The sequence below is a fragment of the Balaenoptera ricei genome, chromosome 6, assembly GCF_028023285.1.
Source record: "Balaenoptera ricei isolate mBalRic1 chromosome 6, mBalRic1.hap2, whole genome shotgun sequence".
Classification (NCBI taxonomy): Eukaryota; Metazoa; Chordata; class Mammalia; order Artiodactyla; family Balaenopteridae; genus Balaenoptera; species Balaenoptera ricei.
In genome coordinates, this window is record NC_082644.1 from 7,441,288 (window position 1) to 7,729,645 (window position 288,358).

At 36.7% G+C, this 288,358-nt stretch overlaps 1 protein-coding gene across 2 annotated transcripts; it reads right to left on the reverse strand.

Annotated features, from left to right (window-relative positions):
* Nucleotides 1-6,173: 6,173 nt before the first annotated feature.
* On the reverse strand, nt 6,174-188,055 carry GLRA3 (glycine receptor alpha 3). 2 transcript variants are annotated; one of them, XM_059926198.1, is made up of 10 exons: nt 187,935-188,055; nt 161,877-162,004; nt 144,642-144,709; nt 92,761-92,984; nt 81,127-81,209; nt 46,898-47,035; nt 44,613-44,827; nt 25,391-25,534; nt 23,043-23,087; nt 6,174-6,452 (listed from the first exon to the last, which is right to left on the reverse strand). In XM_059926198.1, exons 1-10 carry the CDS (start codon nt 188,003-188,005, stop codon nt 6,174-6,176), a joined length of 1,395 nt encoding a protein of 464 aa, XP_059782181.1. In that variant the 5' UTR covers nt 188,006-188,055. The 2 variants fall into 2 exon arrangements, with proteins under 2 accessions (XP_059782181.1, XP_059782182.1); XM_059926199.1 differs by lacking the exon at nt 23,043-23,087 and having other exon boundaries at nt 187,935-188,005.
* Between the last annotated feature and the right edge of the window lie 100,303 nt (nt 188,056-288,358).

The following is a 288,358-nucleotide window of genomic DNA, read 5'->3' on the forward strand; positions in this document are numbered from 1 at the left end:
GCGGGTTCGAGCCCTGGTCTGGGAAGATCCCACATGCCGCGGAGCAACTCGGCCCGTGAGCCATAACTACTGAGCCTGCGCGTCTGGAGCCTGTGCTCCGCAACAAGAGAGGCCACGATAGTGAGAGGCCCGCGCACCGCGATGAAGAGTGGCCCCCGCTTGCCACAACTAGAGAAAGCCCTTGCACAGAGACGAAGACCCAACACAGCCATAAAAAAAAAAAATAAATAAAAAAAAAAAAAAAAAAAAAAAAAAATGTGTGGAAGGGATTCTGATGTACAGGTAGGAATCAGAATCACTATTTTTTAAAATACTACTCCACCACCTTTAAAATTCTCTTATTTTGTTTATGTGTGAACCATAAAAAATACTGAGAAAACTGCCTGTTAAGACACTGTGAAATCATCCAATAGTACTAGTTATTACTGATTGTCTTTTGGAAGCACTGTTTGACAAATATTTAGTCATTCTTCAAAGACAGTCCGAGCAGTGTTCTAGAATTCTATCATTAATAGTTGGAGAAAAATTTGATCCACATAGCTTTGTTCATGTGCTGTTGCAACAAAGTATTATGGTTTCATAAATAAGGGATGGCCAAATCAAATGACTGCACAGCTCATATTTCCCACCAGGAATCACTGATATTGCAAAACACATCACAGGATTATGGACATTTGCCCAGAAAAGTTGACTTCCTTTGCATTTCCAATTTGAAGAAATTTACCCCATGAACAATATATAATGAGAAGTGTGTGTGCACGTGTGTGTATGGGTGTGTGTGTGTGTGTGTGTGTGTGTATGTGTAAGAGAGGGAAAAGGAAAGAGATGAAGGCAACATAAAAAAGGTAAAAGAAAAAATGAGTGAGAGGATCCTAGCAACTGGCTCAGGACTCTCTGTCTTTTGGGCTGATTTCTGATAGAAGCTTCTCCAGAATATTTTCCCTGCCCTAGTTATTTTCAAATCCTAGGGGGCTCTATTTTACGCATGGGCTCTAAGCATCCTGGTTATGGAAGAATATGCATCACTTTACTTTTTAAGTAATTAGAACAACAGCTGTCTCCCTATGGAAGTTCAGCACATTCTTATAGAGGAACAGGGGCTGGGATAAAAGTTTAATTTTAAAGTTAATTAACTTAACACAGTTCCTATGGTGTGCTATGTATTTATTCACAAAGGATTTATATAGCAATGAGAATAAAATGGGATTGTTATATTTTATCACTCTTTGTAGTACATGAACCAGACAATAAAAATCAATGCATCTGCTGAGGAAGACAGCTCAGGTATTCTGGGAGTTTTGTTTGTATTCAATCAAGAGGGGACGTGTGTGCTCATATACACTGTATTTTCTAAAATATTTAATTGAAAACACCCCATTGTCTTACAGCCACAAACTGTAATTCTTCTTATCATTTTTAGCATCCCTTTAAAATGTCAAAAATGAGTTGACCTCATTTTTTAAGGTCTAAAATATGTCTTGGAAACGAGAGATGGTGACTGTTTGCTTAGTTAAAGGTTGATATTCAATGCTCATTGGGGTGGACATGATTGATTCTGCACTGCTATGAATGGTCCCAAGCAGAGGATACAGTAAGGAATTACGGAGGCATTGTGGAGAACAATACTTGGATGCCATTATATTCAAAATTTCAGTCTTTTATAGAATTCTAATCTTCATGGTCATACTTTTCCACTGCCCATTGTTCAGATAGGTTCAGCTAGGGAAAGTGGCCTTGTCAAAAATATTGGAAAAACTGCACCAGAAAGTCCTTTAATGTTGCTTGAGCAAGTTAGACAATTCTGCATACAGTTTTAAGAGATACTGAAATTTGTCACTTTAATAAATTGTGCAGTTTTTGCCACTAAATTCTTCTCTGAAATGCATATGACGCCAGCAAGTTTTCATAGTCTGCCAGAGCTGATGGTGCTAAAATTTCCAATACCGCTACGATAGCGTGTAACTCAGTCCAAAAGCCAAGGCTAGGCAATAAAATTATCGAGTTCAAAAACTGAATACCCAAAAAAAAAAAAAAACTGAATACCCAAACGAACAAGCAAACTGTCGTTATCATAATTGTGCTTAAAAGGTAAGTATAATTCAAAAGACAAGCTTGCAATTATACAGGTGCAAAAACTATTCTCTGAGTCACTAAGACAATTTCCAACTAATCCCCTCAGTGAACTAAGATAATTATAAGTGCATAGACTATATTTCCATTGATGATATTTGCCTTGGATAGACTGTTAAAATTAAAGTGCCTTGAGGTGGAAACCATACTTATTCTCTTAATGTGTTTCAATCAAGTTCATTACTTTGCAGTCTTCACCTTGTCAGCATGAATGAATATGGACTATATAAAAGTTAGTGCTGTGTCCTTGGAGTGGTTTGCTTTTCTTTACTAGGTCAGCATCAACTAGCTGAGAAGTACAGATGGTACACCCCCGTAAATTTTGAGAGCTTTTGCTATTGTCTATATTTCAAGGTCTGTGAAATCTATTTTAGAGTCGGACACATGACCTCAAAGATTGTTAATGATTGATTGGTCTAAGAACTGTGGCTTATATTCCGTCTGAGTTTCATTCTGAGAGGGCTCTAAGTGGCTGTCAGGGGACACTTGTGGATGTCAGTATTGCCAGCTTCCTACTTTTAATATTGAGAGTATTTTCTATGTTTAATATTGGCAAGTCCCATATTTCCTCCAGCCCATTTCATGGAATGTGTACTTTATAGATGAAAGAAAAATTTAGCTGCCAGTATAACATTCAGTCTTCCAAAGTGACTAGCAGGTGAGGTATATCATGTTAAGAATAGAAAAGTATATTTTTTAAATGGGATGAAAGACATTCAGAAAAGGGAATGCATAGTATGGAGGATCCACGTATTATTCTCTTAAAATTATAACCACTTAAGTCGCACAGAGTGCTGAAGTAGTTAACATCTTGCTCTCTTCTATAAAACATGTTGGCTTATTTTTTCACATTTTTCCCTAAAATTTCCAGTATCTTCCGTAAGATCCTGGGAATTTATAAACCCAGTGTATGTATCTATATTTTAGGGGTATACAGATTAAAAGCATTTATAAATCAAAATTAAAGTAAAAATTGTTAGAATATACCCATAGAATAGGAGTTGACTGTAGGATAAGGTAAGTAGTCATAACAGTCCCTTAAATACAGCAACTGGGAGTTGGATGGGCTCTCCAGGTGAGTCACTGTTATGCAGAAACATCCAGAAAGTATGGAGAAGTTTTAAAGACCTTTGGCTTTCTTGCTTCTACAGTAACTTTCTGGAATCTCTTTTAAATAGTAAAGAAAGTTCTAGGTCCTCACTGTAGTTGAACTCCAGTTCTAATAGTTGGGAAAGAAAGAGAAGGATGGCACATATATACTAAGGTACAAGGTTTCCTAAAAATTCATATGGAGCCATAGATGTCAATGGGTGAGATACATAATTATAAAAAAAGTGAAGTAAACGGCATGTAGAAAAATTACAAACTTTCTAATGTGACTATTTCAAAATGCTTCAGAATATCCATACTAGAATTCCAGCTTATGTGTGGGTACTCAGGGTATATGCACACATTTTAATTTTCTCATCGTTAATAGATTTCTGGCTGGTTTAATTTGAAATATTAGGGTTTGACACAGGGCTTATTTAGGCAAATACCATCTTGGGATGTTAATTATAATGTCGTTTTCCCATTTTAAAGGGTCTATGAGAGTTCATTAGAGGGGACAGACTCCTTTAAACATTTTGGATTCAGCTATATTTGCAATGTCACTGTTGCCATATGAGTGAAATGTCAATGTATTTTCTTAGTGTAGTGAGACAACTATATATACCTAAGCAAAGTGTAATCCTTTTGAGACAGGGAGATTTCTACCATACCAATGCCCCTGCTGAAAAAGTTGTTGTGTGGCTCGTATTTTTATATTCCAAGTTTCAGGCTTAAAAAAGAGACATTTTTAATATTCTCAAATATGAAAACAAGTGATGTCCATGAATTTCTTTGGGAGTATAGGTCCATTGTATTTGTGTTGGCTTTTGGCATAATTCACTTAATTTAAGCAATGATGAAGAACTTTAAAAATAAGATGTGTGAAGTACAGAAAAATGTATTCAAGTATTTCAGAGATACATTGAGGCAATGTAGTTTATCATTAATTCAAACCGACTAGCTTACCCTCAGAGAACACCAACAGCATATCTTGGTCTAATCTATCTTGAGTACAAGAATATATTTTCATGGTTTTGGTTCACACAATCCCCAATGAAGAAGGACATGTTTAACTCTGGGGTGCACAGTCCTCAAAATAAGTAAAGTACATAGCAATAACTTCTTTCGGTTGTGGCATTTGCATTTAATGCCAAACATTTTTCTTTCCTAATAGTTTTAAATTACTTATAAAGGAGGGTAATTTGGTCTTTTACTAGCAAAAATTGCTAAACATACATTATTTTTTAAAGTTATTTAAAAAAAAATACAATTAGATAGACCAAAGTTCAATAACATTGAGACATTTTAGCTTTAAATGGCAGTTCTTACTTTTAGTTTGATAATGGTTAAAGGGCAGTAACTGGTACCATCTATTTCAAGAACTGGCTTTTTTTTCCCTCTTAAATCTGAGTTAATCATTTTCTTAATGGTTAAACCTTTCTCTGTCAGTAATTTGGTACGAGTTTCCATCTCGCGAATCTGACCAGTAATTAAACATTTCTAAAAAGCATTCTAGAGCTTTTTAAAAATACAACATTAATGATAAAAATAATGCAAAACTAGCAAAACTGGAAAAGAAGCAGAGTCTGGTTCAATTTAACCTAGAACTCTATCATATATTTGCACTTAATTACACTGCACAAAATGAGTTAATGCCCCATTGCAGTTGAAATAATTCCATGGGGATGCTGATAAATTTTAAGTAAAAGTTTTATTTAGAATTATTCACATCTAGTGGATGGCTTATATATTGAAATCATTAATTCAGAAACATAAAATAATCAATCCTCACTTTGTAGAAATGACTTATTTATATAATTTAGAATTAAAATCTTCCCTCTTTACATTTGGAGCTAGGAATTGGAACCCATATAACTTTGATGGGAAAACTGTTCTTATTAAAAAATCTTTCTAAATCCATATATGTTTTCAGTAAATTCATTTTTATCAAAATGTAAATACTATAATCCCATTGAATTTTAAAGTCTCATTCTAAGCTAAAATATAAAAGTCTTACTGAACTTTATTCAATTATATCAAAACAGTAAACATAATTACTTACAGACAATTAAGCAACTATTAAAAATCTAACAAAACAAAGATGCTGGCTTGAATTTTTCAGTTTGGCAATAATTAAAATTATTAAAAAAAATTAAAAATACACAGCTATAACACTTTTTAAAAACAATAATGTTTTCAGTATACCTATGTTCATTCATAGAGATATAAAGTTATGAAAAGTAGATTTTGTATATAATATGATCGCTTAGGCCATTAAAAAAATTTCTAAAGAGGGAAATTTAATATTTTAAACAACTAAATTTAGTATCTAAACAACAAAGTTTTTAATTTTAATCTTCTAATTTAAATTTTTTTCTTCCCTAAGTTGGTTCTATAGCATGTGTATGTACAATCTTCTATCATTATTGACTGAGTTTCCCACTGAATTATCTGATTATTTTTCTATTTTGTAACTACAGTATAAGAAAATATTTTAAAGCCTCAAACTACTGATTTTTTATCTTCAACGTTTCCCCTTTTTCCTTTTCCAAAGTTTTCTGGGCAAATTTTACTTTTGTGATATTTAATATTGAATTAAAAATCAAAGAATTCCAAAGTAGTTTTCACATGTACTATTATGTGATATCATATCAGATACAAACACATTGACAGTAATACTTCCACTTGTACGATTTACTGTGAAAGAACAGATAATCTTAAATTAATATGAAATAAAATCCCTATAATATATACATTTTGTATCCATTAAAGTACTCAATTGCCTCATGACTTTGCATAGCAAATCATAATAATACCTTTCCATATGCCACATATGACAAATGGTCATCATTTGTACACCACACACACACATACACACACACACACACACATCCCTATGGCAAAAAACCTTCCTTCTGAGTTGACAGTTTGCACACTTGCACACCCCCAGAGACTTAATCTTGTTGCTGATGAATATCCTCATGCCTAAGAATTTTATAGATAACCCAGTAGAAAATATTAAAAATCAAAAAGGCTAATGGGAAGCAGGCTCGGGAGATGGTGTCAATCTTCTTGGCACGGTCAATGAAGACCTTCCTCATTTCTTCCAGGCTCTCTGGCATTACCTTGACAGGATGGTTTGGGCCCTTTGGAGTCACACCGTCTTTTGTTTGCAGACACGGTCCCATTCCATAGGCTGTGAAACTGAATCGGCTTTCCCTTACCTCATCATCCTGTCATAAGAAAAACATTAGAAAGCACTTTAACCCTGAGAAAACCATAACTCAAAAAGAGTCATGTACCAAAATGTTCATTGCAGCTCTATTTACAACAGCCAGGACATGGAAGCAACCTAAGTGTCCATCGACAGATGAATGGATAAAGAAGATGTGGCACATATATACAATGGAATATTACTCAGCCATAAAAAGAAACGAAATTGAGTTATTTGTAGTGAGGTGGATGGACCTAGAGTCTGTCATACAGAGTGAAGTAAGTCAGAAAGAGAAAAACAAATACAGTACGCTAACACATATATATGGAATCTAAGAAAAAAAAAAAAAGGGTCATAAAGAACCTAGGGGCGAGACGGGAATAAAGACACAGATCTACTAGAGAATGGACTTGAGGATATGGGGAGGGGGAAAGGTAAGATGTGACAAAGTGAGAGGGTGGCATGGACATATATATACTACCAAACGTAAAATAGATAGCTAGTGGGAAGCAGCCGCATAGCACAGGGAGATCAGCTTGGTGCTTTGTGACCACCTAGAGGGGTGGGATAGGGAGGGTGGGAGGGAGGGAGACACAAGAGGGAAGAGATATGGGAACATATGTATATGTATAACTGATTCACTTTGTTATAAAGCAGAAACTAACACACCATTGTAAAGCAATTATACGCCAATAAAGATGTTAAAAAAAAAAAAAGAAAGCACTTTAGTCATGGAATAGGGCACGTATAACAGGCGTTTCAGAACCATAACTTAAGCTTTATCATGATAAATGATAACATTATTATAATGAAAAGGTAAAGCATATAAAGGTGAGTTGCTTTTCTTTCCTAGTTTTATTGATTTATCCTGCTGCATCATACAGACGTGTTCATTCAATGAAACACTCAAGTGTTATGTTTTAATGGAAAAATTAAATATTCTGGTATTGTCTACATATTGCTAGAATATCTAAATAAATTGAGCAAGAAAAAAATCGATTTGGATATTATATTATATATGTTCATGTACTAGATTTTTTTCACATCATGTGTTTAAATGTGTACATATATGATGTCAAAGGGAAAATACCATGATCATAGATTGAATTTTTCTTTTCTTTTTTTTTTTTTAAGGGAGTGTTTCTATTTTTTTTTTAAATTAATTTATTTATTTATTTTTGGCTGTGTTGGGTCTTCGTTGCGGCGAGCGGGGGCCACTCTTCATCGCGGTGCGCGGGCCTCTCACTATCGCGGCCTCTCTTGTTGCGGAGCACAGGCTCCAGACGCGCAGGCTCAGTAGTTGTGGCTCACGGGCCCAGCTGCTCCGCGGCATGTGGGATCCTCCCAGACCAGGGCTCGCACCCGTGTCCCCCGCATTGGCAGGCAGATTCTCAACCACTGCGCCACCAGGGAAGCCCCTGAATTTTTCTTTTTCATGGAGGCAAACGCTTTAATGCTTGTTTCCTACAATTTCACGTTACTTCATTGGGAAATGCAATCTAGATCGACAACACTGGTTATTGTTATTCTCACTTGACGTTTTATACTAACCCATTTGGAATACTATCAGATGGTCAGATATTCTAGTTCATATACTATTACTTTTAAGGTACATTGGTTTAGTTGAAATTACGAAGGAAATCTGGCAGAAGTTTCATATTAAAGAAAATTATAACTTATCATGGTCCTAAAAGTATTGTTATTTTTCTCTAAAATGTTGCAAATTGAAGAGAATTCTCCATGTATATATATGAAAAAAACAAAATTTAAAGAAAAAATTACTTAATAAAAACATGATAGGGCTTCCCTGGTGGCGTAGTGGTTGAGAGTTCGCCTGCCAATGCAGGGGACGCGGGTTCGAGTCCTGCTCTGGGGGGATCCCACATGCTGTGGAGCAGCTGGGCCCATGCACCACAACTACTGAGCCTGCGCTCTAGGGCCCGCCTGCCACAACTACTGAAGCCCGCGCGCCTAGAGCCCATGCTCCGCAACAAGAGAAGCCACCGCAATGAGAAGCCCGCGCACCACAATGAAGAGTGGCCCCTGCTCACCACAACTGGAGAAAAGCCCGCGCACAGCAACGAAGACCCAACACAGCCAAAAATAAAATAAATAAATTTATTTTAAAAAATGATAAATGAAATGTGTTCATGATAGGAAAATATGGTATTTAATCCTTTCTAATGAAATTCATTAATGAATAATTTAATGCATTTGTTTAGAATGTAACTGTAGATAACTGCCAATTAATTGGATTTTTTGCTACTAAAATTCAATGTTTAAAAGATGACATCTTAAAAAGTTGTTACAGCTCAATTTTTATGAAAGTACTCTGTGATGGTAACATAAGAGTTAAAAGTAATTAATTGGCTCAAACTCTTGAAAATTTATTTTAGGTCTGTGATAGTACAGGCCTAATGAACAGTATATTACAAAATATGAAAGCGAAAAATAGAAATTTAAATGGATTCTAAAATTGAAAAGATGATCAAAGTTGATGTAATAATGTATGAAATAGTTTTTTGGGGAATTAGGAAATAAGGCAATTACACCTGAAAAACAGAAACGTATAATTACTGGAATATATCTCAACTGTAAGATGTATAAGCAATTGAATTTTGAGGAAACAAGTCTAAAATAAAAGCTGATGATCCAAATTACATGTAACTGTTGCAATCTTACAAAAATTGGAAATTGGTTTTCTAGTGGTCTTTAATAGGGATGTTCATTTATACTGCCAATGTTTTTAGCCACCGTGGAAATGTTAAGGCTAAGTAACTGTTTTCTTTGTATTGTCTTTATCTTTATGGGGAAATAGTTGATACATCACTGTATAAGTTTAAGATATACAGCATGATGGTTTGACTTACACATATTGTGAAACGATGACCATAATAGGCTTAGTGAACATCCATCGTCTGGTATAGATACAATAAAAAGAAAAGAAAAAAATTCTCCTTGTGATGAGAACGCTTAGGATCTACTCTCTTCACAGCTTTCCACTATATCATGCGTGATACATCTTACAGCAGTGCTAACTCAAGTCATCATGTTGTACATTATGTCCCTAGAACTTATTTATTTAAAACTGGAAGTTTGTACATTTTAACCACCTTCCTCCACTGTCCATCTGTTCTGGAGAATTGAATATTTTCAGACCTTTAGAGAGCCTCCCACATACACACTTGTCTCAAAACAGAGATTTGAGGTTTAAGATCTGACATATGTAGTGAACAACTCTATTCTCTCAGCTGGATCTTTCCAGTGAACTGCAAAGGGGTAAAGGGGTAACACCAGGCCTGGCTGTTGAGAGCTGCAGAGAAAGACCTAGTTTTTCCAGGATGACTTCCTTGAAAACAGGGATGTGGAGCTTTCTCCATTTACTGTGGCACCTGCCCTGGGGGAGCTGCTCAGTGGCCTGAAGGCTGGAGGGGCCGGGGGAAGAAGCTCTTGAGCCGCTGTCGGACCTCCCAATGAAATGAAGATGCTGTCTCTGGCATGTCACCTGCCTCGTGTGCTCCTAGAGGACCAAGTAAACGCAATATTAGGTTAAAGCCCATTGTGTCTGGAGGGTCTGATTGACAGTTTGAACCTAAAACCTCAGTGGTGGTGACGGAAGGAGAACTGGCTTTCAGATCCTTTCAGACTCAATGCAGCCAAAGGTTCTGGGAGGGAGTTCTGATGAGAACGTGACCCTGACCCTCCCTGGGTTGGAGGTAGCAAAAGCTCCACAGAAAATACTGGGGATAAATCATACTGTTGGGCTACGGATGACACACACATATGCCCTGTTGAACTGGCAGATGGATGGTGAGTGAGATAAAACCGAAGGGAAACAGGGTCATAAAACTGAGGAGAAAGTGGCTTTGTCTCCTATTAACCGATTATCTATGTGCAGCTAAAACCACTTGGGGGAAAGAGAAACCAGAGCAAGCACATCAAGCAGATTTGCAGCCTGTGCTCACGATGAAAGCACAAGCCCAGTGGGGACTTGGAGGGACACCGCATTTTGTCTTGATGTCACTCCTCTGCCACCCCAGGCAAATGACACTGGAAACAAGCGACTACAGCGCAGCCCTGTCCAGTGGAAATATAATGGGAACCACCAGCGAAAGCTATGTGTGTAATTTTAAATCTAAGCTTTACATTAGCTACATTTAAGTTAAAAGAAATAGGCAAAATTAATTTTAACAGTATATTTTCCTTAACTCACTACGTCCTAAATATTATTCAAATGTTGACTCAAGTAGAAATTAAAGGAGAAATTTTGTGTTCTTTATTGCATACTAAGTCCTTGAAATCAGTGTGCATTTTACATTTATAACACCCCTCAATTCAGACTCCATATTTCTAGGGCTCAACAGCCTCATGGGGCTAGTAGATACCACATGGGACAAAGTAAATAGGAGTTGGGCCACTTTGCTGAGAAGGACCAGCAGATATCTGGGCGGTTCACACTTCCCAGGATCTTTAGGTTAATTGACATAAGAGCTGATAATTTTTCTGCATGCTGCAGCTGAAAAACAACGTTTGATGTGAATGCGAACTCCTAACTTGCTGCAATGTTGCCGTTCGGGAATTGCTGGCAGGCGTAAATTCAAGGACCCTTTTGGAGTGGGTGAAGCCTGGGGTGATGTGAATCTATGCTGAGAAGGAAAGCGGCCTGTTTTCTTTCTGCTGTGTACTGGAACAGCCCTGAAGAAGACGCAGCTCTCTTAAGGGATGTAGCAAACCTGGGCTGGCCATACAGTAATTAAAAAAAAATAATAATAATAATGCAAAAAGAAAAAAAAATGAGCCTCCCCAAACCACATGCTCTGACCTAAACGCTGGTAGACACAGTGATTCGGGGAGTCCCCCAGGCCTGGGTTCCCAGGTGGCTCTCTTTTGGGGAAGGCAGGAGAGTATATACAATTCATGGACACGTTTACTCTTGCAGCTGACGTGCTGGGTTTCACTGAAGGAAAAAAAAAATCTGGGCCATTCAGAAGAAAGAACTTGGCCAGAGAAGACTCTGTCAGCTCTCTTTAGGTGGCTTTCAAGACACAGAGTGAAAAGAGCGAAAATTGACAGGATTCCTGTGAAAGATTTCCTGGCACGTTGTCACCAGCCGGGGGGAAGGAAATCCGTTCTAGTTCCGGCAGCTGCTTCCTTTAGGGAACCCTGTTAAATCTGGCACTTTCATCTCGGAAGTTAATCCAGTGGTGCCAATGGGAATGCAAACAAAAGGCGCTGACGCGGTGGCTGAATTGACTGCATCTGCGAAGACACAAAGAAGCCTGCCCCCGAAGGCCACGGTCTCCTTGTCCAGTTCTGAGTGGGGTCCCAGGCTGTGTGCCATGGTTAATGGAGAATGGCCAGGGGTGGTGAACACAGCTCTCTGGGACTGTGGAAGCCAGTGCACCATGAGCACTAAGACTGCTGGGAAGCGAGAAGGCGAAGTTAAGAGCAATGTTAAGAAGCTGGTGGAGCACAGAAGAAGGCCGAGTGATGCTGTGTTCATAGTGAAAACTGCAGATAGGAAAATAAGGGACTAAGACGTATCCAGTAGGTGGTATCACCTTTGGCTAAATGTATAACTGGGAAGGATGTGACCGTGGATGAAGGGCCTTGCCATTTCTGGCGTGAGCCTAATCTTGGGCCGCTGTTCCTTAGCCCAGTTGTAACTGGATGTACTAAAACGGGAGCCCTTAGAATTGCCTAAACCTTCCGCTGTAGTAGCTATTAAACAGCACAAGATTCCAGGAGGTAAAGAAAACTCAGCTCTGATTAAGGACGCGATGGCAGCAGGGGTGCTAGCCCCTCGTTAATTTTCTCCAGAATAGTCCTGATTGAACTATGATAAAAATAAGCGGGGGTTTTCCCTGGTGGCGCAGTGGTTGAGAATCTGCCTGCCAATGCAGGGGACACGGGTTCGAGCCCTGGTCTGGGAAGATCCCACATGCCGCGGAGCAACTAGGCCCGTGAGCCACAACTACTGAGCCTGCGCGTCTGGAGCCTGTGCTCCGCAACAAGAGAGGCCACGATAGTGAGAGGCCCGCGCACCGCGATGAAGAGTGGCCCCCGCTCGCCGCAACTGGAGAAAGCCCTCGCACGGAAACGAAGACCCAACACAGCCAAATATAAATAAATAAATTAATTAAAAAAAAAAAAATAAGCGGGTCCTGCAGGCTGACTGCTGACTACGCGGGGTCACTAAGGAAGTCTCGACAACTGCCTCCACGAGGCGGACGTGCTAAAACCTCTTTAGGAGTTTCAGGACAGAGGAGGCTGGTATGCTTTGGTCCACTTGGCTACATCTTTCCTCTCAATCCCAATCTAAGAAAACGTCAAACACAGTGAGTCTTCATGTGGGGTAGACCCAACTGTCACCTTACTCTTTGTCCCTTAGGGAAACCTGACTTCTCCAACATGTGTCGCAACCTGGTTGGAAACAGTTTGGTCCAGATCACTGTCAGACTAAGTTGGTTAATGATGAATGAGAACTTTCCTCTTGGAGGAGAAAATCAGGCAAGGTATGGAAAGTGGAGTAGCACACGTGACTAGGTAAAGCTTAAGATTCAGACTAGATGCAGCCAGGAGTCAGAGCCCAGTGCCATCAGTGAAGTTTTTGGAAATATCCTGGATAAACCACTAGAGGCAATTCACAAACAATAAAGGACACACTGCTATCTCTCCTGGATCCCACTAAGAGGAAAACAGCTTGTAGCACTATTTGAAATCTGGCAGATACGTTTTGCGTTTCTGTTGGTCATGGTGTACAGAGTGACAGAAAGACAGGATGAATTTTTTTTTTTAAGATTTTTTTTTTTTTGATGTGGACCATTTTTAAAGTTTTATTGAATTTGTTACAATATTGCTTCTGTTTTATGTTTTGGTTTTTTTGGTCGCGAGGCATGTGGGATCTTAGCTCCCTGACCGGGGATTGAACCCACACCCCCTGCATTGGAAGGCAAAGTCTTAACCACTGGACCACCAGGGAAGTCCCAAGACAGACTGAATTCGAAAGGGGAACAAGGGCCAACTGTAAGACATCTGAGGCAGGCAATAACCCAAGCTGCCTCTCTGAGGCCTTAAAAGTCATCAACTGTAGAGGTACCTGCTACTAAAACATGCAGACTGGAGTTTCTGGGAAAAGCTCAATAATAGCACCCTAAGGTGGCTGCTAGGATTCTATACCAGAAAACTCTCTAATGCCATGAGCAGATTAATCTATTTGAATGACAGCGACTGGCATTCTCTTGGGCTCTGGTAGAGACAGTCCCTAGACTAAAGGAATCTGAAGAGTATCAGACTCTATTTAGGTCTAAGAATATCTACCATGTCATGCGTGATGTCAGAAAGGCATCTCCATTCAAGCTCCCTGATAAAAATGAAAATGGCATATTCAGGAACAAGCTAAGAGGAGTAACTTGGGTGAAGCACATCATATGAAAATTCAGCCTTTCGACAACGGACCCCTGATGGGAGCTACCCAGAGCGGTAGGAACCTCATGCTTCTCTTCCCACTGAGGAAAAGCAGGTCCCTTGGTTCACCAATGGAAACTCTCAGTGGATGGTCAGGACTCACAGTGTACCTGCAGTGGAATGAGTAGGTAAGTCTACACAATGGGCTGATGTGAGAAGCAGTGAATGTGGCAGTATCACAAGAACTGGTTCTTGATCTCAAAGCTATAGCTTTATATAGCTTTATATCTGGGTATTCAGAGACTCCTGGGTCCTGGCCAGTGGGCTTGCGTTATGGTCAGGCAAATGAGCCCTTATATGGGCAGTTAAGAACATCCCAAGGGGGCTTCCCTGGCGGTGCAGTGGTTAAGAATCCGCCTGCCAATGCAAGGGACATGGGTTTGAGCCCTGGCCCGGGAAGATCCCACATGCTGTGGAGCAAATATGCCCATGCGCCACAACTACTAAGCCTGCGCTCTAGAGCCCGCAAACACAACTACTGAGCCCACGTGCCACAACTACTGAAACCTGTGTGCCTAGAGCCCATGCTCCGTAACAAGAGAAGCCACCGCAATAAGAAGCCCGTGCACCGCAACGAAGAGTAGCCCCGGTCGCCACAACTAGAGAAAGCCCATACACAGCAACAAGACCCAACACAGCCAAAAATAAATACATAAATAAATTTTATATTAAAAAAAAACAATTTCCTCTTTAAAAAAAAAAAACAAAAAAACAATTTCCTCTTGAAAAAAAGGAACATTCCAAGGTGGGAGATGCAATTCCTTATAGAAATCCCAGGTAGAATTAATTAGGTCATGTAGTCCCCATCTAATTGCCGGCTCAGAAGGGGACTACAGCGCCAAGGCACATGTCTTGGATTGGTCTTTGACGTAGTCATGGTGGTGTCCAGGCCATGCAGCAATGGACAGAACATGTCCCTCTGTTGCCCAATGAAGCCACTGATGTGGTCAGAGCTTGTCTGGAATATTAACAAGATAAAGAATTGCTTGAAAATTGCCTTTGGGTTGAATCTCCCGAGGACAAGAGCTAACACACAGCTGGCAGACAGAATGCTTAGGGTCTTTGCCCAAGCCTCTTGGAGGATTCAATGGATTTTAGCAGAAATAGATGGTCCATATTGGGCTTGTTTACAGTGTAACAGAAGCCATAGCTAAAAATGCTATTAATGGCTTGGAACAGGCACTTTTATATCAGTCTGGGTCCCTGGAATAGATCCCTTTGGAGAAAGGAACACATTTACAAATGGCTAGTGTATAAAATGGCCAAAAAGCACAACATGGTAAGGGCATCTCACATCCCATCAGCTCACAGAGCTGTGGTTTAAACAGAAATTGGAATGAGCAATGAAAACGTTATTACTAAAGACAGGATGGCCAGGACATGAAGGGCTGGTTGGTTCACTGGATGAGTGCACAGACCACATGGGTATGAGTGACAGTAAGGGGGAACACCTTTACAGAGGTTTCTGGTTTCTGGTAGTGGAGGTGTCGGGGGTGGAGAGCCAGGCTGTGACTTAACTCTGTCCCACCTCACAGGTTCTTTCTTTGTATTACCTGATAGCATGGTTTTGGGTCCACGACTGCATTTGCATTGTCTAGCTGAAAGGATCATTGCTACTTATGATACTGTATCTGTTTCTTTAGACTAGGAAGCCATTCATGCCCTCTGTAGGTGAGGGAACTAAAAGTCCTGTGTGTTTGAGAAGTTATAAGGCCTCGCACTCAGATGAAGATGCTTTATCTGCTCTCTCCTGCTTTTTATCCGACTGTAAAGCTGAGCAAATGACATATGAGATTAAAGTTTATTTCTGTCGTGCCAGTAAGTTGGCCTCCTCAAACCTGTAATCAGAGCTATGGAGTTATACTGACAAAGCCACTTTACTCTGGATATGTGTTTAAATAGAAAATGACACCTTTGAACAATTTAAACTTCATCATCTTCATACAGCATTCGTCCATCATAAAAGCTGGCAACAACGTGTAAAATGACCACATTCTATGCACATGCAATAATGACAGTCCAGACGAGGACAATATTTCTCACACTGTGGTCCACGCAGCAGCTGTCTCGGAATCGCTGGGAGGGATTGCTGAGATCCAGTTTTCTGGATCTCAGTTGCAGAGATTTGTACTCATTAACATTTAGGTTGTCCCAGTAATCTGCATTTCCAAGCTCTCTAGGTGATCATAACGCACAATTTGTAGAAACAAAAATTTCCAAGAGGCACAATGCAGCTATCCTAGTTAGCCTGAATTCATGGTGATGTAACATTTTTTGAACACCTCTAACACTTTCTAATTTAAATTTTAAGTGGTAGTTTATGAAAATATACTCTGTAGTGACTTTTGTGTTAGTATTGAGGTATTATTTTATTTTTTAATAATTCCTGTTTTTAAGTAAGGCTGTTTCTAGGAGAGGCTATCTGTAAGGCTATTTATATGACCTGTATCTTCATTCATTTTTAAATTTATGACAGACCTAAGAATATTTTAGGAATAGACTTTGGACAATTACATTATATAATGTGATTTGGTGCAGTATTGTTTTTTCAAAAGCATCTGGAATATGATTTCACTAACAAATCTATCGCCAGTGGCTTTCCTGTTAATTTTGGAGGTGAAAAAATAGAAACTTTAATTTTTAGTAAAAATATTTCCCTTATTAAAATGTCTCATTCAAATATTTATTTCCTGGTAAAGGTAATAGAGGGCTTCCCTGGTGGCGCAGTGGTTGAGAATCTGCCTGCCAATGCAGGGGACACGGGTTCGAGCCCTGGTCTGGGAGGATCCCACATGCCGCAAAGCAACTAGGCCCGTGAGCCACAATTACTGAGCCTGCGCGTCTGGAGCTTGTGCTCCGCAACAAGAGAGGCCGCGACAGTGAGAGGCCCGCGCACCGCGATGAAGAGTGGCCCCCGCTCGCCGCAACTAGAGAAAGCCCTCGCGCAGAAACGAAGACCCAACACAGCCAAAAATAAATAAATTAAATAAATAAATAAATAAGGTAATAGAAAGCAAGATGTTGAAGGACTCTTTTTCTAAAAAATGAAAATAAATTGGGTATCTGCATTATTTTTAAAAAATGTCTGTGCTATCGGAAATAGTTTTCAACTATTTTATATAGTCACACAAATATATTCGATGGTCCAAATTTAAAATCTGACTCAAGATTGACATTCAAAATGCAAATGTTTTTATCGTAGTTGAGCAACTCCATGGTTTCATCATTTATTGCCAGGCGTCTGGATAGTTCCAGTTATTTAATTCTCAGATTCTTGGTTTCTTATTCTAGGAAAAGATGATTATAGCACTACATAGCAGATTTTTTTAGGGTGAGAAAAATACATACAACCCCCAATAATTGTTGCTATCTATTATCAATATTTTGTTTGTTATAATTGTATTATTATAGACATCACATAATACACAATGTGAAAGAAAAATACAGCTTAAACCATTTTACCATTAGATATTGTAAATCTACAGAAACTAAGCGAGCACTAAAGTTCTGTGTAAAATAGGCCTACCAGTTGATGACTCCCCAGATGGCCTCACACTTGTAGACTTTTCACTAAAGATTAACTGACAGCATAAAAGTAGGAGGATCACTTGGCTGCCTCACTGTCTTACTGTTGTGATGGATGGGCTTTGCTCTACAACTGCTGGGATTCTTGCAAATCTAATTCCTGCAATCAAGGAGGCTTTAGTGTTGCTAGTATGTTCCATGAAACAGCACAAATATTTGGGGTGCGCCCATGAGATGAGGCACGTGGAGTCATCTTATTTCTTCAGCAACAGGATCTCAGCTCTACTGGACCAGACTCCAGTCGCTACCCCGGAGAGAGGATGCGAGAAGCAAGGATCCCTGAACTCCAAAACGATCTTATGATTTTTTTTAAATGACTGGACTTTGGGGATCTTTTTGAAGGGCTACACTTAAAATAATAATTTTAAGCATGAATGAAGTTTTTCTATTAGCTCATCATTAATAATAGATTGCTATAGTAGAAGGTGCATTAAATTATTTTATGACTCAACTAATTTCTCTGTTTTGTAAAACTCAGTCATAAAATTATCCCGCGTTTATATATGTTCAGAGGTGCAGTGATATTCTTTATTCCAATTAACACTCAAATATTTTTTTGAGATAATTCAATTTTCTGGTGAGGTCTTTAGCTTGGGTTTCTAATGGACTAAAGGCCACAAAAGCAAGGTTTAGACAAACATCTAAAACTTTTGACTCAGACACTATATGTTAGCCAGTGTTCAACATTCATAAAATTAAGCTGCTTTACAACTCAAAATATAGACAATAATAAAGATTAAATAGAATGAATTAAAAATGAACCAAAGGGGCTTCCCTGATGGCGCAGTGGTTGAGAGTCTGCCTGCCAATGCAGGGGACACGGGTTTGAGCCCTGGTCTGGGAAGATCCCACATGCCGCGGAGCAACCAGGCCCGTGAGCCACAATTACTGAGCCTGCGCTTCTGGAGCCTGTGCTCCGCAACAAGAGGGGCCACAATGATGAGAGGCCCGCACACCGCGATGAAGAGTGGCCCCTGCTTGCCACAACTAGAGAAAGCCCTAGCACAGAAACGAAGACCCAACACAGCCATAAATAAATAAATTAATTAATTTAAAAAATTATTTTAAAAAAAAAGTTAAAAAAAAAAATGAACCAAAGAACGCGGCTGGTTAAAAGAGTAAAATTGAAGAAATAGCTTCATTTACCCACAAGTCAATCCTCTTATGCTTCAAGCAAGTTAGAAGGGTAGGCAATAAAAAATGTAAAAAGCCATTTTGCCAGTGTATAATTCTTTCTACAGGAGGACCTGTTTTCACTAAATATGGAAGTGAGAAAAATGTTTCAGTAATTAAGCAACAATACCATATTGTGAAACATTCTAAGTGCTTTTTCACTTTATCTAGAGAATTATGCCAAAGACTAACTCATGTAACATGCATATTATAACTAGAATTATTACAGAAAGAAAGCCCAAGGGTAAATATAGTCATTCAGTTGAATTGCTTCATCTTTATCATCAAACATAATAAACTAACATATATATGAAATAAGAATTAATTTCCTATCCTCTTAGTCTTCAGAAATAACAATAACAAAAAATATTATTTGTTTGCAGGCTTGGTGAAAGCATGAAGATTGCTAGTGAGCGGTGACAAATCATTAATTATATAAAACAGCGTGAGTGATGATTAATTATGTGAATTGCTGTGAGATACAACAACACTAAATATGTTACTTTCATCCTAATGCTTTTTCCCTACTGGATACCTTTGAGATGTTCTTTATACAATCAAGATGCTAAGTAAATTATCCCAAAGGTTTTTTTGTTTAAATAATTTTCTGTAACTTTTCATTGTCAAGTAGGAAAATGACAAAGGAAGGAAAAGTGAATTGCTGTTAATTCCCATTTATATGATTTCAAAGTGTGTAGATTTTGAAAAAATTACTAATAAACAAAACAATGGCTTGGTTTTGTTGAGAAAAAATCAACATCACTTAGAAAATTCTAAGGTAAGACGAAGTATGTGAATGAATTAAAAGTTATTTTTCTCAAATAAGTATCAGCCTAAAATAAAACCCTCAGTTTAGACAACTATATACATTTCTATATCACTTAAAAATGGAAGGCTTAAAAAAATATAACAATATATGAGGTTAAAAATACTTTAGACTTGCAAGTCTATTGTCAATATAAAATTCCTTGAAATCCCAGGGGAACCTTGCATTTCTTATAGATGACATGAATTAATTATGAATTAGCCAAGTTTATGCTTGGCATATTGAATTTAGATTCAGAATGGTTTGGAGATTATTGAATGGTAAAATGTAAGCTTAAAAAGATGAATATTTTAGATGAAATATTATGAAAATGTAATACATATATTTTGGGGAATTGCTGAGAAGTCAATGAAATATTTTTTTTAAATCTGTACATCTATTTCTATTTAATGTGCTAGATTCTTTCATTGCCAACTCATAATTATGGGGCAAAATAAGACACTATAATACAGTGGACAGCATATATAAAAAGCAGTGTATCTTTTTTAGTTAACTTTGCGATGGAAGTCACTAAAGTGTCACTAAATTAAGTAGAGTTTATATTACTTTATTGAATATTATTTTCCTAAAGAGATATTTCAGAGGGGATATAGTTCTAAGAAATAGTTGTGTTTAACATAAACTCAAAATATTTGTTGGCAGGAAATAATTAAATTCTTACAGTTTTTGTCTTACTTGAGAAAATGAAATTTCTAACCCCTGTGTATCAGAGTCACTCATATAGCATTTACTTTGAAATTATTGAGAACCTGCTTTTTTCTCAGGTATGTATCAAAGAAACTTGTAGGAAGTACTTACCTACTGAAAGACTATCTTCTACTCTAGAATATAGCATAAACTGACCTCAAATGGAAACTTTATTGAATAATTTAGTGTATCTGGGTACCATGTTGCTTCCAAGCATGGAGTCTCATCCCTTCAACCAAAATAGTACACGTATCTATTTGCATTTGTCCTAAGACTGTAGAGCTGACAAAAGGTACAAGGCAGAAAAATCAATTATTTGTTATTCTTAAACGTTACCTTGAGTTATTTTTGAAGCAAGATAGGATATAAATACATACATAAATGGAAGTTTTTGTACAGATAGTCAAAATGCAGTCAATTACTTAAAAAAGATAACTATCACGCCTAACAAAATACAAACTTGGTAATTATTTTTTGAATCTAGAACTAGTGGTCCATTCTTATTTCATTTGTGTATGCAAATAATAATTAATATACAGTAATAAGTAGGAAGATAGAGGTACTAGAATACTGTGTGTATGTGTTTTCACTCAGCAAACCATTGCAGTATTCCACTGCAATGCAGAAGCTGCATGAAATGCATTAAAACAATCCCATATCATCCATATTGCTCAACAAATAACATATGTTCGGAAATATTTTGAAGACTTTATAACCCTCCAGGACTCAAGTAATGATATCATACACGGGAAGAGCAACTTCTAACCAAAATACTTTCGTATCATGCATACACCCACGCACACACAGCCCCGGGGATAAGCGTTTATGACAAGGTGCAGCAGTGGGTGATTAGCACGCAGCAGGCTACGACAGTGTGGGGTGGGGAAATTTGGATACAAGAGTGAATGTGCATCCTTTCACAGCATATAAAAGGTTCCCTGGTACTTTCATAGAGGAAAAAGTAAGGTGTAAAAGATTGTATGCAATGCCTAAGCCAATGCTGAACCAACTTAAAACTTTCCTTGGAATACCATGTACATCAGTGTACGGCCCTCTGTTGTGATCAAACTTTCTCTAAGGGGGTGATTTTATTTATTGTCCCTTTTCCCAAACTAAAGTACTAAGAAGAACTCATGCAAGCCAGTACTCGTGAAAAGAAAGGGCGTGGCGTCCACCTTGAGCCTCCTTTTCATTATATTGATTTAAAGATTTTGATTGCTCAGACTGTTTCTAAGCAAAGTGCGTAGTTTAAAAAAAAAAAGCAAAATGAGGAATTCATTCAGCCCAGAGGGCTATTAGGTTGAGAAAAATCGTTTTCAAAGAGTGAAAATGATCAACCCCAAATTTGCATGATGATTAGAATATTATAAAACTAAATGGCATGCACGGATTTCTAATCAATGTATTTACATTTATTGTATTTTAGAGTGTGTTTGCATTTTCTTAAATGATATGGTAAAAAACCATTCTGTTTCTTTTTTAAAAAATAAGTATTTATTGACTGTTAGTGAAGGAAATCTGATTTTTTTCATCAGAGTTCTCTTTGCATTCTTTTGTAAGGCAATATTTAATTGAATACATGTATTTTATACTAATGCTACTATATGTATGAACTGTTTAGTTACCGAAAATTTAAATATATACCTTTCCCAAAGAGGCTACTATGGGCTATTATGCAAATTCAAGGCAATTACTTTTTAAAAAATTACCGTTAGGATAATCAAGTAAAAGTAATTGGATCATGTGAATTTTTTTCCACCAGGGATGAAAATTGAAGAAGTAGCTAGCTATGTTGGGAACAACTATGCAATTTTAGTAGAAAAGAAAAATAGTTCAGTGATTATTTAACTAAGGTGTGTAGTAGAATCTTCTGGGGAGGTTTTTTTGGTTTTTTTTTTTTGTTTTTTTGATATGGACCTTTTTTTTTTTGAAAGTCTTTATTGAATTTGTTACAATATTGCTTCTGTCTTATGTTTTGTTTTTTTGGCCATGAGGCACGTGGGATCTTAGGTCCCCGACCAGGGATCAAACCCGCACCCCCTGCATTGGAAGGCGCAGTCTTAACCACTGGACGGACCTCCAGGGAAGTCCCTGGGGAGGTATTTTAAAATACACCATATCCCAGAAATTTTAGTTTAGTAGACTGGACTGTTTGTGTATGATTTCCCAAGCTAAATTCTTGGCTTTTGGTATGTTTAAAATTTAATCACTGAGTGCTATATTATGGATCTCCAAGTCAAGCTACTGATATGCTCTGCTGTAGATTACATTTCTAAATATTTAGCCATTATAATTGGACATGTGTCCCCGTGACCTCTTTTTAATCGAACATTTCCAAGGATGCTATCAAAACCAAAATCATTCATTTACTCTAAAGAATCTCAACATGCTTTAACATTAAGAAAGGATGTTAAGATACACAGGTTGGACAAAGCATTTTATTTTTGCCTTATTTTTAGGTCTCTATTTTCTGGCAAGAGGGGCTGTTTTCAGAACTTATTTATATAAATAAATTTCCCATTTATTTTGAAACTAATTTTGTCAAGGCATATGATTATTTCTTCTATGGAGACTATTATAAGATACATGTGATATTTCTGTTTAATATATATTTTAAAATCATTTTGACCAAACAGTTTGGTTAATAGGGTGAAAGACAATATTTCAATATCTTTTGATTGAGTGAGGGAAGACAAAGGGAATTGTTAGAAAAAGAGAGTATCCTTAGCTGAAGAGGGTTGGTGGTTGTTCAGCTTTAAGTATGCAAGGGGGTGTGTTTCCCCACCAAACACTGCCTGAGTGCACAGTGTGCTGTCTGCATTTTTACCGATGACCACATTCCTCTACTTAGAGTTAAGAAAGTGAATTTACCGTGTCTGAGAAACGGTAAAACTTCTCCAATGCAAAAGCTTCTGTCTGTGGGAAGGTAAAGTGGACCAAAAGGGATTGAGAAACCAGAGATAGATGATTAAAGTCATAGATGATTAAATATAATTGCACAATTGGTTTTAATTGCATAGATCATCTTAACATATATATAGGTATCAATTAATAGATTTTCACATATGCAAGGTATCCACCCCCCAAAGTATGAAGTGAACTTAAGAAAAAAAAAACACTGGATTTTTTTTTTTCCTGCACTAAATCTTAATTACAATATTTGCTCCCTGAATATTTCAAATAGTGATTAGAAAATAATCAGGTGTAACTATTTTTGCATTTTGATACTTTTCTAGAGTGCCAATCACTAGAGACATTAATCTTGCTGTCTTTCTGTGAGCCAAAGAATAAGGGGTGTCAAATATTTTTATCCCAATACACTTACAGGTGGTAAAATTGGATAAAGAGCTGCTTTGGTAAGGATTTTTTTTTTTTTAAGGAGAAATCAGAATTGAGTATCTAAACTTGTAGCCTGTTATGTTATCCATTAGCTACTCTGACTGCTGGATGCGTGGTGGGTGCAGAAAATGTCTGAGCTCTCAGACCTCCCTTTGGACACCACACGTGAACGACTTCCCATTTCTGGTGTTTGCAGCACGTGGCCGATACATCCTACATGTAGGAAGGAGAAAAAAGGTAGAGAAATGAAAAATAAATGTAAAAAAAGTGAACCAAAATTAGAGGGGGAAATAAGTGTTGCTTTACTTCTGATTCATGTTAGAAGGAAAAAATAGCCTTAATCAGTCATTAATGGGAAGAAAAGACAACAGCTTCACCCTGTGATACAGAATGCTTTGTCCTGTTACAGTGCTTCAGCCTGTGCCAGGTATCATATGAGAGAGAGGAGCAAATAGGCAGTAAGGGAGGGAGAAAGAAGGAGGGAAGAGAGAGAGGGAGGGTTGGGCAGAGTGAGAAAAGTATAAGGAAACCAGCAGACTGGGAGAGGTGGGGGGCAGGAGATAAAGAAAAGTTAATCTCTCCATGAAAATATATGTTAATGTATAAATGATGTGCTTTAATATTTATAAAAATTTGATCAAATGCAAGCCCTGGCATTGTTCTTCTGTCCACCGTGTTACCCAGAGTATTGCAATGCTGAAATTCCTTCCATGCTACAGTGAATTGGGGTATTTACTGGAGCAGGTGATGATTCTGGGGAGTCAATTAGACATGATTGGATAAGTTACCGCCTTAGAATATGTTTAATACTGAGTAGGCTTAGCACTGGGAGATCATGGCTTAGTGCTTCTTAAAAAAATTTATAAAATATATAAATCACAGCCAGTCATTCAGAAACCATAAGAAATTCCTTAAAAAATTAAATCCTTAAAAATGCACACTACATATAAACCGGACTATTCATTTTAAGAGTTGAGAATGTTTTGACTTAAATATTTCAGTATTTTGGATTCTGGCCACAATTTCTTCTGTAATATACAACTTTGATATTTCTCTATTGATTAAGAGACCATTCGCTTTCAAAATGTCAGCTGGCACATTCACATTAAAAGTAAACTCAAAGATATGCTGGTTGATAGAGACTCTCCCTCACAGAAAAGGAAAGGGGTTAATTGAAATTATGTAAATATAAAGAGATGACATTATAAGTCTTAATAGAGGGGAACAACGCCATCCTGTACTTACAAATCCATTTAGGAGATTACTTCTATAATTTCATGTGGTCTCCCAATGATGCTCTAAATAAAATTTCTTCTGGGTTTGACTTATCAAGTGATAGCAAGGCAAAAATACACCTTATTGTGTTTCGAATGGGGATTCAGAAGAAACGTCTTAGAATCATAAAAGTATACATAAAAAGGAGACAACAGAGTTTTACATCAACATAATAGTATTAATAAATAGGTGATATCTGATGGAAACAATTAAAGGAATTAGTTCAAAAAAAGGTACAACTTTAATAGCTATATTTGTTGACTTATGTCAAGTAAAACCATCAGAAACACTGCAACCTTGCAAATAAGAAATGATAGGTTTTGTTAGTGGAAGCAAAAAATGGTGTCGTTCCAGGACATACATTAGAAAGAAGTTGATAAAACTCTCATGTCACCAGATCTGCTGTGTAAAGTATAGTTCGATGTTACCATTTTCTCCCTGAGGCTATTTTTGACAATGTAAATTTCAGCTGGACAAAACCAAAGGGATATCATTTCATTTAGTTCCTGTCCCCATTTCCTCTCTGTACCTCCCTATTAAATATGCCAAATTCACTTTCCAGGGAGAATTGTATCCCAGAGAACTTAATGCATTTAATCGCCTACCCTATTCTTTCTCTTTCGTCGAAATCTCAGAAGTTCTTTATGTTGTCTCGATACAAAATTTACAGCTGCATATTCCAGTAGTGCTGAAAACACGAAAAGGAGACACACTGCCATCCAAATGTCAATAGCTTTGACATACGAAACCTAGCCGGGAAAGAAACAGCGAGAAAACTGACTTGTTACTTCCATTGAGCACAAGAATGGCCATCTGAATTATACCATTTATATACCAGCTTGGAAGAAAAAAGCAATGAAGTAACATTTCTTTTTTTTTACTTAAAACATTTTTTTTACTTAAAAATTTTTCAGAAATTAATTCTGCAAGTTTTATGTTTTAGTCATACATTAAAATGTGTATTTTTTCCTAATAAGTTTTTTCAAATGAAGCGCTAGACCAAATGTATGATGAAAGAAAATAAGATGAAATGTAATTTTACCTTCAGGGTAGAATAGTATCATGCTTGGTAAGTGTGCAGTAACATTGAAATATACCTTTAGGGTAGCAGAATGCTTGAAAAAGTATGAAGTAATATTGAAACACAGATAATGCTGTTGAACTTGTAGCTCCTTATTTTCTTCATTAAAAAAGTTTTTTATTTTGAAATAATTTTAACCCTACAGACACTTTGCAAGAACAGTAAAAAGAACTCCCAAGTTCTGCAGTTGTTAACATTAAGTTACATTTCTCTCCCTCCCTCCCTCCTTCCCTCCCTCTCTTTCTCTCATCTCCATCTTTATATGCTTTTCTGCCTGAATTATTTGAATGTAATATGCAGACATGATGCCCTGAACCTTATGTGTTTTTTCTTAAAAAAAAAGGACACTCTCCTACATACACCCAGTTAACCCTTCAGGTCTCAAGCTAAACTTCGCCCAAATCCGGTTCAGAATCCCAGGAAACCTGTGCTTACCTGAACACATTGCATTGTAATTGCTTGTTTCTTGTTCTCTTTCTGTTTAGAGTGTGAAGTCTCTGAGGACAGATGGCATCTGTTTTGTTCTCCACCACAGTGTTGTTTGACCCATGTGTGCATATTTGCTGAGTGAATGGGCAGATAAATGAAGGTGTAAAATGTCAAAACACGGGGAAAAGTGAGCCATAGATGATGGAAATTTACTTTCTGGAGTGACACTCTGGTAATACCTTGGAACGAATTGATTTTCTATTCAAAAGAGGTGTCAACTTACACCACGTCCAATGGTGTCAACTTACATGTGAAATATGCCAACAAAGGGATCCTCTGTATCTCCTCCTGCATCTTTTTTTTCTATCATCTTTATTGGAGTATAATTGCTTTACATTGTTGTGTTAGTTGCTGCTATATAACAAAGTGAATCAGCTATACATGTACATATATCCCCATATCCCCTCCCTCTTGCGTCTCCCTCCCACCCTCCCTATCCCACCCCTCTAGGTGGTCACAAAGCATGAGCTGATCTCCCTGTGCTATGCGGGTGCTTCCCACTAGCTATCTATTTTACATTTGGTAGTGTATATATGTCCATGCCATTCTCTCACTTCGTTCCAGCTTACCCTTACCCCTCCCCATGTCAAGTCGATTCTCTACGTCTGCGTCTTTATTCCTGTCCTGCCCCTAGGTTCTTCAGAACCACTTTTTTTTTTCAGATTCCATATATATGTGTTAGCCTACAGTATTTGTTTTTCTCTTTCTGACTTACTTCACTCTGTACGACAGACTCTAGGTCCCTCCACCTCACTACAAATAACTCAATTTCATTTCTTTTTATGACTGAGTAATATTCCATTGTATATACGGGCCACATCTTCTTTATCCATTCATCTGTCGATGGACACTTAGGATGCTTCCATGTCCTGGCTATTGTAAATAGAGCTGCAATGAACATTGTGGTACATGACTCTTTTTCAATTATGGTTTTCTCAGGGTATATGCCCAGAAGTGGGATTTCTGGGTCATATGGTAGGTCTATTTTTACTTTTTTTAGGAACCTCCATACTGTTCCCCATAGTGGGTATATCAATTTACATTCCCACCAACAGGGCGAGAGGGTTCCCTTTTCCCCACACCCTCTCCAGCATTTATTGTTTGTGGATTTTTTAATGATGTCCATTCTCACCTGTGTGAGGTGTTACCTCATTGTAGTTTTGATTTGCATTTCTCTAATGATTAGTGATGTTGAGCATCCTTTCATGTGTTTGTTGGCAATCTGTATATCTTCCTTGGAGAAATGTCTATTTAGGTCTTCTGCCCAGTTTTGGATTGGGTTGTTTGTTTTTTTGATATTGAGCTACATGAGCTGCATGTAAATTTTGGAGATTAATCCTTTGTCAGTTGCTTCGTTAGCAAATATTTTCTCCCATTCTGAGAGTTGTCTTTTCATCTTGTTTATGGTTTCCTTTGCTGTGCAAAAGCTTTTAAGTTTCATTAGGTCCCATTTGTTTATTTTTGTGTTTATTTCCACTTCTTTAGGAGGTGGGTCAAAAAGGATCTTGCTGTGATTTATGTCATAGAGTGTTCTGCCTATATTTTGCTCTAAGAGTTTTATAGTGTCTGGCCTGACATTTAGGTCTTTAATCCATTTTGAGTTTACTTTTGTGTATGGTGTTGGCAGTGTTCTAATTTCATTCTTTTACATGTAGCTGTCCAGTTTTCCCAGCACCACTTATTGAAGAGGCTGTCTTTTCTCCATTGTATACTCCTGCCTCCTTTATCAAAGATATGGTGACCACATGTGCGTGGGTTTATCTCTGGGCTTTCTAACCTGTTCCATTGATCTGTATTTCTGTTTTTGTGCCAGTACCATACTGTCTTGACTACTCATAGCTTTGTACTATAGTCTGAAGTCAGGGAACCTGATTCCTCCAGCTCCGTTTTTCTTTCTCAAGATTGCTTTGCCTTTTCGGGATCTTTCGTATTTCCATACAAATTGTGAAATTTTTTGTTCTAGTTCTGTGAAAAATGCCATTGGTAGTTTGAGAGGAATTGTATTGAATCTGTAGATTGCTAGAGAAGTATAGTCATTTTCACACTGTTGATTCTTCCAATCCAAGAACATGGTATATCTCTCCATCTGTTTGTATCATCTTTAATTTCTTTAATCAGTGTCTTACAGTTTTCTGCATACAGGTCTTTTGTCTCCTTAGGTAGGTTTATTCCTAGGCATTTTATTCTTTTTGTTGCAATGGTAAATGGGAGTGTTTCCTTAATTTCTCTTTCAGATTTTTCATAGGAATGCAAGAGATTTCTGTGCATTAATTTTGTATCCTGCTACTTTACCAATTTCATTGATTAGCTCTAGTATTTTTCTGGTAGCATCTTTAGGCTTCCTTATGTATAGTATCATTTCATCTGCACAGAGTGCCAGTTTTCCTTCTTCTTTTCTGATTTGGATTCCATTTATTTCTTTTTCTTCTCTGATGATGTGGCTAAAACTTCCAAAACTATGTTGAATAACAGTGGTGAGAGTGGGCAACTTTGTCTTGTTCCTGATTTTAGTGGAAATGGTTTCAGTTTTTCACCATTGAGAATGATGTTGGCTGTGGGTTTGTCATATATGGCCTCTATTATGTTGAGGTAAGTTCCCTCTATGCCTACTTTCTGCAGAGTTTTTATCATAAATGGGTGTTGAATTTTGTTGAAAGCTTTTTCTGCATCTATTGAGATGATCATATGGTTTTTCTCCTTCAATTTGTTAATATGGTGTATCATATTGATTGATTTGCATATATTGAAGAATCCTTGCATCCCTGGGATAAACCCCACTTGATCATGGTGTATGATCCTTTTAATGTGCTGCTGGATTCTGTTTACTAGTATTTTGTTGAGGATTTTTGCATCTATGTTCATCAGTGATACTGGCCTGTAGTTTTCTTTTTTTGTAACATCTTTGTCTGGTTCTGGAATTAGGGTAATGGTGGCCTCATAGAATGAATTTGGGAGTGTTCCTCCCTCTGCTATATTTTGGAAGAGTTTGAGAAGGATAGGTGTTTGCTCTTCTCTAAATGTTTGATGGAATTAGCCTGTGAAGCCATCCGGTCCTGGGCTTTTGTTTCTAGGAAGATTTTTAATCACAGTCTCAATTTCAGTGCTTGGGATTGGTCTGTTTATATTTTCTATTTCTTCCTGGTTCAGTCTAGGAAGGTTGCGCTTTTCTAAGAAATTGTCCATTTCTTCCAGGTTGTCCATTTTATTGGCATATAGTTGCTTGTAGTAATCTCTCATGATTCTTTTTATTTCTGCAGTGTCAGTTGTTACTTCTTCTTTTTCATTTCTAATTCTGTTGATTTGAGTCTTCTCCCTTTTTTTCTTGATGAGTCTGGCTAAGGGTTTACCAATTTTGTTTATCTTCTTAAAGAACCAGCTTTTAGTTTTATTGATCTTTGCTATTGTTTTCTTCATTTCTTTTTCATTTATTTCTGATCTGATCTTTATGATTTCTTTCCTTCTGCTAACTTTGGGGTTTTTTTTGTTCTTCTTTCTCTAATTGCTTTAGGTATAAGGTTAGGTTGTTTATTTGAGATTTTTCTTGTTACTTGAGGTAGGATTGTATTGCTATAAACTTCCCTCTTAGAACTGCTTTTGCTGCATCCCATAGGTTTTGGGCCATCGTGTTTTCACTGTCATTTGTTTCTAGGTATTTTTTTATTTCCTCCTTGATTTCTTCAGTGATCTCTTGGTTATTAAGTAGTGTTGTTTAGCCTCCGTGTGCTTGTATTTATTACAGTTTTTTCCTGTAATTGATATCTAGTCTCATAGTGTTGTGGTTGAAAAAGATACTTGATACGAGTTCAATTTCCTTAAATTTACCAAGGCTTGATTTGTGACCCGAGATATGGTCTATCCCAGAGAATGTTCCATGAGCACTTGAGAAGAAAGTGTATTCTGCTGTTTATGGATGGAATGTCCTATAAATATCAATTATCCATCTGGTTTAATGTATCATTTAAAGCTTGTGTTTCCTTAATTATTTTCATTTTGGTTGATCTGTCCACTGGTGAAGGTAGGGTGTTAAAATCCCCTACTATGATTGTGTTACTGTCGATTTCTCCTTTTATGGCTGTTAGCATTTGCCTTATGTATTGAGGTGCTCCTATGTTGGGGGTATAAATATTTACAATTGTTATATCTTCTTCTTGGATTGATCCCTTGATCATTATGTAGTGTCCTTCCTTGTCTCTTGTAATAGTCTTTATTTTAAAGTCTATTTAGTCTGATATGAGAATTGCTACTCCAGCTTTATTTGATTTCCATTTGCATGGACTATCTTTTTCCATCCCCTCACTTTCAGTCTGTATGTGTCCCTGGGTCTGATGTTGGTCTCTTGTAGACAGCATATATATGGGTCTTGTTTTTGTGTCCATTCAGCAAGCCTGTGTCTTTTGGTTGTAGCATTTAATCCATTCAAGTTTAAGGTAATTATCAGTATGTATGTTCCTATGACCATTTTCTTAATTGTTTTGGGTTTCTTTTGTAGGTCCGTTTCTTCTCTTGTGTTTCCCACTTAGAGAAGTTCCTTTAGCATTTGTTGTAGAGCTGGTTTGGTGGTGCTGAATTCTCTTAGCTTTTGCTTGTCTGTAAAGGTTTTAATTTCTCTGTCGAATCTGAATGAGATCCTTGCTGAGTAGAGTAATCTTGGTTGTAAGTTTTTCCGTTTCGTCACTTTAAATATGTCCTGCCACTCCCTTCTGGCTTGCAGAGTTTCTGCTGAAAGGTCAACTGTTAACCTTATGGGGATTATCTTGTATGTTATTTGTTGCTTTTCCCTTGCTGCTTTTAACATTTTTTTTGTACTTAATTTTTGACAGTTTGATTAATATGTGTCTTGGTGTGTTTCTCCTTGGATTTATGCTGTATGGGACTCTTTGTGCTTCCTGGACTTGATTGACTATATCCTTTCCCATATTAGGGAAGTTTTCAACTATAATCTCTTCAAATATTTTCTCAGTCCCTTTCTGTTCCTCTTCTTCTTCTTGGACCCCTATAATTCGAATGTTGGTGCATTTAATGTTGTCCCAGAGGTCTCTGAGAGTGTCCTCAATTCTTTTCATTCTTTTTTCTTTATTCTGCTCTGAAGTAGTTAGTTCCACTATTTTATCTTCCAAGTCACTTATCCGTTCTTCTGCCTCAGTTATTCTGCTATTGATTGCTCTAGAGAATTTTTAATTTCGTTTATTGTGTTGTTCATCATTGTTTGTTTGCTCTTTAGTTCTTCTAGGTCCTTGTTACACATTTCTTGTATTTTCTCCATTCTATTTCCAAGATTTTGGATATCTTACTATCATTACTCTAAATTCGTTTTCAGGTAGACTGCCTATTTCCTCTTCATTTGTTTGGTCTGGTGGGTTTTTACCTTGCTCCTTCATCTGCTCCATATTTCTCTGACTTCTAATTTTCCCTACCTTACTGTGTTTGGGGTCTCCTTTCCGCAGGCTGCAGGTTCGTAGTTCCCGTTGTTTTTGGTGTCTGCCCCCAGTAGGTAAGGTTGGTTCAGTGGGTTGTGTAGGCTTCCTGGTAGAGGGGACTGGTGCCTGTGTTCTGGTGGATGAGGCTGGATCTTGTCTTTCTGGTGAGCAGGACCGCATCTGGTGGTGTGTTTGGGGTGTCTGTTAACTTAGTATGATTTTAGGCAGCCTCTCTGCTAATGGGTGGGGTTGTGTTCCTGTCTTGCATGGGGTGTCCAGCACTGGAGTTTGCTGGTTGTTGAGTGGAGCTGGGTCTTAGCATTCAGACGGAGATCTCTGGGAGAGCTCTCGCTGATTCATAATACATGGGGCCAGGAGGTCTCTGGTGGACCAATGTCCTGAACTCAGCTCTCCCACCTCAGAGGCTCAGGCCTGACACCCGGCCGGATCATCAAGACCTTGTCAGCCACATGGCTGGCATGCCTTCAGAGCTGGAGAAGCTGGCCTGCAGTGGCTGTCCTTCTGCGCTGCACATTAGAATCACCTGCTTCTTCCTTGTTTTGCCCCAAAGGCAGTGTTCCACAGAGAAAAAGATTAGCCTTGAAAATAGTCACAGCTCTGCGACGGCTTTCTTTTTTTGTGCTTAGTCAGGTTTCACTTGCTCACAGGGGGCCACGTGCAGAGGCCTTGCACCCGGCTCTTCTGACCGGAGTTACTAGTGCGGAACGGCTGCTGCCAACACCTCAGCTCAGGCAGGCCGTGTCAGTCCTCCTGCATCTTAAGTGTGACTTCTACTGATCAGAATGACCTCCACTGCGCAAAGAGATGTACGCCTTCAATTTATTCTAGTGCTGTGCTGAGGGTCCAGCTGTTTGTAAAGTGTAGATTTAAATCTCATGAGTTCTGCAATTATGTCAGAAATTTCTGGCTGCCCTCAAATACATACAGTCCTGGAAGATATAATACAGCTTTCAAAGGCACAGTCTCAAGCTACACCCTTCCTGGAAGAATATAACTCACAGAGTGTGTGTGCATTTTTTAACAACCTGGATCTATAATAATATGACCAAAGAGATTAAATCAGATATTTAACTTCCAAATGAACCTGATGACTGTTTTCCATGACAACAGACCTATGCAAACATCACCTGTGCAGCCAGCGCTCTGCTCCTTGTGAGCCGTACCTGAGCGTTGAGCCTGAAAAGTCTATTTTCCTCATCCTCTCCTGACTCCCATCACCAACTTCAACTCTCTTTCTCCTCCAGCCTCGCTGCCCCTCCACGGACAGCAAGCACAGGCCCTGGGAAGTTTGGAACTCTAGCTCTAGTAACTTCAAAATAAAGCAGCAGTTCCTACGCCAACACGTTCATGACATATTCACAACACAGGACTCCCTCCCTCTGTGACTCAGAATATCACCTTCTTTCCACCCGCTGTCACCTCTGTCCTTTGCGGCAGTCTCACTCTAATCCAGCCCATCCCTCTGGACCACCTTGCTGAAGTCCCATCGTCCCCCGTGCTGTTGGAACCCTGACTCTATTTTAAGCAACCATCTCTCCTCAGTGTGACTCCTTGGACATATGAGTATGAGAAAATGAAACCTGAATATTTGCTAATTAGATGCACCGGGCAGGAAGACTGTTGTCTTGGAGACCAATCCAAAGCCACATGTGGAAGACCACCTCCTTCTCAAAGCACGCTCTTCCCGTGGCTCCTTGACCCACATTCTCCGGGTTTCCACCCTCCACCCCACCCAACTTCGCTCCGCGGGCCTTTCCTCCCCTTCCTGAGATCCTCAGAGACACGGCCTGTGCCCCTTCTATTCTCACACTGACACGTCTCACTTCTAGCCCTTGTCTGTTTCCATGGATTCAGTTCCTCCTCTGTGCTCAGGGCCTGCAAATCTCCATTTCCTGACTGAACCCCTCTCGAACCACGTTCTTACCTGACAGTACCTTTTGGATGGCGCACGCACCTCAGACTTAATCTGACTAAAAAAGAAGCTATGAATCTCTACCAGACTCAGCCAAATGAACAGCAAGCACACACAACGGCCCCAGACTCAGCCAAATGAACAGCAAACACACACAACGGCCTCTTCCTCCTGGTAAAAGGGCAGTATTCTGTTCGTGGTTGTTCACCTCCAAATCTAGGATTCTCTCATATCAAAGACCCAAGCCTGGGAATCCTACCTTTTTGCTATTTCTCAAATGTATCATTTTCTGTCCTCTCCTACTGCCATAGCATTGATCTCCTCCACAATAATCTGTTTCGCAGTTTCTCCTAGTGCTGAAGTTACAGAGATGAGGAATACGGACAAGATACATCTTTAATGGAACCTACATTCAAGTGGGGGTAAAAAAACAGTAAAAAATAATCACATAAATAAAGATAATTTAAGAGAACTGCAAGAATGAAACTACGATAGGGTAATGGGAAGAGAAGGACAGTGTGAGGGGGGCTGTGTTAGTTGGGAATGATCTGCAAAGGCCTCTCTGCAGATCTGACAGTTACCATCTCAGGCCACTTTCTTACTGGCTCACTGTGCTCTACTTTCCTTCCTTCAGTTCTTGGCACCTGAAAGTGATTGACAAGCTCCATCCTGACTCAGCAGCTTTGAACTCCTTATTAACTTCTGTCTGGAACATTCCTTCCTTTGTGTAACTGCTGGTTAATCCTTCAGGTCTCAGTTTAAAAACGACATTCTCAGGGAAACCTTCTCCAAATGCCCGGAACCGTACAGCCCTTCCTGCCTTCCTACCTCTGCTTCCCTCCTAGAACCCTTGTCTCAGGTCACTCATCACAGTTGTGACGATGTTTATCCGTGGGTAGTTCTTATAAGGTGACTGCTGGATAGCATCATTTAAATGTCCCCCCTTCAGCTAATGACTCTGTTCCACAATCCCTAAGAGCTATTTTCCAAAAACTTTGGTTAGGAGGATGCAAAAATGAGTATGTCCTTGAGGATTTCAAGGTGAAAGATCTATATTGATATTTTAGCAAACTATGTGTTGATAGCAAACAACAAATAATTCATCTTATTATTGACCTGGCCCCACTGTACCAACATTATCCATTTATGTATCTTTCTCCTTTTAGGCTAATATATATTGTGAGCTAAGACAAGGGCCAGATCTTATTTGCCTTTGTATTTCTAGGACACAACACAGTGCTCGTTATACTATGGGCTCTCAGATAATGTTCAACTGATTGAACCATGTGAAGTGACTTGCCATCATTGGCCATTTATTATTACAGAAATAATTATAATAACTAACATGCCAAGAATGTTCTTAGTAGTGTCCATAAAACTACTGAGTGTTCTTAGTAGTAACACTTTTAATCCCCACAATGGTTGAGGAAACTATTCCCATTTCAAAGATGAGGAGACTGAGACATGTAAAATAACTTGTCACATAGCTACTGCTATAGACTGAATGTGTCCCTTCAAAGTCCCAGTGTTGAAATATAACCCCCAAAGTGATGGTATTAGGAGGTTGGAGCTTTGAGGAGTGATTAGGTCATGAGGGTGGGGCCCTCATGAATGGGATCAGGACCCTTATAAAAAGGACCTCAGAGAGCTCCCTTGCCCCTTCCACCATGAAAGAACACAGCTAGTAGACCACCAGCTATGAACCAGGAAGCAGGCCGTCACCAGACACTGAATCTGCCAGTACCTTGATCTTGAACTTCCCAGCCTCCAGAACTGTGAGAAATAATTTTCTGTTGTCTATAAACCAGTCCATCTACGGTATTCTGTTATAGCAGCCTGAAGAGACTAAGGCAGCTACCAAGTTGCAAAGCTAGGATTTGAAGACAGCTAATCTGGCTAAAGAGCCGTAAACTCAACTACTATTGTATCAATGTATCACCTGGTTATTAGGCTGCTTCTATTGAAGCTACCACCGTAAGTTAACAGCTGTAAACACACTAAGTAGAAATAACTCTCTGTATCTTAATATTCCAGCCTTTTCAACTTTTATCTGAGAGTTAAGAGTGAAGTCAGTACATAAAATACATACTGTAAGGTCCTGTATGTTTGCTGGTTCTGATCCTAAAATCTAGCAATCAGCTTCCTAAAAGACAATGTAGAAAAGGAATTATGAGCACTGTAATTACCGCATAAAAACAAAATAGTTGCTCTGCAGAAGCAAAACTAGATCAGGGAAACATTTTATCCTCGGAAATACAATGAAAGTCTCCCCAGCAACATTCTCACATTAATTATAATGAAGTGTTTTTATGAGCCGGGAGACCATTGACTACTTGCCATGTGATAATCTGGGACCAGATTAGCTTGATAAATTACCATTTGAATGTGCAGAGCTGGTTTACTGCAAGGTTTTATCTTTTTCATTCTAAAAAATAAGTTTTAGGGACTCCCCTGGTGGTGCAGTGGTTAAGAATCCGCCTGCCAATGCAGGGGACACGGGTTCCAGCCCTGGTCTGGGAAGATCCCACATGCCGCGGAGCAACTAAGCCCGTACACCACAACTACTGAGCCTGCGCTCTAGAGCCCACGAGCCACAACTACTGAAGCCCGCGTGCCTAGAGCCCGTGCTCCGCAACGAGAAGCCACCGCAATGAGAAGTTCACGCACCGCAATGAAGAGTAGCCCCCGCTCGCCGCAACTAGAGAAAGCCCGCGCGCAGCAACAAAGACCCAACGCAGCCAAAAATAAATAATTTTTTTTTAAATTAAGTTTTATAATGTAGGGAAAGGAATATAAGCATCATAGGTTCTGTAGACTTCTTTCCAGAAGAAAGATTTTTTTTTTCCAGAAAAATCTGCATTTATTCAACTTTGCAATGTTATCATTAGAAAACAGAGAAAGCCTGCTTCTGGTGTCCTGAATATGTGTATATTGGATTTTATCATGGTTAATTATCCTGGTTATAAAGATTGGAATCCAGTGCCCTTGGCCCTGGGAAGCAGTTGTGTTCAGGGAACTTGCCTAAGCATGAATTTGTTTACAAGGAAGTGGGCATAAGGAGGATGCAAGCTGCGATTTGATAACAGTAACAAACAGTCCCCAGATCTCACTGGCTCGAAACAGCAAAGGTCACTCCATGTCCACTCGGAGTTGAATGGTGACTCAGGACAAGTGTTGTCATTGTCATCCTCACCAGGACCTCAGCTGATGGGGTGGTCACCATCTGGAGCACCGGTGGTGACCACAGCAGAGGAAAACCAGGGCACAGATGGGTCTCACATTTGGTTATAAACACCCTGGGCTAGAAGTGGCACAGATCACTGTGCTCAAACTCATTAGCCAGAACTATTTACAGTCAGCCCGACAATAAGAGACCTGGGAGGTACAACCGCATCCTGTGCCTGGAAGGGAGAGAAAGCCAGAAGGAGGGACAGAGGGAGTGGGGGTGGGAAAGGATCTACTCTTTGTGCTTCTGGAACAAAAACAAGGATCCCTACAAGCCCAGGACTGATGACAAGTGTGGATTATGATCTGATCACTGTGACATCTTGAAGAGAGAACAAAAGCAGCTTTGTTAAAGGGCAAAACTCACTGCTTTATAGAAAGAAGCTGTTAATTAATGAGAGAGTGACAAAGAAAAAGAAACCTCTCCTGAACTTCAACTCCAAATTTGTTCAAACCATGTCAGGTCAGAGTTCAGTAAAATCAGTTGTAAACAGGACAGGTAATAGATTATTTAGATTATAAAGATAGGCAGGCTGCAAGGCAAATTCGGGCATGGGAATGGGTTTGCTTGTATCCCACAGGATCTCAGAAATGAAAAAGACTGTGCTTCCAAGTATGGACCGCACCTCACCAGTTACTACTCATTCCATCCCTTATTAGTTTCACCAGACCCAACTTTGTTCACTTATTTGTGCATACGCCCTCTGAAGTCATTTGATTTTGTGCTCTCTGATTCAGAGGAATAGATGGCTTGCATGTATCTCAGGCAATTCTTCATAAATCAATTTAATTTTATGCCAGTTTTAGCTAAGATAATTGACTAGCAACAATTTTAGATTATATTGCTTTAGAAGGTCATTGGGTGAACGATATTGTAAGTATGGCACCATATGCTATAGTTGAGAGGCTTGTCAAGATACATACCTTTATCTTACTCCACACAGAGATGGTCAAAAGGATTGCCTTAGGACAAATACTGCCCTAAACTACAGCTGGTAGATGACAATGCATTAATGGGTAAATATTTATAAGATTATAACCCAGACTACTAAATTATAGTAAATTGCACTGACTAAATTATGACTTATAACCCAGACTACTATTAATCAAGAATTTTTAGAAATAGAAATGTATAATGCATTTATAAGCAGCACAGCTTTGAAGAAGAAATTGATTAAACCAGAACCTGGAGTCTGAATCTCCAAATCTCATGCAAACCAACATGTAGGCACTCTACGTGGTTAATATCCCAGGAGAGTGAATAGTTTGTCAATTCTTTTCTCAATCCAAAGTTGCTTTTTATTTGAGAAAGAGGTATAATAAAACATCACAGTGTATTGCTTTTGATTAGCTAAAACAGCCCTTTGAATTTGGTAATTTATTCTCCATTGGTGATAATCAATCCTGGTGAATTCTCCCAGTCCTCAAAATTGTCAAATAAACTGTGATGAGTAATTCTGGCTGTGGAATGGGCAAGCAGCTCAATGCCTTTTCTCTGAGTTATGCTGAAAAATTTCCTGCTTGTGTCATGGCTTTGTTCCTAGGGGTTTTCAGGTCACATTGACTATTTATTTATCTTTGGATTTGTCAAATCCAAACTGTAGTATACTTAATCCTTCATTTCCTCCTAGTGTAAAAGCTGTATAAGAATTTTGCATTTCTTAATGCTTACAGGAAAAATTGTATTAGTTTCAAAATTATTTTGAGCTTCATTTAAGACTTAAAGCCAGAGAGATAAGGAATAAGAACAAAGGAAAAGAATAACCAATGTTTTAAAAACTGGTGCTAAAGTAAAATGAAGCTGATATTGAAAAGGCAAACGAGGTGTCTGCAGGACTGTTTTCTTGGAACACTAGGTGGTGAATCACACAGTTTTGTGAGCTTTGCCATTTATCACCCTGGAGGGCAACTCACAACCGCAGAATCCTACTGATGTCATATTCATACTGATTATGATCCTCATAAACCTTAGTAGATGAATGATGCTTTGAACACAATATTTATTTGCCACATAAAGGTTTTTAAGAGATGAAATGTAACAGAGAATCATAATAGCAGAACTGCATTATTTCCAAAGTGATGAACTTGATCAATCCATCCAGTCATCAGTTAAGAAAAATGCAATTAAAAAGGCTAAGGTATTTTGAAAGGTCACCCCGTTGTCTCTGACTTTTGCTTCAATTATAGGAGCTTTACTGTTGTCTTTTCTATGGGACATGATTCTTGTGTTTTAACACTTAAATGAATCTGTAAAATCTAGATGTCACTGGAAACGCTTCTTAGGTGCACGCTGTTAGTTACCAGCATTTCTTAATACAGTATGTTATCTTTTTTTGACCTACTCAAGGAAAGTTGAATTATATTTGTGACTTCTCTCTTCCTTGTATTTTTGCACTGGAGGTTTTGTATTTCTATAAGATCATCTTTATTATACCCACATACCCTCCCATTCCCTTTTTTTTCCAAGATCTGAGACTTTCATTTATAACTTCAAACAGGAATCAGGAAGACAGATAAAACCTGTAAGGTGTTTCCAACACTGACTTTGGGACCAAATTCTTTATTCCCCTGGCAAAGGGGGAGTTTTACATCCAATTTTATCTGTCAGGAGGTTCATGGTATGATTCCAGGACTTATATGAATATGGTAAAGGGCATTTAAGACATTAAATAGGTAAAATTGGCTCGAAGTTGCATATACACCTTTTGTTTTTAAACTTCATTTGATGTCAAAGCCACTGTACTATGCCATTTCAAAATTTTTTAAACTTTATCATTTGATCATATACTTTCTCCAAATTGTGCCATCACATTTAAGAATTTATGCAGTGGCTCTGTCTCTATGTCAGCTACAGAGGACATACTTGATAATTGTTAAATTCAGCTTAATGAGACCTAGTAAGCCTATTAATTGTAGGTACTAAGATCAAATGTAGAACCAGAGATGTCTATCAATTTCTATTCTTATTATAGGATCCACCTATGTTTAGGAATTATCTATTTACTGGAGACAGAAAAAAAACACTAATAAAATTGAATAATATTCATATGCATTATATCTTTTGATTTTAAAAGAAATTTTTTATGATTCTTACATAAATGATTTTTTCATTTTCTGTGCCTTTTTCCTTTTTCTCTCTTTTCCCTAAGTGAATATAATATGGAACAAAATTATTAACATATTCAATGAAAATTCTTTTAAATTAAATTACTACATCAAATATTGTATCATAAAGTTAAGTATATTATTAACTATTTTGTCTCATTAATGAATTAAAAATGAGCCCACTTGCATCATATTTGTACTGAACTTGATTGAAGTAATTTTAGTTAACTATACTTTGAATAGACATTAGAATCTTTTATTCAATCGGTGAGGATCAAAACGTTATTGACAGTAATAGTTATCAATAGGAAAACCTGATTACTATGCAACCCCCTCGCCCCATTTAATTACCGCTGATATTTACAATTTACTCTCCTTTAAAACTGCAGGGTATTTTTTTTGAGAAGAATGAGAGCTAATTAGAAAAGAACACAGTAGTGAATACAAATACTTCATTTTCCTTCCCATCTCGTCTTTTCAGTGTAATGTCACATAGATCTCTGTGTGCTCACAAAATCATGGCATCCAAATATAAATATAGCAGTTAGATTTATATGTTCTAACAACTGTAATCACTTCTATAGTTGGTGTCTTTATGAAGAATAAAAACTTAATATCAATGCTTTGTGACCACCTAGAGGGGTGGGATAGGGAGGGTGGGAGGGAGACGCAAGAGGGAGGAGATATGAGGATATATGTATACGTATAGATGATTCACTTCGTTATACAGCAGAAACTAACACACCATTGTAAAGCAATTATACACCAATAAAGATGTTTAAAAAAAATAATGTGAAAGCTATTGTTATGTTTTCTAAGAACCAATGTTTTTATTATACTGTACGGTAGATACATGGCAATATTTAAATTCTTTTTCATTAATTTGGTGATTCTCAGGGGAATATATGACTCTACATAAGTAAAGAGTAATTCAATTGAGTTTTTACATTCTTTTTGAGAGAGATGAAAAAATGGCATATTCTTGCTTTTCAAGTTAACTATGGAGTAAAGTTGAAAAGCTCACACTGTCTTTAAATATCTGCATGACATTTACTCAATAGACCCATATCATGTACTGATTTAGGCTCTGAGGATAAAAATATGTAAAAGATAGTTTGTCCTCTCAAAAAGCTACTCCTGGTGGGTTTCACAAACAAAATGAATGGGGAAAAATATTGCTGTATACCCAGATCTTCCCAGAGTTCCCTAAAGCAATTCTTTCTAGAATCATAGTTTACAAATTAAAATGATATCTTGTCCCTCCTATGATTTTCTCTATTCCTACCCATCCCTATACTTAATAAAAAATATAATTCCCTCAGTGCCAAGATCTTAACTATGTGTAAATCAAATATATACTCAAAAATAGTTCAGTGACTAATACTATCCTCTCTTTGACCCCTGATTAAAATCTAATTCTCCCAAGGAGGATTGCTTTTCACATCTAAAAAAAAAATCACAAAATGTTGGGAATCTCAACGAGTTTGGGAGAAAAGTTTTGGGGTGAGTGGGTCTAGCCTTTAACTGAGCTGTCTAACCTATTCTGCGTGTGGGGGAGAGATGGCCCTAGAAGAGGAAAGGAGAGAAGGGACTTTGAATATGCAGGTCCATTTCCAACTGGAGGAGGAGGGCCAACCACAAACACATCTTCTTTCCCCCTCTTTCTGGACTTTCTTTTACTCTTAGAAGAACCATCTCTGGTCTGCTTCCCTATGCATCTGTAGTTTACTCCTTGAAGTCTGAGGCTTGGGTGTCCTTTCTGACGATTGCATGTGACGGTCATAAACATCTCAAACTTAACATGTTCAACCATAGAACTCTTACCTCCCCCCGCCTTCCCCATGAGTAACTATTACCACTACGTGCCCAGTTACTCAGCCTAAGGCTACCCTTGACTCCCACCTTTCCCTTACTCCTCAAAGTCCAGTTCATAAGCAAACCCTGTCTATTTCATCTCTATTTGAGATTTTCTCAAAAAAAAATCTACCTCTTTCTAAATCCATCTGCTACTCTCCATCTCTGTGACTACCAATCTAGCCAGACCATCCTCTGCTCTGAGCTACAGTTTTCTTGGTAGTATCTCTGCTTCCATTTTTACCTCTTCCTATTAAGATTCTTCCAAACTCCATCCAAAATAAACTTAATCCTTACCAACTTCTATAAAATCCTCCATGATATGGCTCTATGATCACTGCCAGTTTTTCTCACTCACTCTCCTCCAAGTACACAATGTTAGGAAGTGTTCCTAAGTTTTGCAACTTTGAAAAAATGCTGGCCACAGGATGCATTGTCACCCTCTTCTGGCCACCTAATGCAGGCACTGCGGAAATGCCAGACTGCTCCAAGTTCCAAGAAATGAATCACAGGAGTCTTCTTGCTGTGGGCTATTACATGCCTGATTTATGACACCGCAGAAGCCAGTGCAACAGGAAATATCAGCGAGGAATCTCAGGTCTGTAGTTCACAAGGCGTTGGCTCCAGTACATTCTCTGAGATTTTCTACTTTGGGTCTTGCTTGACCAATTTCCAAGCTCCTTCTTATCTACAGGAGATGCATTGGCAGAGAGCCTGGACAAAACACTAAGCGATTATCATAAATTAATGATTTATTGTTTCTTCCTCCTGTGTCTGATAATCCCCTATTGTTTTCCTGAATTTAATTTTGTTTTCCTCCTTCTTGGATTTTTGTCAGTACGAGAATGGTGGATGTTTCTGTGGCAAGATTTTCAGGCATCTGAGGGTTCTTTTGTGAGGTTGAGAATAGCAGATCTTAAGGTGTGTGGTCTCAGACTCCTATTCCTAAATGCAAGTGTGAGCCCTCGCCCCTCGCCTTTACAAATCGCAGAATCAAGATTGCATTTTTCAAGAGAATTCTACTCTTTTGAATGATCTCATCCAATAGGATAATTCTTGTTTATTCTGGGACTTCAGCATCTGCCATCCTGAATTCTAATGTACATAACTTCTGTACATAACCCATTCCTTAACTATCACAAAGCCTAAGATGATATAATCACCAACTCTTAAGATATCTGTTTGCTAATCAATTCTTTAAATCTGTTATCATATTTCCAGTGTCTCTATGATCTGAGAGATGGAGAGGTTTTGTATATATCTATGTGTGTATTTGAGCTAATGATTGAAAATTTATTCCTTCCCTGAGATCACGGTGAAATTAATGCCTTTAAAAAAAACTTCTTGAGAAAAACTATGAAGTCATCTCAGACCTTTCTTTCCTTAAAAAAAAAAAAAAAAAAAAAAAAAACCTCCTGTCTCTGTTCCGTTTTTTTAATTTATTGCTTTCTTTATTTCTGCTTCCTGCACCCAAACCTTCATGCTCTCCCAATTCTGCCTTCATCTCTGTATCCAGATGCCTTTTTGCTCTGCCTCACAGAAGCTGTAGTTTCCTTAAATGAATCACTAAGTGCCTCACTATCTGGATAACAACTTACGGAATGAATGAGCTTTCATTTCTGTTTAGCTCATGGAGAAAAAAATCAATGAGTAAACTGGCAATTTCATTTACAAATTGACTATGGAACTTCAACTATTACTCAGAGCCCTTGAGACATTTATCTGTATATAAAAAAGCACTCAATCTTATAAACAGATTTACAATTTTCATTTGGACGATATTTTATAAAACACTAGTTGATACAGATCATTTTGAAAATACAATTATGTGTTAATAAAAGTAAACCTTATTTTGAAAGACAACCATTAAATCTTAGCAAGGCACAGTGAGCATTGTTAAATATCAAGTTCTTCCGATAGTAAGTAACATTTTTAATGATAAAATATCCTGACATCAACTTTTATTTATTTAGACATTTTAATTGAATAAATTGAGTCAGAGAATGCAATTCATAGTAAGGGGTAAGGAAGCCATGACAGCAGATTTATAATTTACTTGGCATGGCAGGGAGATAGCATCAAATGCACCAGGAAAGTGAATATGATTTTATTACATTAACATACATCACTGTAATGAAAAGAATAGTGAAGCTTGTTGGAGGTCAGACAGGATTACTTAATTTAGACAGTAGAAATTTCTTTCCTAGAAATTTTTTCATTTAGAAAAAGAAAATAATTTTCTGTTGCTATGTTGCTAAATGCATAAAAAGGTATTCCTATGTTTTATTTCAGCACATCTTTAAAACACACAAAGCATATTTTATAATAAAGTGTTGACTGTCTCATGTAATTTATTGAATATTGTACAGACCGTGGAAAACAGAATGGCTGTCTGGGTACAGAAGGGTTGTGAGTGTATCATTGTTTACCCTCCTGATCACGTGGCTGACGGGAGCTGTAGCTGCCACTGCCCAGCATCATGAGAGCAGATACCACCACACATCACTGGCCCAGCAAAAGATCAAAATTCAAAACTCGAAGTGCGGTTTCTACTGAATGCCTATCACTTTCACACCATATAAAAGTCAAAAAAATCGTTAAGTCGAACCATGGTAAATCAGGGACCAACTGTAAATACTACTGAAAAAGATCTGGCCAAAATGGATAACGATATATATACATATTAGTGCAAATATGCGTGTGTGGCCATTTAGCGCACTTACCTTTGGTAAGGAAGCTCGTGACCCTGAACTCTGTGTAGTCATAGTCAGCACAGTGGTTATTCCCAAGGCTACCCTGGCTGGAGCAGCATCCATATTGATCCAGAATGACACCCAGGAGAGAATAACAATCAGGAGACTGGGAATGTACATCTGGATCAGATAGTAGCCCATTTGTCGTTCAAGATGGAATCGCACTTCTATACATGTAAACTTTCCTAAGTGGTTGTGAAATAAATGCAGTAATTGGTAAAAACAGGTCTTTGTTATTGCAGCAAATGTCACAATTTTGTTTTCATCATAATTTTGCCCTACACCTTTCTGTATAATTATACAATTATAATGAAATTATATAACTATTATTTCTGTATAAAGTTATAATGAAATGGGATCCCAAATCATATATGCAAATTGTTTTCTGAAAAATAGTTTTCTTTTTTTTCTGTTAGCACCTAGAAGCAATGTAATAGAACAGTGTACTATTTCAGGAAATAATATATAATCTTATTACTTCACATTTGATTAGCACTTCATACTTGCAAAGTACTAAAATGTTTATTATTTCACTTGATTCGTGTCTGCTTTTATACCTTCTTTTAAACACTGTACCTTGAGGTTCTAGCCAGGGTAATTAGGCAAACAATTAAATAAAAGGCATTTAGACTGAAAAGAAAGCAGTAAAACTATCTCTATAAGTAGAAGCCATTACCTTGTATTTAGAAAATCCTAAAGAATTCACTAAAAATCTACTTGAGCTGAAGAGTTCAGCAAGGTTACAGGATACACTATCAGTATACAAAAAGCAATTGTGTTTCTGTACACTAGCAATGGACAATCCAAAAATTAAACTGAGAAAACAATTCCATTCACAAGAACCAAATAAAATAAAATATTTAGAAATAAATTTAACAAAAAAGTATAAAACTTCTACACTAAAAATTACAAAACACAGTTGAACAAAATTAAAGAAGATCAAAATAAACAGAAAGTCATTTTGTAGTCATTAATCAGAAGAGTTAACATAGTTAAGATTGCAATACTTCCCATATTGATCTACAAATTTATTGCAATTTCTATCAAAATCCCAACTGGCTTTTATGCAGAAATTGACAGGCTGATCTTAAAATTAGTATGAAAATGCAAGGGACCTACAATAGCCAAAATAGCCTTGAGGGAAAAAAAGAACAAATTTGGTGAACTCACACTTCCCAATTTCAAGACTTGCTACAAATCTACAATAATCACAAAGTATGGTACTGTCATAAGTAAAGATATACAGATTAATGGAATAGAATTGAAAGTCAAGAACTGATCATTTATGGTCAATTGACTTTAGACAAAGGACTAAGACTATTCAACAGGGAAAGCATGGTCTCTTTAACAAATGGTACAGGGAGAACTTTGCTTTTCGGAACTTTCTGGAATTTTTTTTCCCAATATGTTCAATCCCCAGTTGGTTGAATCTTTGAATGTGAGCCCATGGACATGGAGGGCTGACTATGTAGTGAAAGGTCAGGTCACAGTTCTGGAAATGTTGAGCCCAAGAAAAATCATAGTTACTGTAAGGAAATAATAAGAGCAGCCACAGATGCTAGTGGGAGACCAGCGCTCACCACTTTGGAGTGATGCCTCAACTGCGGGCAGTTTAAGGGAACTTGTAGATTAGGCAATTAGAAGAGATATTACGGAAATAGCCAGTTCCAGTTGTGAGAGAAGTGAACAAATAACATGAATGTACAAGTCTTGCAGTCCTTGATGTTGATGACTGTATCTGATATTTATTCTCAAAGGTAAAAGGCTACTGTGTCAATGTGAGTAGTAGATGCTTAGTAACAATATCTTGAAATGCATGACATTGTGGCTAAACTAAAAATTTAGGCAAGTGAAGCCTTAAAACAAAAAGCGACCTCTTTCATTTTGTTAGCAAACACAATGTTTACAGCTACAGGCCAGTTAAAAAGTACATTTTATGGCTCACATAGAAATTAAAGGAACTTTTTTGGAAACATCATTACTATGTAACTATAGGCATTTCACAACAAAAGAAATTAGTTAAATATAATTGAACACCAAGCATTTCTTTTGTTCCATACAAACCAATTATACAACAAGATGTGATGAGTCAAAGCTTCCGTAAGTTTCAAAGACATCCATTCTCTGCTCTATGACCATAAAAAAAAATTCAGCTATAAATTGTTAAAATAATTAACCTAGCGCTATAATTAAGAAACAACTGAATATCATAAAACCACAAGTCATAAGTGTATTGAAGAACACTCAACTCCTACCTGTGTTGTAATGTTTAGTGCAGTATCGTAAATCTTTCTCTTCTTTCAACAGAAACTGGGGCAAAGTGAGTCCTTCTGCCACTTGTACAGGTGCCTCATCTTGCCATTCAAAAATGAGATCATTCATTGTGTACCCAACTAGGCAAAACATAATAAAAATATTTATAGAGAAAAGGGCATTCAAAGGAGTGAAATTTAAAATAATCACTTGTAGAGTTCCCATAGGATGGGAAGACCAAACAGTGTCACCTTAACTCTATTGATTGAGCTATGTATGGAACAATTCCAGTCTACTGAAGCCTCTTCATACAGAATATTTATCAAATAATGTAAGAAAATGTAGTAGGCTAATAATAAGTATGGCATGGCATGTAGGCACCTTAAAGAATAGGCATATACATTCTTTCCTTGGGATGGGCAGCTACTGCATTAACTCAGCAATTCATTTTGGTTCCACTGCATTAGATCTCTCCTCACCTTTTCTCAAATTATTCAGGACCCTTTCAACAGAAACTGAAATTGTCACGGGTTAGGAAATGACCTAAACTATAACATCCATGGAGGGAACGAACCAGAGCTGATACCTTTCTTGGTTTAATCATTAACTATTTCAGTTTATGGCATCTGCTTCTGCATCCCGAGTCCCAAAATGGACAAAAGGATATTTTAGATAGAAATGACTGCTATTCAGGGAAAGTCGGTATACAAAGAAAATCCACATGTTTGTGGAGGGATAAACTCTTGCACATAGCATGAGTGAATTCAGACTAGAATTCAGGAATATATTTTGTAATAAGCCAGCGTCTTTTAGCAAATTAAAATGTCATCTGTCTATAGGAGTGGTATCTAAGGAAAGCAGAATTTGATCTTTTTCTTCCCTCTGAGTGAGAGGCTGTTGAAAGGTGCACTTGAAGGCCTTTGCAGAGAAGGAGTCAAAGGGAACGTCACCTGCGGGGAAGATTGCAGGTGGTCAGAGTTCACAGCTGCCCTGGAGGTAGGAAGAGAGGAAGCACAGTCTGGCCTCTGAACAAAGGCAAGGGGCCAGATAAAGGAAGCAGAAGCTCTAGGTGCATGAAGCAAGTGGCAAACAAGGGAAAGTGTCCCGAACAAATTCTCTGGTAGCTAATGTTGTCGACAAGGGGCTGTGTGCATGATTAGAAACAGCTGACGCGGGGCAGGTTAGGCTGAGCAGGGCGAGGTGTCTGGAAGGGAACTGATCACCCTTCTTCCTCCCACAATACCTGGAAGACATCCCCGAAAGAGCTGAATCTGATCCAGCTGTGGTGATAGTGACCGGAGCCAGATGCCCAGCCCACCCTCCTGACCCGCGGGCACGCCTCACGACATCCACTCCACTGGCTACGGGGAAGGTGGCTTTAGCAGCCGCAGCAGCCATATGATGGCTCACTACGGAGCAAGCGCTACTTGGTAGAGGTTGTAAAGTCCTCCAGACTGAAGGGGACACGCCTGAATTCTGGTTCCGGGACAGATAAGAAGACCTGCAGGACTGTCCTCCAGACCATTGGACTTAGCACAGCCAGGACTTATGTTTGACTTGCTTACACTGGAATACATTTCATTGAACCCTGCAATTAATGATTTGGTGGCTAATAATAGAAGGCTTTCACTTTTATTTGCAAGTCTTTTGATATATCCATTGTCTATACCATTTTACCTAAAGAGAAAACAGATGCACATTTCTCAAGGATCAAAAGTAAAATAGGCACTGATTCTTATTTACTTCCAGGTAAGACAGGTACCCTATTCTTTCATATGTGCAATCCCTGAAGACGAAAATATGTGAGCTATTTCCCAATTTAGACAGATAAATGGAGAAATGAACTGAAACCCTGTTTTGTTTTTATGTTCTAAGTTTTTCTTAGGGTTTTCTGTGAAAAGGAAGTAGCTCTCTGAAATTCCCTCAAAGACAAGGCTTAGTTAGTCTCTGATGCAATTTATAGACAACATACTCAGCTTGCTCTTGTGTCAGATAATCATGCACACTAAGTGATTTAGGCATGGGCATATCTTAATCAAGCTATGCTATTTCCTTAAGGTCCATAAAGTATTTAAGTTTGAAACCAGAAGGAAAATAGTGAGATGACAATTTTAGGCGGTAATGTTTTTATTCTAAGTAACTAAGTGGATGTTCAAGGAAATTAACTAAATGGTAATTTTGCCTCAAGAAGCCTTCAAACATAACTTTAAAAAGAAATCAGTACTTTTCTACACAGTTCACAGTGTTTTAGCATCGTTATGCTTTTGGTTGGCAGAACTTTATACAATTCTGATAATTGCCAAGGTGAAGAGACTGGCTAATGAGATTGAGGCTGTGAGCTGAATTGCCTTGTACCATAATGAGTTCCACAACAAGGAATACTTCATTGAGGGAACAAAGGCATTAACCCTACCTTCAGCCAACAATCTCATAGGGTAGCTGCAGGGAAACGTGTAAACAAATGACTCAATGCAAGCAAACACTTGTTTCTTCAACGAGTATCTATTTGGCACAGACCACATGTAAGGCATCCTACTGGGTTTCAGGGGATGTGAGGTGCCATTACCAGGTAGAAAATAAGTGGCATGGGGGAGGTTCAAAGTGCTATGTGCATTCAGAAGAGGGATCTATAATAGCCATTTAAGCCTCATTTGAGTTGGACCTTGAAGAACGGCAAGACCAGCATATAAAGAACGTGAGAGACAGTGAGGCACTCAGGCAAAGGAAATAGTATAATTGGTTGAAAGAAACCACAAACTCCCAAGGTTTATAATAGGAATAGCAATAATTTATTTATCTAGAGCCAGTTTGCATGAAGAAGCATATGGAATGAAAATATGAATTAATGTAAGATTATATAAAATTTACACTCCAGGTTGCAAAGTTTGATTTTTTAAAATTCCCTGTGGGCAATGATAAACAATTGAAATCTGTTGAGCAGGGGAGTGACATGACAAAAATTGTGCTTTAGAAACATCACTCTAGTAGAATCTTCTCATGGGATTCACAAAATCCAAACTGCTTTCATATTCATAAGACATTATCTGCCTTTTTCATTGTGTTGACATTGGTCCAGATGGTGAAAACACAGTAAGTAAAACTTCTGGTGCTTTAGAATAAAAGCGGTAGCTCCAGACTGTGCTAGTGGTTATTGTATTCTTTACTGCCATATCTTGCAGTATAAACAATGCCATTTTGTTTAAGAATGTCCTCAATCCTTGATGAAACAATAACAATTATAATCTTAGTAAATTTTGACCCTTATATAAATGTCCTTTTAATATTCTGTGTATCAAAATGGGAAGTACGGATAAAGCACTTCAGCTGCACGTTGTAACACGATGGTTCTTGTAAGAAAAAGCACTGGTGTGATTGATTTGCAAGTAAGCCAGCTGGTTTTGCTCGAAACACCATTTTTACTTGAAAAAAAAATGACTGGCAAACTACGGTTATTATGATTAGGTATATGGCCAATCATTTTCTTGAAAATAAAAGAAGTGAGTGAACCTATCGTGTTGAGGGAAACAACTGACAGTATTTGTTGTCAATGGTAGATTTTGAGTTTTCTATTTAACATTAAATTTTGGAAAAATTATTTTCCCATACTTAAAGATTTTTTGATGAGCTCAATGGTGATATTAACAAATGTGACTTTTCAATATTGCATAATGTCATGTGTCAATGTTTGGAATATCTGAATAACTCATTAAGCTAATGTTTTCCAAATGATCAAAGCATGCTCTTAAAAATCATGCACAGGCAAAAGATCCATTTAACGTTCAAGACACAAACAGATTTTAATTTACAAGAGCATGAAGAGTTCATTGCAAAATATACAGCAAAGTGATTCAGTTATATATTCATATTTTTTTCAGATTATTTTGCTGCACTTTACTATACACCTGAAACTACCACCATATTGTAAATCAATTATACTTCAACAACAAAAAAAGAAGAGTTCATTGCTATGGTTTCCAATTTCACATTGCAACCAAGATTTAAGAAACGACCACCTTCAGAAACTAAGGGTTTTTTCCCCTATATTACAGAATTTCCTTCTTTTTAAAGGCTGAATAGTACCCCACTGTATGTATATATTACATTTTTTGTCCATTCGTCTGTCAATGGACGTATAGCTTGTTCCCACATCTTGGCTACTGTGAACAGTGCTACAATGAACACAGTAGTGCTAGTATTTCTTCAAGATTCTCATTTCAATTCTTGTGATAAATACCCAGAAGTGGGATTACTGGATCACACGGTAGTCTTATTTTTAGTTTTTGCGGCACCATGGATGAAGCTCAAGAATATTGCGCCAAGTGAAATAAGCCAGTCACAGAAAGACACATACGGCATGACTTCACCTGTATGAGGCATCTTAAATTATCAGATTCATAGAATTAAAGAATGGAATGGTGGCTGTCAGGGGCTGAGGGATGGGGAAATGAGAATAACTAATCAACAAGCATAAAGTTTTACTCAAACAAGATGAATAAGCTCTAGAGATCAGTTGTATTGCATCATACCTACAGTCAACAACAATGTATTGTACGCCTAAAAATCTGTTAAGAAGGTAGATCTCATGCTAAGTGTTTTGAACACAATAAAATAAATTAAATTTTAAAAGGTTTATTTGCATTCTTGAGAAGGTAAAGAAAACATTTTCATTCTTCCTCAATGGTTCTTCAGGAATATAAGGTAGAGGTAATACTTCAGTAGATCATTTTGTCAAAATTGGAAATTAATTAAATATATTGTTAAGGGAAAATAAGAAGTTAAAGAACTTTTCAAAGTTTCAAGTCTAAGTCACTGACAAGTAGCTATGCCACAGTCTTTGCTTACATGTCATGTCAGTAGAGTAGCCTTCTCTGACCATCTTATAAAATATTTTTCTTCCAATAAGTCTACATTAGCCTTTCCTGTTTATTTTTTTCCTTGGAACTACTCTTTACCTGACATGGTATACAGTCATCAAGTTTTTATTTTGTTTATTTTTTATCTAGCCTCCTGGAATTTAAACTTTATAAAGCAGAGATTATTCTATTTTAGTCACTGGCATATTTTTCCAGTACCTAAAATAGTATGTAACATGTACGAGGAGGTTGACTGTTTGAATTAGAAATAGATAAAAGGAAAGGAGGAAGATGTGCTTGTGTGTTTGTATCTGATGGGTTTACTTGGGGGTACACTGAATTTAAGATGCTAGCAGGAGATGCAGGTGTTGTTAACAAGTTTGAACATTGATTTATATGTTGAAAATTGTTGAAATCATGGACCTATACATTGAAAGTGAGATCAGGATTGTAGTTATAAGTTTGAGAGTTACCTACCTAAGGATGAGATTAAAATTGTAGACTATCTGAGATTATCAAGGGAGATAATATAGAAAGGAAAAAAAAGCTATAGGAAGGATCAGAGAATTTTCACCTTGGAAAGAGAAAGGTGAAGACAGAAAAGTAACAAACAAAATAGGAAGTTCAAGAAGGCACATTTCAGCTAAATAAGTGTAAGTGAGAATGTTCTAAAAGAATTTGACAGTGGAATTGGTAAGGTAACAAGTTTCCCTCAAGCAGAGGCTAGGAAATGATCTGTCAGGAATGTTATGAGACCCTTAATCATTGTGTTAGCTAAAATAGATGAACTCCAAAGCCTTTTCCAGCCCTCTGATTTTATGATATAATTGAATATAGCCTTATAAATCTAATTAAAATACACTATAAAGAAAGAATAGGAAAGGATTAGTTACTGTTAAAGAAACAGACAGGCTGATCAAAGGAATCAAAAATAAAGTGTAGGGAGCTATCTAAGCATGTATAAACATTAAAAACTTGTGCCAATTGCATGCGGCACTGTGACTGGGGGGAGGGGGGTGTAGAACATCAAGTGGACCATAGCAGTGTGAATATCTGTGGCACGGGAAAGCAAGACGTAGGTATAATCTTGAGATGCAGAAAAAGCTTCTGGAGCCTGAACTTCTTGAGTGGTACCTCTGGGGCTAATCGAGAGTGGGCAATAGCAGAACACAACCCAATGTTCAGCATTTGGTAATGACATTGATGTCCATAAGGAGAAGCAGCAGCGTGGCAGTAATTGCCTGATAGACTTTGGTTCAAGACTCACATAAACCCAGACACTGTTTTCTAACACTATGAAGGAGAGAGTGTCCTGAAGAATTTATGATGGTGGACTTCTCATCAACTTTGGCGAGTGGAGAGCTTGAAATGGATGTATGCAGAATTTTTTTAAATGTGTATAATTTTGTGCATGCAAATATCTTAGAAAATACACTCCTGATATATATTTAAATAATTAATCATAGTTTGAAGCACAAAAAATGGGTTAAATAGATATGCAATTAATATGCTGTGGAAGTTTGCAATATTTGAAAGAATTGTAATTTTCCCTTGAGATCTTTTCCAGCCCTCTGAAAAAAAGCACGCAAATTCCCAATTTCTCTGACATTAGATAAGAAAATAGTTTTTAAAAAACTCTAATTAAACATAAGAAATGGTAGGGGGCTGGTATAAGATATTAGGAGATATAAATTTATAATCTTTTAAAAAATTCTTGTATGTCATTAGAGAATTTCATATTAAAACAACAAGAAACCAACACACCTATCAGAATGACCAAAATCCAGAATACTGACAACACCAAATACTGATGAGGATGTGGACTAACAAGAATTCATTGCTGGTGAGAATGAAAAAATGGTACAGCCACTTCGGAAGACAGTTTGGTGGATTCTTATAAAACTTAACATACTCTTACCATATGATCTAGCAATCAAACGAGTTGAAAACCAAATGAGTCGAAAATATGTCTAGACAAAAACCTGCACATAGAAATTTATAGCAGCTTTGTACATGCCAAAACTTAGAAGCTACCAAGATATTCTTCAGCAGGTAAGTGGATAAGTAAACTGCAGTACATCCAGATGATGGAATAGTATTCAGCACTAAAAAGAAATGAGCTATCAAGCCATGAGAAAACATGGAGGAACCTTAAATGCATCTTACTAAGTGGAAGAAGTCAATCAATCTGAAAAGACTACAACACCATGACATTCTAGAAAAAGCAAAACTATGGAGACAGGAAAATGATCAGTGGTAACCAGGGATCTGGGGGAGGGAGAAGTGACTAGGCAGAGCACAGAGGATATTTAGGGCAGTGAAGCTATTCTGCACGATACTACAATGGAATACATGTCATTACATATTTGTCGAAACTCAGAGAATGCACACCACCAAGAGTGAACCTTAATGTAGGTCCACAGATTGTAATAAGTGCACCACTCTGGTGTGGGGTGTTGACACTAGCAGAGGATGTGCATGTGGGGGGGGGGGTAGGGAAGTGTAAGGGAAATTGTCAATTTCTGATCAATTTTATTGTGAACCTTAAACTGCTCTAAAAACTCTATTTTTTAAAAATCTCATCTATAAAAATATTCAAATATTACCAACAAGAAAAAAATTTATTACCGAAATGTTGCCCTGGAATTAATTTAACTAGTTGATTAATTTAATAAATAATTGTTGAGTTCCTACCCTCTGTAAGTACCTAGGTAAACGGCTGGAACCGCAGAATGACCTGGCTCCAGTCAAGATGCTCGTAGAATAGTGGCAGCTGACAATAAAACAGATAAACTAACAGATTGTGAAGAGTCTGATAGAGAATAAGCAGAGTTCTATGTGAGTGCAGAAAGGGGTCTAAACTAAGCTGGAGTACAGGAGCAGAAGGAGAATCAGATGAAGTCTTCCAGAGGAAAGACTGTAACAATTACCCAGGTGTAGCAGTGTTAAATTAAATATTTACTATTCTCAATGTGAAAAATAGAGAGGTGTTTGTTTTCAATTATTTACAACTGTTTGTATCTTAATATGACGCCTCCATCCCATCTGATTGGGGTAGACTTAAAGATGACTCAGGGACTTCCCTGGTGGCACAGTGGTTAAGAATCCGCCTGCCAATGCAGGGGACACGGGTTCGATCCCTGGTCCGGGAAGATCCCACATGCCGCGGGGCAACTAAGCCTGTGTGCCACAACTACTGAGCCTGAGTGCTAGACCCCAGGAGCCACAACTACTGAGCCCGCATGCCACAACTACTGAAGTCCGCGTGCCTAGAGCCCGTGCTCCGTAACAACAGAAGCCACCACAATGAGAAGCCCAAGCACCGCGACGAAGAGTAGCCCGTGCACAGCAACGAACACCCAAAGCAGCCAAAATAAATAAATAAAATAAATTTATTTTTTATAAAAGATGACGCAGGTTTTTTTTGAGAGCTTAGTGTCTTAAGAGAAAAAATATTCAATCTTTCAGGATTTCCCTTTTTCTTCCTTTCTCCTAGTAAAGGAGTCACTTGGTTATAAGAATTCTAACCATACATCTTGGTTTGCCAAAACAGCCCTAGATTACCTTTTTTTTTTTTTTCCCCATGTCCTCTCTGACTTAGCAGTTGTTCTAGATTCTTCATTTTTAGATTAGGTATCATTATTAATCATTGTTTTAAAATACATCATTATTGGTTTGGTACATCTTCAATTTTACTTCCAGATTCTCCCATAGGATAATAGAGTATGAAATATTAGGTTAAACCTGTAAAACAGCCCGCTTCAGCAATGGTCCCTCTGTCTTTATCAGACCTCTTCAGTAACTAACATTTCAAGGGCAGCTAACTCCTGATCGCAGTAGTGGCAGTAGTTTTCACCTTTGTTCCCCCTGCTGGGCACTTGGTGTACAAACCTGGGACATCTGTGAAGTGTCAAAGTGCCTAAGTGTCACAGAAAATTATGTTAGTTGTAACTGAAAGCTGAGTACTGCTTAGTACTACTAGCTTAGTACTGCTAAGGATCATATAGGAAGTAATCCGAATGCTTTAAAACCTACAAACATTTATGTTATTGTTTGGCAACACCCATATTTTGTAATAAACTCTCCTAGCAGCAATGGCTAAAAGAATCCAATATTTATTGAAAAAGCAAGCACCAAATTTCCATTTCACACAAAAAGTTGACGGTGAAGGTGCAACTTGAACAAGATGTTGTTTATATTTAACATTCACGAAAGGGGCTACAAGGATAGCACTGTCCACATAAAAGCCACAAGACACAAATGAGCTGAAAACATACCAGCATCTATTTCAAAAGATACAGTCCTTTTTGGAATACTGCCCAAAGATGATCATTTGATAAGTGCGTTTGCAGGGGGAGCATTTACGTATCACTCTATGAAAACTGCATTTTTATTTAGATCGAATGATTATTTTTCTGAATTAATTTCACTCTTTTTTGACTTCAGGTTTTCTTGGAAAAGCGCATAACAGGAAATTTGCAAGCAATTAAATGATGGCAGTTTTGTTTCAGTATCATTTCCTGCTTCAAAGAGAAAATTGGTTAAAATGATTTTAAATGAGTTTGATTTTTAAATCTAATTCTTTTGGAATTACATGTGTTGAGGATGAAGTATGTGATGTCACTGTAAATTCTATTGTAAAGTCTGTTAAATTCATTTAAAAAGTTCAGCATTGAAAATAAATGTCACTTGTTTGTGATGGATCTGAATAAAATATTTGTTGGAACTCATCACCATGTTAAAAATTACGTTCTTACTAAATTGAAAAATCTATGGAGATGCAGTATTCTTGAAATTAGTAATGATGCATATATGATTTATTTTACATCCATAAGCTCTGCTCCATTCCATCAATTGAAGAGGAGTTATAGTTGTTAAATTTTACATTTTTATAGGAACGTCCAGTTAAGTGAACTATAATTCTCTGTGTGTGACAAAGCTGATGTTGAATTAAAAATTATATTTCATCATGGCATAACATGTTTCTCTATTTACTGCTTGCTATCAGATAAATTTTTTAAAAAATTTGAACATTTGAAAGTACTTTAAAAATGAACTTATATATTCTGCAATGGTATTGAACTCTCAGTAAATAGGTTCTCTAAATTTTGGTTGCATTTGTTCAAAATCAGTTGGAAATATTTAATCAAATTATGTTATGAATGGAGCACTAAAATTTTAGATTCTGAAACTTTTTATCAGATAGGAATTATAAATACGATGTTTCTAAACAGGTACACATTGAGATTAATCCCTACAATAGTAAGGGAGAACAGTGAGGTCTCAAATGCTGTACAATATTTATTTATTTATTTATTTAATAACTGTGCTTTGGAATATCTTAACTTATGAGAAAATTATATTGATGGACTGCTTGTTTTTAATTGGATAACTTATATTGAAATTCAATGGAATTCAGAAAGCCTATTTTCCAGCATGTGAATTAGGTGAAGAATTTTAAAAGATTCCTAAATAAAAGCAACTAATTTGACTGAGTTTTGTTCTATAGAAACATTTTTTGATAAAAGGTACTCAAGACAAACACAAAGACAATATCTGTAAAAATCTATGGGCTGAACTAGTTACCTATTTCAATACAAAGAAAAGTAAAATTAAGCTCTAAAATTATCAAGTACTTTAGCTATCTCAACTGCATACAGATTATTTTCTTAATAAAACCATTATAGTCTATATAGCAAGATCCACTAATGGTGTCAACAATTTCAAATTTAGTACCAAAATTGCAGCTTTAAAGATGATTCCCAATTAGTTTGGTTTGATTTAGGAAGGATTATATTGAAAAAACTAGAACTATACTCATCCACTAATATAAAAATCATGTCAGTTAATAAATATATATTACAAAGATATAAAAATTTAAATACATGTGGTGCCCTTCATTTATTCTCCTAAGTGTCCCCATGTTGATGATAAATTATATGGTCACCCCTGTCATCAGGTATACTTTATACCAGGAGGAAATCATAAAAGTAATACCTATTTAAAGAGAAAATGTGGGCTGAGCATACATTTAAGTTCAAAACAAGTTTGAGATTTATTAGTAAATTAAAGATTCACATTTAGTTTTAAAAGTGAACTGGAATCATATTTGGTCACATATAATCATATATATACATAATCACACACACACACATACACACGAGTAAAGGAAAAAGGGTCATGAGACAAACTCCAAAAGAGTTAACACACGTGAGGACAGTTGTGTTGTGAGTCAAGGTTAAAGCATGTGCCTCTTTGTTTTTCTATTGTTCAAATTTTCCAGTACAAATTTGCTGATTTTGAACACATCATTCAAATGTATTCCATTATCATTTTTAAAAAATGTCATCTTTGGTCATTTTTAAAAAATAGGTTAAAAGACTACAGAAGAAAGTCAGAAAGAGAAAAACAAATACCATATGCTAACACATATATATGGAATCTAAAAAAAAAAAAAAAACGGTTCTGATGAAACTAGGGGCAGGACAGTACAAAGATGCAGATGTAGAGAATGGACTTGACACGGGGAGAGGGAAGGGTTAGCTGGGACGAAGTGAGAGAGTAGCACTGACATATATACACTACCAAATGTAAAATAGATAGCTAGTGGGAAGCAGCTGCATCACACAGGGAGATCAGCTCATGCTTTGTGACCACCTAGAGAGGTGGGATAGGGAGGGTGGGAGGGACATGCAAGAGGGAGGGGATATGGGGATATATACATACATATAGCTGATTTACTTCGTTATACAGCAGAAACTAACACAACATTTTTTAACTCCAATAAAGATGTTAAAAAAAAAAGACTACAGAAGAAAAATAACAGGTTATTGCTTAATACTTTATACCAGGAGGAAATCATAAAAGTAATATTTATTTAAAGAGAAAATGTGGGCTGAGCATACATCTAAGTTCAAAACAAGTTTGAGATTTATTAGTAAATTATAGATTCACATTTAGTTTTAAAAGTGAACTGGAATCATATTTGGTCCAGCTTCCTCAACTGGAAGAGAGAGAGAAAGAGACTGGGATTTCAAATCTTGTGTTTTTAAGGAACAGGTGGAATTTAAAAAACAAAAGGAAGAAAATGCTCACACTTGGCGGGTGCTGGCTGTCTATCGCCAGGAGAGATATTACTGCAGTAAATTTTATTAACCTGACAAGGGACAACTGCCATGTCAAAATGTATTTAACTAAAACACTGTAATTTATAATTTGTGCATTTAACTTGAATAATATTACCATAAACCAGGTTGTTACATGCGGTTTCATTTAAGTTCTTAGGCCTGCTAAATTATTTTCTTAGTATTTACACTTTCTCTAAAACTCTCTGGTGTAACTAACTTATCACCATTATTCTACTAGTACTTTGGTTACATTTCTCCCTGAAGACCTAAAAGACTTTATCATAGACCGTCAGTGTAACCTTTCTCCCTCTCTCTCTTAGGATAATGATGGAAATAAAATTTGTGACTCCTAATTGGTCTCCTCAAACGACAATCATGCTGATAACATTGTTCACATTTTTCAAAACTTCACAAAATTACCACACATTGAATGTACAGTGTTTTAAAGTTCATGTGAGAAATCGCAACTAAAATCAGAAAAGGACCTGATCTTGAGCCCATTTTAATGAGGAAAATGTGTATACTTGGTTCCGCCCTGGGAGAGGTACGGGAGGGATCTGCCTGGCTGCTTCTTTGGAATAAACTCCAGGCTGTGAAAGAACATTCTGTGTCTGCCTATCAGAGGGCTGGAGGGTCAGGTCTGCTCAAATTTATGAACGAATCAGTTTATTTCATAGACCCAAACTATTCAAACGGACTCTGTGAGCCAACGTCAGTTTTGCAACACCTAAATGCTGTCTAAAGTTTGAGTAGAGACTAGGAAGGCACTATAATAATCTTTTGATTTGTCCAAGGTTTTTTTGATGCCTGATATTTCAGTATAATTAATCCTTTACAAGAACCAAAAACTAGGTTAGTCCTAGAGAAGTCCTACATGATATTAGCAAGAAAACCCAATTCAAAGTCTTATTTCCAGAATGATTTGAAGAGTGTCATTACAAAATAGCAGAAATTTTAACATGACTGGATAAACACTAGAGAATAAAATTATAAATATTTTAGTTCAATTTCTTTTCAAGGTGAAATATTATAAAATGTCTATCACTACAATACTTTCATTGAAGTACTCAAGAGAATACAATTAGCATTATGGTAATGAACAGATTTCAAACATTGAAATTCACATATCATACATAGAGCAAGAAAAACAGGGTGATAGAAATGCAGATGTTGCACTTCATTATTTATTATTTTACAATTTTCCATAGAAATAAACCACATTGTTCCTCTGTCTCATGGCATTTATATATTTTTTTCAATTTTTAAGTATCTTTTTACTTATTTTTAAAACTTTAAACAAAGAAGAATATTGCCAACTGAAGCAAAAGATAGCTGATATTTTATACACAACAAAAGCCTATATGTAAAAGGATTTCAATCTAAAATGAAATGAAATGAAATGAAATCGGAGGATATGAAATGGAGAATCTCATGCACGGACCCTCTGGAAGGAGCTTAAGAACAGTAAATGCCTGATTTTCAGAAATGGAGACATCTCCTGACCAGCAAACATCCAAGAACATCTCCACATTGTCAAGCCAATGAACTTCCTGCTTGAACTCTGTCTGGACTTGCCCCTCTTTGCATTCCTTGCCAATAAGTAGAGTCCACCTCAGACCCTCAATGGACATGCCAGTAGCTTGCAACAGCATGCATCTCCAGAATTGCATTTCCTCTGCTATTCCCAAATAAACTCAATTTCTGGTCATTTGAGCTTCCCTCCATTTACCTCTTTATTTAGGTTGACACCTATAACGTCAAATATACCTAAGATGAAAGTGACATTTGTGCAGAAAAATATCTGAATAACGGAAAGTGAACAACTTCAAATTATTCTGTTTCACCTCAAATAAATTACGTGGCAAAATCAGCATTGACTCACAAAAGGTAAATTTATAGGAATCTTAACATACTGTTGTGAGAGCTTGCAGTAATAAAATTTCACCTAAGTTAGTATGTTTCCAAATGGGATGTCCTTTTGATGGACTCATCGTAGCAAGAAGTATTGAGGGCTTTACTATTTGAAGTTGTGTGTGTCTTACATTGCTCATCACAAATAAACCAGAAATTTAAAGCTTTACCAGTTGGCATTATCTCTCTATTATTTTAGGCAATTAATATTTGTTAGATATTTAACAAAATTTTGTTAAATTATTCAATTTTATTGTAATTCACACTACCGGTATATTTTTGTGTCCTAAGTCACAACTTGCTAACTAAATGCTGATTATTTCAGGTAAATGTGAAAAGCTAACTCCAAGAACAGAGAGTTTTTGCATCCAGAGGATTATATCATGGCTATTTTCTAATGGAGATGACAGAAACAGTGATCATTACAGGTTGATGATGAAGGTTTGATCACAAATGAGAATGTTAACTACATCAGAGCAACTTTTAGCAGGGTCTGTGTCCAGACTACTCACAGATATATTCCATCAGTTCCAAAAGAGCAATGTTGGAAAAATTGATGAGACTATTGTTAACTTAGGTGAAAAAAAGTCACTATTCCTAGAAAATACTGTAACTTCTATTGATGGCACATTTGTATCATATTAATACATAAAGGGCATATTGCAGAAACCCCTCACATTTATGAATTCATTATAACTATTATAATTATTATTTTAAATCAACAGTTCTCCAGCAGGCCTGGGGACTGGAAATGGTATGAATCCTCCTTATTCCTGACAAATGTTAACAATTCAATAGAGGGTTTTTTGTTTTCCTTTTTGTTTTTCAGATTTGCATCTGGACTTTCCACTCGGATGCAGAACGCAGAGAAATCAACAAATTGCTAAGAACCAGCAACTACAGGTGGAGGTATTTTGTGAAGAAATACAAGGTCACTTGGGATTTCAGTGATCCCAGAAATTTGACTAAGCATTCTATAAATGCCTTAAGGGACTTTAGAATCTCCTGGAATCTGAGCAGGATACTTACGACACAAGCAAGGGTCCATTCACAGTGATCCATGACCATAGCTGCCCCAGAGGAAAAAGTGTAAATTTGTCAGCCATGGCCATTGCCATCACCACTCATAGTTCCTGGGTTTTGACCTCAATATTGTATTAAAATACTTCTGAAGTCCATCTCACCAGTTTATTCATATCAACTCTTTAACCACACTCTTGTGTTCCTTTAAAAAAATTATTTTCTCCAAAGTTTCATTATAAATTTTTTCTTTCTTTCATATTTTCATTTTCTTGTGTTTTAGTTTGGTTTGTTTTCCTCTTGATTTTCATTACAGATAATTCATGATATTATTTTTGTTTACTGTTTGTTTTTTTCCTCGATCCTTTTTGCAGATACACCATGGTTTCTAGATGCTGTCTGTAATGTTACATGTCAGATTTATGGTCTTCTACATTTAAAGAATTTATGGAATCCTAGATTGGAGGGAACCTTTGTTGTCATCTAATGTAGTTCTCTTATCTTACAAAAGAGAAAACTGAGTCTCTGAAAAAGTAATAGATCAACATAGTTTATATAGTTTCGTAATGAAAGACTTAAAGTTATAATGCATTTTCTTGAATTTGTCTCTCTTACATAGGTAACATCAATGCACTGCATAGTTTAAGGAATTATTGAAATTGGACACAGAGCACCCTCTGGGGAAGGGGCTACCCAAGTTCTGAAAGAGCATACTCGGGAAAGATCATTTGAAGCAGGTGGCAAATATGAGCGCTGAAGGAACCGTGGTTATTGGGGGGATTAATTAAGCAAGAAGGAAAATGGTGACAGCTCCGAGGAGTAAATAACAATCAGCAGGATCCCAGAGAAACGACATCATGCTTTAAATTACAGCCGATCTTGGGTGTTCTAAAAGGACTACTGACACTCACACCCATTGGGATGGCTACAACCAAAAAATGTAGATAATAACAAGTGTTGGTGAGGATGGGAGAAATTAGAACCCTTGTGCACTGTTGGTGGGAATGTAGTACAGCCACTATGGAAAATGGGAGGGCAGTTCCTCAAAAAATTAAAAATAGAATTAGCCCATGATCCAGAAATTCCACTTCTGGATATATAGCCAAAAGAATTAAAAGCAGGGTCTTGAAAATATATTTGTACACCCATGTTCATAGCAGCGCTATTTGCAATGGCCAAAAGGTGGAAGCAACCCAAGTATCCATCAACAGATGAATGAATTGCATGTATATCACATGTAAAACATGGCATACAATGGAATATTATTCACGCTTAAAAAAGAAGGAAACTCTCACGCATGCTGCAACATGGATGAACCGTGAGGGTATTATGCTAAGTGAAATAATGCAGTCACGAAAAGACAAATACTGTATGATTCATTTTTGTGAAGTTTCTAGTGTAGTCAAATCCATAAAATAGAAAATAGAATGGTGGTTCCCAGGGGCTGCAAGGAGGGGGAAATTTGGAGTTGTTTAATGGGTATAGAGTTTGTCTTACAAGATGAGAGAGTTCTGGAGATTGGTTGCACAACAATGCAAATATAAATATTTAACACTACTGAACTGCACATTTGAAAATGGTTAAGATGGTGAATTTGATGTATGTGTATTTTACCACAATTAAAATTAAAAGTTAAAAAAGAAAAACTACTGAAAGTCTGGGGGAGAAGAAGAATGAGGAAAGCATAGCTTACAGAAGACCTTAGTGGTATCATGGCATGAGCTGAAAGTAGAGCCTGGGAAATGAGTTAGCCTCAAGGCATCTTCCCAGTTACTGTGGGTAAAGAGGGCACTTGCTCCATGGAGCAAACTGACAATGTCTTTAAAGAATCCATGGTTTAACTATGACCACAGTGGGTCACATTAACTGCTCTATGTAAGATATGCACACATGACTGACTGTAGTTAAAAGAAAGAAAGAGATTATCTTAATTTTCACCATAATTTCTGGGGATAATAAACCATAAACAGGAGAGACAATTTCTCTGTCCTTCAAGGAGGTTGGATATAGTGGGTGGGGGAGGGGTATACAATAAATATGTGAACAGAGAAATTTTAAAAATCATTTCAGTTAGTGATATGTATTATTAAGGAAATATAAAAATAAAATTGGATAGGAAGCAACTGGGGAGCGGACAACCAATTGAGAAAAGATCGTCAGAAGTGGCCCAAAGAATTGCAAAGCTGTCAAGAGATTAAAGCTGAGAATATATTCAAGTTTATTAACAGGTAGACTCTGTGCATTAAAGATAAAGGACAGGAATAAAGACGCAGACGTAGAGAATGGACTTGAGGACACAGGGAGGGGGAAGGGTAAGCTGGGACGAAGTAAGGGAGTAGCATTGACATATATACACTACCAAATGTAAAATAGATAGCTAGTGGGAAGCAGCTGCATCACACAGGGAGATCAGCTCATGCTTTGTGACCACCTAGAGGGGTGGGATAGGGAGGGTGGGAGGGACATGCAAGAGGGAGGGGATATGGGGATAAATGTGTACATATAGCTGATTCACTTTGTTATGCAGCAGAAACTAACACAACATTGTAAAGCAATTATGCTCCAATAAAGGTGTTAAACAAAAAAAAGATAAAGGAGCTTAACACCAAATCCACACAACTCTAGAGTAGTTAAAATTTAGTCTGTTAGCACTATTTCCAATAGCCAGGACATGGAAGCAACCTAAGTGTCCATCGACAGATGAATGGATAAAGAAGATGTGGCACATATATACAATGGAATATTAGCCATAAAAAGAAATGAAATTGAGTTATTTGTAGTGAGGTGGATGGACCTAGAGTCTGTCATACAGAGTGAAGTTAAGTCAGAAAGAGAAAAACAAACACTGTATGCTAACACATATACATGGAATCTAAAAAAAAAAAAAAAGTGGTTCTGAAGAACCTAGGGGCAGGGCAGGAATAAAGACGCAGACGTAGAGAATGGACTTGAGGACATGGGGAGGGGTAAGGGTAAGCTGGGACGAAGTGAGAGAGTGGCATGGACATATATACACTACCGAATGTGAAATAGATAGCTAGTACAGGGAGATCAGCTCGGTGCTTTGTGTCCACCTAAAGGGGTGGGATAGGGAGAGTGGGAGGGAGACACAAGCGGGAGGGGATATATGTATACGTATAGCTGATTCACTTTGTTATACAGCAGCAACTAACACAATGTGAAGCAATTATACTCCAATAAAGATGTTAAGAAAAATAAAAAAGAAAAAGAAAAAAAAATGTAGTCTGTTAGCACGTAAGTTAGGAAGTCGTGGTCAGTAAAAGCCCCCAGTAGGGTCATAAAGGAAAAGCCATGCTTATTAGTATCATGTCATGATCTTATGACCAAGTGTGCTGGAATTTTAAGGTAAATTAAACATAGATATTGGATGAATTCTCATGTTATCCTCATGAACAAGGATTTCAAAATACTGTTAATGATAAAATGCTTAAGTGATTTATAACTGATTTAAAGAGCAATTGTTAATTTTTTTTCAGTAGTACTCAATCTAGAGGAATACCTCTAGTGCATTGTTGAAGAATTTTCTCAGACCTGCCCTTTTGGGATTGTATAATGTTATGTTGCTCAATTCTCTGGACGATTAACTAGGAAAGACACAGATCATCAAGTCAGAATTATGGACTGAAGCTCACATGATGATGTTTAACTGGGGCAAAGGCGAACTTGTATTCGTCAAGCGAACCAATTGGGTAGATGTGGAACGAGGTACATATAACTTAGTTGTGGTACCCAGCTGACTGTAGATGTGGCCTGAGTCAAGAGTGTTTTGCAGCTACCTGTGATCTTAGACTGCCAGTCATAGAATGATTGGCACTGTCAGCCCTGGGGTGGGAATGGGGGGTGCCCGACTCTGTACGTCTTGGTCTAGGCCAATTTTAATACGAGGGAAGACATTCGGGGGAACAAATAGGAGGAGGAGGGAACTCTAAGTCTTTTCATCCAAGAAAGCAAGTAAAATTACTGGGTATTTTTAACTGTAGAGCTAACTTAAATATACTATAGTCACATGTTATAAATATTTTGAAATTGTCAGATAGATTTAAAAATGACTGAATGATGCTTGGTGTAAGTTTGTGGGCTATTAATTCACAGGAATTTGCTTTGTCCACTTTATAACTGCGTGCCTTTGGGAAGGTCTCTTAACCTTTGTAAGCCTTAATTTGCTGATATTTAAAATGGAAATAAAACCTATCTCATTAAGCTGTGGTCAGGATTAAATCAGCTAACATAAGTAACGAATATAAAACTAGTGTGACATCATCTTTTTGTTAAGATTTGTAACTACACTGTTTTTATTATACTGTAATATGTTCAGAATATCTGATAATTAGCAAAAATTCAACCTACAAATATGTGGACAGATCAGGAGAGAATGGTCATGGTGTTAAATAGGATGGAACATTTAACGTTTAAGTGGGGACTGATTTTCTAAGTAGTTAGTTAGTTCATTAGTGAGTATTTTTGTCTTGGGAAAACTTGCTTTCTAACCAACATTGTAACTGCAGAGGCTTAAGTAATAAGTACTCAGAAAATAAGAAACATTTGTATCTCTGACTAGCCAGACAAAAGGCACAGTATTATTTTGAATAATATTCACACTCTTTTAAATTATGAAAGAATTTGAATAATAGTAGACATTATAAGGAAATAATTGTGAAAAATCATTGCCCAATTCTACCTTTTGCCATAACTAGTCTTAGCATAAATTCCAGAGTAACGAGTCTGAGTCATATCAGATGTGGTTTTGAAATGAATCTGAAAAATTAAACAGCAGAAAACCTCCCATCGATTTTTAGATATTTCTATTCAAAAACCCCATTAATGTATATTTCAAAAGTTTCCTAAAATTTTAGTCAGTAATTTTTGTTCAGGTTAACCCTTAAAAATACCTTTTACTGTAATTTTAGGGATTTAAGCTATTCTTTGTGAAAAGAATCCTTTCATCAATGAATTATTCCCTTACATTTTCTCTTCCAACTTGAATAATTAAAATTTCTTTAACTTTCTGCAATTGGTGATGTTTTCGTCTTTTGTTACCTACATTCCTCTTTAGATACGAAATACAGAATTAGACTCTTTATGGATATAGTGATAGTTTATGTATCCTATGTCATCATTGTCCTTTAATAAACTACAAATCTTTATTATGACTCTAAGAAATTACTATCGAATATTCTTCCAAGATTAAAAATATCTTCCATTTCTTTTCTTCACCTGGGGGAAAATTGCCCATTTAGAAAGTTTCTTTATGGCAAAACTGAAAGACTGAAAATTAAATCTTTATTTTTTTCCTTACCTCTATTTCTGTACATTGATTTGCACTGTAAATTCCTTAGGAGTGTAGTGTAAGTCATAATGTAGCTGTGTTACCTTCCCTCATAGATTAGCTAGTTATGAAGGAAACAAACAAGATACATTTATAGATAAAACTGCGATACCAATGAAAATTTGTATTTTTTAAAGATAGCCCTATGTTTTACTTCATACAGCCAATTAAAAAAAAAAAAGGATCATGTATTGATTCCTGAACTTCAGCAAACTAGTACATCTAATCCTGAGAAGCAAGATTAGTTATCACTTTAATATTTATCTCGTCTGCACTAGAAATGCCACTCAGTTTTCTTTTTATACATCTTTATTGGAGTATAATTGCTTCACAATGCTGTGTTAGTTTCTGTTGTACAACAAAGTGAATCAGCCATATGCATACATATATCCCCATATCCCCTCCCTCTTGAGCCTCCCTCCCACCCTCCCTACCCATCCCTCTAGCTCATCGTAAGGCACCAAGTTGATCTCCCTGTGCTATGCTGCTGCTTCCCACCAGCTATCCGTTTTACATTCGGTAGTGTGTATATATGTCGATGCTTCTCTCACTTCGCCCCAGCTTCCCCCTCCCCTCCCCGTGTCCTCAAGTCCATTCTCTATGTCTGTGTCTTTATTCCTGCCCTGCCACTAGGTTCATCAGAACCAGTTTTTTAGATTCATATATATGCGTTAGCATACGGTATTTGTTTTTCGCTTTCTGACTTACTTCACTCTGTATGACAGACTCTAGGTCCATCCACCTCACCACAAATAACTCAATTTCATTTCTTTTTATGGCTGAGTAATATTCCATTCTATGTATGTGCCACATCTTCTTTATCCATTTATCTGTCAATGGACATTTAGGTTGCTTCCATGTCCTGGCTATTGTAAATAGTGCTGCAATGAACATTGTGGTACATGACTCTTTTTGAATTATGGTTTTCTCAGGGTATATGCCCAGTAGTGGGATTGCTGGGTCATACGGTAGTTCTATTTTTAGTTTTTTACAGAACCTCCATACTGTTCTCCATAGTGGTTGTATTAATTTACATAATCACCAGCAGTGCAGGAGGGTTCCCTTTTCACCACACCCTCTTCAGCATTTATTGCTTCTATATTTTTTTTGCTGATGGCCATTCTGACCGGTGTGAGGCGATACCTCATTGTAGTTTTGATTTGCATTTCTCTAATAATTAGTGATGTTGAGCATCCTTTCATGTGCCTCTTGGTCATCTGTATGTCTTCTTTGGTGAAATGTCTATTTATGTCTTCTGCCCATTTTTTAATTGGGTTGTTTTGTTTTTTGATATTGAGCTCCATGAACTGTTTGTATATTTTGGAGATTAATCCTTTGTTGTTTCATTTGCAAATATTTTCTCCCATTCTGAGGATTGTCTTTCCATCTTGTTTATGGTTTTCTTTGCTGTGCAAAAGCTTTTAAGTTTACTTAGGTCCCATTTGTTTATTTTTGTTTTTATTTCTTTACTCTAGGAGGTGAGTCAAAAAAGATCTTGCTGTGGTTTATGTCAAAGAGTGTTTTTCCTATGTTTTCCTCTAAGAGTTTTATAGTGTCCGGTCTTACCACTTGGAGTTTATTTTTGTGTATGGTGTTAGGGAGTGTTCTAATTTCATTCTTCTACGTATAGCTGTCCAGTTTTCCCAGCACCACTTACTGAAGAGGCTGTCTTTTCTCCATTGTATGTTCTTGCCTCCTTTGTTGTAAATTAGGTGACCATATGTGTTGGGTTTATCTCTGGGCTTTCTATCCTGTTCCATTGATCTATATTTCTGTTTTTGTACCAGTACCATACTGTCTTGATTACTGTAGCTTTGTAGTATAGTTTGAAGTTGGGGCACCTGATTCCTCCAGCTCCTTTTTTCTTTCTCAAGATTGCTTTGGCTATTTGGGATGTTTTGTGTTTCCATACAAATTGTAAAACTTTTTCTTCTAATTCTGTGAAGAATGCCATTGGTAGTTTAATAGGGATTGCATTGAATCTGTAGATTGCTTAGGGTAGTATAGTCATCTTCACAATATTGATTCTTCCAATCCAAGAACATGGTATATTTCTCCATCTGTTTATGTCATCTTTGATTTCTTTGATCAGTGTTTTATAGTTTTCTGAGTACAAATTTTTCGCCTCCTTATGTAGGTTTATTCCTAGGTATTTTATTCTTTTTTTGCAATGGTAAATGGGATTGTTTCTTTAATTTCTCTTTCTGATTTTTCATTGGTAGTGTACAGGAATGCCAGAGATTTCTGTGCATTAATTTTGATCCTGCAACTTTACCAAATTCGTTGATTAGTTCTAGTAGTTTTCTGGTGGCATCTTTTGGATTTTCTGTGTATAGTATCATGTCTTTGGCAAACAGTGACAGTTTTACTTCTTCTTTTCCAATTTGTATTACTTTTATTTCTTTTCTTCTCTGATTGCAGTGGCTAGGACTTCCAAAACTATGTTGAATAAGAGTGGTGAGAGTGGACATCCTTGTCTTGTTCCTGATCTTAGTGGAAATGCTTTCAGTTTTTCACCATTGAGTATGATGTTTGCTGTGCATTTGTCATATATGGCCTTTATTAGGTTGAGGTAGGTTCCCTTTATGCCCATTTTCTGGAGAGTTTTTATCATAAATGGGTGTTGAATTTTGTCAAAAGCTTTTTCTGCATCTATTGAGATGTTCATGTGGTTTTTAATTCCTTAATTTGTTAATATGGTGTACCACACTGATTGATTTGTATATATGAAGAATCCTTGCATTCCTGGGATAAATCCCACTTGATCATGGTGTATGATCCTTTTAATATTTTGTTGGATTCTGTTTGTGAGTATTTTGTTCAGGATTTTTGCATCTATGTTCATCAGTGATATTGGTCTATAATTTTCTTTTTTTGTGATATCTTTTTTTCTGGTTTTGGTATCAGGGTGATGGTGGCTTCGTAGAACAAATTTGGGAGTGTCCTCCCTCTGCAATTTTTTGGAAGAGTTTGAGAAGTATCGGTGTTAGCTCTTCTGTAACTGTTTGATAGAATTCGCCTGTGAAGCCACCTGGTCCTGAACTTTTGTTTGTTGGAAGATTTTTAATTACAGTTTCAATTTTATTACTTGTGATAAGTCTGTTTATATTTTCTAATTCTTCCTGGTTCAGTCTTGGAAAATTGTACCTTTCCAAGAATTTGTCCATTTCTTCGTGGTTGTCCATTTTATTGGCATATAGCTGTTTGTAGTAGTCTCTTATAATCCTTTGAATTTCTGCAGGGTGAGTTGTGATTCCTCCTTTTTCATTTCTAATTTTATTGATTTGTATCCTCTCCCTTTTTTTTCTTGATGAGTTTGGCTAATGGTTTATCAATTTTATTTATCTTCTCAAAGAACCAACTTTTAGTTTTATTGATCTTTGCTATTGTTTACTTCATTTCTATTTCATTTATTTCTGCTCTGATCTTTTGATTTTTTTTCTTCTACTGACTTTGGGTTTTCTTTGTTTTTCTTTCTCTAGTTGCTTTAGGTGTAGGGTTAGATTGTTTATTTGAGGTTTTTCTTTTTCTTGAGGTGAGACTGAATTGCTATAAACCTCCCTCTTAGAACTGCTTTTGCTGCATCCCATAGGTTTTGAGTCGTCGTGTTTTCATTGTCATTTGTTTATATGTATTTTTTTATTTCTTCTTTGATTTCTTCAGTGATCTCTTGGTTATTTAGTAGTGCACTGTTTAGTCTCCATGTATTTGTGTTTTTTACAGTTTTTTTCCTGTAATTGATTTCCAGTCACATGGTGTTGTGGTCAGAAAAGATGCTTGATATGATTTCAATTTTCTTAAATTTTCCGAGGCTTGATTTGTGACCCAAGATGTGATCTATCCTGGAGAATGTTCCATGTGCACTTGAAAAGAAAGTATATTCTGCCACTTTTGGGGGGAATGTTCTATAAATTTCAATTAAATCTATCTGGTCTATTGTGTCATTTAAAGCTTATGTTTCCTTATTTATTTTCTCTTTGGATGATCTGTCCATTGGTGTAAGTGGGCTGTTAAAGTTCCCTACTATTATTGTGTTACTGTTGATTTCCCCTTTCATGTTTGTTAGCATTTGGCTTATGTATTGAGGTGCTCCTATGTTACGTGCATAAACATTTATAATTGTTATATCTTCTTGGATTGATCCCTTGATCATTATGTAGTGTCCTTCCTTATCTCTTGTAAGAGTCTTTATTTTAAAGTCTATTTTATCTGATAACGAGTATTGCTACTCCTCGTTCTTTTGATTTCCATTTGCATGGAATATCTTTTTCCATACCTTCACTTTCAGTCTGTATGTGTCCCTAGGTCTGAAGTGGGTCTCCTGTAGACAGCATATATATGGGTCTTGTTTTTGCATCCATTCAGCCAGTCTGTGTCTTTTGGTTGGGGCATTTAATCCATTTATATTCAAGGTTATTATTGACATGTATGTTCCTATTACCATTTTTTTAATTGTTTTGGGTTTGTTTTTGTGGGTCTTTTTCTTCTCTTGTGTTTCCCGCCTAGGGAAGTTTCTTTAGCATGTGTTGTAAAGCTGGTTTGGTGGTGCTGAATTCTCCTAGCTTTTGCTTGTCTGAAAAGCTTTTGATTTCTCCATCGAATCTGAATGACATCTTTGCTGGGTAGCATAATCTTGTTTGTACGTTCTTCTCTTTCATCACTTTAAGTATATCCTGCCACTTCTTTCTGGCCTGCAGAGTTTCTGCTGAAAAATCAGCTGATAACCTTTTGGTGATTCCTTTGTATGTTATTTTTTGCTTTTCCCTTGCTGCTTTTAATATATTTTCTTTGAATTTAATTTTTGTTAGTTTGATTAATGTGTCTTGGTGTGTTTCTCCTAGAGTTTATTCTGTATGGGACTCTATGTTTCTTGGACTTGGGTGACTATTTCCTTTCCCATGTTAGGGAAGTTTTCCACTATAATCTCTTCAAATATTTTCTAAGACCCTTTCTTTTTCTCTTCTTCTTGTGAGACTCCTATAATTTGAATGTTGGTTCGTTTAGTGTTGTCCCAGAGGTCTCTGAGATTGTCCTCAATTCCCTTCATTCTTTTTTCTTTATTCTGTTCCTCAGCAGTTATTTCCACTAGCTCACTTATTCGTTCTTCTCTCTCAGTTATTCTGTTATTGATTCCTTCTTGTATATTTTTCATTTGTTATTGTATTGTTCTTCTCTGTTTGTTTGTTCTTTAGTTCTTGTAGATCTTTGTTAAACATTTCTTGTATTTTCTCAATCTGTGCCTCCATTCTATTCCCAAGATTCTGGATCATCTTTACTATCATTACTCTGAATTCTTTTTCAGGTAGATTGTGTATTTCCTCTTCATTTATTTGGTCTTGTAGGTTTTTACCTTGCTCCTTCATCTGTGATATATTTTTTGCCATCTCTTTTTTTTTTTTGGTGGGTGGGCTTGTGTCCCTGTCTTACTGGTTGTTTGGCCTGAGGCTTCCAACACTGGAGTTTGTAGGCTGTTGGGTAGAGCTGGGTCTTGGTGCCAATATGAGGACCTCCAGGAGACCTCACTTCAATGAATATTCCCCGGGGTCTGAGGTTCTCTGTTAGTCCAGTGGCTTGGAATTGGAGCTCCCACCACAGGAGCTTTGGCCTGACCCCCAGCTCATGAACCAAGATCCCGCAAGCTGTGTGGGGTGGCAAAAAAAAAAAAAAAAAAAAAAAGGAGAACAGTAACAAAGAGTAAAAAATAAAATTAGACTAGAAAACTAATAGGTATGTTAGTAAGAATATAAAAATAAAAATATAGATGAAACAACATCTATATCCATCAGATGGCCCATCTGAACTTGGGTCATATAACTGGGACCACAGTCTTTCCTTTGGCTTCAGTGGAATTCTCAATGATGGGATTTAGCATTCCAGGTTAATCTAAGGTTAAAATTTCAATTTTACTGTGGTTACTTCATTTTGATTTTAAATGGCAGCAGAATGAATCACTATGATAAACACCATTTGAATTGCAGTGAATACATTTTTATTTATACCTATTTATTGAATAAAAAGTAACATTGGTTTTCTAATTTTTTTGAAGTTCAGTGAAAGTGCTGTATGAATCTATACTCCATGAGAACACTAGATTAACCATATTTGCCAAAGAGCCTTTCAGAAACATATTGTTAAAATGTCAAAAAGAGTTCTTCATTGTCTTTCTCTGTTTTACTCTTTCCTTCTCTCTCCCAGTTTTTCTTAAACTCAGTGACACCGTCTTTCTTTTGCTCTCATTTGATCTTCATTTTTAATACTATCTTCAGAGATCTCATTTATCTTCTTGTCTCCAAGAAACATTTCTAACCTTATTTCTCTATATTTCCACAACCATTCCTAATTCAAGCTTTATTGAAAAAAGTTCCATAACCTAAAATAAATTTCTAATTGAATTAGTTTCACAAGAAACACAGCACATTTAAGCAGAAGTCAGCTTCTGCACTTCTTTTTCCATGAATCACCTGCTCTTTTCTAATTTATGTAAATGAGACAAGATTCAATCCTCATGATTGAGAGAAAACTTGGGAGAATCATCTTTGTTTCATTCTTATGCAAGTCATTGAAAAAGTCTGCAAAATGTTCTCTGTTTTTTTTTTCTATTACTGTCCCAGCTATTTGAACTACTCATTAATTTATGATGAAATTAGCTATCCATATGGATTTCTTTTCATTCTCTTTTTCAAATAAAGCTTTTGCCTGAGGTTCTTTTCTGATGCCAGATCAGTAAATGTGATCGGAAAAGATAGAGTAGCTCAGGATTTTCCCAAAGTTTTGATGCATACATACTGTCATTTAATACCAAGTTTTTCTTTATTTCTTCTTTAAACAGAGAGTCATTTAGTACCTGCAGTTGGTTTCCAGATATATAATTGTATAGTAATGTATGATAATTTGTTAATCTATAATAATTTATAGTAATTTTATGTTGTTATTGATTCTATTGCATTTTAGCCAGAGATCACACTCCATCGTTCATTGATTCTTAGGAATTTATCAAAGCTTCCCTTGTGGCTTACTACATAATTTTTGTAAATGTTCTTGTATGCTAAAAACAAACAAAACTATAAGTTTTCTCTCTATCTATAAATTACTTAATTGTTTTGTTCATATATTTGTACCTGTATCTTCAAATAAATTATTGATAGATGTATTTTTTTCCTTTTTTTTAAATTGGAATATAATTGCTTTACAATGTTGTGTTAGTTTCTGCTGTACAGCAAAGTGAATCAGGTAGATCTATTTTTAAAAATTGTAGTTCTGTCTGCTTTTGCTTCCTATATTTGGAAGTTATATGGAAGACATTTTCATAATCACTATAGTTCTGTTTCTTTACCAACATGTTATCCAAGTGTTTGTATCTTATGATTTTTCCTGTAACTTATTTTTTTCTGATATTGAAATTATTATCCTGGATTTTTAAAAATTTTATTTTATTTATTTATTTTTTATACAGCAGGTTCTTATTAGTGATCTATTTTATACGTATTAGTGTATATATGTCAATCCCAATTTCCCAGTACATCCCACCACCACCCCCTTCGCTTTCCCCCCTTGGTGTCCATACATTTGTTCTCTACATCTGTGTCTATTTCTGCCTTGCAAACTCGTTCATCTCTACCATTTTTCTAGATTCCATATATATGAATTAATATACGATATTTGTTTTTCTCTTTCTGACTTACTTCACTCTGTATGACAGTCTCTAGGTCCACCCACGCCTCTACAAATGACCCAATTTCATTCCTTTTTATGGCTGAGTAATATACCATTGTATATATGTACCACATCTTCTTTATCCATTCATCTGACGATGGGCATTTAGGTTGCTTCCATGACCTGGCTATTGTAAATAGTGCTGCAATGAACATTGGGGTGCATGTGTCTTTTTGAATTATGGTTTCCTCTGGGTATATGCCCAGCAGAGGGATTGCTGGGTCATATGGTAATTCTATTTTTAGTTTTTAAAGAACCTCCATGTTGTTCTCCATTGTGGCTCTATTAGCCTGGATTTTTTAGACACATGTCTCTGATATGCATTTTTCTATCCTCCCCAATTTTTTGCATGGTGTTTAAAAAAATTGTTTGGTTGACAACATAGTGTTGCATTTAATATTTGTTAACATCTAGCTTGGGAATTTATTTTGCTCTATGCATTTAACCTTTGCAATGATTTTAATTATAGTAATATTGAGAGCTATCCTTGTTCTCTTTCTGTGCTTCATATATACTATATTTTTTTTACAATTTTTTTATTGTGGTATAGTTGTTTTACAATGTTGTGTTAGTTTCTGCTGTACAATGAAGTGAATCAGCTATAGGTATACATATATCCCCTCCCTCTTGGACCTCCCACCCCCCCATCCCACCCATCTAGGTCATCACAGAGCACAGAGCTGAGCTCCCTGTTCTATACAGAAGGTCCCCACTAGCTACCTATTTTACACATGGTAGTGTATATACGTCAATCCCAATCTCCCAGTTCATCCCACCCCCCTTCCCCCCGACCATGTGCACACGTCTGTTCTCTATGTCTGTGTCTCTATTCCTGCCCTGCAAATAGGTTCATCTGTACCATTTTTCTAGATTCCACATATATGCGTTAATATACTATATTTGTTTTTCTCTTTCTGACTTACTTCACTCTGTATGACAGACTCTAGGTCCATCCATGTCTCTACAAATGACCCAGTTTCGTTCCTTTTTATGGCTGAGTAATATTCCACTGTATAGATGTAGCACATCTTCTTTATCCATTCATCTGTTGATGGATGTTTAGGTTGCTTCCATATCCTGGCTATTGTAAATAGTGCTGCAATGAACATTGGGGTGCATGTGTCTTTTTGAATTATGGTTTTCTCAGGGTATATGCCCAGTAGTGGGATTGCTGGATCATATGGTAGTTCTATTTTTAGTTTTTTAAGGAACCTCCGTACTGTTCTCCATAGTGGCTGTATGAATTTTTATTTCTTTTATTTTTCTCCTTTCCCACATTTCATTTGGTGAAACAGTAATTTTTAGTTTTGTTTTGAAAGTTATTTATTCCATTTTTATTCTTTGATGTTATTCTTAGCTCATAGTTGTTTTTTGTTTTTCTCAGTAATTTCTATCAGAAGATTTCTCTTCCCCTCGACTTTCCCTGCACGTCTCTTTCCAGAACCTCTCTTTTCCATATACTAGGACTTTTGTATCATTAAGGTTTTAAGTCTAAGTCATGAATGTACACTTTTAGGGGTGTGGAGTCATCGCTAGTTTAGAAAATATATACTTTCCTAAGTTATTCACTCAATACTGTTCTTCCCTTAGTCATTTTCTCCTTTGTGCTAACAGTATGCTATTAACATATGCTTATCACCTTCAGTAGAATTACTATATTTGCATAGATAATTCCTCAGTTAGTCCTTGAAGTCCTTCCAGACAGGGACTTTTTTGTATCACCAACATATTATGTGGAATATATTAGGTATTTGATAGATATTTTTTGATTGGTACTTAAATGAATGATTACTCCCCAGGTCATTTAAAACAGTCCTGACAAGTGACATCCTTATTAAACATTTACTGAATTTAAGAAAGTTGGATCATCACAGGCCATTAAGACTTTTGCATTTTAAGTTATATTTCTTTTTGTTTGTTTTCCATGCCTCTAAACCCAATTTGTCTTCTTTTTCCCCTTTGCTGTCATAATTTATTCAACAGTAGATATTAAGTTTCTTACAGCATTTCCTTTACAGTAGGTTGAACTCTTAAGGCTTTTGTCATTTTAAGCCACTATTTAAAAACAAAAAAAGATGTGAGTAAAGTCTCTAAAACAGTTTAAAAGGGTTTGTAAATTGATACAGCCACTATGGAGAACAGTATGGAGGTTCCTTAAAAAACTAAAAATAGAACTACCATATGACCCAGCAATCCCACTACTGGGCATATACCCTGAGAAAACCATAATTCAGAAAGAGTCATGTACCAAAATGTTCATTGCAGCTCTACTTACAACAGCCAGGACATGGAAACAACCTAAGTGTCCATTGACAGATGAATGGATAAAGAAGATGTGGCACATATATACAACGGAATATTACTCAGCCATAAAAAGAAACGAAATTGAGTTATTTGCAGTGAGGTGGATGGACCTAGAGACTGTCATACAGAGTGAAGTAAGTCAGAAAGAGAAAAACAAATACTGTATGCTAACAAATATATATGGAATCTAAAAAAAAAAAGGTTCTGAAGAACCTAGGGGCAGGACAGGAATAAAAACACAGATGTAGAGAATGGACTTGAGGACATGGGGAGGGGGAAGGGTATGTTGGGACGAAGTGAGAGAGTGGCATGGACATATATACACTACCAAATGTAAAATAGATAGCTAGTGGGAAGCAGCCGCATAGCACAGGGAGATCAGCTCGGTGCTTTGTGTCCACCTAGAGGGGTGGGATAGGGAGGGTGGGAGGGAGACGCAAGAGGGAGGAGATATGGGAATATATGTATGCCTATGGCTGATTTACTTTGTTATACAGCAGCAACTAACACAACATTGTAAAGCAATTATAGTCCAATAAAGATGCTAAAAAATAAATAAATAAATAAAACAGTTTAAGAAAAACACCTTGAAGAATTTGACTTCAGTAGCTTTTACTTTGACAGGATTTTCTTAGCATCTGCTAAAAGAGTTTAACAAACAGTATCTCTATTGTGAGCTAAATTAATTTCTAATAAGGGGGCAGGAAGTGTTTAATGACTGAAATATGAAAGGGATACTTGAGGCAGTCTACCAACTCTTGATAAAGGAATTAAGAAATAAGGCGGAGGCAACAAGAAACTTTGCTTTCCCGCGTTGGGTTTTTGATTGATTTGGAAATGTTCTGGGAAAGGCAGGAAGACGAAAGGTCTTGTTACATGAGCACGTGTGTCTGCAAAATAGCCCAGGATGCTTTCTTTATTCTAAAGAAGTCCAGTGACCCAGCTGTCCTTAGGCCCTGTACTCTCTCATCTGTAATAACTAACATTCAGGGAACTACGGATTTCACTCACTGCTACCACTTGCTCATCATGTTCCCCCTTTTTCTTAAAACTTTTTGGAATCTAGCTTTGAGCCTCATCATTCTAATCATATTTGCCTTTATCATCAATAAAAATGACTTTTTTCAAGTACTTTAAAAAAAAAAAACACCATTTCACGGCACTTGATGCTCTTAAACAGACCTCCTCAGCTGCCCCTTCTCTTTTGAGATTGCACGATTGCGATTTTAATTTGCTATCTATGACAACCCCTTGACTGGAATTCCTTCCAACAACCTCGAAATGAAGGTCTTTGTTAAGCGTTGGCTCTTCTTTGTGTGTTTGTTTTCATCTGTGCATTCTCTCCGTTAAAAATTTCTTTACGGTTGAACCACTCTGTAGATGGCTGTTAATAGTATGTCTTCAGTTCTCATTCTTCCCTTTGGCTTTACACCTAAATTTCCTGAACCGCAAACATATATTAAGATTGGATTTATCAATATTCCCTTCAACATTTACTTATTCTATGTTTTCTTTCTCTGTCAGTATTTCCAAAACGATTCTACCTAGGAAAACTCTTTAGCTCTGACTCACTCACTCCCAGAGCCTTTGCATCCACTTTGTATTGAAGTGAATGAAGAATGGTGGAATATGTGCCCCCCAAATATGCCACTTTAGCAGAAGGATTATTTTGAGCTAAAGGCACCTGAAAAACAGCAGATTCAAGAAGACCATTCTAAACTCCCCTTTTCTTCCTGAAAACTGTAGATAAAAACTCCCACATGAAAGATGTGCTCCCCATACCAGGAATCAAAGCCAAGAGAATTCTGTGCACACAGACCTTTTTAAAATAATTCTCATCTTCCTTTAGTTTCCCCACACAGTCTAGGTACTTTTCCACGATTGCTTCTCTTTGTTCAACCTGGTATAAAAGCATTTAGGTTTGGCCACTTCCATGACTAGTCATCTCCTTATGATTCCACGTTATGTAAAACTTAACATTAAATAAATGGGTATCCTTTTCTTCTGTTAATCTGTCCTATCTCCGTTTAATTTTCAGGCCCAGCCTGAAGAGACTAAGAAGGTAAAGATAACATTTTGCGTTCTCTACAGCATCAACCTGTACTGTTCCTACCTTCCACATTGTTCCTTTTTGTCCCTACTTTTATTCTTTTTGTTGGAATATTATGAAACCTTCTTAAATAACCTTGGTTCCTCTAGCTGAGAGAATCTTTAACAGCATAATATTGACCAACTCATTTTCTTGCTCCTACATCTTGAATAGCTCCTCACTATTGGATAACATCCAGCATCCTTGGTTTAGTAATTAGGGAACCAGTGTGTCTTAGACTATTTTTCATATGATTTTTTTTCTCGATACTCTCCCATGTACCTAATTTTGCAACCAAGAAGCCTGTCCTCAAAATGCCTTCCTGGTGGCGCAGTGGTCAAGAATCCACCTGCCAATGCAGGGGACATGGGTTCGAGCCCTGGTCCGGGAAGATCCCACATACCGTGGAGCAACTAAGCCCGTGCACCACAACTACTGAGCCTGTGCTCTAGAGCGCAAGCACCACAACTACTGAGCCTGCGTGCCACAACTGCACCTAGACCCCACGCTCCGCAACAGGAGAAGCCACCGCAATGAGAAGCCCACACACCGCGATGAAGAGTAGCCCCCGCTCACGGCTACTAGAGAAAGCCCGTGCGCAGCAACGGAGACCCAATGCAGCCAAAAATAAATAAACAAATTAATTAATTAATTTTTTAAAATGCCTTCCTGGTACAGTTAGAAATCCACACTGCTGGGAATCCTGTCTTGCTCCCCACCACCACCCCGCATTTTTTGCTAAGTAGCTCCCCCAACTAAAACTAGATTTTTATTTTCCTTTTATTTAATTTAGTAATTTGTCCATGGGTATGATTAATATTTAAGAACTACGTATAAAAGTAATGCATTTGAATTTAACAAGAAGGCGATATTATCAGAGAAACAGGTATTTCCACTTCCTCACTTTAATAAGAATCACCAAATGTGGAGGGCGGGTTGCATTCCCCCCACGACATAGGCACGCCATCTAGTGGCAGCTCTACCGCACTACAGACCTGGCCTCCAAGGCCTGTAAGTCTGAAGATCCACCTGCAAATGTTTCTCAAGGAATATAACAGACATTTTTTTTCTTGATATAACATAGTATAACAAGAAAAATATTGCATAATGCTTACTTTCTGTATGGCATTAAACACTGAAAACCAATTAAGTTTGGGATGATTCTATAGATAAGTGCACAGAAACAGAAGGACCTGAAGTTTTCGTGTGTTAACATTTAATCCGTGATGCACACGGATCCAGTGTGAAAGAAGAAATTTAAAGAAACGCCTATAAGCTTGGATAAATCTCTGATAAAGTGTGAGAAATGTCTTTTCTCCGGAGATAACACACAACACAGCCAGCAGTGTACTCGCTGAGTAAATACTGAGGGGTCAACAAAACGGTTCAGAGTAAGCATAGCCTTTGAAGCCAGATGGCTTGTTGTTACCTCCTCCATAAATTGGGGCAAAATCACTCAAAGTGACCATTTGCATATGTGGAAACATGGGGATAACAACATCTTTGTTGTGAGTATGAGAAATAATATATTCAAAATGCTTGGACTACAGCAGACACGCCATTAAAAAGAATGGTAGTTTGTCTTTAATGGTTACCATCCTTTTTATCTTTGATTTGTATAGAGAGAATAGCTGTTTTTCAAGCTTAAAAATGGTTATTTCTAGTCCTGAATTTACTTCTTTATCACAGTATACAGTGCATGTGCTGATAGACATCATTCCTTTCCATACTATGTAGAGGATAACATGCCCATTTAGTAAATGTGAGACAAAAACAATGACAAAATAAATTATCTATATAACCCATCAAATATACATCGACTCTCTTTTTTTAAAGTATTCAGAAAAAGGAAGTTGTTCCTACTTACAGCTTTCCAGTTGCATAGTACAGGTTTGTACATCCATTGGAAAATTCTTGAGATCCATTGGACAGGAGAGTGTTAATGTCAATCTGAAAGAAATCAAAGTAATAAATTTTAAAAGAAATTTATAATATCATATTAATATTCTGTTGTTCAAGGTACAATTGGAAAACCATGTTGCTTTGGTAATGACTAACATCTACTCAAATAAAATTTGCTCCAGCTTGTGTATGTTATTTACTGCAAAACAACTGTATCCTTTTACATCAATCTGGTTTGGGGGGAAAGAAAAGCTGTATATATAAACGTGCAATCACGCTTTATTTATTTATCTATTTATGTCTTCCTTCAGAGAGGGCTAGAGGTGTCTGAGACCCTTAAAAAAGATATTTGAGTGTGAGTTTTATAAAACAAATACCAAAGGCCAAAGACACACTTCTCCCAAATCACTGGGACAGCACCCCCGAGGAGGGAAGGAGATCCAGGGTTTGGAGTATGAGTGTGCAAAGGCTGGGTGTAGGGAAGCAGTTTGTCTGACAACTTTCATCGTCTTTGTAACTACACTGAAGAACTTCTCCGTGAACACCCAGAGTAAAAAACTCAGGATCTGGAGGTCTCCAAAATTCTCGGTATTAGAGAGGGCTTCCCTGTCATGGAATTAGAGCATCTCACCAGATCTTATCAGGGCCACAAAATAGCCCTCTCGAATACGTGGGACACAATTCCATGCTCAACAATTGAACTTCTGATGTGGCTTCCCACAAAGTGAGATGACCTGATGGTCACCCCAGCGTTCCACCCACTTTTCCCCCTTCCAGAAAACATTAGTATGTCGGCATTCCAGATAATTCACTACTCTTGAATGTCTTTTTCTTCGAAAAGTATATTACTGAGATATCCTCAAGGATTACCAAGAATTTGTAGTTTACGGACGTGAGAAAAAGAGGCCCAGATCCAAACAAACCTAAGTTTATTCAAACGAAGTTCTTTTCGGAGAACTCTCTAGCCAGCCCCTTTTATTGAAAGTTTTCCCATTGAAATGCAGTATATTAGTGGGTACCTAGGCTGAGTCATTCACATAAACTCTGTGACCATAGAGTTTATGATCTCAGATCACTTCATTTCACTCTATTTCAGCTTTCACATCTCCGAAAGGATGATAATAATAGTACTTACTCTGGAGATATGTTGTGACCAATACATGAGTTAATACATGTAAAATGCTCAGCCGAGTGCTTGACACATAGTAAACACTAAATCAACATTAGTTATTAAGGATTACTAGTACATTCTCCCAACCCCAGACTTCCCCATCTTCTCCTCCCCCAAATTATATAGGATGCACACAAAGATGACTGAATTAAATCACTGATAAGAAACTATTTAAAGCTTGAACAAAAAATAGCCATCAGCTCCACTAAATGTAACCACATTCTCCAAAGTGACATTTTTATGTAGCCCATAGACATAAAGTTATAATGATGTATGTTTGACATTGAATACTCTTGGTGGGGCCCCAGTGACATCATTTGAGAGACATAAACGGACAGATGTGAAGCTGCTGGATTTTTAAGAGTCCCCAGGGATCATCTGACAATTCATTCAAGTCAGAGTCCAGAGCATACTAAAATAGTTCACAGAATTTATTTTTCAAAAGCAGTTTTCTCCTAACTCAGCTAGGTTAAGTGATCCTGTAAGTGTGATGTTGTCCATTTGCAAAGTTCTCTCTTCAAAAGGCAATTGTAAAATCAGCTAGACACAATGTTCTCTGTTTTATAAAAGGGTTTATTAGAAGTGTATGAACAAATACATTTTGAACGTACACCCATTAATTTTCCAAACATCCAAGGCTCTCTGGCCAGCCAGTTTCAAATGTTGGCTTAGAGAATTAATTCTGTGACCTTTTGTATGGAAGTAAATAGCATTCTCAGAATCTTTTCCAGATCTCACCATGCTTGTGATGTCAAATTCATATCCTAGCTGTTTTTCTGGCGTAAAAAAAGGGACATTACATAATTCTTAAAAAAAAAAAAAAAGACCCCGGAAGGAATTATTTGGCAAAGAAAAACACTGTTTGTAGAACTTCTGTCATAACTCATATCCTGAAAAAGTCTATTTATCGACTTTCTTTTTGTTTAAGGTACAATACAATTGCTTCTTTAACAGCACAGGGATGAAAAAAATGTGTCGCCTTGGTGAATGTGATCCTGAATTTCTTTATCAAAACATTACATATAAATTAAAGATTTGTCCTGACCACATCAAAAGAAAACTAAATCAAGAGGTAATTAATCGTGTTCTCCTGTTTTGGAAATATCTTCTTGTGTAAGAGAGGACACAGAGTTCTCTTTTCTGAGACAAGACACACAAACAGGATGTGCGTTTTTTAAATTTTCCCCTTAAAAATTCTTGGCTTAGTGAGGCAGTAATGTTAAAAAAAGATGACTATAATCTATGACAAACAATTCATCTCATTAAAATCAAGGTATTACCCATTTTCAAACAAACATTGCCCAGAGTATGCTGTCTATCTCAACCATTAATTGAAGTATTAAAAAAGGCTTTCTGACTCCACTTTAAGTTCCTTATGCAAAAGATAAGTATTTTAATAGTTTTTAATATTTCTAAATTTAGTGTTATAAGGACAATTGCCTCTTAGCTATCAGCTTTGAAGTATTATCTGTAATATCATACTAGGTAATACAACTGTTGCTTACTATGTGGTAGGCACTATTTTAAATACTTTATATCTGTCTCAACTCATTTATTTCTTAATATGAATTTATAAGACAGGTAAGCTACATTCCCTTTATTTAGAGATGAGGAGATTAAGAGGTTAACTCACCTGATATTACAAAGCAGAAATTGATAGAGTTGAATTAGACGCTCTGGGGGTCTAGCTGCCCATTCTATGCCCTTAACCTTTAAGTCTACTGCCTTTCAAAGGCACCAGAACATTTTTCATGAAAATGAGTTATCTAATTAATATGACTTTTAAAATATATATTTCTATAACACAAGAAATGATACATTTCACACACTATTCGTTATTAAATTTAAAGTAAAAGATACATAAATGATTCTTCCCCCAAAAAATCAGTAAACTTTAGAAAATATAAGGAATTTGCCCATGGATTTTACATATTTGCTTGAGTGATTTGATATTTTATCATGAATAATTCTACAGAGTAAATAATTCTCATGAGAGATTAGATTGTTGGAGCGCTAGAAGGAACACTGGTACTAGCGTTCTAACTGGAGTTTTGTTGTCATCCGATGATAGAGACGATCATAAAGCTTATTAACCCATCACAGTGCAAACTCAGTATTGTTGATGGTCCCTTCTGGAAGCTGATATAAGCTGTGGACCCCTTCAGAAAAATATACATAATCACACACATGCAGAATTCTCCTTACAACATATATTTTACGGCATTGTAAATTGATTTCCTTTGAATAAACAGCCTCTTAAAAAGCATCTGTTGAAATAAGTTTGCCTTGTCTTTTTAAAAATTAATGTCTGTCAAAGTTCAAAAAATAAGTACATATTGTACAAGGAAACTTTAATTCTTTTCACAACTGAATTTCAAAGAAAGTGGTTATATTTAGCTTAAGTAAAAGTTGAAATTGTGTTATGATCTTTGACAACTCGCCGTGTATGGTATTTTTGATGTAAAGTTTCTTCCTGGTATTTATTTGATGGTTAATGCAATAATGCTTCTGCACTGTAAGTAGTAGGGTTGGATGTCCTGGTACATATTAGTACTATCAGTAAATGAAGCAGCAGATAATATTTAACTGCCCGTGATGTGCTTCCATTATCTTGTGGATAGGATGTTACCATCCCCATTTTCAATTGATAAAACCAAGGCTTAGAGAGATTGATAATTTGTAAGAGTCCTCAAATTTGCTAATTTATGGATTCTGGAAAAGACCAGAACTTAAGCTTTTTTGGGTTTTGTTTTCTCTTTGGAAAGATAAAAATTAAAATCTTTAGTGCTAATTGTACGCCTGGCACTATCCTGAGTGTTTTACATAGATTATTTCAGGCTCAAGGTGATTAGTATTTTCACCATCATGCATGTAAGAAAAATGAGCCTTTCATAGGTAGAGAGACCTGCCCCAAATCACAGCTAGTAAATCACAGATTTACCTCCTGCTGGGTCTACCAAGACGGTAAGGCCCTGACAATACTTTCACCTGAGCCATTTCTCATGGCTGTTTGTGTAGCTGCTGATTTTGAGAGATGAGATAACATTCCCCTGGACAAAGAGAAGGCTTGCTTACAGCTTGCTATAAAAGCAGTGGATTCCCCACACTCAGTGTTCCACAGCTGTGAGGCAGACCCGCGGGTGTGTTGTGCCCACCTGAGCCTGATGTATTGTTCCCACGAGACCTGAGGATGATGGGGAAGTTGAGGAAAGACCCTGAGGCTCCTGCTGCTTGCTGGCAATAAGGAATAAATTCCTTTGTCTCTGGTGCTGGAGTCCTGTGTCTGCAGTCAGCACTCATGAAATATCGGGTCGGCCAAAAAGTTTGTTCAGGTTTTTCCGTAACATGTTATACATACATACATATGATACATAATAGGCTAACTTTATAAATAGAATAAAATCAAATCCCAAACTTGACAATCTAGAGTCACATGTCTCACCCCAGCACCCTCACTTGAAAAGCACTTCATTTAAAAAATATCAGTATAATTCATGGATATCATTTAGAAGTTCAGACAGTTATATAAAACATACCAAAATCAGCTGTACCTTTGCCCTGCCCATCCCTATCCCCAGTTCATTTCTAGCTTCTCAGAGGCAGCCTTCTTTAGATATGTGTCTGCAACTTACATTCATATATTTAAATTGCTATCACGTTATGCTTGATTTTTAAAATTTGTGAAGGTGCCTATTAAATTGCTACAAAGGAAAATAAGAATTTACTGCCCTTATACCACACTCTGTGTACACTTAACTCTCCAGCAGAATTCGAAATTCAGTTATGTAAACATTAATGGTTAAATTAATATGCAGTGTTTACATGTTGTGAATATGTAATTACTGTTCATGGTGAAGCTTAGTCATTTGCTGTAATTACAGCGCTTGGATAGCATTTTGTTTTCCCTAGTGTTAACAATTGTCTCATTTTAATCATCTCTTCCGTTTCTATTCCCTACTATTACTTCACACTCAACAAACTCCCTTTCAGAACCAAATCCCTCTCAGTGATTAAACAGAGCAGGCAATGGATCAATTCCTTGCTTTTCATAGAAATCTCATTTCTTTTTCTCATCTTCCTTTCTGGTCAGATATTGAACCTCTGTATTGATACTCTGATTTTCTTATCCTTTCCTTCTGATTTCCTATTTCTTAATATCTTGATTCTACTTCTTGGCAGATTTCTTCACTTAATTTGTTCTTTGCAAGAACAAATATTTGATTGATGTTTTTTCCACTTTGGTTTACTATTTGCACTTTCTATGCTCTGAATGACTCCGTTTCTCCTTTCCTAAATGTCTCTTATTTCATGCTTGCTGTTGTATCATCTGTCCAGAGATTTTTTTTTTTTTATGGCCTTTTCTGCTCCCTGCATTTTCCCTTGAGTCATTTCTTTGTTTCTTTAATTTTCTTCTCTTTGCTCTTTATTTCCTCTGCATGTGTATTCTGGCCTCTGCTTCTTTTTTCATTACTGGTCCTATTGCAGGATGTCCTCCAATGTCTGTTTATATTGAAGTATGAGGTACTAAAAACTATTTGGAGTGCAACTAACAGCAGATGATTCATGAAGTAATGGTCTTCACCGTAGGATGGCTGCCCAGATTTTTTACTGGTGCTTCCCCAATTGTCTGTACATCTTTCCTCATGGGCATTTTAGGGGGAATAGGAATATCACCACTCAGTGTGCAGAACTCACAGAACCCTCGTTTTCTTGGGGTGATGCTTCACCACAGATGCCAGTTGTGCCTCGAGTCCCTACTCTCCAGAAGTTCTTGGCCCAACTTGTGGAGGTTTTCTGTCCTCCTGCTTTCTGCCCAGTTCAGAAGGCAAAAAGTTAGATCCTAGTCTGAAGAACACGGGCAAGAAAATCAGGATAAAGGACTCACTGTCATTCCTGCTTAGGTTACATCAACTCTTTTTCTTTATCTCCTTTCTAGCCCCCATTTTCTTATTTATTTATTTAGGCTGTGCCAGGTCTTAGTTGCGGCATGTGGGCTTCTTAGTTGCGGCACACATGCAGGATCTAGTTCCCCAACCAGGGATCGAACCCAGGTGCCCTGCATTGGGAGTGTGGAGTCTTGCACACTGGACCACCAGGGAAGTCCCTTAGACCCCATTTTCTGAAGTCCTACCTGCCTCAAATTTCTAAAAGTTTGAGGATATTATTTTCTTCCTTTTGCATTCCCCCACTTTGGCTTAGGTTTTGGTTATCTCTGTGAAGTCAGTTTTCACAAGTGCATTCATTTTCAAGTTTCCTAAAATATCTTGTCATCACTCATCTGTCACTGTTTTCTTTCCCATTACTTTCATCTTCCTGTGTGTTAATGTCATTTCATTCCTTATTCAGTTTATTTCTTTGTTTTAGTGGCTTTAAGAAGGAAGTACATCAGCCATAAAAAGGAAAGAAATTGGGTCATTTGTAGAAATGTGGATGGACATAGAGAGTGTCATACAGAGTGAAGTAAGTCAGAAAGAGAAAAGCAAATATTGTATATTAATGCATATATGTGGAATCTACAAAAATGGTACAGATGATCTTAGTTGCAAAGCAGAAATAGAGACACAGATGCAGAGAACAAATGTATGGATACCAAGGGGGAAAGGGGTGGGGTGGGAGGAATTGGGAGACTGGGATTGACACATATCCATTATTGATACTATGTATAAAATGGACAACTGATGGGAACATGCTTTATAGCACAGGGAACTCACCTAGTGCACTGTGGTGACCTAAATGGGAGGGAAGTCCAAAAGGGAGGGGATATCTGTATGTGTACGGCTGATACATTTTGTTGTGCAGTGGAGGCTGACACAACACTGTAAAGCAACCATACTCCAATAAAAATTAATTTAAAAAAATAATTAGAAAAACATTTTAAAAGGAGAAAAGAGATTTCAAAAAGTATAATTACAAATTATACTGTCTCCAGATGATTATCAATTGAAGTAAACTGGCCTCCTAATGGTAGTTCAAGTAATCACAGATTAAGCTAAAATGCTATCACCAAGGTGCTAAGAAATATGAAGAATTTTAAGGCAGAGAAAATGAAGACATAAACATGTACCAAAAAAAAAAAAAAAGAAGGAAGTAGAGAGAAATGGATAAGTTCAATAGGTCAGGTTTGCCAGGATATTTTGCTTCTTTCTTTGAACAGGCAGGAAAGTAGATCTCTCATGAAACATCACAGATGCTCCATTTGTAAATTGAACAAGATTTTTTTTCCTAGCACAACTTTTGTTAAGAAAGAAACTGTTTGCCTTTTGAAAATTTCAAAGTCCTGTGAGATTTCCAAAAACAACTCACAAAAAAATGAATTTAGTCTTTGATCATGTGAGCCAGGATAGAGCAAACAAAAACCAGAGGCCAAGAGACATCATCGGTTTCATCTGAACTCATACTGAAAGACGAAAGATGCAATTCTGAATTATTCTATAACTTTTCTCAAAATATTAGAAGAAATGTGGGAAATTCATAATGGATGGCACCATTTTCCAAGTCCAATGACTTGATATAAACAACTAAATAGCCATAATCATATAGGATACAATAGAATACACATACACATTGTATTTCAATTCTATCAATGGAAACCTTCTAGACATTATTATTTTGCAGAATGATTATTTCATGCTACCTGGTGATATATTCTTGCAACCTATGACACCCAAAATCTGTCTGAAATGAAACGGTACCTTACAATTAAAAATAAATTATACCTTTCACAAAGTTAATTTTCAAATTAGCAGGAAAAGAGGTAAATTTGCTTTGTTTACACCTGGCATGGATCCCCTGATAGGCATCAGAAATCCACATCACAGAGGAGTCAAGGGTCATGACTTCAGGTTAAAAGCCTCTGTCGCTTAAAACATATGTATTTAATTCATAAGTAATATATAACTCTTACTGAAAAAGTCAAACAATATTAACTTACATATAGTGAAATCTACAGTTCATCTTTATTTCTACCCAAGTTTTACAGCTCATTTCCATAACTGGTCATTCTTAACCAATTGTGGGCATCCTTCTGCACTTCTTGTATGGAATTAGATACACATGTATCTTTCCATACACTTTTAGGTTTAAATATATAGAATGTTTTAAACAAAAATAAGCATGAAACATTTCTAACCTTAAAGATATTTTGGAGGCTTTTTCTTATGAATACATTTAGGTCTATCTCACGCAGGGAACTTCATGATGTTGGGCTATCACTGTGTTCTGCCTTGTTCTCATTTGTGAATATATAGGGTCTTTTCTTTTGTTGCTATTTCAGTGGTGCAGTGGGCATCTTTGTAAATGTGTCTTGTGTACATGTGAACACGTAAGTAATGTAAATTCCTAGAAGCAGAATTGTTGAGTTGAAGGATAAGTGTATTTTACATTTTCATATATACTAAGAAATCATCTTCCCAAACAGTTAATTTCAAGTCATATGCCTACAAAATGGTATTAGACAATGCTGACTATTACATCTTGTTAATTTCTGCCAATGTGTTTATAAAAAATGTCTTATTATTTATTTTTCATTTCCCCTTACATCAATGTTATAATTTTTGCTTCAACTGTCAAATATAATTTAGAAAACTTAAGAGGAGAAGAAAAGTCTATTATATTTGCTCATATTTCTGATGACAGTTTCCTTTCTTCCTTCTTGACGTTCCAACGTTTCTTCTTTTATTATTTCCTTTCTGTTTAGAAAACTTCCTTTAGCTATACTTTCAGGGGAGGTCTACTTGTGATGAATTCTCTTAGTTTTCCTTTATCCAAGAAGGTCTCAATTTCCCCTTCATTCCTGAAGGATATTTTCACTGGGTATAAGATTCTAGGATGACAATTCCTTTCTTTCAGCACTTGAAAAATATGTGTCACTTCTTTCTGGTTTTTATCATTTCTGATGAGAAATTTGCTATCATTTCAATTATTTTTCCCCTATAGATAAGCTGTTGTTATTCTCTGGATGCTTTCAGGATTTTTATTTAGTTTTCAGAAGTTTGTGTATGATGTGACTTGGTATGAATATCTTTGGGATTTAATTCAATATCTCGATCTGCAGGTTTATGCCTTTTGCAAAATTTTTGCAAGTTTCAGTCATTAATTCCTCTAGTATTTTTTGTAGCTCTATACCCTATTCTCCCTCTCCATCTGAGACTCTGATGACACGAATGTTAGACTTTTGTTATACTGCCAGAGGTCCCTGAGGCTATGTCCTCCCCTGGCCCCCAATCTATCATTTCTCTGTTGTTCAGATTGGGTAATTTTTTTACTATTCTTAGAGTTCACTGAATCTTGGTCCTCTTCATTTTTCTACTGAGCCCATCCACTAGGTTTTTATTTTAATTATTGTATTTTTCAGTCCTAAAATTTTTATTTGGTTCCACTTTATACCTTCTATTTCTTTGCTGAGGCTTTCTATTTTTTTATTGGTTTCAAGCATATTTGTAAGTGTTCACTGAATCAGTTTCGTCATGGCCATTTTAATGTCTGTCGATAATTTTAACAACCTCATCATCTCTTTGTTGGCATCTGTTGATTGTCTTTTTTCATTCAGTTTCAGGACTTTCTGGTTCTTTGTATGGTGAATATTTGGTTGAAGACTAGACATATATATAATATTTTATGAGACTCTGGATCTTAAACTTTCTGTTTGCACTGGTTTTCTCTGACACTGCTCTGTCAGGGCAAGGGGGTGTGGGTGCTACCTTATTCCTTCCAGGTAGAGGTAGAAGTCCAGTTCATATCCCAGTCTAAGATTTATAAAGAAAAAATAATCCCACGAATTCACTTCCATGTTGTTTCTTGGGTTCCAAGGTCCTTACTCAGTCAATGTTATTATGCCTACCATTGGGAGTCTCCCCAAGTTTGTGATATATATTGTGTCTAGGGTTTTCAGTTGTACTTGGCAGAAGAAATAGGGAAAACTATATCTGCTCCATCTTCCCACTATCTTTTGATACTTATGCTTTTTAGTAATTTTCCAAAAGGGTTCAAAATTCTCTCGCTTAGACCTAGGATTCACCATTAAGCTATTCATTCATATGGGAGCACAGGGCTTAATTAGTGAATGAGACCTGAAATCTTCCTTTATGTATTATGCAACAATTAATGATTCAGGATTATATTAACACATATTAGCTAGTTTTCAGAAATCTGATGAAAGTGTCAATTCACAATAGAGTGATGGCACCTTGTCATTCTTAGGAAATGATAAATGTATTGAAAGGAAATTTGTTCACATGGAATAGAAAAATATGCAAAACAGATATAATATACTGGGATAAAGACATTAGCATTATTTACAAAACACTTTGTAGAAAAAAGTTTTCAAAATCACTAAGCTACTAAGATTAAATTTTCATTCCTGTTATTTCTATTTTATACTATTACCTGGCGAAAATAGCAACCTATCCCTGATATTGAGCTGATGAACTCAAAATCAAATATACCCATTCCTGATGAGAAGAAAAGTTAACAAAAGGGAAAATAGAGAGGTAAAATCTAAGGAATTAATATTCAGGCTACAGCTCCAATATTAAGTTAACCTTGATACCTTTAAAACATGTTACTGGTGATACAAATATTTTTGAAGCAGTTGCCTATTGCAATAAATAGAGCATATTGTCTCTTCTAAGAAATATGACATGAATTCTGGTCCTAACTTCCTGTTTTTTTTAAAAAATTGAACTAAGTGATAAAAATAATTATGGAAAATTTAACATAACCATTTTATTTTAGAATGTTTAGAATAGTTTTCAGGTGGCACACAAGTCATCAAGTAGATTAGTGTAGCTATTTACTGATTTATACCTGTTTGCTATTAAATGAACAGCCAAAGCTGAATGAGTTCTAAAGTTCAACTGTCAAGAAATGTTATTTTTTGTGTTTATATTTTGGTATTATTGTTATGTTTTGATATTAGCTTTAAAAGGCTACATGGTCTTCTGAGAAATGTATAATAAATAACTAAAATGTAAATAAGATCTTTTTCTAAAGGATGACCACAGAAGCTCAAGGACATCTTAAAAAATACATACACCTGATAAATAATTTATGGGAAATGGATCCCAGACAAGAAAACTTAAATATTTCGTCACGTATAAATATTTAAAGGAAGTATGCATACATAAAAATACAATCACAACATATGATTCAAGCTACGTTCAATTTGCCTTTAAACCACCCACTAACTTGGCTGATGTAAGAACCTGGGCCATTTGTTAAATAGTGGATTTCCAAGAGTTACTCATATAGTTCCTGGATCTGGAACTTGGTGTCTTATTGTTGATTAAATATATTTGGGAAATGGTATAGTGGGAACTTAAGTGGAACAATGAAAGCACTTACTCAAAAATTTTAAAACACTCACTAAAAACTAAAAAAAACCCTGCTACTCTGTTTCACTGAAATCAGGGATTTAAGCCTATGGCTCACCTTATTGAATAAAGAACATTCCCATTCTTGAAAATTCTTAACAATTTGTTGTCTGTAGTAACTTCATGAAAGTTGGCTCCCTTTTCATTGGCAAAGAACAAATCAGGTTTCCAAATGGAGTCCAACATGGAAGGGTCTAGGTCTAAGGAGTCATCAGGATATTCACTATATGCAAGTCGAGGATCGTTCCATTTCTGACGAAGAAAGATATTCACTCTGTAATCCTGTGACAAAAGAAAGAAAGGGTGAAAAAAGCTTGGTTTAAAATATTTAGACTTGTATGTATTAGTCTCTGGGCTTCTCTGAATTATAGCAAAAGCCACTGACATCCTTGTGAGCTTTCCATATCCCTCAATCCTCACTTGTTACCACCAAGAGTCGTTCTAGTTCTGAGGATTTGCCCAGGTTTTTTGTGATCTATATGCCTCCAAAGAAAAGGCCATAGAAGAGCACAATTTTATCATGCTTGTATTTTGCTGTTCCATTAAAATTTTACTCTCCTGGCTTGTCAGAATAAAATATTGGGTTGCTATTAGACACTCAGAATAAAATATTTTTGGATTTGCATTTATTTTCTAGAACCATTTCTTTTAGTAGGTATCCATTAGCATCCAGAATGCATTTAGTGAAATTTTCTTGAAAGCTGTCTATTTTCTAAAAATGAACATATGTACTTCTTTACAATAAAGGCACATTTTCTCATCTTTAGTATAATACGTAAGTTCTATGAAATTGGTGATTTGGTAAAAATAAAAGGTGGTTTTCAAATAATAAGGGATAAGGGCTTCCCTGGTGGTACAGTGGTTGAGAATCTGCCTGCCAATGCAGGGGACACGGGTTCGTGCCCTGGTCTGGGAGGATCCCACATGCCGCGGAGCAACTAGGCCCGTGAGCCACAATTGCTGAGCCTGTGCGTCTGGAGCCTGTGCTCCGCAACAAGAGAGGCCGCGATAGTAAGAGGCCCGCGCACCGCGATGAAGAGTGGCCCCCACTTGCCCCAGCTGGAGAAAGCCCTTGCACAGAAACGAAGACCCAACACAGCAATCAATCAATCAATCAATCAATAAATGGGATGAAACCTTTTGCTATGTGTCCCATGTGTTTTCCAAAGTGACAAATCCTTCAAGATTTGACTTAAGAGATTTCCCAATTAGACCTTTCATAATTAAGTTAAAAGAAGAGTCAATGATTTCAAAGTCTTGCTCACAATTTCCGGACTAATGTATAGAGTGACAAAGATTGACAGCTATGTGTATGTGTGGTATTTGTACACAGTATATGAGTATAAGTACTATCTATGACTTTACAAATACAATTTTCCCCTTAGACTTTTGAAACGAGCAAATAAACATGCAGACTTCATCATAAGTATAAGTAAAGTGAACATTTTAAGAAACCTTCATTTCCACAAAAAAGAGCCAGGGCTGGAGATATTCAGAGAAACTGAATATCAGTTTTCATGTATTTATTCATTCCTTGAATACCAAATTACCAGTAGTCAGAATAGAGTGACCAAGCAATCACAAAGAATGCTTCCATAATATCTGACCCGTAGATTGGTTATCTTGCAAGGAGGTCAGATTCAGAGTTTGCAGTGAATGTTACAAATGTATATGTGGCCTTGATCATTAGTTGTGCACTGAGATCCCTGTCTTCTAATTGTAACTAAGGTTACATACCAGATAGTATTTTTTCTGCTTGCTAGGTGCCCCATGTATTTTCCAAAGTGACAATGGAGCAGAGGTCACTTCAGCTTTCTACCACAAAGCTCACGATAATGTGGAGATCTCACCAGCCTCAAGGATCTGCAGAACTTATGAACAGGGATACATGAACAAGCTTCTACCAGCCAAGGACGGGTCATCCTCTCCTAGACTAGGGTTCAGAGCCCCAAGAAGCACAGCTCCATGGCTGGTGGCCAGTTCCTGCATCCCTCCCTGTCCTGTAATCTGTGCATCCACCCTAACTACCACCAAACACATCAATGATTGGACTAAAGTCAGTTTCTCTCTGCCTGACCTCTAGGGAGGACTAAAGCAAGACAAGTTTGTTTTTTTTAAACATCTTTATTGAAGTATAATTGCCCCACAATAGTGTGTTAGCTTCTGCTCTACAACAAAGTGAATCAGTTATACATATACAACATGTTCCCATTTCTCCTCCCTCTTGCATCTCCCTCCCTCCCACCCTCCCCATCCCACCCCTCTAGGTGGTCACAAAGCACCGAGCTGATCTCCCTGTGCTATGCGGCTGCTTCCCACCAGCCATCCATTTTACATTTGGTAGCGTATATATGTCCATGACACTCTCCTACCCTGTCACATCTCACCCCACCCCCTCCCCATATCCTCAAGTCCATTCTCTAGTAGGTCTGTGTCTTTATTCCCGTCCTGCCACCAGGCTCCTCATGGCCTTTTTTTTTTTTTTTTCCTTAGATTCCGTATATATGTGCTAGCATACTGTATTTGTTTTTCTCCTTCCGACCCACTTCACTCTGTATGACAGACTCTAACTCCATCCACCTCATTACAAATACCTCCATTTCACCTCTTTTTATGGCTGAGTAATATTCCACCGTACATATGTGCCACATCTTCTCCATCCATTCGTCCGTCGATGGACACTTAGGTTGCTTCCAGGTCCTGGCCATTGCAAATAGAGCTGCAATGAACATTGTGGTACATGATACTTTTTGACCTATGGTTTTCTCAGGGTATATGCCCAGTAGTGGGATTGCTGGGTCGTATGGTAGTTCTATTTGTAGTTTTTTAAGGAACCTCCATACTGTTCTCCATAGTGGCTGCATCAATCTACATTCCCACCAACAGTGCAAGAGTGTTCCCCTTCCTCCACACCCTCTCCAGCATTTATTGTTTCCAGATTTTTTGATGATGGCCATTCCGACCGGTGCGAGATGATATCCCATTGTAGCTTTGATTTGCATTTCTCCAATGATTAATGATGCTGAGCATTCTTTCATGTGTCTGTAGGCCATCTGTATATCTTCTTTGGAGAAATGTCTATTTAGGTCTTCTGCCCATTTTTGGATTGGGTTGTTCGTTTTTTTGTTATTGAGCTGCATGAGCTGCTTGTAAATCTTGGAGATTAATCCTTTGTCAGTTGCTTCATTTGCAAATATTTTCTCCCATTCTAAGGGTTGAGCAAGACAAGTTATAGTGATACCTGCCAGGAAAAATAACTGACTCGTAAAGAATTTCCTTTAGGACTGATTCTTAAGACATATTTTTAAAGATGAAGTATTTTTATGCTGTAATGAATTTATTGATTGAGAACAATCTGTGATGCTAAAATAAAAGTCCTTTTAAGCTGCAGTCTATGTGTTAAAATTTGGTAGACTCTCCTCATCTTTATGTTTTAGTGATAAACTTTATAGACACAATCTCAGATCTTCCAGGAATGCTTTTTTGCTCCAAGAATGAGCTGAAAAAAGACATCAAGTAGCCTTCAGTTTCTGTTTCTAAATCACACAAGGAAAACATCAACTGTCATCTGTCACCAAGGCCGAATGTTATCCTGTATCCATTGTGCTCTTTTTGTGAATAACCAGGACTATCTTTGTTTACTAACATGTTTAGGTCTTTGGTTTAGAGCCAAGGTTCAAAGCAAAACTGAAAAATGACCATTTCCTGAAAACCCAGAAACTTAGGTTTCAACAGTCCTCACAATTTGGGTTTTGACCTGCCTGCAAATGAACATTGTAATGGGAAGCTTCCCTATCAAACAAATTCAGCTTTTCAAAAATAAACTTTTAAGCCCACCTCCTCATAGCCAATGTATCCCATCTGTGCTCAGCAACCGATTATATTATTTCTGAATCCTGATCATAAGTGAAAATGTGCAAAGAAAAGGGTATAAAAAACATTCAAATAATACCACTCTAAAAGAAGTCCTTGTAACTCAAGTTGAAATAATTTGCTTATAATAAAAGGCCATGGACCAAAGAAGGAAACAGCTTTGCAAAACAGAGACAAATGGATGCGTATGCAGCATATGACAAAAAATGTCAAGTGGACTTACTAAAGCCAGTTTAAAAATTCAGTCATTCCTTGGACATACTTAAAGACTAAGTGTTTTTGTTTGTTTGTTTGTTTTGGGGGGAGGTTTCTGTTTTATTTATTTATTTATTTATTATTTTTATTAACAGTGTTGTGTTAGTTTCAGGTGTTAAGTGTTTTATTAAAGGAATCTTCCCTGTTCGCCCTGGCTATGCTTCTATAAGGGTGAAAATGTAGAAAGCTTATATGTGAGTAAAAACAGAAGACAATAATAAATATGAGATAATACATCATGAGAATGAAATCAACATTTGTATCTCACATTTCGAAAATCTACCCATGGATTGAATTCATTCATAAATCTTATAAGGTAGCTGAATTGACATTTATGTGTATGGAATCATAATATTTTAGAACAGAGACATTAATGACTCTTTTTCCTAGAAACTTCTTTTGTAGTAATATACATTTTTGCAAACCTTTCAGAAGTTGATTTTATTTTTTCATCATTTTGCATGTTACACAATTAATGAGTTATTTTAAATGTTATATCAGTGTATTATTAATCTTGTACAACAGTGATAGAAATGTAATCATTATTTCATAATATAGAAAGACTAATTTTGACATTTTGGAAGTCAAATTTTATTATTATTATTATTAGAATAGAGTGTACCACGCTATTCTAATCACTTTAAATTAATTGTGTAGGAAAATATTTTGTTGACCAAGTAAAATTATATATCATGTTTGGATTTGAAAATAAGTATCCATTAAAATGTGGTTTAAATTCCATCTGTATGTCACATAGTAAATAATAGAACCACACTACATTTTCTGACCTAGTATTTGAAATTCTTACGTTATGAGGTACAAATAAATAATAATTCTATTAGGCGAATATTATAATGATTGTAATATTATAATATACCAGGCTCAGAAGTAAGCCTTCTTGGGATCAAATGTCAGCTCTCACAGTGAATAGCTTTCTAATCTCCCTGCACCTTGTTTGCTCAACTGTGAAATAGGGATGATTATAACAGCACATCCTCTGATAGAGTTCTTGTGAACATTGGATTGATCCACATAAAGTACTTAGAACCACACTCATTAAAGGTTAGACCCTCAAAATTAGAAGCCATATTAGATAGAAATTTGCTTGCATTTTCTGTTTCTAAATTAGTTTTGAAGTACTAGGGGCATTTTGATTTGAATCTGGGATAGTTGAATTTGCCATAGAAGAACATGGGACAGATAATTGTAATGTTGAAATCTGGTGAATAATATCTTTGAAAATTTGCAGAGCTATTATGATAGGCTTATCATTGACTTCTGTATTTCAACATTTCTGCATTTTTATATTTTGTCTTTAATCAATTGCCCCTCCTCCCTCTTTATATATAAACATACATACATATACATATTAAATTTGTTTGTTTGAGTAAATAAGGCCCTTTTCCATCATAGCAAATACAGCTGTTCACATTTCACTTTGTGCCAGATGTTATACTAGGTGCTTCATGGGTTACTTCTACTATTCTCATAGCAAATCTGTGAGGTAGGTGTGATTATTAGGTGTGCTTAGCTTCACAGATGTGGAGAAAGGAACAAAGACACATTAAGTAACTTCAATGGGATTACAGAGCTAATAAATGGCAGAGCTATAATCCAGACCACAAGTTCTGATTTCAGGGTTTTAACGATATACTGACTGCATAATACACTGCCACTCATGATTGCCTTGTATGCAAACCAAACATTTTATAAACTAACACAGATTCTGGTTTATGTGGTTTATGGTGGGGTCTTTTGGTAAGGAATTTGGGGATTTACTGATCAACATGCTCGCTGATGGGAAATTGCAAGCACTAAAACTAAGTGTTCCCAGATTAAATCGAATTGTTGCCACATTGTCATTTGTCCGTAGTGGATACCCTGGTTGGAGACCAAATTTAACAGACAGCACAACCCTATGTATCAGCTAAAATGACATATAGAATATTATTTTCATCTTTTGCCTTACAGGGAAGCATAGGATTGCTAGAAATGAACTGAAATGACCAATTAGAAAAAAAGTAGAAAGAAATAATCACCTAAAGTTAACAAAGAAAGTTAAGTACTTATCTTTTCTTTGGTCCATAATTCAGTTAATTTTTAAATTCCTTAGTGCTTTCAGGCAATTTCTAATCCAGTAGCTAAGCCTACCCCCAACCCCTTGCCCCTTCCTTTTCTCCCTGCCTTCTCACTCCCTCATTTCTGCAATTTTCTGCCCTTTCCTCTCCTTCCTTCTCTATTCCTTTCTGTTTCTGTGTCTCTGTCTCCCTCTCTTTTCCTCCCTCTCTCCTCCTCCCCTTCACTCACACACCTTCGCGCAGCACTCCTGCCCCCTCTGCCTCTTTAAAACCTGCTGCCAAATTATTATTTTGTTGTTGTGGGCAGGTGCTTTTACATTGTATTGTTACAGATCAAAGAAAATATATATCTACAATGCTGCTACTGTTGATATCTTAATACCTTTGTTTTCTTTTCTTCCTACACATTTTCACACAGTTGAAATTTATCATACCTGCTCTTGTGCCTCTTTCACTTCACTGAATGAATTTTATGCATTTCCTGGTAATCCTCTTAATCATCATTCCAATGGCTATATGATGCACTTTTCTTACACAAATACTTTTTCATATGATTGAATAGTGTCTAGTGCATATGGAATTACGCAATTTGTGAAAAACTGAAATGTGTTCATTTATTTTCAATAACCAAATATATTTTTTTGCTTTATGTCTCAATAAATCTGAGCAAGAATTAGGAGTATAAAGTATTTCTAAAAAAGAATGTGCCACGCATATAATCAGAAGGTAGTATGTCTAAAACAAGATTCTTTGAAAATGGCACTGTAAAAATAATCATCACAAAATAGCACAACAATAACCACCAAGTACAGTATTTTTTCTGGACCACTTGAATGCTTTCCAGTTGACTGTAAAAATTTTCATCTAAAATGGGGTTTGTAGTGGCAATTATCACTGCCTTTCTTATTTATAATTTGATTTAATGAGAATGGTATTATGAATTCAACATTCAGTATACTAATTAATCTTTTGAAAAAGATGCTCTTTCCAGGTTAAAGAATTCAGTTTCTACCCCTATTTTTAAAGTTGTTGATGATACTGTTGAAGCTATTGTTAGGAAGTGGTACTTAACCTTATTAAATTATTGGAAATTTATTTGAGTCATGTGATTTTTAACTTGATATAAATTTTGCCCCAGTATATCATTATTCAGTTAACTGTCTGTAAAAAGTAAGATGTGAATACCTAATGGTATATACATATATTGGAGCAGGTGTATATTGAAAAGTTGAGATAGATTATATTTATTTTAGCTAAAAACTCAACAGAATTTATTCAAATTAAAAATATTAAAAGATCAATATTATCCTCAAAGTTATTTAGCATTATGCAGCAAATGCTTATTTTATCATATATTGCCAACCTGGAATTTAGTTTAGTGTTGATAATACAATAGTGAAAGATAATCTCTGCTCTCCAATTGCTCACTATATTGTAGAAGATAGCCTGTAAACAGATAATTTTTTTCACATTATAATTGCTATGTTGGAGGCACGTACAGCAAGCTAGGGGAACACAAAGAAGGGCTAGCTAATAGGGACCAAGGTGGAGACGTTGGGGAAGACTTCCTGAGGAAAATCTAATTGGGCTTCGTTTTCAAAACGAAATAAAATTTAGCTGGGCAAACATTGGGGCCATAATAAAACGTGTCCTATAAAATATTGGACAGAAAATCCAGTAACCACTAGATTTTTGTATGATTAATATAGGAATTTGGCTGAATCTTAATTATTATAATTTATTATTTACTTCATTGGACATTTATTGAGCACCTTCTGTGGAGCAGGTAATATTCTAAGGGTTATAAAGTTGAATTATGTATTGTGTCTACCACCTGGAGGCAAACAGTCCAGACAAGAAAAGGAGATGGAACACATCATGAATAAAAGCAGGGAATGTGGAAGGAAGACACTATGAAAATAAGAGCTTTGATGATTTTCACCTGGTGTTAGTCTTATTTTTCTAAAAAATAAAATAAAGAGTGTGAAAAAATAAGTCTTAAAGACATATATATATATATATATATATATATATATATATATATATAGGGCCCTATGACTGCAAATTATTTTCTGGATAAAGGTACACAATATATATACTTCTTAAAAGTATTGCTGTCTTACAAGAAAAGAAGAGGATTCTTCAAAGACAAAAAGAGTAACAAAAATAAGAGTGAGCTAAAACCAAAGGAATGATAAACAAACACAAATGCCTGAACTGAGAGACTGAGCCTTGGGCCACCACAAGGTAGGAAAACAGAACTTGCGACTGAGGATTAATTAATCAGACCCTCAAGATTATCATAGATTAGGTTCAAACAAATATGAGCTCATAACAATGACAGTATTTTAACTAAAGACAAAAGAAAACAGACATGAGCAGACATGGACTTCAATGGAAATACCAGATCAAGAATAGGAAATAAACATGTAAAATGTATTTAAAGAAATAAAAGATAAAGTTGATAATAGGAAGCTATAATACCAGAGATATTTTTTAAATAATCAAATAGAATAATAAATGAAATGAAAACATAATTGTTGAAATTAAAGGTTTAATGAATATGTAAAAGCATATAAGAATCAGTTGAAATGAGAATTGAACAGAATGTACAGCTAAAGAAATATCCCAGATTAAAATAGTGGGAGAGGGCTTCCCTGGTGGCGCAGTGGTTGAGAGTCCGCCTGCCAATGCAGGGGGACACGGGTTCGAGCCCTGGTCTGGGAAGATCCCACATGCCGCGGAGCAACTGGGCCCGTGAGCCCCAACTACTGAGCCTGCGCGTCTGGAGCCTGTGCTCCGAAACAAGAGAGGCCGCGATAGTGAGAGGCCCGCGCACCGCGATGAAGAGTGGTCCCCGCTTGCCGCAGCTAGAGAAAGCCCTCGCACGGAAACGAAGACCCAACACAGCCAAAAAATATAAATAAATAAATTCCCTCCGAAAAAAAAAAAAAAAAAAAAAAATAGTGGGAGAAAAGGAGAAAGAAACATTTTTTTAAAGTTGAGTCTTTAAGGATAAAATGGAAAAACCTAAAGTAATCTGCATCTAATTAGGATCCCAGAAGGATGAATTAGAGAAAGCCAATAGTCAGAGAAAATGACAAGGATTTTCAGAACAAACATAAGAAACTAATGCTCAGATTCACAGAACTCAAAATATATCAATAAAGGTATGTAAAAATAAGTTTATATGAAGACATTATATGAAAACTGCAGAATAGCAAAGGAAAAGAAAATACCTTTTAAAAAAATCACCTTTCTATTGCCAAATAATATTTCATTGTGTGGAATATCACATTTCATTTATTCATTCATCAAAAAGGAATGGAGTACTGTCACATGCTACAACATGAATGAAATATTACGCTAAAGAGGCCAGTTACAAAAGACCATGTATCATATGATTCCATTTTTGTCCACATCGGACAAACCTATGGAGACATAAAGTAGATTCCTAGTTGAGGGGAAGCAGGGAGTGACATGGATGTTAGGGAGTGATAAATGTCTAAAAATATTTGTGATGATGGTTGCGCAACTGTGTGAATATTCTAAAAATCATTTAATTACAGACTTTAGCTAGATTAATTGCATGGCATGTGTACAGTAAGTACTTATCACCTATCCTGGAAAATACTTAGACTGGCAGCAGACTTCTCAACATCAATAATGAAATTCACAATATAATGGGTCAATTTACTCAAAATACTAAGAGAAAATTACAGTGAACTTTGAATAGTGTACTCAATAATATAATCTTTCAAAACTGAAGATGAAAGAAATTCATTAAAGAAAAATACACAGCTTAATCTTGAACATTTATAAAGTGGACTTCTAATCAATTTACTTCAGAAAGACAGAAAAAAAAAAAAACCACCCACAGAATCCTGTTCCGAAATGCAAACAGAAATGATGAGAAACTGATTAAAGTGGATATAAATTCAACTAGTCTTCCTCTATATAAAAATGTTGCTATGAATGCATAATTTATGGGGTTTAAATGAACTGAAAAATTGGAAAGACAATATCATATACTAAGACTAAAATCGTACATAGAAATACATCCAAAATATGTTAAAGACTTTTATGCAGAACATTTTATAATTTCTTGACAGCATAAGTACTTAAATGGAGAGAGATGCCATGATTATACAAAAAAGATTAAATATTATGAAGGGAGCAATTGTTTCCAAATTAGTTGTTAGATTTAGTGCAATTTTTGCCAAAGTCCAACAAATTTTTTGAGGAAATTGACAAGCAAATCTTTAATATATATTTATATTAATCATACAAATTATAAGATTCAGGAATAGCCAAGGCATGCTTATAAAAGAAGAACAAAAGTAGAGTGACTTCCTGTAATAGATACTTAAAATGACTAAAATGCTGTAAGACATTATGATATTGGTGCAAAGATAAACTGACCAATGGGACAAAATGAAGAGTCTGAAAACAAGCCTTATTTGATATATAAAGGAAGTAGTTTGCAGATTAGCGTTGGGTGCTTAATAAATGTTTCTGTATATGACAAAAAGTTCACATTCTTTCCCAATTTGACACCCAAGAAAGCAAGTTTGGGTAAAAGTTCAAGTATAATAGTAAAATTTTTAAAAATAGAAGATATAGCAGAGTATTCTATGGCCTTGAGGTAGGGTAGATTCTTTAATAAATTCTATGATGTCAAAATTAAGAAATTCTATTCATCAACAGGCCACGTAAGGAAAATGGAAAAACAAACCACAGTGGAAAAAGATATTTGCCACACAGGTATAACTGACAATTGGCTATTGCCAGACTATAAAAAATCTCATACCAATGGATGAGAAAAAGACAAAAAACTAAGTAGAATAGAGTCAAAAGAAGAAGACATGTTCACTGGGCAGAGACCACAAATGTCCAACAAATATGTGAAAAAATGTTCAAACTCACTGGTAAACAAAGATGTGCTAATTAAGATATTGAGGTACAATTTTATACCCACTGGGTTATTAAAAATAAGAAGTTTGATGATACGGAATTTGGCAAGGATATGGAGCAAAATGATAGCTTATATACTGCAGCTGAAAATAGAAAAAGTGGGAAAAATCGACATTGTATTATAAATTTGATATGTGAATACTCAAGATAGAAAAATTTTAGTTCTAAGTATAAATCTTAAAGAAACCCTTCCACATGTGCACCAGGTGACATATATAAAATATTTATAGCAGCACCATTAGTGATAGTGAAAAACAAAACAAAAACTGGAACCAATCCAAACATTCATTGACGGGAAAATGTATAATAAATTATGTCAACAAAATCACATACCATATAGCTGTGAAAATGAATTAACACTACTAGTTGCAATGAGGATAAATCTTAGAAATGTTAAATTTAGTAAAAAAAAGAAAAGCATCAAAGATATGTTATAGCACCATTTTCATAAAATTCAAAACCAAGCAATCCCTCTCTCACTCTCTCTCTCTCTTTCTCATTTATCTGTCTATCTATGTCACTTTCCCTCTCTCTAATAAAATTTTGAGGGCAAAGGAATTATAAACACAAAATAGTTGACAGTGGTTACCTAAGGAGATATTAGGAGAATGGGCTTTGATGGATTATACAGTTATGTTTAATATTGGTAATATTTTAGTTTTGAAATTAGGTGGTGGTTTCAACAGTGTTTGTGTTATTAAATTATACCTTGTCATTTACATATATTATTTATGTAATTACATACCAAAATATTATATCTGAATATGAAATTAATCACTGGAAATGCTCATTGGAACTACCCTATTCATCCATGGGAAATACCCTACACACTGTAGTGTTTTGCCATTTATATACTTTGTGCAATATATTTTATGATTTATGACACATGTTTTTATTAGCATCTTGTTATGCCCATCTTACATGATTTTGTAGTGGGTAGAGTGATGACCCAAAGATGTTCAAATTTCAATCCTCGGGACCTGTGAATGTGTTAATCTTATTTGGTAAAAGAGATTTTGCAGATGTGATTAAGAACCTAGAGGTGGGGTTATCTGGGTGGGTCCAATGTAATCATGAGGATCCTTATGAGTGAAAATGAGGCAAAGAGTCAGTGTCAGTGATACAATGTGGGACTGGATTGGTTTAAGATTGGGGAAGAGAGCCATGAGCCAAAGAATGCAGGCAGCCTCCAGAAGCTGTAGAGACAGGGGGATGAATTCACTCCCAGAGCCTCCAGAAGGAACATAGCCCTGCAGACACCTTGATTTTAGCCCAATAAAACTCATTTTGGAGTTCTGACCTCCAGAATTGTAAGAACATCTTTTGCGGTTTTAAGCCACTAACTGTGTGGCAATTTGTTACAGCAGCAATAGGAAATGGATACATATACCTTTTAAAATTGATTTGTATACTTTCTCATTCTCATTTTTTGAAGAAGTTTCTAGAACAATAGATTTTTTTTTTTTTTGCTAGTCATTCAAGAGGGTAGAACATTTAAGGCAAAAATCACTGGATTTACAGACAAATGGAAAAAAATAACTCAGAATGCTTCCTGTTTGTAGGAGTCCCACTCAGAGATCCTGACTAATTTCAAAATGATCAGAAAATAACTCTCCTTGCTCAAAGAAACAAGGATAAAGTGCAAACTTCCTAACAAATGTTTCATTGGTTTAGTGTTATAAGATTTTCTCACTCCGAAGTACTGCACAACATAGGTTGCTATGCTTCACAAAGTGCAGAACACAATAGTCAATGGCAGAGTAATAACTCATAATGTCAGCTCTTGTTGCTCCTACCATCTGCTCTACAAACCCCACCACAAGGAGGGTGGTCGTCTGGGGCCACTGATTCTGAAATAACGGCCCATTGGGAAAGTGCCTTTCCATTCTCACTACACCAACAGGGAAGAAAGCAGTTTTATAAGAACAATTTAGAGGTTCAGAAAGATTATTTCAAATCTCCCCTTGACGTCTTCATTATCCGTATGTTTAATTATTCTTTAGAAAAGGGCAGAATTATTTTAAAACTATAATTTTTAAGGAAACTTAATTATGTACCAAAGCTGGAAACATAAAGAATTCCCAAGAATTGAGTCGACTTTCAAAGATAAATGGAAAATGAAACATAAAATCAATCCTTGTTTTTCAGAAGTTGAGAGGTTTTTTCTTATAAGAATGGCATTTAGGTCTTCCCTGGTGACGCAGTGGTTAAGAATCACCCCGCCAATCAGGGGACACAGGTTCGAGCCCTGGTCCGGGAAGATCCCACAAGCCGCGGAACAACTAAGCCCGTGCGCCACAACTACTAAGCCTGTGCTCTAGAGCCCGCGAGCCACAACTACTGAAGCCCGCGTGCCTAGATCCCATGCTCCAAAACAAGAGAAGCCACTGCAATGAGAAGCCCGCACACCACAACGAAGAGTAGACCCCGCTCGCCACAACTAGAGAAAGCCCTCATGCAGCAAAAAAAAAAAAAAAAGAATGGTATTTAAAGGAAATAGTTATATGAATTCATATGATTTATCAGGATTGATCAGAACATGTGTGTGGAGTCAGTGAACTAACACTCTATGTTATTCATTCAGTAACCTCTGTTTAGATGTAAGATTTGTCTTAGTTTGTGCAGGCAGCTATAACAAAACACCATAGACCGGATGGCTTATAAACAACAAAAATTTATTTCTCATAGTTCTGGAGGCTGGAAGTCTGAGCTTAGGGAGTCAGCATCAGGGTGAAGGCCCTCTTTCTGGTTGCAGACTTCTCACTGTGTCCCCACATGGCAGAAAGGGCTAGGGGCTCTGGGGGATCTCTTTATAAGGGCATTGATCCCACTCATAAGGGTTCCACCCAAAGGTCCTACCTACTAATACCATCACCTTTGGGTTTCAACGTATGAATTTGTGGGGGACACAAACATGCCGACGATAGCAAGATTGAAAATTAAACCACTGGCAAAACAATAAAAGGCTACATTCATTTAGAACACTGCCTGTGCTTACACTCCAAGGGTAGAAATTCTGGTGAGGGAAGCTTAGTCCCTGGGACCATTCTTCCGAAGTTGATGGAGATTTATTCCAACTAATATAGTTCATCCAGTTTGGGTGTGCCTGGCTTTAGAGATAAAGACTACACAAAGCCACTACTTCCAGTAGCTGTTTCCTTTCAAAGAAAACCAGTAATTTATGCTGCTCTTTGGTTGTAAGGTAACAGATGATCCTCTGCCTTAATGTGCTCCTAGCTTCACAGGCTCCACTGATCCAGCGATGCCCTTCTGCCTCCAGTGCTCACTTGCCTTCCTACTCGATTCCCCTGAGTCTGCAAGTTGTTTGCCCAGGGCTCAGGCTTCCCACAAACTGGGCTAGCCAGTCAGGTGGAATGCTTTCTCTCCTTCACTGCTAGTTTTGCCAACAAACCTATAGGTAGGGGAAAAAAAAATGGCACCATTTCCTGCCTCATCTTTCTGCCCAAATCATTTCATAAACATCTGTTCACTCCGTTTTATATTATACCAAGTAGGAAGAGGAAGTTTATATGTTTCTCGTGGTTGAAGCAGCATAGACTGGAAATTCTGTCACTACCACTTCCATTCATGACCCCAAGTTTGTATCAAAATGTATACCCAACGTAGAATGTGCTCACTTGTTTATTTCTACTTAATGCTAATCACATAACTGACACGTTAAAATGAACCTAACCCTTTACACATAGCACTTATTAATTTTCAATTTGTATACTGAATGACATGTGGGCAGTGATCTGCTTATTATTTATTTTTTGGACTTCCAGTAAGTAATTGTTCCACTACTGGAATGTATGATTTGGATCACAAAAAGCCCGAAGTCTCTTGGAAAATGAACTATTATTTGGTCTTCAGAACATCCTATGGTCAATCAACACTATAAGAGCTCCTCAAATCAATCAAGAAATTCTAAGGACCCACTATTAGGAAGAAAACTTTTCTGAGGATAGCTGAGAGACACTTCATGGTTTAAAAGATGGATAATAGCACCACATAATAATAATTTTTTGAAGATTTTCCAACTAGTGTTTCCTTGAATGTCTGATGTGAACTGTGGTATATTTTATGTGTCTTTTTCTTTAATTTAAATTGTGGTCAAATACATATAACATTTACCATCAGTGACTTTTAGTACATTCACAATATAGTGCAACCATCACACTTTCTAGTTCCAGATCATTTTCATCACTTAAAAGGAAACTCTGTGTCCATTAAGTGGTCACTTCTCATTCCCCCTTCCCTCCAGCCCCTGGCGACTGCTAATCTGTTTTCTGTCTCTACAGATAGGCCTACTTTGAATATTTCATATTAATGGAATTATACAATATATGCTCTTCTGTGTCTGACTTCTTTCACTTAGCATAATATTCCCAAGGTTTATTATATGGGTGTTTTTAAAGTGTATTTAAAAATACATAGACATCATCTGTTTAATTTACAGAAACTTGAAGGGTCTCATTGAGATAATTATACATGCAAGGTGATATAATTTTAAAGATGTGTTTTTAGAAGTGAATGCCATATATATGCCATATATACCATATATATACATATATATAATCAAAATCCACAACAACATAAAAGATGAAAACAATAAGTATTATTAATTGAATGATTACTTTCAGGCTTGAAACTAGATGCCTTAAATAAAATTTGTAATTGAAAAAAATACTGATTAAAATCTGCCTTGCGTATAAGTTTTCAGGGATATATTTAATCTTATAAATGACTAACAGCCTCACCTTGCGTTACAAGTATTTTTCAATGATACTGATATCATATCATTAATATTGAGTATGATAGCAGAGTCTGACACTAACAGAGCATAGCTAGTCGCTTCCCACCAATCAGGTCTTAATTTACTACCATCTGTAATTTGGGACTAATGTTACAGAATGGACTAACAAAGGAAGATTTATTCTGAACCTATATAACATCAAACATTACTAAAGTAAATAAATTATGCAAATCCTTTCTTTACCTTAAGGTATTCCCAGTTTAAATACAGATTTTTTAGTTATACACTAACATAATTTTTAAATTTAATCTATTATTTTGCAACAATGTTCACACTTCCCTTCATAATTTTAATGAACTTTTAACACAGCTTGGATTTGGGAAAAGACATAGTTTAATAAATAAAAACAAAGGAATGTATATTATTGGCAAAGGATTTTTATTTTGTGTGCTTTTACATTTGTCCTCAGTAGAAAAACTGGTCATGTAAACAAATTATTCCAATAAATGTCTTCAGTATTTTTAAATTGTTAACACTGAGGCTTAAAATATAACACTTTTATATTTTAATTGATATTTAAATTTTCAGTGGTTTTTCTGAAAAAACTCCTTATGACCTTTGGAAATCTTTTGATTCATGAGGGCTTATACTGTATATTATTTACTATGAAATGGTAGAGGTTGAATATTAAAAGAAAAATGTTCCACTTTGGAAAAGTTTTAGTGAGCTAAATATTAAATGTTCAAGATGAAATTAAATTATATTTAGAATGATGTTTTCCTTATGAGCAATCCAGATAACTCTTGACTAGCTGTTTGTTGATTTGGAGATTGACCAAGATTGGCCATTAGGTATTTTGTTTCTTGGGTAGAAAACACTACACTTTTAATATTTTATATTAACAGATATTTAGGATGATGCTTATATATTTCAAAGTATTCAGGTGTAGAGGACCATCATAGGCAAAATATAAGTTGCCAAGTTTCCATGTGTTTCCACTTAGGTAAAATATTTGGCAACTTGTGGGTATGCTCTTCTATTTGAATTTGTAAACTCGAGGACACACATTCTTTATTAAATGCAAATTCTGGAGTGGGTTTAGCACAATTCCGATGCTAAAACTTCTAGATTCACTTTGCCATATGGTAGGAACTAACACAACATTGTAAAGCAACTATACTCCAATAAAAATTTTTTAAAAACATTTCCCACTACTAAAAAAGAAAAAAAAGAAATTCCTAAATATGATTATTTCATTTCCATGTCTAATTTTTCCTGGCTCATTTCTGAATCTATTGATGTATTATTTTTGCTGTAAATTAGATTGCTATTGATACTTGAATACTTTCATAACAGGAAAATTATTTTAACTGATGAGAATGCATCGAGTAAATTGTCTTCACCAATGTCATTTTACAGGGTAAGAACAAAAACTGAGATCTCCCTAATTTTCATTCAGGCCTTGCAGACTCAGTGCATGATTCTCAATATACTCCTTCCTGCAAATGATACCACCTCAAAGACAAGGTCTCTGTTAGGGTGGCTGATTATTTTGTCTCTGTACCATGTCCATCCACCAGCTTCATCCCACTGAGTGACTTCTGTTGCAACCATGTGAAAAAGGCCCAGAAGATCTGCCCCAAACTCTGACCTACAAACTTATGAAATGTAATAAAATGTTGGTTTTTATAAGCCACTAAGTTTGGGGACAGTTTGTTATGCAGCATTACTTGAAATGGAGTTGGGTAACTAGAAATGGGTGCTGCAGTGAGAAAAACCTGAAAACATGTGCAATTGACTTTGAGACCAGGTAGCAGGCAGAAGCTTGAAGGGCTTTGGAGATGTATGTGAAAGGATGAGGAAGAAATTGTTACTACAGGATGAAAAAACAACCCACCTCTGTTTTGTAGTGGCAGAATGTTTGGCAACGCTGTCACCTCAGTAATGTGGGGAAACAGAAAATGCAACTCATGAACTGTTGCATTTGGCTAAGGAGATTTCTGGGTAAAAATCTCAAAAATGTCACTTCACTTTTTTTATGGGCTCAGGGGAACATCTTCTAAGGGTGTAGGTATGAAACTGTAGTTTATACTTCAGAAGATTGAGAAGTTGCCTCATAAATTCTCTCAACCAGGGACTTCCCTGGTGGTCCAGCAGTTAAGAGTCCATGCTCCCGATGCAGGGGGCTGGGGCTCAATCCCTGATCAGGGAACCAGATCCCACATGTTGCAACTAAGAGCCTGCATGCCACAACTAAAGATCCTGTATGCTGCAACTAAGACCTGGTCCAGCCAAATAAATAAATAAATATATTTTTAAAAATTCTCTCAACCAGACTAAAATGCTTCTAAGAATCTTAAGAGCATTATTCACAGATTTCTGACTCCCAGTCAAAGGTAGAGAGGCACAGGAAGCCACAAAAATGGCAAGAGAATTCAATGATAGAACCACCATCAGCTTCTATTAAAGTGCACAAGGACAGCTCAAAATGCAACAGCTTGTTAGGTCCTCAAATTTCTATGGGCAGGAAATAGAATGAAAGGCTACTCAGCAGCAAACATGGTCCATTTTTTACAGAAAAGTAAAGATGACTTAGAAGGCAGAAGCGAAAGCCCTAGTGGCAAAGTCAGGTCCATGAAGAAGCATTTGCAGGGAGCATGACTGGGCCCTGATCGTGTAGCTGGAGAGATATGCTTGCCTAGACTTTAGGGTTGTTGGAACTGGTGACTACCGTGTATTCCTGACGCTTCCACTTTTGAATGCGGGTGTCTATTGCAGTTTTCTTGTTCTTGCATCACCTTTGCATGCTGACTGTGTGTGGGATAGGTAACTTGCATCTTAAATCCACAGATCCATTGATCAAGAGTAAGCATAATCAGTAGCTACCCTTTGAGAGCCTGTTTTGCCCTTGGACCTGATTTCTACGGTAAGATCCTAGACTTTAAGACAATGCTATAATGGAACAAGGAAGCTGGGGTCTTTAGGAAGGGGTGCGTGTACTTTGCATGTTGGAAGGATGTGAATAATTTGTCAGAGATTGTGTCTAATGAAAGATGGCCAAGAAGTCTTGCAGCTTTCCCCATGTCTCCTGAAACATTCTGGGGCAAGCTGGTTACCAAGCCACAGGGGAGGACACCTGGAGGTGCTCTGGTCAAAAATCTTAGCTGAGTCCAGATTTCCAGCCACCCCACTAAAACACCAGACATGGTAGTAAGGCCATTTTGAACCCTTCAGACAAAGTGACCTTCCAGCAGAGTAACACTGAATGGCTGTGTCAATGACAGTGGAGTGAAAAATCACCTTGCTAATTAATCCCTGTCCAAATTCCTGATCCACATAATTGTGAGATGTCATGACATGACTGCTTTTAAGCCATTATATTGTTTGCTTTTACATTATATTACTTTTCTTTTTAATTCAGAGAAAGTTTACATATACAGTGCTAACAAAGGCATAGAAGGGTGTCACCAGTACCATAATCAAGACACAGAACCGACTCCTCATCCCCAAATACTCCTTTGTGCCGCCCTTTATGCTTAAACCATCTCCACGCCTATCCCTTAAAAACCAGCGATCTAGTCCTCATCACTATAGTTTTGCCTTTTCTAGAATGTCGTATCAATGGAAGCATACAATATTTAATCTTTTGAGTCTTCTCTTTAATTTAGCTTAAGTTATTATGCGTATCAGTTTATGCCTTCCAGTTGCTGAGTAACATTCCATTGCATGGACGTACCACCGTGTTTATTCACCCGCTGATAGACTTTTGGTATATTTTCAGTATTTTTTGATTATAGACAACTCTGCTGTACACCTTTGGGTACAGGGTTTTATGTGAACTCAAGTTTTCATTTCTCTTATATCCCACCTAGGAGTGGGATTACTGGGTCATATGCTCAATGTATGTTTACACCTAGAAGAAAATGACAAGCTGTTTTCCAGATTGGCTGTACAATTTGCATTCCCACAAACAATGTATGAGACATACAGCTGTTCTGCATCCTTACTAGTACTTGGTATTCTCAAAAATCTTTTTTAAATTTAATTTTTGCTTTTCTAGTATGTGTGTAGTGGTCTTAATTGTGTGCGTGTGTGTGTGTTTTGCTTGAATACACACATATATAGGTATACATTATTTTTATTGTTTTATAAAAATTTTTATTTCATTAATGGAAATAGGCTTAAAGAGACATATTTCGTAGATTCACAATATAATAAAATGAATTTGTCAGTCAATAAATAAGAATTTTCAGAAGTAAAATTTCATCATTTTAGTTCCTCTTTTTATTCTCAAATTTTCCCTATTTGGAGCATAGTTTATATGGTTACCCTAACCTGAAGCATAGTAGCAAGCCCATTATATTATAATGACTCTTACAAAGCCAGATGCCCAAATACCTGTAAGATCCATTGTAATTTATAGGTACATCTAGCCTCTATTCTAAATGTAAAAGCAGTGCAAATAACTGTATTTAGAGTTCAAATATTGAATCAATTCTCTTTTGCTGTGTAGAAAACCACCTGAATCTTAGTGGCATAAAATAATTTTATTTGTTCACAATTCTCCGGATCTGCAAAATGGACTAAGATCCTCTGGGGATTCTTCTGTTGCATTTCTATAGTCATTTGGCTGCAACTGGGGCTGGTTGGTCTAAGATGCCTCAATCACATGTCTAACAGTTGCTGACTGTTGACTTAAGCACCTTGGTTCTGCATCACATGGTTTCTTATTGTTTATTGGGCTAGAAAAGTCTTTACACAGTGGTCCCCAGGTTCTAGGAGGGAGAAGACAGAAGCTGCAATGCCTCTTGAGGTTCAGGGTCAGCAAACTGCAGTGTCACTTTTGCCACATTCTTTTTGATTAAAGCAAGTGACAAAACCAATCCAGGTTCAAAGAGAAGAAAAATAAGATTGATTCTCCCTTTTGATGAAAGGAGCAGGAAATTCACATTTCAAAGAAGTATGCAAAGACGTACGGAAAGTTATGGCAGTGATCTTTGCAAATCATCTACCATAAGGCATCAGGGCAATGGATGGAAAATCATTATAATGAAAAGACCACAACAGGTGAAAGGAAAAGCTGGCCTGTATTTCTCTCCAACATGCATACCTCACAGAGATATCACTGCTTTAAATCATAGTAGTAAAATACTTTTTAAATATTATTAAAGAAAATTTATAAATTAATCAGACTTACTCTTAAAAACAGTAGATTGACTACTTTTCTTTTTTCTGACTTAGACAACTTTCTCACGAGTAGAAGGATCACATAAAGTATTTTTAAAACAGAGATTTCTTGTTCTCATTTATATCCTAAAAATCACAAATACGTCATAATGAAAGGATATGTAGAAAAAAACCTAGGGAGGGCCATATAACAAGGGCATTCTGTATTTTGAATTTAATAAAGTATTACTTTAAAACTACAAGAATGATATCTTTTTATGATGCAGAACCTAGGTAGAAGAGATCTAACACTGCATGAGGTAAGAGATTATTTGCTCATCTCTGAGTTTTGTTCAGCTTTGATCCAAATAAATAAAATTTCTCTTTTTTCAACACACATCATAATTGGCATGATCTAGAAATTTCATAACATGTTTTTGTAAGACTAAAATTTTTAAAAAAACAAGTTTGACAAAACATAATACAGCTCAGCGATTGTGTTTTTAAAAGAGAAAAATACAAAGAAAATATTTTAAAATTTTAAGAAATATTTTTTGTTAGGACTGACAAGCCAAAATTGAGTCATATTTGCATTCATATTGACCAGGGGCATATCTAAGTCATTTGGGGCTAAGAGAATGTATTGTTCAGTGTTTTTAATATATATGAAATATTTTGAGAAATCTGATTTGAAGAGTAAGAGCAGTAAATCTTGCTTCAAATATTGAGTTGGTCAGAATGAATTAAGTTTTATAACATATTCCACAATAACTGTAGTACTAAAAATTGTCAAGGGCAAACAATTTAGCCTTAATAAGTAATAAGAAATAGAAGCCCCAGAAAAGAAAGAGGATTACAGAACTATATTGCGTTTCGAATCCAATAGCCACTGGGCTTTTAGGGGGCAAGATACTGCTTCAACTGATGCAGAAATTTAAGAAGGTAAAATATCTACCTCTTTTGTTTGAAATGTTTGCTTTTTCCTCTCTGTTTCAAGAGAAGAGAAAAAAAAAGGTAGAAATTCAGACTAGCAATATGTCATTTGCAAGTTGTAAAGTTGCCATGATCACAGCAGACAAATGACAGCTCTTACAGCCATTTCATCACCTTTCCCAGAAGGACAAAAAGTACTAGAAGAGAATTTCTGTGAATACATCATTCCTCTTCTTAAGATACCCTGGTCTTTATGAAACCCAATCTTTATCCAAGGAGTGGAGCTGATGGGAAGGGATGATGCCATAGAAGAGAGATGGCAGATGATTGAAGGCCCATGCTGTGGCTCTTTTGTTTTACCTTGCCCTTCTCATTTCACAGCAGCAAGAAAGAACCACCTGTGTGATTATACAAACCTCCATATATGTTGTGGAACAAAAGCATTTCTTTGGGAAATACAGAAATAAGGTATTTCCTCCATTCTAATTTTAGACTTGCTGACTTACTTACACAAATAGTAGAGAGTTCCTGTATCCTCCTGACCCAGCTTCTCCTAATGTTAATATCTTATATGACAATAGTACAGTGTTTGGAACCAGAAAATTAACATTGATATGATACTATCAACTTACCTACAAACCTATTTTAAATTTCACAAGTTTTCCCTCTAATGTTTTTTTTTCCTTGGCCTAGGATCCGATGCAAGATCTCACATTGCATTTAGCTGTTCACTAGCTCCAATCTGTGACAGTCCCTCAGCCTTTTTTGTCTTTCATATCCTTGACGCTTTTGAAAAATACTGGCCAGTGATTTTATAGAATGTCCCTCGATTTGAGTTTTTGTGATATTGTCTCACAGTTAGATTGGTATTGTTTATTTGTAACAAGAATATCACTGAAAGGATACTGTTTTCTTCTAAGTGCATCCCATCAGAGGCAGACAATGTTGACATACCTCATTATTGGTGACATGAAGCTGGATTATTTAGTTAAGGTGGTGTCTGCCATGTTTATTCACAGTGAAGCTACAGTGAAGTCTATTTGTTACTGTTTGCATTATATTTGGGGTCTGCCCAACCCAAATCCTGGCTGATTTCAATCATTTCTCTGTTTTTGCTGAGGTAAAACCTTACCATAGTTCTATAAGTCAGAGCTATACAAAATTATTCCCAGAGATCCCTAGGGCATTTTAAAGACTTTTTGTTATTTCTGAAATTTGTATGTTTCATACAATAGATGTTTACACTTAAGTCAGTATTTCCATAATTTTAAGTTGAAAAACTCTTATTCAAACAATGGTGTGTTTTAAAAGTGACAGCACCTTAGAATGACAAGTGAACTCACAGGAAGAATGGAGCCTTAAGGTTGAAGAAGCTAGGTCTATCTCAATTACATTCAGAAGTTCTATTTTACATGCTCATAACCAAACTACACATGCTATAGATCCTATTGTGATATGTTCTATTATTAGTCACCCAATATTCTTGCTTTTCTCTTTGTGGCTCTTTCTCTGAAGCGGAATTATGCATCCCTGCCTTCTGAACTCAGGAATGGCCATGTGACCTAAGAGGTAAATGTGAGAAGATTAGCCAGTGAGGTGGTAGGGGTAGCAGTAGAGGGAAGAATAGCTGAGGAAGGACCAGAAATGCAAAGGAAGAGAGGCAAGATAAAATATGGCACCTGGGAAAGGAGAAAGTTCCAGGGTTTATCCGGAATGCAGAGTGGGTTAGGAGTTGGGATGGAGAGAGAGATGGGGTGGGACAGGTTATATAGGCTACGGTAAGTCAAAGGAATTTGAATTTTCCTCTAAGAGCAAATAATTGGGAACCACTGAAGGAGCAGGAAAATGACAGGATCTTATTTGAATTTTGAACGATCCCTGTCGCTTCAGGGTAGAGGCTGGACCGGCAGTACAGCAGGCGCCGAGCTAGATGCTGTGGCTGTGACTGTCATGGCAGTGACAGGTGATCTCTAGAGTGGTGGGAAAGCAACAGATTTGAAGAAATATTTGGGAGGTGGGTTGCTGGGACTTTGCGATTCATTAGATATTGGGGTGCGAGAGAGGAAGAGATGGATCCCCAGTTTTCTGGCCAACGCAATGAGATAGCCAACTCAGGAGACAAAGCAGATTTGGACACGGTGACCTTCAGGGTTTTGTGCAATTGCAGAAGATACACAGTTCAGATATTTGAGAAAAACTTATTAACTAAAGTGCAATATCTGTGTACAATTCATTTAATCTTTGCTATTACAGCATATGTACAGGCTAGTTCAAATACTCTGTTCCAAAGTTATTTATGTTTGTTCTTTGCTTTCCCATCCCTTTCATGTAGAGACAGGCTACAGCTACTGAGATAAAAATTACCATTACATGTGTGGATGGCAATTAAAACCAAGGGAGAGGAGTAACTCACATAGAGAGGATGAATATAGCAAGGAAAGGGCCTGTGATTGAACCCTGAGAATGACCAGCATTCGGAAAACAGAAGGAAGAAAAGGTGATACATTTATTTGGGAAGTAGTGGTCAGAGTTAGAAAAGCAGGAAACCAAGGCAAGAGAGTTTTCAGGAAGAACAGCATGATCAATAGTGGCCAGTTTGCAAAGAGGTCAACAAAGTTAAGGATTAAGCAATTTATTGTGGTTATTGAATACACTGGAAATAGGAGTTTTAGTGAAGTGATTGGTGAGAAGCCAGATTGAGGAAAGAGTACTAGATAAGGAATTGGAGAATAGGATCTTGTACAACCACTTGAAGTAATTCAGCGGTCAAAGGAAGCAGAGAAATATGGGAACAGCTAGAAGTGGATACGTCATCCAGGGAAAGGTTTAACTTTAAGAAGACAATTAGCAAATTGAAATGTTTACGGGAGGACACAAAGAAGGCAAGATCATAATGCATTGATAAGACATTGGAAGTGGTCCTGGAATACAAATGACTTCAGGATTTGATCCAGAAAAAACTGGGAATCAGTCTTATGTGAAAGGAGGGAAATATGCCTCAATATATTATCAGGAACATTGGTGTGGATACAGGCTAGCTCTTAGGTTTGGTGGCAGGTAGATAAAGGGGTTTTGTGTGCTGGTTTCTACTTTTTCTGTGAAGACAGAGGTAAGGTCCTCTGTTCAGAATGGGAGGACAGGTTTGGAAGTTTGACTACAGTTGTGGTCTGCGTGGAAGACCCACACTCAACCTCCATTTGACCCTTCTTCTAATGCATCTTCCTGTGCTGCAGACACCAGAAAGATAGAACATTAAAGCGAGGGATCTTTAGACAGATAGACAGATATTAACAAAAACTGTATGTATTTAAGGTGTACAACATTATGTGCAGCATGTATATACATATACGTAAAGAAATGATTACTTCAGTCAAGCTAATTAACATATCTCGTCACAGAAGTTACATGGAGATGTTAACTTTTTTTTGTGACAAGAACACCTAAAATCTACTCTCTTAGCATCTTTCAAGTGTTCAATATGGTATTATTAACTATAGTCATCGTGCTGCACAAGAGACCTCTAGACTTACTCATCCTATACAACTGCAATTCAGACCCTTCGATGAATATCTCCGCATTTCCGCCACTGCCTACTCCTGGTAGCCACCATTTTACTCTCTGCTTTTATGAATTCAGCTTTTTTTTTTTTTTAAGATTCTACATAAAAGTGTGATCACACAGTATTTCATACAGTATTTGCTTTTCTATGTCTGGCTTATTTCATTTAAAATTAGCAATCTTGGGAATTCCCTGGCAGCCCAGAGGTTAGGACTCAGCGCTTTCACTGCGAGGTCCCAGGTTCAGTCCCTGGTTGGGGAAACTATGATCCTGCAAGAAGCCACATGGCACAGCCAAAAAAATAAATAAACAAATTTTTAAAAAATTAAAACATAAAATTAGCGATCTTGATGTCACTTATGTCTCACCATTCAGGTGCACTTCTTGGCTTGACCACAAACTGCTCATTCTGAGTTTCTGGGGTCGTGATAGCGTTGACTTTTTCTGCAGCAGTATCAGTGGAGTGCCCATTTTTTGTCACTAGTTTCATTCTTGTTGAATTGGGTCAACAGTGCATATCTAGTAGTTCGTGGTGGCTTGGTTGCTGTGATGGTTTCCTGAATCCTATATTTTAGCAGACAGTGTGATCCTGGAACCTCCTAATTCACTTTCCTTCTTTTTTTCACCTTCCTTCTGATTCATCATCTTGACAGCAGCTTTGCTGACAAGCAAAATCTGTAGTATAATTCTTCTTCCACTTTCCAGGAATTTTATAGGCATCTGATTCCCAGGAGTAAATCTCTTTCTGTGAAGTAGTTCCTGTTACAGCCACTGAACGCCAACTGGATCAGTATTTGTCACCAGAAGTAAGTTGCAAGAATGGAAACAACAGACTCTTCAATTGGCCTGTTTGTCTTTGAAGACCATGCTTATTTCAACCACAGAAAGGAGAGGACACTAATAGTGCATGGAAACCAGTGGGAGAATGAACTGAAATTTTTAACCAGGACCATCCAAAGTGAAGTGTATGAAAAATGCAAGGCCATAGCATTCAAGGAAAGAGAAGTGGGCTGCTTGCTTCTAATTGTACTGGAAGTTTAAAGAAAAAAATATTCAGTTCAGGAATTTAAATCCTTAGGTGAAGGCATGGCTGGAGAGCCAGGGATTTCTCATGATTTTCTTCACAGAGTGTCTTATCTTCTGTAGCTTCCTGGGTGAAGATTGTATGGCTGAAAACTAGATGCAAAGGATGAACCTGTGGATTACTAAACCAGAAAGCACTTTCGATTCACTTCTTTGCAGGGTGACATGTGTGAATGTTAGGGCCTTGACTGGGAAGGGGTGAAGCTTCAAGCATTCGAATGGTAAACATTAGGAAGATTTGGAAACTTCCAAGTATCCTGAGCAGCAAAACTCCACTGCTCCTGTGTTTGCAAAAGCTCCTTCTTCTGGCCAGTGTGATGAGGGGTATGCCTATTCTCACTGTACTCTACCTCAACCAGCCATCGTTGCCCCCAGACTTATAACTAGGATTAGATCTCAGAAAGCAGCCAGTGAGCCAGCTACAGTCAATCCCAGGAGGAGAAGTTTTACACCCCAAGGTATTGCTAGATGTTCCTAATTTATATGTGCATAAATATTTATATGTGGAATGGATTCCGAGAGTACTAGACCATGGAGTGTGAAATGAAATTTTAGAATTGGTTAAATTTATTGATCTGGGTGCATTTACTGAGATTCTGGATTTAATGTGTTAGCTCAGGGAGCTAGGAGTTGTTCCAGTTGCTTGCTGATTTGGTTAACTAAAAGCTGGAACCAGCAGGGACCTGTGCAGAATGAGGTGGGTATACTATACATTTGTTAGTCAATCACAGAAGATATCCAAAGACTTAGGAAATAAGAGACATAGAAATGGATTTAAAATGTGTGACCAGTTTATTCACTCCTCCCAGCTCAGTACCCTGAGAGGGCTTACTTACCAAGGCTTTGAAAAATACACTGGAGAGTGACAGAAAAGCATCTTTTTAAAAAGCACTGTGATGTCTGTCCTTTGAAAGCAATTGCCATCGTAAGATATTGCCACTGAAATGTGCTCCTAGATTTTAGTGGTGAGATAGTTGCCAGGGTGACAAATATCACTTAGCATAACTTACTTAATCCCAGAGGCAATATAGACATAGTTCCCATAACTAGAGCAGAGTTGGAGTGCCTATTCAGAACATGTGAACCACAGTGATCTTTGATGGTAGGTGGTTGATCATGGGGTCAATAAGCTTGAAATATATGGGTAACTCATTAAGGAAGATCCTACTTGTTCTGAATAATCGAAAGAACTCTAGGGCTGACAAATAGAGAATTTACTCAGGTTACCAAGAGAGACATGAACTTCATTTAATTAGAAGACGTGAGTTCACAGAGTCAAGCTCCTTTGGAGAAGGACCCTTCAGTACATCACAAATGCATGCTGTGTTTCTTCCTACAGGACTCAGAAGCAATGTATTATGACTGCATGCTGAGAAAGAGGAAGTACAAAGATCAATCCTTCTGAAAATTTTGGACCACAGATCTTAGTTAATCCCAGTTCCTGGACATACGAAATACTACTATTGTCAACTGGTCAGAGTGGCAGGTTATGGGAGAGTTAGATAGTAATTAAATTTTGACGAGAACTTATCTCACTTTGGTTTCAATGATTCTGTGAATCTATTCTGTTTTATGTTCTCATTTCCTAAATGAATGGCTGGAGAATTTATATATATAAAACCCCACCAACTGCAGAATCCTCACATAATCTCTTCGACCTGTGAAGTAAGAATTATTAAGATGAGAAGACTCACATGGAATTCTCTGAAGCCCTTTTCTTCTCAATACAGCAAATGAAGAGTAGCATTGAATTCCTGGGGGAACCAATGAAATGAGTGACTCCTTCAAAGACTTGCATGATGGTGGGGTAGTGATTCCCTTCACATCTCCATATAACTTTCCTTTTGGCCTATGCAGCAGACACTTGAATCTTGAAAAATGACAATGGACTATTTTAACTTCATTCAGCTATTCTTCAATTACAGCTGTTGTTCCATGTGTAATCTCTTTATTGCAGCAAACCAATAGTACTGTCACCGGCACCTGGTTTATGACTGATGCATTAAATACATTTTTCTATATCCTAAAGCAGAGAACATCAGAATCATTAGCTTTCATCTGGTATAGATATCTCTGCTGCTTTGCAAAGAAGAAATGGATCCAATTCTGCAGCCTAGTGCCATAATTATCTATGAGAACATTGATCATCCAGCTTCACAAGACATCCCACTGTTTGGCTATATTGAAGATATCATGCTGCTAGAATAGGTAAGTAGAAAATAGCAGATGCCTTTAGAAGAGCTAGAGCATAGGAGATAAGCCCCAGGAGACTTCAGCAATGTTTTAGGGCATAGAGGGATTAGAGCATGACTGGATAACTCTTTAAAAATGAAGGACAAGATGTTTCCTTCCTACTAAGAAAGAGAAACAATACTGACTGGGCCTTTTTGAATTACGGCAGCAACATATACCACATTTGAGTATGATGTTTTGCCCTATTCATCAAGTAACCATGAGACTGCGAGTTTTGAGTGGTAATCAACCTACCAACACTTCCAACAATTTTATAACTCTCTTCATCTTTGCACTGTATCCATTTCCACATAAAATAACTAGAGTGTGTTTTGTTCTTATGCAAGTCGGTGCCAGAAGACAGGAGACAAAGAGATCTGAAATTAACATCAAAGCTTGAGATGTTTGAATTTGTTCCAACTTTGGAGGAAATTTCATGTTTTGACCAAGTGCTGGGTATCCATAGCGATGGGTGATGGAAGTTAAGTAAAAAAGATGTTTCTTGAAGGTGAGCTCGGGGGCATGGAGAGGTTGGACGCTCCACCTACCTAGAACCAAGGCCGACCTGGAGACGGAGGACCGGCTGCCAGAGTCTCACATGCATGAGCAGAGTGACCACAGCCCTGGTGTGTGACAAGCCTACGTAGGGAAGGAGTGTGGATGGTCGAAGATAGTAGCTTCAAAGCCGAATTGAAGAGGAAGGGTCGGGAAGTGGAATAAAGAAGTAAGGAGGACACTGAGATACTCACTGACCTGAGTTTCGTGAGCGATGGAGGCTGAATGGCCTGCTCTTCACAGGTGACGGAAGTAATGGAGAAAGTCCTCCTTCAGTAATATCAAGAAAATGCAGCTCCTCTTCATGGGCAAGGGTGTGTTTGTGTGTGGTGGGGAGGCAGCAGGAGAGGAGCAGGTAGGAGCAGGAAGAAGAAAGCTCTTAATCGGGAAACAGGGCTTGTAGAGGGAACAGTGGGCACATTAAGCCAGGAGACAAGATGTGGGAGGAGGGTCATAGGTGAGGCTGAGGGGAACAGTTACTCCAAGTGCTGCGAATGAAAATATGTGGAATGTGAAACACGGCATCTGGGACCAGCATCAAGCTGTTGAAAAGATGACCCCTAAGCCCCATTCTGGTTAATGGGGGTGGAAGGGAGAGGAGGACAGAGGCCCATGACTGGGCCCTGGGCATCTCTCTGCTGAGGCTTTACTAATAAGTGGGTTGATCTTCAAGTTCTTAAGGAAGTTTTCAGGCCATTTCTAAAAGTGACTCATGAAGCACTTTCCCCTCTGTGACTCTATTTCTGTTTTATAAATAACTTCATTTGTACCATTTTCTTAGATTCCACGTGTAAGTGATATCATATTTGTCTTTCTCTGCCTGACTTACTTCCCTCAGTATGTCAATCCCTAGGTCCATCCATGTTGCTGCAAATGGCATTATTTCATTCTTTTTTTTATGGCTGAGTAATATTCCATTGTATATATGTACCACATCTATTTACAAAACAGAAATAGAGTCAGAGATGTAAAAAACAAATTTATGGTTACCTGGGGGGCAGGTGGGGGAGGGACAAATTGGGAGACTGGGATTGACATATACACACGACTATATATAAAACAGATAACTAATAAGAACCCTCTGTATAAGCACAGGGAACGCTACTCAATACTCTGTAATGGCCTCTATGGGAAAAGAATCTAAAAAAGAGTGGATATGTGTGTATGTATAACTGATTCACTTTGCTGTACAGCAGAAACTGACACAACGTTGTAAATCAACTAGACTTCAATAAAAAATTAATTAAAAAAAAAGAACTTTCCCCTCAGAGATCTACGAAGGTACAGTGTCTTCCTAGTAAAAATTACTCTTATAACACCTTAACAAGGAAAAAGAGAAGCTTATCTATTTATCTATCAATCGATTTATTTTTGAGTAAATCGTGCTTTTCTAGAACCTTCTTCTGGCTAAGCCATGATAGTAACATTATACGTCATATGTACTATGTGTGTTTCACAAAGATCTGTCGCCACTGGAGCAGGCATGAGGGATGCACTCCATGGGAAATATTTTGAGAACAATTTTATCAAATAGTGAAAGATATGATGCAGCAATGTTTATATAAGTGAAGTCAAAACACAAAATCATCACAGAAGCAGAAAAGGAAATAAATTGGGCCCTTGTGTCAGACATAGAAAGTAAATCTGAAACAAATCTGAACGTATTTGCAAGCTGTATAGGGGTGTGTGTGTGCAGGCACACACATCATGTTTGAAAAATAATCTTGAAAGAAGAAGAAATTCATACACTAATAAAAGGGAGACTATAGTTTGGCCTCCAGTCCATATGTATTAACAGTTTTGCAAACAGCTAGCGGCATAAAAATGTATCCATTCCCCCTCAGAATCCCCGGTGTTTCTGCCCCATTTTCTTCTGCTGTTCCATATCCACCAAGCAACTAGGAGAGAAATATTAGCCTTGGGCAGTGCACTCATGGGCACCCCCGTGAATACATACTTTAGAGAACACATTCTCAACAAAGACAATATTGTTCCCAAGGGAACAAAAATTGGTTCTTAGTGGGTGAAAAAAACTTACTCTGTTTATGTATAATCCAGATATATACACAAAGTATATAAACAGATATACAGTATATCTGAATTATTAAAATTTCCTGGGGAGGACAATTAGGGGAAAAGATGTCTAAAAAGGCTCCTTAAGGAGGCATAGTGGGGAAAAAAGGTTGAGAAACACTGCCTTAGAAAAAAATAAAGAGAAAAAGTGATACAGAGCATATTCATTTCTTTTTGTGTCTGCTGTCAAGTTTTGATTAATCACATTTAATTATAGTGCATGGGTGAGGAACAGTAATTATCTTTATAGCTCGTTAAAATATGATAAAGAGTAAAATACATTCAGAATCTGAATTTTTAGGCTTTTTAGTAGCTGCTTCCTGGCATGTGTATATAACAAGCATATAACATAGGGTATGTTAGAATGGCCAATGACTATTGAAACATGGGATGAGCAGAAACCGTGGGAAGACCAGATGCGGATAAGAAATGGCTCTAGGAAAGAGAAACCCAGTGAAAGAACAACCTACAGCAGACAAAATAACTTCCACCAAGGAAAGGGGTTAAATTTCATCTCATCAGCTTGGAGAGGCATCTGGCTGCTCCTTTATTACCTCTGGGGGAGAGTCATGTGCCCGACCTCCTGGAAGTCTGGAAGTGAAACAACACCACTGCCCAACACCATTAAAGAGAATGGAGGCAAGTCCAGTGGAGAGACAGGGAGATAAGAGCTCAGTAGGATAAAGTAGGGGGGATTCTTCACTAATTCCAAGAAAAGAAGAGTCCCAGTTGGGCTGGGAGACTTAAGGAAGAAGCAAGCACTCCCAAATGTCTCCCCTACCCTAAGATGAAAAACAAGACTTTATTATCATCTACAGAAAAATTGAATGGGTTTTGCAGATGATGGCAGCCCAGGACAGATTGTGAATATTTGCACTTTATCTTCTTAATGTTGATATATGTTATAAGTTGATTTTTGTGAATTAAACCTCTTAATATACCTTTGTGGCAGGATTATTTGTTTTATGCTTTAGCTAGTCTCTGGAGTGTTGGCAATATTCCAAGAAACTACTAAGGAGATTTGCTAAAAGTTGGTGCCGATTGTAGTAATACATATGTGCTAATCAATCTATGCTTCTTCTCCCGTAGGACAAATAGTCCATTATCAAGCCTCCTTGACGAGACTGAGAGCAAATGATTTCCCTTATATTTTAAAAACCAAATCTTGAAGTACTAAACTCATTTGGGGGATCTATCCACATCATTGTTGAGCGGGAACTCTCCATTTTCTAATTGAGTGCCCAGCAACGTGAGCTACCTGACTCTGTCGCCTGATCTGGCGTATTTGATAGGACACTTGCGCACGGCCCCAGGTCCCTGTCAATCTGGACTGTTTGAAGCCCACCTGAAGCATAGTTAGTTGGCTTGTTGTTTTTTTTAGATTAGGCTGTTAGTTTCATTCCAGCAACAGAAATGTGTCGTCTAACTGGTCTAGAGAATGTCGATGTTAACCTTAACTCACTCGTCTGTCGGAGATTCAGCATCACAGCTGAAGAGCTATTTACAATTTAAATTGATTGCCAAGTACTTAACATTAATTTACATGCGAAATCCATGACTAAGTAACAAATTACGACTAGTGCCAATCATCTTAGAGAACACAATTCCCCATCTCGCTGCCCATTTTGTATTTAGAGGTTGAGATGACATTTTGGAGTGTATTCTTTCAGAAAACCAAATTCTCTTAGAAAAAGGTTCATGATGATAAAGGCCATGAAGGGGAACACCATTGCTCTGAACCGTTTATGGACTCTCAGATCATTTCTACGTCTTGTTAGGTGGCCAACAAAAGTGCTTAACTGATCTGGTAACAGTGAATTCTAAAAAACGTCTTCCTCTAGAGAGGACCCCATGCAAATAATAGTCACTTTCCATTACAAATTAGCTTTACAGTAAGGCAGAGAGAGCAGAGTTAAATTAAGTGCATACATCTTTGATACTACATTTACCCCTAGAATCTTCTTCATTTTTTCCCCACCTCAAATATTTCACATGCCTAAACAAAATACAAATTTTCAATCTACTCAGCCAGAGTAAAAGGAAACTACAAAGATATATGTTCAAATAAAGGAGAGAAGTTGCAAAATACGTGCGTGACAACTACCCCTCCCCCGCCCCCGCATAGAGTTTTCTTTCTGTTTTCTTGTCATCAGTTTCTTTTTGGCACTTTCCCCCCATAGAATTGGAAATGTGCTTTCAAACGTTGTGTTTGTTTTAACAACACTGTAGCACAACTAGACAATTGTACTCTTCGTTATACCCTTTATAAGAAAATTTATCTGGGTGAACAAGATCTGCCGACTGTCTCTTTTTGAGACACAGTGATTATAAGGATGGTGTTGAGGATGACTACACCAGGCAGAGATTTCTTCCTATTTCTGATGGGGTCACCGGGATGTGTAACCTTCATGCATACCTATCTTTCTGCAACCTCTTCTATAAATATGCCCTGTTTCTGATTCATGCTTATAAATGAGAGTTCAGAACACATTCATGCTGCCAGTCACTGGTTACTCATGCTTGAAATTAAAAATCTTTCAGACCAATGTTGCTGTTATATTTGATGAGGCTTTGCCTATTACTCAAAGTAAGAAAAATAAGGCAGAGAGGATAAGATGTTAACAGATATAATGTGGAAAAGATAGCAAGATGCTTTTGGGTTATTCTGAAAGTAAGTGAAATAGCATCTATCTAATCATATGTTACATTAACATTATTAAATTTAGAAATATGAATTAGACAGAGCTAGTCACTGGATACCATTATGGCACTCATAAAGTAAGTTCTTTTGCAAGAAGTGAATTGTTTGGCAATAGATACAAAGGACCCATGACTCATGTGGGGAAAAGGTTACAAAAGGACAGAAACATTGGACTTCAAATTACACACATTTCTTTCCAAATGTCATGAAGAAAACATAACTGTGAAACCTAATTGATACCTGAAATAATTGCACCTTAATATTTCTGAGTTTTAAACATTATTCTTCAATTACCATAAGCACTATACTATAGCTCTAACTTCTTATCATAGAGAACTACCCACACAAAATTTTAGCATTCGTAATAAATTTATCTCTCCATCAATACAGCTGAAAAAAACTTTTTGAGGACAGATTTTAAAATCCCATGGGAAGATTTGAATTAAAAAGCCAAGTTCATTTGCACAAATGAGCCAACATTAACTTGTGTACAATAGTTACTTAGTTCCTATTTTAGCAACTGTAGCACCAATTTAAGATGCTGACAAAGACTCAGATGGCAAAAACAGATCATGCTGCAAAGCAGTAAAAATAAGTTTATCCACTTGTGTCAAGTACACAATAGCAAAGTTCTCTTTTCAGAAACAATACTTTTGGTTAGCCAATATATATATAGGCCAACAAAGAATATACATACATATGTGTGTGTGTGTGTGTGTGTGTGTGTATTCAACAATACATATTTAAGAGCTACTTTGTGCTAAGATTATCCTAGTTATTAATGATATAATGATGAATTTATCAGAGTGGACCGCTGCTCCATGGAGCCTATTATCAAAAAATTTTAAATAAATGCCCATAGATTTAAACAAAATATTAAAAAGGAAAAGATAAATAGAATGTAAAAGTAAATTTGGTTAAAATAATAGGATGTCAATAAAGTCTATTTGATAGAGCATACAAGGAGTTAAATGCCTTCCTAACAGAGCCAAATAAAGTAGCATAAAAAAATCATCATCAAAATGTGTGAATGAATTGCCTTTATGTAAGTTGTTATTTGCACTGAAGGAATCTAAAATGGATTCACATGAAATCACAGGTTATTTGAGACTCATATGAATTCCCTATAATTTACTTATTAATGGCAATTCTTAAAGACAGGGAATATGCAGCGGAGAAATATAAAAGACAGAAACTCTGATGGAGGGAATGAGGTATAGAATATCCAGTGTAGTAGGTTTCACAGGAAGGACAAATGGAGAAATAAAAGTTGAGTAGTATTATTCTTAGAAGAAGATTAATATTAATCATAGATTCAGAAAGCAGTTAAAATCCCTTGCAGAATAAAAATCTATATGTAAGCTAATGAAGAAAAAAAAGGAGCTAAAACTAAATTACCAACAAGAGGATGAAAACGCAGTCATTACAAATATCCCTCAGATGAAAGGATGAGCTATTGTAAATGTTTATGTCAATAATTTGAAAATTTTAAGGAAATGGACAAATTCCTTGAAAAACAAAACTTTTGCAAAATGTACACAATAGAAAAACTGAATAGTCCTATATTTGTTCAAGAATGAGATCTATCATTTGAAACCTTTCAACAAGTAAAATGACCAACCCAGAAAGCATAATTGGTGAGTTTTACCAAATACTTATGGAAGAAATAACACTGGTTTTACACAAACTATTTTAGAGAGTAGAGGAAGAAGGAACACTTCCTAATTTTTTGAACTATCATAATATTTTTACCACACTCTGCTCTTAACATTGTAGAAAAAGAAAATTATAGTTCAATATTCAGAGTGGATATGGCAGCAAAAATCTTAAACCAAATATTAAAAAATTAAATCCAGCAATATATAAAAAGGGTAATCAATTGTGATCAAATAGGGTTTATCCAAGGAATGCAAGATGATTTACTATTTGAAAATCAACCCATATTTAATTTATTTGTATATGGCCCATAACATGAACAGAATGAAGGAGAGAAGTCAATCATTTCAATGAATGCTGAGATAGTACTGAGTAAAATTCAATGCCTCCTCATGATTAAAAAATAGCTAACACAATATTGTAAAGGAACTATACTCCAGTAAAAATTAATTAAACAACAACAACAAAAAAAAAACCCCTCAGCATCCAATTAATGGAAGAAAACTTCCTCAATCTGATAAAGATCATTTAGGAGAAACCTAAAGGTAATACTCTTCTTAGTTGTGAAATATTGCATGCTTCTTAACCAATATCAGAAAAAAAGACAAAGGTAGCCATTCTCCATCCATTTGTTTCAGCGTTGTACAGGCATTGTGAACTAGTGCAGTAAGATAGGAGGGGAAATGAAGAGAGGACGAGGAGGAAAAGGAGGACAGGGAAAGGAAGAGAGATATAAAGCATAAAGATTGGAAAGGAAGATGTACAACCGTCTTAACAGTTTGCATGAACGTATTCACAGAAAATTCAAAGAAACTGGCAAAGTACTAGAACTACTTGTTACCAAGTTCTTAGAATATATGACAATATTCCAAAATATATTGTCTGTCTAAAGATTCATAGAAACAATTGGAAAAAATTTTTAATTATAACATTTACACACACATACACACACACACACATTTCTGAGCTCTGTCTGCTGAAAGGGCCTAGAAGCAATGACACTTCAGCATCAATGAGCTCACCTAGTACCAAGATCTGGGTTTCTAGTACCATTCTCTAATAAAAGGAACTGAGGATCTTTGGAGAAATTGCTGATTCTAGGGCAGGAAATATACAAGATGAGCCTGGAATATCCTATACTGGCAGAATCCAAGGAAGCACACAAAAACCAAAATGATGCAGATATGTCAAAGGGACACAGGAGCCAACAAGATGAGCCAACCCAATGGCCAAAACTAGAACAATTTGTACAACAAAATATATAGCATAGCACTGAATTACAACCCAAAATACATACTGATATAAATAAATTATTGAACAAATAAATAAATGGAAAGGAATAAATAAATGGAAAGGAATAATTAAATGGAAAGAATAAATAAATGTCCTTTATCAAAGAATCCCAAATAATGCATAGATATGACCCCCTAAAGGAGGCGGAGCACAACTCTCCCCTACCCTTAAGTGTGGGAATAGTCACAGTGACTTCTTTCCGAAGAATACAGTATGGAGAAGATGAAAAAAAGGGGTAAATTCACAATGGAGTAATCTGACAAACACTTACCTCAACCATGTGATCAAGCTTAACACACTACCCTAACTGATAATGCGTGGCTTTAATATGACGTGATGAGAATGGCACTTTAGCTCTCTGGTCCTCCTTCAAAAATCTCATGATCCCAGTCTAGTCAAATAAAAATCTTCAACTGAGAGACATTCTACAAAATACCTGATCAGTACTCAAAATTGTTAAGGCATCACAAACAAGGAAAGTGTAAGGGAGACATGACATATAAATACAATGTATGAGCCTAGATAGATTCTGAGACAGAAAAAAGACATTAGTAATTACGAAGGAAATCTTAAAAATGTAGAGACTTTAGTTCATAATACTGTATCAAATATTTGTTCATTAGTTGTGACAAACGCATCATACTAATGTGAGATGTTAATAATAGGGGAAATTGGGCAGGAGGTTATAAGGGAACACTCTGTACTACCTTTGCAAGCTTTTTGTGGATCTAAAACTATTGTAGTGGGACTTCCCTGGTTGCGCAGTGGTTAAGAATTTGCCTGTCAATGCGGGGGACACGGGTTCGAGCCCTGGTCCAGGAAGATCCCACATGCCGCGGAGCAACTAAGCCCGTGAGCCACAACTACTGAAGCCCGCGTGCCTGGAGCCCATGCACCACCACAAGAAAAACCACTGCAACGAGAGGCCCAAGCACCACAACGAAGAGTAGCCCCCGCTCGCTGCAACTAGAGAAAGCCCGCGCCTAGCAACAAAGACCCAATGCAGCCAAAAATAAATAAATAAATTTATAAAATTAAAAAAAAAAAAAAACTATTGTAGAATAAAAATTATTTTAAAAATTTAAAAATATAACATTCATAACCATACATCAATACTTAGAAATAAATTTAACAAAATATATGACAACTTCTAAAAAATGTAGGTGAAAGGACCTGTGGAAGACAAATCATTACAATATGTTCATGGATTAGAAGACTTAATACCTGTTTCTGGGTTTTTTTGTATTTAATGATTTCCATGTTCTGCAGACAGTGTGGTGAGTGGGAACTATAAAATCTGATAAAGGATATCTACACCAAACTCAAGCAAATACCATGTTTATTTTAGAAATACTTCCTTTAAAGTCAGGAACAAAATAAATTTCATTCAGCACTGTTTTTGCTAAAACAGCAAGACAAGAAAAAGATACAAAGCTTATAAAGACTGAAAGGAAGGAATTAACATGCTAATATTCCTAGACAATATGATTGCAGGAAGGAGCTATAAAGTATTAGGCCTGAAGTGAGAGTATGTATATTAGGGCAATGTGAAAACAATCATGTTCTTATATGTCATCAATGAAGAGTTAGAAAATATCACTAAAATGTTGTAATTTTTAAAATATATTTTAAAAATAAGATGGAAATTGTCAAATTTAACAGATACGTAAGAAATTTTTGAAAAGTTTTATGCCTTTGTTGAAAGATATTAAATAATACTTAAGTAAAGGGCGAGATATATTGTATTCATGGATGGGAAGACTCAATATTTTAAGATGATAATTCTTTCAACACTGCATATTCAAGTTTATTTTGTGGAATTGACAAGATTCTAAAATTTATATGAAGAAGTAAACTTTGAAGAATAGTTAAGAATACTTTGAAAGAAAATAAAGTGTGTGTTTGGGAAGTATTAAATATCAAGTCCAATTTAAACCTATATTAAATTTAAAAATGTGTCATTGGTACAGGCATAGACAAATTGATCACTGGCACAGAACTGAGAACTTTGAAATAGACTCATTCAATTTAGGAATATATATGTCAGAGGTATAGTTATAAATTATTGAAAATAATTATTCAAGTGTGAAACAAATAAAAATTAATGCCTCCTGCACATCATACAAACATACAGAACTACACAAAATCCCAGGTTAACTAAAACCTAGATAGGAAAAGCAAAAAAATTTTAGGAGAAAATATAAGAAAATGTCTTTATGAACTTAGGTGAAAGAAGGATTTGCTAAGACAAAGAAGCACAAACCAGTAAGTAAAACAAGGTTAGATTTTGTAAATGAAAATTAAAATTATTTATACATTCCAAGACACCATAAACACATTGAAAAGAGCAGAATGAGTATTTAAAATGCATGCAACTGACAAAGTATTCACTTTCAGAATAATACATGTATGTGTGTGTGTGTGTGTGTGTGTGTGTGTGTGTGTGTGTGTGGGAGGGTTATTTTGTGTGTGTATAATAAAAGCAAACAAATATAAATGGGGAAGCAACACACAGAGGCGTTTCACACAAAGGACACCAGAGTGGCTAAAAATCATTCAAGGAAAATGCATAACTTCACTATTAATCAAGGAAGTACATGATAAGAAGCAATTAAAACCCAAGTGGGTAAATACTAGTTGTGGGAGATGTAAAACTGGAAATCTCATAAAATTGCTAGTAGGTGTTTAAAGACAGACTGGCCACTTTGGAAAGCAACTTAGTAATATCTGAACCAAATAATTTTACTCCTGAGAATATAACCTTGTGCCAAATAATTCCACTCCTGGGTATATACCCTATAGAATATCTTGCATATGTATATTGGAAGATAATGTGTGACAATTTTCAATGCAGAGGTTTTTGTGGTAGCAAAGACATTAGAAATAATCAAAATGTCCAACAAATGTAGAATTAATAAATACATTATGGAATATTTACTCAAATGAAAATGAATATAATAGTATAAGCCTATAAGCATGGATTACCTCAAAAATATACATTTGAACCAAATAATCATGTTATATGTAAATACAACAGTGTGGTAATTCTGTTTATATTTCATTCAGGCAGAATGAAATTTTATGTCTTACTATCAAATTCAGGAACAAAGCTTCCTTTGGAAGGTAGAGAAATGTGCTTTGGGCAAGAGTTCATGGTCAACTTCAATTTATTTGTAATGTTTAATTTTTTAACATGGCGACAGGTGCATGAGTGTTACTTATTACCTATGCAAAAAGTGCATAACTTTATTTGATAAAAAAAGCTATATTTGATTAAAAAATACACTTACAAAAAAAGAATGTGTAGGAGTTTAAAGACTCCGTTAAGAATATGTGAAGGAACACTATCAATTTTTTATGCTATATTAGCTTAGATTTCTCTGGAGAATCTAACGACCCAGTGATTCAAAGAAACATTTACATGTGCATGATTACTGTTGCAACTAAATGTGAACCTTTAATTTCTGTGGAAAATGCAAGAACTGTACGGTTTGACCATTCTGTGAGATCACAGCACACGTTCAGACACTCATCCAGCCCCACCATACATTTTTGTATACAGGTATCTGAAAAAGCATTATACCAAAACACCTCACTGTATTTTTTTGAACATCTTTATTGGAGTATAATTGCTTTACAATGGTGTGTTAGTTTCTGCTTTATAACAAAGTAAATCAGCTATACATATACATATAACACCATATTTCCTCCCTCTTCCATCTCCCTCCCACCCTCCCTATCCCACCCCTCTAGGTGATCACAAAGCACCGAGCTGATCTCCCTGTGCTATGTGGCTGCTTCCCACTAGCTATCTATTTTACATTTGGTAGTGTATGTATGCCCATGCCACTCTCTCACTTCGTCCCAGCTTACCCTTCCCCCTCCCCATGTCCTCAAGTCCATTCTCTACGTCTGTGTCTTTATTACTGTCCTGCCCCTAGGTTCTTCAGAACCATTTTTTTTTTTTTAGATTCCATATATATGTGTTAACATACAGTATTTTTCTCCTTCTGACTTACTTCACTCTGTATGATAGTCTCTAGGTCCATCCACCTCACTACAAATAACTCAATTTTATTTCTTTATATGGCTGAGTAATATTCCATTGTATATATGTGCCACATCTTCTTTATCCATTCATCTGTCCATGGACACTTAGGTTGCTTCCATGTCCTGGCTATTGTAAATAGAGCTGCAATGAACATTGTGGTACATGACTCTTTCTGAATTATGGTTTTCTCAGGGTATATGCCCAGTAGTGGGATTGCTGGGTCATATGGTAGTTCTATTTTTAGTTTTTTAAGGAACCTCCATACTGTTCTCCATAGTGGCTGTATCAATTTACATTCCCACAAACAGTGCAAGAAGGTTCCCTTTTCTTCAGACCGGTGTGAGGTGATACCTCATTGCAGTTTTGATTTGCATTCCTCTAATGATTAGTGATGTTGAGCATCCTTTCATGTGTTTGTTGGCAATCTGTATATCTTCTTTGGAGAAATGTCTATTTAGGTCTTCTGCCCAGTTTTGGATTGGGTTGTTTGTTTTTTTGATATTGAGCTACATGAGCTGCATGTAAATTTTGGAGATTAATCCTTTGTCAGTTGCTTCGTTTGCAAATATTTTCTCCCATTCTGAGAGTTCTCTTTTCATCTTGTTTATGCTTTCCTTTGCTGTGCAAAAGCTTTTAAGTTTCACTACATCCCATTTGTTTATGTTTGTTTTTATTTCCATTTCTCTAGGAGGTGGGTCAAAAAGGATCTTGCTGTAATTTATGTCATAGAGTGTTCTGCCTATGTTTTCCTTTAAGAGTTTTATAGTGTCTGGCCTTACATTTAGGTCTTTAATCCATTTCGAGTTTATTTTTGTGTATGGTGTTAGGGAGTGTTCTAATTTCATTCTTTACGTGTAGCTGTCCAGTTTTCCCAACACCACTTATTGAAGAGGCTGTCTTTTCTCCATTGTATATTCTTGCCTCCTTTATCAAAAATAAGGTGACCATACGTGTGTGGGTTTATCTCTGGGCTTTCTATCCTGTTCCATTGATGTTTCTGCTTTTGTGCCAGTACCATACTGTCTTGATTACTGTAGCTTTGTAGTATAGTTTGAAGTCAGGGAGCCTGATTCTTCCAGCTCCATTTTTCTTTCTCAAGATTGCTTTGGCTATTCAGGGTCTTTTGTGTTTCCATACAAATTGTGAAATTTTTTGTTCTAGTTCTGTGAAAAATGCCATTGGTACTTCGATAGGGATTGCACTGAATCTGTAGATTGCTTTGAGTAGTATAATCATTTTCACAATGTTGATTCTTCCAATCCAAGAACATGGTATATCTCTCCATCTGTTTGTATCACCTTTAATTTCTCTCATCAGTGTCTTATAGTTTTCTGCATACAGGGCTTTTGTCTCCATAGGTAGGTTTATTCCTAGGTATTTTATTCTTTTTGTTGCAATGGTAAATGGGAGTGTTTCCTTAATTTCTCTTTCTGGTTTGTCATCATTAGTGTGTAGGAATGCAAGAGATTTCTGTGCATTAATTTTGTATCCTGTTACTTTACCAAATTCATTGATGAGCTCTAGTAGTTTTCTGGTAGCATCTTTAGGATTCTCTATGTATAATATCATGTCATCTGCAAACAGTGACAGTTTTCCTTCTTCTTTTCCAATTTGGATTCCTTTTATTTCTTTTTCTTCTCTGATTGCTGTGGCTAAAACTTCCAAAACTATGTTGAATAATAGTGGTGAGCGTGGGCAACCTTGTCTTGTTCCTGATCTTAGAGGAAATGGTTTCAGTTTTTCACCATTGAGAATGATGTTGGCTGTGGGTTTGTCATATATGGCCTTTATTATGTTGAGGTAAGTTCCCTCTATGCCTACTTTCTGGAGGGCTTTTATCATAAATGGGTGTTGAATTTTGTCAAAAGCTTCTTCTGCATCTATTGAGATGATCATATGGTTTTTCTCCTTCAACTGGTTAATATGGTGTATCACATTGATTAATTTGTGTATATTGAAGAATCCTTGCATTCCTGAGATAAACCCCACTTGATCATGGTGTATGATCCTATTAATGTGCTGCTGGATTCTGTTTGCTAGTATTTCGTTGAGGATTTTTGCATCTCTGTTCATCAGTGATATTGGGCTGTAGTTTTCTTTCTTTGTGACACCTTTGTCTGGTTTTGGTATCAGGGTGATGGTGGCCTCGTAGAATGAGTTTGGGAGGGTTCCTCCCTCTGCTATATTTTGGAAGAGTTTGAGAAGGATAGGTGTTAGCTCTTCTCTAAATGTTTGATAGAATTAGCCTGTGAAGCCATCTGGTCCTGGGCTTTGTTTGTTGGAAGATTTTTAATCACAGTTTCAATTTCAGTGCTTGTGACTGGTCTGTTTATATTTTCTATTTCTTCCTGGTTCAGTCTAGGAATGTTGTGCTTTTCTAAGAAATTGTCCATTTCTTCCAGGTTGTCCATTTTATTGTCATAGAGTTGCTTGTAGCAATCTCTCATGATCCTTTGTATTTCTGCAGTGTCAGTTGTTACTTCTTTTTCATTTCTAATTCTATTGATTTGAGTCTTCTCCCTTTTTTCCTTTATGAGTCTAGCTAATGGTTTATCAATTTTGTTTATCTTCTCAAAGAATCAGCTTTTAGTTTTATTGATCTCTGCTATTGTTCTTTCATTTGTTTTTCATTTATTTCTGATCTGATCTTTATGATTTCTTTCCTTCTGCTAACTCTGGGGGTTTTTTTGTTCTTCTTTTGCTTTAGGTGTAAGGTTAGGTTGTTTATTTGAGATGTTTCTTGTTTCTTGAGGTAGGATTGTATTGCTATAAACTTTCCTCTTAGAACTGCTTTTGCTGCATCCCATAGGTTTTGGGTCGTGTGTTTTCACTGTCATTTGTTTCTAGGTATTTTTTAATTTCCTCTTTGATTTCTTCAGTGATCTCTTGGTTATTAAGTAGTGTATTGTCTAGCCTCCATGTGTTTGTATTTTTTACAGATTTTTTCCTGTAATTGATATCTAGTCTCATAGCATTGTGGTCAGAAAAGATACTTGATATGAATTCAATTTTCTTAAATTTATCAAGGCTTGATTTGTGACCCAAGATATGATGTATCCTGGAGAATGTTCCATGAGCACTTGAGAAGAAAGTGTTTTCTGTTGTTTTTGGATGGAATGTCCTATAAATATCAATTAATTCCACCTTTTTAATGTATTGTTTAAAGCTTGTGTTTCCTTATTTATTTTCATTTTGGATGATCTGTCCATTGGTGAAAGTGGGGTGTTAAAGTCCTCTACTATGATTGTGTTACTGTCGATTTCCCCTTTTATGGCTGTCCACATTTGCCTTATGTATTGAGGTGCTCCTATGTTGGGTGCATAAATATTTACAATTGTTATATCTTCTTCTTGGATTGATCCCTTTGATCATTATGTATTGTCTTTCTTTGTCTCTTGTAATAGTCTTTATTTTAAAGTCTATTTTGTCTGATATGAGAATTGCTACTCCAGCTTTCTTTTGATTTCCATTTGCATGGAATATCTTTTTCCATCCCCTCACTTTCAGTCTGCATATGTCCCTAGGTCTGAAGTGGGTCTCTTGTAGACAGCATATATATGGGTCTTGTTTTTGTATCCATTCAGCCAGTCTATCTTTTGGTGGGAGCATTTAATCCATTTACATTTAAGGTAGCTATCAATATGTAGGTTCCTATTACCATTTTCTTAATGTTTTTGGGTTTGTTATTGTAGGTCTTTTCCTTCTCTTGTGTTTCCTGTCTAGAGAAGTTCCTTTAGCATTTGTTGCAAAGCTGGGTTGGTGGTGCTGAATTCTCTTAACTTTTGCTTGTATGTAAAGGTTTTAATTTCTCCATCGAATATGAATGAGATACTTGCTGGGCAGAATAATCTCGGTTGTAGGCTTTTTCCTTTTATCACTTTAAATGTGTCCTGCCACTCCCTTCTGGCTTGCAGAGTTTCTGCTGAAAGATCAGCTGTTAACCTCATGGGGATTCCCTTGTATGTGACTTGTTGCTTTTCCCTTGCTGCTTTTAATATTTTTTCTTGTATTTAATTTTTTATAGTTTGATTAATATGTGTCTTGGCATGTTTCTTCTTGGATTTATCCTGTATGGGACTCTCTGTGCTTCCTGGACTTGATTGACTATTTCCTTTCCCACATTAGGGAAGTTTACAACTATAATCTCTTCAAATATTTTCTCAGTCCCTTTCTTTTTCTCTTCTGCTCCTGAGACCCCTATAATTCCAATGTTGGTACGTTTAATGTTGTCCCAGAGGTCTCTGAGACTGTCCTCAATTCTTTTCATTCTTTTTTCTTTATTCTGATCTGCAGTAGTTATTTCCACTATTTTATCTTCCAGGTCAATTATCCGTTCTTCTGCCTCAGTTATTCTGCTATTGATTCCTTCTAGAGAATTTTTAATTTCATTTATTATGTTGTTCATCATTGTTTGTTTGCTCTTTAGTTCTTCTAGGTCCTTGTTAATCATTTCTTGTATTTTCTCCATTCTATTTCCATGATTTTGGATCATTTTTGCTATCATTACTATGAATTCTTTTTCAGGTAGACTGCCTATTTCCTCTTCATTTGTTTGGTCTGGTGGGTTTTTACCTTGCTCCTTCATCTGCTGTCTTCTCTCTCTTCTCATTTTGCTTAACTTACTGTGTTTGGGATCTCCTTTCACAGGCTGCAGGTTCGTAGTTCTCGTTGTTTTTGGTGTCTGCCCCCAGTGGCTAAGGTTGGTTAAGTGGGTTGTGTAGGCTTCCAGGTGGAGGGGACTGGTGCCTGTGTTCTGGTGGATGAGGCTGGATCTTGTCTTTCTGGTGAGCAGGACCACGTCTGGTGGTGTGTTTTGGGGTGTCTGTGACCTTATTATGATTTTAGGCAGTCTCTCTGCTAATGGGTGGGGTTGTGGTCCTGTCTTGCTAGTTGTTTGGCATAGGGTGTTCAGCACTGTAGTTTGCTGGTCATTGAGTGGAGCTGGATCTTGCCGTTGAGATGGAGATCTCTGGGAGAGCTTTCGTCATTTGATATTACGTGGAGCTGGAGGTCTCTGGTGGACCAATGTCCTGAACTCGGCTCTCCCACCTCATAGGCACAGGCCTGACACCCGGCTGGAGCACCAAGATACTGTCTGCCACATGGCTCAGAAGAAAAGGGAGAAAGAAAGAAAGAAAGAGAGAGAGAGAGTGGGAGGGAGGGAGGAAGAGAGAAAGAAAGAGAGAAAGAAAGAAAGAAAGAAAGAAAGAAAGAAAGAAAGAAAGAAAGAAAGAAAGAAAGAAAGAAAGAAGGAAGAGGGGAAAGAAAGTTATTAAAATAAAAAATTAAAAAATATTAAAAATTAAAAAACTAAAAAGTAATAAAAAAGAAAGAAGAAAGCAGCCAAACCAAAAAACAAATCCACCAATGATAACCAGTGCTAAAAACTATACTAAAAAAAAAAAACGGACAGACAGAACCCTACGGCAAATGGTAAAAGCAAAGCTATACAAACAATCACACAAAGAAGCATACACATACACACTCAGAAAAAGAGAAAAAGGAAAAAAATATATATCTATATATTTTAAAAAAAGGAAGAGAGCAACCAAATCAATAAACAAATCTGCCAATGATAATAAACTCTAAATATGAAACCGAGGTAAACGTAAAACCAAAAATAAATTAGATGTAGAAAGCAAACCCCAAGTCTACAGTTGCTCCCAAAGTCCACTGCCTCAATTTTGGAATGATTCGTTGTCTCTTCATGTATTCCAGAGATGCAGGGTTCATCAAGTTGATTGTGGGGATTTAATCCACTGCTCCTGAGGCTGCTGGGAGAGATTTCCCTTCTCTTCTTTGTTCGCACAGCTCCTGGGGTTCAGCTTTGGATTTGGCCCTGCCTCTGTGTGTAGGTTGCCTGAGGGCATCTGTTCCCCCCCCTCCCAGACAGGATGGGGTTAAAGTAGCAGTTGATTCGGGGGCTCTGGCTCACTCAGGCCGGGGGGGAGGGAGGGGCATGGAATGCGGGGCAAGTCTGCAGCGGCAGAGGCCGGCGTGACGTTTCACCAGCCTGAGGCGCACCGTGTGTTCTCCCGGGGAAGTTGTCCCTGGATCACGGGACCCTGGCAGTGGTGGGCTGCACAGGCTCTGGGAGGGGAGGTACGGATAGTGACCTGTGCTTGCACACAGGCTTCTTGGTGGCGGCAGTAGCAGCCTTAGCGTTTCATGCCCGTCTCTGGGGTCCGCACTGATAGCCGTGGCTCAGACCCGTCTCTGGAGCTCGTTTAGGCAGTGCTCTGAATCCCCTCTCCTCGCGCACCCCAAAACAATTGTCCCTTGCCTCTTAGGCAGGTCCAGACTTTTTCCCGGACTCCCTCCCGGCTAGCTGTGGCACACTAGCCCCCTTAAGGCTGTGTTCACGCCGCCAACCCCAGTCTTCTCCCTGGGATCCGACCGAAGCCGGAGCCTCAGCTCCCAGACCCCGCCCACCCCAGCGGGTGAGCAGACAAGCCTCTCGGGCTGGTGAGTGCTGCTCGGCACCGATCCTCTGTGCAGGAATCTCTCTGCTTTGCCCTCTGCACCCCTGTTGCTGCGCTCTCCTCCGTGGCTCCAAAGCTTCCCCCCCGTCACCCCCCGCGTCTCCACCAGTGAAGGGGCTTCCTAGTGTGTGGAAACTTCTCCTCCTTCACAGTTCTCTCCCAGAGATGCAGGTCCTGTTTCTATTCCTTTGTCTCTGTTTTTTCTTTTTTCTTTTGCCCTACCCAGGTATGTGAGGAGTTTCTTGCCTTTTGGGAAGTCTGAGGTCTTCTGCCAGCGTTCAGTAGGTGTTCTGTAGGAGTTGTTCCACATGTAGATGTATTTCTGATGTATTTGTGGGGAGGAAGGTGATCTCCATGTCTTACTTCTCCACCATCTTGAAGGTCTCTCCCTACCTTTTGTGTTTTTATTTTGTAAAAGTAATTTATTCTATGGGCTCTGTGAAAAGTCATGGTTCATTGAGTAAATATTGACTTAAGGCACACAGCAGAGCAATTCTCTCTCCAGCATATGTGTGACAAGATGGAGAGCCATCTGTTTGCTGAAGATAGGACGTTACGACAATATATCCACTTTGAAATACTGCTCTGTATACACACCCTAACTGCCACATAGGTATATATGAATTTTTTTTTAAAAGTCCAACTTACAAATGGTGTCACCACAGAATATAATCCTTATCCACAACTCACCACAGGTTTGCAGGAGTACGATTACTAAGAGTCACTTAATGTGGAGATATTAAGCTTCACCTCATTGTAACAATAAAAAAAATTATGTTCCTTTTGTCACCACCATTTTAAAAGACAGGACAGACACACCTCTCTCACCAAGGCCATGTTGCAAAATGGAAGAGTGACTGATGCTGGTAAACCAGTTTTCATTTTTAATTTAATCTTTTTAAGAACTGTGGTTTCCAACAGTTGTTGAATCATTATCTGCTGAGAAGAATGTGAACTTGGGGTAATGGAGGCTGAACAAATCCTTAGAGAACCCCATTATATATAATGATGTATGATTCAAATGTGAGGGAAATAGGGAAGTTTAACATTTCCACAACATACATAGCAAATTTTTGATGACTATATGTCAAGAATAATAAAATTGTACTCAAGTGAGAATGGTTGGCACTACATTAAGTTAATTAGATAAACACTGGGAAAGGATGAGTTTAACAGTTAAAAAGAAATTTGAGCTTAAGCTATTGGGGAAAAAATGCACATAAATATTAAGAAAAACAAAGTTGGTGCAAGAAGAAGATGCAAAATATGTTAAAGATTCAAATTAACTTAATTTTCAAAAAATGGCTAAAGTAGAATGTCTACTAGAGATATTTTCTCAAGAACAACTAATTACCTCAAATGGGACTAAAGCTTATTTTAAAATGGGGAGAGATACAATAGGTTAGAAACTAGACCAGTAGAGGGAGCATAATATAGTTGGTCAACGAAGACACTGAGCATGGTTAAGATATCTGTTAAGCAAAGATATAAAGACTGGGAGAATTATTCACTTTTATTTTAGATATGAATTCTCAGATGCAAAGATATCCATTAATGATTACAAGTAATTTGAAATTCCATCCTCTCAATTTAATACATTGTTTCAGTTGAATCCAGTTATTTGTATTGTAAAAACAAAAGTACAGTATATTCGTATAAAAAATGTGAATGTTAAAAAAATAAATGAAAGATTTTGTAAAAATAAATTAACTTAATACTATGGCAAGTAAAACAATGGGATAAAGTTTAGTTGCAGAGCTGTGATGGTGGAAACTATGAATAAAATACATCAGAGTAATCAAATGGTAGCAAAATATTTTGATTCCTAAGATAAAAAAAAAAAGTTCTAATTTTCTCTATGCCTATGTAGATGGACACCATATTGCAGCTATTCTATCTGATATCAGTACAATTTTTTACAAATATTGAATCTGATTATGTGAACAGAAATAATGTCACATGTTTATGAGTTTGGACAGTTATAAAGAAAGATATCAAGGTGGACTTAGTTAATTTTATAATACTTTACCTCTGGGGTGTTTGATTAATGTTCATTGATGCTGCTTGTGACTCTGAAGAAGAAAGTGATAGATGCTAAAAATGATTTCAAAAGGATACATTATGATGGAAGATGAAGGAATGGAAAGGATTTCTATGCTGGAGAAGGGAAATAAAACTGAGTGAGGGTCCCTGGGAGGGTGTATTTGCAATATTTTGCAAGCTTTTAGCATAATATTATTCTGCAAAGGAAGTCTGTCTAAAATTATTAAAGGTAAGAAATTTAGCAGGTGTAGTCATCATCCTATGGAGTGTGTGTTATAAGCACTTAGTGGTAATCTGATGAACTATGTCATAAAAAGCAGCGACCTTCAGGAACATGACAATCTTTGAGGTTTTAATGAGGAAATCCCACCAAGTCTTCTCTTTTTTCCAAATCCCTTCCTCCACCCCACAAAGACAAGTCAGGCTAGAAACCTTTCCAACTATTGCTGTTGAAACTGTTTCACAGAAGTGATCTTGCAAAAGAGAAAGTATAAGCATATGTCCAGGTTTTCAGTGTTACAACAGTGTTCAGTGTTATCAACAGTGATACAGTGTTGTATAGTAGCAGTTAAAATGAGGACGTTGTCAGGACTAGAAATATAATTTGGGAGGTCTAGGTAGAAAAAAATCCAGTAGAGATTCCTTTGTCTATAAATATGATTTGAATTGGGTCTGTATAAATACAGGGAATAAATCAGAACCAGAATAAATAAATAAAAGTCATATGAGGGTCCTAAAAAAAAAAGAATCAGGACCAGATATTCAACCAGAATCCAGAATGTGTCAACTTCTGAAACAGGATTATAGTGACTTCAGGGTCAAAATTGCACCAGAACCACACTGTGCTTACGCTAGCAAATCATGTCATTTTCTCTGTGTTTACACACAGGTACACACATTAGTGTTAATTTATATACTGCAGTGAAGATAATTCTATATAATGCCCCCAAAATGAGTTCAGTTCTTCTCCACTGAGGCTTTTATTGTAATTATAATATATTGAGTTTGAATAGAACCACAGAGATGCTGCTAAATGACTAAATATTGCATACATGAGGAAAACAGCATTTTAAAAAAGTGGTGCCTGAATAAAGTCTCTTCCTGTTGAGAAAGATCCTCTGTACACACACACACACACACACACACACACACACACACACACACATCTACACAGCGTCCCACATAATAATTTACATATTAGATTTTTCCTTTGAAAATTAGTTATCAAGTCATTCTGATATATGTAAAATAAGAATAATCCTCTTACTTAATAATGGCTTTAGAAGCTAATAAATCTTTAAGCTTTTCATATCCTATTTTAGCTAAAATCAACTTTGAAAATTAATGCACATTATACTTGCTAAATTTAGGAATGGAGTATAATTCTAGGTAATTTAAGAACCACAATAATAGTTTCAATTTTTAAAAAAAGTTCCCAAAAATAATAAAAAATAAAATTAACTGATTAATTAATTAAAAGTTCCAGCTAGACAATCTTACAGATATTCGGTGGTTCATGTGTCTATTTTATTTTAGCTAAAATGTACAATGAAAACTATAAGGCAAAGAAAAGATACAACATGATCTTTAGAGAAAGTTATAAAATTCAAAACAGAATACATTTGGTTTGGAAATGATAATATTTTAGCTTTAATAGCTTGATTATGTAAAATGTTCTCAATTACACAGTGATGAAGTCTCAGTTCAGTGAGTTTAGTTAAATTAAAGCATATATCACAATTTGCAAAATATTTATGGTATTTGATCAAATATTATATTCATTTGGAAAGGTAATCAGAATACTTAACGTTATAAACACATTTATAAGTATACAAAATAATTAAACGTGACGTTATTTACTCTTATGCTTATGTCCGCTTATTAAAGAACATTGACAATAAATAAATAATTCATAAGGTAAAGTTTTAGTTTTAATTTGAGATCTATTATTTAGTTACTGAAATGGGAAAAATCAATCTTGTTTTCACTTACCATCTCTAAATGAAACATTGCCTGCAGTTGATTGTAATTTAATTATACTATTAATTTTATCTTTTAAAATCTCACTATACGAATTTTGGCTTTCAATTACATAACACCAGCAGAAAAATTGCCATGAACATGATTACAAATTACCCCAGTGTGAAATTCATTACGAAGTCAACATGCCTACCTACCATGGTTGTCTCGGCGATCGAACCAAAGCTGTTTATGAATATGTTGCATGTGACATTAACTGGAGAGCCTGAAAAAGAGATTAAAAAAGAAAGGCTGTTTAGATACTGATACAAAATATTTTCAAGTAGCTCCATGCCTCTAATTTGTAGTTTAAAAAAATAAAGGATTCAAAGCATTTCATTATCTGGCTACAAGCTTTGTCATTAGACTTGATAGCTATACAAGTAAAAAACACTGAAATATTGTGTGGTAGGGGTTAAAATAACTCAGTTAATCTCTGCCTAAGCTAGTCAGATAAAATCACACACAAAAGCTGATATCTAAGCCTAACTTATTTTGTTTGTTTTTACATGAACATAATTCACTTAATTTTACAAGGTTTGCTACAAAAAAAGACAGCAGCCCCTTCCCCTATACCCCCATTTAATCCCTCCCTGGAGATGATCATTTTAACTCATTTAAACAACTCTTTGGGTGTTTACCTCGATTTCTCTGAACAATAAGTTTATTTTACTCCTTTAGATGTTTTCATTTTAGCCATATGTTCTGACAGCCACAGCAGAAGGTAAGGATTTCGCTTTCTTTCACACCTTATTCCCAACCCTGCTACCTTACACCTTTTTTCTGTCCTCCCATTACCCAAATATGGCTACATTGTCACTATTGTTAGATCACTATTCACTTTTTACTTTATTATGACAAGGTAAATGTTACCTCTAACTAACCATATAATATACTGTGATCACTCTTTCCTGCAGAACATGTTCCTGAGGTCGATGATTGTTTTATATATTTCACATAGTTTCCTCTGTATGTATCATTAACTTATGCACAAGTTCTGAAATGTCTAACTTGTGTTTCCGTATCACACTCATCAGATACTCTATTAACTTTCTCTTCCGTCAGGCTTACTCCATTCTAGATTTGTTGTCCTGGAGCACAGCAGTCATCTTATGCTTTCCCATAACCCTCCTACTGGAGATGCTCATCCTTCTCCTTTGTGGGACCTCTTTTCGTGGTCCCCATTCCTTCTTCTTTCTTGGCCCATTTCTTCATTTTAGTGGAACATGTCCTTCAGTAATTTTTTGAGAAATGGTGCATAAGGATGTGAAGCTTTTCAGAACTTGCTTGTTTACAAATGTTCTTTTTTATGCCCTCACACTTAATTAACACCTAGATTTGGTACCAAATTTTAGGCTGGAAACTGTTTTTTCTTCTGAATTTTAAAGACATTTCCTCATTAGCTTCTATTTTCTAGTATTGCTGTTGAAAGGTCCAAAGCCATTCTGATTCTTGATCCTTTGTCAAGATAAAAGGCATGTTCTCTTTGTACCAATATTTTCATTCTTTAAAAAACGGCTTCAATAGTTAAAATAGCTTATCACTCAAGGTTTTAATTTACATTTACTTAATTACTGGTGCACAAGTTTCATCTTTGTTTTTCTACTCATTTTCTCATAGCATTTATCTTGCCAGAGTGAGGTACAGCAAAAAAAAACAAAAAAATTATTTAAAAATAAAGTCTATCCATAGGCCTATGAATTCTATGTACATTGAAATCGTCTGGTGATCTTTAAAAAAGATTGATACATGATTCTTACCTTCTAATTTAGTTGGTATGACATGCAAGCAAGGCACTGGTATTTTTGAAAGCTCCCTACATAATTCAGATGTGCAACATAAGAAATTTCAGAGTAGGAAAGAGCTGTGGCCATTATACCATAGGACTAAAGTGAATTGGGGTTTTATTAGAGATGGAGAAAATGAGAGACGGGAGTCAGGACTTAGAACATTAAAAATGCAAAGCTATTCATTTTAATAAGAGAGTTGACTATTATAAATTTGGTCAACCTGCTAACAAAACATGGTGGATGTTATGTACTTAGAAAAAGCCCAAATTCCACTGTGTCGAGATGCCTAGAACATAACATTCAAACAGATATAGAGGCTACATTGTTTGAAATATAAAGGATGGACATTTAAGAAAACCTCATAAAAGTTCTGAATCCTGGAGGTGCTATAATTAGTTATTACTAGTAGAAAGGGTTTCTTTTTTAACTTTAAAAAACTTATTTTTCAAAATGTTATTTCTAAATATTAACAATTTTTTTTAAATGTGTAGGATGATAGAAATGTCTTGTCACCACGTAACAGAAGAGAAAGCACAGGTATTGTACTCCACGATTATTTTATCCCACCATAAGAGAAGTATGAAGTCACAATTAACTGTTAGAAGATACATATATATGTGTGTGTGTGTGTGTGTGTGTGTGTGTGTGTGTGTGTATATATATATATATATATATATATTTTTTTTTTTTTTTTTTTACTTAATGTAAGTCTAAGGTGGTGAATTCTAAAATATATAAACAGCCTGATTGGAATCTTAAAAAACTAAAAGCCAATCTTTGATATTCTCTAGGCTATTCTCTTTCTTCTTGAGAACTCTAAAATTCTATTTTCTTTTGCTGTTAACACCAACATGAATCTGGGGAATATCTTTTCCCTTGAGATAAATTCTGTCATGCTTTATTGACTCAAATCCATTGGAGGAGGGAAAACGCAAACGTTTTAGTATTGGGTTAATTCATCTTCCAGTAAAATGAAGCTAGAGGTACATCCATGTTGGGGAAACACGGCCCTGTAAGAAGCTGCTGCTACAGAACTGCCAGCTCCATCTGACTGTGATCTCTTTGGCTGAAATTGGAATAAATAAAAGTGGGGGGATGAATTTCTTATTTAAATTCAGCAAGGGGAAGAGTTTTTGTTTTTTAGTCTCATCTTCTAAATTTAATCATTATGCATAGAATTACAGATAATATTGGTGAAAAATAGGATGAAGGTGGAAATTCAGCATAGGCTTCAGTGACCTGAAGTTAGTAATGTCTGTCCTGATGCATTTCAGGGTCCCTTGGGAGCAGGTGCTGTACAGCACATCCTAACGATTCCAGAAAGGTGCTGACAGGGAGCAGTATGAAGTACTGTGCTAGGAGGAGGACTTCTCTGATGCATTTGTTTTCTCCCTAAAATAACATGTTTCCGTAGAAGAGCAATGGTCCCAGGAGAGGGGGCTACTTCAGGCTTTCCCTAGCAGCTGGGAACACGATGCCTCACACTGTATGAGCCAGACTCCAGCCCTTGCTTCTCCAATGCCTCCCATCCGGTGCGGAAAACTCTTCCTAAGGGCAGAAAGTCAGCCTGCCCTAAGCTTTATTGTCTAATCCATCAGTCATCAGATGTGTTCCTCGCCTGGTTATTAGGACATACAGAAGTGCTATTTAGTTTCCATTTTACTACTTATTTGTATGTATTCTCTTCTTCAGCGTAAAGAAAGGTGAATGGATTCAGGCACCAAATTTTAATTTCAAATTTGAAAAATAGAGTACTCACTTGAAAGATATACATATAAGATATATACTCACATGATATATATATATATAAATACATATACATATATAGAATTTATTTTATTTTTAAAAAATTTAAAATATACTAAGGTATGAAGCAATTTGGAAATAAAGTCTACTGTTTTTAAAGATAGTCTTGGGCTAGATCATAGAATTTCTTCAATGTAATCCCAAGGTATTTGGAATTTACTTCATGAACATGAAGGAGTCTTTACAGATTCTTGTTCATGAGAGTGTAGTAAACCAACACAACATGGTGAATGGTTGAATGGATAGCAAAAGCTTAGACATAGAGAAAACAGGAATTTATTGTAACAGTTTAGATGGGAAATACAATGGCCCCGACCAAGGACAGTGGCAGTGGAGACAGAGTACAAGGAATGAAGTGGATACAGTTTATTAGGCAGTATATTCTACACTTCAAGCTTCTGATCCATGTCATATCAGGGGAGCAGTCTTGGAGTAGTCTTTCTACCCTCACTATTAATATATATTATATATTCAAAAATTTGAATATGAAGCTCAGAGAGGATTGTAAATCTTCTGTTGCCATTACAGAGAGCACCTGTTTCACAGTCATTGGTCAATCTGGTACTTCTCTGTGCCAAAGCAAAAAACTGTTATATCCATCTAATATACTGCTATGTTTAGCAACAGAGCAAATAACTGCTATAGCATCCATATGGCAAATTGTGCTTTAAAATTGTTCACTGCCTTAGCCATCGTTGGCCTGAAAAGCAAATGACAGTAGTCGCAGATGTTTTCAGCAGCATGTCTTCTTTTAGATGCCTCTTAAAGAAACAGAACATGGCTTTTAAGCTCAGAGATGGACAAAGGCAAAATGGCAAAGTACAATGCAAAGCCTTGGCAGTTACATTATTGTTACTCATGTTGGGGAAAAATTGTTCACCAGGCAAATCTAGAGCAAATAAACAAAGAGACAAAAAATAACCCAAGTGTTCATGAAAATGACTCTAAAAAAATTTTAATGTAATGTTGCATTAAAGCCACACCCTTTTGAAAGACATAAGAATGTAATCAAAACATTAAATTTCAAAAAAATCTGTTTAGTGATTTGTTTTTATTTTAGATAAATATATATATTTATATAGTCAGGTCATGAGGAAAGATATTATTTTTATTTTTTAATTGACAAAAGCATATTTGATTACTGTAAATCCATATTTTAGATTATTTTTTAGATACTTGAAAAAAGGTTTGAAAATTATGGCATAAAAATAGGATCCAATTTATTCTTCCCCTTCCCTTCCCTTTCCTTCTTGAAAATGTAGCCAAAAGCCATTGTCTCGGGCAGTACAAGATAGGCTTCCGCGCTGGGGATGGCTGTGGGGAGTGTGGACAACTAGAGCAGGGTGAGAAGGACATCAGCGAGGAAGGATTTCACAGCGTGGGGTGTTGGAGCCTGAGTGGGGCAGCCTTGCATGGGGAGTGAGAGTCTGAACAGGACCCTGAGGAATTTGTGCAGGAGAGGGAGTGGCGGCAGACAAGGGAGATTCATTACGTATCGATCAAATCTGTAATTATATTAAGGATAACGGGAGCCTTACTGTCAAATGAAGGAGTTAAAATATGGAGACTCAGAAACTAGAATAAACCTATGGTAGTAGAGATACCAGGAAGAACTCATGGTTTTCAGTAGATAGAGAATTAAACTACATAGATGTAAATGAATATATATGTGTGTGTGTGTGTATATACATATGTGTGTATATGTATGTATACTTATGCATGTATGTGTATGTATACTTATGCTCATATGTGTATGTATATAGATACATTCTGGCAGACACCAACTTAGCCAGTTAATCAAAGTGAACGTCATCAGTCATGGTAAAAATTAACATCGTCCACAATCTAATAAGATGCAGTTAGAACACAGCATCACTTCTGTGGTATTCCTATCAAGATGCATTACCTAAATTGAATCATGAGGAAACATGAGACTAATGCAAATTGAGGAACATTCTGTTAGATAAAGCAATAATAATATCTTTTTAAATGCCAAGATCATGCCAGTCATAGGAAGAATGAGGCTCTGTTCGGACTGAAGGAGACAAAGAGAAATGACCCGTAAAACACAAGGCATGATTCTAAACCGGATTCTTCTGCTATGAAGCCATTATTTAGATAATTGATAAAATTTGAATGGGAGCCTGCAAATTAGATGGTAGCAATATATCCATGTTAATTTGCTTGTTTCAATGATTAGACTGTGGTTATCTAAGAGAATGTTCTTATTGGCATGATACACCCAAGTATTGGGGCATCAGGTCAACAACTTACTTTCAAGTGGTTTGGGGAAAAAAATAGTTTGTGCTATACTTGCAAACCTTCTGTTAGTTTGGGAATGTTTTAAAATAAAAAAAGAGAAATAAGTACTATAGAGAGAATATATTAAAAAATAATCAGGGGCGGCGTCGAGATGGCGGACTAGGAGGACGTGGAATTCGCGTCTCTGCACAACTAGGGCACCTACCAGGCACCAGTGGGGGACCACGGACACCTAAGGGGACGCGAGGAACCCCCAGCGACTGGGTAGGACGTGGGGTGTGGGGGGAGTGAGGAGGGAGGAGAAGTGGAGGCGGGACGGGACTGGTGCCCTGAGGGGCGGCTGGGGAGGGGAAGGGATCCCACGCCCGAAGGGGGAAATTGGGGGACGATTGGGAGGACAGAGGATCAAAAGGGAGCATGGCCAGGTTTCCCCTGCCCGCTTGGGCCCTCAGGAAACTGCTGAGATGCCAGGCCTGATCCTCTGCCCACCGAGGCCCCCTCCAGCTGAGTGGGTCCTAAGGGAGTGGGAGGGAGGGAAGGGGGAGCAAAAGTAAAGGCTGGACCTACGGGAACAGCACTCCTGAGGGGCGGCTGGGGGAGGGGAGGAGTTCTACACCCAGCAAGACCCACCCTTGGTTAGGGGTCCCGTGGGGATGGAGGAGACCCTATGGGAGAGAGGGGCCTGAAGGAACAGATGGGAGATGGGAGAGAGGGGCGCGAAGGAACAGAAGGGAATGGGGGCCAGTGCTTTCCCTGTCTACTTAGGCACCCGGAGCTTTTTGGACCCCCAAGCCTAATCCTCTTCCCTCGGAGCCTCCCTCCTGCCGCGCAGAACCCAAGCCCCGCCCCTACACCCCCACCCAGGGCCCCACCTCTACACTTGGAGACCCCCTGTGAGACTCCCTCCAACGCGCTGGGCCTAAACCCCACCCACACACCCTCACTCAGGGCCCCACCTCCAAACTCCAGAACTCCACACTCCAGAGGTTCTCCTTCCAATGTGCTGCCTCTCCCCTTCCGTGCAGGTCCTAAGCAGAAGCCCCACCCCACACTCAAACATCACCCCCCGAACCCGCCTAGGTGCCGCCCCACCCTAAACCTGCACTACTGCCTAAGTTCCACCCCCTACCTAAACTCCACACCCATAGGCAAGGCTTTTTTTTTTTTTTCTTTTTTCCTCTTTTACATTGGGGCTCTGTTTTACCTTGTTGATTCATTCTTATTGATTCATTTATATTTTTATTTATCCTAATAAATCTTTTATTTTTCTAATTTTATTTTGTTCTTTATACTTTATTGTTCTCTCCTTTTGGCTTGTTCCCCCCGAACCCCCTTTGTTTTTTCTCTTGTGGTTTTATTTTACCTTGTTACAGTTGTTTCAATTATATTTCTGTTTTTCCTAATATATTTTTTATCTTTCTAATTTTATTTTGTTTTTTATTCTTTGATATTGTACTGCTCCTTTTTTTCTTTCTTTCTTTCTTTCTTTTTTTTTTGTGGGTGTACCACACCATGCAGCTTGTGGGATCTTGGTTGCCAGGCTGGAGGTCAGGCCCGAGCTCCTGTTGTGGGAGCTCTGAGTCCAAACCACTGGACTAACAGAGAACCTCAGACACCAGGGAATATTAATCAGAGTGAGGCCTCCTGGAGGGCCTAATCTCAGCACCAAGACCCACCTTTATCCAACTGCCTGCAAACTCCAGTGCTGGATGCCTCAGGCCAAACAACCAGTAAGACAGGAATACAGCACCACCCATCAAAAAAAAAAAAAAATGACAAAAAAATGTTACAGACGAAGGAGCAAGGCAAAAACCTACAAGACCAAATAAATGAAGACAAAATAGGCAACCTACCTGAAAAAGAATTCAGAGTAATGATAATAAAGATAATCCAAAATCTCAGAAACAGAATAGAGAAAATACAAGAAACGTTTAACAAGGATCTAGAAGAACTAAAGTGCAAACAGTGATGAACAACACAATAACTGAAGTTAAAAATACTCTAGAAGTAATCAATAGCAGAATAACTGAGGCAGAAGAACGGATAAGTGAGCTGGAAGATAAAATGGTGGAAATAACTGCCAGGGAGCAGAATAAAGAAAAAAGAATGAAAAGAATTGAGGACAGTCTCAGAGAACTCTGGAACAACATTAAATGCACCAATATTCGAATTATAGGGGTCCCAAAAGAAGAAGAGAAAAAGAAAGTGACTGAGAAAATATTTGAAGAGATTATAGTTGAAAACTTCCCTAATATGGGAAAGGAAATAGTCAATCAAGTCCAGGAAGCACAGAGACTCCCATACCGGATAAATCCAAGAAGAAACATCCCAAGACACATATTAATGAAACTATCAAAAATTAAATACAAAGAAAAAATATTAAAAGCAGTAAGGGAAAAGCAACAAATCACATACAAGGGAATCCCCATGAGGTTAACAGCTGATTTTTCAGCAGAAACTCTGCAAGCCAGAAGGGAGTGGCAGGAGAGATTTAAAGTGATAAAAGGAAAAAGCCTACAACCAAGATTATCCTGCCCAGCAAGGATCTCATTCATATTCCATGGAGAAATTAAAACCTTTCCAGAGAAGCAAAAGTTAAGAGAATTCAGCATCACCAAACCAGCTTTACAACAAATGCTAAAGGAACTTCTCTAGACAGGAAACGAGAGAAGGAAAAGACCTACAATAACAAACCCAAAACAATTAAGAAAATGGTAATAGGAACATACAAATTGATAATTACCTTAAATGTAAATGCATTATGCTCCAACCAAAAGACGTAGACTGGCTGAATGGATATAAACACAAGACCCGTATATATGCTGTCTACAAGAGACCCACTTCAGACCTAGGGACACATACAGACTGAAAGTGAGGGGATGGAAAAAGATATTCCATGTAAATGGAAATCAAAAGAAAGCTGGAGTAGCAATTCTCATATCAGACAAAATAGACTTTAAAATAAAGACTATTACAAGAGACAAAGACGGTCCCTGCAGAATGACCAAGGGATCAATCCAAGAGGAAGATATAACAATTGTAAATATTTATGCACCCAACATAGGAGCACTTCAATACATAAAGCAAATGCTAACAGCCATAAAAGGGGAAATCGACAGTAACACAATCATAGTAAGGGACTTTAAAACCCCACTTTCACCAATGGACAGATCATCCAAAGTGAAAATAAATAAGGAAACACAAGCTTTAAATGATACATTAAACAAGATGGACTTAATTGATGTTTATAGGACATTCAATCCAAAAACAACAGAATACAATTTCTTCTCAAGTGCTCATGAAATATTCTCCAGGATAGACTATATCTTGGATCACAAATCAAGCCTTGGTAAATTTAAGAAAATTGAAATCGTATCAGATATCTTTTCTGACCACAACGCTATGAGACTAGATAACAATTACAGGAAAAAAAACTGTAAAAAATAGAAACACATAGAGGCTAAACAATACACTCTTAAATAACCAAGAGATCACTGAAGAAATCAAACAGGAAATCAAAAAATACCTAGAAACAAATGACAATGAAAACACGATGACCCAAAACCTATAGGATGCAGCAAAAGCAGTTCTAAGAGGGAAGATTATAGCAATACAATCCTACCTCAAGAAACAAGAAACATCTCAAATAAACAACCTAACTTTACACCTAAAGCAATTAGAGAAAGAAGAACAAAAAAACCCCAAAGTTAGCAGAAGGAAAGAAATCATAAAGATCAGATCAGAAATAAATGAAAAATGAAGGAAACAATAGCAAAGATCAATAAAACTAAAAGCTGGTTCTTGAGAAGATAAACAAAATTGATAAACCCTTAGCCAGACTCATCAAGAAAAAAAGGGAGAAGACTCAAATCAACAGAATTAGAAATGAAAAAGGAGAAGTAACAACTGACACTGCAGAAATACAAACGATCATGAGAGAATACCACAAGCAAATATATGCCAATAAAATGGACAACCTGGAAGAAATGGACAAATTCTTAGAAAAGCACAACCTTCTACGACTGAACCAGGATGAAACAGAAAATATAAACAGACCAATCACAAGCACTGAAATTGAAACTGTGATTAAAAATCTTCCAACAAACAAAAGCCCAGCACCAGAGGGCTTCACTGGTGAATTCTATCAAACGTTTAGAGAAGAGCTAACACTTATCTTTCTCAAACTCTTCCAAAATATAACAGAGGGAGGAACACTCCCAAACTCACTCTACGAGGCCACCATCACCCCGATACCAAAACCAGACAAAGATGTCACAAAGAAAGAAAACAAGGCCAATATCACTGATGAACAGAGATGCAAAACTACTCAACAAAATACTAGAAAACGGAATCCAACAGCACATTAAAAGGATCATACACCATGATCAAGTGGGTTTATCCCAGTAATGCAAGGATTCTTCAGTATACACAAATCAATCATGTGATACACCATATTAACCAATTGAAGGAGAAAAACCATATGATCATCTCAATAGATACAGAAAAAGCTTTTGACACAATTCAACATCCATTATAAAAACTCTCCAGAAAGTAGGCACAGAGGGAACATACCTCAACATAATAAAGGTCATATATGACAAACCCACAGCCAACATCATTCTCAATGGTGAAAAACTGAAACCATCTCCTCTGAGATCAGGAACAAGACAAGGTTGCCCACTCTCACCACTATTATTCAAAATAGTTTTGGAAGTTTTAGCCACAGCAATCAGAGAAGAAAAAGAAATAAAAGGAATCCAAATCACAAAAGAAGTAAAACTGTCACTGTATGCAGATGACATGATACTATACATAGAGAATCCTAAAGATGCTACCAGAAAACTACTAGAGCTCATCAATGAATTTGGTAAAGTAACAGGATACAAAATTAATGCACAGAAAATTCTTGCATTCCTATACACTAATGATGAAAAATCTGAAAGAGAAATTAAGGAAACACTCTCATTTACCATTGCAACAAAAAGTATAAAATACCCAGGAATAAACCTACCTAAGGAGACAAAAGACCTGTATGCAGAAAACTATAAGACAACAATGAAAGAAATTGAAGATGATAGAAACAGATGGAAAGATATACCATGTTCTTGGATTGGAAGAATCAACATTGTGAAAATGACTATACTACCTAAAGCAATCTACAGATTCAGTGCAATCCCTATCAAACTACCAATGGCATTTTTCACAGAACTGGAAAAAAAAAATTTCACAATTTGTTGGAAACACAAAAGACCTGGAATAGCCAAAGCAATCTTGAGAAAGAAAAATGGAGCTGGAGGAATTAGGCTCCCGGACTTCAGACTATACTACAAAGCTACAGTAATCAAGACAGTATGGTACTGGCACAAAAACAGAAATATAGATGAATGGAACAGGATAGAAAGCCCAGAGATAAACCCACGCACATATGGTCACCTTATCTTTGATAAAGGAGGCAAGAGCATACAATGGAGAAAAGACAGCCTCTTCAATAATTGGTGGGTAAAACTGGACATCTATATGTAAAACAATGAAATTAGAACACTTCCTAACACCATACACAAAAATAAACTCGAAATGGATTAAAGATCTAAATGTAAGGCCAGACACTATAAAACTCTTAGAGGAAAATATAGGCAGAACACTCTATGACATAAATCATAGCAAGATCTTTTTTGACCCACCTCCTAAAGAAATGGAAATAAAAACAAAAATAAACAAATGGGACCTAATGAAACTTAAAAACTCTTGCACAGCAAAGGAAATCATAAACAAGATGAAAAGACAACCCTCAGATTGGGAGAATATATTTGCAAGTGAAGCAACTGACAAAGGATTAATCTCCACAATTTACATGCAGCTCAGGCAGCTCAATATCAAAAAAACAAACAACCCAATCCAAAAATGGGCAGAAGACCTAAATAGATATTTCTCCAAAGAAGATATACAGATGGCCAAGAAACACATGAAAGGATGGTCAACATCACTAATCATTAGAGGAATGCAAATCAAAACTACAATGAGGTATCACCTCACACCGGTCTGAAGAAAAGGGAACCCTCTTGCACTGTTGGTGGGAATGTAAATTGATACAGCCACTATGGAGAACAGTATGGAGGTTCCTTAAAAAACTAAAAATAGAACTACCATATGACCCAGCAATCCCGCTACTGGGCATATACCCTGAGAAAACCATAATTCAAAAAGAGTCATATACCACAATGTTCATTGCAGAACTATTTTCAATAGCCAGGACATGGAAGCAACCTAAGTGCCCATCGACATAGGAACGGATAAAGGAGATGTGGCACATATATAAAATGGAATATTATTCATCCATAAAAAGAAGCGAAACTGAGTTATTTGTAGTGAAGTGGATGGACTTAGAGTCTGTCATACAGAGTGAAGTAAGTCAGAAAGAGAAAAACAAATGCTGTATGCTAACACATATATATGGAATGTAAAAAAAAAAAAAGGTTGTAATGAACCTAGGGGCAGGACAGGAATAAAGATGCAGACATAGAGAATGGACTTGAGGACATGGGGAGGGGGAAGGGTAAGCTAGGATGAAGTGAGAGAGTAGCATTGACATATACACACTACCAAATGTAAAATAGATAGCTAGTGGGAAGCAGCCACATAGCACAGGGAGATCAGCTCGGTGCTTTGTGACCACCTAGAGGGATGGGATAGGGAGTGGGGGAGGGAGGCGCAAGAGGGAGGGGATATGGGGTTATATGTACACATATAGCTGATTCACTTTGTTATACAGCAGAAACTAACACAACATTGTAAAGCAATTATACTCCAGTAAAGATGTTTTTAAAAAAAAGAAAAAAAATAATCAAACAAAATCTAAAAATATAGGGTGTAGAATTTAAATCTGTGAACATTTCAGGTGTTCATCTGCAGTTTTAGAAAGCCTTATTTTTTTTTTTTTGAAGTTTTCAACTTTATTTTATTTTTTTTAACATCTTTATTGGAGTATAATTGCTTTACAATGGTGTGTTAGTTTCTGCTTTATAACAAAGTGAATCAGTTATACATATACATATGTCCCCATATCTCTTCCCTCTTGCGTCTCCCTTCCTCCCACCCACCCTCCCTCTCCTACCCCTGTAGGTGGTCACAAAGCACCGAGCTGATCTCCCTGTGCTATGCGGCTGCTTCCCACTAGCTATCTATTTTATGTTTGGTAGTGTATATATGTCCATGCCACTCTCTCACTTTGTCCCAGCTTACCCTTCCCCCTCCCCGTATCCTCAAGTCCAGTCTCTAGTAGGTCTGCATCTTTATTCCCATCTTGCCCCTAGGTTCTTCATGATCATTTTGTAAAATTTTAGATTCCATATATATGTGTTAGCATATGGTATTTGTTTTTCTCTTTCTGACTTACTTCACTGTGTATGACAGACTCTAGGTCCATCCACCTCACTACAAATAACTCAATTTCGAGAAAGGCTTATTTTTGAAGAGATTTTTCTTGTTAAGATGACCTTGTATTACATAAAAATGAAAACAGAAAATACAGTTTTTTCAAAAAATAACTGTGAATTTTATTCAAGAAGTGTAGTGTCTGGATGGATAGGAATAATTAAAATGGATAAAGAAGATTCTAACACTTTCCCTGAAAAAAAATATGGGCAGAAATGAGTAATAGGTACACATTCCATTCTGGGGATAGAATGAGTTATAGCAGAAGAGACTGTATGAAAATTGGATTTGTGATGGGGGAGAAAAGGATTAATATAGAGGAATATTACAGATGAAAAGACAGAAACCACAGAGACATAGTTAAGGCAAACAATGCTATTTCTAGATAAAGAGAATGGTCATTGGAGACAGAATGAAAAAACCTAACGAAAATGCAATAAATATATAGGAGGAATACACAAACAGGTGATTGCTGACAGAGCACTTTCTGCCTGAATCCAAATTAGTTTTAAGGTTATCAAAGACCAACTGAGGGCCTAAATAATAGGGTCAAAGGAAAGAAACAAAATCTAGAAAAAGCTGGTAGATAGTCTAGTGAAATAATATTTTATTGTCTATGGATGTACTTTTATTTTCTATTCCATTGCTTTTTTTCTGTTAAACTGGTTTCCAGTTTCAAATGATTCCTGGAAACTTCTATTTCAAGATGGAGGATAGAGCATAGTTTTCTTCTCTCCAAATGCATAAAAATTATATTACTGAATAAAACTGAGACTAGATATATCACACCAAAGAGAATGAGAGGAAAGTCAGAATTGGTTTAATCACATAAAATATAGAAGGCAGGAGAAAATGGCTGACAGACAAAACAGAGAAAAGTCTAAAATAAATGATGATTAGAACTGCATGGAGAAGGAAGCTAAGTGCTAAGAGGCACAAAGTTCAGGGTCATCATCCACAGGAAAGGAGGTGGGGAGTTAGATGGGGCAGCAGGGGAGGCCATGGACGCCTGTCTCAGGAAGCTCCCTGCTCCCCCATTCATAGTCCCCTAGAGCCGGTATGGCCTGGAGTTTCCATGGGTTTGAAGGATGCACATAACTTTTTTTTTTTTCGTTTTGCAAACATAGCTTATTAAGGTGATTGGAAATAATATGATTCTGTAAGCAGTGCTGACTTTTTAAATGTTTTCTTTTTCCAGCTTTATTGAGATATAAAAGGCATACAACATTGTGTAAGTTCAAGATGTACAACGTGTTGATTTGACACACTTGCATACTGCAATAAGATGATGACTTTAGCATTAGCTAACACCTCCATCGTCACATAATTACTGTTTCTTTTTTGTGGTGAGAACTTTTAAGTCTATAATACAGTACTGTTAACTATAATCTCAAGGCTATACATTAGATTCCCAGAATTTATTCAACTTCTAACTTTCTGCAAAAAAAAAAAAGACTGGGGAAAACAGGATTCCTGCCAGTACCTCAAAACGAAAGTCATCGTTATTCTGGTATTTGGAGAACCCCAGACCAAAGCCTCGCCACTCAACACTCACCTAAAGCAAAGCTGTGCCCAGGGCACTACCACCTCTGTCAGATTTCCTTTCCCAGAGAGAGAAACAGCAGAAAACTATCTCTCTCCATACACAGCAGACAAAAGATGTATCAGCACCCAGGCAAATCAACTCAGCCCTTCCTCAACTACAAAGCATTTCCATCATATGCAAGAAAACTAATGGCTTAAAGAGAGTGAACAAGATGAATAAACATAATTATTCCTGCAGGAAAAAAAAGAGAAATTATTGGGCAGAAAAGAAAAACAGAAGAGGAAGAATGCAAGAATGGAGGCATCCATTTAGCAGTCTAGTTAGTGCAAAGAACTTTCATAGCGCCTTCTTTGTAAAAGGCCTGGAAAGTCATCAAAGAGATTAAACAGATGCTCACTGGAAGTAACCAATTTTCCTTTTGGAGTGTTTGCCTCAAAGAAGTAGAACTGTGCTGAAGGTCTGTTGAGGCTATTCATCCCTAATATTTTTGGACAATTTAATTTTTGCCCAATTCAGGTACACGATTTTTACTATTATCATAAAACAACAAACAGATAAACATACAAAATAGCACCCGCCTAGCAATGTGCAACACAACCTTCCTGTAGTTTGTGTGGCTTATGCCTGGTACTGCAGTGTTTTCTCTCAAACAAATAGGATTTTTAAAAGGTGTACTTATTTTAGAGAAATGATACAAAATAGTACAAATAAGTATCATAATTTTGTTTAAAGAAAAATGTCTACATCTAGAGTTTTTCAAAGTTAGCAGTATATAAAAGAGCAAATACAAAGTTACATTTTAATAAAGTCATTTTATAGTTTTTTAATAATTGTTCTTCTCTATGGTCTGGAAGATAAATTTTGTTTTAATGTAAACGTACTTGTGAAAACAATCACAAATTTAAAATCAGTATTCCAGAAATAAATTTTATAATAATGTGTTTGAGACTGAAATAATTATCAATAATATTATTGTTAAGTGTTGATAATTTGAAAGGTGAAAATGCTGTCACATTATTATTATAATTTGCACTTCATTGATTGTTAATTAGGTTGAATATTCTTATTTATCTTCTGCAAATTGTCTGAGAATGTCTCTACTAAGATTTTTTGTTTTCCTCTTATGAAATTTATAAATTCCTGAAAGGTCAAACATACAGGTTTTTCTCAATAATTTTATATTTTAAAAATATTTTCCTATTGTCTGATCAGTTATCTAGGTATTTTCTAGTTTTTTTTTTTTTTATTAAGATTTTAATCCATGTCCAGTGGTCAGGACTCCGCGCTTCCACTGCAGGGACATGGGTTCCATCCCTGGTTGGGGAACTAAGGCCCCGCATGCTGCGTGGCACAGCAAAAAGAAAAAAATTTTTTTAATCCATGAAGAAGTGAATACTAAATCATTTAAGTTATTGTAATATATTGTCACATCTGTTTGGCAAATTTCTGTTCCTATTCTTTTTTTTAAATATATACTTAATTTTGCTCATTTATTTTTTCAAAAAACTTAGACTAGTGGAATATCACATTGTTGAGTCATGCCCCTAAAGTCTCACAGTATTAATTCCTGGTTTTTGACAAATTGGAAGGGAAAGCATATATAATACCCACTTTAAATTAGTTCATTTGATTCAGTAGGCACATTTCTTAAAAGAAAAAGAAAATAGACAAGGGAATAGAGGGGAAGGTGGTAGGGTGATGATCGAAATAGGTGAAGGAGATTAAAAGGTATGAACTTCCAGCTGTAAAATAAATAAGTCAACGGCGATGTAATGTACAGCATAGGGAATAGTCAACAATGTTGGAACAACTTTGTATGGTGACAGATGGTACCTAAACTCATTGCGATCATCATCTCATAATGTATAAAAATATCAAATCATGAGGTTGTACACAAACTAATGGAATGTCGTATGGTCCAAAGAAGACTAATTCTGAGAGCTATTAACATGAGACTATATTTCTTCTTTCAAGACATATCTTTGACCAATATAGTGCTTGGAGGATTATTGGAAATAAGCTTTAGAATTTGGGGGGAAATCAATTTGAAAATTTATCTTGTTTAATCATCTGTCATACAGAGTGAAGTAAGTCAGAAAGAGAAAAACAAATACCGTATGTTAACACATATATATGGAATCTAAAAAAAAAAAAAAGGTTCTGACAAACCTAGGGGCAGGACAGGAATAAAGACGCAGATGTAGAGAATGGACTTGAGGACATGGGGAGGGGGAAAGGTAAGCTGGGATGAAGTGAGAGAGTGGCATGAACTTATATACACTACCAAATGTAAAACAGATAGCTAGCGGGAAGCAGCCACATAGCACAGGGAGATCAGCTCGGTGCTTTGTGACCACCTAGAGGAGTGGGATAGGGAGGGTGGGAGGGAGACGCAAGAGGGAGGAGATATGGGGATATATGTATACGTATAGCTGATTAACTCTGTTATAGAGCAGAAACTAGCACACCATTGTAAAGCAATCATACTCCAATAAAGATGTTAAAAAATAATAAAAAATAAAACACATGTCATATATTGTAGTAAGCAAAACAATTACCTTTAAAATTGGGTCTGATTCTTGCATCATACCCCGACGTCCTTCCCATTAATTTATCCAGAAAGTCAGAAGGTGACATTGGGGCACTTCGAGACCTTGCACTATCTGTTTCCTTTGTTGCAACCAAACTGCAAATGAGAAAAAATAACACAGATTTTACCCCAAAAAAAAGCCTTCCTAACAGTTGTTACCTAGAAATATAAAATAAAAATGCTAAGCAAAAATACAATAAAACCAAAAAATACAGTTTGAAAACAATAAAACCAAAAAAAAGGTTTATATACTGTATAGTGAATATTATCATAGCAACAGCTAGGTATTTATAGATTTACAGTCAGAATTTATAATTTTTCACATGTATTCAGTGGTGACAATATTTAAGTCTGGAAACAAAGCTACTCCAAATTATTAGGCTTTCAAAATTTATATTTATCCAAATTTGATTTCTGATTGCAATTTTTAGCTAAAATTATCCTAAGTTGTTCAGACATAAGAAAATATGAAAGTTCAGCTGTGAAATACAATTCTTATTGCTTTTATAGAGGAAAGGAACATCACCTTTCAAGTTTTGAGAATTGTTCTCAACAGTAATAAAACTTCGGTCCTACAGATTAAACAACAATGTTCTTTTCTTCAATTAGAGTGAGTGCTTCCTATATTAGTAACATACTCAGTTAAATTCATTCTGCTTTCACTTTGTGTCATTCATATACAGTACATTTTGTTCAGACCTAAAATTTGTGCATGACGTTTGAGAAATTACCCTAAATGTGGTCTGTGCAGTCGGCTATTATGGGATGAGAACCTGTGTCCAGGAAAGTTAAAGGGTTATTGTATTTTTTTCATTCAAACATTTTCCTTTTTCTGCAGCTGCTCATCCGAGAAGCCCACAAATGACTGAACTCCCGACCAGCCCCTCATTTACCTAGGTTGGTCCCCAGAAGGTCTAGGCCTACTTGCTAATATCAAATGATCTTTTTTATCCACAGAGTTTGCTCAGAAAAGTGAAGCAGGCTTTCTGAACACACATCTGTTTGAAATGTTTATATTCAACCTGATGTTACTTCCTGGAGATTGTCAGTCATCACGTCCTCCCAGCTCTGTCACTCAACTTAGAGCATCGCCAAACCCTGAACCTTTGTGGTCACTCTCAGCAGTACCAAGTTATTAAATTCCTCCTGCCAGAATGTTTAATAGAAAGGGAAAATAAACCTTAGAGCCATCACCATTAAATCGTCTACCACACACATATATTCAATAATTCATAATCACAACGGTAAAATCCAATATCAATGGTAATGTGAGAACAGTATTTCTGAAAGTATAGTATCACAGTTAACAGCACCTATTAACTCTTGCCCTGTTCTAGAGGATATATCTAGTTCTGGACATTCTAAATCACTTATCTTCTCGTAACTTTCATTCTGTCTTTCATGCTTTCTCTCTAAACAGAAGCTTCTTCTCTCCCTATTCTTCTGGTTCCATATTACTTTGTAAGCCTTTATCTCTGATTATTACTGGTCAGTTGAACTCCTTGCCATGCTGATCCCTGGAAAGTTTATTCTAATGTCATCATCATCATCATGAAAGAGAAAACAACCCTACTCTCCTCTCAGTAACTCCAGAACTTTCTTCTACCATCTGGTTTTAAGTAACTTTTACCTGCCCTCTTAAGCAGCATTTGTCCACTTTCCATGGCCCAAGAAGAGCAGGCAGAAGAAGGCATTGTCAGAGCTCTCCTAGCTACATATTACTGCTTCTAAACTATTCCCTGTATTTCCTTTGCAAAATCCTTCCTTTCAGTTGTCAGAAAATAAACTTGTACATTCTTTTACCAACAAATAAACCAACTCACCTGGATCTGAACCAGTAATACTCTGTCTCTCTACTTTTAAAAAAAATTATAGTTAACTATGTACGCTGAATTGGCATTCCCTCACATTTTGCACTGAATGGGGGAGATTATCGTAGGTTATCCAGGTCAGCCCTATATGCAGTGACATGTATACTTAGAAGAGAGATGCAGAGGTATATTTGATGGCAGGCAGAAGAGGGAAGGCAGTGTGGCCGAGAAGCAGAGATTAGAGTGATGTGGCCATAGCCAAGGAATGCCGGCGGTCAACAGAGGCTGGAATAGGAAGGGACAGAGTCTCCCCTAGAACCTCCGTGGGAGCGTGGTCCTCCTCACATCTTGTTTTGGGCCCAGTGAACTGATTTTAGACTTCTGGCATCCAGAACTCCGAGAAAATTAATTTCTGCTGTTTTATGCCACCCAGTTTGTAGTAAATTGTTACAACAGTCAGAGGAAACTAAAAGAAGCCTTCCCGTGAATTTTTCGTTTTAGTTACTCTACCATTCAAATCCAAAATTTCTCTGCTGTTCTTTCTGTAATTTCTTTCTCTCTGTTGGTATTTTGTATTTGGTGAGATATTATTGTCATACTTTCTTTCCAGTTCTTTGGGCATGGTTTCTTTTAGCTCTTTGAATGTATTTAAAATAGCTGATTTACGGTCTTTGGCCAGTAATTGACTTTTCTGAACTAATTCTGTAAATTCTATATTATTTGTCATATATGACTATGTGATATCTTTTCACTTAGCTTAGAGATCAGCTAATAATTGGACAGGGATTTTTTAAAATTCCCAGGACCAATAAATCTCACAGTATTTTCTGGGGGTCCTGAGTTCATGGGGTTTTGCTTCAACTTTGAGTCAGGCAGTTGACAAATCTGCCTTAGCCTTTACCTCCTATTTGCACAGGGCCCAAAGGCCACCAGAGTTGAGAATTCAGGGTCTCCCTGGGTTTTTCCTGAGCATGCATACAGCCCTGGGTGTATTCATTTGCCAGGATTCTCTTAACAAAGTACCACTGACTGGGTGGTTTAAACAACAGAAATTAATTTTCTCACAATTCTGGAGGCTAGGAATCCAAGATCAAGGTGTTGGCAGGGCTAGTTTCCTCTGAGGGCCTCCATCCTTGCTAGTAGGTGGCCGTCTTCTCTGTGTCTTCACATGGTCCTTCCTCTTTGTGTGTCTGTGTCCTAATCTCTTCCTAGAAGGACACCAGTCATATTAGATTAGGGTCCACCAATATGACTCCATTATATCTTAATTATCTACAAGTAAAGTCATGTTCTGAGGTATCGGGAGTTAGAACTTCAACATGTGAAATTTTGGAAGGATGCAGTTCAGCCCACCATACTGAATGCTCACAGCCTTGTACATAATGTGTGGACTTCTAGATGCCCAAGAATATGTGGAGCTTTTCTAAATCCCTATGAACATATCATTCTGCTGCTTTTTCTTTTAAGATTCATGGTTAGTCTGTTGTTTGCACCCACTGTTCTCTACTGCCTCAGGTACTCATGAAGTTAAAAAATTGACAAACATCTCCAGGAAAGGGTGAGCTCCAAGTTAGTTCAAATAAAAGTCTTGCGAGTGGGGTATCCCAGAAAACCTCCAGACAGGTCAAATAATGACAATTTTCCAAGAATATAGTTTTAAAGGAATTCAAACTCCATTCTGTCCCCTCTGGTAGCTGCCAGGCTGCTGTCTTTACTGTTACTGCAGGCTATTGGCTTACAATGCTACCGGGAGCTGGAGAAAGGGGGATGGGAATAGGGCAAGTTATAACACCAGAAATCCCACTGTTCTTACCAAGATTCAGATGTTTTTCTTGATTAAGCTAATTCGTGGATTACTGCACGTCTCTGATTAATTACCAGAGTTCTGAACAAGTTGATCCTCACTTTTTTTGACAGTTTTCTCACTGCTTTTACGGAGGAGGGAATTTACAGAGGTCGGTATTCCACTAATTTTGCTATCACTGATCTGACAATGTGTCCATGTTGGATGGGATGGTTGGTGAAGACTTTCTAAGGAATTGAAATGTGACCTGAGTGGGAGCAGAGGGAAGGACATCCTAGGCAGAGGGAACAGCTACTTCAGACTAGTGGTGCTGGGACAACCAACAATCTACTGGCAAAAATAATATAAACCTGATCTATTTCATAGCCTGAATATAAACGAATTTCAGATGATTAAAGCTCTAAATATAAATATGTAAATAATTAAATGATATATTTTAAAATAGTTCAAGAGCAAGCATGTGTATTTATTTCCTCTTTCTTGCAACGTTCATTAAAGTAATATCAAATGACAAAAGAGGTATAAACTTTAATTAAAAGACAACAGGAAGGAGATGTCAACAAATTAGAGATTCTAACAAGTTCTGGAAGATGAGAAGAGAGGACAGAATAGAAAGATAGATGGAGAGAGAGCAGTGGAGGAGAGTTTTCAGAAATGGATAGAAACACATATTTTCAAAGTTAATGAGGCCACTGAGTTCTAATAGAGAATTAGGTCTAGAGCTATTATTGCAAAATTGCCAAACATTAAGATTTAAGAGAAGATCCTGAAGGATTCTGAAAGAAAAAGGAAAACACAAAAGAATGAGACCAGACTGGCTTTAGGCAAATGGGCATTTGTGCACGCTACAAGACAACACGAAAAAGCCGTCAGAGTTCTCGGTGAAAATAGTTTTTATTCCATATTTTCAATCCAGTGGACCAGCCAATCTATGAATCAAAGGAGAAGTTATTAAGCAGTCCCAAATTCAAGTAATGGAATAGTCTACCTGCATAAATGTTTTCTTGGGAAAATCATGGAGAATATACTGTAGCAAAATGAGGAAGTAAACCAAGCAGTAGAATCCTGGAAGGAGCTGATACAACTTAGAAAGTAATAATGGGATTTCCTCAGATGAGATCTATGCAAAAAGGCTCAGAAAACAAATATATTGCTTTGATCAGAAGAAGAGAGAAATATAGTAAGGCCATTTTGCTGTCAGGGGCCGTGAAGCTTAGAGTATATCGCATAGACAAAATGGTAGGATTAAGAATGTGAGGGGAAAAAAATAAGTCTGAAGAAGCATTTAATGTAAGTAAAGACAAAAGAAGACAATTAGAAAATTGAAAGAAAACAAAATGTAAAACAATAATAATATAAGAATATTATTCAGATGTATGGAAAAGACCTTCAGAATAAGAAAAACACAGAGACATTTAAAAATGGTTGCTCTTAGGAAGGACAGCTAAGTACAGGGAAGACGGGATTGAGAAGGGCTATGGACAATGTTAAAGCTCTATACCATTTGTTTTTTTAATCCATAGGCAAAGTATACTTTGAAAAAAGATTGCCGTAAAGGATTAAAAATATACAAGAATGTGTTTAAAATTTGTCATAGACAAGGCAAGACAAAAAGGAAAGGCTAATTTATTTAGTACCCACACTTAACTCTTTTTCTTTGTTAGATATTGAAAATGCACAACATGACAAGCATTGTTATGGGGGCTTGAATTCAGCAACAAATGAAACAGACCAAAATCCTTTATCTTCATGAACTTACATTCTAGCAAAGTGGAACATAGTTAGCAAGAACTGTAACAAATTAGGAAATTATGTACTATTTTGAAAGAAAGGAGAATTCAGAGCAAAGCAAAAGATAATCAGAAGTGATAGGATGTGAGGGTTAGCATTATTTTAAGTAGAGTAGTTAGGGTAAGCTTCACTGAGAAAGGGATGCTTCATCCAGGTGTGGAAGGAGGTCAGGGAGTTGGCCACATGAGTACCTGAGGAAAGAGTATTTATTCCAGGCAGAGAGAGCAACCAGCGCAAAGGTCTAAGCCAGGAGCATGCTTGATGTATTCACAGAACCCAAAGGGACTAGAACCGAGTCAGCAGGGGGACAGTAGTGAGAAATCAGATCAAAGGATTAAATGGAACAACAAATCATGTGTGGGCATGAGTCTTTATAAGGAATTTGCTTTTAGTTTGAATGAAATGGAAGTTTTTAAGGCATTGAGTAGATCCATGGAGTGGCTTGCCTTTCTTTTGTAAAGAATCACCATGACTGATCTGTTAAATCCAGACTAGGGCGGGGCTGGGATGGCTGGCAGAGACCAGCAGATCACTGTCACAGCCCAGGTGATGATTGCTCAGACCGACTTGCCACATTGAAGGTGATGGGAACTGGTCATATTTTGGATGTATTTTAAAGCTTGAGACAAGATGATTTCTTGACTGATTAGAGTAAAAAAGAGAGTGTTCAAGGAGAAGTACATGCTTTTTGGCCTAAGTAACTGGAAGGACAGACTCGATTAACCAAAATGGGGAAAACTGTGAGAGGAGTAGGTTTGGGGCAAGAATCTGGAGACTGGTTTCAGGCGTGTGCAGTTTGAGATGTCCATTTGATGTTCTAGTTGCTAAGTATGCAGATAGTTCTATGGGTCTGAGGAATGACATCCTTTTTTTTTAAATTGTTTAAGGCACAAATTTGGAAAGTACTATAGACATATAGATGGTATTTAAAGACTTGAGACTGGAGGAGGCCACCAGGGAGTAAGTACAGATAGAAAGGAAAAGAGAGGGAGGAGGAGAAAACAGCAAAGCAGACTGGGAAGAGCAGCCAGTGAAGTAGGAGGAAACCCAGCAGAGTGTCGTGTCCTGGAAACCAGTTAGAATAAGTACATCAAGGAGGAGGGAGCGATTAACTGCTAAAGGCTGTGGGCTGGTTGGTTAAGATTAGGACTGAGAATTAGCCATTTCATTTTGCCAGGTGGGTGACAGCTATGACCCTGACAAGTGCAGTTTCAGGGAAATGGTGAAAGTGAAAGCCTAATTAGAATGGGTTCAAGAGAGAATTAGAAAGAAATTGTGGCTGTGAGTATGGCTCTAATGTACAGATCTTTGAAATAATGCATCAATATTAAAAACTTATGCACAACAAGAAGCACCATAACAAATTGAACGAGCAAATTAAATAGTAGATAGCTAACAAACATTAACATCTGAATTGTATAAAGGACTCCAACTAATCATTTAGAAAAACGGTAATCCAGTGGAAGAACGGGCAAAGGATATGAATAAGCAATTCATAGAAAAAGAAATAGAAATGTACATTTAGTATAAAATAGTTTGCTCAAACTCAGTTGTAATCGAGAAATGCTCATTTAAATAGAGACTAGATAACCATTACAATTGTCAAAATTTAAGTTTAGTAATGTCAAGAATTGATGAGTATATGGATAAAAGGTACCTCTAAATGCAATTTATACAATGAAGGGCAGCATATATAGCCATTTTAAGGGGGTATTTTATGGTCTATATTTAAATTATTAAGACATCTTCCTTACGACCCAGCACTATTTGATGTACAATTGTTGGTATTAATAAAAATAGAAAATTACCTACATAGCTATCAATGTGGTTTTTTTTTTATAAATGGTGGGGGGGTTTTTATTTTATTTTATTTTATTTATTTATTTATTTATTTTTATTTATGGCTGTGTTGGGTCTTAGTTCCTGTGCGAGGGCTTTCTCCAGTTGCGGCAAGCGGGGGCCACTCTTCATCGCGGTGCGCGGGCCTCTCACTGTCAGCGGCCTCTCTTGTTGCGGAGCACGGGCTCCAGATGCACAGACTCAGTAGTTGTGGCTCACGGGCCTAGTTGCTCCGCAGCATGTGGGATCTTCCCAGACCAGGGCTCGAACCCGTGTCCCCTGCATTGGCAGGCAGATTCTCAACCACTGCGCCACCAGGGAAGCCCAATGTGTTTTTTTAAATCTCTGATATGATCCTACTTTAGATTTGTGCAGCAGTAAACAAAATAAGGTTATTCTACGTGTTCTGAAGTAGAAAGTAAAGAAATACCATTGAGTGAAACAAATAGCAAGTACAAAATAATATTTTTAGTGTACTCTTGGGATGCAAGGGGCTTCAAATTAGCATCCTTTCCTCAGCTCCCTAAAGTATAAAACAATTCGAGAAATTTTTTCAAGAGGGTAAAGGATTTGGGATCATAACATCATCTTATAACTGATTTTATAAAGCTGATTTGGGGGAAAGCATCCGATATCTGAGGACACATTGGCTTCCTAATGCTGAATTGAAAACACAATCATGTATTACCTGAGTAATTATAAATAAGTAAAATTAATTCACATAAATACTTTGAAATTGATTTTAATTAAGTACCTATAATGATTAAATTCAAAATTATAAATACAGATTTGGGGGTTTTAAACATCAATTGTTATAGCAGTTGCATACATAAGCTTTTCAAAAAGTGCTAGTTACATTCTGAATCCCAATAGCAACATTTAGTGGAAAATATGTTATCAATATCACCTTTTCATTGTCAAATCAGTGAAATAGCACTTGATTTCTTCAAGCCACTCATGAACTATAAAATGTTTCTCATAAATATTGTTGACCCTCTCTTCCTTCTAGGAATGGATATTCTTTCTTTTTCTCTCTGACTTATCCAAAAAAGACTTCCTCCTTTAGCCTGATTCTAGACCATAATGTCTACAGATGATCTTCTGAAACCCTCTTATTTAAGTTGTGTCCACTCACCACACACACACACACACACACACACACACACACATTCATACCCAGGAGGTGTAAAGTACTTCACCACCTCTAAACATTTTTTTTCCAGTTGAAAAATGGTCAGGGAATTTGATCTGACTGTGGAGTACAGCGTGCTCTTGGACAATAAACTTAATAAAAACGTTGAACCATCAACAAAACCAAAATTAGAAAGGTAAAATCTTCTTGGAAGAGTAGACTTTACTTTTCCTTCAGTCAGGAAAGACTCAAGGCACTCTAGGAGTCCCAATGGCAATCGTTCAAAACCCAGAATATGCCCTAATTACATGTTTGTCTTAAAGAATTTTTAGAACTATTTTGCTTAAATGCCATGTCCTCCACATTGCCTTTATTTGCTTGTCTGAGGGGGAAATGATCTCTCCTCCGCTGAATTCTTATAGGCCATTTGGTTCTATCAATCACTGGTTTCCACTGTTGACATGTGAAACTGACATGCCAAGATCTCCTCTGCTAGCTGGAAACGTCAGGGCTGAGGCAGAGGCTATGTCCTATCACTCACCTCATTGGAATTAAATCAACAAATAGCACTAATATACTACTTCGCTGTAATGTCTAGTCTTTCTAGAGCTCAACTTGATAAAGGGTGAATAACCTGAAATTCAGTTCAAGAGCACTTTGTTCTTTATATTCCAAATGTACCTCAACCAGTTTAACTTGTCCAAAAATCACTGAGTGTGGTTTCAGAACTATTTTTCTAATGATAATTAGGAAATGATTACATCAAACCAATGGGGGGAATGTTGATTAAGAATTGTGTTGCTCTCCTGAATCTTATTTGACAAAACACCACTTAGACCTTTAAAATGTGCATAAAACTTTTTTTAAAACACATTCTCTAAATTTCATTTTAATCTATGTGCACTGTACCAAAAATTTCATAAAAATACAGTAAAAATAAGGGGAAAAAAAGCACCATAATCCCACAAGCCAGAAATGAGTGATACAGAAATCATCCTTTTACTTGAGATGTTGAACTGAGTTATATTTACAAAGGAAACAATACAGCAGAAGTAGTACTGCTTTATTTTGATCTAATTGTGCTTGCATGAATGCTTACTAATAAAATGCATTTTTATAAATCCCCAAATCAATAAGATTGAGGGCATAAAAGCATGATATTTTTAAAGCACCAGTCTCTGAGTCTCTGAACCTGAAAAGAAATGTACACAAAATATTAAAGTGGAGCCATGCTAAGGTTTTTTTCTGTAATAATATTGAATCAGCAGAGCACTGACTTATTCAGATTACGGTAGATATTCCCTTTTGTGTGACTACAAATGTTTATGTTAATGTCACCTTTCAATGGAATGTGTTCTGACTTAAGCATATTTGAGTTATTGGACATTTTTCTTCCTGTGGTGCAGGAAGCCCTACATTTGCCTGTTCGTTACATTCCTTTAAGGAGAGAGGAATGGCACAGAAAAAAGAAGGGAATCAAACAATAAAGCAAAAAGAGTTTATAATTGGAAGTGGTAAGGAAAGGTAAATAGAGCAGTGAGTATAGTGTTGTTCAATTTCCCTCTAGCGAAAATTAGACTATACATCAAGGTTTTTATTGGATTATATTCTTTTTAAAAATGAAGAGTTTAGCAAGATACAATCAGTGACTGTACATCATACTTAAAGCTAATATTCAGCTGAGGTTCTATACACCCTTCTCCCTCTGCCTCACCTCCATTCTTTCTTCCCCTTTCCACCTTCCTTCTACTTATGTGCCTAAACTATTTTGGGCAAGACATTTACAGTTTCCCAGGAAACAAAAGGATTGTAAAAGCTTCTGGATTATAGAAGTTATTTCCTCTTCCTGTAAGAACATATGTTTTCCTTTAATCAAGCATAACAAAATCTCTGGAGACAATACCTCCTAGGAAAAGACTACCTATTTTCAAGATGCAAAAGAAACGGGTCAGAGATGTGAGTGTACACACCTACACTGCCACACGTGGTGTTCATGTATAGAACCCTGAGAAGAGCAAAAAGTTTGAAAGTGGGTCTCAATCTTATATTTTTTGATGAAACTATTCATAAAAAAAACTTACTGTGATTCTAGCTGAATGAGTCACATTTCACCTTTTAAAGAATGATGTGATTGTTTCTTTTTCTACTGTAGAAGAGTCTAAATCACTGTGCTCTTTTGGAAAAATAAGCAGTTAATTTGAATTAGGTGATGTGGGTTCTACCCCTGACTTTGCCAGCTAAATGAGCGAGGCCTGAATAAAGATCATGTCCTAGGCTTCCTCCTGCTCCTCTGCAGAGTGATGGGGGCTTCTGCTCTCACAGGGCTGGACCGACTCTTCCAAGAAAGCTGGGAGCACAGCCTGCCCGGTACCAGAGGTAATGTAGACTCGGCTCTATTCTGTGTTTTGTAACCGTTACATCAGCCTAAACCTGTCTGCTTCGTTGTTCATCTTTATCTCGACTAATGACCTTGTCTCCTACTTCAAAGAGATAACTGAGCACGCAACTGAATTACAAAATCACGACTCCCGTCTCTACCGCCTGCCACATTCTGCCTCCGGTCCCAGAGAAAGACTTAAGACTTCTGGTTCAAAAGCTACCCTTCAACGACTGCTCTTAAAACTCGTCCTTTTCATCTCATCAGTGACTTTGCCCTTTCTCTTCTGAACCTCTCTTGTGTTTTCCTAAGCATTTCCTAATCTACTGACTTCTTTCTTCCAGGATGTAAGCAAGCTCAAATCTCCTTCCATTGTAAAAACAAAACTAAACAAGCAAATGAAGAACTGCCTGCCGCATCTGTGTCCACTGTTACTTCCTCATGCAGTAGCCTCTTTTAAAAAAGGGAATCTATATTTTTCTTTAACGCACCATTCAATGTTCTAACATAGTTGTACATGTATTTTTGTACCAAAAGGCTTCTTATAATCTTCCACATTTCTTCTGGTTTTTATGGCATTTGATATTATTGTGTTATTGATCATTCTTTTATTTCCAAAACTTTTCTTTTTGGTTGTATGACGCACTCTGTGTTAGTTCTCATTTTTCTCTTATCATAATCCCCATCCTTTTTTTTTTTTTTTTTTTGCCAGTACCTCTCCTTCTGCTCATCCCTTAGAAGCTGGTGTTTTTAAGACAGTGCTTTTCAAATCTGAATGTGCTTTATGACTTACCTGCCGGGCTGGATAAAATGCAGATTCCGACTCAGTGAGTCGTGGTGGGATTCAGAGTCTGCAGTTCTAACAACCTGTCAGGTGATGGTTATTCTTCTGGTTAAAGGACCACATTTTGAGCAGCAGTGCCCTCGGCAGGGAAGGACTTTTTGACATCTGCAAGCCCCAGTGGATTACAGGTGTGCTGTGTTAGCCACAGCTCAGCCTGCAGTGTGTGAGATGGGGCAGCTAGAGCCAGGCTTGATGACTGTGAGTCACCAGGCTTATTTGTTTGTACAATGAGATGAAACATCCATGTGTGCTCAAGTACTAAAAAATGTAGGAAAACCTTGCCCCAGAATTCTAGCCATCCAATCTCATCTAGTCCCAGGTCTTGTGTTCTCACCTCTATGCTGAAGTTTTCCATTAACTGGATATCTCACAGGCATTACATTCACCATACATATCTGGAACCTAACTTATGATACTTTTCTACATGGCTATGCCTCTTCTTTTATGCCCTGTTCTTGTCATGGCACTATTTTTCACCCAGTTACTGAAGGTATAAATATGAGGCTTATCCTAGACCATTCTCTCTTGATCCTCCACATCCAAGCAGCGGACAAGACTTTTTTTTTTTTTGGTCATTTCTCATATTGCTCCTTTCTCTCCATTTTTGGGATGTCCTATTGCATTGACCGTTTCCTACTCTCCCTGAGGCCAGTTTTTCCCCTCCCCACTGTGAACATACTTTCTATTAAGTTCTCCATATTGCTTCCTTTTTTTGGATAATAGTTATACTTTATTTGGATACTGGAATATTTATTCTTATCACAAACATTCAACCATTCTGCTTGAATATAAGCAGCAGAATGTGTTGTAGAAAAATAATAAATTTCCCCTTTCTCTTGAGAAAAATCAAGGTAATGGTCCCAAGTTGTTTATTTTTCTGCAAATATTAGGATTGAAAAAATAAGAAAAGGAGGATAAAAATAAAAATAATGCTAAACACTGAAAATTAGAAGAGTCAACCATGATGTCTACTATTTAGAATAAGCTGATGTTTAGAAACATTTGAAAAAGTCTTGGAGATTTTCAGAGGTCTTAAGTTTTCTTCAGTGTTTGCAGTAACTTGAACTAACCTGCAAAATTATCAAAGTGTTCCCTTTTTACTGTATAATAATTTGGAAATGATTCATATTATAAAAAAGAAAGATATACAACCCCAATTTTAAAAATTAATATTTGAAAAACAATTAATTTTGGCAAAAAGTAAAAGGTGGTATAGTTGAAACATTTTGAGAAACATTTTAAAATGGAAACTTCTTGGGACTTCCCTGGTGGTCCAGTCATTAGGGCTCGGTGCTTTCACTGCTGTGGCCCCGGGTTCAATCCCTGGGTGGAGAACCAAGATCCCACAAGCTGCGTGGTGTGGCAAAAAAATAAAATAAATAAAATAAAATGGAAACTTCCCTTTATTCTGGAAAATTATATTAAAAATATGACCTACATCCTCTCCAGCCTTGTCTCTCATCCCGTGCCTGACATATAATGTAGCTTCCAGCCACACTGAACCAGTTGTGGTTCCTACATTTTTCATGCTGGTTCGTGCATACGTCTTTGCACAGGCAATTGATTCTGCCCAGACCACCTTTGCTTCTCACTTTGACAATTCAATTCAAGGACCACATCTTTTGAAAAGTTGTCCTGCATCCACGCTCCCCCCCCCCACTAACAATTATGTGCCCTCTTGTGCACTCAGTGAATCCTATGTTCTCATTAAAGCAGTTCTCGCTCTCTTACACACACATACGTATTATCACTTTCCTGTGTATCTCTCCTCTAGACAAGTGCTCTCCAAACTTCTATAATTGCCCACTCCAAAACTTTAAAAATACCCAAACATGCACTTCCAATAAATGTATACATTATTACGTATATGCTTGCATGTATACGTATTGATAAATACATTCCTTGACAATATTTCACTCATATATATGCATATTACTAGTAATCCATATATCAAATTTGCCTGAGGCTTATTTTATTTTTATCAATTTTTATTTTTTAAAACATAGTGATTCAATATTTTTATAGATTGTACTTCATTTGTAGCTATTATCAAATATTAGCTCTATTCCGTGTGCTGTACATTACGTCCTTGTATCTTATCCATATTACTTCTTTAGTGATATTTCTGAGACACAATCTGATCATGCTCGTTTCCTACTTGTAATAATTCCCTTTGGCTTCACTTGAAAGACTGAGTTCCATAACGGTGAATGTAAAATATGAGCTGGAGCCTCTGGACCTCCCTTCGCATGCACTTCCAAAAAGCCAAACATGCCACTTCCATTTGCAACTTAGCGGCCAGAACTTGGCCACATGGACACTCGAAGCTAAGAGTGAAACTGAGAAATCTTTAACTTCTTGGAAATGCCTTTAAAGATAAGCCTCTTCTTCTTTTCTGATAGCTGGAAAGCAGCTATGATTTCTGAAATCAGAGCATCTATCTTAGATCTCAAGGAAGAAATCCTATGTTAAGAATGACAAAACAAGAAGATAGAAAGATCAGTAAACTCCCACTCCAGATGTGGTCTGGTTGCTTCCATGGTTTTTCTTTTTCCTTTTTTTGAAAGAAAAACAAATCTTTCTTAAACCAATACTATTGTGCACTTTCTGTCAGTCACAAATGAACCTAATCTGAACTAACACAGCTATAAAGGGCTAGTCTGTTTATCCCTTGTTTATTTTCCTGCCACTCAACATCTTTCACATCTACCACTACAATGGATTTTAGAAAAAAAAATAGTTTCTTTGAATAAAGGCTACTGATATTAGGTGAAGTGAGAAATTATAGCTGTAATGCTAAGTACATATTTTTTCTTAAGGAGAGATTAGTGCGTTTCTGACTGTGTTCGTTTAAAAAAAAATGTATTCCATAGATGGATACAGCTTTACCCATTACATTTTTAAAGTAGCATGTTAAGTACAATCACTCAGTGTATAGAAAAGCCACCCAGCCCTTCAAAGACAGAGCTGAGATCTGACCCTGAGTCTTCTTTCTCTAAATTCCTTCTTGTTTTCACATGTGCACACAAGTGCATGCACAGAGAAGACTGAGGCAAGAAAAGTTAGTTTACAAACCATCTAAAATAAACTAGCTCTTTCCTGTAGAGGTATAAATCTCATCTTCTTTTTACTACTGTATTTTTGAGCTTGAATTTTCATATGTTCCAGGAATTTGAATTTTTTTCATACTGATTAAGCTTTTCCAATGTAATTTTTGCTGTAAGTTGACATATATAACCGTACAAAGACACACAAAGAATGTCATACACTTCGGCCTTTTGAAGTAGAGCAAAATTTTAAGTTTACATATTATTATTTAGGGGGAGATATTTAGGCTACACATAAAACCTAATTCTCTATATAATCTCAGGAGGCACCAACTGAGGTCTGCAGTAGATTCAGTGTCTTTGATGATATGTACCGTATTTTAAGATTTGTAGGAAGAAAGAGATAAGCCCAATTTCAGGAATTTAAGTGGGGGGGGGAAGGATTTCATAATCTTTTAAAGGGTTTTAAAGTTGTTAGAAAGAAGCAACATAAGGCAGAAGGGAGATTTCTAATGGTTTTATCCATATAATCCTCTGCTACCTCTATTCTTCCCAATAAATAAAACAAGAGGCAAGAGAAAAACACGGAAGGCACATTTCTTCTTACTAGGCGGTACTATACAAAGTTGGGTCCCTTAGTGTTTTAATAGACTAAAGGTAATTCTCTTCTTAAATAGGAGCAATTTAAGAACTGGTGGAAAATATCATTTAATGCATATTAGAGTGTTTTATTGTTTTATAATAAGAAAGGAATTTATAGAGACAGATTGCTTTTAAGCTTTTCATTACGATTTTATCATGTCATTCTTCTTTCCCTTGTCAGGAATGTAATTGTTTATAAAACTATGAAAAGTCATAAATCTCTCCTTTTCTTGGATTTTTGTTTTATTTGATCTACTAATAATTAAGTTTCAGTATTCAGACTCCGGATACACATTTAAATGATACAAATTAACAAAAATCTATGTATAGTGATATCAACAGAACTAGTGAATACAAAGTAGCTTATGTGAGTATTCTCTTCCCTCATAAGCAAGTGATAACAATGAAATATTTTGTTTAGAAATAGAGAAAACTATTATTGGAATAAATATTTGCTGATGTTTTCTAACACCTACAATAGTCATATAGATTTTCCCCAGGAAGTTAGTTCTAAAACAACATAAAGCATGAATTTATTAGACAGGAAAACGTGGGGGGCCCATGGTAGAGATGTTACTATGAAGTTTGCCATACCCTCCATTTCATATGGAGACTGGCCCGTTGCCTTTTCTAAGGATGCTTTTTCTGTCTGAAACACTCTTCCCTCTTTCCTGCCCACTCACATGCCATCAACCATTCACAGTCCATTTAAATTCCCTGCCTCTTTATAAAAAGTTTATACTCCTTTGCATTCCAAAAAAGATATTTTCTTTTCCCAATATTTATAATTGTTACTATTTTGGGGAGTTATTCTTGATTACATTTTCAACAATTGCCAGCAAAAAAGAAATTGTCATTCAGCCACCCTTTATAGAGTCTCTTGGGCTTAAAACGTTAAATGTATGTGAGTTAAACAGATTAAAGGCAAAAACAAATATCCTGTGATATCAATGGTTCTCAGTTTATCTAGGGAATTGGAAACGTGTCAGTGATTCTGATCCCAGAACTGTGAGAGGTGCCATAATAGAAATTCAAACATTATGCCTTGAGAATATGCATTATTTATTTGATTATTATTTAGAATGGTCATTTAATTATGTCGTCTTTTTTCACTGCAGAGATCTTACAAAAAGTAGATAATTAAAAAGTATATGTTGCTTTAAAATATATTTTATATATATTGTATATATGTATATATATATATTTTATATATACATGAAATAGTTATTTGCTACAACCATTTTTATATTAAGTGCTATTCCCTTTTTCCAATGTTTAAAAGAAGAAGCTATCATGACATGGAAGCTCAGTACTGCTTCATTTCGTAGAGGTGGAGATAGATCCCAGATAGGAACAAGTGAGACATAGGTAAGTAGTGAGGAAACGGAAAAATGTAGAAGAATATTTTCTGTGAAAGAAAAGAGAGATAAGAGGCAAGTGGGTAAATATATTACCACAGACAAATAAAATTGGGAATAAAGAAAAAAAACAAAGCACCAAATCTCTAATTTTCCTCCTAAATGCTAGAAGGAAAGAAAGACAGCGTAGTATTTTTATTTATGCCTAGAATTATTTATTTGAAATTGTAAATCTGCTTTGGGGGGGAGGGAAGTGTTTCAGTTCAGAAATGAGTGAGCCCTGTCAGTGTGCAAGACACTCTTTTAAGCCCTGGTGATAGAACTAGAAATATGTCACTGTCCCTGCCCCCCGGGGCTTCACAGTTTGAACTAGAGGCAGTATTCAGGCCACTACCACAGCCCTGGAACATACGCAATAACAAAGGTACTGTATTCCTGGAAGCACAGAGGAGGTATCCTCACCTAGACGTGGGGGAGCTCAGAGAAGGATTCTTCAAGAAGGTAAAGTGAGTTGAGTAGAAATTAGCCAGACAGATAGAATGCATATGGTCCTCCCAGGCATTTGATGGATGGTATTTGAGTGGTTGTTTCATCAACGTTCACATCATTTATCTTCCCCGAAGTCCCCACCTTAAGTATTGTATGGCCAATATGAACCAAACCAAAGCAAAACAAACCAAAGCAAACCAAAACCGAACAGCAAGATAAACATCGTTTTCTGATGATTTGCTGACACCTTACTGCCAATTAATAATCATTCCTACTTTCTTTTCTATTAGTAGCATTTTACTTGTTACTCTATTTTCTTTCAATCAGTTTTTTTGTTTTATGTGGAACATTTTTTTTAAGTCTTTATTGAATTTGTTACAATATTGCTTCTGTTTTATGTTTTCTGGTCGTGAGGCATGTGGGATCTTAACTCTCCCACCAAGGATCGAACCCGCACCCCCTGCACTGGAAGGTTAAGTCTCAACCACTGGACCGCCAGGGAAGTCCCAATCAGTTTTTATTTTAATGGTAACATTACTCTCAGCTTTTTGTACATATCCCTGAACTCCTGAATTGAAGAATATCCAGACCTTATGTCAGTACTAACTGTTGAGATCCTTTCTATAACAACTATAAATTTAACTTTAAAAAGGAATTTGAACTTTTTCATTTATCTTACTTTGAAAACAAAAGAAAGTCAACAGAGTCTAAATCATAGAAAAATAAACTGTAAATGATATTATCTCTAAGATTTTTTTTTTTTAGAGTTTCATGAAATTATGAAAGTCATTGAACAGTGATGTTGGTAGAGACAGCTGTGATTTGAAATTTATTGATGGAAGCCTAGTGGCTTCTGGGAAACTTATGTATTTACAGAAAAAGATGTCACTAAAGTTTCCTAATGCTTTCAGGATTAAATTATCTTAAACGGTGTCAATAGATAAATGATTGCTTTACTTCTAGGTCATGACTCCAAACAATGAAACTATACAACTAGAGTCTAAGTATCATAAAAAGTAGCAACCTTTACACCATGCATTCTCAAGAGGGGTGCTATCACCCCAAGGAGGGTGGGTGAGAGTTTTATCTTGGGGGGTGAAAAATCTTATTCTTCTTACATATAAAGCACAGATCTATCTCTATCTCTATGTATCTATGGCTATATACCACACATGAGCAAATATACAATGTACTGTGATATTACAATTTCATGCAGGCAATTAGAAAAAAAAAGTCTAAAAATATCTTTAAAGGGCTCCTTAGGAGGCAATGATGGGGAAAACAGGTTGAGAAATAATGCATTATACAATAGAAATTTCAATTTCTCATGGTGATAAGGAGAAACAAATCTATCACTTTTCCACTGGGAGCTGCCAATTTATGTCTGTTTTACAACTTCTCAGAGCCGGTAACATCTTCTGAGGCGATTTATTTGATCTTATAGCCTTTATGATATCTTGAACACAAGATTCCCTTTCCACTCCAAGTAATAGCACACATTGAAATAAAATTCAAATCTAGAGTTATAGATAGATAAACAGAGATGACAGGCAGGTAGGTGTCATCTCAGTGCTGATCTGTTGTTTATCGAGCATCTACTCCACACATGACATTGAATTAAATATTATGGCAGTAAAACAAGATCAGAAACAATCCTATCCTCATGGGAGTTACAATCAAGAAGGAGAGGCAAGACTTGCATGAAAATCTAAAACACACATTTGAAGGTGATGTCACATGTCCCCCCCTCTACGGTGGCATATTATAGAAAGCTGAGATTCTGCTTCTCCAGCACTTTGCACACTGCCTGGAAATGCAGTCATTGCTCCATAGACTTTTATAAAGTTACAAAGAGATTCAGGTAGACTGCTACAGGCACACTGCAACTGGAGCATACAAGCTTCATGCATGGAGCAACCACATGGAAAATATTATCAATCCAAACTGTGTCTCAAATAAAAACCACACTCTCCACAAGCAGGATGGTCATTTTAAGTGAAGAAGCAAGCATAAAAAAAAGGAAAAAAATACAGAAACAAATACTTGGGGAGGGGCAGCACATGTGCCCAAAGGAAGTTTCCTATGTCCAGGAGAAAACAGAATGACATTTTGTTTTTTATTCATTAAAATTGTTTGGTAAATATTTTCCTTTTCAGGTAAAAAGGTCCTTATTGCTGGAAATTTTAATGTTTACAGGATGGCTACCTGTTATAGATATTTTTGAGAGATTTTCAAATTTAGGTACAATATTGGATGGACTAGTTACCTCTAATGTAAGCCCAACCATCCCATATTGGCAATGTTTGTAAAGTAGTATCAGAAATATCTCAGGGTCTATAAATCCTAATTGGTTATTTTTGTCAGTGTGCAAATTTTGCATGTACTCCTAGAGAATGCTTCATCATTTGCATTGGAAGTTATTCCATGCAATAAACTATCTCAGAGGATGTTAATAACCTTTCCATTTTATGCTATTCTTAATTGTACCACTGAGGTTACTGCTTCTGTGCATCAAATTGTCTGAGAGGTACTGGTAATACCTCCTCCTAAAAACATCTCTAGTACGGAGATTCTGAAAGAATTTCAGAAATGCACTGTAACGGAGCTGCTTTTTTTATTTTATTTTATTTTATTTTTTGCTATTGCTTCCTCTTCTGACAACACCTGAGGATTTCAAACTCTGTTTCCTAAAATGTGTGTGGTTGCCATGCAGTTGTTAGAAGAGCTTCATTTTCTGGGGTGGAAGAGCTCACTCTATTCACACACTTTCTGTTTGTTACTAAACAGTTGGTCCTGTCTTAGAATGCCTGCCTTCACTCCAGAACCAGTTCTCGAAGCTGACTCACTTATCTCTCTTCTTGATGCATTTTTCCGACAAGACAAAACTACAGCTTTCTTCTAGTGCAGAAAGATGAACCACCCATGTTTCAAAATGGACATCTGCACACACAGGAGTTCATTTTCAATAAATACAGTTAATCCAAGTATAAGGCTAATCATTTGGCGAGGAGTTTAAGAGACAGGTTTGGTGGGAAAGTCAAGGAGGATTCATCCAATATGCTTCATGTAGTAAGGAAAAGTTAAAGATGCATCTTCTCCAAAAGAATCCCAAAATAATTCCCTAAAAGTCTCCTGAGAAAACTTAAGTTTTTAATCATCCATGATTGTGGACTAGTTTATGGATTAGTTGAAATTAGAGCATTCAAAGGCTATATAGAAAAGGGATAGATATACGCTATTGATCAGAGCAAGTCCTTGGGATCGACAGTATAACATTATGATAAATCTATGACTTTGTCACTTGTTTATGACCAGTCGCACCTCCACAGTTTAGCACAGGAGTCTCTCTGAGTACGACTCTGTGCCCTGCTCTAAATGTTCTACCTTCATCTCATATAAATATTTTTTCTGTTTTTCGTTCTTTGCGCACAGTGTGATCACCTTTGTAACAGTTTAACTGTTCAGTCTACAGTTCAAGCATTGTCTCTGTGTTCTCAGCTGACAGCAGGATACCCAGATCTACTGCTACCATCTCAAACTCAAAACCCCGAAAACCAAGTTCACTGTCCCCTTTTCTTCCAACAATCCAAATCCTCCACCTGATTTTCTTTCTTTAAAGAGATCATATTTTGATGAAAAATTCAAACATGATCTCCAAACTCTAAAACAAGCAGATTGTCTTTTTCTTCTAGTAGTCTTGTCATTGTTGTCTGTTTACATAGTTTTTTACTATTACTGATGATTATTAGCAATCTTATGATTAATTGTAATTTTGAGGTAAACTCTACCTCTGAAAGAAAGGGATTTATAGATATTTTGAGCCAAGTTACCAGACCATTCCTATAATGAAAACTATCCAGTTATAATTAAATTATTTGCTCCTAAATTTCATCCATATTCCATTATGAAAGGGAGCTGCAACTCCACATTTCGGCTGGTTTATTATTGTAGTCAGCTCAATAGTTGTTGCTAGCAGAATATGATTTTAAACCATAAATTGGAAATCTTTCAACTGAATTTGACCGTCACCATTCCCTTAGCATGTTATAGGCTTGTATCGTTCCTACTGCATAGAATATTTTCTTTATATCTTATTTCTGCCCATTGAACAAGCATCTTATAAGATCCAGCACAAGTACCAACCCTCTGGGGAACTTCCCTATTTCACATTGCCTAAAACATTGCTGTTTCTGTTTTTCTTTTGTCACTTGGCCCTTTGTATTTTCTTTCCTGCTAGACTCTAAGTTCCATGATGAGAAAGGTGATAATTTCCCTATCATCCATAGCCAAACTGTACCTAGCACAAACATGTGTGCACAGAATGTGATGATGAAATCTTGTTGAATTGCTTAACATTACACATTAAACACATATTTGGTGATTGACTTGCCTCAGTACATAGTTGTGTGATCAAGGGAGAGAAAAATTACATACAAGAGGAAATATTTAAAAGCTGTTTCCTGAATCTGCAGAGCAAACTGCTTGAGGCATTGACTAGAGAACTGGGCCACGATCCTTCTATACTTAGGAAAGCGTATGATTATTTATAGATACAAAGGGAAGAAGCATGTATTATGTGTAGCATAATTTAAAAACACTATGTAGAATCCTGCTACAGTACCTACATACAAGAAATCATCATAAAAATGACTATTCCCTGAAGTACATTTTTCTTCAAAATCTTACATAAGAAAATAGACCCAACATTAAAAAGAATTTTCCCCATCCTCCAAAACGTACCAAAAGCAAAAAACAAGAAATTCTATGCCAAAATGTTTTTCTTAGGCTTTGAAGTAAATCAAGAAAACATTTTGTTTGTGATTATCATAAAGTATGAAATTCATACATTCAGTGTTTTGACACAATATACCATAATTTATTCAAATAGCAAGTCTGTGTTGGTATCAAACTATAAAGATGAAAAACAAAATTGAATGTTGTGAAAATAATTAATTTAGATGAAATATTTTTGGCAGCTCTCCTGCTTTTGGAATTTGTTCTGTAAGCTCTTCATAATCATCACTTATTTACATTTCAAAGAAAGCTGAACACTGGTGTTTTGTTCTTTATTTTATTAGTATGAGAAGTAGAATCCAAAAACCATAGGAAATTTTTTTCAAAAAACAGCAATATCTGAGCAAAATGTGAAAATTTTAAATACTTCACTACCAGGAAATTTATAGACTTCTAATGTCTGTGTCTGACTTGTATTTATTAAAAGAATTCGCCTCTTTAATAAGTCCCCTTTAAATATTACATTTCTAATACCTGATGTATTGTGAAAATGAATACTCCTAATTATACTATAGTAGTAAATGTTTTTTTTCTGCTGTTTTTGCCTTAATAAAACTCATTTACTGGGGTTTCCCTCGTGGCGCAGTGGTTAAGAATCTGCCTGCCAATGTAGGGGACACAGGTTCGAGCCCTGGTCCAGGAAGATCCCACATGCCACGGAGCAACTAAGCCCATGCACCACAAGTACTGAGCCTGTGTGCCACAACTACTGAAGCCCACACGCCTAGAGCCCGAGCTCTGCAACAAGAGAAGCCACCCCAATGAGAAGCTCGCATACCGCAATGAAGGGTAACCCCTGCTCGCCGCAACTAGAGAAAGCCCACACGCAGCATCGAAGACCCAACGCAGCCAAAAATAAATAAATAAATAAATAAATAGAAAATAAAGTGGTACTGACTTGTAGAATCTCTGTGGGGAGAGAAACATCCTAATTAAAATAAAAAAAAACTCATTTACTAAAATGTAGAAATTATGCCAAGATAGAAACTAAAATATCATCTGTGGGCTTGCAATAATAGTCTACAAAAGTGCTATAAATTTTTATAATAATATTGCACTGATCAAATTTTGTACTAGTAATAGCAATAGGAACTCTCATATATTACTGATAGGAGTTTAACTAGGTACAACTACCTTAGAAAACTTGCAGTATCTACTAAAGCTAACCATACTCATATCCACCCTATATTCTAGCAATTCCTCTGCCTAGTGAAACTCTTGGACCCAACTCATATAGTCCCCAAAATGCACGTATTCACATGTATTCACCAAAAAAAGGCATGATCAAGGAGGTTCATAGCAGCACTAGCCAAAACCTAAAAAAATACCCAAATATTCCTCAGTAGGACAATGGGTAGATTGTGATGTCTTCATATAATGGAATACCATACAGAAATGAGAATAAACGAGCTATTGCTACATGCTATTAACACAGATAAATCACGTTTCATAAAAATAAAGCAGACTCAAATAAGTATTTATATAAAGTTCAAAAGCAGGAAAAACTTTTAGTGTCGCATAAGTCAGGATAGAGATGATTTTGGGGCAAGGTAGTGCTTGGGAAAAGATATGGTGGTAAGAGGGGGCAGGGTGAATGCTCGTGTGTTGCTGACAATTCTACTTCTTGATCCGTGGTCTCTTGACATGGTGTGTTACCTTTGTGCCACTTTATTTGGAACTTTGTTGTTTGCGCATTTTTCTGTGTGCATTTATATGTCAATAAAAAAATTTAAAACCTTAAACCTATGAAAAACACGCTTCTACTAGTATGTTATTTAATTAAAACTTCATATATGGTTTCTGGTTCTTGTTCTTACTTCCAAATTTCCCTGGAAATAATATTTTTAAATTAAAAAGATATATTTATGAATTTAAACAAAAATACTTTTTTGACTTTATTTTTTCCTTTACATGTTTCCTTTTTTGCTCAATACCTCACGAATAGGCTTAGCGAACAAAAAATAGTCTCCATAAAGAAACTGTATTTTGCAAGATATTTCCAGTACAGGGAGCTTCACTTTCTAAAGGAAATTTCTATAGAAAATTTTCCTTCAAGGACCATCACTGAAAAATAAAAATACTTCATTTTTTTATGTATGATTAAAGTTCTTCATAGAGTGATGAGCTACTCTCATCTAAGACCAGTCTAAGATAGAGAAAACTTTTCTTCGATTTGTGAAAGAAAAAAGAAAAACTTGATGAAGAATATATGTATCACCAAAACTTCTATATTGGGTATGTCTTTTTCAAGTGATTACATTTTTAGACTATTCATAAAAAGCATTTTAAACTAAATTATTTAATATTAATGAAGATAAATTCTTTCTAAGAATATATTATAGGGGCTTCCCTGGTGGCGCAGTGGTTGAGAATCTGCCTGCCAATGCAGGGGGACACGGGTTCGAGCCCTGGTCTGGGAGGATCCCACATGCCGCGGAGCAACTAGGCCCGTGAGCCACAATTACTGAGCCTGCGCGTCTGGAGCCTGTGCTCCGCAACAAGACAGGCCGCGATAGTGAGAGGCCCGCGCACCGCGATGAAGAGTGGCCCCCACTTGCCGCAACTAGAGAAAGCCCTCGCACAGAAACGAAGACCCAACACAGCGATAAATAAATAAATAAACAAAAATTTAAAAAATATATATATATTATAACAAATATCATGGTGATTTGCCATTATACAAATTTGACCTCATCGATCAAAATATTTTAGTTATTAACATTTAACTTCCTAAATCTAAGTATCTATCAACTAAGCTCTTCTGATTTCTTTGAAAAAAATAAATATGTGTATTATCTAAGATATTAAGAAATAATTATGGTAAAATAATCAATTTATCTTATGACATGAATTTTGTACTCCTTTCCATACAATTTACATAAATGTAATAGCTCTACATTCTTTGCTTTGATCACTACGTATGAAATTTGTAACAATTGTAAAGTTACAAAAATTGACTGTCATTAAAATATTTTTCACTGAAAATATTCTGATTTACAATGGTTTCAACACCTTACTTCAGAAAAAATCGATAATTTCAGAAATATAATAACCTTCACAACTAGTTCCTGTTACTAAAGGTAGTTATTATGGGATATGATATGTTTTTCTAACGTGCTAACGATGAAAACTTGACATAGCAACCCAGAAAAGAATATTTACATACTTCAAATGGAAATCATTATACACATAACTTAGTTACTCTCATAATTTGATTTCAATCTTCTTGAAAGTCTTGTGAGCCATAAAATGGAAATTTTAAGGTAATTATAACAGTAAAGTAAAATTTATATTGTTGGTTCAAAACTCCATATGAGCAGTATCTTGCTTATATATTGTTTGATGAAGAATGGGGGTTAAATTACTTGATCTTGTGTTTAGTCTCTCTTCTAATTAAAAAGAAAAAAAAGAAAGCCTACCAAATATGACTGGATATGATAAGAAAATGACACATCATAGAACAATTTTACCATTCAATAGGTTTCTTATTACTTTCTCCAAAATAATTATTCTTGGCATAGAACATATCTGGTGATTTATTTATTATTTTGCCTCCATGAACCAGGCTCTTTAGAAAATAGTACTTGCAAGGCCTTTATTATTTTATTCATTTGAACTTAACCTCTAGATATATCAACAATGTTCAGAATATCTCTGATCACTAAATGTTTATGTTCTCGATTTTTTTTTGTCTTTTAAAAAGTAAGTAATGTTCCATTTCTAATTACTAAATGTTTTGTAACTTTCAAAAAAGAGAGCAACACCCAGAATTTATAATTCACTTAGAAAAAAGAAACACTTAAAGCAATTTGAGAAGGAAGACCTAGGCTTTGGAAATATTTTTTTGCTAGGGTAACCTCAGCTGCAAATAATATAAGATGCCAGTTACTAAAATACATTAATTAGTGAAAACACAGCAAAGTTACATGTTGTAGAGGTCTCAAGAGATAGACTGCTAGATACCTTTAGATAGAAAACAATACGATTTAAGGGACACTTTCAACAAGTCAACTTCGAGTTACATTCTCGGTTTCATCCATGACAAGTAGTTGCAAGGCTTGAATGAGTTCTCCAACTGTTACATACAAGTGGACTCACCTGAGTAGCAGTGCTGCTTCCCAGAAGTAAAATCCCGAAACTAACGTCCGAAAGTGTCTCACGTAGGCCATGATACGGAGGGAAAGACTCACGACTCTGAAATGAGTCTTAGCCAAGGCATGGGGAAGGAGAAAGCCGGGAATGAGAGTGTGCAGTCTAACTGCGTGTGGTGTTGGTGGAGAGCAACGCCTGTAAAGCTTCAGCACCTGAGACAGCTCCCCGCGATCCGCGGAGACCCTCTCTTTCAAACACTTGAAATTCCCTTTCGACCCCTTCTCTGAGCAGGAGCTGAAGGGAGATTCACAGGATTACACATGTGCAGGTGATTTATACAGTGACAGCGGAATAACGGATGAGATGAGAAGTCTGAGGTGCCTAGGTTCTGGGCAGCAGTTCACGGGAGCTCTAGCGGCAAAAGAAGAATGCTAGTCCTTTCCTGACTCAGACCCACGACTGGAGAAAGAAGAGCAACAGCGGGAGCAAGGATGCGTCTGCACCTGCTCCAAGCGCCGCCCGCCCGAATCCCACTGTCCACCTTTGGGTAAACCCCGGGCCACTAGCGTGCCAAAGGGAAGCGGGGGCGGGGCCAGACGACACGGTCTTGCCAGCCAATCACAACCGCACAGCGGGGCAGAGTGACAGGCCACTCATGACGGTAGGCGGTGCTTAGCTCGCCAGGCTTTAAAAAAAAAAAAAACGTTGAGTAACTGGTGCAGAGCCTAAACCGCAACTGGAAGGAATTGGGGGAGGGAAGCCTCTGCGCTAAGAACTGGGGGAGTCAGCAGCATTTATGGATTAGGTAGCAGAATCGCGCTAGAGGGACCCTCCATTGTTCCCTTCCGGGAGAAGGCACAATTTAGTAATAAAAGGTCTTTTCGGATGTGACCCTGTCTCTTTGACCCTACATCAAATGCAAGAGTCAACAGTAAACCCAGACCCTTGGAGAGGTCTAGGGAAGAGCAGAGAATGTGGTGCTGAAAACCAGCGGAACAGGAAAATCAGCTGCTTCTAGAATCGTCTCACAACCCTGGCCGGCTTCTGGCCGGGAAGCGTTGTTGACTAGAGTCAGTTGAGTTTCCTTCAGTGACAATACGGGTTTAAAAAGATGAAGGTGGGAAATCTAAAGAGATGGCTTCTGAGGGGACAACGCTACACACCCGTTTTTTCTTAGGCGTCTTCCATCTCTTAACATTAAGTTCCAGGGAGAACGACAACTAGGTCATATGGTGCATCTTTTCTTCTGCCATCCAACTCTCTCCCTCCCCCACCCCTCCATAACCATTTATATAGGGACTTGGATTGGAAGACTGGGAAGGGAAAGTGAGTGTGCGCGTGTGTGAGAGAGAGATCGTGCACACGTTTCCATGCTTCTTCATGCACCTCAAAATAATGGAATTTTTAATCACTAAAACTTAGGCTATTAGATCTTTAAGTGGCTTTTATTTACTATCAACTAGGATCAAAATATTCACTCCTTGAATCATAAGCTTTTTCCCAAAACTCCCTCAGGTATTTATTCTGAAAGTCCTACTTTAATCTCTTACCTTTCTCAATGACTAAACTACATGTCAAGAATGTCTTTTCTCACAAACGTTTTCTTCTTAATTAAATCTAAGAGCAATTGACATATCAATTATCCCATAATTCTCTGTTTAACTGGAAAAGTATGTCACTAATTTTTACCCTCCAAATGAGGGCACAGTGAAAAAAAAAATCTTTCTCTTTACTCTTTAGTAGACAAGCTTATTTATATTCAGTGTAAAAAAAGAAATTTTGGATTTATTTCCATACATTACTAAACCTGTCTCTTTTCACATTTGGTTTTCTGACTTAAATCACAAACTTCCAGAAGCCTCTTAAGGAATATCACTGATTCTGCCCATGAATGTTTCTATCTTGAGAAGTTTCATATAATTTTAATTAACGCTGTTTTTCAGTGAATCTTTTGAAAGCTTTCTAAGTGCAAATGCTTTTTAGTTGGTCATTCTTTGAATAGCAGTAATTGTTTTAAAAACCACACACAATCAAAAAACAAAACTTACTATATTTCAAGAAGACCTGGGTTCCTTGCCTTGCTTCATCACTAACTGAGTATCTTTGTAAAAGTAATATATTTTTTAAAATACCTTTACTTAATATATCTTTAAAAAAATATATTTATTGAGGGAATTGAATGAAATGACCTCTGAGATTTATACTCTGGCCCAAAGGAGACAGCCAATGAATGTTTGTTTAAGTGAGCAAATCAGTGGGTAATATTTAAAGCTCTGTGTTTACATTAATCTGGATAATTATGTTAGCTTAATTATATGTAATTAGCTTAAAAGGCAGGATAATTTTAGCTGTTTCATCTCATCATTAATATGAAAACAGAGGAACGTTAGACTTTATCAAATTTATATAGTCAATCAGTTTATTGAATATAATGTCATATAAGAGGATGGCTGGAACCCCCATATTACTTGTTTTTCTTTTTCTTTTTTTTTTTGGCTGCGCCCTGTGGCATGAGGCATTTTAGTAGTTCCCCAACCGCAGAACGAACCTGTGCCCCTGCACTGGAAGCGCGGCGTCCTAACCACTGGACCGCCAGAGAATTCCACCCATGTTACTTGTTTTTCATAGCACCATGATTATTTCCTTCAAATTACTTATGGCAAGCTACCATTCCCCTCATTTGTTTGACTTTTCCACCAGAGTGAAATAATGGCTGTTATTTAGCATAGCACCTAGCATATAGTAGATACTCAATGTTTGTTGAATGTGTCAATGATCATACTAGAAATATGATTATTTTTAAATTAGTAAACGAATGAACTTGTTACAGTGCGTGGGGTACTAGATTAACTTTGATTAAATAATTAGAAATGAATCAAAGTGCGTTGTAGTGTCTTGTTTCTTTTAACATTTGATGATTAATTTCCCAGTGTTTCTTGTCTATGGATTTTTATATTGTTTATTCTTAATCTCTATAAAGTCAAAATAAATTTTATGCATCTACATATTGTGGTAGCCATTCTTGTAAATTTTACTCTTTGGAGAATAATTGTCCTGATTGTATGGGTAGGTGAATGAATGTGTTTTTGGAAAAAAAGACCATTTTATGGCTGATGAGCATCTGACTAGCATTCATGTAAAATTAAGCTGGATTCTGATATAGCCAAATCTCTGCTCTTCTTCTTCAGGCCTTTATTATTTCCTTCTTGTACTAACAGATTATTTTTCACATTGGACAAGACATGGCACTTCTGAGATAAATGAGATATTAATCTTCCTCATATTTAATATTTTCCTTTTACAAGGAAGGAATTGTAGCCCAAAGTGGTTAAGTGATGGTTACTAACCTTCGTATTCAGCAAGTTGAAGATATCAAAACTGAATTTGGTGCTTCAGGTGCATTGTCCAGTATTTTGTATACTACCACAGAGCTATCTTTAATGGTGTATTTTCACTATTGTCTCAAGATATATGCATATTACCTAAGCTACAGAAAAGTAGATCAATTTCAATGTAAAGATAAAGCTTTTTTCATATGCTCAATTGTTACTACCAATGAGCTAAACATATATAATATTTTGTACATATTGCTAAAATGATTTGTTATTTAGTGAAAATTTTTACTTACTTTTTTGAAGTTAATGTAGTATCGGGTTAATAACTATTTACTGAGAGTCGATCAGATTCAGAAGCATTGTGTCATTCTAGCCATCTCATCAAAAGCTTGTGTATGAGTCAAAATGTCAGTTTTAAAACTTATAAAAAGCAATGTCGGGCTTCCCTGGTGGCGCAGTGGTTGAGAGTCTGCCTGCCAATGCAGGGGACACGGGTTCGAGCCCTGGTCTGGGAAGATCCCACATGCCGCGGAGCAACTGGGCCCTTGAGCCACAACTACTGAGCCTGCGCGTCTGGAGCCTGTGCTCCGCAACAGGAGAGGCCGCGATAGTGAGAGGCCCGCGCACCACGATGAAGAGTGGCCCCCGCTTGCCACAACTAGAGAAAGCCCTCGCACAGAAACGAAGACCCAACACAGCCAAAAATAAAAATAATAAATAAATAATAAATTTAAAAAATTAAAAAAAAAAAAAAGCAATGTCACTTTTGGAATAATTAGAATAGTCACATCTTTGAATTAACACCCTGGGAAGATTGAAACAAAGCTTTAATTTAAAAATCAATCAGAAAGTCACGTGTTTAATACAAATTAGGTAGAGGAGAATTAATCCTATGGCAGTGATAGATATCATCACCAAGTATGTGTGCCTAGTGAATTTGTCTTTTGCATAGGGATCTACATACTGAACAGACTACAATAATAATGACATGTTAGCTGATCAGGTGACCCTCTTTTTTTGAAATAGTAGCAGAAATATCCAATGATTTATCTCCTTTTTTTTTTTTTTTGGTCCAGGCTACAAAATTTCTCACATGGATCTCAGCAACAGCCTCCTAATTTTTTCTCTTGCTTGCTCTCTTATTCCCCTTGATTAACCCTCCACTGTGAATATTAAGGGGTTTTTGTTTGTTCTTTGTTAGTTTTAGTATACCAAATGACGTCACTTCTATTCCTAAGACCCATTCAATGCCTTTCCATTGCAACAAATTGAAATCCACATTCCTCTTCACAGCTGGCTCTAAATGATTTTCCACTGACAATCTCCTCAGCCTCATTTTTTCTAGTGTGCTTTTTCCCCATAATGCACCAGTCACATGAGCTGTTTCTTATCTCATGATTTCTCTACTTCAAACTTTCTTCCTCTGGGCTTCTTATGTCTAGTCTCTTTCAGCCATTAACTCACAGTATAAATCTCTCTCTTTCTCTTCCTTTCTTTCAACAAGATTTCCCCTAAACCTTTATATTAGGATTTATTTCCTTCAGAGATCAAACTAGAATTTGTTTGTCTTTGTTTGAATACTCCTGGAAGGCAGGGGAAATGTGCATCCTTATGCCTGGCACATGTCTGGCAGATGGTAAACGAGCAAGAAATACTTGTTGAATGAATGAACAAATGCAGAAACTTTCTCTGCTCTTTAGTTCTTTCTTTTCAAGATTCCATTCTTACTAATCTCTTTTAACCTATTCTTTCTTCATAAAATTGTTTAGATTATAGTGTTCTCTCCAGGCCAGATATATTCCTTAGCCATCTAAAAGTAATCTTTGAGTTTATATGTGGGCCTTCAGTTCACTCTGAGAGTGACTTATTTATAAATAAGATTAATATAATACACTCTATTAGGATATTTACTTTTTTAACTCTCAGACTATCTTTTCTCCGAATTGCAGTGATAATTTGCCATAATTCCCTAAATGACTTCAAATAGTGGGATATTTGAAGCGCTTAATTGACTGGATATTTTGTTCTTTCTCTGAATATTTGGTCTCAAGCAGGCACGACTTGTAAAAGTACTTCCAAATTATTTCCTTAAACAGTTTCTTCACCAACAAATATAAGCTTTATAATATGGACCATCTTAGGAGCTTCCTGAGATACACATGTGAACGGGAAACAACTCTTGTCCTAGAGGAACTATAATACACATAGTGTGTAAGGTGTACGTGAATACTCATAGTATCGCATAGAATGTAAGTATTGAAAGAAGCAAAGAGAAATGCGATGGGAATTCAAAAGCATTACTTCAAAATAGATAGCATGAGTAGATTAGAAAATGTTGCTAGAGTGCGGAATATTCAACAAAGCTTTGAAACCAGTTCATGGTTCATTTCTAGAATTTGAATGAGTGGAAACTATAGCAGAAAAACTTTGTAGGAGGGTAAAAAAAAAATCTTCAAAAGCTTAGAAGCAGAAAAAAGTGGGGTGAGTAGGATTTGAGTAATAATATTTGTGCAGTTAACTACTGTATTGGATATTTTACATCTTATCTTAATTTCTGCTCTCAAGATTCTAAGATATATATACTTCTGACCATGTTTTAATAATGAGGAAACTGAGTTCCCATGATTTTAAGAAGCTTTTCCAATATCACACTATTATTATTTTAAGGCAGAAATGACCTTCAAATTTTATCTAACTTCTGAACAATTTATACTATTGGTATGAAAAAAGGGATGACTGAAGGAAAATAGTGGGAAATAAGTTTGAGGCATATCACGGAGGACTGTAAATACTGGGTCAAATAATGAACAAATTTAAAAATTGTTGCTAAGTTTTCTGGTTAGTTGACAACATGTAAATGTGGTTGTAATGTCAGGAGATACCTTCACCCACTTGTTAATACACCAACCAATAAAACCTCCATTTCATACTTGCACTCCTGAGGAGGTTTTCTCATCATGTAGACTCTTTTCATCACAGGCCTCTTATATAAATATAAGAAATATAAAAAGCTTCAAAACAAACAAAACCCAAAACACCACAACCTTAACTGATGTTCTTTTCATTTTTCACCTGAGATGAATTATGAGTATGATACTCGTTCTCAGTATCATATATGTGTCATGATATGCTAAATTGATTATGGCAGTCAACTACAGATTGGAGTATATTGCAATACGTTATTTTCAAAATGAGTAACAACACTACTTCCAAACAAATTCAATAGAATATTTTCTCCAAAACTCTGATTTAATTTGAAAGTGAAGAATATTCATATATATTGTTAAATATCCAGGTTAGAAAAAAACTGAAAATTTCAGCAATCCCTTAGCCTTATTATACTTTATATATTCATATTGATTATCACTAAAATAATATTATTTTCTTCATTCATAGGTCAGCCACAGGACATGTACTACTACTAAACTTTAATTACTTGTGATTTGAAGTCTAAATATTGCAATTCTATTATTGTTGGATAATACATAATAAGGCATATATCCATCTACACAGCTTTTGTCAGAAACAAAGTAAGAAGATAATTAGGGTGCATATACAATCATCAGAATATGTAATGATATGCTATAAAAATTAATAATTTACCTCTATAGAAACAATTATAATCCATGAATTGATACAACTAATAAATATTCTATGATTTTGACTATTAGTTTCTAATTTCTGAAAATGAACAAATTTATATGTATTTTACAAGAAAATTATCACTCCCAACTTTCTCCAAAATTTCTTTAAGATTTTCTTAATGATTTATTTTTAATATTTTTGACAAACTAAAAAAAAAAAAGCCCATTCCCCAAATACCTAAAGTACTAAGAAAAAAAAGCTCATCCCCCAAATACCTAAAGTATGAAGAAAATACTTGTTTAAAAAACCTAAGTGGTAAGCAGAGATTGCATAGAAATCAGAGGCCCAAACTGATGAAAAATCAGTAAGCTAAAAAAGCAAGTGAGAACTAAAGCTGGAAAGATTCCAGTAGTAACCAGCTGACCCCTCTCGGACTGGAGTTTCAGTGTTTACCAGTTGCCCACTGAATTGGAGGGAAGGACTAGAACTCAAAGACCTAAAAGACTTGTTTTTTTTAACCAGAAATCCCTGGAATTGATAACCACAAGAAGCAATTGAGAAAAACTATCCACATCCCAAAGGATTCTGAGAAACTTGTCTGTCCCAGCTTTAGCTTGGAATGGAGGGAAAAAATCTCATTGAAGAGTTATTTGCCAAAAACTAGCTCACACACAGTTTTGAGCCAGAATTAACACCACATGTGGCCACATAAATGCAAGTTACAAATGTGTATTTAATTGGTGCTGTCAATGTAATATCCTTAGAAAACTGGCAGAAACAACTATGGTTACTTCCTAGAGGAATATATCTTAGGACAAAGTCTGAAAGCATTTCCTTAGATAAAAGTCCAAAGAACATATGCTCAATATCAAAAAACAAAACACATGAATAGACAAGCACCATGAGTTACAGTCAACAAAGCAGTTAAAACAGAATTCCAAGTGCAAAGACTGTAGGCATTTGAATAAATGGCTACAGAATATAAAATAAGTGTGTTTAATATGTGAAAAGAACAAAAATATGACTAGGACTATAAAATTGGCCAGGTAGTTGTGAAAGATAGCCAAGAGAGTATCTAAAAGTAAAAATTACAATAGCTGAAATTAAAAAAGCATTTGATAGCTGAAATAGTGGATTTAATATGATGAAATGTAATTAGTGGGTTAGAAGATAGATCCAAAAATTTACACAGTATGAATCACGCTGAGTAAAAGGTATTCAAAACAGGTTTAAAGACACAGCGAAGAGATTCATAATTTCTTACAAACATTAGATTTGTGTTCCCCCCAAAAGAAAGATGTGTAAATTAAATGGAGGGTAAGTAAAATATGAAGATATAATAACTGGAAATTTTATCAGAATGATTAAACATGAATTCTCACACTATAGAAGTGCAAAGTGTACCAGTAGGACAGGTGGAGAGAAAACTACAACTAAAGTCATCTTAATACTGTTAAAGAAAAAATATTCAATACCAATTGTTAAAGCACAGTAAGGAAGACTTTATTCAAGGGAGCGAGGGGACTATCACGATAGGTAGAGGACCGCTGAGATGGAATTCTGCAGTGGGGGAGAGAGATTAAACTCAGCTTCAAGTACAGCATGGGCAAGTGGCAATTTATAGCCAAGGAGCATGGTGGGGGTGGGTGGCTAGAATATTACTAAGAGGAAACAGGAGTAAGGGGAGATTCTGGCTAAACCAACCTAACAGGATTCTTGCTATGGGGCAGGCCAGCCCACCTTGGCGCTGGTGGAGGATGAGGAACTTGAGGAGATATCAATGGTCATCAGATATTGAAGCGGGGAGGGGATTCTGATTAAAATGACTTAGCAGAATTCTTGCTAAAATTGGACAATGCATAGATGAACACAGAAGCCAAAAGTCAGGCCAAGTTGGAAAAGAGTGCAGGGGAGGCTGAGAAAATTTTGTCAATACAACTATGTATTACTAAAGACAAATAGAAGGTCTCAAAATCCACTACAGAGAAAAGACAGATTATTTTTTAAAAATGAAAATAAAGACTAACAGCTACATATAGTTTATAAGAATCAGGAATAAGCTAAAGGCTATCTGGAAGGGTGAAGCTAAAAGGAGGGGGGAAAGTACATCTGGTAACTCCTAACCAAAAAAAACCAAAGCTGGTGTAGCCCACTAATTTTAGACAAAATTAAAGGAAATTACTTATGTACAGAGAAAGAGGGTCTTTATATAATGAAAAAAGTTTCACCAAATAGATATGAAAACTAAATTTGTATGCACTTAATGAATAATACAGTTTCAAAACTGTAGAGCAAAAAAAAAAAAAAATCCACCACTATAAACTATAATGGGATAGTTTAATATACTATTCAGTAGCTGTTAGACCAACCTTACAAGAAAATCAGGATATGACTTTTGAAAGAATTCTTTTCAATGTTTTATATATAATATATATGTAATTAACAAATTCATTCTAATGAATAGTTATACAATATTACATCCCAACATTTTGTAATAAGCATTCTTTTTAGACATGCATTGAACATCTATAAAAATTGAACATAATAATGTGGGCTAAGATAAGTTTCAACTAATTTAAAGAAGTGGTATCATCTCAGAAAATGAACCCATGGCTGGAATTCAATAAAATTAAAATGAATAAACATGCATTAAGAAACTTGTGGATACAAGCAATGATATAAATAATAATTAAAATTTAAAGATAATAAAAATACTACATATTAAAAGAAGATAAACCTGTGATTAATTAGAAATGTGTAGCCTTAAATGGTCATAAAATAAAGGCTGAAAATTAATAAGATACAACTTATGATGCTGGAATGAACAAATGAATGAATCTCATAAATGTAGAAGGAAAGAATAAGAAGCGTTACAAACAAAAATAATTAAATGGAAAACAAATATGAAATAGATGAAAAGCAAGATGAAAGCAAAATGTTTTTGAATTTTATATTTTTCAAATTTAATAATAATATATTAGTCAAGTACTGGTAGGCAGAGTATTTCTTAAAAAATCAAGAAGAATAAAGACTGACAACCCAATAGAAAACAAATATGGAAAGATTTCAGGAACAGGAATTAAAAAAAAAAAATGAATTAGGTCATTTATAAAGTTAAAGATGTTGAACTTTAATTGTAGTTAAGGAATGCAAATTAAATGAGACACAATTTTAGAGCCAACAGATGGGCAAAGTTAAGTTTAATCATAATACCAATTGTCCCAAGATTGTGGATCAATGTAGAACTTATAGTGTTAATGAAAATATACATGATATTATACCAATTAATCTAACGGTTGTGAGCACGTTGTGTATTTTGTTTGCAAAAGGAAATTGTCTATTCTCTCCTTTTAAATTAAAATTCTCTAAAAAATTATTTTGAGTGGCATATTTTGGAATTTTTTTTTTTAATTTTTATTGGAGTACAGTTGATTTACAATGTTGCGTTAGTTTCTGCTGTACAGCAAAGTGAATCAAAGAATATTTCTTTTTTAAAGTCTATTTAGCTAAGAAGTTAGTAACTATCCTATTTAACAAAAAGTGACATTGTTTAAAATGATTCACTAATTCTTTTACTCTTGAGTCTTCAAACTAAAGCTTCTTTTCCTTTCTGTAATTTTCCCTGCCTTTCACTAAACTTAATTGAAATGTAGGCTATGAGTTGTTTTACTAGAGAGGGTCCCACTTGACACTGAAATAAAGTGATTAGACTTAAACAATGACAAGTTCTTAAGCCCATTAGTTACTTTTCTGCTTTAAAAAAAATGTATTGCAAAGGCAATATTTTATGCTTTATTGTTCACTCAAGTGAAAATGCAAATAAATTACCCAAAAGGTGGTTTATAGATAAGAGAGTTTGTAGTAGCAATAATGCCTTTGAGTGTTTTTATAAATGCTCATTTATTTTTCAGCTGGTAATATGTAGGATGAACATTTGAAATTTTAGTTTCTTATGACAATTGTTTCTTGGCTCTCATGATCCCCTCAGGTCTTTTGGACTAGAATCCTTTTATCATTCTATCTACCTGCAGAATTTTGTGTTGCAATATGCCTACCTTAACGGTATCTGAGGTCATCACCAATCTAGAGCTTAATTAATATATTCAGTAGAGTCTCAGGGATAGACAGTTGACTTAAATATGGCTGTTGTGGGTTGAACCATATCCCCTGAAAAGAGGTATGTTTGAAGTCCTAACCCCCAGTACTTCAAAATGTGACCTTATTTGGAGATAGGGTCTTTATAGAGATGATCAAGTTAAAATGAATCATTCATTAGTTTGGGTTCTAATGCAATATGACTGGTGTCCTTATGGAAAGGAGAAATTTGGACACAGAGATAGACAGGCTTAGAGGGAAGATGATGTAAAGAGACACAGGGAGAAGATGACCATCTAACAATCCAAGCAGAGAGACCTGGAACCAATCTTTCTCTGTCAGCCTTCAGAAAAAACCAACTCCGCCAACACCTTGATTTTGGACTCCTACTCCAGAACTGTAAGACTGTAAATTTCGGTTGTTTAAGCCACCCCATTTGTATTACACTTCTATGGTAGCCCTACCAAACTAATAATATGGCTCTCTACACGTTTTCTCCAAATTCCTGACTACCTGTCTTTTCCAAGTCAAATTGCTGTTGAAATTGATCTACATCTGGGAACAGGTGAAGGTTTAGGCTCGGAGGAGATCTTGATGGAGAGAACTGGTACAGACTCTTTCTTCCTTGGGATAGAGTAAAGTTAACCACAATCTTGGAAAAACCTGGCACAGAGATTCTTAGAGGAAATTTTGACGTTGATGGAAGTTTGCCCAATGAGTGTGACCTTAGGGACTATGGGGGAGCTGGACTAGGTCCTCTGCTCCTGAGGTTGAGAATAAGCTTGGAGACCTGGAAACAGGAAAGCTTTAGCCTGCTACTCAGCGGGGGACCTGCAGCCCCTCTGCCCCACGCAGCTAGCTCAGTGTTGCAGAAACAAGCTCCACTTGTTTACTTCTACCACCAGATCTAAGGGCTAATAAAGAAAATAACAAACCATCTAAGGGATTCCAACTGCCAGAGGGAGGAAGATCCAGTCAGTACAAACAGATTTCATGCCAGCAAAGTAGAGTTGCTGTAAGAGACAGAAAGCCACTTGAACAAACAAATAACACAAACACTTAAGGAAACTCAAGTGTATCCCAATCACTTGAGTTTGTTTTGAGGAACTATAACTGAATTAAACATTTTTAGGCTCGTTTTCTTGTCAGTTATTAACAGAGAGTTTTTCTCATTTTCTTCAAATTATGAAAAAAGTGTTGACATCAGCCAATCAAATTAGTTTTTGCCACATGTACAGTTTTGTCAGAATTTTGTTCCCTCATGTTTATTGGTGCTTGAAAATTTTAATACTTACTATGTCACATAGAAAATTGCTGTTTGAAAATTTGTTACTGTGTCATATATATAATGTTTATGATATGAATTCTGTGGCTAAGAAACAATATGATATTTTATGGGTGTTATGGGTTACCATTAGAAATTTTGATTTGTTAATATTAACTTAGCCTCATTCTATGTAGTGTTTAGGAAAATGAAGAAGAGAGTTATAAGAGAATAAAACTTAATTCCTGCGAGTTGTCCTTATTATTTTTGGAATTAATAAACAGCTATTATGTACTTAACTCTTTTGTCCTCAATATTTGAATTATTCTCAGAATATCATGCTTTTTGTCTTTATAATACCAATTTAAACATAAAAGTACTCTTATTTAAAGATGTTATAAAACATTTATCTTAATAAGATTATGTATATTATATATTTCCTTTTTGAAATAATTTTTCCTATTACTATATCATTTATGCTTTATTTTGGCATTCATAATTTTGCTTTTAGGCAAAGCATTTTATCATAATTTCATTACAAAAGATTTTCTCCAGTCAGATTATTATAGTTATTTTCCAGTTAATAATTTCTTGTTTTTTTCTATCTTAAAATAGAATTTTCCTATATGCTTAACTTCTTCAAACGTATTAACTAGTGTATTAGTTGAGAACTACTATAATATCAGAAGAATTATGAAAATTTGCTTTGCAAAACTTCAAATGAGTCCCAACCTCTTAAGTGTTCTGTTTTATACATAATATATGATCTGTTTAGGGTATAATGTGATTCATTACACTTATGCATAATTTTGTGCTCTTACTTATCTGAAACTATACTGATTTATTTTCCTATGAGCACAGTAGTTAGGTTGTAGCTGAGGGTTGCTTTTTTTTTTCTTTTAAATTAGTCACCATGCTATACTTTATATCCCCAGGATTTATTTTATAATTGTAAGTTTGTATATTTTGACCCCCTTCACCCATTTCACCCACCCCCCAACCTCCACCTTTGGCAACCACCAACCTGTTCTCTGTATCTATGAGTTTTGTTTTGTTTTGTTTGTTTGTTTGTTTTTAGATTCCTAGAGAGATCATATAGTATTTGTCTTTCTTCTGTCCAACTTATTTCACTTAGCATAATGGCCTCAAGGTTCATCCATGTCATTTCAAATGGCAGAGTGTCCTTTTTATGGCTGAAAAACATTCTTTTGTATGTGTATATATGTATTTTATATTATGTATGATATATATGTATATATACATATATATATACATATATATAAAACATTTTCTTTACCGATTCATCCATCTATGTACAATTAGGTTGTTTCCATATCTTAGCTATTTGAAATCATGCTGCTATGAACATGTGGGTTGCAGATATCTCTTCAAAGTAGTGTTTTCATTTTCTTCAGATACTTACCCAGAAGTATAATTGCTGGATCATATGGTAGTTCTATTTTTAATTTCTTGAGGAACCTCCACACTGCTTTACATAGTGGCTGCACCAATTTACGTTCCCACCAACACTGCATGAGAGTTCCATTTTCCCACATCCTCACCACAACTTTTTATTTCTTGTCTTTTTGATAATAGCAATTCTAGCCTGTGTGAGGTGATACCTCATCGTGGTTCTGATTTGCAAATCTCTGGTGATTAGTGATGTTGAGCACCCTGTCATGTACTGGGGCTTGCTTTTTACTTCAAAACTGGAACAGTTGAAGCTTTAATAACTGTCACAAATTTATTTCAGAAAAGGAATTCTTCTTAATTGACAAACTTTAACACCCCCATCCATCTACCCACTTAATAGATTTAGGTATCCCTCCTCTATACTGTATGCTTATATCAATTACAGAATTTATCATATTTCAAATTTTTATTTACATGCTTGCTTCTTCAACTGAACTGGGAGTTCCTTTAAGAATAATATTGTCTTTGGTCTACATCTCGGCCTTGAAACTTACTTACATACCTGACACAGAATATAGGCTAAACAAATGTTTAGAATGAATGAATGAGTAAAGTGTGTATTTTTATTAATAATTGATGTAGCATCTCTTTTGGTTAAGTTGGAATTTTTAGCCAGAGTGATTGATTTTCCCTCATTTAATAGTAACAGAACTAATAAATGGTCTACATATCAATTCAGCCTGTTTTCATACCAAAGGATATTTTTCATATTAAACAGATACTACTGAAACAGATGTTACTCAATTAGGTGCCCAAAACAAATGAAACAGAGCTCTGATGCCACATATACAAACAAAGGTTTCACAGTTGCAGTTTCAAATCTGTGGTCACGATGGTTAGTATTCTATTTGTGTGCAAAAAAATTTATTAGTCATTTTCTGGACATGTTTGAAATGCTAAGTATCTGAAATACTTAATATGCATTTTCCCTTTCTTATGCCCTGGAGGAAATTTGTGAGAAGTGTAAATATTTTAAAAGGATTAATTTTTAACACCTTGTAGATTTTTTATTATTTGCGTTCTAGAAATATAATTTAATGTGAGAAAGATATTTATTTGCTGAGACACTGGAATTTTAAGGAAACTTCAAGACCAAAAAAGATTTTTAGCATTGGATATAACTGGCCTGAATTCAGGTCCCAGAATTGTCACTTAACCTCCTTGTTATTTTGGATGAAGTCCTTGTTCTAACTTAGCTTTAGTTACTTATTATAAAATTAAAGTTATAATATTTTATATATTTTCCTTTCCTCTTCAGTTTCTCCAAGTAAGTCTGACTTCTTTAGAATTTCTCTTGAAACTTCCATAATTATTAACTGAAAAGTTTGTAACTCTATATTCCTATTTGATTTTATCTACTTAAAAAACATTTTAATGTATAAAGATATTTCTATTTTATTAACTTTTAAAATAATAGCTTTGGGACTTCCCTGGCAGTCCAGTGGTTAAGACTTCACCTTCCAATGCAGCGGGTGCACGTTCCATCACTGGTGGGGTGGCTAAGATGCCACATGCCTCGTGGCCAAAAAACCAAAACATAAAACAGGAGCAATACTGTAACAAACTCAATAAAGACTTTAAAAATGGTCCACATCAAAAAAATCTTTAAAAAAATAAAAAATAATAAAATAATAGCTTTATTGAAATATAATTTACATTCACATTATACAAATTCACTCTTTAAAATTACACATCCTTTAAAATGCACATCCTTCCATGTGCATGTCAGTGGTTTTTAAGTTTATGCATATAACTATGCAACCATTCCCAGTATACAATTTTAGAACATTTTAACCACTCAAAACAAAACAAAACAAAAACCCAAACCTATTAATAATCACTTCCCATTTTCCCGTCTTCTGGCCTTGGGAACCACGAATCTACTTTCTGTCTCCATAAACTGACCTATACTGGACATTTCATATAAATGGAAACATACAAGATGTGTGCTTTTGTGACTAATTACTTTCATTAGCATAATGTTTTTCAGATTTGTTGTAATACATTGACCCTGATATCCTAAATTAGTTTGATGTCTAGCAAACATAAGTACTTATGGTTCTGTTTTGTTTTTATCTAATAGACTATTTTTTTTAAACAGCTTTATGTTCACAGCAAACGTGAACAGAAGACACAGAGATTTTGCATTTTCCCCCTGCACCTATTCATGCATAGCCTCCCCATCATCAACATCCCCAGACTAGTACATTTGTTATAATTGATGAGCCCACATTTGAACATCATTATCACCCAAAGTCCATAGTTTACATTAAGGTTTACTCTTGGTGTACCACATTCTATGGGTTTGGACAAATGTATAAGGACATGTATCCACCATTATAGTATTATACAGAATAGCTTCACTGCCCTAAAAATCCTCTGGGCTCCACCTATTCATTCCTCCCTTCCTGCCTCCAAACCCCAGGCAATCACTGACCTCTAACTGTCTATAATTTTGCTTTTTCAAGAAGTTCATATGGGTAGAATCATACAGTATGTACTTCTGACTGGCTTCTTTCACTTAGTAATATTCATTTAGGTTTCCTCCATGTCTTTTTTTTTTTAAGATTTTTTTTGATGTGGACCATTTTTTAAAGTCTTTATTGAATTTGTTACAATATTGCTTCTGTTTCATGTTTTGGTTTTTTGGCCATGAGGCATGTGGGATCTTAGCTCCCCAACCAGGGATCAAACCCACATCCCCCACATTGGAAGGCAAAGTCTTAGCCACTGAACTGCCAGGGAAGTCCCCCTCCATGTCTTTTAATGGCTTGATAGCTTATTTCTTTTTAACACTGAATAATATTCCATTGCCTGGATATACCATAGTTTATCCATTCACCTACTGTTTCAATTCCATTTATTTCTTCTCCAATTTTTATTATTGCTTTTGTTTTGCTTACTGTGGATTTAATTTGCTCTTCTTTTTAGTTTGCTAAAGTGGAAGCTCAGAGTATTGATTTTAGATCTTTCTTCTTTTCTAATATATTCTTTCAGTGTTATAACTTTCCCTATAAACACCACTTTTGCTGCATCCCACAAATTCTGATAAACTGTGTTTTTATTTCCATTTAGTTCAAAATATTTTTAATTTCTCTTGAGATTTCTTTTTGACCTATGGGTCATTTAGAAGTATGTTGTTTATTCTTCATGTATCTTGGGATTTACCATTATCTTTCTGTTATTGATTTCTATTTTAATTCCATGATGGTATGAGAAGAGATATGATTTCTATTATATGTTAAGGAGTGATTTATGGCCCAAAATGTGGGCTATTTTGGGAATTGCTTGATGTGAACTTGAGAAAAATGTGTATTTTGCTGATGTTAGAGGAGACAGACTGTAGATGCCCATTATATGCAGTTGATTAATGGGGTTGTTAGTTCAGTTATGTCCTTACTGATTTTCTCCCTGCTGAATCTATTCATCTCTGATAGAGGTGTGTTGAAATCTCCAATTCTGATAGTGGATTCAGTTGCAGTAGTGGAACTGGTGTGAAAAGACTGTAGTAATGCCATGGTGAGGTGCGGGTGCGTTACACATTCCTATGCTTAGTTCTCAGGCTTTTAATAAGCTTATGCCCTCTGGGTGGTAAACTTAACCAATGCTTCTCAGTTGTTTCTTTTTTTCACCCCTTAGGCGGTACAAGATGGCTAGAATGGTCTGGAGTTGGGTATTCTCTTCCCTCAGGTCAGTTAGGTTCTGATAAAACCCAAGTAGTTTAAATTAGGCTGTAGTTAAATGGTTTCTCCTGAGGACAAACCTTGTAAAGAAGAACAGAATGCTCTGGTGTCTTTAAAAAAGGCTTCTTTCCCATCTCCCTGCTGGAAGCATGAGAGGAATTTTCTCTGCTATTCACCCTGAGAACCTGGTAGAGCTCCAGGATGTAAAACTCACAGAAGTGTGCGACCCACTCCCATGATTTTGGGTCCTCTGGAGTTTGTTTTTTTTTTTTTTTTTTTTGTCTATAGGTGCTCAATTTTAGTAGATGGTCAACTTCAGTAGTAATTATGGAATTCCAATGAAAATAAAAAATGAAATATTATTGACCTCAAATATACTAGCAACAATTAACATCCTTAGCATTACTAAGCAGTGGCATTCATCACTTGTGAGAAAGAAAATTCAAATAATCACATAGAAGAGCAATTTGGTAATATCTATCAAAACTAACTATGCATGTACAATTTGACCCCTGAATTAAGTCTACTAACTATACATCCTAGAGAAACTCTAACACATGCAGGCAATGAGATGATATTCATTACAACACTATTTTAAGCCCCACAAAATAGAGAGAAAACTGGTGTCCATCAATAGGAAAATGAATTGTACTTTTTAAACAATAAAGTATTCTACACAATGTTAAAAGTGTATGAACTGGAACTCTATGTACGCTTGGAAATAATAAACAAACTTTTACACAAAGAAATAAGCTCTACCCCAGGATCTGGCCCTGCCAATCATCAGTTAGATAGATAGATAGATAGATAGATAGATAGATAGATAGATAGATAGACAGCTAGATAGAACATTTGGTCCAAAAGGTGCAGAATACACACTCCCTTCAAGTAACATGGAACATGCCCCAGGACAGACCACATACTAGGCCACAAAACAAGTCTCATCAGATTTAAGAAAACTGAAATCATATCAAGCATGCCCCCCAACCACCATACTACGAGACCAGAAATCAACTACTATGTTGTACACCTGAAACTAACATAATATTTTAAGTCAATTATATTTCAATAAAAAACAAGAAACAAGTTGCAGAAGAATATATGTAGTGTTACAAAATTTAAAGTCAAAAAAGAAAATAATCTGTTTAGTAATGCAGTTATATGTAATAAAAGTTTACATGGGAATGATAAAGAAAAACTTGAGTACCATGATTACTTCTAGGTAGGGAAGGGATTGGATATTATAGGAGTGGAATACCAACCAACGGGTCTTCAACTGTATTTTTTTTTTAACATCTTTATTGGAGTATAATTGCTTTACAATGGTGTGTTAAGTTTCTGCTTTATAACAAAGTGAATCAGCTATACATATACATATATCCCCATATCTCCTCCCTCTTGCGTCTCCCTCCCACCCTCCCTATCCTATCCCTCTAGCTGGACACAAAGCACCGAGCTGATCTCCCTGTGCTATGCAGCTGCTTCCCACTAGCTATCTATTTTACATTTGGTAGAGTATATGTGTCAATACAACGCTCTCACTTCATCCCAGCTTACCCTTCCCTCTCCCCGGGTCCTCAAGTTCATTCTCTACTTCTGCATCTTTATTCCTGTCCTGCCCCTAGGTTCTTCAGAACCATTGTGTTTTTTTTTAGATTCCATATATATGTGTTAGCATACAGTATTTGTTTTTCTCTTTCTGACATACTTCACTCTGTATGATAGTCTATAGGTCCATCCACCTCACTACAAATAACTCAATTTCATTTTTTTTATGGCTGAGTAATATTCCAATGTATATATGTGCTACATCTTCTTTATCCATTTATCTATCGATGGACACGTAGGTTGCTTCAATGTCCTGGCTATTGTAAATAGAACTGTGATGAACACTGTGGTACATGACTCTTTTTGAATTATGGTTTTCTCAGGGTATATGCCCAGTAGTGGGGTTGCTGGGTCATATGGTAGTTCTATTTTTACTTTTTTAAGGAACCTCCATACTGTTCTCCATAGTGGCTGTATCAATTTACATTCCCACCAACAGTGCAAGAGGGTTCCCTTTTCTCCACACCCTCTCCAGCATTTATTGTTTGTGGATTTTTTGATGATGGGCATTCTGACCAGTGTGAGGTGATACCTCATTGTAGTTTTGATTTGCATTCCTCTAATGATTAGTGATGTTGAGCATCCTTTCATGTGTTTGTTGGCAATCTGTATGTCTTCTTTGGAGAAATGTCTGTTTAGGTCTTCTGCTCATTTTTGGATTAGGTTTTTTGTTTTTTTGATATTGAGCTGCATGAGCTGCTTGTATATTTTGGAGATTAATCCTTTGTCAGTTGCTCCGTTTGCAAATATTTTCTCCCATTCTGACGGTTGTCATTTCATCTTGCTTGTGGTTTCCTTTACTGTGCAAAAGCTTTTAAGTTTCATTAGGTCCCATTTGTTTATTTTTGTTATTATTTCCATTTCTCTAGGAGGAGGGTCAAAAAGGATCTTGCTGTGATTTATGTCATAGAGTGTTCTGCCTATGTTTTCCTCTAAGAGTTTTATAGTGTCTGGCCTTACATTTAGGTCTTTAACCCATTTTAAGTTTATTTTTGTGTATGGTGTTAGGGAGTGTTCTAATTTCATTCTTTTACATGCAGCTATCCAGTTTTCCCAGCACCATTTATTGAAGAGGCTGTCTTTTCACCGTTGTACATTCTTGCCTCCTTTATCAAAGATAAGGTGACCATATGTGCATGGGTTTATCTCTGGGTGGGTTTGGGGGCACTGGTTTGCCCTGTGACCTCACTTCTCTCTTATGAATTTAGGAAGAGTTGTTGATTTTTCACTTTGCTTACCTTTGTACTTGTTAGGATGAGTGGCAACTTCTGCTGGACCAGAAACCTGAAGTTTCTGATAGTTTTCAAGTATTTTAAAAGCCTGACCTGATCTTAATTTTTTGGGATTTTTCACAGCTTTGGGGATTTCTTGTCTTTTTTAATTACTGCATATTTTGGTCTGTAAAGAAGACTTTGCTTTAGACTAAATCATATTCATTTTAAGATGTAGGCATATTTAGGGCATTTCAAGAAGGCAGTAGGGTCTATGTACATGTATAAGTGAATACTAAGGGGGAAAACTTATTTTAAAGTAGAGTCAAGTCATGTAAATTCAATGATAAATTAGCCTCATTTCAGTTCCTCAGTATACTTAAATATACTTAACTCTCTCTTGCCTAAAGAATTTAAATTTGTTCTTGCCTCTAAATTGAATATTTACTCTCTGCATTATTAACTCTTCTTGTCCTTCATGGCTCAAGTTGAATAATCACCAAGGAAGACCTTCCTGACCAGCCTATGTAAAGCAGGCACTATACCTATAACTTTCTATTACATCACCCATTTTATGTACCTCACAGGTGATGATTATTTATTTATTTATTTATTTATTTATTTATTTTTATTCTCTGTCTCTCCTTCCCGAAGGTAAGGTCCAAGAGGTAAATACCCTCCTTGACTTGAAATCTGCATTTCCTGTGTCCTAAGATGCAAGAAAGAGAGAATGAAAAAGAGAGACAGATAACAGAGAGAAGGGAAATAGGTGTTTTTCTATAATGTGGGATATGAAAATTTGAGAAGTCAGATCAGAGACAACATTTATGCTGATTGATGAAGACAAAGGTGAAAAATGGTAAATTTGGGAGTATTCCTGGCCTAGGCTGTGGGTCCTCAACATTATAAGTCATCAGTAGTTGGTGCAAACGTCAGCACCAAGGTCAGCTCCTGGGGCCAGACATTTGAATCTGTGCAGCAGCAGATGCAGCTGAGTCTCCAGTAGGTACTGGTAGCACAGTTGACATTTGGCAGATAGCAACAACTGAGATATGCAGTGAGCAAAAGAAGAAAGAGAAAGTGCTAAAATACATGCAGTAGTCATGGAGACAACTCACTTCTTGGAGCACTGGGTATGACACTTTCAGGAACCTCTCAAAATTATCTAAGAAGAAACTGGGGGAGGCTGGATTTCCTGAAGAATAAATAAGAACATGCAGTACCAGAGAAACTTTACTTTGAAGACTTGCTTTTAATCTTTTCGTATTGTCAAATGAGGTCTAAGAAATAAAGGTTTCCTTCTGCAAATAATTAATTTTATTTATTTGTCCCTTTGAGAAAGAAATCAGGACACCAAAAAAAAAAAAAATCACCACCTATCTCTAAGGATTTTCTGTACACAAGAGAATATAAAAATCTAAAACAAGTAATTGTTCTCTTATTTTAGCCATATAAATTAGGGGAAAAATAGATATTTAGAATAATTTGTTTTTTTCGAGTGCCTTGAGTTCAAAGCCACGTTCTCTGCAACTTAATGTAGAAAAACATCATGACAAGTATTATTAACCCACTTTTCCAAATGTCCTCATATCCCAGTCATGCTATGTAAATTCCCTCTAGGGTAAAGCACATACAAACACTTTATTTGAGTTGTCATCTTTTCTGTAGCACAAAGTGAAATTTATAGCAACCCAGTATTGGCTATGAATGTGGGCATTTCTCTTGTCTCCACTCCTAAACAATAGACCACTGGTGGTTACTTAGGTTTTGTATGCCAGTTTTTCACAATTGTGAGAAAAGGGTTTCAGCTTGGTCACAGAGTTTCACAAATAAATGTTGAGTAGATGCTACCTTGGTCATTGCTCTTAAATTTTTGTTCCTTACTTTGTGTAAATACCTGTGGTGAGTAAGGTTGTGAGTTTTCTTGTGTCTTACACAAGATATTCTTTCTTCCAATGACTTTAATATAGTTAATGTGATCTACCATTTCTCTACAGAGAATCACTTCAGTAGTACTTGAAGATCATGCGTTACCTTCAAGGCCTAGAATCACATGATGTTGAACCATAATTTTTCATCCAAGTCTTATACCTTGTACCTAGATAGCATTAAATTTTCATATTTTCTTAGAAGACCTAGGGGCTGACAAAACCTTAAAACAGTTTCAGGTAAAATTATGTTTTATGTTTATAGATGAAGCCTAAAATCAAATTTATTGTTAAATCTTGACATTTATCTAAGAGGAGATTCAATTTAGAAATAGCTAAAGGGTATTTCTGAAATTAGAGATGAGATTTGAGGGTCAAAAACAAAGAGGATACCTTTTATTTTTCAGTCATTTTCTTTTTCCCAATGTTGCTCTAGGTAAAACAGGTGCATATTATAGTTATTGTTGGATTTTCTCCAATTTATGACATTATGTATTTTACATTCCTGTAAAACTGTCTGTGAGAATAGGGTTTTTATATCTAGAAAGTAAGAATGATATTTATAAATCTATAAGGCAGGACCTATAAACTAATATTTCTTGCTCAAAAAGATCTCATAAATTATATATAGCAGATACATGAATACTTATTTTCTTTCCTTTCAACTATGCTCACATTAAAACATGAATCTTTAGCCTTCTTTAATTTTTCCTCAAAATCTTTAGTATAAGATATTAATATATAAATGCTTTCAACTTTTAGAGCAAATATAGTAGCATAATATTATGCCTATGAGGATAAGACAGTATAAATATCAAAAGAAATAAATGAATTACTGTTTATGTGCATAGCCACATCTTTTAGGACAATAGACAGTCACTATAAATTTAAATAAGTGATCATGTCTCATATCAGAACTGTTTTAGCCTGAAGATTGTGATGTATTGTCATATACAGTAACAACTGCTTCCTTAACAAACTGAAAGAAATGTTATATTTTTCCTCCTCAATCAACAGAAAGTCATGGATCCAAAAAGAAATATACACCACAAACTGGAAATCATGACCTGTATGCCATGTTCCTGGAGTTGGAAGTTTGGACAGATCATATTTTCACAGCAGGAGTGCTGTCTGTCTGACAGTCCTTGGCTCAAGTGGAGGTTTCAACATACCCAATTCACAAACTACATGCATGGCAATTCTACAGCACTGCATGGCAGCAAGCCACGGTCTCCTTCCTCTTAATGGACCTTTACTGCTCAAAGTCTACCACTCCCAAGACCTGTGTTTGGGATAATTGTAGCTCCAAAATGTGTTCACACAAGCACTGGGCTTCAGTTACTGTACCTGAACTACACAGTAGGTGTCCTGCCTGCTTGATGGACTTTTTGCCTGAACCTCTTGATCTTGGCTACCAGTGTCATGTCTTGTTAAAACAACAACTTGATCACAAACTTCAAACCAGCTGAATTTCTCAAACCACTTGAAATCCAGCCCTAATTCATGCACCCCTCTATAACAAATTTGACTAAATGCTTCCAGACTTTTACCCCACTCCCTGAGCCATGTCTTTTTCCAGAATTTTTTTTCATGTTTTCAGAGAACATTTATTAAATGTTCATGACACTTTGTTAAATAGAAAAATGTGAGTTACCAGACTGTGTGTTTGGACTAAATGTTTCTATTCCTCTCCCCACAACCAAAATTCATATGCTGAAGCTCTAGCTCCCCAGTGTGATGGTTTTGGAGGTGGGGCTTTGGGGAGGTAATTAGGTTTAGATGAAGTCGTGAGGATGGGGTCCCATGCTGGGATTAGCGCCCTTATAAGAAGAGGAAGAAAGATCAGAACTCTCACATTGCACGACGTAAGGACACAGCAAGAAGGAAGCTATGTACTAGCCAGGAAGAGGGTCTTCGCCAGGAACTGAATTTGCCAACACCTTGATTTTGGACTTTTCAGCCTTCAGAACTGTGAGAAACAAATGTCTGTTGTTTAAACTACCTAGTCTGTGGTATTTTGTTACACTAACCCAAGCAGACTGACATAGTATGCCTACTGTGTTCCGATGTTCTTCCAGTATTTTTTTGCATGAATCTTCATCCAGGATGCCTAGATTAGAACTCCCTTTGAATCCTAGTTGCTTAATCCACTGATGCCCTGTGTGATTGACTTTAAATTTTTTCTCTAGAAGGTTTTTAAAAATTAAGAAATCTCTACTTTTTAGGGTTTATTCCAAAGACACGTGAACCTAGCTAATATAAAATTAGGACATTTGCATTATGGTGGGAAGCATCATAATCTTAACACATACTTGATAAGCTATTTTTAAAAAAGCAAACATTAATTGTGTATGTACTATATTTCAGGCACTGAGTTAAAATTTCACATATCTTATCTCATGTAACTCTATCAAAAACCCATGAAGGAGTTGCCAGTATTATTTCCATAATATAGAAGAAGAAACCAAGACTTAGAGATGTTAAAAACAAGACAGCAGACCCAGAATGGAGTTGCTTATGCTAAACCTTATGTCACCAAGTTAAGACTTAACCTAATTACAGTTTCTGCTTCAATGGACTCTTAAAACCAGTCAATCAGAAATCACCTGATCAACACTAGTTAGTAGTTAGCCTGATAGACTCCTGCCAACCTCCAAAGGAAAGTACCCTTGCAATAACCAACCTGCTTTTTGCTTATTATAACTTCCTTGTTCCTGCTCCATTCTGCCCATAAAAGTCTTTCACTTTATACAGCTCCTTGGCCCCCCTTTCTATCAGCCAGATTAGATGCTGCCCTATTCAAGAATCACTGAATAAAGTCAATAAAATCTTTAAAATTTACTCAGCTGAATTTTTTTTTTAACAGAGAGATTATGTAACTTGTTTATGGCCAAACAGCGAGAGCAGATATGACTCATCCCTATGGCTGTCTGACTCCAAAGGCTATGTTCTTACCTACATCTCACCAACATTAAGATTTAATGTTAATTAATCTCCATGAATGGAAGGCTGAGGAAGATGATCTGATTTCTTGTTGCTTTAGACAGGGTATACTGCCTTACCTCTGAATATATTTTAGAGTCATGAAAGGTGTAATTGATTTTTCTGTTTTAAAATTATAGTCAATGTTTATAATAATCTATAGCTGGTTAGTCAGACTATAAGAACTATGCTGCTAACAAATTTTCATTTCAAGTTGGTGTTTTGCTAGCCATTCACAGACACATTTAATTGGTTTCATGCAGCTCTGAGGATTAGTGTGAGTCCATCACCAAAAACAGAAAACAATAGCAAAAGCTGGTGTCCTAGAATATGATAGTAGTTCAAATGACTTCATGAATCAATTTTAATTTTATTTTAAATAATAAATAATTGAGTTTTAATAATATATAGTTAACCATTATGTTTACCATGATAAAGTTTCAAGATAAATGATAGCACCTCAGTATAATCTACATATGATACATGGACATCATGAAATATTATCAATAAATTGAGAATATAAAGGTAAGAATATTTTCACGTTTTTGTAAATGATTTTTTGAACCTAAAAACCTTAAATCTAATTGGTTAGAAGTAGAATGCACCATTTCACCTACCAAGAGCCTTGAGAGAATTTCTTCACATTGGAAAGTCTGGGCCCATAAGAATCTAGCACCATCTCAGATGATTGTGTCCCCAGGATGTTTTCCTCTTCCTGGCACAGGAGAAGGAGACATGTTTACAAATTTAAATTTCCTTTATAAATGTAAATTTCCTTTACAAAAAGAAAAGTGTCTGGTCTGTTTTTAGAGCTTTTCCTGTGTCTGCTGTTCCTCTGTTGCCTTTAGCTCAAAATAATCCTTACGCCAAAGTGACATGTTTTAGGGTTGCATATTCTGGTCCCCTTCTCTGGTTAACCAGCAGGTAGGGTAAAACCTCAAACTGTTCACAGTTCTTGATGGTTTTGTCTATGGAGGGGGGCTGCTGAAAGAGGAAGGACAATGACCTCACACTCTGAGATCAGTGATATGATTAACTGGAATTCAGTAGGGAGTGTTGTCACCCACGTGTTGAATGGGGGGAGGACTAAGGGACAGCAGTGCCCTGCCTGTTAAAAAAAGTTTAGAGGCTGAGTGGTGAGAAATATGACTGAAAAAAACTGGTCAGATGGTGCCTTGATCATTTTCACTCTTATTTGGGTGAGCAGAGGAAGAGGTATTATCAGGAAGATGGGGTGGCCATCTCCACAGTCCCATATGAAAGGTAATGCCATTGTGGCTACTGGGCCAGGGAACTCCTAAGCTGAAATAATGTTGGCAATGAGGACCTTGCTCTACAGTATGGAAGTTTGCATGTACTGAAAGCATTAGAAGTTCATTTGGTTGAGTAGAAGGATGGAAGAGGTTGGAGAACCAAGATGGCGGAGTAGAAGGACGTGCTATCACTCCCTCCTGCGAGAACACCAGAATCACAACTAACTGCTGAACAATCATCGACAGGAAGACACTGGAACTCACCAAAAAAGATACCCCACATCCAAAGACAAAGGAGAAGCCACAATGAGACCGTAGGAGGGGCGCAATCACAATCAAATCAAATCCCATAACTGCTGGGTGGGTGACTCACAAACTGGAGAACATTTATACCACAGAAGTCCACCCACTGGAGTGAAGGTTCTGAGCCCCACGTCAGGCTTCCCAACCTGGGGATCCAGCAACAGGAGGAGGAATTCCTAGAGAGTCAGACTTTGAAGGCTAGTGGGATTTGATTGCAGGACTCTGACAGGACTGGGGGAAACAGAGACTCCACTCTTGGAGGGCACACACAAAGTAGTGTGCGCATTGGGACCCAGGGGAAGGAGCAGTGACCCCAGGGGAGACTGAACCAGACCTACCTGCTAGTGTTGGAGGGTCTCCTACAGAGGTGGGGGATGGCTGTGGCTCACCCTGGGGACAAGGACACTGGCAGCAGAAGTTCTGAGAAGTACTCCTTGGGGAGAGCCCTCCCAGAATCTGCCATTAGCCCCAACAAAGAGCCCACGTAGGTTCTAGTGTTGGGTTGCCTCAGGCCAAACAACCAACAGGGAGGGAAAACAGCCCCACCCATCAGCAGACAAGCAGATTAAAGTTTTACTGAGCTCTACCCACCACAGCAACGCCCAGCTCTACCCACCACCAGTCACTCCCATCAGGAAACTTGTTCAAGCTTCTTAGATAGCCTCATCCACCAGAGGGCAGACAGCAGAAGCAAGAAGAACTACAATCCTGCAGCCTGTGGAACAAAAACCACATTCACAGAAAGATAGACAAGATGAAAAGGCAGAGGGCTATGTACCAGATGAAGGAACAAGATAAAACCCCAGAAAAACAACTAAATGAAGTGGAGATAGGCAACCTTACAGAAAAAGAATTCAGAATAATGATAGTGAAGATGATCCAGGACATTGGAAAAAGAATGGAGGCAAAGATTGAGAAGATGCAAGAAATCTTTAACAAAGACCTAGAAGAATTAAAGAACAAACAGAGATGAGCAATACAATAATTGAAATGAAAACTACACTAGAAGGTATCAATAGCAGAATAACTGAGGCAGAAGAATGGATAAGTGACCTGGAAGACAGAATGGTGCAATTCACTGCTGCAGAACAAAATAAAGAAAAAAGAATGAAAAGAAATGAAGCCAGCCTAAGAGACCTCTGGGACAAAATTAAATGCAACAACATTCACATTATAGGGGTCCCAGAAGGAGAAGAGAGAGAGAAAGGGCCCAAGAAAATATTTGAAGAGATTATAGTTGAAAACTTTCCTAACATGGGAAAGGAAATAGCCACCCAAGTCCAGGAGGCGCAGAGAGTCCCATACAGGATAAACCCAAGGAGAAACACACTGAGACAGATAGTAAACAAATTGACAAAAATTAAAGACAAAGAAAAATTATTGAAAGCAGCAAGGGAAAAACGACAAATAACATACAAGGGAACTCTCATAAGGTTAACAGCTGATTTCGCAGCAGAAACTCTACAAGCCAGAAGGGAGTGGAATGATATACTTAAAGTGATGAAAGGGAAGAACCTACAACCAAGATTACTCTACCCAGCAAGGATCTCATTCAGATTCGATGGAGAAATCAAAAGCTTTACAGACAAGCAAAAGCTAAGAGAATTCAGCACCACCAAACCAGCTCTACAACAAATGCTAAAGGAACTTCTCTAAGTGGGAAACACAAGAGAAGAAAAGGACCTACAAAAACAAACCCAAAACAATTAAGAAAATGGTCATAGGAACATACATATAGATAATCACCTTAAACGTGAATGGATTAAATGCTTCAACCAAAAGACACAGGTTCGCTGAATGGATACAAAAACAAGACCAATATATATGCTATCTACAAGAGACCCACTTCAGACCTAGTGACACATACAGACTGAAAGTGAGGGGAAGGAAAAAGATATTCCATGCAAATGGAAATCAAAAGAAAGCTGGAGTAGCTATACTCATATCAGATAAAATAGACTTTAAAATAAAGAATGTTATAAGAGACAAGGAAGGACACTACATAATGATCAAGGGATCAATCCAAGAAAAGATATAACAATTATAAATATATATGCACCCAACATAGGAGCACCTCAATACATAAGGCAACTGCTAACAGCTATAAAAGAGGAAATCAACAGTAACACAATAATAGTGGGGGACTTTAACACCTCACTTTCACCAATGGACAGATCATCCAAACAGAAAATTAATAAGGAAACACAAGCTTTAAATGACACAATAGACCAGAGAGATTTATAGGACATTCCATCCAAACACAGCAGATTACACTTTCTTCTCAAGTGTGCATGGAACATTCTCCAGGATAGATCACATCTTGGGTCACAAATCAAGCCTCAGTAAATTTAAGAAAACTGAAATCATATCAAGCATCTTTTCTGACCACAACGCTATGAGACTAGAAATCAATTACAGGGAAAAAAACGTAAAAAACACAAACACATGGAGGCTAAACAATACGTTACTAAATAACCAAGAGATCACTGAAGAAATCAAAGAGGAAATCAAAAAATACCTAGAGACAAATGACAATGAAAACACGACGATCCAAAACCTATGGGATGCAGCAAAAGCAGTTCTAAGAGGGAAGTTTATAGCTATACAAGCCTACCTCAAGAAACAAGAAAAATTTCAAATAAACAATCTAACCTTACACCAAAAGGAACTAGAGAAAGAAGAACAAACAAAACCCAAAGTTAGCAGAAGGAAAGAAATCATAAAGATCAGAGCAGAAATAAATGAAATAGAAACAAAGAAAACAATAGCAAAGATCAATAAACCTAAAAGCTGGTTCTTTGAGAAGATAAACAAAATTGATAAACCATTAGCCAGGCTCATCAAGAAAAAGAGGGAGAGGACTCAAATCAATAAAATTAGAAATGAAAAAGGAGAAGTTACAACAGACACTGCAGAAATACAAAGCATCCTAAGAGACTACTACAAGCAACTCTATGCCAATAAAATGGAAAACCTGGAAGAAATGGACAAATTCTTAGAAAGGTATAACCTTCCAAGACTGAACCAGGAAGAAATAGAAAATATGAACAGACCAATCACAAGTAATGAAATTGAAACTGTGATTAAAAATCTTCCAACAAACAGAAGTCCAGGACCAGATGGCTTCACAGGTGAATTCTATCAAATATTTAGAGAAGAGCTAACACCCATCCTTCTCAAACTCTTCCCAAAAATTGCAGAGGAAGGAACACTCCCAAACTCATTCTATGAGGCCACCATCACCCTGATATCAAAACCAGACAAAGATACTACAAAAAAAGAAAATTACAGACCAATATCACTGATGAATATAGATGTAAAAATCCTCAACAAGATACTAGCAAACAGAATCCAACAATACAATAAAAGGATCATACACCATGATCAAGTGGGATTTATCCCAGGGATGCAAGGATTCTTCAATATACGCAAATCTATCAATGTGATACAACATATTAACAAACTGAAGAATAAAAACCATATGATCATCTCAATAGATGCAGGAAAAGCTTTTGACAAAATTCAACACCCATTTATGATAAAAACTCTCCAGAAAGTGGGCATAGAGGGAACCTACCTCAACATAATAAAGGCCATATACGACAAACCCACAGAAAACATTATTCTCAATGGTGAAAAACTGAAAGCATTTCCTCTAAGATCAGGAACAAGACAAGGATGTCCACTCTCACCACTATTATTCAACATAGTTCTGGAAGTCCTAGCCACGGCAATCAGAGAAGAAAAAGAAATAAAAGGAATACAAATTGGAAAAGAAGAAGTAAAACTGTCACTGTTTGCAGGTTACATGATACTATACATAGAGAATCCTGAAGATGCCACCAGAAAACTACTAGAGCTAATCAATGAATTTGGTAAAGTTGCAGGATACAAAATTAATGCACAGAAATCTCTTGCATTCCTATACACTAATGATGACAAATCTGAAAGAGAAATTAAGGAAACACTCCCATTTACCACTGCAACAAAAAGAATAAAATACCTAGGAATAAACCTACCTAGGGAGACAACAGACCTGTATGCAGAAAACTATAAGACACTGATGAAAGAAATTAAAGATGATACCAACAGATGGAGAGATATACCATGTTCTTGGATTGGAAGAATCGATATTGTGAAAATGAGTATACTCCCCAAAGCAATCTACAGATTCAATGAAATCCCTATCAAATTACCAATGGCATTTTTTACGGAGCTAGAACAAATCATCTTAAAATTTGTATGGAGACACAAAAGACCCCGAATAGCTAAAGCAGTCTTGAGGGGAAAAAATGGAGCTGGAGGAATCAGACTCCCTGACTTCAGACTATACTACAAAGCTACAGTAATCAAGACAATATGGTACTGGCACAAAAACAGAAACATAGATCAATGGAACAAGATAGAAAGCCCAGAGATTAACCCACACACCTATGGTCAACTAATCTATGACAAAGGAGGTAAAGATATACAATGGAGAAAAGACAGTCTCTTCAATAACTGGTGCTGGGAAAACTGGACAGCTACCTGTAAAAGAATGAAATTAGAATACTCCCTAACACCATACACAAAAATAAACTCAAAATGGATTAGAGACCTAAATATAAGGATGGACACTATAAAACTCTTAGAGGAAAACATAGGAAGAACACTCTTTGACATAAATCACAGCAAGATCTTTTTTGATCCACCTCCTACAGTAATGGAAATAAAAACAAAAATAAACAAATGGGACCTAATGAAACTTCAAAGCTTTTGCACAGCAAAGGAAACCATAAACAAGACGAAAAGACAACCCTCAGAATGGGAGAAAATATTTGCAAACAAATCAACGGACAAAGGATTAATCTCCAAAATATATAAACAGCTCATTCAGCTCAATATTAAAGAAACAAACAACACAATCAAAAAATGGGCAGATGACCTAAATAGACATTTCTCCAAAGAAGACATACAGACGGCCACGAAGCACATGAAAAGATGCTCAACATCACTAATTATTAGAGAAATGCAAATCAAAACTACAATGAGGTATCACCTCACTCCTGTTAGAATGGGCATCATCAGAAAATCTACAAACAACAAATGCTGGAGAGGGTGTGGAGAAAAGGGAACCCTCTTGTACTGTTGGTGGGAATGTAAATTGATACAGCCACTATGGAGAACAATATGGAGGTTCCTTAAAAAACTAAAAATAGAATTACCATATGACCCAGCAATCCCACTACTGGGCGTATACCCAGAGAAAACCATAATTCAAAAAGACACATGCACCCGAATGTTCATTGCAGCACTATTTACAGCAGGCAGGTCATGGAAGCAACCTAAATGCCCATCAACAGACGAATGGATAAAGAAGTTGTGGTACATATATACAATGGAATATGACTCAGCCATAAAAAGGAACGAAATTGAGTCATTTGTTGAGAAGTGGATGGATCTAGAGACTGTCATACAGAGTGAAGTAAGTCAGAAAGAGAAAAACAAATATTGTGTATTAATGCACGTATGTGGAACCTAGAAAAATGGTACAGATGAGCTGGTTTGCAGGGCAGAAGTTGAGACACAGATGTAGAGAACAGACATATGGACACCAAGGGGGGAAAACTGCGGTGGGGTGGGGATGGTGGTGTGCTGAATTGGACGATTGGGATTGACATGTATACACTGATGTGTATAAAATTGATGCCTAATAAGAACCTGCAGTATAAAAAAACAAACAAACAGGGGCTTCCCTGGTGGCGCAGTGGTTAAGAATCTGCCCGCTAATGCAGGGGACATGGGTTCGAGCCCTGGTCTGGGAAGATCCCACATGCCGCGGAGCAACTGGGCCCGTGAGCCACAACTACTGAGCCTGCGCGTCTGGAGCTTGTACTCCGCAGCAAGAGAGGCCGCGATAGTGAGAGGCCCGCGCACCGCGATGAAGAGTGGCCCCCGCTCACCGCAACTAGAGAAAGCCCTCACACAGAAACGAAGACCCAACACAGCCAAAAATAAATAAATAAATAAATAAATAAAAAACAAACAAACAAAAAAAAAGTTCATTTGGTTGAGCCCTGAGTGATTGACAGCTGAAACTGAAAACAAATGTGCCATGCTTACCAATGCGAAGCTGTGTTCTCCTTCTTCCCCAACTGGACTCTCACCTCCCTTCTATTCCAATTTCATCTGCTTTAAGGATAAGGAGGATTTGTGGTGGGGCCCAGGTCTCTGGTCCCAAGGAGGACCAAAGGCCATATACACTCTGAACTACGGGATGGAGAGGGTTTTAAACTTTTATAACTCTATTGGATCCGGCACCCAAAGTGCCAACCTTCTCGCTTCCATGGGGAGAGGAGGTGTCCAAATATAGCTAACGCAGTTAGGCTAGGGTTCATAGGGGTCACAGTAGGTGAGAGAAGTTTGGACCAACTCAATGTACTTTTTTTGGCTGCTTCTACATCTCATGTATAGTAGGAACTTGTATATTATATGCATGTACTTCCCATCCCAATAGTGTCAGGGGGTTCTCCTAGGAGTTGCTGTAGAAAAGTTGCTTCTACCTCTCAGTACTGCAACCCTAGCTCTTTGAATTTCAGTGACTAATGATTTTGCGGATTGGAGCCTACTGTGGGTTGAATTGTATCCTCATAAAAAAATATGCTGATGTTCCAACTACCGATACTTGTGAATGTGATCTTATTTGGAAATAAGGTCTTTGCAGATATAATCACGTTAAGATGAGAGCACAGGGCATTCAGTTGGGCTTAATTAATACAATGTCTAGTGTCCTTGCAAGAAAAAATACATTTGGACAGACACATAGAAAGGGGACACCATGTGAAGGTATAAGACACACAGGGAAGAAGACCTTGCAATGATGGAGGCTGAGAGTGGAGTGAGTCAGCAGGAAGCCACGGAATGCCAAGTATTTCTGGAAGCTTCCAGAAGGTAGGAAGGGGCAAGGAAGCACCTTTCTCTAGAGACTTCAGAGGAAACATAGCCCTGCTGACACCTTGATTTTGGACTTCCAGCCTCCAGAGCTGTGAGGGAAGATATTCCTCTTGTTTTAAGCCACCTAGTTTGTGGTACTTTATGATAGTCCTAGGGAACTAATACACAGGCTCTGGTTTCCACCTAGAGTGGCCAGTTTGGGCTTTGGATTCATCACCTGCCTGATGTGACTATCAGGAATAGATCCTTTGAAAAGCAGCTATGAGATTGGTACTGGGCTTTTGTCAAAGCTAAACTCCTAACTTACGGAGTCACTGTTGTTAGCGCCAAGTTCCTGTGCCGAATGCACAGCAAGGCCAACAAACCAAAACGCTGGAGTTTGGAGCAGAGAAAGGTGTATTGCAGGGCCAGGCAAGGAGACGGGTGGCTCAAAAATCAAACCCCCGAGCTCCCCAAAGGGTTTCAGAAAATCATTTTTAAAAGCCAGGTGAGGGAGGGGGGTCTCAGGGTACGTGGTCAGCTTGTGCACAAGTCTCTGATTGGCTGATGGTGAGGTAACAGGGTGGTATCACAGGGTTTAACATTATCAGTCCTTAGGCTCCTAGAGGCCTGGGGGCTATGTGCTCATGGTCATCAAGTAGTTAACACCTTCCATTTGGTGGGGGGTTTTCACATCTGTAAAACAACTCAGGAAATGTGCATCAAATACTATTATCTAGGTACTTCAGGGAGCAGCTAAAGCAGAGGATATGGGGAAGGGTTTGTCCTGGGAAGGCCCCATAGGGTCCTGCTCGGTTACACTGTGACTCTCCAGTCTGATATTCCCATTTTGGGGTGGTTCAACTCAGCCTTGATGATCAACAAGGTGGGAAGTAACTATCAAGCCTCACTTGTTAAGTAGAAGTGACACATTCAAGCATGCAGCCAGCCTTGCTCCAGTGGACTCTCTGCTTTATGTGAAAAGGTGGCAGCTGTCCCTTTGGGGTAAACATTATATCCCACTTTACAGCCTAAAGCAAAATTGCTAGCTCAGTGGGGCCTACCATTCACAAAAGTTTCCCTAAATGCCTGGTTCTGAATCACTATGGTATTGATAAATGGAATATTGCCTGCTGTATCAGTAAACAAAGGACGTCACAGTCATCAGCAATTGCAGCCCCAGCCTGAGGTGAGCTGGTGAGCCCTGAGGGAACTCAGGTAGGAAAGAATACCTGCCATCTAGCAGCCATCAGACTGCAGGCCCTCCCCACAGTGAGCCCTGAGGAAACGCAGGATGTGAAAACACAGGATACTGGCCTCAGAGAGCTGAGGTGCATATCAAAGGAATGATTTCAGTGAACCCAGACTCTTGCACCTTCCCATACACAGAAAAGCACTAAATTCCTTGACATATCTGGTTTTCTTAATTAACAATAATCTTTTGACTTTCACACTACCTGCCCTTTGTTGCAAAACTCCTACATATCCTGGCTCCCCCCACCCTCTCCTCCTTGGAGCAATTCTCTCAGGGTTACTTGAGATGCTGCCTCCTGAGCTTGAAGTCCTAAAAATTCCCACCAAATAAAACTTAACTCTCAACTTTTAGGTTGTGAATAATTTTTTAGTCGACAGTAGCCACTGGCATACTGGACTGTTCAACTTCAGCCCTAACTATGCAGAACCAAAAGCACTGGTGTCACTCCACTCAGCAGGCAGAAACAAGGTTATTCTCATATCTCTGGCCAATACCCTCCTTAGTAAATTGTTCTCTATATTTTTTCTGGATTGTGAACTGTTGCAAGTGACCTAGCTGTTAGGCATGCCATTTTAAACATTGCAAGCTGGGAGATTAAAGACACCTTTCTTTGGGATTATAGGCTATAGAAACAAATTGCAGCTGCTGTTCAAACTCTCCAGTTTGCCCCTGTAAGTGTTCATGGTAAGGGCCTGTTTTCTAATACCAACTACAATGAACAATGGGCTCACAGACAAGGTATCTGATGGACTTTTCACACTCCCTACTATCCACAAGCATCTGGTATTACTGAACTTCGGAATAAACTCTTCAAAGATTGACTCAAAAAATTTTCTGAGTCTATATCCTTTCCTTCCTCTTGAAACACATGCTTTAGAAAACCACGTTAGTCAGTGACTTAGTCTCCAGAGATGCATCATTTCCTCTTGGGTGTTTCCTGGGCAACGATCAGGATGAAAAGTGATGGGGGTTATATAGACCTGTTTTGAAAATTCAGGATTCTGCCCTGACCATTCCTGGGTATGTTGCTTCTATTTTCCCCCCTAGCCTTGTTTGTGTACCCTCTTGGTGGCAATCCAGTGAAAAGAGGACCTAGGTGATGCAAACTTAGTTCTGATTTAGCTACTTCGGTTATCTTATTGGATTAACATGGTCATAGAACATAATGAAATGATTACTTGCTTGAGTACACTGCTTGCCAAGTTCCTCTTTAGTGGCCCATGCGTGCACTTTTGGACGATACAGTGGGTTTCTTTAGGTTTCATAAAAATTCCCTTGTACCTCTTGTACCTGAGTTTTCCAGACAAAAGGTTTGGGTGTGAGTAGGGAATGGCTGGGTAAAAAAAAAAAAAAAAAGATGCAGTTATAGGCACTGGAAAGGGATTTGTGCTGTAGCAGACAGCTACAGGGTGGCTCCTCAGGAACTCCGCCTCTTTACGCATGTGGTGACAGGAAGCTTAGCAAGGCTGTCTACCAATGTTAGCGGAAAGCAGAACTTGTAAGTGATGAACTTGTTTGTTTAGCGGAGGAGATTTCCAAGCAAAGTGGTAAATGTGCCACCTGGTTTCTTCCTTCTGCTTATAGTAAAACTACAAGTGAGAGAAATTGAGGGTAAACTGGTGAACAAAAAGGATCCAGGACTTGATGAATTTGGAAATCCTCACATGTTCAGATGGCAAACGATGCTGCAGTTCAGGCATCACTTCTGAAATCTTGGCATAGGGAAAAAGCCAAGGATGTGACTACATAAACTTGCGCTAAAACTTCAGCAAAAAAGTATCTATTCTCACACAAAAAACCTTTGAAAAGATAAAGGGTGTGCCTCTTAGATCCTCTTAATCAAACCACAGGCCTTCAGGAGGCTTAAGGGCACTGATCCTTATCCGTCTCCACAGGAAGTTAAAACAGAGAAGGCATCAATTTGGAAAGATCTGTAGAGATGGATTTTGTCAAATGGAGTTAACTCCATTGAAGTCCAGGGAAGTCCTACAAAGTTTTTAAGAAGTTTATTTCAAAAAAACAAAAACAAAACCCCACTGATCATTGGACTGAAAGGGGCAGAGAGAGTATAAGATGAAAGGAAGTTGTCAGATCTCCAAAATTCTGCTGGCAGGAAGCAGACTGATAAAATTATTCAGCTTGAGAAGTGTGCAACCTTCTATGAAAAAGGAGGAAATCAAAGAGTGGAGCTGAATGACAGGGAGGGTTAACCCCAGATTTTGAAAACTAATCAAGAAATGCAGAAACATTTGCCCAGCTGTATTTCAGAACTGCTGAACCATTGACCCCTTTGTACCTCCCAGTGTCCCTCCTTTTTGACTGTTGATGCATAGCAGAATATGCCACCCCAAAACATGACTTTCTAGCGTAAGGATCATTTTGACCTGACTTTTTTGAAAAACTGCAGACACAGGAGAAAACTCTGAAAACAGAGAGGTTACCCTTTACTAAAGGAAACCTACATTTATAAAAAAATTCTACATTAGAAAGGGGTTCTCTACTAGGAATGAAACCGAGCAGGACCCTGTGGGGCTCCTGGGCATGGAAGCCTGTCCGTGTCCCCCATTTCTTGTTTGTAGGGAACAGACTCCAGCCTCCATGACCTTCCCTGAGTTCCAAAGGGCAGATTCAAACAGTTGCTAATCAAAGAAGGGAGGGGATACAGAGACAAGGGAGGAGAAGTCAAGAAACAATAGTGCAGCCCTGGGGCAGGGTCCTGGTTCACCTCAAGGGATACACATAACAATATCTTTGAGCTCATCTGCAGAACTAAAATCCCCACCAAATGGAAGATGTTAGCATTCTTCATTCCAGAGAAGACCACCTGAGGCCAGATTAAAGGAACAAGAGAAGCTCATCAGGAGACCACCTGAGGCCAGATTAAAGAAGTGCAGGCCCTGCACACACCCTAATCCTTATCAGCAACCCCACCCTTGAACCACTGCTATAGAACTCCTCACCAAATCCCCCCAGGTTGGGACACACAGTTTTTGAGGGCAGGAGCCCACTGTGTCTCCCTTTGCCTGACAGAGCAATAAAGTTATTCTTTCCTACTTCACCCAAAGCTTGGTCTCCAAAATTCGATTCGGTATCGGTGCACAGAGGCCGAGTTTTTGGCATCAGGGAGACAGCTATTATCAGAGGTAATTTTTTCACCTGAGAGACTTATCTGCAGGGCAAGGCAACCTTTGTTATCAAACATTTTCTGCACTGGCCTTCCCTTGAACTTCCTCTCCCCTCCCCTTTTTCTTTCTTTTGTCTTTAGCTGAAGATGATATTTAAGCTGGTGGCTTGGGCCAATTCAGGGAATTAGTTTTCCTAGGTATCTCCCATGTATACATGACGTATACATGCTAATAAAACTTCTATTTATTTTTTCTCTTGTTAATCTGTCTTTTATTATGGGGGAGGGATGTCTCAGAACTAAAAAGAGTAGAGAAAAAATTATTTTTTCTCTTTCACACAGTCTTTAGCTCTTATTCTATGTTATTCTCACCATTTTATATTGGTGTTCTGGATGTTGACAGCTTGTCTCTAGTTTTGCAGGTGCACAGATGGAGAAGAATTATGCCCTAGGAACAAAGAATTACCTCACATTACAACCAGGAGTCTCCTCTGCACCTGGACCTTATTTAGACGATGAGACTTTGGACTTTGGGTTTGGTTAATGAACAACAACCTTGAGGCATTGAATGTATGTTGCATGTAAGGAGGGACACAAATCATTGAGGGGCAGAAAACAGACTCTGGGAGCACAGACTACAGGATGACAGCTCATTCAATAATTCCTTCCTCTTGGTACATTCCCCTGTATAATCTTTTTCCATTGATCATGGGCATTGTGACAGCAAAGGTGATGACATCCCATGATTATTTTACAACCTTATATGGCAAAGGTGATGAGATATCACTCCTGTGATTATATTGTGATATCCACATGTTGCTGGCCTTAAAGAAGAAGTGAGCTACTGTGTAGCAAGGAACAGTGGGTTTATTTGTTTGTTTGTTTGGTTTTGGCCATGCCACAGCTCGTGGGATCTTAGTTCCCCAACCAGGGATTGAACCAGGGCCCCCTGCAGTGGAAGCATGGAATCTTAACCACTGGACCGCCAGGAAATTCCCAGGAACGGTGGTTTCAAGAGCTGTGGGTGACCTCTAGTTGTGGAGGTCGTCACCAGTAAGAAACTAAAGTCCTAGTCCTACAGCCACAAAGAAATAAATTCTTCCAATTATTTGAGGGATCTTGGGTGCAAACTTTCCCTCAGTCAAGCCTCTGATAATACCACAGCCCTGACCAACACCTGAACTTCAGCTGATGAAACCCTGAGCAGAGGATCAGTTAAGCCATGCCCAGACTCCTGACCTACAGAAATTGTGAAATAATAAGTGGCAGTTGTTTTAAGCTGCTAAATTTGTAAAAATTTGTTATACAGCATAGAAACCTAATACAAGGGTGATGAAGGTAGGAAAGTCTCAGCGTTTTGGGAAGGAACACCACAGACCCCAAGAGGGAGGGAGAAAAAAGGACATTATCTTTTTTTATCTTTCTGACAACCCAAGGAACTTTTCTTATGAAGAAAACTGCCCTGATATGCTCTGTGGTGGTTAATTGTATGTGTCAACCTGACTGGGTCAGGGGATGCTCAGACAGCTGGTAAGACATTACTCTTGGGTGTCTCTGGGAGAGATTACCATGTGAGCCAGTAGACTGAACAAAGGAGATGCCCTACACACGTGGGTGGGCACCATCCAATTGGATGAGCATCTGAGAAGAACAAAAGGGAGATGAAGAGCAAGTTCACTCTCCTTGCTTGTGCTGAGATACCCATCTTTTCCTCTCCTTGGACATCAGTACTCCTGGTTCTCAGGGATTCAGGCCTTCAGACTTGGACAAAGGTGTCACCACTGGATCCCCTGGTCCTCAGGCCTCCAGGCTTGGACTGGAACTAAACCCCTGGTTTTCCTGGGCTTCCAGCTTGGTGATGGCAGATTGTGGGACTTTGCAGCCTCCATAATCATGTAAGCCAATTTCTCATAATAAATCTCTTCTTATGTATCTCTATATATCCAGTTGGTTCTGTTTCTTTAGAGAACCCTAACACTTGTTCTCACAGACTGTTGCTAGCATCTTAAATTTTATTGACTGCTGGGAATTCCCTGGCGGTCCAGTGGTTAGGACTCCAATCTTCCTCTGCAGGGGACACAGGTTCCATCCCTGGCCAGGGGACTAAGATCCTGCATGCAATGCAGCTCGAAAAATTTTATAGACTGCTAGGTCTACAAATCATCACCAGGTGACAAACACAATTTGATCATCAATCTCGTTGATAATTCTACTGAAACCGCAGAGGATGGCTCTAGACCCTTTACCTGCTCTGGGGTAAGTAATAGACTGTCCATCATTTCTGACTCAGGAATCTTGTGCCTCCTGTCTGTATCCATGAAGTTGTGGCAGTCTAACCTGTGAAGTTACAAGTAGGGAAAACTCTCAGACCTTTCATAGTTCTCAACAAGTTGATATATGTTACTTCTGGGCCAAGACAGAGGAGAAAATTGTATGCATGTTCTCTCCCCCCGCCCCCCCCCGCCGCTTTTTTTTTTAACCTCTATTAGGCAGAAGAACGCAATGAAAGGAACTGTTTCTCTCAATCACTCCATGAAAGACAGCCCCCAGCATAACAGGAAAAATTGGTTGTTCTGTTAGATAAGAGAGAAATGATTTTTTAGTATACTAACTCACTGAAATATTGGGATTTATTTGTGATAGTGGTGGGAGGTATGCATTAATTCGACGAAAAAATGACAGACTGACAAATGTGAGTGGCTGGACAGTACACACATGTGGACTCCTGAAAATACTTGTGGAAATCAGCACTGATGAGTGCTTAAGGCAGTCCATTTTAGTAGGCACCCGAAGGAGTGATTCTGTTTACTCATCTGCCAGGTTATATAAGCTGTAATGTCAAGGCCTAAAAGTTCCAAAGAGTAAAGGGTGTGGGGAGAGGAACCAAGAAAAGACAGGCTTGAGAATGATTTCTAAGAAAGAATTTTGGCATGGTTCCTGGTACTCTGAACTGGCTAGAAGGAAAAACCTTCCCAAGTCATAGGGAATTTTGTCGCCAAAGAAACCAAATCCCAGCACAGAAAGCCTTTGACATTTGTTCCTTAAATTGCCACCAGATCCCAAAACTTACCTAAGCAGAAAGCAGTCTGCCAAAGTTACCAGCATGGAGTACATAACTAACATTCACCCTACCTGTGACTCTACAGGAAAACGAAGAAGGAAAAACTGTGCAGAACACAGTCAAGGTTCATAGAGAACAAAGTTCTGGGTCATTAGTTTCCAAGAGCAGAATCGTGATCTAATCAAGTAAATTTTCCGCCTCTACCAGGGCAGGTCTTTGTGGTGCCTTCCCACAGGATTCCCTTCTCTGAATGTCCAGGTATTTTTTTCCATATAAGGGATCTCTTGTCCTTGCTCTGTAGCTGTACAGTGGATGGGTGAGGGGATAAGGGCATATGATTATACCTGACAGCAAGATGCTGGATTTCGAGCCCAGAGCAGACTGTCTGAGCCAAAATTTAGAAGCAGTCTGAGTGCCTGAATCATCAAGTGGAAGAAAGAGCCACATGAATATATTTGTGAGAAATGCAGTTCTATTATGTTAAGCCACTGAAATTGGAGATTTATTTCTTACAGGACTAGTGTTACCCTAAGTTGGTGATTCTCAAACTTATTTTCATTTTCAGCCCGTAGAAAGCTTTTTTTTAGACTTTTTTTTCCTAATCACGGCCTCTGTATTAAATTTTAACACCATAGATATAATCTGTATCTGTTTACTTACTATATGTATATGTCACTGTGCTTTACAGAGTAAGATTCACCTCCTTCCCAACCCAGAACCAATTTTTGTCCCCTTGGGGGCACTGTTGCCCTGGTTGAGAACACATGCCATAAATGATAGTAAAATGTATGTGTCTCCTGTTCATCTCTCTCACCTCAAATTTCCCTCCTGTCCCTGCATACTGATCATTTATTTTAGTCTTTTTTCAATTCCTTGAACATACCAAGCTCTTCTGAACCTTAAGAACTTTTTTCCTTGCTTCTTTTTTTTCCCCTTGAAAACTCAATTTCAGGATGCACTGCTGCCTTCCTCTAATTTTTCATAATATTTCTTAGCATTTTCTTAAATGATACTTTTACAGAGAAACCTGCTTTAAAAGTGGTTCTCACATTTGTCTCTTAGTACTATTGTTTTAATACCACTTATGACAATTTATAATAATATATTTAACTGTTTTGATACTTAACATCTGTTTCACTCACTGAAAGACACTCCATATATACTCAGAACATAGTGTTGAAATAGATTTCTAAGCCCAAGATAGAGCTGCTCCTACCCGGGGTGCTGTGTCAGAAGACTGAAACGTAGGTAACTTTAGTGTCCCTGTAAATGCTCCCCTTGACTAGAAATGCAGTGCGTGTAACCAGGCGGCCGATCCCCAACTGCCAAAAATCTGTAATGATTTCCTGGTTTTAAATAAGGTCAGATATGCAACCCCAGCCAACCAACTTAAACCAAATACTCTCTTATTTCCTGATTGGCCTGCTAGCTTTTAAGGAAACCCCTGACCTCCTAGCCAATCAGGCCCTGTTTCTGCATACTACTTCCAACACTTTACAAAACTCACTCTTCCTAAATATCCATGACAAATTTAAATTATGAAGGAGTGATCACAGTTCAGGCGTACAAAAATAGAGTCAGGCAGCCATTGAGGATCTGGTCTCAGACACACCTTTGCACCACTGAGAACTTGAACTTTCTCTGAACTGTACCACGTGCAAGGACACCACCAGCTGTATTCAGAACACCTGCCAGCTGCAACCTTGTGGTCTCAAGGTCTCCCCTTATAACTACGGAAGCTTTTCGGACCCCACCCAATTCTTTCTTATCCAGCATCCCCACTTCTTGCCAGATCCAATTATAATTCTTGGTAAACAACTCATGTAACTCTCTGTAACCTTGCAGTTTTTTGCCTTTATAAGCCTCTCCCATTTTGTAGTCCGAGAGAACACAATTCAAGTGCTTCTTGAATCTGTTTTTCCCATGCTGCAATCCTAACAACCCTCAAATAAACACCTTTTAATTTCAATCAGGTCTCTGTTTCTGAAATTTTGGTTAACATATCCCTTGGGAATGCTCCACTGCTTGTGAGGCACTGTACTCGCTCAATCCACGGGTTTCCCCTTGAATAAAGGACATCAAACTCATTATGAAACTGAGCAGGACCTTGTGGGGTCTTCCTGGGTACAAGCCCCTCTGTGACCTCCGCTGCTTGTTTGGCTTTCCCTAAGTTCCAAAGGGCAGACTCAAGCAATAAATGATTAGAGAAGTGGAAAAGGCAGAAATGAAGGAAAGCAGTCAAGTAAGAGAAGTAATAATAGCTTGAACAATAGTCACAGGACTCCTAGTTCCTCCTGAAGGGATATAAATAACAATCTGATGCATCTCTTTGAGTTGTTCTGTGAGACTAAGATCCTCACCCAGTGGAGGATGGTGACTACATGCAGACCACAAACATGTAGACCCCAGACTGGTTGGAACAAGAAAGTCAATGATTAATATTCTCTAAACATCACCCTGTTACCTCACCACCAACCAATCAGAAGAATGTCCATGAGCTGATCACACGTGCTGCAACCCTCACTCCAAATCCTTCCCTGAAAGCCATTTGGAAGTTCAGGTCTTTTGAGCATTAACTACCCATTCTCCTTGCTTGGTGCCCTGCAAATAAATGTTGTACTTTCCTTCACCACAACTGGTGTCAGTAGATTGGCTTTGCTGCCAAATCTGGACCCAGTTCTGTAACAATTTCTAAAAATTTTTTTTGTTATTTGACCATAGCTAATTAATATTGAAGAGTGGATATAAAAAAGTATAAGTGAAGAAACAAAGGCAGGAAGGAAGGAGGGATAAGAGAAAGAAAAGAAATCGACAGCAGGTCAATTTCATTCTTATTTTTATAACCTTCTTCTTCCATTTTCTCTTTGCTCTCTGGAGTTCAAAGTTCATATCCTGAGTAGGGGAGGAGAAATAATTTTCCCTCTGCCCTTCTGAGTTCTTGGCTGAGACCCCTTGTAATAAAAGACAGATTAACAGAGAAAAACAAACAGAAGTTTATTAACATGTATAACTCATGAATACACAGGAGATACTCGGGGAAAGTGTATAAGTCCCTGAGATGGCCCAAGCCACCCACTTAAATACAGTCTTTAACTAAAGACAAAAGAAAGAAAGGTGTGTGTGTTTGGGGGCAGCTATGGGAGGTTACAAGGAAAAGCAAGGTAAACAAGGCTAACGTTTGTTATGCAGTTAAGTCATTGCCTCTCCATTGATAAAGAGCTTCAGGTGTTATAGAGTTAATTCTCCTGGTACAGAGAGGGAGACACCCTCAAAAATGGAGATTCCTTCATAAATATAAATTTCCCTTACAAAACGGCAACTTCTATTCTTGTTTTTAGAGCTTCTCTTGTGTCTGCAGTTTCTCAAACATGATAATCTAAAAATAATCCTTGTGCCCAAGAGGCATATTCTGGGGTGGAATATTCTGCTACCCTTCACAACTTATGGTGGTTTGTCGCTAATACTGCAAAAACATATGACGTGATGGGTCTAACAATAATCAATACATGCTGGACAGTTTCAACCACATAGTCATTTGATGTTTCACAATCAGACACTCAGCCTCCAACAAGGCCCCCAATCCAGAGGCTGTACACAAGTGGTATGCAGTTCCCTGCTGAACATGGGAAGGTCAGATTCCACAACCCTAGTGGTCTGTGCTGTGACTCTCTTATTAAATTATTCCAAAGATTCTATGCAATATTCTTTTCTATAGCAGGGGTCAGCATACTCTAGCCCATGGGCCAAATCTGACTCAGGGACTGTTTTTGTAATTAAAATTTTATTGGAACACAGCCATATCATTTATGTACTGTCTGTGGCTGCATCTGCACTACAACCATGGAGTAAAGTAGTTCTGGTACAATAACAGGGTTAAACAGCTGCACATCAGCAGAATTTAGTAGAGGCCATAGAGACCCAATGGCCCTCAAAGCCTAAAATATTTACCATCTGGCCATTTGCAGAAACAGTTTGTTGACTCCCACTCTATAACATCATCAAATCCGCTAAATCACATGACCCAAGTGGTAGAGCTCTTTATACTGTAGCCCAGTGGTCCCCAACCTTTTTGGCACCAGGGACTGGTTTCATAGAAGACAATTTTTCCATGGACAGGGGTGGGGGGGGGGGATGGTTCAGGCAGTAATGCAAGTGATGGGGAGCGATGGGGAGTGGCAGATGAAGCTTTGCCTACTCGCCCGCTGCTCATCTCCTGCTGTGCGGCCTGGTTCCCCAACCCCTGGCACCAGTCCACAGCCTGGTGGTTGGGGACCCCTGCTGTTGCCTACATCTGATGCAGCACCTTCTGCTCTGGACCCCAGTTGAAATTGGCAGCCTTCTAAGTCACCCTATAAATGAATTACAGCAATATTCCTAAGTACGGTATACGCTCTTCCAAAAATCCAAAAATATCTACCAAGCACAGTGACTCTTTCTTAGTGGCAGAAAGTTCCAATGTCTTGACATGTACCAGATCATCAGATCCTTCAAAAGTTTTACGAATGTGGCATAAAACTTCAAAAGTCTTATGAATGTGTCTCGCAAGCCCTCAACTTACCAAGTCATACAGAGTATTTACTACTTCTTGCTTACTAAGTGCTCAACAAAGAATCAGAGAGATGTCCCACAGAATGTTCAGATAATTGAGACCCCTTCAGACTACACTCTGACAGAATGCAGCAGAGTTAACACAGTCTAGAGCAGGATTGTTTTCTTTCCTGATGGGGAATGAAATGAAATGCAGATTATGTAGATGAATAGCTACTGTATTAATTTTCCATTGCTGCTATGACTAATTACCACAAACTTAGTGGCTTGAAACAACAGAAATTGTCATCTGTAGATCAGAAATCTGACACAGATGTCACTGAGCTGAGATTAAGATGTCAGGTGGAGGGCATTCCTTTCCGGAGGCATTACAGGAAATTCCTTTACCTTGTCTTTTCCAGTTTCTAGATTCTGCCCATTTTCCTTGGCACGTGGCTCCCCCCTTCCACATTTTAGATCCAGCAATGTTGGCCCAAGTTCTTCTCACTCTGCCATCTCTGTGATTCTGTCTTCATCTTTGCTCTTCTACTTTTAAGGACCCTTGCAATTACATTGGGTCACTCAGATAATCTCCCTATTTTAAGATCTGCTGCTTAGCAAACTTAACTCTCCTTTGCCAGGTAACCTAACATATTCACAGGTTCTGGGGACACAGACATCTTTATGGGGTCCTTATTTTGTTTCCCACAGCTAAAAATCAAGGGCAGAAATAATACAATCCACATTTTATAGACGAGGAATGAGGTTAAGTAATTTTCCCCAGGTAAGACACTACAAGTAGTCCCCTACATACAAACGAGTTCCGTTCCTAGAACACGTTCGTTAAGAACAATTTGTTTGTTAAGTCCAACAAAGTTAGCCTAGGTACCTAACTAACACAATCGGCTATATAGTACTGTACTGTACTAGGTTTATAATACTTTTCACACAAATAACACATAAAAATCAAAGGCAAAAAATAAAACATTTTTAATCTTACAGTACAGTACCTTGAAAAGTACAGTAGTAGAGTACAACAGCTGGCATACAGGGGCTGGCATCAAGTGAACAGGCAAGAAGAGTTACTGACTGGAGGAGGGAGGGGAGGTGGGAGATGGCAGAGCTGAAGGATGGTCAGCAATAGAAGATGGAGGGCAGGCTGCAATTTCACTCACGCCTGACACTGATGGCGCAGGTTCTGGTTCTTTGCTGGATTCAATGCTGTCTAACCTCTTGAAAAAAACAATCCAGTGATGTCTGGGTAGTAGCTCTTTTTTTCATGTTGAAGATGGAACGGTAGCACTGGATTGCATTCTGAACGGCTGCTGCAACCTTCGTGCACCATTCTATGTTCAGGTCCTGTGCCTCAAAAACTCACAGTGCCTCCTCAAATCAAGAAAATCCCCTTGCCATTTCCTGCATCGTGAATCTCTTCGGTTCTTCAGTTACTTCTTCCTTCTCTTGTCTCTCTTCGTCCCTTCTCTGTGCACGTTTGCATCTTTGAAAGTACACAACTTTAAAGTTCGTAAGTAGGGGACTTACTGTAATAGGTGCTTAACCTGGCATTAGGAACCAGGAAGATGGGCTCTAGAGATGGTACCCTCCCGCAGTTTGCTGGGCCTGATGTGAGAACCACACCCAACCTGCAAACCCCATTCCCACCATCCATGATGTACTTACCCTGTATACGTTTGAATCATCTGGTGAAAAACGAACAGCTGAGATAGGGACCTGGAATAAACGATGAGGGAAAATTATTTTTTTTTGAAAAGATTTTTTTTTAGTAACTTTTTAAAATCCCCCTCCTACTTTCCAGTTTGCACCTGCTTATCTGAGAATTAGAGAAATAGTCTACATTTTATTCATTGGAGGATACTTTAAATGGCTTAAATTCAAGCCCTTCATCAAATACATACTCCAGTATGTACTTTTACTTAAACAATTTCATCTCTTATTTCCCGATTTTTCCTCTTTTCTCACTGAAGTCAACAAAGCTGTTTATTTTCTCTGAACTTTACAAACCCATCTGTTCCTTCATGAATTATGTATTTCCTCTTGTGAATGTCTTCTCTCGCAATACTTCCTGTTCAATTCTACACTGCCTGCCATTGCATCTATAAAAGCTCAGCTGTAGGAATTCTTATCTGAGACACAGCAAAACAAGTTATATATATATATGTTCTTGCTTATATCTATGTTTCTGCCTAGTTGTATTATAGAGAGGGAGGAATTTTTTTCCAAATTTTTTTCTTTGTTTTTAATATAACTTATTTGTTATATATACATATATACACTATATATAAACATATGTATGATATACACATATGTTATATATACATAGCACAGATAAACATTGTATATAATATGCATATTATATATACATGTATATATTTATAATACACTCATATAATCACACACACAGATACACACAGTTTAACAACCTGTTCACAATATTTCTGAAAATGTAACAATCAGCTCTTGCAAGCCAAGATGAGCCTACCCAAGCACACCACTGATTCGACTACTCTGCTTCCAGTGAGTTGCTGCCACCTGGGGCTCAGATTCCCTGGGCACCTCCATTTGATAGAGATCAGAAATCCCTTTCCAAAAGCAAACCCTCTGTCCAGCATGCCCAGACTCTTAAGGATGGTGAGTAAAGTACTTTCTAAAGATAGTGATGCTTCATCCTACTTTGTTATCCTTGATGAAGTAAGAAAAATCTGCATAAAGTACATGTAGAGGATAATGAATTAGAAGCTATGAGAGAGACTCCATATATTTAATATTCAACATTTCTGAGCTCACAGGATACCTCAGGTATTTAATGTGATGTGGTCTGATTGAATTATTAGCTGGAAACTCAAAATTTTGCTTTTGTTTGTTTTATTTTGCAATGTCTTGCATCAGCATCTCACTTTCCAAAGGACAATTTATTTTATATAGCATGCTATTAGGGACAGATAAGTTAATTTTTCTCTGTCATATGTGTCATTTCTATTTTTAAAAAGCCACTGATATGGTCAAAAGTAGTGAACTATGTTTAAGACAACCTGTTTCTCCCACTGACTCGCTGTGTTACCTTAGCAAGTCACCTGAAGGAATATTACTCCAATTATCACCGGGCAGGAGATAAGACTTGAAATAACTCAGTATGAAAGTATGAAATTAGTTAAATAAATTTGTGAAATGTGTCATAGTTATTATATAGACAATAGTAAATGTACATTAAGAGAGATACTATAAAGAAAGGAAACATAATCATACCAAACCTGGTGGTACTAATCCAGTTTACCATTATTTTATACTCTCTCCTAAGTGCCACATATATATACATAGATGGAGACGGTGACCTCAATCACATTAGCTGAACAATTCATAATCATTATATGCAAGTGACATAAAATATCAGCAAAAAATGAAATAAAAAAATGAGGATCTTACCTAGTTGCTTAATCTTCTTTATACCAAACATACAAATACTGTTAATATCTTTGCGTATGTCTATATTTTAAAGTTATCTCACATTTTGACAAAGTATAGAGACAAACATTGAGAGCTTTGCAAAATTACAGGGATTTGGGAGTTAAAATAATTTCTGAAAAGTGTTCCTACTATGTAACAATTGTTTGGCATCAACACTAAACCATACTCAATACAAAACAAAGATTTAATCATAGCTCAAGACTATAATCTTTATTAAAGTTCCACTAATGAGCAACTGCTAAGGCAATATTTCATTCCAAAAACAAGAAAGTTCTAGTTTCCAATTTAAATGCATTTAAATTAGCATGTAAATGTATCCTATAAACATGTATCAGGCTGAGATATTATTCAGTATGATCATTGTTGTGGTGATTATTATGTGCCATTTAGTGAACATTCACTGTGTACTTGGAGCCTTGCTAAATACAGTGCGTTTAATTCTGTGGATTTCTGATGACTTTTTTCCCATAGGAACACAGAATACATTATAACATCTCCCTTCAAGCATAACACATAGTGTTAAAAGGTTAAAGGAAACTGATGTATTTTTTATTTTTGTTTCTTAACAGTTTTGAATATTCAATGGAATTTAAGAACTCAGGAAAATTTAATATTTTAAAATTGTAACTAATTGGCTGCCTGGCTTGCTATATTTCTTGTGAATTTTACGGATTTTATTCTGAGACTATATCTTTTTTAAAAACTGAAACATTTTAAATATTTTTTTTCTAGTTATTTGATTAGTATTCTCTGTATACAATGCAATTTCTGTTTTTATCTGATATATACTATTTATATTTTACTTTTTATATTTATATTTATTAAATATATATATTATTTAATTTTAATTCAAATATATTTTTATTAATTTTGAAAAAAGCACACTACAATTATTATATAATGTTACTCTACAAAACACTATTGAATATCATAACTGGAACAGTATTTTGTGCATGCAAAATTACTTTTTATTTTGATTAAATTACAGAATATTTTGGTTGGTGATCTTTCAGTGCTCTCCTTCAGTTACTTGGATATCAATGCATTTGTTTAGACAAAACCTCACTGAAGAGCTGAAACAACCACATTCAACCACTTCCCTTGTTCCTGTGAAAGTCTATTAAAAAAAAAATTGAGAAATAAACAGTCATCACAGAAATAATGTCACTGAATACCAAACACTGTTTAATATTAAATATTGTAGTTGGAAGTATATTAACTTGGACATTTCTTCAAAGTTAGGAACTTTGCTAATGTCAAATCATTTGACTGGAATCATTATCTTTCAAGGGTTTTGTTTAAAAAAGAAATCTTTCAGGGGCTTCCCTGGTGGCGCAGTGGTTGAGAGTCTGCCTGCCAATGCAGGGGACGTGGGCTCAAGTCCTGGTCTGGGAAGATCCCACATGCCGCGGAGCAACTGGGCCCGTGAGCCACAACTACTGAGCCTGCGCGTCTGGAGCCTGTGCTCCGAAACAAGAGAGGCCGCGATAGTGAGAGGCCTGCGCACCGTGATGAAGAGTGGCCCCCGCTTGCCACAACTAGAGAAAGCCCTTGCACAGAAACGAAGACCCAACACAGCTACAAATAAATAAATTAATTAATAATAAAAAAAAAATAAAGGAATTCCTTTAAAAAAAAAATCTTTCAAAACCTAGCTGCTGTGAATCTTCTCAGTGAAACAGTGATCACATGGTTCATAAATAAAATATTTTGTGGTATGAGATGTTAGGCTAAAAATCCACAAATTCAACAAATAGCAACTCAGTAAGATACAGAATTGTGCTATACTTGATCATCTTGTAAGTAAAAATCATTTATCACTGCATTAGGGTGCATTTCTTTTTTTTTATATATCAATGAAAATAAATAACACAGGGCTTCCCTGGTGGCGCAGTGGTTGAGAATCTGCCTGCTGATGCAGGTGACACGGGTTCGAGCCCTGGTCTGGGAAGATCCCACATGCCGCGGAGCAACTAGGCCCGTGCGCCACAAGTACTGAGCCTGCGCGTCTGGAGCCTGTGCTCCACAACGAGAGAGGCCGCGACAGTGAGAGGCCCGCGCACCGCGATGAAGAGTGGCCCCCACTTGCCGCAACTAGAGAAAGCCCTCACACAGAAACGAAGACCCAACACAGCCAAAAATAAATATTAAAAAATTTAAAAATAAATAAATAAATAAAAATGCAATAAAATTTAAAAAAAATAAATAAATAACACAAATGTATAGGAAAAGGCATTATATACTTTCATTAATAGCTGTTTTGCACTTTGATATATGAGTGATTTCCTATTATAAATTCATGGTGAATTCCACTCCAAGACAATTTACTGATAGTAAAATAAGAGTTTGCCAAAAGCTTTAGTGAAAATTTAAACATTAATAACTACAGAAGTGTTTATACTACAGTTTAAAAAAAAGGAATTTCTTTTATTAACACACAATTAGTTTTATAAACTTTGATAATAAATGTTTATTTTTAACAATTGCCATCTTCAATTAAAGGAACTGAAAAAATTAAGGTTAAAAATCTCTTCGAAACTTGCAAAATTAAATAAGTAAAAAATAAACATATATAATTGAGCTTTAAATGATTCATGTGTAATTTGCAGCATTTATACTTTTGAAGATATTAAAGCTGAAAACAGCATAAGATTTTGGGAACCATCTTTACATTTCTATTATATATACATTTTCTGTAAATAGAACTTCTACCTGAAAGTGGATAAAACTCCACAAAATTGATATTATCAGGTGCTTCTTAAATATTATCTAGATAACTTCAATATGCATTTTTAGTTGAAATTTTTGAGATAATTGAAGATTCACATACAATTATAGAAAAATAAATGAGAAGATCCCATGTTACTTTACCAAGTCCTTCCCCCCACACCCTACCACCCCCTCCCCCTCCCCCAACCCCACGGTAACATTTTGCAGAACTGTGATGTAATATTACAACCAGGACGCTGACTTTGATACACCTACCCATCTCATCCAGATTTTCACCAGTTTAGCTTTTACTCATTTGTGCAGGTGTGTACACGCGTGCATGCACTCGTATGCGTGTACTTAATTCCATGCAATTGTATCACATGTGTAAGTTATTGTATTCATACCACAGTCAAGATCCTTAACAGTTCCAGCATCACAAGCAACTTTTGTGTTGCCCGTTTATAATTAGACCCGATTCTCTTCCATTCCCAGTGGGCTACTCTTTCCCAACAGCATTTCAAAAATGTTATATAAATGGTGTCATACAGTATGTAAATTTTGTGGATTGGCTTTTTTCACTCAACATAATTTCCTGGAGAGTCATTTGAGTTGCTGTGTTGACACTATTTTTTGCTAAGTAGCATCCCCTGGAATGTGTGTATCAGATTTGTGCGAGGACTACTGAAGGGCATCTGGCTGACTCCAGTTTTTGGCTATTTATATATTACACATTATAAAGCTGTGTTAAAAGATGAAATGAGGCATATTAAAAATATGAAGAGTTTATCTGAGCAAAAAATCAATTCAAATTGGGCAGTGCCAAACCAGAAGTGGTTAGGAGCATGCCACCGACAGGAGTTGGGAATGACTTAGAGGAAAATGTGGAAGCAAAGAAATTATTTAATTGGCTCTAGCTTAAAGCCTAGTTGGTTGTGATTGGTTGTCCTTAAGTTTTGATTCCGTAATCTTGAGGCATTTACAGGCTTAGATTTTGGTTTACTCACAAAAGCCACCAAGGCATTAGAGCCACCTCAGTTTAATGGCCTCCTTGTTTAATTAATTTAACAATTCTTCCTTTTTGGTCATTTTCTCATACATGAGAGATTGACCAAAAATTTGGTATTAGTGTCACTCTCAGTCACCATCAGGTTTAAGTTGTTCTATCGTGAACAAAACACATAATTAGTATTCCTGAAAAGAGTCTTACAAGGATAAAATCAAGATGTCAGCAGGGCTGTTTCCTTCTGGAGGCTCCAGGGCAGGACACTTGTCCTTGCCTCTTCCAGCTTCTAGAGGCTGCTGGTGGTTCCTTCCCCCATTGTCAAGCCAGCTGGGCAGCATTTTCTGTTCTCTCTGACCAACTGCTATTTTTTACAAGGACCCTTATGACTACATTGACCCACCCAGATAATCCAGGCTGGTCTCCCAATATCAAGATTCTTAAACACACCAGCAATCCTTTTTGCAATATAAAGTAACATTCACAGGTTTTCCATGGATTAGAATGTGGACATCTTCAGAGAGACATTATTCAGTCTATCCTAGTTATAATAGAGCTTCTTTCCTTCATTTATAGAATATGAAGCAAAATGCCCTAGTAGTACATGAAAAAGCTGCAGACATTTGTTTTTTATTTAGCATCCTCTAACAAAGGGAAATGGTCTTTCTCCCTGCATATACTGACCTCCAAACAAAATTATTCAGTTTTTGAGAAGCAATTTACTTCAATTTTTCACGTTGAACTCTGTTAGCTTCCCTTTTGTTCCTAATTTTTGATTAGTAGGTGGTAGCAATGAAAGCAGAATGGAGAAAGTGTGTGTGTGTCTGTGTGTGTGTAAAGGTCACACTCGTTTTTAGTCTTCTAGGATGTAAGCAGGAAATATACAGATATACCTTCAATGATAGATCACAGAAATAATGTTATTTGATATAATTCCTTGTAACTGTGTTCAGGTTCTAGATGACTGCTAGCACTATAGATTTATGAAGCTACAATTTTGTCATTTAGAAGTTGCTATAGACTGAATGTTTGTGTCTCTCCTAAATTCAGGTATTTAAATCTTAACCCCCAGTGATATGGTGGTAGAGGCTTTGGGAGATGCCTAGGTCATGAGTGTGGAGCCTTCATGAATGGGATTAGGGCCCTTATAGAGAGATTCCAGAGAGCTCCCTTGCCCTTTCTGCCATGTGAGGGTGCAGAGAGAGGACAGCTGTCTGTGAACCAGGAATAGGGTCCTCACAGACACTAAATCTGCCAGCACCTTGATCTTGGAATTTCCAGCCTCCAGAACTGTGAGAAATAAATCTCCATTGTATTTAATAGTAGCCTCAGCTAAGACAGGAGGTGAAAATAATTGGGCGGACTATAGCGTGAGATAGCATTGACAATTTCATTACTATACTCTTTCACCTAATTTCTGCTCTGAACAATCTGACATGCATCTCTTGTTGACTCTTTTTATGTCCCCAAATATCAAGGTTAAATATCAAGTTTAAAGAAAGTGAAAGACTGCGTAATCTATCGTTCCTACTCCATGTAAAATATAACAATAGACTTGGTTCTTTTCACATGGCAATCAGATATATTTTATACATAGTCTTTATTAACATACCTGAAGAGATCAAAGAAATGTTTTCACATTAAAATTTGAAGAATAAAATTATGTTAACAGCTTTCTTTAGAAGTCCTTCTGATTTGAGACTACTTTTGCTCATCAGGTGCTCAGATATTCAATTCATGGGGTCTCCTTTATGTCAAATGAGGCACCCGTGTTTCTTGCCCCTCTCATGATTGTTCATTCTTCACACCCTCTCAGGATTGTTCATTCTTCACACTTGGGGTCATCACTGAAGCTGTTTTCTGGATCTACTCTAAGGATTCACTGTTGTTTTTTCCCCCCTATAATTTCCCCACAAAATGCTGTCTGATATTCTTTTTTTTTTTTCTTCCAATTTCTATAATCAATACTTTAGCCTGTTGAAACTGCTTCTTGACTGTGTTTCCTTCTTTCAGTATCAACTTCATTTACCAGTTTGATTACTCCTTCTGGACCTGTATAACTTGTGAAGGCCTCTTCTAGCCTGTCATAAAGAGCTTTGATGTCAGTGTACGTAGATTTTCGTGCCTATTGTAGTAATCATACAGATTTAGTTATAGTTCAATAGCAGTGGAATTTTTCAAAACCTTGACTAAATATCAAAGGATATAACAACTCACTACTAAGTTGTCTGTAGTCATCACATGTAAATATATAATAATAATGTAACGGGTGAAGTTACAACTTGATGTTTGGGGACTGACTGATGGATATGCTGCATTTCTGGTCAAGTGGGGCATTCACAGGGACATGAAAGTTATCTAAGTTTTGGTTTGCTGATGTGGTACCTCTGGCAGAGGTGGTTCCATCTTGGGCCTAGGCAGTTATTTCAGCAGATGCAAGCTAAATGCCACATTAATTACTGAAGGCTGCTTCAGGCAGAATTTTGTTTTTGCAACTTAATTATAGTGCTGTGATTGATTTATTTTGACTAGTATAGTTGCAAAAATGTAGAGTTTATTTTGTAATGTTTTCTTATAAACTTGTATAGAGTGATTTTCTCATAAAAGTGGAGAAAATGTATTTCCTATTGATGGGAAATTTATTTAGAATTATGTAAGACTCAAAAACTTAACATAAAATAACTGCTTTAGGTAAATAATAACTGTACTTTCTTGTCATATGATAAAGCTCAGCTATTTCAAAGTATGTTTAAGAAATTATTCTTCATCAAAAATTCTTATAGATTAGAAAGCATAGCTGTAACACAGAACTCTTTTGAATTAGACCTTGTAAATAATGATTAATGGTGACAAAAATAAAATGATAAACTTGAAATGTTTTATATTTCTCTGCACATTTTGTAAGCTCATTTTACATTTTGAAAGTTTATTTATCTTTGCTTACACATGAAAATTATTATAAATGACATGTTATTACTCTGCAATACCTCATAAATTATTGAACAGCTACAATTAATAAATTAAAGGTAAGAATAAGAAAATTTTAAATAGATTATGTGTCAATAGATGCTACTCTCATATTATAAATTTATAATTATTTGATTTCAACACAGAAACCTGTAATTAACTTCTATTTATTTTTTTTTTCATGGTATAACTTATTTTATTAAAGTATAGTTGATGTACAATATTATATGCTACAGATATACAATATAGTGATTCACAATTTTTTATTTATTTATTTGTGGCTGTGTTGGGTCTTAGTTTCTGTGCGAGGGCTTTCTCTAGTTGCGGCAAGTGGGGGCCACTCTTCATCGCAGTGCGAGGGCCTCTCACTATCGCAGCCTCTCTTGTTGTGGAGCACAGGCTCCAGACGCACAGGCTCAGTAACTGTGGCTCACGGGCCTAGTTGCTCCGCAGCATGTGGGATCTTCCCAGACCAGGGCTTGAACCAGTGTCCCCTGCATTGGCAGGTGGATTCTCAACCACTGCACCACCAGGGAAGCCCCAATTCACAATTTTTAAAAGTTATACTCTTTGTAGTTTTTATAAAATATTGGCTATACTCCCTGTGTTGTACAATATACCCTTATAGCTTATTTTATACATAATAGTTTGTACTTCTTATTCCCCTACCCCTATATTTTTCTTCCTCCCTACCTCTCCCCACTGGTACCCACTAGTTCATTCTTTATATCTGTGAGTCTGTTTCTTTTCTGTTATATTCACTAGTTTGTTGCATCATTTAGATTCCACATATAAGTGATATCATAGAGTATTTGTCTTTCTCTGACTTGTTTCACTTACCATAATACCCTCCAAGTCATCAATGTTGTTGCAAATGGCAAGATTTGATTCTTCTTTTATGGCTGAGTAATATTCCATTATATATATATATATATATATATATATATATATATATATACACATACATACATACATATACATACATACACACACACATACACACACACACACAAACACACACACACACACACCACATCTTCTTTATCCATTCATCTGTTGATGGACACTTAGGTTGCTTCCATATCTTGGCAACTGTAAACAATGCTATGAACACTGGGGTCCATGTACCTTTTTGAATTAGTGTTTTTGTATTCTTTCAATATATACCCAGGAGCGGAATTGCTGGGTTGTATGGTAGTTCTATTTTTAGTTTTCTGAGAAACCTCCATACTGTTTTCCACAGTGGCTGCACCAATTTACATTCCCACCAACAGTGCAAGAGGGTTCACTTTCCTCCACACCCTTGATAGCATTTACTGTTTGTAGATTTTTTGATGATGGCCATTCTGACCAGTGTGAGGTGAAACCTCATTGCAGTTTTGATTTCCATTTCTCTAATGATTAGTGATGTTGAGAATCCTTTCATGTGTTTGTTGGCAATCTGTATATCTTCTTTGGAGAAATGTCTGTTTAGGTCTTGTGCTCACTTTTGGATTGGATTGTTTGTTTCCTATTCAGCTGCATGAGCTGCTTGTAAATTTTGGAGATTAATCCTTTGTCAGTTGCTCCGTTTGCAAATATTTTCTCCCATTCTGAGGGCTGTGTTTTCATCTTGTTTGTGGTTTCCTTTGCAGTGCGAAAGTTTTTTAAGTTTCATTAGGTCCCTATTGTTTATTTTTGTTTTTATTTCCATTTCTCTAGGAGGTGGGTCAAAAAGGATCTTGCTGTGATTTATGTCATAGTGTGTTCTACCTAAGTTTTCCTCTAAGAGTTTTATAGTGTCTGGCCTTACCTTTAGGTCTTTAATCCATTTTGAGTTTATTTTTGTGTATGGTGTTAGGAAGTATTCTAATTTCATTCTTTTACATGTCCAGTTTTCCCAGTACCACTTATTGAAGAGGCTGTCTTTTCTCCATTGTATACTCTTGCCTCCTTTATCAAAGATAAGGTGACCGGGCTTCCCTGGTGGCACAGTGGTTGAGAATCTGCCTGCCAATGCAGGGGACACGGGTTCGAGCCCTGGTCTGGGAAGATCCCACATGCCACGGAGCAACTAGGCCCGTGAGCCACAATTACTGAGCCTGCACGTCTGGAGCCTGTGCTCCGCAACAAGAGAGGCCGCGATAATGAGAGGCCTGCGCACCACGATGAAGAGTGGTCCCCGCTTGCCGCAACTGGAGAAAGCCCTCGCACAGAAACGAAGACCCAATACAGCCAAAAATAAATAAATAAATAAATAAAATTTAAAAAAAAAAAAAAAGATAAGGTGACCATATGTGAGTGGGTTTATCTCTGGGTTTTCTTTCCTGTTCCATTGATCTATATTTCTGTTTATGTGCCAGTACCATACTGTCTTGATTGCTGTACCTTTGTAGTATAGTCTGAGGTCAGGGAGCCTGATTTCACCTGTGCTGTTTTTTTTCTCAAGATTGTTTTGGCTCTTCGGGGTCTTTTGTGCTTCCAAACAAATTGTGGAATTTTTTGTTACAGTTCTCTGAAAAATGCCATTGGTAGTTTGATAGGGTTTGCACTGAATCTATAGATTGCTTTGGGTAGTACAGTCATTTTCACAATGTTGATTCTTCCAATCCAAGAACGTGGTATATCTCTCCATCTGTTTGTATCATCTTTAATTTCTTTCATCAGTGTCTTATAGTTTTCTTCATACAGGATTTTTGTCTCCTTTGGTAGGCTTATTCCTAGGTATTTTATTCTTTTTGTTGCAATGGTAAATGAGAGTGTTTCCTTAATTTTTCTTTCAGATTTTTCATCATTAGTGTACAGAAATGCAAGAGATTTCTGTGCATTAATTTTGTATCCTGCTACTTTACCAAATTCATTGATTAGCTCTAGTAGTTTTCTGGTGGCATCTTTAGGATTCTCTATGTATAGTATCATGTCATCTGCAAACAGTTTTCGTTCTTGTTTTCCAATTTGGATTCCTTTTATTTTTTTCTTCTCTGATTGCTGTGGCTAAAACTTCCAAAACTATGTTGAATAATAGCGGTGAGGGGCTTCCCTGGTGGCGCAGTGGTTGAGAATCTGCCTGCCAATGCAGGGGACACGGGTTTGAGCCCTGGCCTGGGAGGATCCCACATGCCACGGAGCAACTAAGCCCATGAGCCACAACTGCTAAGCCTGCGCGTCTGGAGCCTGTGCTCCGCAACAAGAGAGGCCGCGATAGTGAGAGGCCCGCGCACCGCGATGAAGAGTGGCCCCCACTCGCCACAACTAGAGAGAGCCCTCGCACAGAAACTAAGACCCAACACAGCCAAAAATAAATAAATAAATAAATGAGTAAAATTTAAAAAAAAAAAAAGGGATGAAAAGACTTTGCATATATTTGGAGAAAAAAAAAGAAATAGTGGTGAGAGTGGGCAACCTTGTCTTGTTCCTGATCTTAGAGGAAATGGTTTCAGTTTTTCACCAGTGAGAACGATGTTGTCTGTGGGTTTGTCATATATGGCCTTTATTATGTTGAGGTAGGTTCCCTCTATGCTTACTTTCTGGAGAGGTTTTATCATAAATGGGTGTTGAATATTGTCAAAAGCTTTTTCTGCATCTATTGAGATTATCATATGGTTTTTCTCCATCAATTGGTTAATATGGTGTATCACATTGAATGATTTGTGTATATTGAAGAATCCTTGCATTCCTGGGATAAACCCCACTTGATCATGGTGCATGATCCTTTTAATGTGCTGTTGGATTCTGTTTGCTAGTATTTTGTTGAGAATTTTTGCATCTATGTTCATCAGTGATATTGGCCTGTAGTTTTCTTTCCTGTGACATCTTTGTCTGGTTTTGGTATCAGGGTGATGGTGGCCTCGTAGAATGAGTTTGGGAGGGTTCCTCCCTCTGCTATATTTTGGAAGAGTTTGAGAAGGATAGGTGTTAGCTATTCTCTAAATGTTTGATAGAATTTGCCTGTGAAGCCATCTGGCTTTGGTTTGTTGTAAGATTTTTAATCACAGTTTCAATTTCAGTGCTTGTGACTGGTCTGTTTATATTTTCTATTTCCTCCTGGTTCAGTCTAGGAAGGTTGTGCTTTTCTAAGAATTTGTCCATTTCTTCTAGGTTGCCCATTTTATTGCCATATAGTTGCTTGTAGTAATCTCTCATGGTCCTTTTATTTCTGCAGTGTCAGTTGTTACTTCTTTTTCATTTCTAATTCTGTTGATTTGAGTCTTCTCCCTTTTTTTCTTGAGGACTCTGGCTAATGGTTTATCAATTTTGCTTATCTTCTCAAAGAACAAGCTTTTAGTTTTATTGATCTTGTTATTGTTTCCTTCGTTTTTCATTTATTTCTGATCTGATCTTTATGATTTCTTTCCTTCTGCTAACTTTGGGGTTTTTTAATTCTTCTTTCTCTAATTGCTTTAGGTGTAAGGTTAGGTTGTTTATTTGAAATGTTTCTTGTTTCTTGAGGTAGGATTGTATTGCTATAAACTTCCCTCTTAGAACTGCTTTTGCTGTATCCCATAAGTTTTGTGTCATCGTGTTTTCATTGTCATTTGTTTCTAGGTATTTTTTGATTGATTTCTTCAGTGATCTCTGGGTTATTTAGTAGCGTATTGTTTAGCCTCCATGTGTTTGTATTTTTCACAGTTTTTTTCCTGTAATTGATACCTAGTCTCATAGCGCTGTGGTCGGAAAAGATACCCAATACAATTTCAATTTTCTTAAATTTACCAAGGCTTGATTTGTGACCCAAGATATGGTCTACCCGGAGAATGTTCCATGAGCACTTGAGAAGAAAGTGTATTCTGTTGTTTTTGGATGGAATGTCTTATAAATTTCAATTAAGTCCATCTTGTTTAATGTGTCATTTAAAGTTTGTGTTTCCTTATTTATTTTCATTTTGGATGATCTCTCCATTGGTGAAAGTGGGGTGTTAAAAGTCCCCTACTATGATTGTATTACTGTCAATTTCCCCTTTTATGGCTGTTAGTATTTGCCTTATGTACTGAGGTGCTCCTATGTTGAGTACATAAATATTTAGCTGTTAAAACTTCTTCTTGGATTGACCCCTTTGATCATTATGTAGTGGTCTTTGTCTCTTCTAATAGTCTTTATTTTAAAGTCTGTTTTGTCTGATATGAGAATTGCTACTCCAGCTTTCTTTTGATTTCCATTTGCATGGAGTATCTTTTTCCATCCCCTCACTTTCAGTCTGTATGTGTCCCTAGGTCTGAAGTGAGTCTCTTGTAGACTGCATATATATGGGTCTTGTTTTTGTATCCCTTCATCCGGTCTATGTCTTTTCGTTGGAGCATTTAATCCATTTACATTTAAGGTAATTATTGATATGTGTGTCCCTATTACCATTTTCTTAATTGTTTTGGGTTTGTTTTCATAGGTCTTTTCCTTTTCTTGTGTTCCCTGCCTAGAAAAGTTCCTTTAGCATTTGTTGTAAAGCTGGTTTCGTGGTGCTGAATTCTCTTAACTTTTGCTTGTCTGTAAAGGTTTTAATTTCTCTGTCGAATTTGAATGAGATCCTTGCTGGGCAGAGTAATCTTGGTTATAGGCTTTTCCCTTTCATCACTTTAAATATGTCCTGCCACTCCCTTCTGGGTTACAGAGTTTCTCCTGAAAGATCTGTTTACCTTATGGGGATTCCCTTGTATGTTATTTGTTGCTTTTCCCTTGCTGCTTTTAATATTTTTTCGTTGTATTTAATTTTTGATAATTTGATTAATATGTGCCTCGGCATGTTTCTTCTTGGATTTATTCTGTATGGGACTCTCTGCGCTTCCTGGACTTGATTGACTATTTCCTTTCCCATATTAGGGTAGTTTTCAACTATAATCTCTTCAAGTATTTTCTCAGTCCCTTTGCTTTTCTCTTCTTCTGGGACCCCTATAATTTGAATGTTGGTGGGTTTAATGTTGTCCTAGAGGTCTCTGAGACTGCTCAACTCTTTTCATTCTTTTTTCTTTATTCTGCTCCCTGGCAGTTATTTCCACCATTTTATTTTCTAGCTCACTTACCCGTTCTTCTGCCTCAGTTATTGTGCTATTGATTCCTTCTAGAGTATTTTTAATTTCAGTTATTGTGTTGTTTATCACTGTTTGCTTTTTAGTTCTTCTAGATCTTTGTTAAATGTTTCTTGTATTTTCTCCATTCTGTTTCCAAGATTTGGGATCATCTTTACCATCATTACTCTGAACTCTTTTTCAGGTAGGTTGCCTATTTCGTGTTCATTTATTTGGTCTTGTAGGTTTTTACCTTACTCCTTTGTATGTAACATTTTTTTTTTGTCATTTCATTTTTTTTATTGTTGTTGATGAATGGTGCTGTATTCCTGTCTTACTGCTTGTTTGGCCTGAGGTGTCCAGCATTGGAGTTTGCAGGCAGTTGGATAGAGCCAGGTCTTGGTGCTGAGATGAGGACCTCCGGGAGGCCTCACTCCGATTGATATTCCCTGGGGTCTGCGGTTCTTGGTTAGCCCAGCAGTTTGGACTCGGAGCCCCCACCACAGGAGCTCCGGCCCGACCCCCGGCCTGGGAACCAAGATCCCACAAGCTGGTCGCTGGGGGTTCCACCAATCCCCTTAGGTGTCCATGGTCCCCCACCAGTGCCTGGTAGGTGTCCTAGTTGTGCGGAGACGCGAATTCTGCATCCTCCTAGTCCACCATCTTGACTCTGTGCCCTGTAAATAACTTTTATAATTTTATCTCTTATAACTACAAATGAAAAATCCTTTCTATAATGACTACTACAATCTTCATGGTAGCAAAATTTTGGCTAATTACTATGTTCATGAAATACTTATTGGGACCCTCTATTATAAGGACAAAAATATTTTTATTACTTTAACATGTGTTCTTAACTGTAAATTTATAGTTTGATAATTATGAGTATTTTATACATATATAATAATTGCCAACATGTTGACTTAATCACAAGTAATAGGTCAGTTTGGTACTGTCAAGTCATATTGGGGCTTATTCTTCTATACTCTCACTCATTCTTTGGGATCAAAGCCCTGTTCTCTGTTACCTAGGGGCTATGAGCTTTATTTCTCAGCTATCCATGTGGAGCTGTCAACATAGGAAAAAAGCGAAAGTTGTTGCATTAGATGATCTAAGGTCAATATCCAGAAAGTTGTTCTTAGAAAATCTACACTTGAAGATAAAAAAGATGAATAACCCATATAAGGCTGCCCTGCCTGGACACAACTGGGCACTCTTTGATTGATCAGGAAAGGTCTCAGGAACAGAGTCTTGGGCACTATGTTCTGATTGATTTCCAACAGTAAACATACTCAGGACTTGCAGTTCCCTGACAGTAACCAGGTTTTTCTACTTCCGAGGCCTCTTAGGCCAGACCAGAGCCTTTTGTTACTGTTACATGCAACCCCGCTTCTCAGTTCTAATTCCATCCCCTCCTTCTCCACTTGAAGTCTTCTCTTTCGGATGCTCAAAAATGTTTTGAAAGTTAAAAAAAAATCCAGATATTAATTGTTGCTGTAACAATCTTACTTCTCCATAAAGTTGACCTGTGAGAAATGATCTTGCTAAATACTAAACTTATGAATTAGCTGGTGAAAATCAGTCGAGAGGAAGAGACAGAGGTAGAGAATGTTAAATTGGGTCCCGGGAATTAATTGTTGGAGCGGCTACTAAGTAAGACATGTACCCCTCAATGTAAGCCTCGCCATTCTGTTTGTGATGATCCTGGACGTTTATTTATTTTTTTTTTTTGAGGGATTTGAATGTTTTGAATGTTTAGGATGACTTTCAGCTACAGGAAGGAGAGAAGAGGCATTTTTTTTGTATTTCAGGATAACAGTAACTGATCACTGATGCATTAATTGCATTGTGACAACAAAAATGTATTTTTATGGAGGCTTTTTACCATTCTTCCTGTAGGATAGACATTGGTGAATTTTTAACAAGAAAGAAATCCAGTATCTTTCATCTGGAATTTAAATGTGGATTTGTTAAAATTTAGTTGGATAACACATCATATGCAGGTAAATAAACCATACTGCTCATTATACTCAGTGTCACTCTGGTCAAATATTATAGCAAGGAAGGGACTTTGTATAAACCCTATTTTTTAATATCATAGCTGTGTTAACTAAAATATTTGGCCTCTTAAACATTCCCCAGCTTCACAAACCAACACTGCACATGGTTTGTTGATTTAATAAAGGTGATCTCATGCACACACACACACAAACACACACACACACCCTTTCTGTTTCCCCTTGACTTTTTAGATAAGCCTGTGGGCTAGTTGAGTTTGAGAAATGAAATGACAGAACTTAGTTCCTCTGAGGACTTCTTACACTTCAAATTATTTAAGAAAAGGGAAATATAAACCTATTTGAATTACTGTGTTTAACCTGAGAATAACCCATAAAAAAGACCCAGATAGATATGTAGAAATTGACATATAGAGCTACAGATATTTATACATAGATAGGAATGTATATGTAAATAAAACCCACTGGTAGAATCAGTGGGAATATCTCTCAGTGTCTTGCCAACGATTTTAATCTGAAATGACGTTTTCCCCTCTGATATTAACATGAACTACTGAGGTTAGGATTTTAGTCAAACTCCGAGTTTTACAGTGTTATTAATTTTAAAAATTGACTTATTATATGGACTTGTAGTCTCATAAATAGAGCCATTGTTAACAAATTACCCACTACCAAATATGGAATGCAGAATTAAAGTATAAAATGATTATTTCTGGTTCCATCTAAACAAATTCATTGCTTTTGAAATTAGTGTTGAGTCATATAATTAATAAAAAAGCAAGTTCATTTTTTCATAAGCAATCTTCATAAAAATTGATTACAATAATCATGCAAAAATGAAAATAGGAGCTTAGAATTTAGCATTATTTTCTAATTTACTCTATGATTTATTATAATCTCCTAACTACTCTACACAGCTAGTGATCAGCTGACTTTCCAGAGAAAATGGCTTTGTTTAAGACACAGTACTGGAAAATACTTCAGATTCAACCAAAACGGTAGGAAAATTGCATAAAAACCAGCTGCTTCTGGGTTCTGATGTCTTCTCAGAGATGTGGAGAAATAGTGTTTCCCCCTCCCTTACAGTAAGAAAAAACCTTGAAAAATGGAAATTAATAATTTTTTCAATTAGATAATAAAAATTTCAATGGAAAACATTTTAACTAAAATCAGGAATGTGAAAAGCACTCTCGGAGAGAAGCAGAATCCAGCAATTTGCTTAGTTGAGACATAAGATGCTGAGTGGCATATAAGCTGGTAAGAAGAATCAACCAGATTTTAACTAACTGCTCAAGTCTGAGGGTAGGTGAGCCTGAGAGAGACACGAGCAAATTAAGTTTGCACCCTTCTGCAAACTTCCCCTCCAGGAACCCCACAGGTACTCACAGGGAAGATTGGGAAAACATCCTAAGCAAGTTTCCCTCCAGGTGCTGTCTGGGGAGTGAAACAGGATATACCAATATCCAAATACCAAATACCTAATGTCCACCCATCTCATCTTTCTTATCTGCTCTATGGAAACAAAGCCTTAATATGCAAGGTCCTCAAAACCTGATGCCCGAGGACACAAATGGGAACCCACTATAGTTACAGAAAAACGAGGAGAAAATAAACCCTACCCCTTGTGAAAGGTGAACGCATACTAAGCCCAGCATTACCTCTGGAGAAGGGCCAGGATCACTCGTGAAGACCTCAGATCTGGGTCCCGCTGTTTATGGTACCTGCCTAGGACTGCAGCTTAAGGAGAACTTCAGAGAATGGACCTTCCTGCCCGCCCCCCTGCCCCAGCATCCAGCTACCATACTCACAAGATTTGAGTAAAAATAAAAGTGGAACATAGCTGAGAGAGAGGCAAGAGAGAGATCCTTTCTGGTGAGAAAAAGTGAAGAATAAAATGTGAAATTTCATATAGAAAAAGAGTAAAGCTAGAATTTGACAGTAAAACTGTATTAAATCCTGCTTAGCAAAGGCAGGAGACTGTCCTTGAAAAATCTTTCTTATAGACTCAATTCCTTAACTCCTCAAATGTGTACACTTTGAACAGAAAGGGTATTGGAAAAACAGTTGCACCGTTTTTTTAGGTAAGACATAAAAGGAAAAAAAAAAAAAAAGTGGGGCAATTAATGAAGTTTCTCCAAGGGGGAATCAAGTGACCAATTTCCTTTTATTTCAAGGGCCAATTTCTCTAAATACTAAAGAAAAATCTTGCAAATTTTTGACTGATAGGCTGTATGACATCTGTCATATTTCCTGAAACGCTTATCCAGCCTCTCACAGGGAATCAACAGCTATCATGTGCAAGGTACTTTCAATACCCTTCAAACACTTTGCCTGGCCCAGCTTGTCAACCTCAGACCTTCAAGAGAGAAAATTCTTTCCTCCTTTGTGACATCACACCCACTAACTAAATGGGGTGAGATGAAGGATTTACTTTAAAATAGATGCTCTCCTGATGGCCTATTCCTGGACATTCCTGAGGACTCCTTGATCATAATCAGGTCATAGATAATTTAAACATTGGTTTCCCTGTACTCTTAATAGAAATTAAATGTCTAAGGAATAATCATACTTCTGGGCATAAATTATGCTGATTTTCCAACATTATTTGAGCTGAACCTATCAGACTGAACTCACCAAATATCTCCCCAGGTTTGGACCATACCCTCTAAAACCAGAACCAAAAGAAGTACTAAAATCAAAAAGATAAAAACCTAACAGAGAAATGAATCATTAACCCTTGTATCATTCTTTATAATACTTCTATTCTCTAAGTTAAGAAAGAAAAGGAAAAAATAATCCAAAGGACAGGGATATAGATCCGTTCAAAATCTCAGGAGTATAAATCTAATAATCATTTCCTACTTCCTTATAGTACCAAACCCAAATATTCTTTTATTTTGGTGCATATGTTATAGCTATAAATCTGTTTTCTGTTCTTTAACATCTTTTTTATTTAGTTATTTCTTTGCTCTCTCTTCGGAAAATCAATGAAGTCCTCAACCAAGACCTGAGTTACATTTCTTATTTTTATCTCATATATTGATCATCTTTTTTGGACTCAAGTTCAGTTGAGCTCTAGAACTGACTCCATCTATCTATTTATTGTTTCTTCTCTAATAGGCTATACACTTCCTGAAGAGAAGTAAAAATTCTGTCAAAGTAAAGTGTATTCCTTGGGTCATAATTTATGTCGAGGAGGCAAATTTCTCAATTCTGAAAAATTGTAACAATTCAGAATTTTTCCTGGTTAGTAACCAACATACATTTATAATATCACAATGCCCATCGATTAGGAATCCAGGCACAGCTTAGATGGGCCCCCTGTCCAGGGTCTTACAAGCTGAAACCAAGGTATCGGCCACATTGCTGTTCTCATCTGGAGCTGGAAGGCCTCTTCCAAGCTCGTTAGGTTATTGGTAGGATTTAGTTCCTTGTGGTTATAGCATTGATGTCCTCAGTTCTAGAGGCTGGCACCCTCCACTGGCAGCTTTCAACCTGGCTGTTTCTTTCTCTTTGAGGAGGAGCCTCTTGCTTTTATGGCTTTCACCTGATTAGGTCAGTCCCACCCAGAATAATGTCCCTTTTGAATCACTCAGTCAACTAATTAGGGATCTCAATTACACCTGTAAAATATTGTCCCCTTTGCCATATAACAAAATCTAGTCACACAAGTGCCATTTATCATGTTCACAGGCCCTACCTACATATAAGTGGAAAGGACTATACTAGGGTGTGAACATCAGGGAATCTGGGGGAGGGGCTATTTTAAGCATTCTGCCTACCACACCAATTTACAGGAATTGCTCCAATACTGCATGACTTAACCATGTCTTTGTTAACCAAATCTCTTACCTGGGAATTTAAACATGAATAGGCAGTTTGTGCTTTAAAAAATCAGCTCTTCAACAGCCTCTCACTATGGGCCTACCTTGTCATAAATTTTGCTACCTATGTGTACATAAGAGATTTGGACAAGCCCTTGGTGTTCTGACTCAACTTTATGGAATCATCACAGATCAATACCAGGCAACTGTTTTTCTAGTATTAGACCAGTATCAAAGTCCTCCTCATTTAAAGCTGATTGCCAACATGGTGGAGACTTCTGCTAACATAATTTCTTTTAGGGTCTGTCTTAAACCTAATGGTTTAAGTTGCCAAACTTTGCCACCCACTGAAACAATGCAATATTTACCAGTAAGAAGGCTTATTTCCTATCAAGTCATATTTCTTACTGCATTTCCATTCATCCTTGTAATACTTTAAATTCCACTTCTCTTCTTCCACAGAAGGGAAGTTCATGACTCCCTAATTGCTGTTTTTCAAATATCTAATAGATTTATCAAAACACTCCTAATAAGTTTATTAAAACATCCCTAGAAATCTAGATTTAATCTTGCTCTTCAGTCATCTCTTAATAACAGAGCCAGAAAATACCAGGCTGAATATATTATAGCAGACTCACCACTAGAATATGACTCCTTTCCAGAGGCAAAATCTGCCCAGATGACAGAACTTGTTGTGATCCCAATAGCTTCCTGACTAAATAAAAAGAATAGGGTTTTATACATACACTAATAGTAGAAATACTTTGGAAATAGTCTATTATTTCTGAAAGCTTTAGAGAAAAATAAAGGTGCTTAACCTAAGTAGGAACCCTAGTTTAGAATGGTCAGCATATTAGGGACATTTTAATAGCTATAACTTTTTTTAAGGAGTTGGCTATTTTCAAGATAGAAGCCCATTCAAAGAGAGATATCCAAGCAAAAGGAAATGACCTTGTCGATCATCGTGCCAAACAGGCAGTCACCACCAAGATCCCAAACCTCACAATACTAAAAGAGACCATGACTTTGGAGAAGTTCAAAGAGAATATTATTAAATACTATATGATGCCAGCCTTTGGTTCAGAATAAGAAAAAGCCATTTATTATGTGGAAATAACTCTTTCCACACTTAGAGTGGCTGCTTGTGGTCTCAGAGAAAATCTTGAAAAGTTTTACATGATATATATTACCCACATATCTAGGATAAATTGGCCACTGAACTCAATCAACGTTAGTGAGGAAACAAATTTCATTGCCTGTTGTTAATGAGTGGTACCTAAAATTTAAAATACTTCTGGACAAACCCATGAGGGCGTTTTAATAAAAAATCGTTGGGTGTTCCCCAGCAATTGATATTGAGTTGGGAGTACAAAAGCCTACTGGCTATAATCCAAATTATTATCCAAAAAGTGAACAGGGATGTGTTACCTTGTTAAAGATGCCTGCCTTAAGGATAGTAGCTGAGGACATCACCCAGCATCCTTTTTAGCTCATCAATTTCCACTCTCAGAAAGACTTAGTTAAATGAATTCAAGAGTGAGATAATCTGGACCTGGATTTTAGGACCAAAATCCTAACCACCTAAGGGGAATTTTGGATTTTTCTTCTCTGCTCAAGCCTCATTTCATGCTTTACAAAACAACCAGAAATAGGATGAATTCTACATGCTATGGTTCAGAGGCTAGCCAAGGGCAACTAGACAAAGCCACCAACTCTTATCCAAAAATGTCACTCAACTGGACAGGTAGATAGTAGTTGAGAATACAGCCACTTTAGATATAATAGTGGCTTTTGAGGGTGAATCTATGTGATTTGAGGAGAAAATGTTTGAATCCCTACAAATCTCTCTGGCATTTTTAATATTACTAAAATAATCTGAGAATGAATGAAATCCAGCAAGGAAGTACAGACGGTTCCCAATTTATGATGGTTTGACTTATGATTTTTTGACTTTACTATTGTGAGAAAGCCATATAAATTCAATGGAAACTGTATTTGAATTCTGAGGTTCGAACTTTTTTCAATATTTGGTCTGATCCTCTCTTGTGATGCTGGGCAGTGGCAGCCACAGCTCCCCATCACCCACATGATCACGAGGGTAAACTAACCGAAACCTACTTACCACCATTCTCTACCCACACAACCATACTGTTTTTCACCCTCAGCGCAGAATTCAATAAATTACATGAGATATTCAGCAAATGGGCATTGTGTTAGATGGTTTTCCTCAATAGTCGGCTAATGTAAGTGTTCTGAGCATGTTTAAGGCAGGCTGGGCTAAGCTATGATGTTGGGTAGGTTAAGTCTGTTAAATGCATTTTTGACTTAAGATGTTTCCAATTCACAGTGGGTTTATCAGGACATAACCCCACTGTCAGCAAGGAAGATCTGTATTTCCTTTGAAGACAAGATTTATATATGAGAATGCTCTGGAAAGAAACCTATTTTTTTAACAGGGGGGGATTACAAAGGTAAATATATAGCATTGCTCAAAATGAAATTGTGAAGAATGAGGTTACAATAAGACTACAAAAGGTGAAGAGCATATTTAATAATGTGATATCATTTTCAAACATAGGATATTTAACTCCCAGAAGCCACTTTAAAGAGAAACGGTTAATGGTCCTTAAAATTCACTTTTACATAGTGTTATATTGTTATAGTGTTATATTGTTATATATTGTTAACTGTAATACCTTTTTTTCATATTAATATATGTTATATGGTGCTTTTCCACAGAGTACTAAAAGATATCTACAGAGTGACATCAAAAGACAAAGTTACAAAAACTATTTGTTATACGAACTACATACATGTTCCTGCAGGAGTAGTTGTTGCGGTGTTAGTAATTATTTATTAGAAACTAATGTAAGCCACAGAGCAACCAAGGCTCTCCCCAAGTGTTCCTTTGACTCATTCTCTAGCCTCAAATCTCCTAGACCCAGCACACACTTTGTACTGTCATACTCAAATACTTTCAATTTTCTATTCTTGATATTTCTTTTTATTAAGGCAAATTTTAGTTTATTTTACTTTTAAACATTGATATTTTTATTTTTTTAATCTACTTTATTTTTGACTGCATTGGGTCTTTTTGCTGCACATGGGCTTCCTCTAGTCGCAGCGAGCGGGGGCTACACTTTGTTGCGGTGCGCGGGCTTCTCATTGCGGTGGCTTCTCGTTGTGGAGCATGAGCTCTAGGCGCGTGGGCTTCAGTAGTTGTGGCACACGGGCTCAGTAGTTGTGGCTCATGGGCTCTAGAGCACAGGCTCAGTAGTTGTGGCACACGGGCTTAGTTGCTCTGAGGCATGTGGGATCTTCCCGGACCAGGGCTCGAACCCGTGTCCCCTGCATTGACAGGCGGATTCTTAACCACTGCACCACCAGGGAAGCCCAAGGCAAATTTTATTATTTTTTAATTGAGGTATAGTCAATATAAAACATTAGTTTCACGTATACAAAATAGTGATCTAACCCTGCAAAATGATCACTACAATAAAACTAGTTAACATTGGTCACCATACATAGCTGTAATTTTTTTTCTTGTGATAAGAACTTTTTTTTTTTAAATCTATTTATTTATTTATTTATTTTTGGCTGTGTTGGGTCTCTGTTGCTCCGCGCGGGCTTTCACTAGTCGCGGCGAGCGGGGGCTACTCTTCGTTGCGGTGTGCGGGTTTCTCGTTGCGGTGACTTCTCTTGTTGCGGAGCACAGGCTCTAGGTGCATGGGCTTCAGTAGTTGTGGTGCACGGGCTTCAGTAGTTGTGGTGCACGGGCTCAGTAATTGTGGCTCGCAGGCTCTAGAGCACAGGCTCAGTAGTTGTGGCGCACGGGCTTAGCTGCTCTGTGGCATGTGGGATCCTCCTGGACCAGGGCTCGAAACCATGTCCCCTGCATTGGCAGGCGGATTCTTAACCACTGCGTCACCAGGGAAGTCCCGCAGTAAGAACTTTTAAGATCTATTCTCACCATCTTTCAAATATGCAATATGGTATTATTAACTATAGCAACAATGCTGTATATTACATCCTCATGATTTATTTATTTTGTAACTGGAAGTTTGAACCTTTTGACTCACTTCACCCATTTCATTCATCCCTCACCCCCTGCCTTTGGCAAACACCTATCGGTTGTCTTTATCTATGAGCTTTTTTTTTCTCTGTATTTTTGTTGTTATTTTACCTTCCACATGTAAGTAAAATCATATAGTGGTTATCTTTATCTAGCTGACAGTTCACTTAGCATACACACACACACACACACACACACACATACACACTCTTCTTTATTCGCATTTTCTTTATCCATTCATCCATCAATGAACAATTAGGTTATTTTCATTTCTTGGCTACTTTAAATAATGCTTCATGAACATGGGAGTGAATCTACTTTTTGAGTTAGTGTTTTCGTTTTCTTCAGAAGTGGAATTGCTGGATCATATGGTAGTTCTATTTTTTGTCTTTTGAGTAACCTCCAAACTATTTTCCAAAGCGGCTGGACCAACTTACATTCCCACCAACAATGCACAAGGGATCCCTTTTCTTCACATCCTCACCAACACTTGTTATTTCTTATCTTTTTGATAACAGCCACTGTAACAAGTGTGAGGTGATATCTCATTGCGGTTTTGATCTGCCTTTCCCCGATGATGAGTGATGTTGAGTACCTTTCCACGTGCCTGTTGGCCATTTATTTGTCTTCTGTATGTATGTTTAGGAGCTACTCAGTCAGTTTTTAGGTTTTTTCCAGAGGATGTTGTTTCATATGTAGCTGTACATTCAGTGTGTCTGTCAGAGGAGGTGAGTTCAGCATCTTCTTGCATTGCTGTCTTGAACCCCATTGTGAAACTTTTTTATATGTTCTGTGCATGAAATTTTCTTCGAGCAGAAGCTTTTGATAAATTCAATTTCTTTGACAGATTAATAGCAATTGAGATTTTCTATGTAATCTTAAATTACTTCTGATAAATTATATGTTTTCAAGGAAATTATTCATTTCATGAAGTTATTCATAATATCCCTTTTATCCCTTTAATGTCTGTAGGGTCTGAAGTGATATCACCTGTTTCTTTCTTGAAATTGGTAATGTATGTTTTCTCTTTTATTTCTTGATTATTCTCACTAGGGGCATATCATTTTTATTATTTTTTCCAAGGAAGAAAATTTGGCTTTGCTAATTTTCTGTTTCCTTGGTTTCTACTCTTTATTATTTCCTTCCTTCTGCCTGCTTTAGGTTTAATTTACTCTTTTTCTTCCCTGATTCTTTCTTATTAGAAATTTTCTAGTAATAGCATTTTCTAGTGTTTTCTAATAGCATGTGTCTAATATTTCCTAATAATAGCATTGCTTTAGCTGCAAACTACATAATTTAGATGTTTTATTATTCGTTACCATTCAGTTTGAAACAGCTTTTAAATTTCTCTTGAGATTTCTTTACTGACACATAGATTATATGGAAGTGTATTGCTCAGTTTGCAAATGTTAAAGGCTTTTCTAGATATCTTAGTATTAACTTCTAATTTGATTCTGTTATAGTAGATAACATACTTTGAACTATTTCAATATTTTGAAACTGATTGAGTCTCAGTTTATGGTCCTATATATGGTATATCTTATTGAATGTTCCATGCACACCTGAAAAGAATGTGTGTTTTACACAGATAGGGCACAGTGTTCCATCAGTGTCAGATCAAGATGTTTGACAGGGTCATTCATATTTTCTGTCTTTACTGTTTCTGTGACTATCAACTTCTCATATAAAGTATGTTTTCAGACCACTACAGAGTTAAGCTAGAAATAAAAAATAAAATAGAAAATTAGCTGGGAAATTTCCAAATATCTGGAGATTTAAAAATTTGCCAATAGCTCAAAAAGATGAAAAAAAAAAACTTAGGTTTAAGTGTAACAAAATATGTGCAGGATCTAAGTGTGAAAAACTACAAGACTCTGATTAAAAAAATCAAAGAACATCTATGTAAAAAGAGAAGGATTTCATGTTTATGGATTGAAAAAACTAAATATTATTAAAATGTCCATTCCTCCCAAATTGATCTGTACATTCAACACAATTACAGTTAAAAACCCAAGAAGTTATTTTGTAGATATTTATAAACAGATTCTAAAGTTTTAAAAAAAGGCCAAAGACTTAGAATAACCCACATAATTTTAAAGAACAAAGTTGGAGGACTATGCTATCTGGCTCACTATAAAGCTACAGTTAAAAAAAAAAAAAAGCACATGGTATTGGTGAAAGAATGTGCACATTAATGAAACAAAATAGAGAGCCTAGAAACAAACCCACACAAATACAGTCCACTGATTTTTGTTGCGGTAATAAAGGCAAATCAATGGAGAAAGATCATCTTTTGACAAATGGTGTTGAGAATATTGAACATCCAAAGACACAAACCTTACAACTTCCATAAGTATTAACTCAAAATAGATCATAAACATACATATAAAACATGAAACTATAAAACTTCCAGAAGAAAACATAAGACAATGTCTGGATGCTTTGACAACAAATTTTTAGATATAACACCAATAGCATGATTCATAAAAGAATAAAAATGACATATTGGATTTTATTACAATTAAAGATTCTGCTCTGTGGAAAACACACTAAAGAGAATTTTAAAAGTTAGTCACAGATGGGAGAAATTATATACAAAACATATATATGATAGAGGATTTGATCCAAATACAAATCACCCTAAAACCTCAACAATAATAATATAAACAACCAATTTAGAAATGGGAAAAATATCTGAACAAACATTCTATCAGAGAAAATGTACAGATGGCAAATAAGCAGAGGAGGGGATTCTCAACATCATCTGTCATGAGGAAATTGTAAATTAAAACAGTGAAATACTCCTACATACCTGTTAGAATGAGTAAAACCCAAAAAGCAGACAATGCAAATTGCTGGTAAGGACGCAGAACAAGAGGAACTCTCATTCATTACTGGTAGAAGCACAATGGTACAAACACTTTGGAAGACAGTTTGTAAGTTTCTTGCAAAATTAAACATAGTTTTACCATAAAACCCAACAATCATATTCCTCAGTATTTATGCAAGTAATTTGAAAACTTATGTTCGTACAAAAACCAGAACATGAATGTTTATAGCAGCTTTACTAACAATCACCAAAAACTGAAAGAAACCAAAATGACCTTCAATATGTGAATGAATAAACATACTGGTTTTATCAACACAAGAGACAGCATTCAGTAATAAAAAGAAATGAACTATGAAGCAACAAAAAGACATGGATGAACCTTAAGTACATACTACTAAGTGAAAGAAAATCTGAAAAAGCTACCTAATATATGATTTCAGTTATATGACATTCTGGAAAAGGCAGTAAAAAGACAATAAAAGAACTAGTGGGTGTTAGGAATTTAGAGGAAGTGCATAATTCCCCATTCCTTAGATGTGGGCTGTGCAAAGTGACATCCTTCCAAAGAGTACAATATGAAAAAAGGGAAAAAAAGAGTAACTTTACAGTGGAGAAGGTGGACAAACACGAACAAGCTAGATGACCACCATCAACAGTGATATCAAGTTGATAGGAGGCACACTTGATATGATGTGATGAAACGGAACTTTACCTCTGTGGCCTTCCTTACAAAAACTTATAATCTCAATCTAATCATTTAAAAAATCAGATAAGCCTCAATTGCGGGGTATTCTGCAAAACATCTGCCCAGTACTCCTCAAAACTGTCAAGGTCATCAAAAAGAACAATGCCACAGCCAGAGGAACCTAAGAAGACATGATGTCCTTTCATAACATGGTGTCCTAGATGGGGTCTTAGAACTAAAAACAGACAATTAGGTAAAAATTAAGGAAATCTGAAATAAACATGGACCTTAATAATGTGTGAATATTGGTTCAACAGTGAAAAGTGTACCATTTAATGTAAAATGTTCCTTATGGGGAAAGAATCAGCATGAGCATATATGGGAACTCTGTACTATATCTGCAGTTCTTCTGTAAATCTAAAACTGTTCTAAAAAGCCATTTATTTTTTAAAAATACTATTAAAATATCATGGCTGTCTTGCCCATTTCATATGTTCATGCCTCCAAGGCTAAGAAATATAGAATTAATTGAATGGATCTTTTGTTAAAGATGAGATGAAAGGAAATACCTCATAATGAGACACGGGAAATGACTTTAAACTATGCAGTTTTCCCTTTTAAAACTGTTCAACTCAAATGTTCTCAGAAAGATTTTGTTTTACATTATTAAATGTGAAAGAGTTTTCATACTTCTTGTACTTAAGCCAAAATTAAGGAGCCAGGAAAAGTATCCATTTCAAAGGAAAAAGGAAGTGACTATCCAGTTTGTTATGCAAAATCCTGTGCTCCTGAAAAACTGAGAAGTGAACAAAACAGAAGATAAAATGTTAGAGGAAAATTGATGACAAAAATTACCTTAAAAGGCTTAGAAAAAGCTGGAAATTAATAGTGTGTATTTTCTGTTTTTCTTGCTTGCTGAAAAAGAAACAAAGTATTAAGGTGCAGATGTTTCTAAAGATACAGAATCACACGATAGAAACGCTGCTTCAAACAGACACTCTTTAATGAAAATCAGCTTCCCTCCAAAATCCATTTGTTTAGAAACTTATTTCCTGTTCAGTATAAAAGAAAGTATATTTTGTAGAGAGAATTAACTAGAAACTTGTGAAATCATTTGTTGGTTTTATTTAAAAATAATAAAACTATTATTTATCAAACATTTAATATGGCAGACATTGTCCCTAATAGTTAACCTGGGTTATCTCATTTAACCACCAAAACCATCCCAGAAGGTATACATTTCATTTCCATTTTACAAGAAAAGAAACCAACTGGGGGCTTCCCTGGTGGCGCAGTGGTTGGGAGTCTGCCTGCCAATGCGGGGGACACGGGTTCGAGCCCTGGTCTGGGAAGATCCCACATGCCGCGGAGCAACTAAGCCCGTGTGCCACAACTGCTGAGCTTGCGCGTCTGGAGCCTGTGCTCCGCAACGAGAGGCTGCGATAGTGAGAGGCCCGCGCACCGCGATGAAGAGTGGCCCCCCCTTGCCGCAGCTGGAGAGGGCCCTCGCGCAGAAATGAAGACCCAACACAGCCAAAAAATGAATAAATAAATAAATAAAGTGAAATTCTTTAAAAAAAAAAAAAAGAAAGAAAAGAAACCAACTCTATGAGAATTTAATCAACATATCTAGTAAGAATAAGTCCTGGTATCTGAACCTAGCAATAATGCTTCAGACTGATGCCCACTTTGTAACACTGTCTCCTAGTCATGGGTAAATAAGACTACTTAGCCTACAGAAGCTTTGCTTCAATCGAAAGAGGATATAAATTTGTAAATATTTATGCAAACATATAAATCTATAAAGCAAATATTAACAGACCTAAAGGGAGAAAAGGACAGCAATACAAAAATAGTAGAGGACTTCAATACCCCACTTTTATCAATGGGTGGATTATCCAAACAGAAAATCAAAAAAGAAGCACTGGACTTAAACGACACATTAGACCTATAGGCCAATATCCCTGATTAAGATAGATGTAAAAATCCTCAACAAAATATTTACAAATTGAATTTGGCAATACACTAAATGGATCACACACCACGATCAAGTAGGATTTATTTCTGGGATGCAAGGATATTCAATATACACAAATTAATCAGTGTTTTACACCACATTAACAAAATGAAGGATAAAAATCATACGATCAACTTAATAGATGCAAAGAATCATTTGACAAAATTCAACATCTATGTATGATAAAAACTCTCAGGGCTTCCCTGGTGGCGCAGTGGTTGAGAGTCTGCCTGCCAATGCAGGGGACACGGGTTCCAGCCCTGGTCTGGGAAGATCCCACATGCCGTGGAGCAACTGGGCCCGTGAGCCACAATTACTGAGCCTGCGCGTCTGGAGCCTGTGCTCTGCAATGAGAGGCCACGATAATGAGAGGCCGCGCACTGCGATGAAGAGTGGCCCCCACTTGCCACAACTAGAGAAAGCCCTCGCACAGAAACGAAGACCCAACACAGCCATAAGTAAATAAATAAATAAACTCAAAAGTTAAAAAAAAAAAAAAAAAAAAAAAAAAAAAAAAAAAACTCTCAACAAATTGGGTATAGAAAGAACCCACTTCAACACAATAAAGGCCATATATGACAAGCCCACAGCTCTTATCACACTCAAGGGTAAAAAGCTGTAAACTAAAAGCATTTTCTCTAAGATCAGGAACAAGACAAGGATGTCCAGTCTTGCCACTTTCATTCAACATAGTACCTTCAAGTCTTAGCTGGAGCAATTAAGCAAGAAAAGAAATAAAAGGCATCCAAATAAGAAAGGAAAAAATAAAACTATCATATTTGCAGATGATATATTATATGTAAAAAATCCTAAAGACTCCATCAAAAATTGTTAGAACTAATAAGTAAATTTGCAGGATACAGAATCAATACACAAAAATTTGTTGCATTTCTCTACACTAATAATTAACTATCAGAAAGAGAAATTAAGAAAATCTCATTTCCAATTACATCAAAAAGAATAAAATACCCAGGAATAAATTTAACAAAGGAGATGAAAGACCTGTACACTGAAAACTATAAAGATATTGATGAAAGAAACTGAAAAAGACAAAAAAGAAATAGGAAGGTATTTTATTGCTTATGGATTGGAAAAATTAAATTGTTAAAATGTCCACACCACGCAAAGTGATCTGTAGAGTTGATGCAATTCCAATAAAAATTCCAATGGCATTTTTCACAAAAATAGTACAAATCCTAAAATTTTTATGGAACCACAAAAGACCCACAATAAGCAAAGCAATCTTGAGAAAAACAAAAAAGTTGAAGGCATCACACCTCCTGATTTAAACTATATTACAAAGTCATAGTCATAGTTTTCAAGAACAGAATGGGGAAAGAACAGTCTCTTTAATAAATGGTGTTGGAAAATCTGGACAGCCACATGCAAAAGAATGAAACTGGACCACAATCTTTTACCATACACAAAATCAACTCAAATTGGATTAAAGACTTGAATGTAAGACCTGAACCATCAAACTCCTTAAAGAAATCATAGAGGGCAAGCTCCTAGACATCAAGCTCGGCAATAACTTTGGATTTGACACCGAAAGGAAAGAAAATAAAAGCAAAAATAAATTAGCGGGACTGCATCAAACCAAAAAGTTTCTGTACATCAAAGGAAACCAACAAAATGAAAAGGCACCCTATTGAATGGGAGAATATATTTGCAAATCATATATCTGATAAGTGGTTAATATACAATATATATATATATATATATAAAACTCATACAACTCAATTAAAAAAAAACACAACAAACAACCCAATTTAAAAATGAGCATGGGAACTGAATAGACATTTTTTCCAAAGGAGACATACAAATGGCCAACACATACATGAAAAGGTCCTCAACATCAGTAATCATTAGGGAGATACAAATCAAAACCACAATGAGATATCACCTCACACCTGTCAGAATGGGTATTATCAAAAACACAAGCAATAACAAGTATTGGCAAAGATGTGGAGAAAAGGGGACCCTTGTATACTTTGGTAGGAATGTAAATTGGTATAGCCACTATGGAAAACAGCCTGAAGTTTCCTCAAAAAATTAAAAATAGAACTGCATAATCCAGTAATTCTACTATTGGGTATTTATTCAAAGAAAACAAAATCACTATATCAAAAAGATATCTTCACTCCCATGTTCACTACAGCATTATTTACAATAGCCAAGGCACGGAATAGTCTAAGTGTCCACTGATGGCTGAATGGATCAAGAAAATGGATGTGTGTGTGTGTATCACACACACACACACACATATATATATATCACACAAAGGAATATTTTTCAACCATAAAAAAGGAAGAAATCCTGCCACTTGTGACCACATGGATGAACCTTGAGGGCATTATGCTAAGTGAAGTAAGTTGAGAGAAAGGCAAATATTGTATGATCTCACCTATACGTGGAATCTAAACAAACAAACAAATGGAACTCATAGATACTGAGACCGAACTGGTGGTTGCCAAAGTCAGGTGGTGGGGTGTGGGCAAAATAGATAAAGGCTGTCAAAAGTTACAAACCTCCAGTTATAAGATAAATAAGTCCTGGGGAGATAGTGTGCAGCATGGTAACCATGGTTAACAACACTGTATTGTATATTTGAAAGTTGCTAAGAGAATAGACCTTAAAACTTCTCAACACACGCACAGAACTTCTAAATATTTGTGGTGATGGATGTTAACTAGACTTGTAATCATTTCTCAGGATATACGTATATCGAATCATTATGTTGTATGCCTGAAAGTAATGTAATATTAAACAAATTATATCTCAAATTTTAAAAACACTTTTACTAGTTATTAATAGGATTAAATTATGTCAATATTATTTATCTTGTTCAAGTTCTGAATATGAGGTATATATTTAAGCTATGAAGTTTTGATCATGTAAAATATGAGTAAATATAATTGTTTCCCATTAAAATATCAGTTTTTAAACTCAGAGAGTATTGATAATATGAGAATTTTAAATTAATAATAATAGTGATAGCTATATTGATTGTAGTATTATAAAACTGTAAATGAGGATTTTTTTCATAGAGCAAATTGGGAAAACAGTATTAAGAACATAAGAGGGCTTCCCTGGTGGCGCAGTGGTTGAGAGCCTGTCTGCCAACGCAGGGGACACGGGTTCGAGCCCTGGTCTGGGAAGATCCCACATGCCGCGGAGCAGCTAGGCCCGTTAGCCACAATTACTGAGCCTGCGCGTCTGGAGCCTGTGCTCCGCAACAAGAGAGGCCACGATAGTGAGAGGCCCGCGCACCGCGATGAAGAGTGGCCCCCGCTTGCCGCAACTAGAGAAAGCCCTAGCACAGAAACGAAGACCCAACATAGCAATCAATCAATCAATAAATAAATAAATCTTTAAAAAAAAAAAAAAAGAACATAAGAGAAGAATGCACATCTACTCTTTACAGCATATAGTTCTACAGATTTTACAAAATCCATAGTGCCATTCATCTGTGTAGACGAATGAACTACAGTAGTAAATTGAACTGTATATAGAACAGTTCAATCCCTCCAAAAATTCCTTCATGTTGTGACTTTCTGGTCAATTACTCCCCACACCCTCCAGCTCTTGACACCCACTGATATGTTTTCTATCCCTATATTTGTTGCTGTTTTTGGAATGTTACATAAAGAAAATCATATACTGTGTAGCTTCTGGGGTCTGGTTTCTCTCACCTAGAAAAATTCATTTAAGATTCATCCATGTTGTTGCATAAACATTCAGTGTTCATTTTCTCATTGCAAGCATGCTCCACAGTATATTTAACCTATTGAGGGCATCTGTACTGTTTCAGTTTTGGGTGACTAGATATAAAGCTAGTATAAACGAACATTCACATACAGATTTTTGCATGAACTTAAGTTTTCAATTCACTACAGCAAACACCTAAAAGTAGGGTGGCTGGGTTGATGGTAATTATATGTTTAGTTTCATAATGAACTGCCAAACTGTTTTCTAAAAGGGCTGTATTATTTTGTATCTCTACCAGCAGTGTATGAGTGTTCCACTTTTTCTGCATCCTTGCTAGCACTTGATATTTTTGATATTTTTTTAGTCATTCTAAGAAATGTGTTGTGGTGTCTCATTTTGACTTACTTTGCATTTAACTAATGAATAATGATACTGAGTATCTTCCATATGCATATTTACCACCTATATATCTTTTTTGGTGGAATGTCTGCTGAAACATTTTGCCAATTTTATAATGGGTTTTGTTTTTTTACTGTTAAGTTTTAAGAGTTCTTGATATAAACCAGATACAAATCCTTTATCAAATACATTATTTGCAAATATTTTCTCAGTCTGTGACGTGTCTTTTCATTCTCTTAACACAGACTTTTCCAGAGCAGATGTTCTTAATTTCATTAAGTTCCAATTTATTGTGTGTTTGGTTTTGTTTTACAATCATGCTTTTGTTGCTGTATCTAAAAACTGTTTTCTAACAAACAACTCAATCAAAAATGGGCAGAAGACCTATAAATAGACATTTCTCCAAAGAGGACATACAGATGGTCAATAAGCACATGAAAAGATGCCCATCATCGCTTATCATTAGAGAAATGAAAATCAAAACTATAATGAGGTAATAACACCTCACACCAGTCAGAATGGCCATCATCAAAAAGTCTACAAATAAATGCTAGAGGGGGTGTGGAGAAAAGGGAACCCTTCTACACTGTTGGTGGGAATGTAAATTGATGCAGCCACTATGGAAAACAGTATGGAGGTTCCTCAAAAAACTAAAAATAGAGTTGCCATATGATCCAGTAATCCCACTCCTGGGCATATATCCAGACAAAACTATAATTTGAAAAGATCCATGCACCCCTATTTTCATAGCAGCATTATTTATAATAGCCAAGACATGGATACAACCTAAACATCCATCGACAGATGAATGGATAAAGAAGATGTGATACACACACACACACACACACACACACACACACACAATGGAATATTACTCAGCCATTAAAAAAGAATGAAATAATGCCATTTGCCAGCAACATGGATGGACCTAGAGACTATTATACTAAGCGAAGTTAAGTCAGAAAGAGAAAGACAAAGACCATATGATATCACTTATATGTGGAATCTAAAATATGACACAAATGAACGTACCTATGAAACAGAAATAGACTCACAGAGAGAACAGACTTGTGGTTGCCAAGCAGGGTTGGGGTGGGGAGTGAAGGATTGGGAGTTTGTGATTAGCAGATGCAGACAATTATATACAGGATGGATAAACAACAAGCCCCTACTGTATAGCACAGGGAACTATATTCAATATCCTGTGATAAACCATAATGGAAAAGATTATGAAAAAATATATATATATATATGTATATATTATATAACTGAATCATTTACAGCAGAAATTAACACATTGTAAATCAACTATACATCAATAAAATTTTTTAAATAAACTTTTCTAAATTCAAGGTCACACAGATATTTTCTTCTAGAAATTTAAAATTTTTACATTTTACATGTATGTCTGTTTATGTATATTACATTTTATTGGTTCTGTTTCTCTGGAGGACCCTGATTAATACAGTCGTCTTATCAACATTTACAAAATCTTGCTGGGATTATGATTGAAATTGTGTTGAAATCTATACATCTAATTTGGGAGAAACTGAAACAACAATATTGAGAAATTATAAGCATGGTGTATCTATCTATTCATTATGTCTTCTTTGATTTCTTTCATTAGTGTTTTGTGCTTCCAGTTTGCAATTTATTTTTTTCTCATTTCAGGTAGAATACAAAACAAATTCTCCCTTCAGTCACATGATTTGTGAACAAAAATTGATGAAAGCTCAAAGGATGACTCTCTCAGAAAGTAACTTTGCAATACTCCTGTGACTGTAAGAAGACAAATTTGACTAGACAAATCTAGTCCTCTCTGTGTGGGCTCAGACCTCTTCAGCAGTGGAAAGGAGCAGGTAAAGCAAACAAGCAGAGGGCAGCCAAAGTCATTAAAAACCACACCCACTAAGTGTGAGCTAACATTTGTTACTTGAGGGTTACTTCTAAATAGCATTATCAAGTAGGAGAAATAAAAATGTGAATAAACACATAATTGGCTTATTGATATGGGTCTAACCATACATACATAAGAAACAAAAGGCAAATATCAGTTTCAAGATATTGTTCAGAATTTTAATTCTCAGATTCAAACTTCTTTTTAATTCAAAATTCAAACTCCTCTATTGAATGTATCCTGTAGGCAAATTCTTCCCAAATTTAAACCTAGTTCCTTCCTTTCTCTTAGAGTCACATGAATATATACATATATATTTTTCTCACACCTAAGTCTCCAAATATCTCGTTGACTGATACATAAGTCTCCAAATATGTTGTTGACTGATAGATAACTTTTTATGGACAAAATATATGTTTATCCGCATCTACTAATTCCTACATTGTATTTGCACCAACCAAAATTAACCAAGACCGCATACATATTTCGTTTTACACTGGGAGTCCCTTAAAGTCTAAGGTTCCATATTTTGTCATTAATTGCAAGTTTGTCTCTATTTTAATTTAAAAATCTCTCATGGTTAGTACTCATCATCATTTATACATAATCTCTCTCTCTCAAAGTGAGTGAATATGCGTCTATGTGTGTTGGGGAGCGAGGAGAGGAGAGAGAGAGAAAATATTTTGGTGAATTAATGTGTTTTTCTCCATTTATATTGTATTTTATTTTTTCCACATTTCCTTTCACTGAGATGACAGCTATGTTGGCTTCAGCACCTAATGAGGAAAGAGTATAATCAGAGAGTAAAGATGTAAAATTCTTAGCTTGTAACTTCAAATGTTACAGTTCAGGGGTAAACTAAGTAAAGGTTTTTTTTTTTTAATGTTTTCATGACTCTCCTTTTCCTGAGGCTATTTAATATTTAATATGTTGATTTTAGCTCCTTGGCCTACCAATCTGCCTTGTCTGTTATAGGCTGTTCAATTTGTTTTATTTATTTATTTATTTATTTATTTATTTATTTTCTTGGCCGTGCCACGGGGCTTGTGGAATCTTAGTTCCCCACCCAGGGATGGAACCCGGGCCCTCGGTGGAGCCCTAACCACTGGACCACCAGGGAATTCCATGGATTTTGAATGATATTAAGCAGAACTATTTTTCCCACCATTCTCTTCCCCTTTGTCTCAAGCTAAATGGAAATCTTCCAATGAGATGAAGGGAAAATTCTGAGGTGGAGACAAAAGGGTTAGATACTACTAAAACGTGAGAAAGGAATTCCTCCATTACAAAATTAGCCAGAAAGCATGGAGCAATGGAAAAAAAAAACAAACAAACAGGAATCAAGAATAGGTAATACCTACGGTCCATTCATAACTGACAGTCCAGGGAAACTGAAAATCTCCCCAAATCCCCTAGGCTTAAGTGGATGGCCTTGGTGCAACCTCACAGTTAGATCCTATATGGTTTGAAGAAGAATCTAGAAAAGAAAGCACATCGGATCATAAAACTAGTGGCCAGACGGGGGTTGGTGGGTTACGTCAGGTGATACTAAGAGGGTCTCTGGCTGAGAATGAGGAGAATAGGAACCAGGAACCAGCAGTGCACAAAACACATTCACAGAACAAAGCCTTTGTTCCCTCCTCACTGTGCTTAGCCATCAGACAAGCCGCTTAGAATTGGGAGAAAGTTCCAGAGAAAAGGAAGGGGGCAAAATATTGAGTCCCCTGAGTGGAAATTTGAGATGAGAGAAAATAATGAAGTAGCTGAGTGTAATTTGAGTTGCCTACAATTATCTCTCTGACATGAGGGAGAAAAAGCCCTCGAGATATCAGTACAATTATAGAATATCAAGAAGTCGCATGCCTACCACACTATTCTTTAATGTCATAAATTAACTAATTTTAAAGTTCATCACCCTGTATTTCTCTTTATTATAATAGTGTTATTATGATGTAATTTACAAACATTAAGTTCAGCCTTTTAAAGTGTAGGACACAGTGGTTTTGAATATATTCACAGAATTGTACAGCAGTCACCACTGTCCAACTACAGAATATATTTATGGCTCCCAAAGAAACCACATATCTATTACCAATCACTCACAATGGGAGTGTCCCTTCCTCTGGACACTGGCAACCTCTTTCTGTCTATACAGATATGCCTGTTATGGACATATAAATGGATTCATACAATATGTGGCCTTTTGTGTCTGGCTTCATTTACATATTTTAGCATGTTCATCCATATTTTAGCATGTTCCAGTATTTTATTTATTTTTATTACAAAAAAATATTCCATTGTGTGGATATGCCATATTTTGTTTATCCATTTATCAGTCGATGGACATTTGGGTTGTTTCTACCATTTGGCTATTATGAATGATGCTATTAAAATTCATGTACAAGTTTTTATGTGGGCATATACTTTCATTTTTCTTGAGTATATATATACCCAGGAGAAAATTGCTGGTTCATATGCTAGTTCTATTGTTAATACTTTGAAGAACTCCCAAACTGTTTTCCTAAGTGACTGCACTGTTTGACATCCCACAGCAATATATGAGTTCCATTTTCTCCTACCTTGACAATATTACTAACGTTCATCTCCTTTATTATAGTCAACCTAGTGGATGTGAAGTGGTATGTTATTGTGGTTTTGATTTTCATTCTTCTCATGGATAATTATATTCAGCATCTTTTCATATGCTTATTGAGCACTTTGTTGCTGTTGTTGAGAAACGTCTATTCAGATTCTTTGCATCTCTCTCTTTCAGTATGGTGATCCTCATTCCTTTGCCTTGACTGGCCTTGACCTGCTCAATGTGGAGTCTATTCCATTCTATTTCTCCTTATTGTGGGGCCTTGTCCTGGTAAGGAATTCTTTGTTCAATTTGAATTTATAAAGACCAGACTCCAGGGCCTTCGGACCCTACCATCAACAATTAGTATTTAGTTGCGAATTGGAGTGTGCAAACTCTTCCCAGTTTCAAATTGGACCTGCTTCCATTTCCAATGAGAACCTGATGGCTACTTTTAAGGTTCTCCTGTTCTCTGTACCATAAAATTCCCTTTTGTTTCCCTCTGCTGGCTTTTGCACAGATGTGAAGCAATACTACATAGGTCTTACAGTATTGATGATTTTTCCTACTCTGTTGTATTGGGGAGGATGCATATGGGGCACTTTGTCACTTAGTTTTATTATATTCTTTATGGCTTTTAGATTTTGCTATCCTAGCTCCTCAGTTTTTACAGAGAGATTTGGAAGATTAAAAATTTATCCTCTGCCTCTACCATATTCCACGAATTTTCCATATTGAGCTGTATCCAAATGCCATATGAGAATAGTTGCAAATCCTCCATATTCTTATATTTATAAGTGCACCTACACAATCCTTTGTGATTGTATGACCTGAAGATTTCATCCAGATTTTACTTTCATGGATTGAGATTTTGCTCATTTATAACGCCAGAGACTTTCAAATGATTTATGCCATATTTTTCTTAATCACTAATTATCTCTCTGGTAAGCAGAGCACCTCTTTGAATAGTAATTTCAAAACTAACATGTAAGATAGTGTATTTCTGAAATGTTACATACTTCAGAAATCATCCTGTTAACTTGATTCATAAATGAATAAAATACTTGGTTCATAACATTTTCCTGTTAATATTCCCCACAGTTCTCAATTGAATTGGGAATATAAAATTCTAGAGAACACTAAGGTCAGTATTATTTTATTTCTTTTTATGTATTCCATCTTTTGCGGGGGACTGAAGGGACCTAGATTTTAAAGGAATATTTTAACCTTGGTAACTTAACATCTTTCTATACCAATACATCTTAAATGACTACAGATTATGGTGAAACCTACTTTTATGCATTTTCATGGGTCTTTTGTCAGCTCAGTGGAGTTTTATTTAATTATGTTTTTCATAGTTGCTCAGTTTCAGATGCATTCATTCTCAGAAATTTCTACTTAAAAATTTATTTTTAATCTCTGTTTCTCCCATACTTACCATTTTCTTCTTTATATTTTTATTTTCGTTTTAAAAATGTGCATTCCTATTGTCAAAACACTTACTTGGCTTTTTCCAGTGTAATTCCAACCGTTATTTCCACTGATGCAAAGACCCTTTCTTCCAAATAATGTCACATTCACAGGTTCCAGGGGTTAGGACATGGACACATCTTTGGGTGACACTACTCAAACCCACTACAAACAGTACTACTCTCTTCTTTGATCATAATACTCACAAATATACTTCTTTTCTGTCTTCTTTTTTAGAAGCATATCAAAAAATACTAAATCAATATTAGTACTAAAGTGGATTAAGGAGAGACTTTATTTATCTACCCCAGAATTCAGCTGTAACAAGGAACAGTCAAATGTTTTATCACTGTGGTTTGAATATTCTCAAAATAGGACAGGAAAAGGAATCATCAAAAACTAGATTTTTTTTTCCTTTTGTATCTCAAGTATTGATTCTCTTCTAAGGCAGCACCTGTCAATGAGAATGTCTTTTTTATTTTTGTTTAAAAAATTTTAGAAAAAATATTTCCATATAAACTGTTGAGTGAAAATAAACAATAAAGGAAGCAGTATTTGGCAACTGTTTGTTAGATCTGAGAACTGTAAACACATAATCTTTCATATCAAGGTATGTTTGTCAGTGATGACTTCATGAAAAAAAGTAGTTTAAGGACTAAATATGGTTCAAATGAAATGTGCGATTTGACTCTTTTTAAAATAGATTTATTTAATTTATTTATTTATTTATTTTTTGGCTGCGTTGGGTCTTCATTGCTGTGTGCGGGCTTTCTCTAGTTGTGGCGAGTGAGGGCCACTCCTCGTTGTGGTGCACAGGTTTCTCATTGCAGTGGCTTCTCTTGTTGCAGAGCATGGGCTCTAGGAGTGCAAGCTCAGTAGTTGTGGCACGCAGGCTCAGTAGTTGTGGCTCAGAGGCTTAGTTGCTCCGCAGCATGTGGGATCTTCCCAGACCAGGGCTCGAACCCGTGTCTCCTGTGTTGGCAGGCGGATTCTTAACCACTGCGCCACCAGGGAAGCCCCTGATTTGACTCTTCATGGTGTATCATGGTACATGAAGCAAAATACTTCATGATAGGTAAAAGAATGAAATTAGAACACTCCCTAACACCATACACAAAAATAAACTCAAAATGGGTTAAAGATCTAAATGTAAGGCCAGACACTACAAAACTCTTAGAGGAAAACATAGGCAGAACACTCTATGACATAAATCACAGTAAGATCCCTTTTGACCCACCTCTTAGACAAATGGAAATAAAAACAAAAATAAACAAATGGGACCTAATGAAACTTAAAAGCTTTTGCACAGCAAAGAAAACCATAAACAAGACGAAAAGACAACCCTCAGAACGGGAGAAAATGTTTCCAAACGAAGCAACTGACGAAGGATTAATCAGCAAAATATACAAGCAGCTCATGCTGGTCAATATCAAAAAAAAAAAAAAAAAACCAAAAAAACAAACAACCCAATCCAAAACTGGGCAGAAGACCTAAATAGACATTTCTCCAAAGAAGATAAACAGATTGCCAACCAACACATGAAAGGATGCTCAACATCACTAATCACTAGAGAAATGCAAATCAAAACTACAATGAGGTATCACCTCACACCAGTCAGAATGGCCATCATCAAAAAATCTACAAAGAATAAATGCTGGAGAGGGTGTGGAGAAAAGGGAACCCTCTTGCACTGTTGGTGGGAATGTAAATTGATACAGCCACTATGGAGAACAGTATGGAAGTTCCTTAAAAAACTAAAAACAGAACTACCGTATGACCTAGCAATCCCACTACTGGGCATATACCCTGAAAAAACCGTAATTCAAAAAGAGTCATGTACCGCAATGTTCACTGCAGCATTATTTACAATAGCCAGGACATGGAAACAACCTAAGTGTCCATTGACAGATGAATGGATAAAGATGTGGCACATATATACAATGGAATATTACTCAGCCATAAGAAGAAATGAAACTGAGTTATTTGTAGTGAGGTGGATGGACCTAGAGTCTGTCATACAGAGTGAAGTAAGGCAGAAAGAGAAAAACAAATACCGTATGCTAACACATATATATGGAATCTATAAAAAAGAAAAAGTTTCTGAAGAACCTAGGGGCAGGGCAGGAGTAAAGACACATACATAGAGAACGGACTTGAGTACATGGGGACGGGGAAGGGTAATCTGGGACGAAGTGAGAGAGTGGCATGGACATATATACACTACCAACTGTAAAACAGATAGCTAATGGGAAGCAGCTGCATAGCACAGGGAGATCAGCTGGGTGCTTTGTGACCACCTAGAGGGGTGGGATAGGGAGGGTGGGAGGGAGACGCAAGAGGGAGGGGATATGGGGATATATGTATACGTATAGCTGATTCACTTTGTTATACAGCAGCAACTAACACAACAATGTAAAGCAATTATACTCCAGTAAAGATATTTTACAAAATGATGTTGGAAATGATGCTGCAGAGGAAATGATGCTGCAATGATTACGCAGACAGGGTTGATAGAGCTTCTAAAGGTGGGGGCAGGGTAATTTTTCTTTTTAAAACTTAACTACAAGGAGTTCTGTATCCGCCAAGCCATGAACCTTAGTATAGGGTGATATGAGAAGGAATAATAAGGGGAAGAAACTCAAGAGTTTCTTTTGTAGTTGTACAAAAGAATATGGTGAGGAAGAGCAGAATTATTTGTCTCAACTTTAAAGTTTATGCAATTTTTTTCAAATTTATATTAGCAGTTTATATGGCACCCACCTCTCTGAAGTAATAAATTATAAATACATAGAACTAGTGGTTCTATAAATAATTCTTCCTTGTATAGTGAAAATAAGGAAATTGGATATTATGGGAGGAAAGCGCTATTAACAAAGTCAGATTGGTGCAGAGAAGTTTAGGAACATTCCTGTTTGCTCGTTGTTGGATCACTGGCATCCACTGCAATGGATATGGCCAGAGTGGTCTCAGAGACTGGCTGACTCAGCATAAGCCAGGACTAGTTGAAAGAAGGACCCCATGGGAGACATCCCTAGGAGTGTAGAGGCAATGATCAGACAGATCCACAAGTCACTCAGTAGACCATCACATATTGATAGAGGAAGCCTCTTACATATTATTCATGAAGATTACAAGAAAGATTCTTATCAGGTTATACTGAGAAAATATTTAATTCCCTCAAAGATATACCTTTGTCACTTACATTCTTTCAGTATTTCCTTATTAAGATTTTGATAGGGCTTCCTTGGTGGCGCAGTGGTTGAGAATCTGCCTGCCAATGCAGGGGACACGGGTTCGAGCCCTGGTCTGGGAAGATCCCACATGCCACGGAGCAACTGGGCCCGTGAGCCACAATTACTGAGCCTGCGCGTCTGGAGCCTGTGCTCCGCAACAAGAGAGGCCGCGATGGTGAGAGGCCACGCACCGCGATGAAGAGTGGTCCCCACTTGCCGCAACTAGAGAAAGCCCTCGCACAGAAACGAAGACTCAACACAGTCATAAATAAATAAATAAATAAATAAATAAAAGAACGTGAATAAAAAAAAAAAAAAAAAAAAAAGATTTTGATAACGTGTGTCTTATAAATACGTGCTATTCTCTAAAAGATCATGCCTCTCGCAAATACTTAGAAAAGATAAGGGCTAAAAGTTTCTATTTAGTGAGATTTCATATATGCCTCTTAAGTATTTTGACTATAAAATGAGGTGTGTTATCACTAGGGATATATATGTTTTGTACATGCATCAGGATTCTTTCTGAGTACTTAAAACTGCCTCCTCATTTGCTCACTTTTTTTAAGAGTTAAATGTGCTAACGCATCAGGAATGGTCCAATATATAAGGTTTAATTGGTGTGTACCAGCATTTTCAAAGTTCCTAGACTAGAATATGTGATACATAATTTCTCTTCAAATAAATAAAACAAAACTTAGAGGCCCAACAGACAAGTATAAACTCAAGAGCTAAAACAATACTAAATAATAGAATTCTTCTCAACTATGTGCTGGTCAGTAAAGACAAAATTCACACAATAATTAACACATTCTGTTGAACCTGGGTCAATACTGTATTTGGGAAAATTGACATTAAAAATCAATTAGGGGACTTCCCTGGTGGTCCAGTGGGTAAGATTCGGTGCTCCCAATGCAGGGGGCCCGGGTTCGATCCCTGGTCAGGGAACTAGATCCCACATGCATGCTGCAACTAAGACCTGGCGCAGCCAAAAATAAATAAATATTTTAGAAAAATAATAATAAAAAAATAAAAATCAACTAGGAAAAAGCAAATCTACTTAGCTTAATAGCATTGATTAAACTGATTTTTACACTCATTCTTCTAATTTGGCCTAGAACATAAAGAAATTTAATAGGTCTAATTTTTTTCTCATAATAGGCATAAATGTTCTCTTACTTTTTTACTCTGGTTTCCTGTCTAATATTCTGTTAATAAATTTACATAGCCATTTACTTAAGCCAAAGGAAGTGAAATGCTCAAGTTCAAATTTGCTCCATTAGGCACTGGTTTGACTGAGGTCAGGGGAAACTGAAAAATACCAATGAGGGAAATACTGCTACCTGGACTAATAAAATGGAAGGTCTAATGGAAAGACCCTAACCGATATCAAACCACTCACCCATTCTCAAAGCAATGCCCCTCTCTGCTCTACAGCTAGCCTCGCAAGGGCAGAGGAGCCATAAACATCTAATGTTGTTTTTGTGGATAACCTCAGGCAAGCTGCACAAGGCAGCCTGCTCAGGCCACTTGGATAACTGGCTGATAGTCAATATATCTATTATATTTACTCCCACATTTTTTCCATTACCATATTTCCTCTTCTAAATGATATTTTAATCTTTCTTTGCTGGCAACAGTCTCACAACTGTTCTCCCTCATAAAGGAAGCAAATTTGTGTGCAGATACGAAAGGACTCAGTTATTCTTTGACATGATAGAGTTACAGATGCTCGTTGATGGCCTGGATTTTTAGGAAAAAAGTTTTATAATAGAAGTGTACTTTTTTTCTGGCCCTTAAAGTATTTTAGTGTTCTACAATATGGCTGATGAGGAAATAGTCTGGAATCAGGAGAACCACATAAGCAGAAACAATGAAGTTAAAATGAGCCTAAGCACTTAGGGAGGGTATAGGATGAGGGTAAGGAAGCTTGTCTGACTTATTCGTGTTGAAGATAAATCAGAAATAAAGTTGTATAGAGATAGGGGAGTCAGCGTGGGAAAGAATTTGAAAGCCAGTTGTCATGGTCCATAGAAGTGAGAGATTCTTGTTGCTAAGCAGGTAAATCTAGAACTTAATAAAGTGAGAGAGAAAGGAAAGGGCATTTATGTTTTCCTTTGCCATATGAGGTATCATAATATAGATACAGGCAGGACAAACCAAGTATGACTAACATCACAGGTAGAAAGTTTTGTGGAAACCACTAATTCTCTTGCTGGTAAGTCACTGAAGAAGTCTGACTATAAAGGAAAAGAAGTACTAAGTATTTATCATGCACACACACACACACACAGAATTTTTTGTTGCCAAGTTTTCTGATCCTGATAAGAATACAGGCCTTTAATATTTTCTAGTCCATACTTTTATTTGATATTCATTAAATGGACTTTTTAATAGGGCTTTTTTCAAGTGAAATGAATTTTATTAATAAACAGATAATATATATATTTTATTGAAATGAAAAGTTCAAATTTTTTAGTGCTTTACAATTTTCCAGTTTCACACACATGACTTCATATAATCCCATATTAACCCTTTTTCCCCCCTACCCTTATATTGCCCCTCCCCCTTCCCCTTCCCCATTGGTAACCACTAGTTTGTTCTCTATATCTATCTGTGAGTCTGGTGCTTTTTTGTTCACTAGTTTATTTTTTTAGATTCCACATGTAAGTGAGATCATACAGTGTTTGTCTTTCTCTGTCTGACTTATTTCACTTAGCATAATACCCTGCAATTCTATCCATGTTGCTGCAAATGGCAAAATTTCATTCTTTTTTATGGCTGAGTAGTATTCCCTTGTGTGTGTGTGTGTATGGCTACACACATATATCATATATGTCATATATATCATACATATGTCATATATATCATATATGTATGAGACACCTCTTCTTTGTCCATTCATCTGTTGATGGACACTTAGGTTGCTTCCATATCTTGGCAATTGTAAATAATGCTGCTATGAATATTGCTATGCATGTATCTCTTTGAATTCGTGTTTTTGTTTCACAGTTTGGGAAACTGAAATAGGCTATGAAAAAAATGAGAGAGGAAGTAGTAATTAGGGTGGATATCTATGTATTTGAAGGAGCTGTGGGAAGTTGGTAAAAGATTTTTATCACCATGTATACGTGTAAGTCTCCATATTATTAGATAATATGGATTTTTATTGGCACCAGTTCACATTATTGATAAGAATTATTCCTTCAGATATTGTTATTTCTGGATCCTTAATATAATGCAATGTAGACAAATTCTGCTAAAATACTTTTGGAGTCTGTTCTCTTACTATCTTTCCCCAGCCTGAGTTCTAAGAAATAAGTTCTAACAAATTTATCAAGACAAATATCAAATTCTTCATTAAACAAACGTAAAATGAAGAATTCTTGGTTTAGCAATGTAAACTAATTTGACTGAAAGGCAACATAATAAATAAAGGGAATGTAGATCTTCAGCCACAAGCCCTATGAGGAAGTGCAAAAAGTCAGATATTTGTAAGGACACTATGCAAAAAAACAAAAACAAAAACAAAAATGCATTGAAAGAAAAGGGGGATTTGTAATATCTATCATGAATTTATCTGTTAGTCTGGGGACTCATGACATAACACTACAATTCTGAGTTTGTTTCCCCTTTTTAAGCTTTGCCTAAACATAATGTTCTGTGTGTGTGTGTGTGTGTATGTGTGTTATTCCATCAGTGCTAGCCACTTTATTGCAGAAGAGGAGAAAGCAGGTGTCAGGACTGAGGATTTTAGCAAACAGTGGTTGAATTGGTGAAGTCTAGAGCTAGGCTACTTAGGGATGAAAGTAAAATCCAGTAGGTTAATGAGAAAAATAAGATTAAAAAAGACATTAAGATTTCTATGAATTTGCGAAATAAGTTCAGATGAAGAAACAAAGTCAAAAGCAATTAATCAGATGGTTCCTAGTTTTGTGGCTTGGAATTGTAGTTGACATTTGAAACACTGGGGACCTAGCCTCTGGACTATATTGCATATGGGGATTCTGAAAATGGGAAGCTTTCACAACACAGAGCTTCACATTGTTGAGAGCCAAGTTTTAATAAAACCAGTAGGCACTGGGAGTTCTCCATGAAAAAGTGTGAACAGAAACACAATTGTTTATTTTAATGAAAAAAGGGTTCCAGAAATCATAGAAGAAATATTCCAGATGAATTTCTTATGTTAGCCATTCTAATAGGTGTATAGTGATAGCTCAGGTTGGTCTGAATTTGTTTCACTTCTGGCTAATTATATTGGTGATATTTTCATGTTCTTATTGTCCATTGGTGTATTCTCTTTGGTAAAATGTTCATTCATGTCTTTTGACCATTTTTACATTGGATCGTTTATTTTTATTAATGTTGACTTTTGAGAGTTCTTTATATTTTACAAATAAAATTTCTTTATCAGGTATGTGATTTAAAAATATTTTCTCCTAGTGTGTAATCTCTCTTTTCATCCTCTTAACGGAATCTTTTGCCTAGGAAATTTTATTTTTTCTGGTTATCAACATTTTTTTTTTATTTATCAACCTTTATGTTTTCTGGTTATCAATTATCAACCTTTCCTTTAATGGATTATGATTTTAGAGTCAAGTCTAGGAACTCTTTGCCTAGTCCTAACTCATGAAGATTTTGTCCTGTGTTTTGTTCTAAAAGTTTAAAAGTTTTATGTTTAATATTTAAATGTTTGATCCATTTTGAGATATTTTTGTTTAAGATGTGAGGTTTAGGATGTGGTTCATTTTATTTACCTGTGATGTTCAACTGTTCTGTTTTATAATTACTATTTCTCTGCTGAGACTTTCTAAACTTTCTATGTTTTCATTTGTTTCGAGAGATTGTAATTGCTTACTGAAGCATTTAAAAATTAATGGCTGCTTTAAAATTCTGGTCAGACAATTCCAACATATAATTCACGTCAATATTGGCATAAGTTAATCATAATTTCTCTCTCAAATCACGATTTACTATTTCTTGGTAAGAAAAGAGATTTTAGATTATGTCAAGGTCATTTTGTTTGGCTAAGGATATTACTCAGAAAATGCCTAGGATAATCTTTTACATTTCATTTTATTTCATTTCATTTTTGTAAGGACATTTAGTGTGATATCTACCCTTTTAACACATTTTAAAACGCACAATCCATTATGGTTAAGTACTGGTACAATACCATGCAGCAAATCTATAGAGCATATTGATCTTGCTTAACTGAAAGTATATGTCCATTGATTAGTAAGTCTCCATTCTCCCCACCTCCAGCCCCTAACAATCACAGTTCCACTCTTTGTATTTTACGTACCTCATATAAGTGGAATCACACAGTATTTGTTTTTCTGTCACTGGCGTATTTCACTTAGTATAATATCCTCAAGGTTCATCCATGTTGTTGCATATTTCAGAGTTTCCTTCATTTTTAAAGGCTGAATAGTATTCCATTGTATGTATATACCACATTTTCTTTATCCATTCATCTGTTGATAGACATTTTGGTTGTTTCCACATCTTGGCTATCATGAATAATGCTACAATGAACATGGAGTGTTAGTATCTCTTCGAAATTCTGATTTCACTTCTTTGGAATAAATACCCCAAAGTGGGATTTATGGATAGTTTTATTTTTAATTTTATGAGGAACCACCATACTGTCTTCCATAATGACTCTATCATTTTGCATTCCCACCAAAGTGTGTGCAAAAACTCAACTTCTCCACAACTTCACTAACATTTATTGTCTTTTTTAAAATTATAGCCATCCTGACAGGTATGATGCGACATCTCTTTGTGGTTCTGATTTGCATTTACCCAGTTATTAGTGACATTGAACAACTTTTCATTATATGTTGGCCACTTGTATGTTTTCTTTGGAGAAATGTTTATTCAATCAGATTATTAGTGTTTTTGCTATTGAGTTGTAGGACTTACACATTTTGGAAATTAAACTCTTATATTTGGTTTGCAAATATTTTCTCCTGTTCTATAGATTGACTTTTCATCTTGTTGTTTCTTTTGCTGTGCAGAAACTTATCTGATGTAGTCCCATTTGTGTGTATTTGCTCCTGTTGCTGTGTTTTTGGTGTCATATCCATGAAATCATTACCAAGACCAATGTCAAAGATTTTCCTCTATGTTTTCTTCTAGAAGTTTTACAGTTTTAGATCTTACATTTAAGTGTTTAATCCATTTTGAGGTGATGTCTGTGTATGGTGTAAGATAATCCAATTTCATTCTTTTGCACATGGATAACCAGTTTTCAAAACATCATTTGTTGAAGAGACTATCCTTTGTCCATTGTCTATTTCTGGTAACTTAGTCAAAGATCAGTTGACCATATATGTTTATATTTATTTCTGGGATCTCTATTCTGTTTCATTGATCTTCTGTCTGCCTTTATGCCAGTACCATACTGTTTTGATTACTATAGCTTTGTAATATATTTCAAAGTCAGAAAGTGTGATGCCGCTTGCTTTGTTCCTCATTCTCAAGATTGATTTGTCTATCCATGGTCTTTTGTGGTTCCATATTAATTTTAGAGTTGTTTTCTCAATTTCTGTAAAATTGCAATCGAGATTTTGATAGAGATTGCTTTGAATCTTTAGACTGTGAAAGGGAGTATGGACATTTTAACAATTTTTAGGTCTTCCAATTTATGGAATGATTTTCCATTTGATTATGTCATGTTTAATTTCATTCATATATGTTTTATAGTTTTCATTATGGGTCTTTCATCTCTTGAGTTAAATTTACTCCTAAGTATTTTTATTCTTTTTGTGCAATTACAAATGGGATTGCTTTCCTAATTTCCTTTCAGATAGTTTGTTTTTATTATATGGAAATGCAACTGATTTTCATATGTTGATTTTGTGTCGCAAGCCTTTACTGAATTCCTATATTATTTTTAACAGGTTTTTTTAAGTAGAATTTTTAGAGTTCTCTATGTATCAGATAATGTTGTTTACAAACAAAAGCCAATTTTTCTTCTTCCTTTCTGATTTGGAAGCCTTTTATTTCTTTTTCTTGCTTAATTGCTCTGGCTAAGACTTCTAGTACTATGTTAAATAGGGGTAGTGAGAATGGGCATTCTTGCTTTGCTGTTGATCTTAGAGGAAAAGCTTTCAGTCTTTTACAATTGAGTATAATATTAGCTTTGGGCTTTTCATATATAGCCTTTATTATGCTGAGATAATTTCCTTCTATTTCTAGTTTTTTGAGAATTTTTATCATGAAAGTGTGCTGAATTTGTCAAACATTTATTCTGCATCTTTTTATATGATCCTGTGATTTTTACCCTTAATTATGTCAATGTGGTGTATTAACTTAAGTAATATTCATGAGTTGAACCACCACTGTATCCCAGGGATAAATCCCATTTGGTCGTGGTGTATGACCCTTTTCATGTGCTTTTGGATTTGATTTGCTACCACTTTGTAGTTGATTTTCGCATGTGTATTCATCAGGGAATCACCTATAGATTTTTGTCGTGTGGTGTCTTTCTTGGGTTGTGTTATCAGGTAATTCTGGCCTCATAAAATAAGTTTGGAAGTCTTCTCTCCTTAATTTTTTGGAAGGGTTTGAAAGGATTCATGTTTTTTAAATGTTTGGTAGAATTCTCTAGTGAAACTATCAATCTTGGACTTTTCTTTGTTGGAGGGCTTTTTTTTTTTAAAGGTGGGGGTGGCGGAGGGGGGAAGCCTTTTTTTAATTAATTTATTTTATTTTATTTTATTTTTGGCTGTGTTGGGTCTTCGTTTCTGTGTGTGGGCTTTCTCTAGTTGCGGCGAGCGGGGGCCACCCTTCATCGCAGTGCGCTGGCCTCTCTTGTTGCGGAGCACAGGCTCCAGACGCGCAGGCTCAGTAGTTGTGGCTCACAGGTCCAGTTGCTCCGCGGCATGTGGGATCTTCCCAGACCAGGGCTCGAACCTGTGTCCCCTGCATTGGCAGGCAGATTCTCAACCACTGCACCACCAGGGAAGCCCTGTTGGAGGGTTTTTGATTACTGCTTTGATATCCTCACTAGTTATAGGTAGATCAGACTTTGTATTTTTTCATGATTTAGTCTTAGAAGATTGTAGATTTCCAGGGATGTATCTACTTTTTCTAGTTAGTCCAGTTTGTTGGGGTATAGTTGTTCTTTAGTAGTTGCTTACAATCCTTTGCTTTTCTGATGTATCAGTTGTAACATCTTTTCTTTCATTTCTGATTTTATTTGGGCTTTTTCTCTAAGTCTAGCTAAAGGTTTGTTAATTTTGTTTATCTTTTAAAAGAACCAGTGCTTTTATTGATCTCTTCTACTGTATTTTTAGTCTCTATTTCATTTATTTACACTCTGATCTTTGTTATTTCTCTCTTTCTACTAGCTCTGGGCTTAGTTCGTTCTTCTCCAGTTCTTTTAGGTGGAATGTGAAGCTGTTTGAGATTTCTTCTTGTTTCATGAGGTAGGCATCTATCATGATAAACTTCCCTTCTAGTACTGCTTTTGCTGCATCCCATACGTTACAGTATGTGCGTTTTCATTTTTGTCTCAAGGCATTTTTTAGTTTCTCTTTTGATTTCTTCTTTGATTCAATGTTGTTAATAGTATGATTTTAAATCTCAACCTATTTGTAAATTTTCCATTTTTCCCTTTGCCTTTGATTTCTAGTTTCATTTAATTGTAATCACAAAAGATACCTGGTATGATTTCAATATCTTTAAGTTTGTTAAGATTTGTTTTGTAACTATGTGATCTATTTTGAAGAGACATCCATGTAATCTTGAAAAGAATTGTATTCTGCTGCTGTTGGGTGGGATATTATGTATATGTCTTTTAGATTGATTTGGTCTATAGTGCTATAAAATCCTTTATTTCCTTGTTGATATTCAGTCTAGATGTTCTATCCTTTGTTGAAAGTGGGGTATTGAAGTCTACTTTTATGGAATTGTTGTCTATTTCTCCCTTCAGTTCTGTCAATGTTTGCTTTATATATTTATATTGCTCTGATGTTGGGCGCATATATATATTTCTTATACTTTCCTGGTGGATTAATCCATTTATCATTATACAGTGTTATTCTTTATCTCTTTTGCCAGTTTTTGACCTAAAGTTTATTCTGTCTGATATAAGTCTAGTCATTTCTGCTCTTTTGGTTACCATTTATAGGGAATATCTTTTTCCAATCTTCACTTTTAGCCTATGTGTTTCCTTACATCTAAAGTGAGGATTTTTTCTAGACAACATATAATTGAGTCTTATTTTTTTACATCCATTCAGCCACTCTATGTCTTTTGACTGGAGAGTTTAATCCATTTATATTTAAAGTTATTACTGATAACGAATGATTTAATGTTGTCATTTTGTTCTTTGTTTTCTATTAATCTTTTTTGTTCTTTTGTATGTCTTTTTTCCTCTCTTGTTGCCTTCCATTGTGTTTTGTTGATTTTTTTTGTATTTTATATGCATTAATTCCTTTCTCTTCTTCTTTTGTGTAACTTCTATATTTTTTGTGGTTACCTTGGGGCTTACATAAAATATCATAGTTAAGGTAGTCTATGTTAGGCTAATGATAACAACTTAAGTTCAATTGCATACAAAAACTCTACACTTTAACTTCTCTTTAGCTCACACTTTTTGTTGTTGTCACAACTTATATATCAATTTTTACTGTGTATTCTTTAATATGTTTTTTAGTTTTAGTTATTTTTAATACTTTCATCATTGACTTTGACACTAAAATTAAAAGTAATTTACCCATCACAATTAAAGTTATAATGTATTCTGGTTTTGTCTATAGATGAGTTTATATTTATATGTTTATATAATATATATGTGTGTATATTTCATACTTTCTTACACTACCATGTTGCTATTTAGCATTCTTTCAACTTGAAAAAATCTCATTAGCACTTACAGTGTCTTACAGTTTATCACAGTTTACAGTGATAAACTCCTTCAGTTTTTGTTTAGTGATGTCTTTATGTCTTCTT

Excerpts from the sequence above, each read along its gene's own strand:
- GLRA3 (XM_059926198.1), bottom strand. The coding sequence starts at position 188,005 with ATGGCCTACGTGAGACACTTTCGGACGTTAGTTTCGGGATTTTACTTC. Across the intron at positions 44,828-46,897 it reads CACTAAACATTACAACACAG|GAAAGTTTACATGTATAGAA; the intron begins GTAGGAGTTGAG and ends ACAACCACTTAG. Across the intron at positions 23,088-25,390 it reads GACGAAAGAGAAAGAATAGG|ACAGAAGCTTTTGCATTGGA; the intron begins GTAGGCGATTAA and ends ACCTTCCCACAG.